Source organism: Salvelinus namaycush, chromosome 21 (genome assembly GCF_016432855.1).
Source record: "Salvelinus namaycush isolate Seneca chromosome 21, SaNama_1.0, whole genome shotgun sequence".
NCBI classification, from domain to species: domain Eukaryota; kingdom Metazoa; phylum Chordata; class Actinopteri; order Salmoniformes; family Salmonidae; genus Salvelinus; species Salvelinus namaycush.
In genome coordinates this window covers 38,573,003-38,861,360 of record NC_052327.1, presented here as the reverse complement: position 1 = coordinate 38,861,360, position 288,358 = coordinate 38,573,003, and the positions used below count along the sequence as shown (strand labels likewise).

Sequence of the window (288,358 nt, the reverse complement as noted above, 5' to 3'; positions counted from 1 at the left end):
TCACCCCTTGTACCTTGTACAATCCTGGTTTTGTGCCTTGTTTGGATTTATGTTGTTGACTCCATCATGAATACAGGTGATACATTAAAATATATCATTATGCTGTTTGATCCAAGAGCAGTTAGATCATTGTTTTATGCACAGTATTTTGTGTATGACATTTCACAAACTCACCAGGAGACAACACAGTAATGGCGACAAACCACTGACTAAAAAACCAACATGGCGGACAAGAGACCATCTCATCAATAGGTGTTGGTTGTCTCTCAGTGACCATGAACCAATGGGATAGATAGACCAGTCTGCTAAAAAGTGTTGTAGACAAAACCTAGAGAAGAGTGTCGCATCATTGCCCAGCTGGTTATAATGATCTCCGACCAATGGAAATGACCTGGTACTCATGTTGTCTTTGTGGCACCTCTACGTTAACCCATTACCTTTATTCCAATACATAATTATCACTCTAATTCAAACAAATGGACCCTAAGCCTAAGTGAAAGCCATTTTAAATATCAGGACGCACATTAGTTAGAGCAATAACCCTTTTCATTTGAACACTAATACTCCACAACACTAAGCTCTTATAAATCAATTCTACACTAAATAACATGTGACAGAAGAATGCATTCAAACTCCAAATTGCAATTCTGTCTGCATGTAATGTTTTAGGTGTTGTACTTTGTATAGGAAACGGTTCCACTGGTAAAACCTGTTTACTTCATCAAGTGTATTTGGGGAATTTGCCTATTGGACTTTTCTCTTAGAAGAGTATTTATAGTGGAAAATGGAGTGAATGTTAAAAAAAATACCACATTGGTGTTCATATAGTTCTGAGCAAAAGTGTCAATTTCAGCATGAGTAGCTGAAAACGCTTGGTGTGATTAACTGTTGTTTTGTTGTATTAAAGCTTTAAGATAATTATTTTATCCCCAAAATAAATGACTTTGTATTAGGGCTGTCAGAGTTAATCACTTGACTTGAGTAAAAAAAATCTAATGTAAGGACAATTTGTTTTTAAATCATGATTAATCGCATTGTCAGTAATTATTCAGAATACAATGAAAACGTCCAAAATACATAATATATACAGCTAAAAACAAACAATGTGATGTCAAAACAAGTTGACAATGAGGTTAAAAGAAAGTGTGCTTTATCAAGTTACTTGATTTTGCTAACCGTTATTTTGGACAAAATCAAGACGACAATGCTTTTTGTATAACAATTGAGCAAATTATGAATTTACGATTAATCACAGCAAATCCAGCGATTAACTTGATTTTTTATTTTTATCGTTTGACAGCCCTACTTTGTAATAAGCATCGTGATACATTGAAAAATGAAACATTTTTTATTGCCACAACAAAAACAGTATGTACGCTTCTAAAGAGTCAACTTCAGAAGTTTTGCGGGTGTTTTACATATTGTATGAATGTTGTGATGAGTTGAAACATGGTTTAAGCTGTGAACAGAAATGTGGTGGCATCCCCCATTTTCCTGTCTGTCTTTAGAGCCTATGAACACACAGAGATAGTCATTGTCCCAAATGGCACCCCATTACCCTATATAATTCACTACTTTTGACCAGGGCCCATAGGGCTCTGGCCAAGAGTAGTGAACTATATTTGGAATAATAGGGTGGTACCATGTTGAAAAGAGCAAGAGCCCTGAAGAACTGTTCTGGTATCAGTTATATGTTGTTTTACTTATTTTGGTTGAAATTAGTTGATCCCTGAACAGTGGTTTTGGTCTCTAGCTTAGTGTCCCACTATAAAAATACAATTCCATATTTCTAATTATATAATTGGAATTCTGTGTTCCACTCTTATAGGGGCAACACACAGGCGTGTAGGCAGGAAGTTAATCTGGGTGCCAAAAGAAAACATCATTCCGACCCAGGCAAACGCTGGGCAACACTACTGTATTTTTGTATAAATGTAAACAAATGTATATGATGAGATATGAATAAAGTACACATATCCAAATATGCAGCGTGGCAGAGCTGTGTTTTGTGATAATTATACAAAAGTTGATGGAAACAAATACCTTACACCAACGACACAGAAAATGATTCAAAAAAGGATCTGACTGTCACGATCGTCGTAACGTGGAAGAGAAGAGGACCAAGGCGCAGCGTGAAATGAATACATCTTCTTTATTATCAGACGAAGACGAAACGAAACGAACACTATACAAACTAATCAAAACAATAAACCGACGAACGTGAAGCTATACAAACAATGTGCTAACATGCAACATAGACATAGTCAATCACCCACAAATTACCTAATGACTATGGCTGCCTAAATATGGCTCCCAATCAGAGACAACGATAGACAGCTGTCTCTAATTGAGAACCAATCTAGGCAACCATCGACATACAATCCCCTAGACTAGACACTGCCCCATAAACATACAAAAACCGCTAGACAATACAAAACACATACATCCCCCATGTCACACCCTGACCTAACTAAAATAATAAAGAAAACAAAGATAACTAAGGCCAGGGCGTGACACTGACTTCCCTTCCTCTAAAAAGGTATTTGATTTAAACAACTGTTCATTTGAGGGTTGATGCCATCATCTAACTTAAAGCATCTGAACTCATACCATTGTTTTCATCATGAGTAAATAGAGCCAACAAACATGTCAGTATGAATACACTATTGTGCTGCTGTGAACAGCAATACAGAACTGTACCTTTTCTGACAATGACTATCGAAGAAACGATTGACCTAAGTGACGTCAGCTAAGGTCAACACTCTTAAAAAATATATTATTTGGCTGTACCCATAGGAGAACCCTTTTTTGGTTCTAAATAGAATGCTCTATGGTAAGGGTTATACATGGAACTCAAAATAGTTATACCTGGAACCAAAAAGGGTTCTCCTATAAGGACAGCGGAAGAACCCTTTTACATTTTAGATACACTCTTAGAAAAAACAGTTCTATGGTCAGGTGGCTGACTGACTAAATTTCTCCCTCCACCAAGACCAGAGGTTGGGGTGTAGGGTTTGGGCATAGCCTGAAGGTTGGGAGGGGCAGTTCCTCTTGCTGCTCCGTAGGCGAGCTTCAACTGGAAGCCAGTGGAGTGTGTGGAGGAGCAGTGTGACATGAGAGAACTTGGGAAGGTTGAAAACCTGGTGGGACCTGCGGCGCTTCCTGTGTGAGGAAGGGTCGTACTCTAGGGATGTTGTAAAGCATGAACCTGCAGGAGCCAGTCACAGCTTTGTGTCTGCAGAGAACAACAGCGTGTTGTCCAGGGTCACGCCAAGGTACTTTGCACTCCGGGAGGGCAACACTGGAGTTGTCAACCGTGATGGAGAGCTGAGCGGGCAGGCCTTCCCTGGGAGGAAGAGCAGCTCCGTCTTGTTTTCCGAGTGACTTGGTGTATAGAGAAAAGAGGGCCTAGAACCAAGCCCTGGGGGACACCAAAAGTGAGTGTTCGTGGTGCAGACACTCCACGGCGCCTGGTAGGAGCGGCCTGTCAGGTAGAATGCAATCCAAAAGTGTGCAGAGCCTGAGACGCCCAGCCCTGAGAGGGTGGACAGAAGGATCTGATGGTTCACAGTGTCAAAGGCAGCAGATAGATCTAGGAGGATGAGAACAGAGGAGTGTCAGCTTTGGTAGTGCAGAAAGCCTCCATGCACAGAAGAGCAGTCTCGGTTGAGTGACAGTCTTGAAGCCTGACTGGTTAGGGTCAAGATCGTTCTGAGAGAAATAAGAGAGTTGAGAGACGGCACGCTCGAGTGTTTTGGAAAGAAGAGAGGGGGATACAGGTCCATAGTTTGACGTCAGATTAGTCTAATGTTGGTTAATTGAGGAGTGAAGCAACTCGGGAAATTGTTAATTCTGAGGGGACAGCCAGGGGTCAGGGATGAGTTGATGAGGGAAGTGAGAAGTTCTCCAGAGATGGTCTGGAGAAGGGAGGAGGGGCTGGGGTCAAGCGGGCCGGTTGTCGGGCGGCAATACCTCAATAGTCGCAGGATTTCATCTGGTGAGAGAGGGAAGAGAGAGGACAAGGCATATGGTAGTTCTGTGTGTTGAATTGAGTTTATTTTGGGTAACAGACATATACAACAAAATGTACAAAGTGGACCCAGAGGATATCACTTGAAAGTATCAATTAAAATGCTTGTTTCCAAAGTGGTCCTCGATGGTAAAAATAATAACACATAATGATTAAAATACATTCATTTATATTGGCATCCTAAAAAGTGGCACTATTCACTGTACTTCTCCCTAACCATAAATCAACCATTGATTTGTGAGTGGGACCAGTGGACTCAATACACTGAGTGAATGAGGAGCGGATGCCGTCAACCTTCTTTTAAAAGTGGTTGACAAAGTAATCCGTAGAGAGGGAGAAGGGGGGGGGGCAGCATTAAGGAGGGAGGAGAAGGTGGAAAAGAGTTTAGGTTTAGAGTGATAGAAAGTGGCTTTAACAGCGGATACAGAGGAAGCCCTGTTCTGTAAGCTTGTAATGAGTCACTCAGCCACGGAGCAGGAGGGGAGGGCCGAGCCGGCCGGGAGGAAAGGGGACAGTGCGAGTCATAGAATGCAGAAAGGGAGGGGAGTAGGGTCGAAGAGGCAGAATCAGGAGACAGGAGGAAAAAGGATTTAGCAGAAGGGAGAGATAGGATTTAAGAGGAAAGAGACGTGGAAGAAAGCGATAAATTGTGACGGCGCATGACCATCTGGGTAGGGGCTGAGTGGCTAGGGTTGGAGGAGAGGGAGACAGACAAAGTGATCAGAAACTGGAGGGGGTTGCAGTAAGATGAGTAGGTGAACAGCCTCTGCCTTGTGAGTTGGAGGGGATTGGGAAAGGGTGCGGTCGAAAGATGCAAGGAGGGGAAGAGAGTTGAAAATAAATGATTGAAGGCAGACATAAGGAGGTTGAAGTTGCCAAGTACGAAGAGCGGTGAGCCATCGTCAGGAAATTAGCTTATCAAGGTGTCAAGCACATTGAAGAACTTTCCAAGGGCACCTGGTGGGTGATAGATGACAACAATGTTGCTTTAATGGACAAGTGACAGCATGGAATTCAAATGAGATGGACAGGTTATTGAGTGAGAAATTAGAAAATCTCCAGTTGTGTAGCCCTGTACCACCACCGCGACAACCAAATGCTCTCGGACTATGAGAGAAAAACATAGTTAGATGAAGAGAGAGCAGCTGGAGTAGCAGTGTTTTCTGGGGTGATCCATGTCTCCATCAGGGCCAAAAAGTCAAGGGACTGAAGGGCAGCATAGATGAATGCTGCATTCTTGACTGCAGATCGGTAGTTCCATACGCTGCCAGAGACCCGGAATTCCATATGGGTTGTGCGCGCAGGGTACACTAAATTAGAAGGATTGCAGCCAAGGGGTGGGGAGCATCTGTAAGGGCTACAGGGAGAGGTGTAAACAGGTATAGAAAACACACAGTTACCAAAGCTACAAAAGAGCAAAATGAGATCATCAGAAAATAACTATATAAGAAACTCAAGTGAGAGAGTGGTGTGTCTTTCCTCCCTCCAACAACTCGGCAGAACCATCTTTGTTTCGGCGAAGGTTTTAGTTTTTCAGACACGACCGGCGCTGACACAGCCACTGCTGAGAAACCAGGGGAGACTGAAGACCTAACACTAATTGCTAACTGCCTAGCAAAGGTGAAGATCACATTTCTCTGTACAAATTGCTGATTGCCTAGGAGAGGAGAAACCACTCCTCCTCCAATACAGCCACTGATTACCAAAACAAGTCACAAATTGCACTGCCCCTAAATCATAGTTGATGTGTCAACAATCATTTGCATGTTATGAGCAGTCAGCAGTTCACACACCAAGTAGGCTACTGGGAAGACAGGCAGCACTTAAAGTAGATGGCCCTAGCTAGCAAAAAGACAGTACTAGACCAAAACAGATAAGGACCAAAAGATATATACTTATCACTCCTGGAGATATCAGGAGTCCTCTAGCTATAGAATATGACAAGGTTTGAAAAGGAGTTGCCAGTAGATTGTCGACGTAAGTCATGATGAGTGCTTATTTAGCTTGCTAGCTAAGATTTAGAAAATATGACGATGACATAATCAGTCCAATCAAAGCTATGGGGGATATAACGTGATTTAACATCATTTTATCTGTGGCCAATGACCTTGAGCCTTTTTGGATGGGCACTTCTACTGTAAATCTATGGCAGCACCTCATGGGGGCGTGAACTGCTATACAGAAATGAATGTGAGTAGACTGCTACAATAGACTAGCTTGTGTCTTGGATCTGCTATAGGATCTGACCGTAGCCCAGTCACCCTGGTGAATGCGAGAGCCAGGTCAGTTCTGTACAGGATATGAGTTGACCCAGCAGAAGCTCCCAGCCAGGGGATCATACCTCCATAAATACCCTGGGAGGAAGTAGACTCCCCCTGGGTTCAGTAAACATGACTGGAGGATCCTCTTCGACCTATAGGGCTCTGTGCAGTATTATACTCCACAGTCAGGGTTGAAGCTGCTGCGTTCCCACCCTCTATGCACACGGACATACATGGACGCGCACGGACGCACAAGCGCGCACAAACACACAGATGGAACAAACACACACACAGACAGACTGACACCAGCTGCACAAATCGCCGCAGGAAGGAAGCATGTATTTAGTTAGGAGGACGTAGGGATGGATGGTTCACTCTTTATGGAGTAACATGTAGTGTACTGTATGAACCTGATTGCAGATGAAGAAATCAATACAAAATGCACAATAATACGAGCTCAACTTTTACTAAATTCTAGCGTATAGTCTGTAGGGGCTGAAACACAGCAGTAATCTGTTAACAACCTCTCCCTCAACTTCAGTAAGACCAACAAGCTGATCGTGGACTACAGGAAACAGGAAACAGGATTGGGGGGGCTGGTACTGGAACTGACCCTGTATATAGCTTACTTACTTCTCGTGTTCTTCTTATTTCTTATATCTTGCATGTTTTTGTTCTACTTTATGTTATTTTACTATATTGATATTGATTACTGCATTGTTGGGTTTAGAGCTTGCAAGAAAGGCCTTTCACTGTACTTGAGAAAATGACATTAAAACTTATGGAGATAGCCAGCACGCGCAAATGAAGTATAACTTTGATTTATTCTTCGATTCTTAATGTCCATTGTAACTGCTGAGAATTGATGGATAATTCACTTGAGGGACTCGTCTCGAACTGCTCCAATAATGGCTGATAATTGTAAAGTCATTCCCTAAATGATGTCTGCTCTAATGGCTCATTTGAATATCGTGTGAACTCCAGCTGACAAGTTCAACCTTTTCAAAATGCTTACAGACTTGCTTTTTTTTGTTGTGCTGCCAGCTTTTCATGTCTCAGAGAAAGACTGTTGGATGTGAGCCAGATTTGATGCCTCAAAAATCGAACATTAGATAAGGTCACAAATAAAAGTAAGTTCAACCTCAGGAGGCTGAAGAAATGTGGCTTGTCGTCTAAAACACTCACAAACTTTTACAGATGCACAATCGAGAGCATCCTGTCGGGCTGTATCACCGCCTGGTACGGTAACTGCACCACCCTCAACCACAAGGCTCTCCAGAGGGTAGTGCGGTCTGCACAACGCATTACCGGGGGCAAACTACCTGCCCTCCAGGACACCTACAGCACCCGATGTCACAGAAAGGCCAAAAAGATCATTAAGGACAACAACCACCAGAGCCACTGCCTGTTCACCCGCTATCATCCAGAAGGCGAGGTCAGTACAGGTGCATCAAAGCTGGGACCGAGAGACTGTAAAACAGCTTCTATCTCAAGGCCATCAGACTGTTATACAGCCATCACTAACTCAGAGAGGCTGCTGCCAACATACAGACTCAAATCTCTGGCCACTTAAGTAAATGGACTTAATAAAGGTATCACTAGTCACTTTAAATAGCGCCACTTTAATAATGTGTACATATCCTACAATACTCATCTCATATGTATATACAGTATTCTATACCATCTACTGCATCTTGCCTATGCGGCAGGGCCATCGCTCATCCATATATTTGTATGTACATATTCTATTCATCCCTTTACATTTCTGTGTATTTGTGTGTATAAGGTAGTTGTTATGAATTTGTTAGATTACTTGTTAGATATCACTGCATAGTCTGATCTAGAAGCACAAGAATTTCGCTACACTCACATTAACATCTGCTAACCACGTGTATGTGACCAAGAAAATTTGACTTGGATTTGATTTGATTTTACTTTAACCCACATAAAACATGTAAGGGAGTGTATTCATGCCCTAGTCCAGCTTTTTATATGGACCCCCAGGAACATAAACGACTCGACTATGTCCACCTTAACACCCTGGGTGTACATGGTGTTGGAGGTAGAAGCCGTAGAGATACACACAACTAGAACAACACGCACACAAAGGGTGTGGCATAACCTGTATAGTGCGGTGGTGCCATATCATGGAGAAGAAGGCCCTTCGGCAGGTTGGGTGAGACATTTTCATAAGAGAAGACAGGTCACATGTTCCACTGAATCAATAGTGGGATAAAACAGAGGAGAAAGAAGAGAGTTAGTGAAAGAACAACTATAACAACACACACATCTCAAAGTCAAAGCAGTGAGATTGGGCCCATGTTCAACACTATGGCATGTTCATGAGACCATTTTTTTTTTGTTGATATTTCTAATTTATTGACTATTAATTACACTTTTGGGATTGCACAAGCCCTGGGCATAAGCTGTCGTTTCCAACCCAAAAATGATCATGTATTTTTAGGAAGTCATGTATTGTTGAAAACAATATGTCTAAAAATGAACCAAATCTAAAAGGGTATGTTTTGAGATATTTACATTTATATTTGTTATTATCCATAAATGAATGTACGGAAATTGTATCTTCATTCTAAGCACTATTCATATTTCAGAGCACACGGTAAGGTTTCAAATGAGAAGACTGACTTTATAGCATCTACATTGTTGTATTGTCTTAAAGAAATCCTGCGTAAGGCCAAAATGTGACAAAATTCCTAACTTGAATTACAGTAGGTATTTCTCAATAATAATTTTGAATACAGATTTCAAAGGTATGCCAAACATCCTTCCCCCAAAGGATAATTCTATAGATTCCATTTCAGGAAGATCCAAAACATTAATGTCTTTAGGCCAATCTCGTATGGAATTTCCCAGGGGAGAAATCAATCTCACCACTGATTGGTGATGATAGGAAGTACTTATGTGAGAGCAGTCAGAGTGGAAGAGGCAAAGCGAGAGGGGTTACTCCACCCAAAATCTGACCATGAACATTTTGTATGAAGGTCAATGAGAGTGTTGAATTTGGTCAACAAAAAATGCAATTGTTAATTTGCTAAGTGAGGCTTATTTGATCTAATATAAGTTTCGTAATGTTTAGGTTGTTACGAATGCACTGATATAATTAGACGCATGTGACATTTCGGCAACTTTGAAAAAAACGTTATAATGGACTTGTGACTGTTTTTCACACGTGTATCTGCCCTCTCATTGGCTAGAATGGTCCTGCCTGATCTCGACTCCTCCCGCCTGCCTTCAATCTTAGAGGACATGAATTTTGTTTGTTAGAGCGGTCACTCGACTATCTTGTCAATACAATATATCATAATAACAGATCCATTAATTCCCCCATCAAAGCCATTTTGCTCTCCACTTCCTACTCACATGACCACATACTTAAAGTGACAGGTATGATTTGGACCAATCACTAGAATTTCAAACAAGTGGCATCACAAGAGGTTGGCGGCACCTTAATTGGGGAGGACGGCTCATGGTAATGGCTGGAGTGGAAAAGCTGGAATGATATCCAATACATCAAAGACGTGGTTTCCATGTGTTTGATGCCATTCCATTGACTCCGTTCCAGCCATTATTATGAGCCATCCTCCCCTCAGCAACCTCCACAGAGTGGCATATAAAAAATTGTTTTCTTTTTCTAGGAAGCATGCTTTAAACTTCATTGTTTCATTTCATTTCACATTTAATGTGGAGACGTTACAACGTCATATTCATTCCAATACAAAACTAGTATTATAGTAGCAAGGCTGTTCATATCGGAAAGTAGATAGTTTTCTCTCACTGCCTGGAATGTACTGTATGGAGATGGTTCTTGCACAAGCGTGTGAAACTCTCACTCTTACAAGTCCTCGTCCCCACTCAACTGATTCATTGAGCCAGGTATGTGGGCGTGTGTTTGGCGGGGGTGTGGAGGCGTGTGTGGGTGTGTCGGCAGCCGAGGAGTCAGTGTAGGCAGTGAGAGGGAGTAAAAGAAAGTCCTGAAAGCCAGGTTTTGAATACTCCGCTCCCTCGCTCCAATGACAGCACATACATTAACAAAACAGGCATTATCCACTCTCTGAATGTGTGACAAAGGTCTTTATAAATGTAAACTGTTTTTATCCATCCGCCCCCTCTCTCCTCTGTTTGTGTGGGAATCAGTACAGGTCCTTAGTCACAGGTCAGCTGGTTTAAGGTTACTAATAGCCTGCACCAATAGACTTGTGTTCCACATCTTGCCCTTTATGGAGCCCTTCCCCGCAGCAAGGAGAGAATGCGTTGGCCCCCAGGTGGGGAGCAGGGTCCTGGCCAGCCCCGTCCCGAGAGGTTGTAACCAGAGGCTTATCAGAGCGCCAGGCTGTGCTGTAATACTCCTGTGAAAGACCTTTCAGACCGCCTCCCAATATTTATTTTTCTGGGCAGGAGGCTGAAATGGAGACTACGGCGGCCCCCCTCGGAGGTTCTGGGAAGGGAGGAGACAGGTAGAGGGTGGGGGAGGGATGGAAGGGAGGGAGGGAGGGTAACGGTAGAGTCTGGGGAGTGTGAAACTGACCCATTGTGAAAAGGATGAGAAGAAGTGAAAGAAGAAGGGATAGACTACAGAGAAAGTGTGTGTGTGACTGAGATGGATCGCGCTTGAAAGAGAAGACCTTGTGTGGAGAGGAGAGGCATGGATGGTCCCGGCTGCGTTGGCGTGATGAGAACAGAGAGGGGAAGGGAAGGGAGGGGAGGTGGGATGACATGACAAGCGAGCCATCAGTACTCTGGCCCCGAGTTAAGCATCATGTCGCTAAGATGAGAGTCTGAGGGGAACATGGCGATCTCTCTCGCCCCAGTCATCTGATCCCTCCAAGATCAGCCCTATTGTCTCTGACAGCCTGGCTTTCGTGTGACTAAATGCGATCTGAATACATGACTCAATACAGTTCAGTGTCATTCCAACATGAATCATTGAACTTTCACCTCCTATTATTGCTGATGTGGGTTACATACTCCCAGTGGCCTCGTTCCTGTACTGAGAAACAGTGGTCCACACACCACACCTTGTCTTAACGCGTCTTTAGCAGCGTGATTGTAATGTAGTGATACCTTTTACTAGACTTCAGCACCTTAACAATCAGGTGCTTTGATCTCACCATCAATTGGAGCACTGAAATAAGGTGGAACTGGCTAAACGTACTAACATGAATTTGCGTAGTGACGATAGCTGATCTCTCTAGAGGTACTTCATTCAAAAAAAGTATAAACAAAAGTAACTTGATGGGTGTTGTCATATTGTCTAGCCTCGTAGAAAACACTTATTCTCTAGGTAAGCTACCTTTTGAGTGTTTTCACACGGAAAACTTGTGACTGAATGTCAGCTGACGATAAAAATCGAGGAAACAAAAGGTGCCTTCGTCTTTAGTACTAGCAGCTGAGATGACATGAAAGACATCCGATCATCTGCAGATATGATTTAACATGAGTATCATACAATGATAAAGCAATCTGGTGGCAAAATATGTAGTACAACTAGATAATACCTTATCAAACACTAGTTGTAGAGTAGCATGTAATGCAAATGTGTCATTGTTGTGTGACCTCTTACATGTTGTTACTCACGTTTGCTAGGCTACGTTAGTAGACCTATCTGGAGAGTTAACAATATAATCTTCTAATTTTACAACCTTGTACAGATGTGAAGCGCTTTTTTAATTGAGCACACCATCAGAAATTACCACTAGAAATTAAGAAAATTTGGTTTCACAACCGGATGTTGGGCATTGAGCAGTATTATGAGTCATTATGAGTCTATTTTATCCATAGACGTGTGTAATGTCCAGAGCAGGTAGCCTCATTTGCTCTTAAAAATTATGATTGGAACCAAAATGATGATTGGAACCATAATCTTACCCAAACCTGACTTGAGATTTCTACATTCCAAATTCATCATTCACTGTTCAAAATGTCAGATGTTCCTTATCATTTCTGTCTAACTAGGCTAACTAAAAACATATATAGATAGATAGATAGATAGATAGATAGATAGATAGATAGATAGATAGATAGATAGATAGATAGATAGATAGATAGATAGATAGATAGATAGATAGATAGATAGATAGATAGATAGATAGATAGATAGATAGATAGATAGATAGATAGATAGATAGATAGATAGAATATTGATGACTTAATTTTGTCCAAAGTAACGGTTAGCAAAATCAGGTTTATTGATAAAGCACACTTTCTTTAACCTCAATGAAAATGTGTTTTGACATCGCATTGTTGTTTTTAGCTGTAAAGTTTGTGTAAAAGTATCTGTTTATATTCTTCCCAATAGCAAACACATTCACACATTTTCAAATACATAAAATCCCTTTTAGGTCTGTGTATTAAATGTAACAAAAGCCAATTGACAGCTATAATAACAGAAGCCAAAAAATAGGTAGCAAGGACGAAATGGAAGGCGAGCTATCACCTATCACTAAGCTAGCTAGCGGTTAGCAACTAGCATTTCTAATTAGGTTTTTCTTTAGTGAACATAACAGCATGGTTCATATGTATGTACATCGTCTGTGGATCTATTGGGGCGGTATGCAAATCGAAGTGGGTCTAGGGTATCAGGTAAGGTGGAGGTGATATGATCCTTAATAAGTAGCCTCTCAAAGCACTTCATGATGACAGAAGTGAGTGCTACGGGGCAATAGTCATTTAGCTCAGTTACCTTTTCTTTCTTGGGTACAGGAAACAATGGTGGACATCTTGAAGCAAACTGGGATAGGGAGAGATGTAATATGTCCATTAACACTCCAGCCGGCTGGTCTGCGCATTGCTCTGAGGACGCGCTTAAATGTCTTACTCAAGTCGACCATGTAGAACGAGAGCCCAAAGTCCTCGGGAGCGGGCCACGTTGGTGGCACTGTGTTATCCTCAAAGTGGGCGAAGAAGGTGTTTAGCTTGTCCGGGAGCAAGACGTCAGTGTCTGTGACGTGGATGGTTTTCCCTTTGTAGTCTGTGATTGTCTGGATTCCCTGCCACATACGTCTCGTGTCTGAGCCGTTGAATTGCGTTTTTGCCTCTGTACTGACGTTTTGCCTGTTTGATTGCCTTAAGGAGGGCATAACTGCACTGTTTTTATTCAACCATATTTCCAGTCACCTTGCCGTGGTTAAATGCGGTGGTTCGTGCTTTCAGTTTTGCGCGAATGCTGCCATCTATCCACGGTTTTTGGTTTGGGTAAGTTTTATTAGTCACGGTGGGAACAACATGCTCTATACACTTCCTGATGACCTCAGTCACCGTGTCAGTGTATACGTCAATATTATTCTCAGAGGCAACCCGGAACATATCCCAGTCTGCATGACTAAAACAATCTTGAAGCATGTATTCCGATTGGTCAGACCAGCGTTGAATAGACCTTAGCACGGGTACTTCCTGTTTGAGTTTCTGTCTATAGAAAGGGAGGAGCAGAATGGAGTCATGATGGATTTGCCGAAGGGAGAGCCTTGTAGCCATCCCGGAAGGGAGAGTAACAATGGTCGAGAGTTTTTGAAGAACGAGTACTACAGGCAATGTGTTGATAGAACTTCCGTAGCATTTTCCTCAAATTTGCTTTGTTAAAGTCCCCAACTACGATAAATGCGGCCTCAGGATATGTGGTTTAAAGTTTGCACAAAGTTCATTGAGGGCCATCGTGGTATTGGCTTGAGGGGAAATATACAAGGCTGTGACTATAACCGAAGAGAATTATCTTGGGAGGTAATACGGTCGGCATTTGATTGTGAGGTATTCTAGATCAGGTGAACAAATGGACTTCCTGTACATTATCACAATCACACCCTGAGTAGTTAATCATGAAACATACACCTCCGCCTTTCTTCTTTATTCCTGTCTGCCTAATGTACTGAGAACCCAGCTGGCTGTATGGATGGGGACAGTATATCTATTAATATTATTTTTTCTGAATTTTATCCCCCTAATTTCCAATCTTCTCTCATCGCTACAACTCCCCAACGTGCTCGGGAGAGGCGAAGGTGGAGTCATGCGTCCTCCGAAACATGATCCTCGCCCTGAGCTTGTCTACTTTATTGTCCAGAGACTAACATTAACATAAAGTCATTTTTTTACCTTTATTTAACTAGGCAAGTCAGTTAAGAACAAATTCTTATTTTCAATGATGACCTAGGAACAGTGGGTTAACGGCCTTGTTCAGGGACAGAACAATATATTTTTTACCTTGTCAGCTCGGGGATTTGATCTTGCAACCTTTCGCTTACTAGTCCAATGCTCTAACCACTAGGCTACCTGCCACCCCAGTTAATATACTCGGAAGCATTGGAAGTCTACTCAGAATACCTCTTCTCCACCGGCGGCATCTTGAAGCAGCCTCTGGGATAAGTTCAATTGCCTTGGGGGTACGAACAAAAGATCAAATTCGGGAAAGTCATATTTCTGATCAGATCTGGTGAATTACCACCGCTCTGATATCCAAAAGTTATTTCCAGCTGTATGTAATATCACAAAAAAACATTCTGGGCTAATAATGTAAGAAATAACAACAAAATATATTTTTTAAATACAGCAAAGTTGCTTAGAAGCTAGAAGCAGAGCTGCCATGTCTGTCAGCGCCATCTTACTTAATCCATGGGCTTGGTGGTTGTTGTCTTTGATGATCTTTATGGCCTTCCTGTGACATCGGGTGGTGTAGGTGTCCTGGAGGGCAGGTAGTTTGCCCCCGGTGATGCGTTGTGCAGACCTCACTACCCTCTGGAGAGCCTTACGGTTGTGGGCGGAGCAGTTGCCGTACCAGGCGGTTATACAGCCCGACAGGATGCTCTCGATTGTGCATCTGTAGAAGTTTGTGAGTGCTTTTGGTGACAAGCCGAATTTCTTCAGCCTCCTGAGGTTGAAGAGGCGCTGCTGCGCCTTCTTCACAACGCTGTCTGTGTGGGTGGACCAATTCAGTTTGTCCGTGATGTGTACGCCGAGGAACTTAAAACTTACTACCCTCTCCACTACTGTCCCGTCGATGTGGATAGGGGGGTGCTCCCTCTGCTGTTTCCTGAAGTCCACAATCATCTCCTTTGTTTTGTTGACGTTGAGTGTGAGGTTATTTTCCTGACACCACACTCCGAGGGCCCTCGCCTCCTCCCTGTTGGCCATCTTGTCCTTGTTGGTAATCAGGTCTACCACTGTAGTGTCGTCCGCAAACTTGATGACTGAGTTGGAGGCGTGCATGGCCACGCAGTCGTGGGTGAACAGGGAGTACAGGAGAGGGCTCAGAACACACCCTTGTGGGGCCCCAGTGTTGAGGATCAGCGGGGTGGAGATGTTGTTACCTACGCTCACCACCTGGGGTGGCCCGTCAGGAAGTCCAGTGCCCAGTTGCACAGGGCGGGGTCGAGACCCAGGGTCTCGAGCTTGATGACGAGTTTGGAGGGTACTATGGTGTTAAATGCTGAGCTCGATGCCCCCCGGATTCTATGGGACGCCACCAAAGGTTTTATAAAAAATTATTTGTATCTGGGTTGAATAAATCACAATTAACGAAGATTTGGAAATGTTGTTAACACAAGAACCGCTGGGCCTCGAGGAACCGCCCTTCAGGCTAATGAGCAGTCATTCTGACCGCTACATTTTCTAAATGCTATCGCAAAAATAATTATTTGGCTGTGTTTAGGAAGGTGTTAGATAACATTTGGAACACCAAAAAATCTTTGCTTCAAAGAACACAATAGCATTTTCATTAGTTTATGTTACTGGAGGCTATAGGCGATGTAAAAACAAAAGCAATAATGGCATTATAATCAATATAAGTGTCATATGACAGCAGTAAAAGAAATGTCAATTATTATCAGCTTGTGCTTACATGGTGTGCTTACATGGTGTGCTTACATGGTGTGCTTACATGGTGTGCTTACATGGTGTAACGGTTTTCTTCCAGGGGTGAAGGAGAGGACCAAAGTGCAGCGCGGCTAGTGTTAAACATGTTTAATAAAGAACACGTGAAACACTACAAACAACAATACAAAATAACAAATGTGCAAAAACCGACACAGACCTATCTGGTGCAGACAATCACAGAGACAGGAAACAAACACCCACAAAATCCCAACACAAAACAAGCCTCCTATATATGATTCTCAATCAGGGACAACGATTACCATCTGCCTCTGATTGAGAACCATATTAGGCTGGACATAGAAACAGACAAACTAGACACACAACATAGAATTCCCACCCAGCTCACGTCCTGACCAACTAAACACATACAAAACAACAGAAAACAGGTCAGGAACGTGACAGAACCCCCCCCTCAAGGTGCGAACTCCGGGCGCACCCCTAAAACTCAAGGGGAGGGTCTGGGTGGGCATCTGTCCGCGGTGGCGGCTCCGGCGCAGGACGAGGACACCACTCCACCACTGTCTTTGTCCCCCTCCTTAGCGTCCTTTGAGTGGCGACCCTCGCCCACGACCTTGGCCTAAGAATCCTCCCCAAGGCCCCCACATGATTTAGGAGGTAGCTCAGGACAGAGAGGTAGCTCAGGACAGAGAGGTAGCTCAGGACAGAGGGGCAACTCCGGACTAATGGCAGCTCCGGACTGAGTGGCAGCTCCGGACTGGAGGGCAGCTCATGACTGGAGGGCAGCTCATGACTGGAGGGCAGCTCATGACTGGAGGGCAGCTCATGACTGGAGGGCAGCTCATGACTGGAGGGCAGCTCATGACTGGAGGGCAGCTCATGACTGTAGGGCAGCTCATGACTATAGGGCAGCTCATGACTGTAGGGCAGCTCATGACTGTAGGGCAGCTCTGGCAGCTCCTGACTGGCTGGCGTCTCTGGCAGCTCCTGACTGGCTGGCGTCTCTGGCAGCTCCTGACTGGCTGGCGTCTCTGGCAGCTCCTGACTGGCTGGCGTCTCTGGCAGCTCCTGACTGGCTGGCGGCTCTGGCAGCTCCTGACTGACGGACGGCTCTAGCGGCTCCTGACTGACGGACGGCTCTAATGGCTCGGGACAGACGGGCGGCTCTAATGGCTCGTGGCAGACGGATGACTCAGATGGCGCTGGGCAGACGGATGGCACAGATGGCGCTAGGCAGACGGATGGCTCAGACGGCGCTGGGCAGACGGATGGCTCAGACGGCGCTGGGCAGACGGATGGCTCAGACGGCGCTGGGCAGACGGATGGCTCAGACGGCGCTGGGCAGACGGATGGCTCAGACGGCGCTGGGCAGACGAGCAGTGCAGGCGGCGTTGGGCAGACGGGCAGTTCAGGCACCGCTGGGCAGACGGCAGACTCTGGCCGGCTGAGACGCACTATAGGCCTGATGCGTGGTGCCGGAACTGGAGGTACCGGGCTGAGGGCACGCACCTCAGGGCGAGTGCGGGGAGGAGGAACAGGGCTCTGGAGATGCACTGGAAGCCTGGTGCGTGGCGTAGGCATTGGTGGTACTGGGCTGGGGCGGGAAGGTGGCGCCGGATATACCGGACCGTGAAGGAGGACACGCGCTCTTGAGCACCGAGCCTCTCCAACTTTACCAGGTTGAATGGTCCCCGTAGCCCTGCCAGTGCGGCGAGGTGGAATAACCCGCACTGGGCTATGCAGGCGAACCGGGGACACCACCTGTAAGGCTGGTGCCATGTACGCCGGCCCGAGGAGACGTACTGGAGGCCAGATACGTTGGGCCGGCTTCATGACATCCGGCTCGATGCCCAACCTAGCCCTCCCAGTGCGGCAAGGTGGAATAGCCCGCACTGGGCTAAGCACGCGTACTGGGGACACCGTGCGCTTTACCGCATAACACGGTGTCTGACCAGTACGACGCCCTCTCACTCCACGGTAAGCCCGGGGAGTTGGCTCAGGTATCCAACCCGGCTTCGCCACACTCCCCTTTAGCCCCCCCCCAAGAAATTTTTGGGTGAGCCTCTCGGGTTTCCAGCCACTCTGCCTTGCAAGCGCCTCATAATGCCGCCTCTCCGCTTTTGATGCCTCCAGCTCCGCTTTGGGACGGCGACACTCCTCTGGCTCTGCCCAGGGTCCTTCTCCGTCCAGAATCTCCTCCCATGTCCATTCCTCCTTGTACTGCTGCTGCTGTTGCTGCTGCCCGTTGCCACGCTGCTTGGTCCGGGTTTGGTGGGTGTTTCTGTAACGGTTTTCTTCCAGGGGTGAAGGAGAGGACCAAAGTGCAGCGCGGCTAGTGTTAAACATGTTTAATAAAGAACACGTGAAACACTACAAACAACAATACAAAATAACAAATGTGCAAAAACCGACACAGACCTATCTGGTGCAGACAATCACAGAGACAGGAAACAAACACCCACAAAATCCCAACACAAAACAAGCCTCCTATATATGATTCTCAATCAGGGACAACGATTACCATCTGCCTCTGATTGAGAACCATATTAGGCTGGACATAGAAACAGACAAACTAGACACACAACATAGAATTCCCACCCAGCTCACGTCCTGACCAACTAAACACATACAAAACAACAGAAAACAGGTCAGGAACGTGACACATGGTGTGCTTACATGGTGTGCTTACTCACGCAGTGGCATCAGTTGGAGCATGTCCATGTCACATACACTTCTTAAGCTGGTGAGTGTGTTGCTGATGTTGTATTTTTCTTGAGATGTAGAATCTGCTCTCTCAGTGATTACATTTTGTGCTGATAATCTACATTGTCATTGGCTTGTTCGTTTAATTTGGTGGTGGCGCGGGCACCTGCTCAGTGCGCACTGTTCTGTCTTTTTGAGTGTAGGCCTCGGAAGTGTAGGTTCAGACTGAGGCTCCGAATCAGAAGAATAATCATCAGAGATGTCATGATTCATTTCTTCCCCACTATCGGAGTCGTTTTCATTCAGATTTTGTAACAATGGTAATGCAACATGTGCATCCATTCGACTTCGTCTTCTTGCCATTGTAAATTACGTATACTTTCACTGTATAAAGTAGGCCAGAATAGACTGATAAGACATCCTGGTTTCAGTAGACTGACATACAAATGATGTCGGAAGTTTACATACACTTAGGTTGGAGTCATTAAAACTCGTTTTTCAACCACTCCACAAATTTCTAGTAAACAAACTATAGTTTTGGCAAGTTGGTTAGGACACCTACTTTGTGCATGACACAAGTAATTTTTCCAACAATTGTTGACTGTGCCTTTAAACAGCTTGGAAAATTCCAGAAAATGATGTCATGGCTTTAGAAGCTTCTGATAGGCTAATTGACATAATTTGAGTCAATTGGAAGTATACCTGTCGATGTACTTCAAGGCCTACCTTCAAACTCAGTGCCTCTGCTTGACATCATGGGAAAATCAAAAGAAATCAGCCAAAACCTCAGAAAAATAATTGTAGACCACCACAAGTCTTGTTCATCCTTGGGAGCAATTTCCAAATGCCTGAAGGTACCACGTTCATCTGTACAAACAATAATACACAAGTATAAACACCATGGGACCACACAGCCGTCATATCGCTGAGGACGGAGACGTGTTCTGTCTCCTAGAGATGAACGTACTTTAGTGCGAAAAGTGCAAATCAATCCCAGAACAACAGCAAAGGACCTTGTGAAGATGCTGGAGGAAACAGGTACAAAAGTATCTATATCCACATTAAAATTAGTCCTATATCGACATAACCTGAAAGGCCACTCAGCAAGGAAGAAGCCACTGCTCCAAAACCGCCATAGAAAAGCCAGACTACGGTTTGCAACTGCACATGGGAACAAAGATCGGACTTTTGGAGAAATGTCCTCTGGTCTGATGAAACAAAAATAGAACTGTTTGGCCATAATGAGCATTGTTATGTTTGGAGGAAAAAGGGGGAGGCTTGCAAGCCGAAGAACACCATCCCAACCGTGAAGCACGGGGGTGGCAGCATCATGTTGTGGGGGTGCTTTGCTACAGGAGGGACTGGTGCACTTCACAAAATAGATGGCATCCTGGGATGGAAAATGATGTGGATATATTGAAGCAACATCTCAAGACATCAGTCAGGAAGTTAAAGCTTGGTCCCAAATGGGTCTTCCAAATGGACAATGACCCCAAGCATACTTCCAAAGTTGTGGCAAAATGGCTTAAGGACAACAAAGTCAAGGTATTGGAGTGGTCATCACAAAGCCCTGACCTTAAACATCTAGAAAATATGTGGGCAGAAGTGAAAAAGCATGTGCGAGCAAGGAGGCCTATAAACCTGACTCAGTTACACCAGCTCTGTCGGGAGGAATGGGCCAAAATTCACTCAACTTATTTTGGCAAGCTTGCGGAAGGCTACCCAAAACGTTTGACCCAAGTTAAGCAATTTAAAGGCAATGCTACCAAATACTAATTGAGTGTATGTAAACTTCTGACCCATTGGGAATGTGATGAAAGAAATATAAGCTGAAATAAATCATTCTCTCTACTATTTATTCTGACATTTCACATTCTTAAAATAAAGTGGTGATCCTAACTGACCTAAGACAGGGAATTTTTACTAGGATTAAATGTCAGGAATTGTGAAAAACTGAGTTTAAATGTATTTGGCTAAGGTGTATGTAAACTTCCGACTTCAACTGTAGGGTACATACCATTTTGAGATTACAATTAGAATAAATCAATACAATAGAATGGCGAGAAGGAGAAGGAGGGGCAATGGGGGGTGACTATTCAAAAAATGACACGCCCTCCTAAAACTGGTTATAACTACAGTTCTGTTTGTGATATTAAGATTCTAACAACGACAGTGCATTATATAGACTTATTTAGGAAAAGTCAAGGACGGAAGGGGACATGACTTTTAAAAGAGCAGAGTAATAAAACAATTAAATTCATGAGCAGTCCAAATGACTGCTTTAGTGGTTCTAGTGTTAACTGTGTTAGAGCACTTTCAACAAACTCTCTTTTCATACCACGTAGCTATTACTCTTTACAAAGTCAAGACAGAACTCAATTTATTTTGTACTTATTTTTATTTAACCTTTATTTACTCGGCAAGTCAGTTAGGAATAAACTATTATTTTACAATGACGGCCTACCCCGGACAAACTCTCCCCTAACCCAGATGATACTGGGCCAATTGTGCGCCGCCCTATTGATAAGACAGAGAGCAGAATTTGCCATCCATTGAGTACGACTCAACCATTACTTCCATGGCAGTCGTCCCAGTTGTTTACTGGTCAACATGCTACGGCTCCAATTTCATTAATATGATTCAAATACTACATGCCAATCCCTGAGCCATAGTTATAACAGGCAATATCTGCTCTGTTCACTATCACTAGAAGCAGCATACAAGGCAATCCAATTTCACCTTTGCTATTCTTATTATCCATGGAACCCCAGGCTGTCACGGCTGTTGAAAGGAGAGGACCAAGGTGCAGTGTGGTGAGCGTACATTTTCTTTATTTAATCAAAATGACGCCAAACAAAACAATAAACACTACAAAAACAAACCGTGAAGCTCAAAGGCAAAGTGCCCTAAACAAAGTCAACTTCCCACAAAGACAGGTGGAAAAAAGGGCTACCTAAGTATGGTTCTCAATCAGAGACAACGATAGACAGCTGCCTCTGATTGAGAACCACACCCGGCCAAACACAAAGAAATACACAACATAGAACATAGAACATAGAATACCCACCCCAACTCACGCCCTGACCAAACCAAAAATAGAGACATAAAAAGGATCTCTAAGGTCAGGGCGTGACACTGGCCCAGACAATTTGTCAACTGAAGGAAATAACACCAATTTCCCTCAAATCTATTGATCACATAATTTAATTACATCTAGACAATGTATCTCAATCACTCCCAAACACATTGAAGATCATAGATACGTTCAGCTCAAGCTATAAAATGTATCTAACCAAAATCAGCCCTACTGCATCTCAAGACCTCGATGGAGGACTCCATCTCTACTTATGGAAAACAAATAATTTCCCATTTTAAATATTTGGGAGTAGATATATTTTCTTCCTTAGATAAAACCATTGCCAGAAACATTAACAGAACGCTCATATCAATTCAAGCCGACCTCAATAGATGGAATAATATCCCCGTTGCTTTAACTGGCAGAATATCTATTGTCAAAATGAATATATTGCCACGGCTGAATTTCTGTAGTTCAATGCTTCCCATGGCTCCTCCTTCTAGCTATTGGGATAAAACTCCTAGAGCAGTTTCGAAATGTATATGGCAAGGTTAACGATCCCAGATAAAATTAACACATTTACAAAGAGGGAAACACGTAGGAGGACTATCCGTACCAAACTTTAAATTGTATTTCCAGGGACTAGCATTTCAGCCCATCCTATATTGGTTTAGACCTGATTCTTCTGCCCCCTGGCTGAGTATAGAGAGAAAAATGGTGACTCCTATTGCTCTGAAAAGAGTTGGTGTTTAGTGATATATCCTTTAAACAATGTCAACTATGCTTTGGTCCTATAATTCCTCACACAATTTCTATTTGGCACAAAATTGAAAAACAATGTAACTGGGAATCAAAATGGCATGCTCATGCTACAATATTTCCCAATAATGCCTTGCGATCTGGAGGGCGGACTTTTTCATCTCCCCAATGGTCGAAATGTAGAAACTTTACCCTTACCGATATCATGGGCAGTAATGGTTTGAGAATCTTCCAAGATTTTAAAGATACATACACATTACCAGGTAACTCCTTTTTTTCTATATTTACAAGGAGTCCCTTGGGAAACGTAACTACCAAAACATCCAATAATGGGATTTATAAATTATCTGGGCTCCCCAAAGGACTGATCTCTATAATATATAAACAACTTTTGGAAAACTCATATTCTGAGCTAGCCATTAAAAAAGTATGGTCCACAGATCTAATTTAATATGAACCATGCCTTAACTTAGCCTTTTTCCATAATATGACCTTGAGTTGAGTTGAGTTTATTTTATTTTTACAGGGACAGTGCACATTAATCAACGTTTCAGTAAAAGTGCCGGTTTTAGCCAGCCGGCTAATTTTCAACCGCAGTCCCTGGGCAGGTTATTAAAAACAATTACAATATAGACAATCATTGAGCAGTGAGCACACGCAGAGCAACATAGGACAAGCAAGACATAGCATACAGACAGAGCAACATAGGACAAGCAAGACGTAGCATACAGACAGAGCAAAATAGAACAAAAAGCAGCAAGACAAAATTCATAAAAGCAACAAAGTGTTTCCACACCTCATAAGCTACAGACAACAGACAACATGGAAAGCGGCAATACACAGCTAGGGATTATGTTCACAAATCTGATTGATCTTTAGCCATGTCTTCATGCATTTTGGGAAAGTGTGATATGTGGTGCAGTTATGTGTGTCTGATGGCAGTGTATTCCAGACATGGGAAGCTCTCACAGAGAAAGCGGATTTACTAAAGATGCTTTTCCTTAAGGGGACTATACAGTCACCTCTCATGGCAGACCTTGTGGATCTGCTGCCATATGTTTGGGTTTTCTGTTTAACAAAAATACTGAGTGGAGGGGGAGCCAGGCCATTTAGGATCTTGAATACAAGACATGCGTCTGTGTATTACACAAGATTTTTCCAACTGAGGAGCTCATGCTTTCTGAGGATGTAACAGTGATGATGGCTATTGGGCTTCCTATCAAGCACTTTGAGAGCCTGTTTGTAGACAGACTGAATAGGTTTTAATGTTGTACAGCAAGCTTGGACCCAACTAGTCAAGCAGTATGTTAAGTGGGGGAGTATCATAGATTTGAAGTACAGTTTTGCTACCTCTGTAGTCAAACACTTTCTTATAAATCGGAAATTAGCTAGGTTGAATTTGGTTATCTGAATTACCTTTTTCACATGCTTTTTAAAAGAGAGGTTGGAATCAAGTATGATGCCAAGGTACTTAAAATCACATACCACCTGGAGCTTCTCCCCTGACACATAGACATCTGGCTCAGTAGCATCTGTTGCCCTCTTTGTGAAGAACATGCAAACAGTTTTTTTCACATTGAGATGCAAACACGAGTCACTGAGCCACTTTGTAACCTGGACCATTACAGTAGTAGGTTCTTGTGCAGCTTGTTGTTTGCTCTTTGCATGCAAATATTTCACTATCATCTGCATACATTTGAACTTCAGACCCAGTACAGACAGAAGGCAGATAGATCATTAATGTATAGGCTGAACAGGAGGGGCCCCAGTATTGACCCTTGGGGCACGCCCACATCATAGCTAAGAGTGGGCGACAGCTCATTGCTCACTCTGACACACTGAGTTCTGCCTTCAAGGTATGATTTCATCCATCTCAAGGCATCGGGGGAAAAGTTGAACTTGGACAATTTTGTGATGAGAATCTCATGGTTAAAAGTATCAAAAGCCTTCCTTAGGTCCAGAAACACAGCCCCAACAACGCCCCCTTTGTCCATATTGGACTTCACATTTTCCAGAAGAAAGCAGTTGGCCGTTTCTGTGGAGTGTTTCGCTCTGAAGCCAAACTGCATGGAGTGTAATGTGAAGGGGCTGTTGTTGAGGTGGTGTCAATCAGTTGTTCTGCTACACACTTTTCAACAACCTTTGACACCACAGGTAGTATACTAATGGGCCTGTAGTTACTCACGTCAGTAGGGTCGCCCGATTTAAAGATGGCCGTTATTACGGCTGACTTCCATACCCTTGGAAACACCCTGAGACCAATAGATGTGTTGGTGACCTTAGTAATAGGGCCAATGAGTGACTCTTTGTAGTTTTTAAGAAAGGTAGAGTCCAGCCCAAACACATCTTTGGCTTTAGAGTTCTTTAGTGAGCTAATCACCTTGTTCACCTTTGACTCAGAAACCTCCCTTATGATGAAGACAGGTTAAGTGTAATTTACTAGCACTGAGCTGAAGAAACCAGTGGAGGGGTTCTGTGTCAGTACCCTGACAGAGTCAATAAAGTAGGAATTGAAGGCTATTGCTATTTCGACTGCATCCTGTGTTAGATTGTTATTCACCATAATTTCTAGTCTTTTTGCAGTGTTACTATGGTCTTTCCCTGTTAACTTTTTTAGATTCTCCCAGATCAATTTAGAATTTCCCTTTGCTTCACCAATTATGTCTCCAGTCCGGTACCACCAGTTCCGGCACCACGCACCAGGCCTACTGTGCGCCTCAGCAGGTCAGAGTCGGCCGTCTGCCCAACGCCGCCTGCACTGCTCGCCTGCCCAGCGCCGTCTGAGCTGCCTGTCTGCCCAACGCCGCCTGCACTGCTCGCCTGCCCAGCGCCGTCTGAGCTGCCTGCCTGCCCAGCGCCATCTGAGCCATCCGTCTGCCCAGCGTCATCTGAGCCATCCGTCTGCCCAGCGCCATCTGAGCCATCCGTCTGCCCAGCGCCATCTGAGCCGCCCGTCTGTCCCGAGCCGTCAGAGCCGCCCGTCTGTCCCGAGCCGTCAGAGCCGCCTGCCAGTCATGAGCTGCCCTCCAGTCATGATCTGCCCTCCAGTCATGAGCTGCCCTCCAGTCATGAGCTGCCCTTCAGTCATGAGCTGCCCTCCAGTCATGAGCCGCCAGCCAGTCATGAGCTGCCCTCCAGTCATGAGCTGCCTTCCAGTCATGAGCTGCCCTCCAGTCATGAGCTGCCCTCCAGTCATGAGCTGCCCTCCAGTCATGAGCTGCCCCTCAGCCCGGAGCTGCCCCTCAGTCCGGAGCTGCCATTAGTCCGGAGCTGCCCTACAGTCCAGAGCTGCCTCTCTGTCCGAAGCTGCCCTTCAGTCCGGAGTTGCCCTCTGTCCTGAGCTACCTCTCTGTCCTGAGCTACCTCTCTGTCCTGAGCTACCTCTCTGTCCTGAGCTACCTCTCTGGCCTGAGCTACCTCTCTGGCCTGAGCTGTCTCTTAAATCATGTGGGGACCTTGGTGAAGATTCCTAGGTCAAGGTCGGGGGCGAGGGTCGCCACTCAAAGGACGCTAAGGAGGGGGACAAAGACAATGGTGGAGTGGTGTCCTCGTCCTGCGCCGGAGCCGCCACCGCGGACAGATGCCCACCCAGACCCTCCCCGTGAGTTTTAGGGGTGCGTTCGGAGTCCGCACCTCAGGAGGGGGGTACTGTCACGTCCTGACCATAGTTCTTATGTGTTTTGCTTGTTTAGTGTTGGTCAGGATGTGAGCTGGGTGGGAATTCTATGTTTCCTGTGTCAGTGTTTGTACCACACGGGACTGTGACGGTTAGTTCATTTGTTATTTTGTATAGTGTCTTGTTCTTTGTGTATTATTAAATCATGGAAACTTACCACGCTGCACATTGGTCCTCCGATCCTTCTCACCTCTCCTCGTCCGAGGAGGAGGAAGAGCTAGACTGCCGTTACAATTAAACTGATCAAAAAACACACTTTTGGTGGAAGGTGGCCTATACATTCCAATAAGGGTAAAAGACATTTGGGGAGACAGTGTAACGTTCAGGCCAATACATTCTAGTTCATTATCACATAACCACTCAACCTTGGTATCCAGTAATCCAAACCATCAATTTATACATTTTACATTTGTTCACAAACTTTATTTAACACCAACTAAACATTTTACAATGAAATTGGCCCCAACTCCCAACTCTTCACTGTGTCGCCTAAATCAGGTAGGCACATTCCTTCATATGACATCGGAGTGCCCTGGAATGTCAAAGTGGGTTAGGGTTATCTTTGTATGCATTTCTTTGATTGTTTTATTTCAACCTGTAATCCCCCCTAAAAAAACTAAAATACAAAACGAAATAAAAAGTTGGACACCAAAAAACTAAAAGTTGATTAAGTTATGTCTTTAGTCTTCATTAAACCGATAAAAACTATTGTAATAAAATATGACTTCATCCAATCTGTTTTACTAACTAATTCATGGCAGTTTGTGTATGAGAGTGGTACTTTCAAGTCAGTCTCTGCATTTCTCTATTGTGAGATGTTTAAGAGCTGTTCATGCCAGTTGTAAAGCCATTGTGAAGCTCTTACTGTTCTCTCTGTCCTGCTGCATTCATGGTTTTGTGGTGGGGATTTGTTTCTCAGGTCATTGGGGAAATGTTCTCCTTTTTTGAATCTGGGGCTCTGTGTGCGAGAACATGTCTCCACACGCTTACCATTTCTGTACTCCTACTTCCTAGTAAGAAGAGTTGGTGTCACCAGTGTAGTACAGGTCTCAATACTACATTTTGAGTGTCTCAGAACACATATGTTGACTTCTTTCATTTAGTCTCCCAATCATTGTGTATTTATGTTGCTATTTTCTTTGTTCGTTCTTGTAATTGAGGCAAACAAATTATTTGTTAAAGGAAAATGCAAATGTATTGTAATAATCTTAACATTCTTGCACCCTACACAGGGCCAAGGTGTCATAAAGTTAGCAATGGTGCTGCAGCTCTACAGCCTTTGTCTCAGTACATCAAAGTGGTCATAAAGTTCATTCAGGTGTCTAATTGAAATTGGCTCAGTCTTTACTCAGTCCATATCATTGTCATATCATAATCATATTATACTGCTGTGCTTGTGTTTTGATCATTTGGGTGTATGAGCATGTCTAGACAAATGTGACCTCAGCTCGCAGAGTTTTCTCTTGGAAGTATGGTATTTTAATATCTTAGTTCTTGACTGTATCATGCACTTCCTTAGATTGGGGTTCACATTTGGTTTGATTGTTTTGGTTTGATTTAAATTAATGAAAAGTTAAATACAAGAAAATTGGAATATCTTTAGAGGTCCTGAATGATAGTTTGCGGTTGGGGTGAGTGGTGATGTACAGTGGAGTGAGGTTTCTTTAATAACTGTTGTAATGGTTTATGCTCAAAAGTTATCCATGGTTAAATAAGAGTACAACTTATTGAAATAAAACGATTTATAGCTATATTGAAAATGATCAAATCCAACAAGTGAATAAGTTTAAAACATATTTGTTGATCCATGGTGGCATTTATTTGATGTATTATTGAGAAACCTACAGTAACAGCCAGTTAAATAGTATATAGGCCTATGGAAGACAAATCATTTCCATTATCCCCATTGCATTATCCAAATTAACACAATGTTTCTCCCATTACAGGCACAACTTTTACAACATACTGTAGTTATTCTGTGTCAAACCTCCTTATGAGGAAATGTGTAATATGACGCGTGAAAATGGTCCTCATAAAAACATTAATTGAGATCCGAACTGAACAATAAACAAAGAACAAGACCAGATTTTACTGTAGATAGTGGTTTCTTCTTTGCTTAATTATTTCTGTCAGAATTTCTGAAAATGGCAAACCAATGTATTTATTAGAAAGGGGCAGTTTTTGCGAATTTCTAGTGACACAACAGTAGATTTATTTCAGGACTGAACAGTCCATCGTTAAGGGAGTTTACAAAAGTGGATACAAAACACTGCCTATACATTATCCTTGCATCCTGTTTGGAAATGAGCTAATGCACAGATTCTTATATTAGTTCAGTTAACAACAAGATAGGAGTTTCATTTGAAATCTCTTGAAAACTCCCACTCTTCCTTTATTGTGTAGGGTGTCTGAAGTGGTGTCCCTTTGCCAAGAATGTGTTTCCCAGCTTCTAAGGAAAACCAGGTGGAATAAGGGCATTTTACCCTCAACTGTTGCTCTCTTCAGCAGTACTGTTCCCTTGTGATTAATGTTTTCTAACATAACGCAAATCTACTGTATCCTAAGATAACGTTTTCTGTCACTGTAGTCAACATCTGCTGGGGCGGATGGGGGGGGGGGGGGGGGTTCTCACTCACTCTGATGCAGAGGCAGTGAAAAACCGTGGCTCAAGACTGGAAAAGGACCAGAAAAGTGACCACACGTGTCCAGAGAGACAAGTGAAGACTGTTCCCGCCTGCTGCTGTGATTGAAATGGCTGATTCATTACTGGTGGAGCAGCTAAAGACCGCAAGGACATCAGCGAAGCGTCAGTTTTCCCGTCTGGCCAATAATGTGCTACGAATGCATACAATGATGTCAGAAGAGGAGCTCAGAGACAATTTTAGGAAGCTCACTGCAGAAGCTGGCAAAGTCCTGGAAGCCAACGATGATGTAGAGGGGCAATGTATTGAAGAAAACTCTGATGCAGAGGAGTTGAGCGAGCAGCAGAAGTCTGACTTGGTCAAAACAGCAAATGAGTGTGAGAAAAAACTGCAAGAGCTAAAGGACCTCATACAAAAGACATTGTGGGCCAATTTCGGGGAATATGAACTGACACAAGCAATTACAACAGCAGAGTCGCAAGCAGAAAACGTGGGAGCTGTGGACCCAAGTAAAAACCCAGATGCATATTTCTTCATGATCGGACAACTAGAGAAACTTGTGAAGGCTGCAAAGGAGGTGCATAAACATTGGAAGTGCTGGGCCCCCCCAGCAGAGCAACAACATTTCCAGAGTCGTATCAAAGACCTTGAAACTATCCTGCCAAATCTCACATTAAGACAAGCAGACTTTACAGGGGCACACGTTAGAGGAGAAACCAGCAGATTGAGTACTACTTCAAACAGTTCTGTGGCCACACCAGCAATTAAATTAAAGCCTGCTGCCCTCCCAAAGTTTTCTGGCATCCGCCGAGAGTTTCACCGGTGGAAAAAAGACTGGGAAGCGCTCCAGATGCAGGGAGAACCTACTGGATCCAGAGAGGTTAAAAAGTTCCAACTTCTCGACAGTGTGGATGAGAAGACCATACGAGACCTTCACCTGACAACTTACACAACTGCTGAGGAGGTTTTCCGGGTCTTGGAGAACCGCTTTGGAAATAAGACAACTATAGCCCTTGAGATAGTAGAAGAGCTCCAAAGACTCCAAGCAGTTAAAGGTAACCAGCCCAGGAGGATTGTTGAGCTCATCCAATCAGTAGAAAAAGCCCTGGTCGATCTGAACGAGCTTGGCAAGACCGGTGCTATAAAGAACCCTCTTGTAACAAAGACAATAGAGAGTAAACTTCCTGATGGCCTGAAGAAGGAATGGCTTCTTCATGTAGCTGGCAAAGGTGATGAAGCTGAAGAAGACAAGCGATTTGACTACCTCCACAAGTTTCTTCAAGGTCAAGAAGCCATCTATGAGAAGCTGGACCAACTGAGAGAGGAGGAACCAAAACCGAAATCTGAACCTCGGCAAGCTCGAACCAGAACCTCCACCCAACTAAGCGACCAGGCTCAAGGATGTGTGGTCTGCGGAGACTGCAAGCAAAAGAAAAGGCTATATTTCTGCCAAAAGTTTCGCACGCTTAAGCTGTCAGAGAAAAGAGATGCTGTCAGGAAGCTGGGAGCCTGCAAAAGATGCCTGGAGATTCACAAGGAAGGTGACTATTGTAAATCAGAGTTTCTGTGCAGGAGGCCAGACTGCATAGAACAGCGTGCTGCAGAACACCACTATTACCTCTGCCCGAGAGCTGGTACATCCAAAGGGAATGTCGTCCAGAGGTCCAATAACAGCAAAGTGGGAGGTGACACAAGAGAGCGTTATACCCAAGCCCAAGAAGAGTTCATTAAAAGTCTCTCACCTGAACTTGCAGAGAAGTGTTGCAATGCCTTTTGCAACACTATAGCCAGAACCTCTCTTGTGTCCAACCAACCCAGTCTTCTAGCAGAGAATGGAATAGTGGAGTGGCCAGTCATCATGATGCTCTTAGAGGTCACGGCCAATGCAGGACAAAAAGTTGGGACTTTGATCGACCTGGCATCGGATACAAACTATATAACTCATGATGCAGCTGATCGTTTGAACCTTAGAAGTGAAGCCATAACCCTTGTTGTCCATGGTGTGGGAGGAATGAAAGTTCAAGTCACCACAAAACGGTACCACCTAAAGATCCGGGTCCGCACAGAGCAAGGCAATGTCAGATCCCACCAACTCCTCTGCTATGGTTTGGACAGCATTGCAGAGATTCACAAACACGTGACAGCCAAAAGACTCCAAAAATTCTTTCCAGATGTCCCCCAAAATGAACTTGTTAGACCAAGACAGATACAGCTTTTGATAAGCCATAAGGAAGGGCGACTGGTCCCACAGAAAATACGCACCGTTGGGGACCTTGTACTATGGGATGGGCCATTGGGAAAGACAATTGCAGGGACACACCCTGGTCTGTTGGAAGAGGCTACAGTTACAGCACACCAGTCCAGAGCGCACTTAGCCAGATCCATGAGAACAGCAGCATTGATGTATGAAGAACATATCTGCGCCAAACCTACCATCAGGTCTTCTTGTTCTGCTATTTCCACTCGGGATTTTATTGAGTGGTGGAGATGGGATAGCATTGGCGCCCCCTGCACCCCAAAATGTGGAGGATGTCGCTGCGGCAGTTGTCAACTTGGTGGCAAAGAAATGACTCTGGCTGAAGAAAGGGAGCTGGAAGTTGTTAAGGGTGGCCTGACTTATGTTGGTGCTGATGACCACAGTGATAGTCCACACTGGCATGCAAGGTATCCATGGCTCATTGACCCATCTACATTGCCAAACAACATAAAGGCAGTGGAGGCAACCTTTCTCAGAACAGAGAGACAGCTCGCCAAAGAACCGCAGTGGAAAAAAGCCTATGGTGCTCAAGTCCACGAAATGGTTGACCGCCGGGCTGCAAGAAAGCTGACCAAAGAGGATCTAACCAACTGGAATGGACCTGTCTGGTATATTAGTCATCTTATCGCACCCAACCCCCACTCTGTTACAACTCCGGTAAGACTTGTCTGGAACAGCAGTCAGAAGTACAAAGGCCAAAGTCTCAATGACCTTCTGATGAAAGGCCCTGACGTTCTCAATCCGATTCGAGCTGTCCTCCTCAAGTTCCGCCAAGGCTCCTACGCCGCTTTAGGAGACGTCAGAAAAATGTACAATTCTGTGTGGCTCGAGGAGAGGGAAGTCCATCTACACCGGTTCTTGTGGCGGGATTCAGAGGGCGATGAGGTGGAACAATACGCCATAACCAGAGTGAATATCGGGGACAAGCCAGCAGGGTGCATAGCACAACTGGCCATGAGGGAGACGGCTAACCTGCCTCAATTCAGCCACCTCACAGATGAATGCCAAGTATTACATGAGCACAGCTACGTCGATGACATCTTGACATCCCACAACTGCCGTGAAAAACTCGAAGTCATCACAAAGAATGTGGAGCTGATTCTAAAAGCAGGAGGGTTTGCACTGAAGCCTTGGGTCTTCTCAGGCCAAAATAAAGGAGAAAGCGAAAAGGCATCACCAAATATTGTTGTCCTGCCAAATCAGCTTAAGGAGGAAGACAACAAGGCGCTCGGTCTCGGCTACATTGTGGATGAAGACATGTTGCATGTCATGGTGAGGGTCAACTTCTCCAGGCGGAAGAAAAAGATGAGACTTGGGCAAGACTTACTACTAGAAGAAGTACGAGCACAGACACCAGACCCGCTGACAAGACGTGAACTGCTGAGTCAAGTTGCTGGTTTGTACGACCCAGTTGGCCTGACAACGCCATCAAAGCAAAGAGGGGCTATCTTGGTCCGAAGGGCATTCCAAGAGGAAAAATCAAAGTACAGCATGGTCAAGGACACATGGGACCTTCCCCTGTCGGATGAGCTCCGCAAAGATGCAATTGGAATTTTTGAGGAGTACGTCCAGCTAAGCAAAGTAATGTTCCCAAGAGCTCTTACTCCACCAAAGGCAACAACTGAACCAGTCGCTGTCACTTTTTCAGATGGCAGTGAAAGCTCCTATGGTGCTGTCCTCTACCTGCGGTGGAACTGCAACAAACAATTAACAATTCGACTAGTGGAGTCAAAAGCAAAGCTGACACCACTAGACCAGAAGGGGGATGCAGTCAAAGCAGAACTTTGCGGTGCAGTCTTTGCAAGCCGCCTGAAAAAGTACTTTGAACAGCATACCCAGATCCAGATAAAAAGGTGGTTCCATTTGTTAGACAGTCAGACTGTTCTTGGAGCTATCCAGCGAGAAAGCTATGGATTTCAGACTTTCTTCGCTAATAGAATTGGAGAGATCCAAGAGAGCACACGGCTACAGGACTGGTGGTGGATCCCTGGACCACTCAACATAGCCAACATTATCACTCGAGGAGCTGGGCCAAAGGAACTTGATGCCCATTCAGAGTGGCAGCAAGGGCCAGAGTTTCTATATCTTCCAGAGAGCGAGTGGCCAATTATGTCGTCAAAAGATGTGTCTGTGACAGCTCGAGAGAGCATTAACAATATGCAAAAGAAGTCATTTGTGGCAGCACTCACCAGAGCCCAAGCGAGAAGAAGTCTTCCAAGTCTGGTGGGACGATTTCCTGCTGGTGCAGCTGTCCTAAACTTGGTGGATGAGAGGCGCTTTAGTAGCCTAAAGTGTCTAGTCAAGACTGTTGCTTTGATCTGGAGAGCCGCCAAAAAGTTTAGATCTGCAACAAAATCCATTGAGACCCCAAAGTGGGAGGCGATTCCCACAAAAGGAGTTATCACCGCCACAGAACGTCAAGAGGCAATAAGAGACATCTATCTTGCTGCTCAAGAGGGGGTGACGTTCCCAACTACCACTACGGACCGCTTGGTTGTGTACAGAGAGCCAGAATCTGGGTTACTAGTCTGCGGTGGGAGAATCCATGGCTTCAGGGAGGATGGCGCTGCAGTTCCCCTTCTGCCTTTCAATGCATGGGTCTCTACTTTATTGGCACGGGAGGCGCACGATGAGGGTCATGAAGGTGTGGCTGCAACCCTGCTGAAAATGAGGAGGAAAGCCTGGGTCATCCAAGGAAGAAAAATTTCCCAAAAAGTAGTGGATAACTGCCTTTTCTGCAAAAAGTCAAGAGCAAGAAGGTGCGAACAGGTAATGGCTGACTTACCTGCTGAAAGAGCCACACCTGCAGCTCCGTTCGAGTTCACTACAGTCGACCTCTTCGGACCGTACCTTGTCAAAGATGACATCAAGAAACGGGTCTCAATGAAAGTGTGGGGTGTCGTCTTCAGCTGTATGGCCAGCAGGGCAATTCATGCAGACCTGGTCAACACAATGTCGACAGAGAGCTTCTTGATGGCTTACCAACGCTTTACTGCAATTAGAGGGCACCCAAGAAAGATCTGGTCCGACCCGGGGACAAACTTCATTGGCGCCAAACCTATCCTAAGAGAGCTTTACCAGTTCCTGGATGCTCAGAATAGGACTTCAATAGAAGAGATGTCGGCTCAAAAAGGTACCAAATGGGAGTGGACAATTCACCCTGCTGACTCACCTCACCGAAATGGGGCTGCTGAAGCCGCTGTTCGCATTCTCAAGAAGGCACTGCAGAGCCTGGGCAACAACACTGGCCTTAGCTACAGTGAGCTTCAGACAACACTACAACTTGCTGCAAACCTTGCCAACGAATGCCCAATAGATGCCAGGGTGCAGAGTCAAGAAGAAAGCGTGCAGTATGTGTCACCCAACACACTTCTCCTGGGCCGGGCCTCTCCAAGCGGTGAGATCAGAACATTTGACTTTGCGAACTACCCTTACAAGAGACTCCGAGAGATGCAGAACCAGGTCAACAAATTCTGGAGGTCTTGGAGCCAGCTTGCCGGCCCAAACTTATTTCTGAGAAGTAAATGGCACACTTCATATCGCAACGTTGCTGTCGGAGATATTGTCTGGTTGTGTGACCAAAATGCAGTGAGGGGCCAATTCAAGCTAGGACGGGTGGTGAGCGTTAATCCAGATGCTAAGGGCATTGTTCGAGACGTGAACGTCAAAGTGGTCCAAAGCTCCTGCCTTCCTGTCACAAAACCCACACTAAACCGGCCATCGGCCAAAGTCCTGAAAGAAGCTACGCAAACCACAGTCCTGCACAGAGATGTTCGACGCCTGGTTGTCTTGCTACCAGTTGAGGATCAAACTCGGAGCTGACCGGCAGTATGTAGGTGCTGATTTACAATCTTTCCATCGGTTCCCGTGGGAAGATTGAGTGGGAGGTGTGCTGACAAACTGCCTGGGAGCTGCTCAGTGGTGAAACTCCTCCTCCTTCAATCAGTGGTGAACCAGGTGGAACAAATCTTCCAGGCAATCTGGGCGTGCCAGCACCTGGCTCTGCTGTTGTCTTTAGAACGCAGTGAAAGGAGCATTTATAGCACCACAAGACCAAGGAAACTTCATCTATGTGATCAAGGTGACTGTGCAAGTCCAAGCCCTCCACAAAACTGTGAAAGACAGCCGGTAAGCGCCATATTGGCCATGTTTTGTTAGACTGACTTAAGCAGTGCACTGCTAATGATACTCTGGAAAACACAGACTTAACTCTTAACTTTGATAGGACTTTTGCAGTGGTATTTATAACTTCAAATGTTGTGTGTGGGGTATAAAGTAAGAAGAGCCAAATTCATTGTTGATAGAACTTGTTTGAAATGGTTAAAAGTAAGTTAAACTTTGTAGAAATCTTAGTAAACCAAGTTCTTAATTCAGTAACAAATGTATAGTCTGAAATCTTTGGCTAAAAGATGTAGGATTTGTCTGCTTAACTGCTGATTAGAAAATAAGTGTGGTTTTTTGCTACTAGAGGTATTTTGAATGTGTTTGGCTAAAATGCAAATTTGGATAAAAGTGTACTGATTCTGCTCATTTGATTAAAAATGGTGGGTTTCTATTTTGGGAAACATTTGCTTAACAGTGGAAACCTTGTATTTGATAATGGCAGAAATGTGTTTCTGAGGTGGATGTGGATAATTTTGTGTATTTAATTAGGCTGTCAACTCAAATAATCACTTGTATTTGTCATCTCTTTTTTGAGGTTTTTCACCTGTTTACTGCCAACCAAAGAATGGTAAATAAAAGACAAACAACTGATTCCATGGCTGTTTATTGAGTGAAATCCAGTTAAAATCTTCATGTGGAGGGACTGTCCTTTTCAAGTGGGGAATTGCACAAGAAAGAGGTCAAAACTTGACAGTTGGGCTGCCTGTGTAAATGCAACCTATGGCTCCTACTATGCCTTTCAGCTGGACTTCTGGGGGAAACAGTTTGTGTTTCTCGGGCACAAGTTTTAATCAAAGTTTTAATCAAAGATTTTGTCATTGATCTGTGAGCTCCATTCAGTCCTAGTGAAGGAGGAGGGCTGAAGGACAACAGCCATGTGCCAAATACTATAGATGAAGCAAACAGTCAGTCTAGTTCTTAGTTTTAGGAACTGACGATGGATTGCAAATCATCCCTGTGTCTACTGACGACCAAGTGTTATTTTCATTGTCGTCAGATCTGTATTCACAAAGATCTCTAATTTTGTTTAATTGGTACACAGAACATTTTCCCCAGGATTTAGGCTTGTTTAGGTGGGATTCTGAAAACGTTTATCAGGCTTTCTTCTGTCTGCTTCAGCAGTGGGGTCTTCCTATGTTTACCAATGACCAAATTAGGAATTCAATGAAAAAAACAACCTCTCTGAAATCAAAGACAGAGTACTGGGGACTGGTACTGGGGGCCTTTAACGTGTGCATAGCATCGTGAAATCAGCAGATTATCGGGTGTTTTGAGTCCAATGTTCAACCCAGTGTCAAAAAACTGGGTCTCCATTAAAGGTTGTGGGTCTTCCAGCAGGACAACAACCCCAAACACACATCAAAAGCACCCAGGAATGGTTCAAGAAGAAACACTGGACGGTTCTGGAGTGGCCAGCGCAGAGTCCAGATCTGAATCACATCCATAACCTATGGCGAGAGCTGGAAACAGTTGGTGGAGGGCACCCCTCAAACATTGAATAATTAGCAGTGCAGCAAACCTTTAGTAGAAAGGTGCTGCAAACTCATTGATGGCTACAATAAGCATTTGTCTGCAGTTATCCTGGCCAGTACTAGCTCCAAAGTGACAATAATTCTGTCCATGCCGTCTGTCTTTACCAAACGTGTATTTTTTTTTTATTTCATAGATTTTTATTTTATTTTAGAGGAAATAGGGAATTATTTAAGAAAAGTGCATGGGTGCCAATATATTTGGCCGTAACTGAATGTGTCATTTTCTCATGTCACTCAAACATGTCCAAAGCGTCAAGTGCTAATGACTCAGTAGGTTAATTAGGCTGCTACGATAGTATAGCACACATCTGTTTCCCTGTTCATTCTTATTGCATGACAGTTCTCCTCGCATGTTTTGCTATGATCCTTTCGATGGGTGCTGCCAGCTGTCCAGTGTTGGTGAGCAAGTGAGCATGATTGAAATTCAAACCAAACCCTCAAATATCCAAGGACATCAGAGACATCATGGATTCCTTAAATCTCACAAATCTCAGTTTTGGAAAATACTGACGTTATGACCAAATGTATTCTACTTACAATTTGTTATCAATTTTTGGACTAGAATTTATGTTTATGACTACTACCGATACCACATATGTCATTTTCAACGAGAGAAGTCGATTTAGTTCCTCTTTCATTTATATTTGTAAATAATTTATGAATGTGTAAAAAAATATATATTTTGATCTTTGATACAAGGGCTTGGATAGTTATTGCATTGGCGAATTCCACATGCTGCTGACTCCTCACCCTATTCTCACACTCAGGCTTGATCTCCCAATTGGAAGAAATGCATTTAAAACATATACTGAAAAAGAATATGAATGCAACATGTAAAGTTTTGGTCCCATGTTTCATGAGCTGAAAAAAATAAATAAAAATAAAGTTCTATATGCACAAAAAGCTTAATTCTCTCAAATTTTGTGCACAAATGTGATTACATTCCTGTTAGTGAAAATGTATGCTTTGCCAAGATAATCCTTCCACCTGACATGTGTGGCATATCAAGAAGTTGATTAAACAGCATGATCATTACACAGGTGTACCTTGTGCTGTGGACAATAAAAGGCCACTCAAAATGTGAAGTTTTGTCACACAACACAATACCACAGATGTCTCAAGTTTTGAGGGAGGTTGCAATTCGCATGCTGACTGCAGGAATGTCCACCAGAGCAGTTGCCAGAGAATGAAATGTTCATGTCGTTTTAAAGAATTTGGCAGTACATCTAACCGGCCTCACAACCGCAGACCACGCGTAACCACGCCAGCCCAGGACCTCCACATCCAGCTTCTTCAGCTGCAGGATCGTCTGATGAGGGGGAGGAGGAGGGGGGGATGCTGAAGAGTATTTCTGTTTGTAATAAAGCCCTTTTGTGAGGAAAAACACATTCCGATTGGCTGGACCTGGCTTCCCATTGGGTGTGCATGGCTCCCCAGTGGGTGGGCCTATGCCCTTCCCAGGCCCATCCATGGCTACACCCCTGCCCAGTCATGTGAAATCCTTAGATTATGGCCTAATGAATTCATTTCAATTGACTGATTTTCTTCTATGAACTGTAACTCAGTAAAATATTTGAAATTGTTGCATGTTGTGTTTATATTTTTGTTCAGTACAGTTCCTTGGACTTCGTGGTATCGTTTCTGCTCTGACATGCATTGTCACCTGTGGGACCTTATATAGACAGGTGTGTTTCTTTCTAAATCATGTCCAAACAGTTGAATTGGCCACAGGTGGACTCCAATCAAGCTGCAGCGACGTCTTAAGCATGATCAAAGTAAATTGGACGCACCTGAGCTCAGTTTGGAGTGTCATAGCAAAGGTGTGAATACTTATATAAACAAAATATTTCTGTACTTAATTAAAAAAAAATGTGAAAACAATTCTAAAAACATGTTTTCACTTTGTCATTCTGTGTAGATGGGTGAGCTTGTTTGGCCTACCACTTTGCGGCTGAGCCATTGTTGCTCCTAGACGTTTCCACTTCACAATAACAGCGCTTACAGTTGACCAAGCAGCTCTAGCAGGGCAGAAATTTGACAAACTGACTTATTGAAAAGGAGGCTTCCTATGACTGTGCTACGTTGAAAGTCACTGAGCTCTTCAGTAAGGCCAATGTTTGTCTTTGGAGATTGCATGGCTGTGTGCTCAATTTTATACACCTGTCAGGTGTGGGTGAAATAGTTTTCGTCATCATTGTAAAGCACTAGTTATTTTGTTGCTTTGACAAGGTTATTTCTGAAGATTATTATTGATTAATCTGTCCCTCATTATAAAGGTTGACCCTGTTACGTGAACTGAACTCTCATTTTAATATGGTGAAACTATTCCTTTTTAAATATGTTTGAACATGTTATGTTGAACATCTAAAAGTAAAATCATAGTTTTAAAGCAGGTGAGCTGGTTCTTTTTTGGGTGTTTTGTGGTGAACAACTGAGCATAACACGTCAACCCTGCTACCCATAGATAAACAGGCGAGAAATGTTTTAACAATTCACGTTTTTTGGTGAATCTTGTATTCAATTGCCCCTCCCTGTTGCACACAACAGCTTTCCATTACCCCGGTCACAAGGGGATTCATGGCTGATTTAACTAGTAAGTACCAGTTGGAGGGCCGACTCATTGGAAGCACAAGACCTAGACCTACACTTTGACATATGGTGGAAGCATTGTAAGATGTATAGTTTTTGTTTAAATCGATAAAACCTACAATACAAGAATATAAAAACAGCGTAGTGCCCGATCTCAGGCACGTATTTAAGAGAGGCACTTCCTATATATTGACTTTTTTGTTACCTCTTGAGGTGTGAAAACTTAAGTTGAAAACTTAGGTTTAACATGTTCTCTTTAGGACATTATGTTACAATTAGGTGAAATTAAAATTAAAAATGTTTACTCACCGTCACAATTTGTATTATATCACTGACAAAGTTTTGGCTTGGCGGATCAATATCTAAAAAATAATTGAATAAGCTGAATTAGGAACCACTTTGGCCACCATGTAGAATAGATGTAGTAGCATTGCATTTCTGGGTTATTGTCAGGCATTTGAGCAAAGATGGAAATGTATACTGAACAGAAATATATACGCATCACACAACAATTTCAAATATTGTGCAACATTTGCCCATTATTATTTAAAAAATTATTCAAGCTTTGTCCAATTGATTGTTGATTATTGCTAGACAATCATTTTCAGGTTTTGCCATAGATTTTAAAGTAGATTTAAGTCAAAACTGTAACTCGGCCACTCAGAAACATTCACTGTCTTCTAGGTAAGCAACTCCAGTTTAGATTTGCCTTTATGTTTTAAGTAATTGTCTTGCTGAAATGTGAATTCATCTCCCAGTGTCTGCTGGAAAGCAGACTGAACCAGGTTTTCCTCTAGGATTTTGCTTGTGCTTAGCTCCATTCCATAATTTTTTTTTCCTGAAAAACTCCCCAGTCCTTAACGATTACAAGCATACACTAGTGGTGGCTACATCATGTTATGTGTATGCTTGTAATCGTTAAGGACTGGGGAGTTTTTCAGGAAAAAAAAGTGTGGTACTCAGTAATGTGTTATATTGGATTTGCCCCTTAAACATAACACTTTATATTCAGGACAAAAAGTTAATTGCTTTGCCACATATTTTATTTTACAGTATTACTTTAGTGCCTTTTTGCAAACAGTTTGAATATTTTAATTCTGTAAAGGGTTCCTTATTTTCACTCTGTCAATTATGTTAGTATTGGGGAGTAATTACAATGTTGTTGATCCATCCTCAGTTTTCTCCTGTCACAGCCATAAAACTCTGTAACTGTTTTAAAGTCACCATTGGCCTCATGGTGAAATCCCTGAGCAGTTTCCTTCCAGTGACTGGGTGTATTGATACACCATCCAAAGTGTAATGAATAACTTCACCATGCTGAAAGGGATATTCATTGTCTGCTTTCTTATTTTTACCCATCTACCAAAAGGTGCCCTTCGTCGCAAGGCTTTTGAAAACCTCCCTGGTCTTGGTTGAATCTCTGTTTGAAATGTACTGCTCGACTGAGGTATGTTACAGATAATGTGGGGTACAGAGATGAGGTAGTCATTCACAAATCTTGTTACACTATTATCACACACAGAGTCCATGCAATTTATTATGTGACTTGTTAAGCCCATTTTTTATTTATTTATTACAAAATGTTATTTATTTATTACAAAATGTTCTCCTTAACTTATTTAGGCTTGCCATAACAAAGGGGTTGGGTTGAATACTTATTGACTCAAGACATTTCAGCTTATCTTTTGTGTTAATTAGTAGAAATTTCGAAAAACATAATTCCACTTTGACATATGGGGTATTATGTGTAGGTCAGTGACAAAAAAATCGCAATTGAATTCATTTAAAATTCAAGCTGTAACACCACAAAATGTGTAAAAAGTCAAAGGGTGTGAATACTTTCTGAAGGCACTGTACATATTAGGCTGTGCGACCCCTTATAGCTTGGATTCCAACCCAGCCAAATTCAGCTCTGTGTTACATTTGAGTCAGTTCCCACACATTTATACTTTCCATTTATACTTTCCAAAAAAGAGCAGAAACCAAATACTGTACATTTAATCATCTGGAACTAGACAGAAACATAACTACTCAACATAGGGTAGCTATGTACTTCCTGTCTGGATAGTGTGCTTCCTTTACTGTTGTCTTGTGACACAGTCAATATCGCCCATAGTGGTAATGTAGAAGGACTGTTGCAAGTACTTAAATATGTAGGGCAACTTCTCACTCCAGGCTTTCCTCTTGATCCAACCCTCATTTACATCCTCAGCCAGAAACAACACTAACATAGACATGCTGTTCCCATACTAGAATAGACTTGAAGAGGTGAAACAAGTGAAAGTTATTACACAGGCACTAACTCACACTTACTATGAAATCAGATAATTTTCCTGACAAAGAAAAACAACTCCAGATGCGAAATTCTTTCATACCCTTTCATAGTATGAGAAGTTTAGTATTTTTCTTTACCTTAAACAAAAGTTTATGATACACTATATATTGTAGTACCCACATTGACAAAAAAAAGTGTAGGTAGGATAATTTTTCTCATAAAGTCAGCATCTTCCAAATGGAGATTTGCGCGATTTAGGGAGGATTCCTAAATCCTCAGATATTTGAGGTTTGGGTTTTGATTTCAATCATGCCCAGTCATGCCCAATAACACAGGATGGTAACGCCTAGGAAGGCAACATGATATGCACTGATTAGATTGTGCACTGTGTGACCGTTTTAATTACGGCATATTTTGACGTATGTTAGCTGTCAGCTACCTGACGTATGTTAGCTGTCAGCATACTTTATTGAGATGTAAAAAATGTACACAAAAGTATGTGGACACCCCTTCAAATTATTGGATTCGGCTATTTCAGTCACACCGGTTGCTGACAGGTGTATAAAATTGAGCACACAGACATGCAATCTCAATAGACAAACACTGGCAGTAGAATGGCCTTACTGAAGAGCTCAGTGACTTTAAACGTGGTACCGTAATAGGATGCCACCTTTCCAACAAGTCAGTTCATCAAATTTCTGCCCTGCTAGAGCTGCCCCGGTCAACTGTAAGTGCTGTAATTGTGAAGTGGAAACGTCTAGGAGCAACAACGGCTCAGCCGCAAAGTGGTAGGCCACACAAGCTCACAGAACGGGACCGCCGAGTGCTGAAGTGCGTAGCTCATAAAAATCGTCTGTCCTAGGTTGCGATACTCACTACCGAGTTCCAAACTGCCTCTGGAAGCAATGTCAGCACAATAACTGTTCGTCGGGAGCATAATGAAATTGCTTTCCATAGCCGAGCAGCCAGCACACAAGCCTAAGATCCCCATGCGCAATGCCAAGCGACGACTGGAGTGGTGTAAAGCTCACCGCCATTAGACTCTGGAGCAGTGGAAACGCGTTCTCTGTTATGATGAATCACGCTTCACCATCTGGCAGTCTAACGGGTGAATCTGGGTTTGACGGATGCCAGAAGAATGCTACCTGTCCCAATGCACAGTGCCAAATCTAAAGCTTGGTGGAGGAGGTCTTGGGCTGTTTTTCATGGTTCAGGCCCCTTAGTTCCAGTGAAGGGAAATCTTAATACTACAGCATACAATGACATTCTAGATGATTCTGTGCTTCCATCTTTGTGGCAACAGTTTGGGGAAGTCCCTTTCCTGTTTCAGCATGACAATGCCCCCGTGCACAAAGCGAGGTCCATACAGAAATGGCTTGTCGAGATCGGTGTGGAAGAACTTGACTGGCCTGCACAAAGCCCTGACCTCAACCCAATCGAACACCTTTGGGATGAATTGGAACACCGACTGCGAGCCAGGTCTAATCGTCCAACATCAGTGCCCAACCTCACTAATGCTCTTGTGGCTGAATGGAAGCAAGTCCCTGCAGCAATGTTCCAATATCTAGTGTAAAGCCTTCCCAGAAGAGTGGAGGCTGTTATGGCAGCAAACTTGGTACCGGTACCCCTTGTATATAGGATCGTTATTGTTCTTGTTTTTTCTTTTTTACTTTCGTTTATTCAATATGCTTTTACTTTAGTTTATTCAGTAACTATTTTGTTAACTCTATTTTCTTCAAACTGCATTGTTGGTTAAGGGCTTGTAAGTAAGCATTTCATGGTAAGGTCTACAGCTGTTGTATTCGAAGCATGTGACGAATAACATTTGATTTGATTTTAACTCCATATTCATTCCCATGATTTTGGAATGAGTTGTTCAACGAGCAGCTGTCCACATACTTTTGGTGATGTAGAGTATACATACAAACGGTGAGGATGGAATTCCCATTGTTATAGAACATTTGAAACCCGTAATAAAATGCACAACATACATGCCCATGGCCACGTTCCACACGTTGACGTGACCTGCTGGCAATCAGTAGGCTTCCGCATTTCCGGTACATTGATCTCTAACTTCCAGAGGTGGGTAAAGTACTGAAAATCTGTACTTAAGTAAAAGTACTGTTACTTAGATTGTAATTTACTCAAGTAAAAGTAGCCACTTAAGAAACTACAACAGTTTTCAGTCAGAAAACTACTTCAGTACTAGTTGCAAATGTTTTACACCTTAAACTGTGACAGCAAACAAAAAGAACAACAACTTGTTGATTTGACATTAATTTATTATTTAAGGGTGCCAGCACCATCTTGCAGATGTCCTCCAGCACAGGAGGAAGACACATCAAACAAAGTCTCAATCAAGGTTGACTTAGTAATACATTGGAATAATTTAGCAATTTCAATAGAATTAATACAAATTCATTTCACAATATAATTTCAAGTACATGTGATGGTGAATGCAAACTAAAGAAGTGTAACGGCTATCGTCATATTCCTCCTCCTCGGATGAGGAGGAGCATGGATCGGACCAACACGCAGCGAGGTGTGAAGACATAATGAATTTATTACAGACAGACGAAGACGGTAAAACTCTTAAACAAACTACAAAACAACAAACGACGTAGACAGACCTGAACTTGAGAACTTACATATACACGAAGAACGCACGAACAGGTACAGACTACACAAACGAACGAAAACACGAAACAGTCCTGTGTGGTGCATACAGACACAGACACAGGAACAATCACCCACAAACAAACAGTGAGAACAGCCTACCTTAATATGGTTCTCAATCAGAGGAAACGTCAAACACCTGCCCCTAATTGAGAACCATATCAGGCAACACATTTAACCCAACATAGAAACACATAACATAGAATGCCCACCCCAACTCACGCCCTGACCAACTAAACACATACAAAAACAAGGAAAACAGGTCAGGAACGTGACAGAACCCCCCCCTCAAGGTGCGAACTCCGGGCACACCCCTAAAACTCAAGGGGAGGGTCTGGGTGGGCATCTGTCCGCGGTGGCGGCTCCGGCGCAGGACGAGGACACCACTCCACCATTGTCTTTGTCCCCCTCCTTAGCGTCCCTTGAGTGGTGACCCTCGCCCCCGACCCTGGTCCAGGAACCTTCACCAAGGCCCCTCCTAAATAGAGGAGACAACTCAGGACATAGAGGTAGCTCAGGACAGAGAGGTAACCCAGGACAGAGAGGTAGCTCAGGACAGAGAGGTAGCTCAGGACAGAGGGGTAGCTCAGGACAGAGGGGTAGCTCAGGACAGAGGGGCAACTCCGGACTGAAGGGCAGCTCTGGACAGAGAGGCAGCTCTGGACTGAATGGTTGCTCCGGACTAGATGCAGCTCCGGACTATATGGCAGCTCATGACTGGAGGGCAGCTCATGACTGGAGGGCAGCTCATGACTGGAGGGCAGCTCATGACTGGAGGGCAGCTCATGACTGGAGGGCAGCTCATGACTGGAGGGCAGCTCATGACTGGCGGGCAGCTCATGACTGGCGGGCAGCTCATGACTGGCGGGCAGCTCATGACTGGAAGGAAGCTCATGACTGGCTGGCGGCTCTGATAGCTCCTGACTGGCTGGCGGCTCTGATAGCTCCTGACTGGCTGGCGGCTCTGGCAGCTCCTGACTGGCTGGCGGCTCTGGCAGCTCCTGACTGGCTGGCGGCTCTGGCAGCTCCTGACTGGCTGGCGGCTCTGGCAGCTCCTGACTGGCTGGCGGCTCTGGCAGCTCCTGACTGGCTGGCGGCTCTTGCAGCTCCTGACTGGCTGGCGGCTCTGGCAGCTCCTGACTGACGGACGGCTCTAGCGGCTCCTGACTGACGAACGGCTCTGACGGCTCGGGACAGACGGGCGGCTCTAATGGCGCTGGGCAGACGGATGGCTCTAATGGCGCTGGGCAGACGGATGGCTCAGATGGCGCTGGGCAGACGGATGGCTCAGATGGCGCTGGGCAGACGGATGGCTCAGACGGCGCTGGGCAGACGGATGGCTCAGACGGCGCTGGGCAGACGGATGGCTCAGATGATGCTGGGCAGACGGATGGCTCAGATGATGCTGGGCAGACGGATGGCTCAGATGACGCTGGGCAGGCAGGCAGCTCAGACAGCGCTGGGCAGACGGCAGACTCTGGCCGGCTGAGGCGCACTGTAGGCCTGGTGCGTGGTGCCGGAACTGGAGGTACCGGGTTAAGGACACGCACCTTAAGGCTAGTGTGGGGAGCAACAACAGGACGCACAGGACTCTGGAGGCGCACAGGAGGCTTGGTGCGTGGTACCGGAACTGGAGGTACTGGGCTGGAGACACGCACCATAGGGCTAGTGCGTGGAGGAGGAACAGGGCTCTGGAGATGCACAGGAAGCCTGGTGCGTGGTGTAGGCACTGGTGGTACTGGGCTGGGGCGGAAAGGTGGCGCCGGATATACCGGACCATGCAGGCGTACTGGCTCCCTTGAGCACTGAGCCTGCCCAACCTTACCTGGTTGTATGCTCCCCGTAGCCCGACCAGTGCGGGGAGGTGGAATAACCCGCACTGGGCTGTGTAGGCGAACCGGGGACACCATGCGTAAGGCAGGTGCCATGTATGCCGGCCCGAGGAGATGTACTGGAGGCCAGATGTGTTGAGCCGGCTTCATGGCACCTGGCTCAATGCCCAATCTAGCCCTACCAGTGCGGGGAGGTGGAATAACCCGCACCGGGCTATGCACACGTACAGGAGACACCGTGCGCTCTACCGCATAACACGGTGTCTGCCCGTACTCTCGCTCTCCACGGTAAGATCGGGAAGTTGGCGCAGGTCTCCTACCTGACTTCGCCACACTTCCCTTTAGCCCCCCCCCCAAGACATTTTTGGGGTTTCTTCACGGGCTTCCAGCCACGCTTCCGTGCTGCCTCCTCATACCACCGCTCCTGGGCTTTAGCTACCTCCATCTCCTCCCGAGAGCGGCGATTCTCTCCAACCTTAGCCCAGGGTCCTTTTCCGTCCAGTATTTCCTCCCATGTCCAGAAATCCTGCGATCGCTGCTGCCCGTTACCCCGCTGCTTGATCCTTTGTTGGTGGGTGATTCTGTAACGTTCGTCATATTCCTCCTCCTCGGACGAGGAGGAGCATGGATCGGACCAACACGCAGCGAGGTGTGAAGACATAATGAATTTATTACAGACAGACGAAGACGGTAAAACTCTTAAACAAACTACAAAACAACAAACGACGTAGACAGACCTGAACTTGAGAACTTACATATACACGAAGAACGCACGAACAGGTACAGACTACACAAACGAATGAAAACACGAAACAGTCCCGTGTGGTGCATACAGACACAGACACAGGAACAATCACCCACAAACAAACAGTGAGAACAGCCTACCTTAATATGGTTCTCAATCAGAGGAAACGTCAAACACCTGCCCCTAATTGAGAACCATATCAGGCAACACATTTAACCCAACATAGAAACACATAACATAGAATGCCCACCCCAACTCACGCCCTGACCAACTAAACACATACAAAAACAAGGAAAACAGGTCAGGAACGTGACAAGAAGATTTTCACCAAGTGTGATGTTTCATTTTTTCCTCAGAATGAAATATCAAGGAGGATCAGGTTAGAGATACAACAGTCAGACAATAATCAATATCGACATTCCACTATCAATCATGTTACTAGTATGCAAATCCGACACATTTCAGCATGGAAATAAACATCAACATCAAGGTAGTAATAAACAATCCAACAGTGCAGATATCAATTGCCATAGTCAACTCAATCATGTTTTTCCTGCCAAGGTAGAATTTACCCTCCATCCTCATTCTCTTCCGAACCTCTCTTTTCCACTTTAAAGGGTATTTTATTTTCTTGGCTGGCCACTTCTCCTCCCCTCAGTTGAGCTGCTTCAAGCCTGAAAAAATATATACATTTTTTTTTTTTTCTAGTTGCTAGCTATTTTGTACAAAAATCCTACCGAGATGATGCACTGTATGACAGATATGCTTATAGGCCTTGTCATAAAAACAATGACATTTACACACACAGAGACTGAGAGAGCAATGGAGTGGGAGGAGGCTGTGTTGGGCTGAACGGTTGATCTAACTAATGTTAGCTAGCTAACATTACATGTTTGACACTGTAGCTGGCTAGCTTAGCCAGGTTATCTATATTACAATAATAATAAACACAAAAATCTACAGTAACAATAAGAAAAGCTACTGCTTTAAATATACTGAACAAAAAATATAAAACGCTACATGCAACAATTTCAAAGATTTTACTGAGTTACAGTTCATATAAGGAAATAATTCAACTGAAATAAATTAATTCAAATTAAATCAAATCAAAGTTTATTTGTCACGTGTGCTGAATACAACATGTTCATATAAGTAATATGAACTTACAGTGAAATGCTTACTTACAGGCTCTAACCAATAGTGCAAAAAAGGTATTAGGTGAACAATAGGTAGGTAAAGAAATAAAACAACAGTAAAAAGACAGGCTATATACAGGAGCGAGGCTATAAAAGTAGCGAGGCTACATACAGACACCGGTTACTCAGGCTGATTGAGGTAGTATGTAAACGTAGATATGGTTAAAGTGACTATGCATATATGATGAACAGAGAGTAGCAGTAGCGTAAAAGAGGGGTTGGTGGGTGGTGGGTGGAACACAATGCAGATAGCCCGGTTAGCCAATGTGCAGGATCACTGGTTGGTCGGCCCAATTGAGGCAGTATGTACATGAATGTATAGTTAAAGTGACTATGCATATATGATAAACAGAGAGTAGCAGCAGCGTTAAAAGAGGGGTTGGGGGGGGCACAAAATGCAAATAGTCTGGGTAGCCATTTGATTACCTGTTCAGGAGTCTTATGGCTTCGGGGTAAAAGCTGTTGAGAAGCGTTTTTGTCCTAGACTTGGCACTCCGGTACCGCTTGCCATGCGGTAGTAGAGAGAACAGTCTATGACTGGGGTGGCTGGGGTCTTTGACAATTTTTAGGGCCTTCCTCTGACACCGCCTGGTGTAGAGGTCCTGGATGGCAGGCAGCTTAGCCCCAGTGATGTACTGGGCCGTATGCACTACCCTCTGTCAGAGGCCGAGCAATTGCCATACCAGGCAGTGATGCAACCAGTCAGGATGCTCTCGATGTTGCAGCTGTAGAACCTTTTGAGGATCTCAGGACCCATGCCAAATCTTTTTAGCTTCCTGAAGGTGGTGAGGGTAGGTAGCAACACGTCTGCCACGCTGATCCTCAACACTGGAGCTCCCCAGGGGTGCGTGCTCAGTCCCCTCCTGTACTCCCTGTTCACCCACAACTGCATGGCCAGGCATGACTCCAACACCATCATTAAGTTTGCAGACGACACAACAGTGGTAGGCCTGATCACCGACAACGACGAGACAGCCTATAGGGAGGAAGTCAGAGACCTGTCCGGGTGGTGCCAGAATAACAACCTATCCCTCAACATAACCAAGCCTAAGGAGATTATTGTGGACTACAGGAAAAGGAGGACCGAGCATGCCCCCATTCTCATCGACGGGGCTGTAGTGGAGCAGGTTGAGAGCTTCAAGTTCCTTGGTGTCCAGATCAACAACAAACTAGAATGGTCCAAACACACTAAGACAGTTGTGAAGAGAGCACGACAAAGCCTATTCCCCTGGAGGCGGCCCGTCAGGAAGTCGAGGATCCAGGTTTAAAGGGAGGTGTTTAGTCCCAGGATCCTTAGCTTAGTGATGAGCTTGGAGGGTACTATGGTGTTGAACGCTGAGCTGTAGTCGATGAATAGCATTCTCACATAAGTGTTGCTTTTGTCCAGGTGGGAAAGGGCAGTGGAGAGTGCAATATAGATTGCATCATCTGTGGATCTGTTTGGGCGGTATGCAAATTGGAGTGACCAGGGTTTCTGCAGAACCCTGGACGGTTCTGACTTAGAATATGTGGACAACTACAAATACCTAGGTGTCTGGCTAGACTATAAACTCTCCTTCCAGACTCATATTAAGCAACTCCAATCCAAAATCAAATCTAGAATCGGCTTCCTATTTCACAACAAAGCCTCCTTCTCTCATGCTGCGAAACATACCCTTGTAAAACTGACCATCCTACCGATACTCGACTTCGGCGATGTCATTTACAAAATAGCCTCCAACACTCTACTCAGCAAATTGGATGCAGTCTATCACAGTGTCATCCGTTTTGTCACCAAAGCCCCTTATACTACCCACCACTGCGACCTGTATGCTCTCATTGGCTGGTACTCGCTACATATTCGTCGCCAAACCCACTGGCTCCAGGTCATCTATAAGTCTCTGCTAGGTAAAGCTCCGCCTTATCTCAGCTCACTGGTCACCATAGCAACATCCACCCGTAGCACGCGCTCCAGCAGGTATATTTCACTGGTCCTCCCCAAAGCCAACACTTACTTTGGCCGCCTTTCCTTCCAGTTCTCTGCTGCCAATGACTGGAACGAACTGCAAAAATCACTGAAGTTGGAGACTCATATCTCCCTCACTAACTTTAAGCATCAGCTGTCAGAGCAGCTTACCGATCGCTGCAGCTGTACACACCCCATCTGTAAATAGCCCATCCAACCAACTACCTACCTCATCCCCATATTTGGTTTTTTTCTGCTCTTTTGCACACCAGTATTACTACTTGCACATCCTCATCTGCAAATCTATCACTCGTGTTAATTTGCTAAATTGTGATTACTTCGCCACTATTGGCCTATTTATTGCCTCACCTCCTTATTTAATTTGCACACACTGTATACAGATTTTTGTATTGTGTTATTGACTGTACGTTTGTTTATCCCATGTGTAACTGTGTTGTTGTTTTTGTCGCACTGCTTTGCTTTATCTTGGCCAAGTCGCAGTTGTAAATGAGAACTTGTTCTCAACTGGCCTACCTGGTTAAATAAAGGTGAAATAAAATAAAAATTAATGGAACATTTCTGGGATCATATTTCAGCTCAGGAGACATGGGACCAACACTTTACATGTTGCGTTTATATTATTGTTCAGTGTACAAAGATCAATTTATTTCAACATTGACATTCTCTACATATTTCTTTGTAAATGTCAAATCAATAAAGAGTAACCTCTGTGGACTTGCCGCTGCATTGCCATGATCACCAGAAACTGTAGCAGTGGTTTTGACTAGTGGAGGCCCAGTGGCACTTGTTGCAGCAGATGAGGCATTATTTATTGCAAACCAATTTCTAATATCCATTTTGACCACGATGAAGAAACACGTTACAGTAGCCTACTCTCAAACTTGACATTCCCGAACAATCACTGAGGCACACTGTTTACCTAATGCTCCACCCACTATTATTCATTTGAATCAGCAGTAAAAAGAGACATGCGCCTTAAGATGTATTTATGATAGGTCTAAAACCCTGTCAGTCATAATAAGCCTACTTGAGCCATATTTAATTTAATAATACAATTATTAATTTAAACTCTAAATTGGCAAAATATCAATATCATACATAAGTGTCATAGCAACAAATAAACAAAATTTGTCATACAAGATTTCATTCAACCATGTATTTTATTTGGACGGGCAAGGAGGTATGATAGGGCAGGCATAGCCCCCTAAGGCCCATGCACAACACCCGGGCTGGAGAACCAAGCCAGGTGTTGAAATTACAGCACCCGGGCTAGAAATTACAGCACTTTTTGTACATAGTCCTGGACAATCCACTGATGAACAACATACAAAGAAGTCACTCCTTTAAAGCAAAATCAGTTATACCTATATGTGAGGCCCAACAAACCTGTGACTTTGACAGCTGACTTGAGGGCAATGGGCTAACTGAGGGCTGGCTGCAGGGATGACTCCATGACTTGCCACATGGGTGATAAACTCTAGCAGCCATTTTGTGCTACAATTCTCACCACACAACAGTTCTGGGAATGGAGAGGCAAGGACTTTGGTAACACTTTTTGGATATGCTCTACAAACTATGTACAGACTATCAGGAACAGCTCATCTTCATGTCTGTAGACTTTCAACAAGAATGTGTCTGTAGCCCATCAACAAACTATTTATTTCAACTGTTAAATTGTGCAGTTGAGAGGATGCTGATAGTCTCCTGATTGTTTGTTGTTCCTCTATAGATGGGCTTGGTATTTGTGCAAACAAAGGGACACACTGTTGGAATATTACTGACAGGCTACAGATATGCTGTTGAAATGCTGCTGATCTGTAGATGGATTACAAACACTTTCTTGTTGAAAGTCAACAGAAATGCAGTTGACAAGTTCCTGATAGTCTGTAGATAGTAGAGCATCTACTGAAACGTTGATTCATCTGCACTGTCCCTGTAAAAATAAAAAGAATCATAAAAATAACCTTAAACTCAAACCAAGCATTAGCTGACAGTGAACTTCTCCCACTGTCAGCAAGTCTTCACTTAGGATAGGGTGCAAATGGAGAAAAAAGAATATATATATATATATATACTTTTTGGGGTAAGCGTTGCAGCTTTGCTTTCTTAACCAGATTTGTTTATATTATTTGCTTGGTGCAGGGACTCCAGACGTACCCACTTGTCAGCCAGGCCTTCCGAAATAGACTACAGGAATCACTCTTATTAATCCCTAATTGACTAGTGTTTGCGGACTATTCATAGGCAATTCATTAATTACAGATTCTGTTGAGCTCATTAAAGCATATTACCAGATGAGTTCCTCAGTTGTTCTTATTTTTGGTAACACAGAACACTGTAGAAAAGACCTCACTTCAGAGGAGGAGTTCCGTGCATGTTCTTTTTCTGTGGAAAAGCGAGAAAAAAACTAAATGTTGAGGTATAAGAATTTGGACGTATCATTAAATTAATTTCCAGAAGGAAATTGGATCAATCTTCATGTAACGTTCTTTAATGCAACCTTGAATTCTGAAAGGTAACATTGAATCATGGTTACAGATACAGTAAATCATACATGGAGCAGATGGGTTGAGTCTGTCATCATATGTACTATAGTTTTGGCACAGTTTCACATTGTAAAAATGTACACTCTTTATACTTTATCATAAAGGATAACAGAATTCCCTTATTTCGACAGAACTGGCTAACTTTCTTTCCCTCCTGAATTCCCTTCTTTCATATCTTTATTGAGACAGATGAGATGGATGAATCGTTGGAAGTGGATGATACTCTTTATATACAGTGAGATCCAAAAGTATTTGGACAGTGACACATTTTTGGTTGTTTTGGCTCTATACTCCAGCACTATGGATTTGAAATGATATAATGACTATGAGTCTTAATTTGAGAGTATTTTCATCCATATCTGGTGAACTGTTTATAAATTACAGCACTTTTTGTACATAGTCCCCCATTTTAGGGAACCAACATTATTAGGACAAATTCACTTATATGTGTACCCAATAGAAATTAATGGTAAAATTGGAGTTACTTTTATTGTAAATAAGAAAATAATATGTGTGTTTCTAAACACGTATTAATGTGGATGCTACCATGATTATGGATAATTAATTAATTGTGAGTAATGATAACTGAGAAATGTACAGAGGCATAAATATCATACCCCCCCCCCCCAAAAAAATGATCACCTCCCCTGTTATTGGTAACGGTGAGAGGTTAGCATGTCTTGTGGGTATGATCTTTGATCTTTCGGCAGTTACCCGTACATTTCCCAGTTTCTTTCCTTGCCTTTGATTGTCAACACTGTAGACTCCTACTTGGGTGGCTTATTGCTCAACTGATGCAAATAGTAGGGCAATAGTACAGTACATTTATCATTCATATCATCAATTTAATAACATTTTCCTGTAGAAAAGTAATTACAGGAAAGAGAACGCAGTCATAAGATCTATGCATTGCAGTGTCATGGGGGATAGCTGAATAAGAGATGTTGGGATACAGTCCAGTCCAACAGTCCTTCCTCTTCACCTCCACACTACTCTTGGTCTCGACTGCATGCACACATGAACGCGCCAACACATACGCACACACACACACACACACACACATAAAAAACACAAAATCAACCTTCACATGAAGAATTTCTGGGGCCGTTGGCGATAGGCAAACTCCACAGGCTGCGGTGTAACCCTATCCACCATGGGACCTTCAGAGCCATTTGTTCTTTCAACCTTTTTGACAGCCTCTGCATAAGAGACTCTCTGAACTGCCCTTACTTTTGGCAACCTAAATCTCTTTCACCCTTTTTGGGCATTCTAACTCTGCTCCGTAGATGAAAACATGACAACACAACAAATCCATTAATTAGGGTGAGACCCAACACACGTATTTTCTTATCAGCAGAAACACACAAAATCCAAACAAGCCCACTTCTCCTGATATTATACTGATCTTCTCCTGACCTTCACCTGATTTTCTCCTGACCTTCACCTGATTTTCTCCGGACATTCACCTGATTTTCTCCTGAACTTCACCTGATTTTCTCCGGACCTTCACCTGATTTGCTCCGGACCTTCACCTGATTTTCTCCTGACCTTCACCTGATTTTCTCCTGACCTTCACCTGATTTTCTCCGGACCTTCACCTGATTTTCTCCGGACCTTCACCTGATTTTCTCCGGACCTTCACCTGATTTTCTCCGGACCTTCACCTGATTTTCTCCTGACTATCACTTGATTTTCTCCGGACCTTCACCTGATTTTCTCCGGACCTTCACCTGATTTTCTCCTGACCATCACTTGATTTTCTCCTGTTCTTCACCTGATTTTCCCAATGGTTTTTCCACCATTTTAGATGTTTCAAACCGATACATTAGGTCACGGACTCACCAAGACACAAACACATGCTGTTTATAGTCATGAAGAGGCTATACACGTCACTCAGTGGAACGTCATTACATACCTTTGACCGCTTGGTGCCTGGCGGTCTGTGTCGCCAAATCACATGAAGCTGATCTGAAGATGCCCGTCACTGCTGGACGGCAGATAAACTGATTTATTTCTACAGATCAACGAGGGCAAATTTCAGGGAGCACGTCTACACAGGCAAGACAAATAGACAGGGGTTGCGTCACAAATGGCCTTTTGCGCCTGGAGTTGCTGGCTGAGATGAGAGGGGCCCTGTGGATGATAATTGTAGGAGTTATGAGGGTGTATATTGAACATGAACAATAAAACAAATTGTTATTTTTTTAAGCACAGTCTAAGATTTGCTGCTGTTCAATGGTCATTTAAATTAATCATAATATACTTTATTGATTATAAGTTAAAAATATATATATAACTGAAATTTCTTATGGGCAAAGTACAACATACCATGTCTTCCAGAGCTGCTTTTAGAACCCAAGTGGAAATATTTTATATTTTAATAAATTACAAATATACAACTAATTCATACACACTGAACAAAAATATAATCTCAAATTTTGCCAAGATAATCCTTCCACCTAACGGGTGTGGCATATCAAGAAGCTGATTAAACAGTATGATCATTACACAGGTGCACCTTTTGTTGGGGACAATACAAGGCCTCTCTAAAATGTGCAGTTTTGTCACACAACACAATGCAACAGATGTCTCAAGTTTTGAGGGAGCGTGCAATTGGCATGCTAACTGTAGGAATGTCCACCAAAGCTGTTGCCAGAGAATGTAATGTTAATTTCTTTACCATAAGCCGCCTCCAACATCGTTTTAGAGAATTTGTAAGTACGTCCAACCGGCCTCACAACCGCAGACCACGTGAATGGCGTTGTGTGGGCGAGCAGTTTGCTGATGTCAACGTTGTGAACAGAGAGCCCCATGGTGGCGGTGGGGTTATGGTATTGACAGGCATAAGCTACGGACAATGAACACAATTGTATTTTATCGATGGCAATTTGAGTGCACAGAAATATTGTGACGAGATCTTGAGGCTCATTGTGAGGCCCATTTTTTTTAAGGTATCTGTGAGGAACAGATGCATATCTATATTCCCAGTCGTGAAATCCATAGATTAGGGCCTAATGAATTTATTTGAATTGACTGATTTCCTTACGTGAAATGTAACTCAGTAAAATCTTTGAAATTGTAACATATTGCATTTATAGTATTGTTTAGTATAATATACTCATATAATATATAATGTATTTTTCTAGTATATCTTTAAGTATACTACACTGCTCAAAAAAATAAAGGGAACACTTAAACAACACAATGTAACTCCAAGTCAATCACACTTCTGTGAAATCAAACTGTCCACTTAGGAAGCAACACTGATTGACAATAAATTTCACATGCTGTTGTGCAAATGGAATAGACAAAAGGTGGCAATTATAGGCAATTAGCAAGACACCCCCAATAAAGGAGTGGTTCTGCAGGTGGTGACCACAGACCACTTCTCAGTTCCTATGCTTCCTGGCTGATGTTTTGGTCACTTTTGAATGCTGGTGGTGCTTTCACTCTAGTGGTAGCATGAGACGGAGTCTACAACCCACACAAGTGGCTCAGGTAGTGCAGCTCATCCAGGATGGCACATCAATGCGAGCTGTGGCAAGAAGGTTTGCTGTGTCTGTCAGCGTAGTGTCCAGAGCATGGAGGCGCTACCAGGAGACAGGCCAGTACATCAGGAGACGTGGAGGAGGCCGTAGGAGGGCAACAACCCAGCAGCAGGACCGCTACCTCCGCCTTTGTGCAAGGAGGAGCACTGCCAGAGCCCTGCAAAATGACCTCCAGCAGGCCACAAATGTGCATGTGTCTGCTCAAACGGTCAGAAACAGACTCCATGAGGGTGGTATGAGGGCCACAGAGTGACTGCTCAGCCCCTCGGCTGCAATCATCATCAATGTGGCCCCCATAGAAGAACTTGGAAGAGCAATGCGGCCTACCACCTTTGAGAACAAACCTCTTTGTTCTGAAAGGTGGTTATGCAATTGGCCACGTGATTGACAATGACTGAGGTATGAGTCAGAAACAATATACCATCTTGTGATGCAAGTCAAAAAGACTAATGCACACACACAAACAAGTTGTATACACACACATACAGCCACTCAAGCACGCACACAGTCAAACACAGTCACACAGCCCATGTGGAAGGCCCTCCGAAAATCTCTTCTCCTGTCCTCCTCTCCCTTGACATTTGCCATCCCACCCCATTCTTCAACACTCCACAACTTCCACAACTTCTTAACTACTCAATTCTTGCTCGTACAATATGCATATTATTGTTATTATTGGATAGAAAACACTCTCTAGTTTCTATAGCCGTTTGAATTATGTCTCTGAGTGGAACAGAACTCATTCTACAGCACTTTTCCTGATATGGAGTGAGATTTCAGAAATCTTGGCCCCTGCTCCCAGGTCAGTTCATAAGTCCCTGTGAAGGCTATGATGCTACAAACACTGCCTACGCCTTCCTCTAGATGTCAGTAAGAGGTGACAATTTGAATGGAGTCGATTGCGCAATCAGGGCCTGTATAAAACGCCAAAGACCGGATGTACCGTTCTTTTCCTGCTGCGCCTGACGCACGATGTACGTTGGACCTGCTCTCTTTCCAAGCTTGGGTTTAGCCAGTAATATTTCGCCGGTCATGTTTTTACTCGTTATAGGTGTTAAAGACATCATAAGGTAGTTAATTTAAACCGTTTTATAGCAATTTATATCCGTTTAGTGCGATTTTGAGGCAATTCTTGGTGATGCACTTTGAAGCGCCGGGCACGTTTCCAGTACCGGTCGAACGTTAGTGGGCATTTCGACGGACAAGAGGACATCTTTCGACCAAAAGAAGATTAGACCCAAGAAAGGATACATTGCCCAAGATTCTGATGGAAGATCACCTCATAGTAAGAAATATTTAAGATGATAAATCGTTGTTCTGTCGAAAAATTTTAAACGCATATTCCGCCATTTTCTTTGGTATAGCTTCGCTTGGCGAACCCTGTATTGCACAGTAAGGATAATTTTAGAAATGTAATTCAGCGATTGCATTAAGAACTAATTTGTCTTTCGATAGCTGTCCAACTTATATTTTTTTAGTCAAGTTTATGAATAGTTAATCATGAGACAAGATCACTGTCAAATATGGCGCCCGACATTTTCAGGCTAGTTTTGCTAGTTTTGTCATTGTATAACCACGGTTTTTTGTGGCTAAATATGCACATTTTCGAACAAACTCTATATGTATGTTGTAATATGATGTTACAGGAGTGTCATCGGAAGAATTCTGAGAAGGTTAGTGAAAAAATTAATATATTTTGGCGATGATTACGTTATCGCTCTCTTTGGCTAGAATCAATGCTCTGGTAACGTTTGCACATGTGGTATGCTAATATAACGATTTATTGTGTTTTCGCTGTAAAACACTTAGAACATCTGAAATATTGTCTGAATTCACAAGATCTGTGTCTTTCCATTGCTGTGAGCTGTGTATCTTTAAGAAATGTTTTATGATTAGTAATTAGGTAATACACGTTGCTCTGTGTATTTATTCTAGTCGAGTTGTGATGGTGGGTGCAATTGTAAACTATGATTTATACCTGAAATATGCACATTTTTCTAACAAAACCTATCCTATACAATAAATATGTTATCAGACTGTCATCTGATGAGGTTTTTTCTTGGTTAGTGGCTATCAATATCTTTATTTGGCCGAATTGGTGATAGCTACTGGTGGAGAGAAAAAATGGTGGACAAAGAAAAATGGTGTCTTTTGCTAACGTGGTTAGCTAATAGATTTACATATTTTGTCTTCCCTGTAAAACATTTTAAAAATCTGAAATGGTGGCTTTATTCACAAGATCTGTATCTTTCATTTGGTGTCTTGGACTTGTGATTTAATGATATTTAGATGCTACTATTTAATTGTGACGCTATGCTAGCGATGCTAATCAGTGTGGGGGGGGTGGGGGATGTTGTCATAGGTGTACCGACCTCGGGCTTGCAGCCATTTAAGACTTAAATCTCCCATCAACTCAACATAGAGGCAGTTCCACCCATGTGTTGTAATAAATCACCCATTAGAACAGAGTGTCCCAGATACCATTTATTTTAATATCCTGTCAGCTCCGTAGTGAGAGTCCCCAGAGGCATCCTCACGGCTCCCTGTGAACAAACGGCCATGCCCTACGACCCCTGACCCTGACTCGTCGCCTGCCTTCCTTTGAGGTAGATTTTTCCTTTACTCTTTGATCTCAACTTTACTCTGGTTATATTTCAAAGACGAGAGACACACTACCCACTGGGCACACACTGGTGGAATCAACATTCTTTCAATTTCTTTTGTCAACGCATTGTGACATGGAATCAACAGGGAGAATACATTGGATTTAAAAAATTGTGTCAACCAGTACTATTTTCATCTCATTTCAACCATTATTGTAAACATTGAAATTAGGGTAAAACTTAAAACTTAAATACATTGACCTAAACTGACTAACAGGTTGTCACATCAATCAAATGTAAAAAATAAATAATAATCATCAGAACTACCTATACGTTGATTCAACTAGTGTGTCCCCCCCAGTGGGTAGATACCTCACTCCTAACAAACATCAAACACTGGTTGCTACCTCTGATACATACAGTACCTATAGGTTATAGGTTACATAAGCAAACTGGCGTCTTACATTTTAGATTTCTTCAAACAGGGAAAGTTTGAAATTAGGCTCAAGTAAGTAATTGAGTAATTGATGGTAGCTGCTAAATGCACTATTTCCACACTGATATAAGGCTGTAAAAAATACTTTTGAGAACTTTGAGGGCTTTCAGAGGATAAGACTCAACCTCGAATACTTTCACGTTTGGAATTTAGGCATACTGATGTCACAGATAGGTTAGGAATAAGTCCGCTGAGTTTCCAATCCTCTCGGTGGTGCAGATGTAATACAACACGATTTCGGTATTCACTTTGATTGTTGAGGCAAGACACACCATGCAGCAACAAAATGTATGCAATTTCCTGTTAATCCCATGTCATTTAATTTACAATGGTATCCAGCTAAACAGAATCATATCCCCACTTGAACCCTACTTCTATTGATATGGAAAACATAAGCATTTACTGAAAATGTTTATCCTGGTGCAGCTGTGATATTAGCAATGAGAAGGACAGAAGCAGCATAGCGTGTGTTTGCCCCCGACCATCAGCTTGCCAGCCAGTGTACGCTGTCTAAAAGTAGAGCAGATGAAGAGCCAGTGTGTAAAGGTAGAGTACACAAAAGGCGTGTAGTGTGTAAAAGTAGAGTACACAAAAGGTGTGTAGTGTGTAAAGGTAGAGTACACAAAAGGTGTGTAGTGTGTAAAAGTAGAGTACACAAAAGGCGTGTAGTGTGTAAAGGTAGAGTACACAAAAGGTGGGTAGTGTGTAAAGGTAGAGTACACAAAAGGTGTGTAGTGTGTAAAGGTAGAGTACACAAAAGGTGGGTAGTGTGTAAAGGTAGAGTACACAAAGGGCTTGTAGTGTGTAAAGGTAGAGTACACAAAGGGCTTGTAGTGTGTAAAGGTAGAGTACACAAAGGGCTTGTAATGTGTAAAGGTAGAGTACACAAAAGGCTTGTAGTGTGTAAAGGTAGAGTACACAAAGGGCTTGTAGTGTGTAAAGGTAGAGTACACAAAGGGCTTGTAGTGTGTAAAGGTAGAGTACACAAAGGGCTTGTAATGTGTAAAGGTAGAGTACACAAAGGGCTTGTAGTGTGTAAAGGTAGAGTACACAAAGGGCTTGTAGTGTGTAAAGGTAGAGTACACAAAGGGCTTGTAGTGTGTAAAGGTAGAGTACACAAAGGGCTTGTAGTGTGTAAAGGTAGAGTACACAAAGGGCTTGTAGTGTGTAAAGGTAGAGTACACAAAGGGCTTGTAGTGTGTAAAGGTAGAGTACACAAAAGGCTTGTAGTGTGTAAAGGTAGAGTACACAAAGGGCTTGTAATGTGTAAAGGTAGAGTACACAAAGGGCTTGTAGTGTGTAAAGGTAGAGTACACAAAAGGCTTAAAGTTTATAAAGTTAGAGTACACAAAAGGCTTGCAGTGTGTAACGTTATAGTACACAAAAGGCCTGTGAAGTTAAGGAATATAGACCACATACACAACAGAGAGCTCTTATGTGGGATTAACACTATTCCCTGTAGTGGGACACCAGGGATGAGTGTATTTTGTAACAAACCACATGCAGTTGTACTATCTCATTTGACCAGTTTCTCACAGCAGGAAAATAATCCTACAGCAACAGGACATGTGAATTATAATGAATGTAGAAAGCCAGTATGAGGGTTTGCACCCAGGCTAGAATGAAAGGCAGTATGAGGGTTTGCACCCAGGCTAGAATGAAAGCCAGTATGAGGGTTTGCACCCAGGCTAGAATGAAAGGCAGTATGAGGGTTTGCACCCAGGCTAGAATGAAAGCCAGTATGAGGGTTTGCACCCAGGCTAGAATGAAAGGCAGTATGAGGGTTTGCACCCAGGCTAGAATGAAAGCCAGTATGAGGGTTTGCACCCAGGCTAGAATGAAAGGCAGTATGAGGGTTTGCACCCAGGCTAGAATGAAAGCCAGTATGAGGGTTTGCACCCAGGCTAGAATGAAAGCCAGTATGAGGGTTTGCACCCAGGCTAGAATGAAAGCCAGTATGAGGGTTTGCACCCAGGCTAGAATGAAGCGCAGTATGAGGGTTTGCACCCAGGCAAGAATGAATGGCATCCGATGTGTGGGGGAGAAAATATCTGTAGTGTTCAAAAAGGTACTTGCACTCAAAACTATGAAAAGGAATAACCATGCACAAAATAATATAAAAAGTCAAAGTGGTATATTAAAATTAAAGGAAGAGAGCACAAGTTTCAGCCTTATGCCTTCATCAGCGCTATACAAACAAACTAAGAAGACAGGTACTTAAGACACACCTGCAATCTCTAATCGACTATCTGCTTGCACCGGCGCCTTTTATGCAGAGCAAGTGTCTTCTTAAATACGTGTCTTCTAATTTGTTTGTACAGCACTGATTAAGGCATACGGTTGAAACGTATGCTCCCTTCCTTAAAAAAAATGTATAGCACCTTGCACTTTCACTTTATGTATTCTTTCGAGCATTGATTAAATTAATTATATTATCCTTGCATCCCAACCAGTTTTGAGTGTGATTATAATTTACATTTTTGTAGGGGGTGATACATTTTTCTTTAGGGCAAATCAAATCTGACATTTTAAAGTGGAAATTACAATCTTTAGAAGCTTTTTTAAAACTCAAATACCCTACAAGTCTGCATTTTTTGCTGCACAGGAACATTCTCTGCAAGCACAAAGTTATTAAATTATGATAGTACATCTGTAGATGGGTAGGGTGGGGTGTTTACTTGGTTTCAGTGTTTCAATAGTAAGTTGAGAATAAGACGCCACCCATTCAACATCTTTAGATCAACTAAAAGTTAGAATAATCATCTTTTTCATTACAGTACAAATCCCCTCCTTTATCCACTTCTTCTTTGTAGCCAAAGATCATTACCAAGAATGGATCTGCTTATAATTGTATTTCCTTGTGGGAATCCGTCATTATATTATTCTCGCATAATTGCCGTGGTTCAGAACCAAGTTTGGCATTAATAAATCGAGAATATTCAGAGAGCATTAGGGTTCGGTGGATTTGCGTTTTCTGAGATATTGAAATCCTCTCGGTGGATAGAGGGGGAACAGATCAGGAGAGGGTCTCTGTTACGTGAAGGAAGACAGCGATCGAATCAAATCAAATGTTATTGGTCACATACACATGGTTAGCAGATGTTAATGCGAGTGTAGCGAAATGCTTCTAGTTCCAACAGTGCAGTAATATATAACAATTCATCTAACAAATTCACAACAACTACCTTAGACACACAATGTAAGGGGATGGAATAAGAATATGTACATATAAATATATAGCCGTGCGGCATAGGCAAGATGCAGTAGATGGTATAAAATACAGTATATACATATGAGATGAGTAATGTAGGATATGTAAACATTATTAAAGTGGCATTATTTATAATGACTAGTGATACCTTTATTAAATCCATTTATCAAATGTTTTAAAGTGGCCAGTGATTTGAGTCTATGTTGGCAGCAGCCTCTCTATGTTAGTGATGGCTGTATAACAGTCTGATGGCCTTGAGATAGAAGCTGTTTTTCAGTCTCTCGGTCCCAGCTTTGATGCACCTGTACTGACCTCGCCTTCTGGATGATAGCCAAAGCCACATTTCTTCAGCCTCCTGAGGTTGACGAGGCGCTGTTGCGCCTTCTTCACCACACTGTCTGTGTGGGTGGACCATTTCAGTTTGTCCGTGATGTGTACACCGAGGAACTAAAAACTTCCCACCTTCTCCACTGCTGTCCCGTCGATGTGGATAGGGGGGGGGGGGTGCTCCCTCTGCTGTTTCCTGAAGTCCACGATCATCTCCTTTGTTTTGTTGACATTGAGTGTGAGGTTATTTTCCTGACACCACACTCCGAGGGCCCTCACCTCCTCCCTGTAGGCCGTCTTGTCGTTGTTGGTAATCAAGCCTACCACTGTAGTGTCGTCTGCAAACTTGATGATTGAGTTGGAAGCATGCATGGCCACGCAGTCATGGGTGAACAGGGAGTACAGGGGCTGAGAACGCACCCTTGTGGGGCCCCTATGTTGAGGATCAGCGCGGTGGAGATGTTGTTTCCTACCTTCACCACCTGGGTGCGGCCCGTCAGAAAGTCCAGGACCCAGTTGTTACAAGATAGAGATAAGACATAAACCCTCTCTTTTTTATCATGCTGTGATGTCACTCTCTCTGTTGTTTACTTAAAGCAGATTAACTTCATAGGGGTTAGATCAGGTCATATCCCCACGAACAATTGTGTCTGTGTGTGGCGCTGATGTCAAAGATAATGGTAGCTGACAGCCGCCAATAACAGACTAGTATACTTTAAATTTGTACATAAAAGCATGTCGAAAATATGACTTTCGGTGGAGAAGGTCCCAAGAGTGGATATACATTTATATAATCAAGAAACGATCTATGACCTAAATAACTAATTTTATTCACTAGCTAATTGTATCCAACGCATATCAACTACAACGCAATCTACACAAGAGTGCAAAAGATGCAGCAAGGCTGGTAGTGTAGTCTTCATCGCCTTGACTGTCAGTAGTGCCCCATGTCCTCAGGACCTGGCTCTACACAACAGGGACTGGGCCTTTTTCTCCCACGCACCACACCTTTAGAGCTCCCTTTCTGACAATCTGAGAGCTGCTCAAACTGCCTTTTAAAGCAGGTCCTAAGCCTCATCTCTATTGGCTGTTCTATCCTTCCTCTGAGACTTTGTTGCTTTCTTGATATATATATTTTTCTCAACTCCATATCCTCCAAAACAGCAGCCACCCATATGGTTCCTCACAGAAGTGCTCAGGCCCGCATCATTCCCAAGAGCTTCTGTGTTTGAGACCATTGTTCATGAGAGACATCAAAGCAACGGAGGAATTTTTTAGGTCATGGCTGATCAGACACAGCAGCCCAGATAGGGGTCATCCTCAAATGAAATGAGAAAAAAATCAGAGATTTGATCACAGCAAGTGTTGGGTTGCTTCCAAGTGACGTTCACATGCAGCATCACTGTGGGGTTCCACTTGACCGAAGCAGCAAACCAAACCTGTGGTTCAATGTATGATGGAGGAGGGAGAGCAGTTTCTAACCGTTTGGACTGAACACTTCCCTGACCTAGAGCAGTTTCTAACCGTTTGGGCTGAACACTTCCCTGGCCTAGAGCAGTTTCTAACCGTTTGGACTGAACACTTCCCTGGCCTAGAGCAGTTTCTAACCATTTGGACTGAACACTTCCCTGGTCTAGAGCAGTTTCTAACCGTTTGGGCTGAACACTTCCCTGGTCTAGAGCAGTTTCTAACCGTTTGGACTGAACACTTCCCTGGTCTAGAGCAGTTTCTAACTGTTTGGGCTGAACACTTCCCTGGTCTAGAGCAGTTTCTAACCGTTTGGACTGAACACTTCCCTGGTCTAGAGCAGTTTCTAACCGTTTGGGCTGAACACTTCCCTGGTCTAGAGCAGTTTCTAACCGTTTGGGCTGAACACTTCCCTGGTCTAGAGCAGTTTCTAACCGTTTGGGCTGAACACTTCCCTGGCCTAGAGCAGTTTCTAACCGTTTGGACTGAACACTTCCCTGGCCTAGAGCAGTTTCTAACCGTTTGGACTGAACACTTCCCTGGTCTAGAGCAGTTTCTAACCGTTTGGGCTGAACACTTCCCTGGCCTAGAGCAGTTTCTAACCGTTTGGACTGAACACTTCCCTGGCCTAGAGCAGTGGTTGTAACACATACATAGACTAATAGTGGTTCTAAAGGGGGCGTTTCAACCAGTAGCATTTGAGATAACTTGGATGTGTCCCAAATGGCACCCTAATGCTTCTGTAGTGCTCTATGGGCCCGGGTAAAAAGTGTGTGTTGGGTCTCACCCGAATTGATGGTTTTGCGGTGTTGTTCTTTTGATCTACGGAGAAAGGTACCTGTCAAGGGAGTCATTTCAGGAGTCTCGAAAGAAGTCGACATTGCTATACTTAATGTTCCTGGAGTGGACAATGCACTAAGGATGAATCATGTGGTAAATGGCAAGAAAGAGAAGAGTGCGTCTCTTCTTGTTTATTTTTATGTGGAGTCTCTCCTTCCTCGAGTGCAGTTGGGATATGTGTACTGTCCTGTGAGAGCCTTTATATCCAGACATTGCAATGTAACCACTGTAAAATGTTTGGACATGTATCAAGTGTCTGCAGAATGGGAGAAGCCGATCGTGAGATATTATTACCATTTTATTAGGATCCCCATTAGCTGTTGTGAAAGCAGCAGCTGCTCTTCCTGGGGTCAAAACATGAAACATGACATAATACAGAACATTAATAGACAGGAACTGCTCAAGGACAGAGCTTCATAAATGTAAAATGTCACATAGCCAACATACTGGTACATACACACAAAATATCTAGGTCAAATAGGGGAGGCATTTATTATTTTACCTTTATTTAACTAGGCAAGTCATTTAAGAACAAACTCTTATTTAAAATGACGGCCTTCCCCAGCCAAACCCGGACCAATTGTGCGCCGCCCTATGGGACTCCCAATCACGGCCGGTTGTGATACAGCCTGGATTCAAACCAGGGTGTCTGTAGTGACATCTCTAGCACTAAGATGCAGTGCCTTAGACCGCTGCACCACTCGGGAGACCAATTGTGCCGTGAAGTGTGGCTTTATCTGTTTTTTTAAACCAGATTTGCTGTTCACTTGAAAATCTGAGATGGGAGTTCCATTCAATAATGGCTCTATATAATATTGTACGCTTTCTTGGATTTGGGGACTGTGAAAATATCCCTGGTGGCATGTCTGGTGGGGTAAGTGTGTGTGCCAGAGCTGTGTGTAAGTTGACAATGCAAATAATTTGGAATTTTCAACACATTGTTTCTTATAAAAAATAAGAAGGGACGCAGACACTCTTATCCAGAGCAACTTACAGTAGTGAGTGCATACACTTTCATACTAGCCCCTGTGGGAATCGAACCAACAACCCTAGCAATGCAAGTGCCATACTCTACCAACTGAACCACATCATCACAAACCGATTGTTTTTCTTCATGGTGATGGAAAGTCCTACAGGTACAAACCTAGATGACCAGACTATGTGATGTACATTTACATGATTAAGTGGTTTGTAAGGATGGTAAATTAATACTGCACAAAAAGTGGTTGTTTTCCAAGTTATTTGATCATTAAAAATTTAAATTTGATGTGGATGTTTTGCAACTTTGCACCTTTTGATGTAGTTGTTTAATACATTCTAAGCATGATGCGACTTTAACGATGATTTGAAAAAAGTTGAGTGAAAGGCATGAGCTCATTTGTTTTTTGTGCAGGCTGTATACACTTCATCAATCTCTCACTCACAATTTGACAAGCAATTTGACAACCACGGCTGCATCCCCTTTGTGTGGCCATAATGCCCCCTAAAAAAATCCATGCCTTTTGCGGCCAGTGGGCGTTGGGCTGAATATAATAATAATTATAATTCCTTTCTCCCGGCTGCATGTAGAAGCACCTCTCACTCACATGGCTCTCTGTCACGTGATTGGGTCATTCTCACAGGCTACAAGTGAAGACAGACACATCGGGGACGCAACTGCGCGTGTCCTTATCCAAGTCCGAGGAGCATATGGAAGATAAGGAACTGTCCACATTTACTTTTCGTCAGCCAACAAGATGAGTAGGCCTTACAAACAGCAAAAGTACTAGTCTATGTCAATCTACTATCCACCATAGTACAAAAGTTGACCTATTCTATTCTGTGTGAGAAATAAATATTTCAAACATAGTCTGGGGCAGTTGTGGGATGCGATAGATCCCAAATGAATACCATTGGCATAAAAAAAATGTTTTAAGCAATGAGCCTGATGCAACAGATGAGAACGTTTAGCTTAAATGCATGTAATGCTTTTATTATAAAGGTGCATTTTTATGCTGGAAATGATCTTCCCCAAACTTGAAACTCATGCTCTGTGTATCGTATGCCAGTTAGGCTCTACTCCCGTTGTAAAGCAGATAATGTACTTCATTTTAAGAAGTTATTTGGCCACTTAAGTTGTGATACAAACCTTATCAAAACATATAGGCCTATGGGCTAGCCTACATGAGGTGTGCGACTATGATTTGAAAAAGTTGCACAAAAAAAAAGCATTCTCAGTTTCTTGCCCTAAAATGTGCATCATCCACAAGTGATAGGCTAATATTGTCACCCATCAGACTATTCTTGATTTAATCTAGTCTTTACATATACTAAATAATATATGTGAAATTTGTTTTGATTTAGAATGGAACATTATCATGCACCCGTCTCGAAACAGGGGCAGCAGAAAATAATACGTCATCTTTGCACTTAAATAGTGAATGGAGGACGCTTTTCCCATGGTTCATTTTCATGCCAGCCAGGTAGGCTATACTCCTGTTGTAAATATAAGTAATGTGCTTAACTTCTCTAGGGTTGGCGCTCTGCATTTTCTCTGACTTTTTGCCAAGTGAGACAGTAGCGTCCCGCCTAAACTCAGATTTTTGGATATAAATATGAACTTTACCGAACAAAACATACATGTATTGTGTAACATGAAGTCCTATGAGTGTCATCTGATGAAGATCATCAAAGGTTAGTGATTAATTTTATCTCTATTTCTGCTTTTTGTTACTTCTCTCTTTGGCTGGAAAAATGTCTGTCTTTTTCTGTAACTTGGCTCTTACCTAACATAATCGTTTGGTGTGCTTTCGTCGTAAAACCTTTTTGAAATCGGACACTTTGGCTGGATTTACAACAAGTGTATCTTTAAAATGGTGTAAAATACTTGTATGTTTGAGGAATTTAAATTATGGGATTTCTGTTGTTTTGAATTTGGCGCCCTGCAGTTTCACTGGCTGTTGACGAGGTGGGACGCTACCGTCCCACATACCCTAGAGAAGTTAACATTAGGAAAGTTGAGAAATAAACATAGTAGGGCTAGCCTATAGAAAGCTGATGGGATCCTCTTTTTATTAGAGGCCATCACTGTTTTCTCACACAATTGCATAGCCTATAGAAATGTTGCACAACATGAGCTCATGGGCTCTCATGAAGTGTTAGATTAGATTTTCGAACACATTTGCATTGATGTTAGAGTGATTAGAGGGACAATAGAGTGCTGAGTACCAGGCAGGTAGCAAGTTTGGTAGGCTACTAATGACCATCATTATTCCGATTTTTAAGTGGATGCTGCAGGACCCTCAGCACCTTTACTATGCCCAGAAAGACACACAGCTGTAATCGCTGCCAAAGGTGCTTCTACAAAGTATTGACTCAGTGGTGTGAATACTTATGTAAATGATATATTTCTGTATTCAATTTAATACATTTGCAAAAATTTCTAAAAATCTTGGTTTCACTTTGTCATTGTGGGATATTGTGTGTAGATGGGTGAGAAAAAAAATAATTTAAACCATTTTCAATTCAGGCTGTAACACAACAACATGTGGAATAAGTCAAGGGGTATGAATACTTTCTGAATGCACTGTATATGGATTTGTAGTATATTTAAGTATACTTGTAATATATAGAAATATACTTGTTTTTTAGCTTGAGATCTCAAAGCATCTCTATGTTGATGAGAGAGGTGGATGACAGGGCATGTTGTACTTTGACCATAAGGAATTTATCTGTTCTATTTTAAACTTCTAATCAATATATTCTGATTAATGTACATGACCATTGAACAGAATAAAAAGGTGGGTGCACTGTAGTAAGTGTCGTTTTGATTTACTTTGATGTACGATCAGTTTTTTGTTCGTGTTCAATATACGCACCGGAATGTGCATGACGCCCACAGGTAACTAGTGCAGTTATTATCCACCGATAGGGCTCTTGACAAAAGTTGTGCACTACATAGGCATTAGGATGCCATTTGGAACACGTGCAAGTTGTCTCAGAGGGTAATGGTCGAATACCCTATTTAGAACTGTTATTACACTTTGTACGCAGGCCTCTAAGCTGTGACTTCCAGAAAACTCCCAGTGGATTCCGACAACTGTTCTGCTGCCGAGAACTTTGCTTTTTCTGTTTACTAGACAAGGCCAGTGACCACTTGGCTAAATATATCCTTTCCCATTCAACACAGGGGATTTGGTCCCCCTGGCCAGTGCACAGCACTCTAATTTAAGAACACAGCAACCTCTACGGGATCGGTGTCGCTCCACCGGGACGGTTGAGCTAATGTGCGCTAATGTGATTAGCATGATGTTGTAAGTAAAAAGAACATTTCCCAGGACGTAGACATGTCTTATATGGGCAGAAAGCTTAAATTCTTGTTAATCTAACTGCACTGTCCAATTTACAGTAGCTATTAAAGTGAAAAAATACCATGTTTTTTTTAATTTTTATTTCACCTTTATTTAACCAGGTAAGCTAGTTGAGAACAAGTTCTCATTTACAACTGTGACCTGGCCAAGATAAAACAAAGCAGTGCGACAGAAACAACACAGAGTTACACATGGAGTAAAACAAACATACAGTCAATAACACAATAGGAAAAAAGAGTCTATATACAGTGTGTGCAACTGGCATGAGGCGGTAAGGCAATAAATAGGCCATAGTAGCAAAGTAATTACAATTTAGCAGACTGGAGTGATAGATGAGCAGATGATGATGAGCAGATGATGGTGTGTAAGTAGTGATACTGGTGTGCAAAAGAGCAGCAAAGTAAATAAAAACAATATGGGTTGAGGTAGGTAGATTGGGTGTGCTATTTACAGATGGACTATGTACAGCTGCAGCGACCGGTTAGCTGCTCAGATAGCTGATGTTTAAAGTAAGTGAGGGAAATGTAAGTCTCCAGCTTCAGCGATTTTTGCAATTTGTTTCAGTCACTGGCAGCAGAGAACTGGAAGGAAAGGCGGCCAAAGGAGGTGTTGGCTTTGGGGATGACCAGTGAGATATACCCGCTGGAGCGCATGCTACGGGTGGGTGTTGTTATCGTAACCAGTGAGCTGAGATAAGGCGGAGTGTAACAGGGTTATATTGGTGATTCCCCTTGCCGCTTTATTGTTAAGCCAATGGGTTTTTGGTTTTAGTTTTATCTTGCCTTCACCTACTCAACATGTCATCTTATTGGCTGGTTTGCGTAGCTTGCTTACGAGGGGGGATGTTTCAGTTAGAATCGTCCCAGTGAACAAGCACCAAACCAGCGGTAAGTTGTTGGTTGCAAAGCACTGTACGTCAAAAGTGATTTTTATACTCCCAAGTGATGATTTAAATGTACAATTTATTTGTTTGTAAATGTTATTCGAACCTCACACATAAGATGCAGCGTTTTTTGGTGAATATTTATTGTGCATTTTGTTGTAGAGAATTCCCACCAATTCTAGCTAGCAACTTACTGTGTCTGGTGGGGGGGTTCGTATTTTTTGTACAGTGGGTGAGTGCAGAGTTGGATGGTGAGCCGTGCATTGCATGACGTGCAATTTTGTGCTGTTTCTATCAGGTACATTGTTCAAAATATTATATTGTATATTGTAATTGTTGTATTATTTTGGTAACTACATTGCCCAGTGAACAAGCACCAAACCAGCGTGCGTGAGTGCAGAGTTGGATGGTGAGCCGTGCATTGCATGATGTGCAATTTTGTGCTGTTTCTATCAGAATAAAGCTCCATGACTGGTGATACAAGTTGGAGTTCGTGTCGATGATTGATTGTACACAACGCAAGAAGAGTACTGTTACAGGAGCTTTACCTAGCATAGACTTATAGATGACCTGGAGCCAGTGGGTCTGGCGACGAATATGTAGCGAGGGCCAGCTGACTAGAGCATAAAGGTCGCAGTGGTGGGTGGTATAAGGCGCTTTGGTAACAAAACGGATGGCACTGCCATGGAACGAGTGTTGTGTGGCATTGATGCTCATTTGGAGGTTAGTTAACACAGTGTCCAAAGAAGGGCCAGATGTATACAGAATGGTGTCGTCTGCGTAGATGTGGATCAGGGAATCACCCGCAGCAAGAGCGACATCGTTGATATATACAGAGAAAAGAGTCGGCCCAAGAATTGAACCCTGTGGTACCCCCATAGAGACTGCCAGAGGTCCGGACAACAGGCCCTCCGATTTGACACACTGAACTCTGTCTGCGAAGTAGTTGGTGAACTAAGCGAGGCAGTCATTTGAGAAACCAAGGCTATTGAGTCTGCCGATAAGAATACGGTGATTGACAGAGTCGTAAGCCTTGGCCAGGTCGATGAAGACGGCTGCACAGTACTGTCTTTTATCGATGGTGGTTATGATATCGTTTAGTACCTTGAGCGTGGCTGAGGTGCACCCATGACCAGCTCGGAAACCAGATTGCACAGCGGAGAAGGTACGGTGGGATTCGAAATGGTCAGTGATCTGTTTATTAACATGGCTTTCAAAGACTTTGGAAAGGCAGGGCAGGATGGATATAGGTCTATAACAGTTTGGGTATGGAGTGTCACCCCCTTTGAAGAGGGGGGATGACCACGGCAGCTTTCCAATCTTTAGGGATCTTGGACGATACGAAAGAGAGGTTGAACAGACTGGTAATAGGGGTTGCAACAATGGCGGCGGATAATTTTAGTAAGAGAGGGTCGAAATTGTCTAGCCCAGCTGATTTGTACGGGTCCAGGTTTTGCAGCTCTTTCAGAACATCTGCAATCTGGATTTGGGTGAAGGAGAAGCTGGGGAGGCTCGGGCAAGTAGCTGCGGGGGGTGCAGAGCTGTTGGCCGGGGTTGGGGTAGCCAGGAGGAAAGCAAGGCCAGCCGTAGAGAAATGCTTATTGAAATGTTCGATTATCATGGTTTAATCGGTGGTGACCGTGTTACCTAGCCTCAGTGCAGTGGGCAGCTGGTAGGAGGTGCTCTTTTTCTCCATGGACTTTACAGTGTCCCAAAACTTTTCGGAGTTAGAGCTACAGGATGCAAATTCCTGTTTGAAAAAGCTAGCCTTTGCTTTCCTGACTGACTGTGTGTATTGGTTCCTGACTTCCCTGAACAGTTGCATATCACGGGACTATTCGATGCTATTGCAGTCCGCCACAGGATGTTTTTGTGCTGGTCAAGGGCAGTCAGGTCTGGAGTGAAACAAGGGCTATATCTGTTCTTAGTGCTACATTTTTTGAATGGGGCATGCTTATTTAAGATGGTGAGGAAATTACTTTTAAAACGACGAGGCATCCTCGACTGACAGGATGAAGTCAATATCCTTCCAGGATACCAGGGCCAGGTTAATTAGAAAGGCCAGCTCGCAGAAGTGTTTTAGAGAGCGTTTGACAGTGATGAGGGGTGGTCGTTTGACCGTGGACCCATAGCGGACAGGTAATGAGGCAGTGATCGCTGAGATTCTGATTGAAAACAGCAGAGGTTTATTTGGAAGGCAAGTTGGTCAGGATATTATCTATGAGGGTGCCCATGTTTACAGATTTAGGGTTGTACCTGGTAGGTTCATTGATAATTTGTGTCAGATTGAGGGCATCTAGCTTAGATTGTAGGACTGCTGGGGTGTTAAGCATATCCCAGTTTAGGTCACCTAACAGAACAAACTCTGAAGAAACCCAGCCTAAAACCCCAAACAGCAAGCAATGCAGGTGCAGAAGCATGGTGGCTAGGAAAAACTCGGAACCAGGCTATGAGGGGTGGCCAGTCCTCTTCTGGCTGTGCCGGGTGGAGATTTTAACAGAACATGGCCAAGATGTTCAAATGTTCATAAATGACCTGCATGGTCAAATAATAGTCATCACAGTGAACAGGTCAAGGTTCCATAGCCGCAGGCAGAACAGTTGAAATTGGAGCAGCAGGTGGACTGGGGACAACAAGGAGTCATCATGCCAGGTAGTCCTGAGGCATGGTCCTAGGGCTCAGGTCCTCCGAGAGAGAGAAAGAAAGAAAGAGAGAAAGCGAGAATTAGAGAGAGCATACTTAAATTCACACAGGACACCGGATAAGACAGGAGAAATACAGACTGACCCTAGCCTCCAGATATAACAGACTGACCCTAGCCCCCCGACACAAACTACTGCAGCATAAATACTGGAGGCTGAGACAGGAGGGGTCAGGAGACACTGTGGCCCCATCCGATGATACCCCCGGACAGGGCCAAACAGGCAGGATATAACCCCACCCACTTTGCCAAAGCACAGCCCCCACACCACTAGAGGGATATCTTCAACCACCAACTTACCATCCTGAGACAATGCCGAGTATATCCCACAAAGACCTCCGCCACGGCACAACCCAAGGGGGGGCGCCAACCCAGACAGGAATATCACGTCAGTGACTCAACCCACTCAAGTGATGCACCCCTCCTAGGGACGGCATGGAAGAGCACCAGTAAGCCAGTGACTCAGCCCCTGTAATAGGGTTGAAGATAGATGGGGGCAATCAATTCACATATGGTGTCCAGGGCACAGCTGGGAGCTGAGGGGGGTCTATAACAGGCGGCAACAGTGAGAGACTTATTTCTGGAGAGTTTAATTTTTTTAATTAGAAGCTCGAACTGTTTGGGCATAGACCTGGAAAGTATGAAAGAACTTTGCAAGCTATCTCTGCAGTAGATTGCAACTCCTCCCCCTTTGGCAGTTCTATCTTGATGGAAAATGTTGTAGTTGGGTATGGAAATCTCAGAATTTTTGGTGGCCTTCCTAAGCCAGGATTCAGACACAGCAAGGACATCACGGTTGGCGGAGTGTGCTAAAGCAGTGAGTAAAACAAACTTAGGGAGGAGGGTTCTGATGTTAACTTACAAGAAACCATTAACCTTTATTGAACTAGGCAAGTCTGTTAATAAGATCAAATTCTTATTTACAATGGCGGCCTAGGAACAGTGGGTTAACTGCCTTGTTCGGGGCAGAACGACAGATTTTTACCTTGTCAGCTCGGGCATTCGATCTAGCAACCTTTCGGTTACTGGCCCAACGCTCTAACCACGAGGCTACCTGCCACCCTAATATTTCCTACTAGGACAGCAGAATCTACAGCAAGTATGAACCGATTCTAATATTTCCCACTAGGACAGCAGCATCTACAGCAAGTATGAACCGATTCTAATATTTCCCACTAGGACAGCAGAATCTACAGCAAGTATGAACCGATTCTAATATTTCCCACTAGGACAGCAGAATCTACAGCAAGTATGAACCGATTCTAATATTTCCCAGTAGGACAGCAGAATCTACAGCAAGTATGAACCGATTCTAATATTTCCCACTAGGACAGCAGAATCTTCAGCAAGTATGAACCGATTCTAATATTTCCCACTAGGACAGCAGAATCTACAGCAAGTATGAATCGATTCTAATATTTCCCACTAGGACAGCAGAATCTACAGCAAGTATGAACCGATTCTAATATTTCCCACTAGGACAGCAGAATCTACAGCAAGTATGAACCGATTCTAATATTTCCCACTAGGACAGCAGAATCTACAGCAAGTATGAACCGATTCTAATATTTCCCAGTAGGACAGCAGAATCTACAGCAAGTATGAACCGATTCTAATATTCCCAACTAGGACAGCAGAATCTACAGCAAGTATGAACCGATTCTAATATTTCCCACTAGGACAGCAGAATCTACAGCAAGTATGAACCGATTCTAATATTTCCCACTAGGACAGCAGAAAAGCAAAGGGATTTTTTTATTTGAATAGATTCTCTGGAATTGTGGTAGAACTCAAATGCACTTGAGATGAAAAGCATGCTTCGCTTATGTTTAGCTACGCAAAAAAAGGTATGTGCTTATCTGGAGTTAGGATTCTACCCACAGTGAACTACTGTGTGTTTGTGATTTTTCCAACAACGAGCACACATGAATCAGTACTTCCATGTCACTTGGATTGTCTCTCAACGACCTCGGTCATCAAGCCAATTTTGGGTAGATTGTTAATTTCACTTGAGAGCTGTACCATGATGTTATCAGGTAGCTGGTCATGTGTATGCTTAAACTAGCTACATAAAAATATACACAAAATTAACACTGGGGAGCATGTGAAATGAGTCAGAACAATGCTTGGGATTTGCAACAGCTAAGAGCTGTTCCCCTGCACGACGCAACACAGAGTGCCTGGATACAGCCATTAGCTGTGCAATATTGGCCATATACCACAAGCCCCTGAGGTGCCTTATTGCTATTATAAATGGGTTATCAACGTAATTACAGCAGTAAAAATACATGTTTTGACAAACCTGTGGTATACTGTCTGATATAACATGGCTGTCAGTCAATCAGCATTCAGGGCTCGAACCCCACAATTAATAAAAAGGAACAGTTCACAGTAGAGGAAGAGGGGAAAGCAGCATCCTTCTAACTCTACAAAGTCAGGCCAAATATAGAGTCTTAAGAGGAAGTACACTATGTAAGAAAGAGCAACAGCTAACAATACAGTCTTCCATTATATGTATTCTCATAGATCTTTATCTCCATGTCTTTGGGGCATGGACTGGCTCAAGAATGCACAAAGTGTAGGCATTTAAAAGCTAATAAGGTAGGATGACAAGAGATTCATTGAGCCTATAATTCAATGTTAAAATAGATGGTCCGATCACATGGATGTAATCACATTATACTGCTGTGATCAAATGCCAGAGCAATAACAATCTCCCCTTGGCATCTGAGCATCATCTCAGGCCATCTGGACTGTTGCTCAATTGGCAGTCAGCTATCGTCATCACACATGAACACGTACGCTCATAAACGTACACAGACGCACACATAGGCAGACTTAAAATCACAGTAGAACATGAGAATCATTAGCCATTCATGAAATCACAGTAGAGCACAAGTAAAGATAATTAAAATGTAGACCATTAGCCATCTAATGAAATCAGAGCAGTCTTTTAACCATGTCCTTCACGCATGCAAACAACTTAATTCACATGAGAGAAAGAATGTTGAAACGCTCTTTCAAGTATACAGGGTGTGTTTGAGCATCATCGGGGGCACACTGCCTGCCCTCCAGGACATTTACAACACCCGGTGCCACAGGAAGGCAAAAAAGATCATCAAAGCCCTTAGGCACCTAAGCAACATCTAGAAGGCGGAGACAGTACAGGTGGTTCAAAGCTGGGGCAGAGAGACTGACGAACAGCTTCTATCTCCAGGCCATCAGACTGTTAAACAGTCATCACGAGCTGGGCTCTGCCCAGAAACGCTTCCATGAACCTTACTCACTGTTACTAGCCGGCTTTCTTGGAAGATAGAGAGACATGGTCATTAAACACTGGAAACTTTAATAAAGTTGACATACTCTTTTACCAACTTCATATGTACTTACTATATTCTAGTAATGGCTCATTCTATACATATAACTACTGATTTTTACACACCTTTTCTATTCATATACCAACCATACACGATTCACATACATTTATATTTACACCACTGTTCAAAAGTTTGGGGTCACTTAGAAATGTCCTTGCACATTTTTTGTCCATTAAAATAACATCAAATTGATCAGAAAGTGTAAACATTGTTAATGCTTTAAATGACTATTGTAGCTAGAAACGGCAGATTGTTAATGGAATATCTACATAGACCCATTATAAGCAACCATCACTCATGTGTTCCAATGGCACATTGTGTTAGCTAATCCAAGTTTATCATTTTAAAATACAAATTAATCATTAGAAAACCCCTTTTGCAATTATGTTAGCACATATGAAAACTGTTGTTCTGAGTAAAGAAGCAATAAATCTGTCCGCCTTTAGACTAGTTGAGTACCTGGAGCATCAGCATTTGTGGGTCCGATTACAGGTTCAAAAGGGCAAGAAACAAAGTACTTTCTTCTGAAACTTGTCAGTCTATTCTTGTTCGGAGAAATTAAGGCTATACCATGTGAGAATTGCCAAGAAACTGAAGATCTCGTACAATGCTGTGTACTACTCCCTTCACCAGAACAGCGCAACTGGCTATAACCAGAATAGAAAGAGGAGTGGGAGGCCCTGGTGGACAACTGAGCAAGAGGACAAGTACAGTCGTGGCCAAAAGTTTTGAGAATGACACAAATATTGATTTCCACAAAGTTTGCTGCTTCAGTGTCTTTAGATATTTTTGTCAGATGTTACTATGGAATACTGAAGTATAATTACAAGCATTTCATAAGTGTCAAAGGCTTTTATTGACAATTACATGAAGTTGACGCAAAGAGTCAATATTTGCAGTGTCGACCCTTCTTTTTCAAGACCTCTGCAATCCGCCCTGTCAATTAACTTCTGGGCCACATCCTGACTGATGGCAGCCCATTCTTGCATAATCAATGCTTGGAGTATGTGGGTTTTTGTTTGTCCACCCGCCTCTTGAGGATTGACCACAGGTTCTCAATGGGATTAAGGTCTGGGGAGTTTCCTGGCCATGGACCCAAAATATCGATGTTTTGTTCCCCGAGCCACTTAGTTATCACTTTTGCCTTATGGCAAGGTGCTCCATCATGCTGGAAAAGGCATTGTTCGTCACCAAACTGTTCCTGGATGGTTGGGAGAAGTTGTTCTCGGAGGATGTGTTGGTACCTTTCTTTATTCATGGCTTTGTTCTTAGGCAAAATTGTGAGTAAGCCCACTCCCTTGGCTGAGAAGCAACCCCACACATGAATGGTCTCAGGATGCTTTACTGTTGGCATGTGTCACACCCTGGCCTTAGTTATCTTTGTTTTCATTTATTTTAGTTAGGTCAGGGTGTGACATGGGGAAGTTTGTGTGTTTTTTGTATTGTCTAGGGTGTTGTATGTTTTAGGGGGTTTAGTAGAGGAGATGGTTTAGTGTTCAGTGTAGGTGTCTAGGAAAGTCTATGGTTGCCTGAATTGGGTCTCAATTAGAGACAGCTGGTTATTGTTGTCTCTGATTGGGAGCCATATTTAAGGCAACCATAGGCTTTAGCTTTTTGTGGGTAATTGTCTATGTTATACGTTTGTTAGCCTGTGTGTGCACTACGTTCATAGCTTCACGGTCGTTTGTTTGTTTTGTTAGTTTTTTATAAGAGTGTTTCTTTTCGTGTTACGTCTTCGTCATCATTATTAAAAGGAAGATGTATTTCTCACACGCTGCGCCTTGGTCCAATCTCTCACCCAAAGACGATCGTGACAGAATTACCCACCAATCCAGGACCAAGCGGCGTGTCAAGCGGCAACAAGACCCACCTACACAGGATTCATGGATATGGGAGGAGATATTGGATGGAAAGGGACCTTGGGCACAACCGGGAGAATATCGCCTCCCTCGTGAAGAGCTGGAGGCAGCTAAAGCCGAGAGGAGGCGATATGAGGAGGCAGCACGGAAGCAAGGCTGGAAGCCCGTGAGTACAACCCAAAAATTTCTTGGGGGGGGCCTTAAAGGGAGTGTGGCGAAGTCAGGTAGGAGACCTGCGCCTACTCCCTGTACTTACCGTGGAGAGCGAGAGTACGGGCAGACACTGTGTTACGCAGTAGAGCGCATGGTGTCTCCTGTACGCGTTCATAGCCCGGTTCGGTACATTCCAGCTCCACGTATCGGCCGGGCTAGATTGAGCGTTGAGCCGGATGTCATGAAGCCGGCCCAACGCATCTGGTCACCAGTGCGTCTCCTCGGGCCGGCTTACATGGCACCAGCCTTACGCATGGTGTCCCCGGTTCGCCTACATAGCCCGGTGCGGGTTATTCCACCTCCCCGCACTGGTCGGGCGACGGGGAGCATACAACCAGGTAAGGTTGGGCAGGCTCAGTGCTCAAGGGAGCCAGTACGCCTGCACGGTCCGGTATTTCCGGCGCCACCTCCCCGCCCCAACCCAGTACCACCAGTGCCTCCTCCACGCACTAGCCCTATGGTGCGTGTCTCCAGCCCTTTACCACCAGTGCCTAAACCACGCACCAAGCCTCCTGTGTGTCCCCAGAGTCCTGTGCGTCCTGTTGCTGCTCCCCGCACTAGCCCTGAGATGCGTGTCCCCAGTCCGGTACCTCCAGTTCCGGCACCACGCACTAGGCCTAATGTGCGCTCCCAGGGTCCAGTATGCCCTGTTCCTTCTCCCCGCACTAGCCTGAAGATGCGTGTCCCCAGTCCGGTACCTCCAGTTCCGGCACCACGCACCAGGCCTACAGTGCGCCTAATCCGGCCAGAGCCATCCGTCTGCCCAGTGCCATCTGAGCCATCCGTCTGCCCAGCACCATCTGAGCCATCCGTCTCCCCAGCGCCATCTGAGCCATCCGTCTCCCCAGCGCCATCTGAGCCATCCGTCTGTCCAGAGCCATTAGAGCCGCCCGTCTGTCCCGAGCCGTCAGAGCCGTTAGTCAGTCAGGAGCCGCTAGAGCCATTCGTCAGTCAGGATCTGCCAGAGCCGCCAACCAGACAGGATCTGCCAGAGCCGCCAACCAGACAGGATCTGCCAGAGCCGCCAACCAGACAGGATCTGCCAGAGCCGTCAGCCAGCCATGAGCGTCCAGAGCCGTCAGCCAGCCATGAGCGGCCAGATCCGTCAGCCAGCCATGAGCGGCCAGATCCGTCAGCCAGCCATGAGCGGCCAGATCCGTCAGCCAGCCATGAGCGGCCAGATCCGTCAGCCAGCCATGAGCGGCCAGATCCGTCAGCCAGCCATGAGCGGCCAGATCCGTCAGCCAGCCATGAGCAGCCAGATCCGTCAGCCAGCCATGAGCAGCCAGATCCGTCAGCCAGCCATGAACAGCCAGATCCGTCAGCCAGCCATGAGCCGTCCAGCCAGGATCCGCCAGAGCCGTCCAGCCAGGATCCGCCAGAGCCGTCATTCAGTCCGGAGCTGCCGTCCCTCAGTCCGGAGCTGCCCCTTATCCTGGTGCTGCCCCTTATCCCGGTGCTGCCCCTTATCCCGGTGCTGCCCCTTATCCCGGTGCTGCCCCTTATCCCGGTGCTGCCCCTTATCCCGGTGCTGCCCCTTAGTCCGGTGCTGCCCCTTAGTCCGGTGCTGCCCCTTAGTCCGGTGCTGCCACTTAGTCCGGTGCTGCCCCTTATTCCAGTGGGGTTAAGAAAGCGGGTAGTGACTATGGTGGGGTGGGGACCACGACCAGTGCCAGAGCCGCCACCGTGGACAGACGCCCACCCAGACCCTCCCCTAGACTTTATGCTGGTGCGCCCGGAGTTCGCACCTTAAGGGGGGGGGTTATGTCACACCCTGGCCTTAGTTATCTTTGTTTTCATTATTATTTTAGTTAGGTCAGGGTGTGACATGGGGAAGTTTGTGTGTTTTTTGTATTGTCTAGGGTGTTGTATGTTTTAGGGGGTTTAGTAGAGGAGATGGTTTAGTGTTCAGTGTAGGTGTCTAGGAAAGTCTATGGTTGCCTGAATTGGGTCTCAATTAGAGACAGCTGGTTATTGTTGTCTCTGATTGGGAGCCATATTTAAGGCAACCATAGGCGTTAGCTTTTTGTGGGTAATTGTCTATGTTATACGTTTGTTAGCCTGTGTGTGCACTACGTTCATAGCTTCACGGTCGTTTGTTTGTTTTGTTAGTTTTTTGTAAGAGTGTTTCTTTTCGTGTTACGTCTTCGTCATCATTATTAAAAGGAAGATGTATTTCTCACACGCTGCGCCTTGGTCCAATCTCTCACCCAAAGACGATCGTGACAGCATGACACAGGACTGATGGTAGCGCTCACCTTGTCTTCTCCGGACAAGCTTTTTTTTCCGGATGCCCCAAACAATCTGAAAGGGGATTCATCAGAGAAATTACTTTACCCCAGTCCTCAGCAGTCCAATCCCTGTACCTTTTGCAGAATAGCAGTCTGTCCCTGATGTTTTTCCTGGAGAGAAGTGGCTTCTTTGCTGCCCTTCTTGACACCGGGCCATCCTCCAAAAGTCTTTGCCTCACTGTGCGTGCAGATGCACTCACACCTGCCTGCTGCCATTCCTGAGCAAGCTCTGTACTGGTGCTGCCCCGATCCCGCAGCTGAATCAACTTTAGGAGACGGTCCTGGCACTTGCTGGACTTTCTTGGGCACCCTAAATCCTTCTTCACAACAATTGAACTGCTATCCTTGAAGTTCTTGATGATCCGATAAACGGTTGATTTAGGTGCAATCTTACTGGCAGCAATATCCTTGCCTGTGAAGCCCTTTTTGTGCAAAGCGACGATGGCACGTGTTTCCTTGCAGGTAACCATGGTTGACAGAGGAAGAACAATGATTCCAAGCACCACCCTCCTTTTGAAGCTTCCAGTCTGTTATTCAAACTCAATCAGCATGACAGAGTGATCTCCAGCCTTGTCCTCGTCAACACTCACACCTGTGTTAACGAGAGAATCACTGACATGATGTCAGCTGGTCCTTTTGTGGCAGGGCTGAAATGCAGTGGAAATGTTTTTGGGGGATTCAGTTCATTTGCATGGCAAAGAGGGACTTGAAAATTCATTGCAATTCATCTGATCACTCTTCATAACATTCTGGAGTATATGCAAATTGCCATCATACAAACTTAGGCAGCAGACTTTGTGAAAATTAATATGTGTCATTCTCAAAACCTTTGGCCACGACTGTACATTAGAGTGTAGTGTCTAGTTTGAGAAACAGACGTCTCACTAGTACCCGCAAAACACCAGTGTCAACGTCAACAGTGAAGAGCCGACTCCGGGATGCTGGCCTTCTAGGCAGAATTGCAAAGAAAAAGCCAGACTGGCCAATAAAAAGAGAAGATTAAGATGGGCAAAAGAACACAGACACTGGACAGAGGAAGATTGGAAAAAAGTGTGATGGACAGACAAATCTAAGTTTGAGGTGTTCGGATCACAAAGAAGAACATCTGTGAGAAGCAGACCAAATGAAAAGATGCTGGAGGAGTGCTTGACGCCATCCGTCAAGCATGGTGGAGGCAATGTGATGGTCTGGGGGCGCTTTGGTGGTGGTTAAGTGGGAGATTTTTACAGGATAAAAGGGATCTTGAAGAAGGAAGGCTATAACTCCATTTTGCAAAGCCATGCAATACTATACCCCGTAGACAGTGATTAATTGGAGGCAATTTCCTCCTACAACAGGACAATGACCCAAAGCACAGATCCAAACTATGCAAGAACTATTTAGGGAAGAAAAAGTCAGCTGGTATTCTGTCTATAATGGAAGAAAGTCACCGGATCTCAACACTATTGAGCTGTTGTGGGAGCAGTTTGACCGTATGGTACGTAAGAAGTGCCCATCAAGCCAATCCAACTTCTGGGAGGTGCTTCAGGAAGCATGGGGTGAAATCTCTTCAGATTACTTCAACAAATTGACAACTAGAACGCCAAAGGTCTGCAGGGCTGTAATTGCTGCAAATGAAGGATTCTTTGACGAAAGCAAAGTTTGAAGGACACTATTATTTAAATTAAAAATCTTTATTTATAACCTTGTTAACGTATAAAGGTGAATAAAGATGAAATAATAGAGGTGAAATAAATAATAAAAAACGGCTTGACTATATTTCCTATTCATGTTGCAACTCATTTCATGTATGTTTTCATGGAAAACAAGGACATTTCTAAGTGACCCAAAACTTTTGAACGGTATTGTATATTTTTTATTTATACATTTGCTAAAATTTCAACAACAAAAAATCGCTTCATCATTATGGGGTGTTGTGTGTAGATTGATGAGGGATAACAGTAATTTAATACATTTTAGAATAAGGCTGTAACGTAAAACGTGGGAAAAAAATCAAGGGTTCTGAATACTTTCCGAATGCACTGTACGTATAGATTGCATTTAGATTACTGTTACAGTGTATATGGGTTAATTGGATTACGGTTACAGCGCTATATGGGCTAATTGGATTACTGTTACAGTGCTATATGGGCTAATTGGATTACTGTTACAGTGCTATATGGGTTAATTGGATTACGGTTACAGTGCTATATGGGTTAATTGGATTACTGTTACAGTGCTATATGGGCTAATTGGATTACTGTTACAGTGCTATATGGGTTAATTGGATTACTGTTACAGTGCTATATGGGTTAATTGGATTACGGTTACAGCGCTATATGGGCTAATTGGATTACTGTTACAGTGCTATATGGGTTAATTGGATTACGGTTACAGTGCTATATGGGTTAATTGGATTACTGTTACAGTGCTATATGGGCTAATTGGATTACTGTTACAGTGCTATATGGGTTAATTGGATTACTGTTACAGTGCTATATGGGCTAATTGGATTACTGTTACAGTGCTATATGGGTTAATTGGATTACTGTTACAGTGCTATATGGGTTAATTGGATTACTGTTACAGTGCTATTTGAGTTAATTGGATTTGTTCCGACATTACAATGCTTTTTAAATAAAAATGTATTTAATGTCTTTGTGTCCTTGGACTCTGGTACGGAAGTGAAGTTCCTGCAATTCTATCAAGTTTCCCATGGGGGTTTTGTACTGTGTGTTAAATACTGTATTGTCGATATAGCTCTTTTAGTTACACTGCTTATACTCACCACATATTTATGGATATACTGGATTCTTCTGTCAGTCTAATATATCTACTGCTGTACATTCTTAGTATATCTTGTGTGAATTCATCCGGTGTATATACGTATAGATTGCATTTGGATTTATGCTACAGTGCAATTTGGGTTAGTTGGATTCGTTCCGACATTTCAAGATTTATTACTTTTAGTTTAAAAAAAATGTGTGTGCTTGTTAACATTTTACTGCATTGTCAGGAGCTAGTAACGTAAGCATGTCACTGCTCCCTCTATCTGCTAAACTGTGTATGCGGCCAATAAACTGATCTGGTTAGATTTTGATTTGGAAGGATGGCGCTGCGTTGTGGAACCTGACAAAGAATTTCCATGATATATGGTTAAAGTATGACATTTAAATCCATCAAGGCCCTGACAGTTAAAATCCGCTTAAATGTAGCTAAAATAGACAGAGCACAATATCCAGGCTAATACCATTGAAATACAATTTTGGAAAATTATCCATGCAACTAACTACTGTTCCCATGTGAAGATTTTATGAATTCCTCTTTATCACTTTGTAGATTTCCATTCCCATTTAGACTTTCTAACGTGTCAAACCGAACAATGTTTTCAACTGTTTATTCATATTACATAATGTGAAGAAACCATTATTCAACGTCGTGGTCATGTTGCAGCAGTTCCTACCCTGGTTATAAGCCTTTATTGTTTACATGGACACGTGGTAAGTGGATGAGGTGATTTTGGCCCTACTATGGAAACCCCTTTAAGCTACTTGAAAATGACTAAATCCAATTAACTATTCATATTATGGGATTATGCACACAAAACATTATCAGCCTTCATTATCAGGTACCAAATAATATTCTGTGTGACGGTACATAGTATGTTGGATGTAAAACTCCCTCAATCTTAATCAGAGAGGATGGTGGTTGGGTATACATTGCTGTTACTCAATGATTGATGTACAATTCGTCATTTACATTTACATTTGTACTGAACTGAACAGTCATCCTGTTGGTTGTAAGTTATTATACAGCTTATTTCTCACTTTGTAAGCAAAGGTCTTCAGTTGCATGGGAAAGCACTTTATCTGTCTGCCTACGTCCTTCTTGTCATTCCACCACCGCAGTGGTCTACCTTGCACCCTATACCAGAAATACATCATGTTGAGTGCCAATCGACTTAGTAGGTGAGACTCAAGAGGAAGTGGGTTTGAAACTGAGCCAAACAGTAAGAGTTAAGAGTACAGCAATGTGCCGTGTTACCTCACTGCCTCCACCCTAATCAGGTTGGAGCCTGAGCATGTAATCAAGTTTTATTTAACCTACCTTAATATTAATAAAATATTGATTGATTTGATCATTAATCCTAATGATTTTGTGTACTTTAACCTTACCTCCCGCTGATAAAAACAGAACTGAAATCAGAGAACAAGGTTGAGCTGCTACCATATTACTACATGAAGTGCCTAGGGGCCAGTGCCAGAAGTGAGGGCTAGGAGTTGTTTCCGGACTAGGCCTGTGTAGTGCATGGGTGGCTCCAGGGAGAGGCTTGCTAGGAGATGAAGCTCCCTCATGAATATGTCTAGCACTCCCAAGAAGAATGTATTACTACATGCACGCATAATACACCATAGATTGCAACCACCCCTACTCAATGACCAAGCTGTCAGAGGAAGCAGGGCTAGGCACAGTGAGAATTCCCTGGTGCTACCACTGGTGTAATGTGACCATACAATTTTTTTTTTTTTTTTTTTTTTACCTCAGACCATCTGTAGCACATCCTGTTAGCTAGTTTCAGAAACCCCAGACCTAGGTATGCCGGAACATTCTTAAATGTGGAGGGCAACTGGTGTGCCTAGGGAGACTAGCTGTTACCAAAAAATAACACATGTAGAGGTGAGATGCAGTCGTAAAGTAAACAGCCTTTATTTGAAAACCACAACCCTGAACCCTCCACTACCATCACCCACCCAGGAGTCAACACAACCCTGAACCCTCCACTACCATCACCCACCCAGGAGTCAACACAACCCTGAACCCTCCACTACCATCACCCACCCAGGAGTCAACACAACCCTGAACCCTCCACTACCATCACCCACCCAGGAGTCAACACAACCCTGAACCCTCCACTACCATCACCCACCCAGGAGTCAACACAACTCTGACCCCTCCACTACCATCACCCACCCAGGAGTCAACACAACTCTGAACCCTCCACTACCATCACCCACCCAGGAGTCAACACAACCCTGAACCCTCCACTACCATCACCCACCCAGGAGTCAACACAACATCTGGGCTGCTATTACAAAAAGGGATAGAGCTTTAAAAATTAAAGTGTTTTTGGTTACCATACAAAAGTAGTTCAATGAAAAATGATTAATTTATCAATTCAATTGCAGGTGAACATATAGGCCCAAAGTGATAAATATGGTGATTAAAAATATTTGAAGTGTTAGTTGGCTATCTTAGTGGCTGATTGACTAATGTGCTCTGTACAACTGATATCATTACAGGCGAGACAGTTCTTTAAAGGTATGTTTTCAACACTCTTGATTGATTACAATTGTAACACTTTCAGTGCACTTGTATTGCATGATAAAAATATAGCTATGCTAAACGTACCATATATTTCAAGTGGCAAACAACGACAGTACTGAGAGCTTACAGTGCATGTTAAAAATGTACATGCATCTGTACACAAACACTAACTAGCACAATACGTTGTTTTTTAGGAGCTCAATGATAAGTAATGAATGATCATGTTGAAAATGCTTTTAGAGTTAAGGGGTCATACGTGTGGCGTAGGCCCCAGGCCAACCATCATATTACACTGACAATGTTTCTCATTTATGTTGTTACCAGATTTTCTATTTGAGTAATGGTTACGGACAGAAATGGTTGATTTGTCCTATCGGTTAACAGATGGACACACAGTCACCATTTAGTTAGTGTGAAGAGAAAGGAACAGATTGACACTGCACATTACAGTATCTGTCTGTAACTAATCACCAGGATACAAAACATCACAGTACACTGAGGGGTTAAATAAGGTGATAAAAGCTAAACAATAAGCTAGAATAATTGCTTTTTGTTTCCTCATAGGTCCGTAACAAGTCTCTAGATCATCAAACAAGAACAATGAAATTCCAGGTAGTTCCAACTCAATGCCAATTTTCGTGTCCAAGAGAATGACAGCCAAAGAAAATCTAGATAGCATCAAACGGAAGCACAATCCAATGTTGAAAAAGCATTATTCGGATGGTTGCAGATGAGCACAAGAGCAAGACGAGTGTGGGAAAATCTAGTGATATTTATTACATTCACTGTATGTGTTAGACTTTATGTTCATGAGATGGAGATAGAAAGCGAGAAACAGGGCGAGAGTGCGCGCGCGAGAGAGAGAACAAGGTCAACGATGTGAGCTGCAGAGGGAGAACAAGAGTAAAAGAAAGAGGATTCTAAGGAACTTAGCCTTAAAATGCTTTTGAAAAAATGGGCCCAGTTCAGTACAAGAAGTGTGCTGTGAAATCATCTCTCATTGAAGGAATCTTCTGGTGTAAATGAGAAACAACACATGGCACAGCTTGAGGAAGAACATGGGAGGGGTGAGGGGGGAAAGAGGTGGAGGGGGGAGAGAGGTGGAGAGGGGGGGGGAGAGGTAAAAAGGGTGGAGATGGGGAGAGAGGGTTGAGGGGGGAGCATATGTCAATCCTCACACAAACAATGCTGTTATTACTGAAATAAGATATACAGTATGATGATACGTGAAGACTAATATGCTCTGAGGTAACAAACAGGAAACCATACACCTGTCTTGTGGCGGGTCGGTTGGTGTGTGTGGGTGGGTGTGTGGGGGTTGAATATGAGACAACAGCTCCAAATGGCATCACTGTAAGATAAGGGCTGTGCTATGAGCAGTGCAACACTGACGGCGTGGAAAACAGGAAGCACAGGGTGGGATCAATAAGGGAAAATAGTAAATGGAAGATGTCAGGAGGCGGGGCTTGGCGTCTGTCTGCACCGTGGGGTGTAATGCAGTATAATATGCAGATGCAGCAGCTGTAGTAATGGGTTATTTGGAGATGCATACAACATACAGAGATCCTGCCTGCCTGAAGTGGGCCATGTAGTGTTCTTTATGTCATTTCCTTAAATTGTTTGTGATGCAATCATTCCTAAAAAAAAAAAAGAAGGTGAGTGAGTCACACAAAAATCGAATAAAATCCAGTGATCAACAAGTTGGCTAGTAAACGTAGCAAATCAAACAAGCATAAATAATTACGCTAAAATGCCATTCAGAAAAACCAACACATAGGGTTTTGCACCTGTAGTGGAGATTTTTTTTAAACTAGACTGCTTTTCTTTTGCTGTGCAAAAAAAAAAATCCCTTTTTGATTTTTGCAATGGTGTTAAAATAAAGGGACACAGCAGGTAGGGCAGCCTGTAAGGGGACGCAGCAGGTAGGGCAGCCTGTAAACATGATAAACAAAACAAACAAACAATCAAAGGAGTTAAAGCATGCATGATGAAGTGAGGAGGACATTTGTTTATGAAAACCAAAACATCTTTATGGCTGTGTCCGAAATGCCACCCTAATTATTATATAGTGCACTACTATGGGCTACTACCCTATGGGCCCTGGTCAAAAGTGGTGCAAGGGGCCTTGCCTGCTGATATAGGGAATAGGGTGCCATTTGGGACGCATCACATCTGTGATTCAGGAGCTGTAACTAGCTCTATAAAAAAGTAGTCCTGCACTGCGGTAAATAACAACAAGGTTAATCGCCGCTTAATATGCGCTCAATCTCCTCCAGTCTCTTCAAGGCGGCCGCCCGTTTCTTTTCTATGTCTTTAATCTCTTTTGTGGATTTGCTCTTAGTCCGCTGCTGCTTATCAGCCTGGCCGTCGTCCAGAAGCTCTGATTGGCTGTTGCCGCCACCGCTGAGGCTTTCTGCCGAGGAGGATTTCCGCACATTCTTCTTACTCCCGGCCCCAGCGCTGCCAGTGGCTCCCCTCCCTTCCTCCTCTTCCTTTCCTCCTCCCCCCTTCTTTTCCTCCTTCATGGATGGCGTAGCTGCGCCCTCTGCTGACGCTGGGCTCAGCGGCTGCCCTGCCACGGACATGGCGGCCATCTTACTGCGCACGATGCCCAGGTGGCGACGCACATACTCCTCATGGGGCGCCAGGGCCAGCGTTTCCTCCAGGCAGAGCTCCGCTCTCGGCAGGTCTCGCTCCTCAAAGTAGACCACACACAGGTTGTGTTTCCCCTGCACGTTGGTGGGGTCCATACGGAGGATCCTCTGGAAGCAGACCTTGGCCCCTTGGGTGTCCTTCTTGTGGTTCATCAGGATATCCCCCTTGAGAATCAAACCTTTAACATGCTCTGGATGGTGGCGCAGCAGCTCATCTAATACAGGCAGGGCATCCAGCTCCCGTCGGGACTGCGAATAGAGCAGGGCCAGGTTGAAGAGGGCGCTACGGAAGCCTGTCTGTAGACGGATGGCCTCCTTCATCCAGCGCTCGGCCGCAGTGTTCTCGTTGGCGTCCATGGCCAGCATGCCCAGGTTGAAGTAGCCGTTGGCGTCATTTGGCTCCTCCTGGACGTAGGTTAGGAAACGACGATTGGCCTCCGGACGGAACCTGGGCTCACCTGGAGAGCACACACAGACGGAACACACACACACACACACAGGAATATCAGTTAGGGTATAACAGTAATTGTTTATTTAGCTGGAGGTAGGTGTGATTTGTTAATAAAGGCGTTCCAATGGTTAGTAGTTGAAGGTGGGACACACTCATCCAGCACATCACAATATGTTTTACATTTTTGACAGTATTTTATGTAGAATAAAAGTTCTAAATATGCTTCATAAGTAGTGCATGACCCTTAGGGTGGGAATAAATACATTGTAAGTGATTTTAATGGGGTTTTCGCTCTTCTGATAGTTTTATACTGTTTAATCAAACTTTAACCAAAAATATGTTTCTGCATTTATCTATTTCTGCAATTCCTTCACTCATTCGTTATCATTTCCACACTGTAAAACCTTTGTTTTGTCGTTGTATGCCTCTATTTTGTGGGAAAAGTTACTTTTCCTTTATCAGAACAATTATTCAAATCAAATCAAATTTTATTGGTCACATACACATGGTTAGCAGATGTTAATGCGAGTGCAGCGAAATGCTTGTGCTTCTAGTTCCGACCATTCAGTAATATCTAACAAGTAATCTAACAATTTCACAACAACTACCTTATACACACAAGAGTAAAGGAATTAGAATATGTACATATGAGCGTTGCCGAACGGCATAGGCAAGATGCAGTAGACGGTATAGAGTACAGTATTTACATATGAGATGAGTAATGTAGGGTATGAAAAAATTATATAAAGTGGCATTGTTTAAAGTGACTAGTGATATATTTATTACATCCGATTTTTTATTATTAAAGTGTCTAGAGATTTGAGTCAGTATGTTGGCAGCAGCCACTCAATGTTAGTGATGGCTGTTTAACAGTCTGATGGCCTTGAGATAGAAGCTGTTTTTCAGTCTCTCGGTCCCAGCTTTGATGCACCTGTACTGACCTCGCCTTCTGGATGATAGCGGGGTGAACAGGCAGTGGCTCGGGTGGTTGTTGTCCTTGATGCACTTTTTGGCCTTCCTGTGACATCGGGTGGTGTAGGTGTCCTGGAGGGCAGGTAGTTTGCCCCCGGTGATGCGTTGTGCAGACCTCACTACCCTCTGGAGAGCCTTATGGTTGTGGGCAGAGCAGTTGACGTACCAGGCGGTGATACAGCCCGACAGGATGCTCTCGATTGTGCATCTGTAAATGTTTGAGAGTGTTTTTGGTGACAAGCCAAATTTCTTCAGCCTCCTGAGGTTGAAGAGGAGCTGCTGCGCCTTCTTCACCACGCTGTCTGTGTGGGTGGACCATTTCAGTTTGTCCGTGATTTGTACGCCGATGAACTTAAAACTTTCCACCTTCTCCACTACTGTCCCGTTGGTGTGGATAGGGATAGGGGGGTGCTCCCTCTGCTGTTTCCTGAAGTCCATGATCGTCTCCATTGATTTGTTGACATCGAGTGTGAGGTTATTTTCCTGACACTACACTCCGAGGGCCCTCACCTCCTCCCTGAAGGCCATCTCTTCGTTGAGGGTAATCAAGCCTACCACTGTAGTGTTGTTTGCAAACTTGATGATTGAGTTGGAGGCGTGCATGGCCACGCAGTCATGAGTGAACAGGGAGTACAGGAGAGGGATGAGAACACGCCCTTGTGGGGCCCCAGTGTTGAGGATCAGCGGGGTGGAGACGTTGTTTCCTTCCCTCACCACCTGGGGGCGTCCCGTCAGAAAGTCCAGGACTTAGTTGCACAGGGCGGGGTCGAGACCCAGGGTCTTGAGCTTAATGACGAGTTTGGAGGGTACTATGGTGTTAAATTCTGAGCTGTAGTTGATGAACAGCATTTTTACATAGGTATTCCTCTTGTCCAGATGGGTTAGGGCAGTGTGCAGTGTGATTGGTCGTCTGTGGACCTATTGGGGCGGTAAGCAAATTGGAGTGGGTCTAAGGTGTCAAGTAGGGTGGAGGTGATATGATCCTTGACTAGTCTCTCAAAGCACTTCATGATGACGGACGTGAGTGCTACAGGGCAATAGTCGTTTAGCTCAGTTACCGTAGCTTTCTTGGGAGCAGGAACAATGGTGGCCCTCTTGAAGCATGTGGGAACAGCAGACTGGGATAGGGATTGATTGAATATGCCCGCAAACACACCAGCCAGCTGGTCTGCGCATGCTCTGAGGACACGGCTAGGGATGCCGTCTGGGCCGGCAGCCTTGCGAGGGTTAACACGTTTAAATGTTTTACTCACGCTGGCTGCGGTGAAGGAGAGCCCACATGTTTTGGTAGCGGGCCCTGTCGGTGGCACTGTATTGTCCTCAAAGCGAGCAAAGAAGTTGTTTAGTTTGTCTGGGAGCAAGACATCGGGGTCCGCGATGGGGCTGGTTTTCTTTTTGTAATCCGTGATTGACTGTAGACCCTGCCACATACCTCTCGTGTCTGAGCCGTTGAATTGCGTCTCAACTTTGCTCTATACTGACGCTTAGCTTGTTTGATTGCCTTGCGGAGGGAATAGCTACACTTTGTATTCGGTCATGTTTCCGGTCGCCTTGCCCTGATTAAAAGCAGTGGTTCGTGGGGAAAGTTTTAATAGTCGCCGTGGGTACAACATCACCGATGCACTTGCTAATTAACTCGCTCACCGAATCACCGTATACATCAATGTTGTTGTTCGACGCTAACCGGAACATATCCCAGTCCACGTGATCGCAGCAATCTTGAAGAGTGGAATCAGATTGGTCGGACCAGCGTTGAACAGACCTGAGCACGGGCGTTTCCTGTTTTAGTTTCTGTCTATAGGCTGGGAGCAACAAATGGAGTCGTGGTCAGATTTGCCGAAAGGAGGGCGAGGGAGGGCTTTGTATGTGTCGCGGAAGTTAGAGTAACAATGATCCAGAATTTTGCTAGCCCGGGTAGCGCATTCGATATGCTGAAAGAATTTATGGAGCCTTGTTTTCAGATTAGCCTTGTTAAAATCCCCAGCTACAGTAAATGCAGCCTCAGGATATGTGGTTTCCAGTTTACATAGAGTCCAATGATGTTCTGTCAGGGCCGTTGAGGTGTCTGCTTGGGGGGGAGGATATACACGACTGTGATTATAATCGAAAAGAATTATCTTGGTAGATAATGCGGTCGGCATTTGATTGTAAGGAATTCTAGGTCAGGTGAACAAAAGGACTTGAGTTCCTGTATGTTGTTATGATCACACCACGACTCGTTAATCATAAGGCATACACCCCCGCCCTTCTTACCAGAGAGATGTTTGTTTCTGTCGGTACGATGCGTGAAGAAACCAGGTGGTTGTACCGACTCTGATAACGTATCCCGAGTGAGCCATGTTTCCGTGAAGCAGAGAATGTTGCAATCTCTGATGTCTCTCTGGAAGTCAACCCTTGCTCGGATTTCGTCTACCTTGTTGTCAAGAGACTGGACATTGGCAAGTAGTATACTCGGGAGCGGTGGACGATGTGCCCATCTACGGAGCCTGACCAGAAGACCGCTCCGTCTGCCCCTTCTGTGGCGCCGTTGTTTTGGGTCGCCTGCTGGGATCTGATCCATTGTCCTGGGTGGTGGACCAAACAGAGGACCCGCTTCGGGAAAGTCATATTCCTGTTCATAATGTTGGTAAGTTGACGTTGCTCTTATATCCAATAGTTCCTCCCGGCTGTATGTAATAAGACTTAAGATTTCCTGGGGTAACAGCATAAGAAATAATACATTAAAAAAACAAAATACTGCATAGTTTCCTAAGAACGCGAAGCAAGGCGACCATCTCTCGGCGCCGGATGGGAAGACTAAAAGATGGTAGTTCTTACTTTCATCACAAAGGTGATTCCTAACGTGCTTTGGCACCCACCTGCCTCACAGGCAAGATAAATGGCAAAAAAAGTGCCAGCGCGGTTTGTCTAAAAGCGATACAGCTTTTGTAGCAGTTCTCAACTGTTAGCAGTCTCTTACTGGCTGTAAGAACAGTTGCCATAATTGTTTTAGTTTCATCATTCAGTTATGACATTTATATTACATTAAACAAACATTGAAATACCATTATGTAACGAAGGTAAAGTAAAAATCCAAACCGGTCAGTGCATCAATACCGGTATCTATTAAATTTGGTTAACAGCCCAGCCTTAGTCACAGTTTGTATAAATAGATGCGATGGGAAGAATGGCATACAATAATATTTACACAGTTTATGCTGCCTGAGTGTCACATTTTATTACGTCACCCTATCGGGTGCATACACTACCGTTCAAAAGTTTGGGGTCACTTAGAAATGTCCTTGATTTTGAAAGAAAAGCAATTTTTTCGTCCATTAAAATAACATAAAATTGATCAGAAATACAGTGTAGACATTGTTAATATTGTATATGACTATTGTAGCTGGAAACGGCAGATTTTTTGTGGAATATCTACATAGGCGTACAGAGGCCCATTATCAGTAACCATCACTCCTGTACTCCAATGGCACGTTGTGTTAGCTAATGCAAGTTTATCATTTTAAAAGGCTAACTGATCATTAGAAAACCATTTTGCAATAATGTTAGCACAGCTGAAAACTGTTGTCCTGATTAAAGAAGCAATAAAACTGGCCTTTAGACTAGTTGAGTATCTGGAGGATCAGCATTTGTGGGTTCGATTACAGGCTCAAAATGGCCCTTTCTTCTGAAACTCGTCAGTCTATTCTTGTTCTGAGAAATGAAGGCTATTCCATGCGAGAAATTGCCAAGAAACTGGAGATCTCGTACAACGCTGTGTACTACTCCCTTCACAGAACAGCCCAAACTGGCTCTAACCAGAATAGAAAGAGGAGTGGGAGGCCCCGGTGCACAACTGAGCAAGAGGACATGTACATTAGAGTGTCTAGTTTGAGAAACAGACGCCTCACAAGTCCTCAACTGGCAGCTTCATTAAATAGTATCCGCAAAACACCAGTCTCAACGTCAACAGTGAAGAGGCGACTCCGGGATGCTGGCCTTCTAGGCAGAATTGCAAAGAAAAAGCCAGACTGGCCAATAAAAATAAAATATTAAGATGGGCAAAAGAACACAGACACTGGACAGAGGAAGATTGGAAAAAAGTGTGATGGACAGACAAATCTAAGTTTGAGGTGTTCGGATCACAAAGAAGAACATTCGTGAGACGCAGACCAAATGAATAGATGCTGGAGGAGTGCTTGACGCCATCTGTCAAGCATGGTGGAGGCAATGTGATGGTGGTAAAGTGGGAGATTTTTACAGTATAAAAGGGATCTTGAAGGAAGGCTATCACTCCATTTTGCAAAGCCATGCCATACCCTGTGGACGGCGCTTAATTGGAGCCAATTTCCTCCTACAACAGGACAATGACCCAAAGCACAGATCCAAACTATGCAAGAACTATTTAGGGAAGAAGTAGTCAGCTGGAATTCTGTCTATAATGGAGTGGCCAGCACAGTCACCGGATCTCAACCTATTGAGCTGTTGTGGGAGTAGCTTGACCGTATGGTACGTAAGAAGTGCCCATCAAGCCAATCCAACTTGTGGGAGGTGCTTCAGGAAGCATGGGGTGAAATCTCTTCAGATAACCTCAACAAATTGACAACTAGAATGCCAAAGGTCTGCAAGGCTGTAATTGCTGCAAATGAAGGATTCTTTGACGAAAGCAAAGTTTGAAGGACACTATTATTTAAATTAAAAATCTTTATGTATAACCATGGCAACGTCTTGACTATATTTCCTATTCATGTTGCAACTCAATTCATGTATGTTTTCATGGAAAACAAGAACATTTCTAAGTAACCCAAAACTTTTGAAGGGTAGTGTACATCTAAAGAGTGTGCTAAGAGATAGTTTTTTTTATTAACTTATCGTATGTGCCCTGTGCCTTTGAACTATGCTGGGTGGCACTGCCTCTTACCAACAACCCCTTAGGGTGACAGCAAGCTTCTCTTGGCACCACATCAAAATCCCACTTACAACTGAAGCAACAGTTGGGCATCAGATCATGCCATTGCACAAACAAAATGCTGTATGTATTAAAGCTAACTTTGCTTTGCCCTAGCTCAGTGCATTTAGCTACATACAGAAGACACATTTCAGTTGAATGCATTCAGTTGTGCAGCTGACTAGGTATCCCCCTTTCCTAAATAGCTAGCCAGCGGTGATGGCTAGAAGGTATACAGCTAATGTCAAAGTGAGGTCACACTTGGTCTGAACTCCGACTTCGAACAAACCTAGGAGCTACAGGAGGACAAGCTCATTGTAACGGCTGGAATGCAATCAATGGAACATAGGAGAGATATGCGCAAACATGACAGATATGGCAAACCTGCAACTCCATATTTGGAAGCGCTTAGGTCACCTGACTTTTGGCAGAGATGACAAGAAAAAGACAAGAAGTTCTCACACGTAGACAAGTTCTCACAAACAGTAACCATGGTAGAAAGTGTTTTGTAGTAGAAGAAAAAAAGTTGTTCCCATAAAAGTTGATCCCATTGATGCTGTTGACCTGGACCACTGGTTTCTGCAGAAAGAAGGGGGTGAGTGTAACCGGTGTGAAATGGCTAGCTAGTTAGCGGTGCTCACTAATAGCGTTTCAATCGGTGACGTAACTCGAGACTTTGAAGTAGGTGTTTCTCTTGCTCTGTAAGGGCCGCAGCTTTTGTGGAGCGATGGGTAACGATGCTTCGAGGGTGACTTGTCAATGTGTGCAGAAGGTCCATGGTTCAAGCTCAGGTTGGGGCGAGGAGAGGGACGAAAGCAATACTTTTACAAAGTCTGATCCCATATCCTACACCTCCCCTCTACCTTTTGCATGCCTCACCTGGCGAAATGGCTAGAGGCCTCAGGAATACTTATGTCTCCTTAATGTTCATCATCTGTGCAACATGAGACAGTGGATGGATTATAATCACTTACAATGTATGACATATCCTTCACAATTTAGTGGTGCTATCACACTGGCCAGCTAATTCAAATATTTGGGTGATAAACGGGTGTACACCGCTATAGTGTTGCAAACAGAGTAATCTAGGGCTAGGGTTTCGATTATTTACGTTGGACATACTATGGTTACACACATGGTTAAAATATTATGGTTACCATACTATAACTTCTGCCACCTTGAAAGGCAGGCTTCAACATGGACGAATGAGAGGCTGCCAGCGATTTAAAGAAATGGCTTTCTATGGGTACAAAACTTTTTTCTACGACTACAAAATCGCTTTCTACAATGATAACTTTTTTTCTGTTCGAGAACTTCTTGTCTACGCGTGAGAACTTCGTCTTTTTTTATAGTCAAATCCCTGACAAAAGTCAGGTGACCTAAGCGCTTCCAAATATGGAGTTGCAGGTTTGCGCATATCTCTCCTGTGCAAATCTTTATGGCAGTCGTTTTACAAATACAAATCAAAAGGTGTTTGTGGAAAGTGATTTCCATTTGTGGATTGGCGATTTACATTTGCGGAAAGTGATTTATATTTGTGGATTGGTGATTTACATTTGCGAATACATTTGGAATGATATTGATCCCATACATTCGAGCTTCCCTGAGATCAGTAGGGCTGCACTTAACATTGATTATATTTAATCGGCGTCAATTTCCTCTATCCATCGCTTTTCGAATTTTCGATGCTCCCTGACCATCTAGCTTTCTTTTGACTGTTAGCAAGTTAGGCAGAGTAAAGAGAGTATAAATGTAGGTTCATTATCATTTCTACACCGGTTCGATTTGGTTTTAGTAATTTCAATGTCGATTGAGCTAATGTTACCTGAGAAAAAAGAGAAAAAAATTACACACCCCCCTTACGTATTTATTTGGACAGTGAAGCTAAAACGTTCAAATGTTTAATATGAGGTGACATATTTTGGCATTTGCCAGAGAACACCAAGAGTGGCAAATTCGCCACTGGCGCCCTGTGCTCTTCACAGATGAAAGCAGGTTCACACTGAGCACATGTGACAGACGTGACAGAGTCTGGAGACGCCGTGGAGAACGTTCTGTTGCCTGCAACATCCTCCAGCATGACCGGTTTGGCGGTGGGTCAGTCATGGTGTGGGGTGGCATTTCTTTGGGGGGCCGCACAGCCCTCCATGTGCTCGCCAGAGGTAGCCTGACTGCCATTAGGTACCGAGATGAGATCCTCAGACCCCTTGTGAGACCATATGCTGGTGCGGTTGGCCCTGGGTTCCTCCTAATGCAAGACAACGCTAGACCTCATGTGGCTGGAGTGTGTCAGCAGTTCCTGCAAGAGGAAGGCATTGATGCTATGGACTTGCCCGCCCGTTCCCCAGACCTGAATCCAATTGAGCACATCTGGGACATCATGTCTCGCTCCATCCACCAACGCCACGTTGCACCACAGACTGTCCAGGAGTTGGCGGATGCTTTAGTCCAGGTCTGGGAGGAGATCCCTCAGGAGACCATCCGCCACCTCATCAGGAGCATGCCCAGGCATTGTAGGGAGGTCATACAGGCACGTGGAGGCCACACACACTACTGAGCCTCATTTTGACTTGTTTTAAGGACATTACATCAAAGTTGGATCAGCCTGTAGTGTGGTTTTCCACTTTAATTTTGAGTGTGACTCCAAATCCAGACCTCCATGGGTTGATAAATTTGATTTCCATTGATCATTTTTGTGTGATTTTGTTGTCAGCACATTCAACTACGTAAAGAAAAAAAGTATTTAATGAGAATATTTCAACATTCACAAAGCCACGGGGCCAGACGAATTACCAAGACGTGTACTCAAAGCATGCGCGGACCAACTGGCAAGTGTCTTCACTGACATTTTCAACCTCTCCCTGACCAAGTCTGTAATACCTAAATGTTTCAAACAGACCACCATAGTCCCTGTGCTCAAGATAGCGAAGGTGACCTGCCTAAATGATTACCGCCTCTTAGCACTCATTTCGGTAGCCATGAAGTGCTTTGAAAGGCTGGTTATGGTTCACATCAACACCATCATGCCAGGAAACCTAGACCCACTCCAATTTGTAAACCGCTCCACAGATGACGCAATCTCAATCGCACTGTCCCAACTAGAAAAAAGAAACACTTATGTGAGAATGCTGTATATTGACTATATAACACCATAGTGCCCACGAAGCTCATCACCAAGTTAAGGACCCTGGGACTAAACACCTCGCTCTGCAACTGGATCCTGGACTTCCTGAAGGCCAACCCCATGTGGTAAGGGATGATCATCAACACAACGGTCTCTCAAGGGTGCGTTTTTAGTCCCCTCCTTTACTCCCTGTTCACCCACGACTGCATGGCCAAGCACGACTCCAACACCATCATTAAGTTTGCTGACGACAACAGTGGGAGGCCTGATCACCGACAACAATGAGACAGCCTATAGGGAGGAGGTCAGAGACCTGGCAGTGTGGTGCCAGGACAACAACGTCTCCCTCAATGTGAGCAAGACAAAGGAGCTGATCGTGGACTATAGGAAAAGGAGGGCCGAACACGCCCCCATTAACATTGACGGGACTGAAGTGGAGCGGGCTGAGAGTTTCAAGTTCCTTGCTGTCCACATCACCAACAAACTATCATGGTTCAAACACACCAAGACAAGTTGTGAAGAGGGCACGATAACACCTTTTCCTCCCCAGGAGACTGAAAAGATTTGGCATGGGTCCCCAGATCCTCAAAAAAATACAGCTGCTACATCGAGAGCACCCTAAACGGTTGCATTACTGCCTGGTATGGCAACTGCTCGGCATCTGACCGGAAGGCGCTACAGAGGGTAGTGCATACGGCCCAGTACATCACTGGGGCCAAGCTTCCTGACATCCAGGAGAAAGGCCCCAAAAAATGTCGAAGACTTAAGTCACTCAAGTCATAGACTGTTCTCCCTGCTACCGCACGGCAAGCGGTACCGGAGCGCCAAGTCTAGGACCAAAAGGCTCCTTAAAACTTAAGGCTAGTGAGCAGTATTTTGACGTCCGAATGAAAAGCGTGCCCAAAGTAAACTGCCTGCTACTCAGGCCCAGAAGCTAGGATATGCATATTATTAGTAGATTTGGATAGAAAATACTCTGAAGTTTATAAAACTGTTTGAATAATGTCTGTAAGTATAACAGAACTGATTTGGCAGGCGAAACCCTGAGCACAATCCATCCAGGGAAATTTATTTTTGAGGTCAATGTTTTACATTAGTTTTCTATGGGAAGCACTTTTTAATAGGAATATGGTTGCAGGTCCTATGGCTTCCACTAGATGTCAACAGTCTTTAAAAAATGGTTGATGTTTTTCTTTTGAGAAATGGCAAAGTAGTCCTGTTCTTTCCATGTGTCACTCAGACGGACTCAAGTCTTCTGGTGCGCAAGACCTGGAACGCGCTTCACTTTGTTTTCATCTGGTATTGAACACAGTACGTCCCATCTTAAATTTGATTGATTGTTTACGTTTTAGGGTACCTAAGTTTGGATTAGGAAAGTTGTTTGAAATGTTTGGACCAAGTCTACAGGTAACTTATTAAAAAGTCGTCTCAAATAAAACTGTGAAGGACCTCGGCGTTACTCTTGACCCTGATCTCTCTTTTGACGAACATATCAAGACTGTTTCAAGGACAGCTTTTTTCCATCTACGTAACATTGCAAAAATCAGAAATTTTCTGTCCAAAAATGATGCAGAAAAATTTATCCATGCATTTGTTACTTCTAGGTTAGACTACTGCAATGCTCTACTTTCCGGCTACCCGGATAAAGCACTAAATAAACTTCAGTTAGTGCTAAATACGGCTGCTAGAATCCTGACTAGAACCAAGAAATTTGATCATATTACTCCAGTGCTAGCTTCCCTACACTGGCTTCCTGTTAAGGCAAGGGCTGATTTCAAGGTTTTACTGTTAACCTATAAAGCGTTACATGGGCTTGCTCCTACCTATCTTTCCGAGTTGGTCCTGCCGTACATACCTATACGTACGCTACGGTCACAAGACGCAGGCCTCCTAATTGTCCCTAGAATTTCTAAGCAAACAGCGGGAGGCAGGGCTTTCTCCTATAGATCTCCATTTTTATGGAACGGTCTGCCTACCCATGTGAGAGACGCAGACTCGGTCTCAACCTTTAAGTCTTTACTGAAGACTTATCTCTTCAGTAGGTCATATGATTGAGTGTAGTCTGGCCCAGGAGTGTGAAGGTGAACGGAAAGGCTCTGGAGTAACGAACCGCCCTTGCTGTCTCTGCCTGGCCGGTTCCCCTCTCTCCACTGGGATTCTCTGCCTCTAACCCTATTACAGGGGCTGAGTCACTGGCTGTACTTTGGCAAAGTGGGTGGGGTTATATCCTTCCTGTTTGGCCCTGTCCGGGGGTATCTTCGGATGGGGCCACAGTGTCTCCTGACCGCTCCTGTCTCAGCCTCCAGTATTTATGCTGCAGTAGTTTATGTGTCGGGGGGCTAGGGTCAGTTGGTTATACCTGGAGTACTTCTCCTGTCTAATCCAGTGTCCTGTGTGAATTTAAGTATGCTCTCTCTAATTCTCTCGTTCTCTCTTTCGTTCTCTCTCTCTGAGAACCTGAGCCCTAGGACCATACGTCACGGCAAACCGGGCATGATGACTCCTTGCTGTCCCCAGTCCACCTGGCCTTGCTGCTGTTCCAGTTTCAACTGCTCTGCCTGCGGTTATGGAACCCCTACCTGTCCCAGACCTGCTGCTTTCAACTCTTAATGATCGGCTATGAAAAGCCAACTGACTTTTATTCCTGATTATTATTTGACCGTGCTTGTCATTTATGAACATTTTGAAAATCTTGGCTCTCTCTAATTTTCTCCTTCTCTCTTTCTTTCTCTCTCTCGGAGGACCTGAGCCCTAGGACCATACGTCAGGACTACCGGGCATGATGACTCCTTGCTGTCCCCAGTCCACCTGGCCTTGCTGCTATTCCAGTTTCGACTGTTCTGCCTGCGGTTATGGAACCGCCACCTGTCCCAGACCTGCTGTTTTCAACTCTTAATGATCGGCTATGAAAAGCCAACTGAAAATTATTCATGATTATTATTTGACCATGCTTGTCACTTATGAACATTTTGAACATCTTGGCATAGTTCTGTTATAATCTCCACCCGGCACAGCCAGAAGAGGACTGGCCACCCCTCATAGCCTGGTTCCTCTCTAGGTTTCTTCCTAGGTTTTGGCCTTTCTAGGGAGTTTTTCCTAGCCACCGTGCTTCTACACCTGCATTGCTTGCTGTTTGGGGTTTTAGGCTGGGTTTCTGTACAGCACTTCGAGATATTAGCTGATGTACGAAGGGCTATATAAAATAAACTTGATTGAAACTTGATTAGATACTTTGTAGGCATGTTGGGCGAGTTGAAACCAGTGTATTTCTGAATCAAACGCGCCAAATAAATTGACATTTTGGGGATATAAAGAGGGAATTTATCAAACAAAAGGACCATTTGTGATGTTTCTGGGACATTTTGGAGTGCCAACAGAAGAAGATCTTCAAAGGTAAAGCATGAATTATATCGTTATTTCTGACTTTTGTGTCGCACCTGGCTGGTTGAAATATGATTTTCATGTGTTTGTATGCGGGGTGCTGTCAGATAATCGCATGGTCTGCTTTCGCCGTAAAGCCTTTTTGAAATCTGACACTGCGGCTGGATTAACAATAAATTAAGCTGTATTTTGATGTATAACACTTGTATGTTTTATGAATTCTTATTATGAGTATTTCTGTTTTTGAATTTGGCGCGCTGCAAATTCACGGGATGTCAAATCAATCCCGTTAACGGGATTCGAGCGGGAATGGGGTTGAAGGGATCCCTAAGAGGTTTTAACAGCTTCTACCCCCAAACCATAAGACTGCTGAACAGCTAATGAAATGGCTACCCAGACTATTTCCATTGCCCCCCTCTTTTACGCTGCTGCTACTCTGTTTATTATCTTTGCATAGTCACTTTAACTCTATCTACATGTACATATTACCTCGACTAATCGGTTCCCCCGCGCATTGACTCTGTACCGGTACCAGCTGTATATAGCCTCACTATTGTTATTTTACTGCTGCTCTTTAATTATTTGTTACTTTCATTTTTTACACTTATTTTTCTTAAAACTGCATTGTTGGTTAACTTCTTGTCAATAGAGGGGCGCTATTTTCACTTTGGAAAAAATCATGCCCAAATTAAACTGCCTCGTACTCTATTCTAGATCATAGAATATGCATATTATTATTACTATTGGATAGAAAACACTCAAGTTTCTAAAACTGTTTGAATTATATCTGTGAGTAAAACAGAACTCATTTTGCAGCAAACTTCCATACAGGAAGTGAAAAATCTGAAAACGAGGCTCTGTTCCAGGGCCTGCCTATTCAACTGGCTTATATTTATCGATATACATGCACTTCATACGCCTTCCACTAGATGTCAACAGGCAGTGGAAGGTGGAATGGGGTGTCTAGCTTGATCTGAGGTCGAACAAGAGCTTTTGGAGTGGCAGGTCAGGAATTTCCTTTCTCTACCTAGGCACGCGAAGCACCTCCATATTGCGTTCGGTATACACGGCTAATATCTCTGGCTCTGATTTTATTTGATACATGTGATAATAACTTCGTAAAGTATGTTTTTTCAACCGAGTTTTATCAGATTATTCAACGTTTATTGGGACTTTTGGAGTTTTCCGTTCTTTGCGTTGAGAGAAACTGGGAACGTCATCAACATTGGCTAGCATTGTGGCGCGAATTCGACAGGAGAAAAGGACATTCTAAAACCAAACAACGATTTATTCTGGAAATAGGACTCCTTGTACAAGATTCTGATGGAAGCTCAGCAAAAGTAAGAACAATTTATGATGTTATTTCGTATTTCTGTGGAAAATGTTATTTCTATTCTCCGCCGTTTTGGCGGGTGATGTCTCGCAATAACGCAAGCTGTTTGTTATGGTAAAGTTATTTTTTAAAATCTAACACGGCGGTTGCATTAAGAACTAGTGTATCTTTCATTTGCCATACAACAAGTATTTTTTAGTAAAGTTTATGTTGAGTTCTTTGGTCAGATTAGGTGAGTGTCCAAAATAGCTCCTGACATTCTGGGGAAATGTTGCTACATTTTCACAATGTATAACCACGGTTTGCAGCTCTAAATATGCACATTTTCGAACAAAACATAAGTGTATTGTATAACCTGATGTTATAAGACTGTCATCTGATGAAGTTGTTCAAGGTTAGTGATTAATTTTATATCTTTTGCTGGTTTTTGCGAATGCTATCTATGCGGTGAATAAATGCGGTTGTGTGTTTGGCTATTGTGGTAAGCTAATATAATGCTATATTGTGTTTTCGCTGTAAAACACTTAAAAAATCGGAAATATTGGCTGGATTCACAAGATGTTTATTTTTCATTTGCTGTACACCATGTATTTTTCATAAATGTTTTATGATGAGTATTTAGGTATTTCATGTTGCTCTCTGTAATTATTCTGGCTGCTTTGGTGATATTTTTGATGGTAGCTGCAATGTAAAACTATGATTTATACCTCAAATATGCACATCTTCGAACAAAACATAAATGTATTGTATAACATGTTATAAAACTGTCATCTGATGAAGTTGTTTCTTGGTTAGTGACTAATTATATCTCTATTTGGTCGGTTTTGTGATAGCTACCTATGCGGTAGAAACATGGTGAAAATATGCGGTTGAGTCTTTGGCTATTGTGGTTAGCTAATAGAAATACATATTGTGTTTTCGCTGTAAAACATTTTAAAAATCGGAAATGATGGCTGGATTCACAAGATGTTTATCTTTCATTTGCTGTATTGGACTTGTGATTTCATGAAAATTATATTATATGATATCCCTGTCCCGTTAGGCTAGGCTAGTCAGCTTTTTTGATGAGGATGCTCCCGGATCCGGGATGGATATTAAGTAAAGGTTAAGGGGTTTGTAAGTAAGGATTTCACTGTAAGGTCTACTACACCTGTTGTATTTGGTGCATGTGACAAATTCAATTTGACTTCATGGTTAAATAAACAAACAACCTTCCCCACTGCTAAAAGCCCTGACTTAGCCGGGGTCGACTAAGAGCGAAACGAAAGCAAATGGGCTGAAACAGGAGGTGGGACCACCTGAACCTGTCCAATAAGAAAGACTTGTTTTCATTTCTGTTACATAACATTTTGCTATGGTGCTTACTAATGTACACAACCCTGGGCTGATCAGCCTGAGTAGCTAAGACACTCACCAGATTCCTGCATGAGCAGGGCAGAGTTGAAGAGTGCCAGTTTGTGGCGTGGGTTGAGCTCCAGGGCATGGTTAAAGTTCTTCAGGGCCTCTGAGGGCTCCTTCATCTCGATGTTGACGATAGCCAGGTTGTACCAGAGGTCAGCGTTGGTGCTGTCCAGCTCCAGGGCCCGCAGGTAGGCGTCCCTGGCCTCCAACGGCTTGTTCATCTTCAGCAGCAGCTCCCCTCTGGGTTTGGAGTTTGCACAGAAAGAAAGGAGAAATTAAGTCTCCATTTTGGTTCTGGAGAGTTGAAGCAGCAGGCGGTAGCATTTCTCAAGACAAATCTAAGCTCACCTTCACGACTGACTATTAAATTGAAAGAAAACAAATAGTAAGAACAATTGTAATATCTACATCAACTCTGTATTGTCATGCTGTTCTTGATTATGGTGATACTATTTCTCAAAGTGCAGCTGCCTCTACTTTTAAACCCCTGGATACTGTTTTTCATAGGACTCTTCGTTTTATCACAAGACACAGTTTTATTAGTCATCACTGTATTCTTTACCAAAAGGTGGACTGAACCTCTTTGAACTCAGATAGATCACATCATGACTCTCTTTTTGTTTACAAAGCCCTGCACCACAAGCTTCCGACTTACCTAACTTCACTGTTAAGATTTAAAATGAGCCAGCTTTTAGTTTTCTTGCTCCACACGTTTGGAACGAGCTCCAAAATATATTTGTAATAGATGGGTTAGTGTCCCTAGGGCAGTTCAGGCAGCGGACAGAGGATTCTTATAATGAAGAATGTGTTTGTTTTAGTTGACTGTGTTTTGTGTATATTTATGTTTGTCTGTGCAATATACACTATCGGACAAAAGTTTTAGAACACTTACTCATTCAAGGGTTTTTCTTTATTTTTTACTATGTTCTACATTGTAGAATAATAGTGAAGACATCAAACCTATGAAATAACACATGGAATCATGTAGTTACCAAAAATGTGTTAAATCAAAATATATTTGAGATTCTTCAAATTAGCCACCGTTTACCTTGATGACAGCTTTGCACACTCTTGGCATTCTCTCAACCAGCTTCATGAGGTAGTCACCTGGAACGCATTTCAATTAACTTTTAAGAAGCCACACCTGTTAACTTGTGGAACTTCTTTCCGTCTTAATGTGTTTGAGCCAATCAATTGTGTTGTGACAAGGTAGGGGGATATAAAGACTATAGCCCTATTTGGTAAAATACCTAGTCCATATTATGCCAACAGCAGCTCAAATAAGTAAAGAGAAAAGACAGTCCATCATTACTTTAAGACAAAGGACAGTCAATACGGAACATTTCAAGAACTTTGAAAGTTTCTTCAAGTGCAGTCGCAAAAACCATCAAGCGTTATGATGAAACTGGCTCCCATGAGGACCGCCACAGGAAAGGAAGACCCAGAGTTACCTCTGCTGCAGAGGATAAGTTCATTAGAGTTATCAGCCTCAGAAATTGCAGCCCAAATAAATGCTTCGCAGAGTTCAAGTAACAAACACATCTCAACAACTGTTCAGAGCGGGACTGTGTGAATCAGGCCTTCATGGTCAAATTTCTGCAAAGAAACCACTACTAAAGGACACCAATAATAAGAAGAGACATGCTTGGGTCAAGAAACACGAGCAATGGACATTAGACCAAAATGGAGATTTTTGGTTCCAACTGTTGTGTCTTTGTGAGATGCGGTGTGGGTGAACGGATGATCTCCGCATGTGTATTTCCCACTGTAAAGCATAGAGGAGGTGGTGTTATGGTGTGGGGGTGCTTTGCTGGTGACACTGTCTGTGATATATTTAGAATTCAAGGCACACTTAACCAGCATGGCTACCACAGCATTCGGCAGCGATATGCCATTCCATGTGGCCAAAAAGTGCTCAGCATGTGGGGGAACTCCTTCAAGACGGTTGGGAAAGCATTCCTGGTGAAGCTGGTTGAGAGAATGCCAAGAGTGTGCAAAATGTATTTTCTAAAATTGTATATGCAGGGCTCCCACGTAAAAGAGACACTGGTCTCAATGGTGGGTCCCTGATTAAATGAAGGTAAATAAATTATACCCCCTAATTCCCTATTTGAGATATCAAACATAACACTAAAATAGGTGGTCAATATCCTGACAAATCATAATAAATAAATGCACATTGAATGCACATAAGCGGAAGCTTCTTATCACCGTCAGAGAGACATAGGTGAAGGGCAAGAAGGGTGATAATTTAAGTTGGAGATCAACAACAACCCATTCACACTACAGTATATGGGAGAACAGAAGCATGCCCATTGCCCTGCCTCTGTCACCTCTAGGACAGCCCAGAGAGGAGGAAGAAGCAATAACAAAAGGAGGAGGGACACATTGCATCTTCTCCTGTGATTCCAAATAATTGTCAGTCCGTTTGTGTTGAAGACGCACCACAGGCGGGTCTATCTACTTGTGCTCTCCAAACTCCTGCCAGTGGAGAGCGCTTTGTTCCCTTATTGAAATGTTTTATTGTTGCTTTCACAAGTTAAAAACGACATTTGCGAAATCAATATTATAGTACAATAGTTGCTAACGTTTCACCATGCCATTCTTTTACCGTTTATTGCAACATTTAAGACATTTCTGATTCAAGTGTGATACAGGCTAAATTGTTACGTTTTCATTTGCATTGGGCGGAATGTTTAGTGACAATGAGCGTTCGCAACACTCATGAGGTAGAAGTTCTGATAATTTTTATTACAGTAACATGTAGGCCTATGTGTGTGCTGTTTGGTCCTGAGAGTTTCTCAGTCTCTATTTTGCCACTGTGAACTTGAATAGATTTAGCTGGCCTGCGCACCAGAATAGGTGTGGCCAAGTGCCCATTTTGGGATGTTCCCCTCAGTTCAAGTTTGACAAGTCATTGGGGAGGCTGTGTTTGAGCCTAAGAGACCCCACTTATGCCTTGCCATAACGGTTAGGGCAGGTTTTGCCTGATGAGGCTTTTTTTTTTTTTTTTGCTGGCATTTGAAAATCAGAGGTCTGTATATACAGTATACTGAACAAAAATATAAATGCAACAATTTCAACGTTTTACTGAGTTACAGTTCATATAAGAAAATCAGTCAATTCAAATGAATGAATTAGGCCCTAATCTATGGATTTCACGTGACTGCGCAGCCATGGGTCGGCCTGGGAGGGCATAGGCCGAACCACTTTGTAGCCAGGCCCACCCACTGAGGAGCCAGACCCAGCCAATCAGAATAGTTTGTTTCCCAACAAACAGGCTTTTTTACAGACAGAAATACTCCTCAGCACTGTTCCCGCAATGCTGCGCACTGGCGCACATTAGCCCGAGCAACCCCCCGGGACTGCTTAGCAGAAGAAATACTGTATCAGCCCAAGGAGAGAAGCACGAGATTGAACTTCAACTTTCTAGAGTTTCCCCTGTTAGTTAACACTATCAACGTTTCCCTTTACTGTGGCAATTGTGATCGAATCAACACAATATTATCCACTTTCAATGCAACATACCAAAACAAGCTATCCAAGAGATTTTGTTGTAGGCATAACGCATCGTAGTAGGATTCTATTGCATTTTATTTATTTATTTAACCTTTATTTAACTAAGCAAGTCAGTTAAGAATACATTCTTATTTACAATGATGGCCTATCGGGGAACAGTGGGTTAAACTGCCTTGATCAGTGGCAGAACGATAGATTTTTACCTTGTCAGCTTGGGGATTTGAACAAGCAACCTTTTGGTTGCTGGCCCAACGCTCTAATCACTGCCGCCCCAGTCCATATAGCCATCTGGGTTCTCAGTACATTGCGCAGACAGGAATAAACACACAGGACTCAGCCAGTACTCTACACAGACCAGTGCGGCATAACCAAATCTGAGCTGCAGTAGGCCTATATGCAAATAGACCATTGCCATATATAGATCTGTGCCATTTACTTTGATCTGGACTGTGTTTACAGCTTTGGTCGTGAGTAGACGCGCTTGTTTTGAGATCAAAGCGAGTGCTGCATGTAGCCACGTGTGCACATTTTGTTCATATCCTTTAATAGTTAGTGATGCGTAAGTTGGCGCCAACAGACCGAACCAGGAATACGACTTTCCCAAATTGGATCCTTTGTTCGCACCCCCCAGGGCAATTGAACTTATCCCAGAGGCTAGTCTAAGACGCCGCCGGTGGAGAAAAAGTATTCAGAGTGGACTTCTAGTCCGACTCAGGGAGGCGGGCACACCATCCACTGCTTCCGAGTATATTACTTGCTGATGTTCAGTCTCTGGACAATAAAGTAAATGAACTCAGGGTGAGGATCTCCTTCCAGAGAGACATCAGGGACTGTAACATACTCTGTTTCACGGAACATTGGCTCTCTCCTGATATACTGCTCCTGCCCATACAGCCATCTGGGTTTTCAGTACATCACGCAGACAGGAATAAAGAACTCTCCGGGAAGAAGGGCGGTGGTGTATGTTTCATAATTAACCACTCATGGTGTGATTGTGATAATGTACAGAAACTCAAGTTATTTTGTTCACCCGACCAAGAAAACCTCAATCAAATGCCGACTGTATTACTTCCCAAGAGAATTCTCTTCGGTTATAGTCACAGACGTATATATTCCACCTCAAGCTGATAACACGACGCCCTCAAGGAACTACACTGGACTTTATGCAAACTTGAAACTACATATCCTTAGGCTACATTTATTTTAGCTGGGGATTATAAAGTAAATTTGAGGAAAACGCTACCGAAGTTCTATCAACACATTGACTGTAGTACTAATGCTGGAAAAACACTCGACCACTGCTATTCTCTCTTCCGGGATGCCAACAAGGCCCTCCCCGCCAAATCAGATCTTGACTACATTTTGCTCCTCCCTTCCTATAGGCAGAAACTCAAACAGGAAGTACCCGTGCTAAGGTCTATTCAATGCTGGTCTGACCAATCGGAATCCATGCATAAAGATTGTTTTGATCATGCGGACTGGGATATGTTCCGGGTAGCCTCGGAGAATAACAAAGTACACAAGGACACTGTGACTGAGTTCATCAGGAAGTGTATAGGGGATGTTGTTCCCACTGTGACTATTAAAACCTACCCAAACCAGAAAAAGTGGATAGATGGAAGCATTTGCGCTAAACTGAAAGCACAAACCACCGCATTTAACCATGGCAAGGTGACTGGGAATATGGCCGAATACAAATAGTATAGTTATTCCCTCCGTAAGGCAATCAATCAGGCAAAATGTCAGTACAGAGACAGAGTGGAGTAGCAATTCAGCTCAGACAAGAGACGTATGAGGCAGGGTGTACAGACAATCACGGATTACAAAGGGAAAACCAGCCACGTCGCGGACCCAGACGTCTTGCTCCTGTACAAGCTCCCGTAAACACTTCTTTGGCCTCTTTGATAACACAGTGCCCGCTCCCAAGGACCGTGGGCTCTCGTTCTCCGTGGCCGACGTGAGTAAGACATTTAAACGTGTTAACCCTCGCAAGGCTGCCGACCCAGACAGTATCCTTAGCCACGTCCTCAGACCAGCTGGCTGGAGTGTTTACGGACAGATTCAATCTCTCCCTATCCCAGTCTGCTGTCCCCACTTGCTTCAAGATGTCCACCATTGTTTCCTGTACCCAAGAAAGCAAAGGTAACTTAACTAAATGACTATCACCCCGTAGCACTCACTTCTGTCATCATGAAGCGCTTTGAGAGGCTAGTTAAGGATCATATCACCTCTACCTTACCTGACACCCTAGACCCACTTCAATTTGCTTACCGCCCCAATAGACCCCACAGATGATGCAATCACCATTGCACTGCACACTCCCCTATCCCATCTGGACAAGAGGAAAACCTATGTAAGAATGCTGTTCATTGACTATAGCTCAGCCTTCAACAGCACAGTACCCTCCAAGCTCAACATGAAGCTTGGGGCCCTGGGTCTGAACCGTGCCCTGTGCAACTGGGTCCTGGACTTCCTGACGGGCCGCCCGCACGTGGTGAAGGTAGGAAACAACATCTCCACTTCACTGATACTCAACAAAGGGGCCCCACAAGGTTGCGTGCTCAGCCCCCTCCTATACTCCCTGTTCATCCATGACTGCATGGCCACACACGCCTCCAACTCAATCATGAAGTTTGCAGACAACAACCATAGTAGGCCTGATTACCAAAAATGACAAGAGGAGGTGAGGGCCCTGGCAGAGTGGTGCCAGGAAAATAACCTGAGCTGGCATCCCGAGTGGCGCAGCGGTCTAAGGCAATGCATTACAGTGCTAGCTGCGTTACTACAGATCCTGGTTAGACACCAGCTGCGTCCGGGAGACCCATGAGGCGACGCACAATTGGCCCAGCATCGTCCGGGTTAGGGCAGGGTTTGGCCAGCTGGGATGGCCTTGTCCCATCGCGCTCTAGCAACCCCTGTGGCGGGCCGGGATCATGCACGCTAACACAGTCACCAGCTGTATGGTGTTTCCTCCGACACATTGGTGCGGCTGGCTTCCGAGTTAAGCGTGCACTGTGTCAAGAAGCAGTGCGGCTTGGCGGGGTTGTGTTTCGAGAACGCACGGCTCTCAACATTCGCTTCTCCTGAGTCCATACGGGAGTTGCAGCAATGGGACAAAACTAATTACCAATTGGACATGACGAAATTGGGGAGAAAAAATTATAATAAAAAAAAATTAAACGATGGAGCTGATCGTGGACTTCAGGAAAAAGCATCACCGGGGGCACACTGCCCTCCAGGACACCTACAGCACCCGATGTCACAGGAAGGCCAAAAAGATCAAGGACATCAATGGCCTGTTCACCCCGCTATCACCCAGAAGGCAAGGTCAGTACAAGTGCATCAAAGCTGGGACCGAGAGACTGAAAAACAGCTTCTATCTCAAGGCCATCAGACTATTAAATAGCCATCACTAGCTGGCTACCACCCAATTACTCAACCCTGCACCTTACAGGCTGCTGCCCTATATACATAGACATGGAATCACTGGATACTTTAATAAGTGGAACACCAGTCACTAATAATGTTTACGTACTGCTTTACTAATTTCATATGTATATACTGTATTCTATTCTACTGTATTTTAGTCAATGCCACTCAGACATTGCTCGTCCTAATATTTATATATTTCTTAATTCCATTATTTTACTTTCAGATGTGTGTATTGTTGTGATTTGTTACATATTACTGCAGTGTTGGCGCTAGGAACACAAGCATTTCGCTATACATGCAATAACATCTGCTAAATATGTGTATGTGACCAGTAACATTTGATTTGATTTATTAGACCAGTTATAGATCATTTGTAGTCAGCAATAGGGGAGGGATTGTTTCCTACAAGAGCACAAAACTTTGAAAAGCTAGTCAGGTAAATAGCTTTTTGTATGTCTTAAAAGGTCAGTGTTGTAATTTGAGACAGTCTTAAATAAGATAAGTAGCAGATAGGCAGAGGGTAGCATAATTTGTCCATCTCTAATAATGGCATGGGAATAATAATGCATTTTATTTTGTAAAGTTGTTTCTTGCATAAAACACACATTTCAGTCACCTCCTTGTCTGAAGGACAAGTGGATAAACAGGTTAATGTCAAGCCCTGCATGATTTTTTTTTTTTTCAATGTAGGCCTACATTGAACAACACACATTTGCTGCTATTGTAGGCTGAAAGGTATAACAGCTATTTCCATGTTAATATGTTATGGAATGCATTTTCTCCATTGTTTAAGATGGTATGCCACTAGTAGGTCTACATTATGAACACTTAAAACTAACTTGGGGCCTCCCGCGTGGCGCAGCGGTCTAAGGCACTTCATTGAAGTGCTTGAGGCGTCACTACAGACCCGGGTCTGATCCCAGGCAGCCGGCTGCAACCGGGAGACCAATGAGGTGGCGCACAATTGGCCCAGCGTCGTCCAGGTTAGGAGAGGGTTTTGGGATGTCCTTGTCCCATTGCGCTCTAGTGACTCTTTATGCCGGGCCGGGCGCAATGCACGCTGACGTCGGTCGCCAGTTGTATGGTATTTCCTCCAACACATTGGTGCGGCTGGCTACCGGGTTAAGCGAGCAGTGTGTCAAGAAACAGAACGGCTTGGCAGGGTCGTATTTCGGAGGGCACATGGCTCTTGACCAAGCCCGTACGGGAGTTGCAGCGATGGGACAAGACTAACTACCAATTGGATATCACCAAATTGGGGAGGGGAAAAAAAGTACTTTTTTGTATTTATAAAAAAATATATTTAAAACGTCAAGCGGGTACAGCCTCAGTTTTCACAGTAACGGTGCGCTGAAAGTAGCACAGAATTTTTACAACATTCAAGTTTGCGCTCAGCAAACTTTGCTCAGCTGGCCTCCCGCTGCGCCACTCGGGAGGCCAGCTCTTTCATTGTGTTGAATGTTGAGGTAGAGATTATTTTCCTGGCACCACTCTGTCAGGGCACCTCCTCCCTGTAGCCTGTCTTGTCATTGTTGGTAATCAGCTGTCCAGTGGCTGGTCTCAGACGATCCCGCAGATGAAGAAGTCGGATGTGGAGGTCCTGGGCTGGCGTGGTTACACGTGGTCTGCGGTTATGAGGCCGGTTGGACGTATTACCAAATTCTCTAAAACGACGTTGGAGGCGGGTTATGGTAGCGGTAACAGCTCTGGTGGACATTCCTGCAGTCAGCATGCCAATTGCACAAGCCCTCAAAACTTGAGACACCTGTGGCATTGTGTTGTGCAACAAAACTGCACATTTTAAAGTGACCTTTTACTGTCCCCAGTACAAGGTGCACCTGTGTAATGATCATGCAGTTTAATCAATTTCTTGATATACCACACCTGTCAGGTGGATAGATTATCTTGGCAAAGGAGAAATGCTCACTAACAAGGATGTAAACAAAATTGAGCACACAATTTGAGAGAAATAAGCTTTTTGTAAAATATGGAACATTTCTGGGATCTTTTATTTCAGCTCATGAAACATGGGTCCAACACATCCATGTTGCGTTTATATTTTTGTTCAGTATATACTGTATACAGTGCCTTCAGAAAGTATTCACACCGCTCAACTTTTTCCACCTTTTTTTGCGTTACAGCCTGAATTTAAAATTAATAAAATTTAGATTTTGTCGTCACTGGCCTACACACAATACACCATAATGTCAAAGTGGTATTATGTTTTTCAAAATGTTTACCAACTAATAAAAAATCAAAAGCTGAAATGTCTTGACTCATTAAGTATTCAACTCCTTTGTTATGGCAAGCCTAACTAAGTTCAGGTGTAAAAATATGCTTAACAAGTCACATAATACATTGAATGGACTTGAATGGATTTTTTTAACGACTACCTCATCTCTGTACCCCACACATACAATTATTTGTACGGTCCCTCAGTCAAGCAGTGAATTTCAAACCCAGATTCAACCACAAAGACAAGGGCGTTCTCCAATGCTTTGCAAAGATGGGCACCTATTGGTAGATGGGTCAAAATAAAATAAAAAAGCAAACATTGAATATCCCTTTGAGCATGGTGTATCAATACAATACATGTATATATATGTTTATATATACACACACATATATATATATATGTGTGTATATATATATATATATGTGTGTGTATATATGGGTATGTATATATGTGTATGTACACTGCTCAAAAAAATAAAGGGAACACTTAAACAACACAATGTAACTCCAAGTCAATCACACTTCTGTGAAATCAAACTGTCCACTTAGGAAGCAACACTGATTGACAATACATTTCACATGCTGTTGTGCAAATGAAATAGACAAAAGGTGGAAATTATAGGCAATTAGCAAGACACCCCCAATAAAGGAGTGGTTCTGCAGGTGGTGACCACAGACCACTTCTCAGTTCCTATGCTTCCTGGATGATGTTTTGGTCACTTTTGAATGCTGGCAGTGCTTTCACTCTAGTGGTAGCATGAGACTATAATTTCCACCTTTTGTCTATTCCATTTGCACAACAGCATGTGAAATGTATATATATATATATACATATATGTATATATATATATGTGTATATATGTATGTATATACACACACATATACGTATATACATATATATATACATATATATATATATATATATACGTATATATATATATGTATATATATATATATACATATATATATATATACATATACGTATATATATATATATATATATGTATATATATATATACGTATATATATATATATATGTATATATATATATATGTATATATATATATATATATATATATATATACACATATATATATATATACACACATATATATATATACATATACGTATATATATATATATATATATACATATATATATATACATATACGTATATATATATATATATATATATATATATATATATATATATATATACATACATACATACATACATATATATATATATATATATATATATATACACACTACTATTCAAAAGTTTGGGGTCACTTACAAATGTCCTTGTATTTGAAAGAAAAGCACATTTTTGGTCCATCAAAATAACATAAAATTGATCAGATATACAGTGTTGAAACTGTTAATGATGTAAATGACTATTGTATCTGGAAACAGCTGATTTTTATGGAATATCTACATGGGCGTACAGAGGCACATTATCAGCAACCATCACTGCTGTGTTCCAATGGCAAGTTGTGTTAGCCTTTTAAATTTATGAACTTGGATTAGCTAACTGATCATTAGAAAACCCTTTTGCAATTATGTTAGCACAGCTGAAAACTGTTGTTCTGATTAAAGAAGCAGTAAAACTGGCCTTCTTTAGGCGAGTTATGTGTCTGGAGCATCAGCATTTGTGGGTTTGATTACAGGCTCAAAATGTCCAGAAACAAAGCGCTTTCTTATGAAACTCGTCAGTCTATTCTTGTTCTGAGAAATTAAGGCGATTCCATGCGAGAAATTGCCAAGAAACTCAAGATCTCGTACAACGCTGTGTACTACTCCCTTCACAGAACAGCGCAAACTGGCTCTGAAAAAGAATGGAAAGAGGAGTGGGAGGCCCTGGTGCACAACTGAGCAAGAGGACAAGTACATTAGAGGGTCTAGTTTGAGTCGCCTCTTCACTGTTGACATTGAGACTGGTGTTTTGCGGGTACTATTTAATGAAGCTGCCAGTCGAGGATTTGCTAGGCGTTTGTTTCTCAAACTAGATACTAATGTACTTGTCTTCTTGCTCAGTTGTGCACCGGGGCCTCCCACTCTTTCTATTCTGGTTAGAGCCAGTGCTGATAATGGGTCTCTGTACGCCCATGTAGATATTCCATAAAAATAAAAATCAGCCATTTCCATCTACAACAGTCATTTACAACAATGTCTACACTGTATTTCTGATCAATTTCATGTTATTTTAATGGACAAAAAAGTTGTTTTTCTTTAAAAAACAAGGACATTTCTAAATGACCCCAAACTTTTGAACAGTAGTGTATATATTTTTTTTTACAAATCGATACTTGCAGTAAAATAGCAATATAATATTTTACAAAAATATTATTGCAATACGCAACCATTGATTTCACCCCCCCCCCATCACTAAAGGGCTTTACCTACTGATATATAAATGTTAGATAAAGGGGCCTTGCCTGCTGATATATGGCTCTAGTAAAGGGCCCTTACCTGCTGATATAGGCTTGTTTGAAGTCGGGCCTCATGCTGATGGCCTGTCTGTAGAGCTGGTCAGCCTCCTCCAGCCGTGAGTCGTTGGTACGGATCAGGTTGGCCAGGTTAATGTACACGTTCAGGTGGTTGGGCGCCACACGGGTGGCGTACTTCTTCCCTGGAATGATCTGGAAGGGCATAATCAGTGATTATGCCTCTCAGCGATTGATTCATGATGTTTAATTTTAACCTTTATTTAACTAGGCAAGTCAGTTAAGAACAAATTCTTATTTACAATGATGGCCTACACCGGCCAAACCTGGACGACGCTGGGCCAATTGTGCGCCGCCCTATGGGACTCCCAATCACGGCCGGATGTGATACAGCCTGGATTCGAACCAGGGACTGTATTGACAACTCTTGCACTGAGATGCAGTGCCTTAGACCGATGCGCCACTCGGGAGCTCTGAGTTTATTATACATGGACGGTATTAGATCACACTATACAACACGTTTGCATTGTTTTGGTTAGCTCTGATAGGTAAGGGGTACTGGACATTAATTATTCCAGGATAACTTTAACCACCAGAGAATGTAGGGAATGTAGATCATGAGAGCCGTGTGAACAAATACTTAAAAAAAATATATATATAATATCATCACTTTTCACGAGCCTAACCAATGTTTCGGTATGTCCTTATTTTCTCAAGGAAAGCTAGGCAGAGAGAAATTAAAAAACAACCAACAGAAAAAAAAACAATGAGAAAACAAGTCCCACCATCTTGGAGGGCAAATAATGATTGAGCATATCTAGAATACCAATATAATTCCAATAGAACTTCAGTCACTGGAAGCCTCTGATGTGGGCAATCTGCTCTGTCATGGCCAACATGGTATCCCACATTACAGTGGGATTGTCAAGGAAACAAATTCTGTCATACATACCCTCCCATTCAGACAAGACAGTTCTATATTCCTACACTAGCCACAAACCTAGCTAGAGGGAGAAGATATATTTTTTGTTTTCTTCTATTGAAGAAAACCATCTATCGAATCAGAGTTTACACAGTTTCTCAAATAAATCATGAGAACATGACAGACTGAGGCTAACAAAAGCTACGCTTTTCTATTCAATCAGTGTACATTTCCGCCATCGACAGGATCACAGAGGCTTATCAAACACGCACTAAAGCACCATATCGTTAGTTTCATTCCATGGGGTTGTCGGTCGTTGGATTTCCAGACATAAGCGGAAATCTGGATATAAATAGTTTACTTATTTGGAAACCCAATAAATAAAAGAGCTATGATCAACATAAGTGTACTGTATCTAAGTGATTATCATTGGGCCCCACGCGGATATCCTGTTCAGGATCGTCAGCATGGGGCCATGGATACATGATGGCCATAGCCGCCTGCGTGCTTTAGCCGAAAAACCTCTTCAAAAGATACAACAAGGCCTCGCCTGTACTGTTTCGTGACGCTAACATTAAAGAAATCAGCCCCGCTGTTGATTCACAAAATTGTAATTTGTTTTCAAAGCTGACCCATCGCAAGGGTAGTACAGATCAAATAAGCTTCCATAAATATATATTTTTTTTTACAAGTAGATTGGATCACCAAACTCGTTTCATATTCATTTTTCATGAATGATAGAATAGTGGGAACTGGGCAGTTACATAGAGACCGACAGTAAAGAGGCACAGACAGAATGGCCGAGACAAGGCTTGAAGTCCGGAGACGGCAGCGCTACCGGTAGGCCAGACTGAGGCACTGCCATTTCCTAATTTGACTTAATTCCTGAGATAAACAACTTTTAGGGATTGGGGTAGGAAATCAGGTCAGCCTCCCATTGATCTCTAACAACATAAACTAATCATAACAGAGGCGACAGAGCTGTATTTCTTAGCATCATTTATTTTTTTATTTTATCTTTATTTAACTAGGCAAGTCAGTTAAGAACAAATTCTTATTTTCAATGACGGCCTAGGAACAGTGCCTTGTTCAGGGGCAGAACGACAGATTTATACCTTGACAGCTTGGGGATTCGATCTTGCAACCTTTCGGTTACTAGTCCAACGCTCTAACCACTAGGCTACCCTAAGAATTTGTTCTTAACTGACTTGACTATTTAAATAAAGGTTAAATAAAATAAAAGGTGAGCATGACCTAAGACTATTAAACTAACTATTAAAATGATCAAGTCCTCAGGAGACCTTTGCCATTTAACTGATGATCAACTATCTGTCAAGCGAAGAAGCGCCCCTTTAGTTGACGTCAATCCTGAGATGGAGGTTTGGGTAGGAAGTCAGATTGGCCTTCTAATAACATCATAAACTCATTAACATACCAGAGGTAAATTACTTGCAATGCTTAACATTAGACAGCTAAACATGATTTAATGACTACAAAGCAATCAATTCATGCCAAAGGTAGGCTTTTCAAAAGGCAGGGGTCCTCAGGTGCTCCTTTAAGATTATCCTGCTGCTCAATGATCTATCAAGCTTTGACAGGACGACATTGTAAATTAGAATTTGTTCATAACTGACTTGTCTGGATAAATAAAAGGGTTAAATAAATCATATAAATTCAAAAGGGTGAATGCAGCTGACAACACATAGAAAACACAACTTAACATGTAGAGGGATTTGGTTTAAAATCCTGGCCCTGGCACAATGAACAACACTGTTCCTCCCACTCGCTGCTGTTACCTCCCAGCTACCGATTCCTCTCGTCGTCATGTCCCTCAAAGGTTGATGAAGGTGAAACAGTGGGAATAACAAACACGACTGATGTTTTCCCTCTTAAATACACCTGGGTGTGTGTGGCCTTGTCACATACCTGTGGCATGAGGGATTTGGCAACCAGGTAGGCGTCCTCAGCCTCCTTGGACTTATTCAGGTTCTTGTAGGTCCTTCCCACATTCATATGGGCTCCAATGTCATCTGCAGGGACATGCCACAGGAGAAGGCACATGGGTTAGCAATGACAATTTGGCAGGGATATCAAGCCTGCGTGGGGATTAGGGATTAGGAGCATATGCCCAGGCAGTCAGGTGGCGGCTTAGCTGGACACTGGTAGTACATCTGATCTGATGGAGTTTAGCGGAACATTGTGTGTGTGCCAATTGGCACCCTACATTCAATATAGTGCACTACTTTTGGAATGCATCCATTCAATAGGACCACACAATACAGCTCTACTGCGGCGGCGGGTGGCTGTGGGGTTTAACGAGCGGAGCAGCTTGTATGAGGCATTGACATGGTTAAGACTGCCAACGCCACGGTGATGTCACAGGATATTTCATTAGGTTAAAATTGGCATTTGGCTAGTGAGAAATGGGTTGTAAAATGTGTATTTTAGAGATTAATTTAGATTAAGTATTTGTAAACTATACAGCCCTGTGAAAAAATACTTGCTCCCTTTCTAATTGTCTCTACTTTTGCATATTTTTGATAATGAATGTTATCAGATTTTCAACAAACACCTAATATTAGATAAAGGGAACCTGAGTGAACAAATAACACAACAATCATATACTTATTTCATCTATTTCATAAACAAAGTTATGCAACACCCAATGCCCGTGTGAAAAAGTAATTGCCCCCTTACACTCTTAGCTGCAATGACTGCAACCAAATGCTTCCTGTAGTTGTTGATCAGTCTCAAATTGCTTTTTGGCAAACTTGAATCAACTTTTTGGATGACATGTATCCCATTACGCATGGCGAAATACAAACACTGCATTCCACAGTAAGAATCTCATACCAACTGTAAAGCATGGTGGTGGTACTGTGATGGTTTGGGGATGCTTTGCTGCCCCAGGACCTGGACAACTTGCCTTAATAGAAGGAACCATGAATTCTGCTCTGTATCAGAGAATTCTACAGGAGAATGTCAGGCCATCTGTCTGTGAGCTGAAGCTAAAGCGCAGCTGGGTCATGCAGCAAGACAATGATCCAAAACACACAATCAAGTCTACATGAAAATGTCTAAAAAGCAACAAATTTGAAGTTTTGAAATGGTCTAGTCAAAATCCAGACCTAATCCCAATTGACATGTTGTGGCAGGACTTGAAACGAGCAGTTCATGCTTGAAACCCCACAAATGTAGCTGAGTTAAATCAGTTCTACATGCAAGAGTGGGTCAGAATTCCTACACAGTGATGTGAGAGACTGATCAACAACTACAGGAAGCATCTTCCGGGTTGGAGCGAGTAGTCGCATTTCGCTTCGCTCCACAGGTAGTATTACATTTCATTTCATTTCATTACAGTACAACGGTTTGATTTGTTTGATCTTAGCAATCTTTTCTTAGCTAAGTACATAGCCGTCTTTGTATCAAAGATAATTGTGTAGTTTAGAGTAATTATCGAGGTTAGCTAGCCAGCTATTTTCGTCCTTCTAACGTAGTCTACACTGCTAGCTAGCCAACTTCTACCGAATAGCAGCACTGTAGAAACTATTACATTACAACGGAACGACTTGATTAGTGTAGTGTTAGCTAGCTACATAGTTGTCTTTGCTGTCTTTGTATCTAAGATAATTGTGTAGTTTAGAGTAATTATCGAGGTTAGCTAGCCAGCTATTTTCGTCCTTCTAACGTAGTCAACAATGCTAGCTAGCCAGCTAGCCAACTTCTACCGAATAGCATCACTGTAGAAACTATTACATTACAACGGAACGACTTGATTAGTGTAGTGTTAGCTAGCTACATAGTTGTCTTTGCTGTCTTTGTATCTAAGATAATTGTGTAGTTTAGAGTAATTATCGAGGTTACCTAGCCAGTTATCGAGGTTACCTAGCCAGCTACACTTTCAAACAAAGTCAACAACGCAGCCACTGCTAGCTAGCCTACTTCACCAGCCAGCAGTACTGTATCATTTTAATCATTTTAGTCAATAAGATTTTTGCAACGTAAGCTTAACTTTCTGAACATTCGAGACGTGTAGTCCACTTGTCATTCCAATCTCCTTTGCATTAGCGTAGCCTCTTCTGTAGCCTGTCAACTATGTGTCTGTCTATCCCTGTTCTCTCCTCTCTGCACAGACCATACAAACGCTTCACACCGCGTGACCGCTGCCACTCTAACCTGGTGGTCCCAGCGCGCACGAGCCACGTGGAGTTCCAGGTCTCCGGCAGCCTCTGGAACTGCCGATCTGCGGCCAACAAGGCAGAGTTCATCTCAGCCTATGCTTCCCTCCAGTCCCTCGACTTCTTGGCACTGACGGAAACATGGATTACCACAGATAACACTGCTACTCCTACTGCTCTCTCCTCGTCTGCCCACGTGTTCTCGCACACCCCGAGAGCTTCTGGTCAGCGGGGTGGTGGCACTGGGATCCTCATCTCTCCCAAGTGGACATTCTCTCTCTCTCCCCTGACCCATCTGTCTATCGCCTCCTTTGAATTCCATGCTGTCACAGTTACCAGCCCTTTCAAGCTTAACATCCTTATCATTTATCGCCCTCCAGGTTCCCTTGGAGAGTTCATCAATGAGCTTGACGCCTTGATTAGTTCCTTTCCTGAGGATGGCTCACCTCTCACAGTTCTGGGTGACTTTAACCTCCCCACGTCTACCTTTGACTCATTCCTCTCTGCCTCCTTTCCACTCCTCTCCTCTTTTGACCTCACCCTCTCACCTTCCCCCCCCTACTCACAAGGCAGGCAATACGCTTGACCTCATCTTTACTAGATGCTGTTCTTCCACTAATCTCATTGCAACTCCCCTCCAAGTCTCCGACCACTACCTTGTATCCTTTTCCCTCTCGCTCTCATCCAACACTTCCCACACTGCCCCTACTCGGATGGTATCGCGCCGTCCCAACCTTCGCTCTCTCTCCCCCGCTACTCTCTCCTCTTCCATCCTATCATCTCTTCCCTCTGCTCAAACCTTCTCCAACCTATCTCCTGATTCTGCCTCCTCAACCCTCCTCTCCTCCCTTTCTGCATCCTTTGACTCTCTATGTCCCCTATCCTCCAGGCCGGCTCGGTCCTCCCCTCCTGCTCCGTGGCTCGACGACTCATTGCGAGCTCACAGAACAGGGCTCCGGGCAGCCGAGCGGAAATGGAGGAAAACTCGCCTCCCTGCGGACCTGGCATCCTTTCACTCCCTCCTCTCTACATTTTCCTCTTCTGTCTCTGCTGCTAAAGCCACTTTCTACCACTCTAAATTCCAAGCATCTGCCTCTAACCCTAGGAAGCTCTTTGCCACCTTCTCCTCCCTCCTGAATCCTCCTCCCCCTCCCCCCCCCTCCTCCCTCTCTGCGGATGACTTCGTCAACCATTTTGAAAATAAGGTCGACGACATCCGATCCTCGTTTGCTAAGTCAAACGACACCGCTGGTTCTGCTCACACTGCCCTACCCTGTGCTTTGACCTCTTTCTCCCCTCTCTCTCCAGATGAAATCTCGCGTCTTGTGACGGCCGGCCGCCCAACAACCTGCCCGCTTGACCCTATCCCCTCCTCTCTTCTCCAGACCATTTCCGGAGACCTTCTCCCTTACCTCACCTCGCTCATCAACTCATCCTTGACCGCTGGCTACGTCCCTTCCGTCTTCAAGAGAGCGAGAGTTGCACTCCTTCTGAAAAAACCTACACTCGATCCCTCCGATGTCAACAACTACAGACCAGTATCCCTTCTTTCTTTTCTCTCCAAAACTCTTGAACGTGCCGTCCTTGGCCAGCTCTCCTGCTATCTCTCTCAGAATGACCTTCTTGATCCAAATCAGTCAGGTTTCAAGACTAGTCATTCAACTGAGACTGCTCTTCTCTGTGTCACGGAGGCGCTCCGCACTGCTAAAGCTGACTCTCTCTCCTCTGCTCTCATCCTTCTAGACCTATCGGCTGCCTTTGATACTGTGAACCATCAGATCCTCCTCTCCACCCTCTCCGAGTTGGGCATCTCCGGCGCGGCCCACGCTTGGATTGCGTCCTACCTGACAGGTCGCTCCTACCAGGTGGCGTGGCGAGAATCTGTCTCCGCACCACGTGCTCTCACCACTGGTGTCCCCCAGGGCTCTGTTCTAGGCCCTCTCCTCTTCTCGCTATACACCAAGTCACTTGGCTCTGTCATATCCTCACATGGTCTCTCCTATCATTGCTATGCAGACGACACACAATTAATCTTCTCCTTTCCCCCTTCTGATAACCAGGTGGCGAATCGCATCTCTGCATGTCTGGCAGACATATCAGTGTGGATGACGGATCACCACCTCAAGCTGAACCTCGGCAAGACGGAGCTGCTCTTCCTCCCGGGGAAGGACTGCCCGTTCCATGATCTCGCCATCACGGTTGACAACTCCATTGTGTCCTCCTCCCAGAGCGCTAAGAACCTTGGCGTGATCCTGGACAACACCCTGTCGTTCTCAACTAACATCAAGGCGGTGACCCGTTCCTGTAGGTTCATGCTCTACAACATTCGCAGAGTATGACCCTGCCTCACACAGGAAGCGGCGCAGGTCCTAATCCAGGCACTTATCATCTCCCGTCTGGATTACTGCAACTCGCTGTTGGCTGGGCTCCCTGCCTGTGCCATTAAACCCCTACAACTCATCCAGAACGCCGCAGCCCGTCTGGTGTTCAACCTTCCCAAGTTCTCTCACGTCACCCCGCTCCTCCGCTCTCTCCACTGGCTTCCAGTTGAAGCTCGCATCCGCTACAAGACCATGGTGCTTGCCTACGGAGCTGTGAGGGGAACGGCACCTCTGTACCTTCAGGCTCTGATCAGGCCCTACACCCAAACAAGGGCACTGCGTTCATCCACCTCTGGCCTGCTCGCCTCCCTACCACTGAGGAAGTACAGTTCCCGCTCAGCCCAGTCAAAACTGTTCGCTGCTCTGGCACCCCAATGGTGGAACAAACTCCCTCACGACGCCAGGTCAGCGGAGTCAATCACCACCTTCCGGAGACACCTGAAACCCCACCTCTTTAAGGAATACCTAGGATAGGATAAAGTAATCCTTCTAACCCCCCCCTTAAAAGAGTTAGATGCACTATTGTAAAGTGGTTGTTCCACTGGATATCATAAGGTGAATGCACCAATTTGTAAGTCGCTCTGGATAAGAGCGTCTGCTAAATGATTTAAATGTAAATGTAAATGTAAATTTGGTTGCAGTCATTGCAGCTAAAGGTGGTACAACCAGTTACTGAGTGCAAGGGGGTAATTCCTTTTTCCCACAAGGAAATTGGGTGTTGCATAACTTTAAATAAATAAAATAAGTATACTTTTTTTTGTTACTTGTAAACTCAGGTTCCATTTCTCTAATATTAGGTTTTGGTTGAAGATCTGATAACATTCAGTATAAAAAATATGCAAAAAATAGAGAAAATCTGAAAGAGGGCAAATACTTTTTCACGGCACTATACAAGAAGTGAATATAGAAAGTGTGAAAAATCATGTTTCATTCTATAGAACCTAATAACGGAAATGTGTAGGCGTGGAACCTTGGAGTGGATGGTGACAGGCCTCAAGTTCAAATTACTTTTGTGTTCCTTGTAAAAAAAAAAACAGCTTCCTTGTAAGAAACCCAAAACAATTGCCTTCTGGGAACCAGCAGGCTGAAGTGAAGTGTTCAACATTATGGTTATGACAAGCAGACTGATCCTGAAAGATTAGAAAAAGCAGGAAATCCTGATCGGGTTAATGTGCTTACAGAGATAATCTATGGAAACTATTGGGTGGTGAAACTTCGCAAATATTTAATTACAATGCAACTAATTTACATTACAAGTACTTTAACTCAATGTTTTTCATAGTAACACCATTGATCAGACTCTATATTATACTATATTGATCAAAATCTTGCTATCTTGTCATCGTCTCATCTTCATCATAGCCTTGAAGCCCACCAGACAATAATGGGAGATGTCTTACCTGGTTGGACCCGGGTGGCCTGAAGGAAATATCTCAGAGCTTTTTCGTAATTGTTTTGATTTTCCAGAGCATGACCAACATTATTCCATAGCTTGGCGTTGTTCTTGTTGACCTGAGGGGAGACATGGCAATCAATCGAAGAAAACTGAGGAAAACTGAGGAAAAACAAACGAGGAGAACAATCAGTTTATTGTAAGTTAGGCCAAGAATGAGGAGATGTGGACGACATACTTTTAGGGCTGAGGTAAACAGTGTATATTCAGATTCCCAGTCCCAGTTTCTGTTGAAGGTTTTAACTGCGTGTGTGGCGAGGAGCACTCCAATCATCAGCCAGGAGATCTTCCTCAAGTGTCTGGTCAATAGAGGGAGAAAGCAAATAGAAAAATGGTGATTCTGTTAAAAGACAATAGAAAGCACAAATAATACCCCCACTCAAATTGATAAATGGTTTCTATTGGTTCAATTTGGTTTTGAATTGTGGCTACAGACACTGAGGGCTGGTTTCCTTTCCTTTTTTATTTCACCTTTATTTAACCAGGTAGGTTAGTTGAGAACAAGTTCTCATTTACAACTGCGACCTGGCCAAGATAAAGCAAAGCAGTTCAACACATATAGCAGAGTTACACATGGAATAAACAAACATACAGTCAATAATATAGTAGAAAAAGTCACACAGATGCACTCACACATGCCTGCTGCCATTCCTGAGCAAGCTCTGTACTGGTGGTGCCCCGATCCTGCAGCTGAATCAACTTTAGGAGACGGTCCTGACGCTTGCTGGACTTTCTTGGGCGCCCTGAAGCCTTCTTCACAACAATTGAACTGCTATCCTTGAAGTTCTTAATGATCCGATAAATGGTTGATTTAGGTGCAATCTTACTGGCAGCAATATCCTTGCCTGCTAAGCCCTTTTTGTGCAAAGCAATGGTAACGGCATGTGTTTCCTTGCAGGTAAGCTTCCAGTCTGTTATTCGAACTCAATCAGCATGACAGAGTTATCTCCAGCCTTGTCCTCGTCAACACTAACAATCACTGACATGATGTCAGCTGGTCCTTTTGTGGCAGGGCAAATGTTTATTTGGGATCCAGTTCATTTGCATGGCACAGAGGGACTTTGGAATTAATTGCAATTCATTTGATCACTCTTCATAACATTCTGGAGTATATGCAAATTGCCATCATACAAACTGAGGCTGCAGACTTTGTGAAAATTTATATTTGTGTCATTCTCAAAACCTTTGGCCACGACTGTACAGTGTGTGCAAATGAGGTAAGATAAGGGAGGTAAGCCAATAAATAGGCCATGGTGGCGAAGTAATTACAATATAGCAAAAAAAAAACACTGGAATGGTAGATGTGCAGAAGATGACTGTGCAAGTAGAGATACCGGGGTGCAAAGCAGCAAGATAAATAAATAAATAAATACAGTATGGGGATGAGGTAGTTGGATGGGCTATTTGCAGATGGGCTATGTACAGGTGTAGTGATCTGTGAGCTGCTCTGAAAGCTGGTGCTTAAAACCTCTTGGAAATAGGGGGCGCCCTTTTCACTTTTGGATAAAATTGTGCCCAATTTAAACGGCCTCGTACTCTGTCCTAGATCATATGATATGCATATTATTATTACTATTGGATAGAAAACACTCTGAAGCTTCTAAAACGGTTTGAATTATATCTGTGAGTAAAACAGAACTCATTTGGCAGGCAAACTTCCAAATAGGAAGTGAAAATTCTGAAATGGGTCTCTGTGAAAGGCATCGCCTATTCAATTGTCTTGTATTTATGGATCTGTATCCACTTCATACGCCTTCCACTAGATGTCAACAGGCAGTAGAACGTGGAATGAAGTGTCTAGCCTTATTTGGGACCGGATGAGTCGTTGGAGTGAGAGGTCAGCCATATTGGCAGTATTTGGCTACGCACTTGGGTTTGTCATATCTTTGTCTGCAATGCGTTAGGTAGACACGAAGAAATGCTCCGTCTGGGACGTTATTGGATATATATGAGAAAAACATCCTAAAGATGGATTATCAACTGAGTTTGACCAGTTTATTATCACTTTTTGAATTTTTCGTTCATGCGTCAAATCTTCATGGACACGTGAGCTACACATGCTAGCCAAAGTTGCTAATTCGACAGAAGAAATGGACATTCTAAAACATGTACTGGCTTAAGCAGGGGGACACGTCTGGCACTGCAGGATTTGATTCCCTGGCGGCGTAGTGTGTTACTGATGGTAGGCTTTGTTACTTTGGTCCCAGCTCTCTGCAGGTCATTCACTAGGTCCCCCCGTGTGGTTCTGGGATTTTTGCTCACCGTTCTTGTGATCATTTTGACCCCACGGGGTGAGATCTTGCGTGGAGCCCCAGATCGAGGGAGATTATCAGTGGTCTTGTATGTCTTCCATTTCCTAATAATTGCTCCCACAGTTGATTTCTTCAAACCAAGCTGCTTACCTATTGCAGATTCAGTCTTCCCAGCCTGGTGCAGGTCTACAATTTTGTTTCTGGTGTCCTTTGACAGCTCTTTGGTCTTGGCCATAGTGGAGTTTGGAGTGTGACTGTTTGAGGTTGTGGACAGGTGTCTTTTATACTAATAACAAGTTCCATTAATACAGGTAACGAGTGGAGGACAGAGGAGCCTCTTAAAGAAGAAGTTACAGGTCTGTGAGAGCCAGAAATCTTGCTTGTTTGTAGGTGACCAAATACTTATTTTCCACCATAATTTGCAAATAAATTCATTAAAAATCCTACAATGTGATTTTCTGGATTTTATTTCCTCATTTTGTCTGTCATAGTTGAAGTGTACCTATGATGAAAATTACAGGCCTCATCTTTTTAAGTGGGAGAACTTGCACAATTGGTGGCTGACTAAATACTTTTTTCCCCCACTGTATGTTGTGTTTTCACTGTAAAACATTTTAAAAATCGGACATGTTGGCTGGATTCACAAGATGTTTATCTTTCATTTGCTGTATTGGACTTGTGATTTCATGATATTATATTATATTATTTACTTGTGGCGCTATGCTAGGCTATGCTAGTCAGATTTTCTGATGACAGTAATCCCGGTTTTGGGATGGGTATTGAGTAGAAGTTAAAGCTAGTGAGGGACATATGAGTCTCCAGCTTCAGTGATTTTCGCAGTTCGTTCCAGTCATTGGCAGCAGAGAACTGGAAGGAAAGGTGGCCAAAGGAGGAATTGGCTTTGGGGGTGACCAGTGAGATATACCTGCTGGAGCGCGCGTTATGGGTGGGTGCTGCTATGGTGACCAGTGAGCTGAGATAAGGCGGCGCTTTACCTAGCAAAGACTTGTAGATGACCTGGAGCCAGTGGGTTTGGCGACGAGTATGAAGCGAGGGCCAGCCAACGAGAGCGTACAGGTCGCAGTGGTGGGTAGTATATGGGGCTTTGGTGACAAAACGGAGGGCACTGTGATCGACTGCATCCAATTTGTTGAGTAGAGTGTTGGAGGCTATTTTGTAAATGACATCGCCGAAGTCGAGTATCGGTAGGATGGTCAGTTTTACGAGGTTATGTTTGGCAGCATGAGTGAAGGATGCTTTGTTGCGAAATAGGAAGCCGATTCTAGATTACATTTTTGATTGGAGATGCTTAATGTGAGTCTGGAAGGAGAGTTTACAGTCTAACCAGACACCTAGGTATTTGTAGTTGTCCACATATTCTAAGTCAGAACCATCCAGAGTAGTGATGCTGGACGGGCGGGCAGGTGCAGGCAGCGATCGGTTGAAGAGCATGCATTTAGTTATACTTGCATTTAAGAGCAGTTGGAGGCCACGGAAAGAGAGTTGTATGGCATTGAAGCTTGTCTGGAGGTTAGTTAACACAGTGTCCAAAGAAGGGCAAGAAGTATACAGAATGGTGTCGTCTGCGTAGAGGTGGATCAGAGAATCACCAGCAGCAAGAGCGACATCATTGATGTATACAGAGAAGAGAGTCGGCCCGAGAATTGAACCCTGTGGCACCCCCAGAGTTTGCCAGAGGTCCGGACAACAGGCCCTCCGATTTGACACACTGAATTCTGTCTGAGAAGTAGTTGGTGAACCAGGCGAGGCAATCATTTGACAAACCAAGGCTGTTGAGTCTGCCAATAAGAATGTGGTGATTGACAGAGTCGAAAGCCTTGGCCAGGTCGATGAATAGTTCTTAGTTCAAGACTAGGTTTATTATCTGTGTCCGTAAACCATCCTTGAGAGTGGTCCATTTTTAAAGCACTTATTTTATGCTTGGGAGACGTTTATTACCCCATTACACTCCATGCGAGTTTGTGTTGGAAGGGAACTACTACCTCCAAATGGTACCAGATTTGTTTGTGCCATCTTGCCAACTCCTTTGGTCATTGGAAAGACCACAAACAGATCTGGCAACCAGGCTAACTCCTGTAATACTCACCTCTTATGGGAGACAATCCTGAAGCCATGTGCCACGAGGACACAGAATCCCATACTGGGCACATAGAGCACCCTTTCTGCCACCACAAAGCCCACAGGGAAGAAGAGGTTGGAGGCTGGGATGAAGGGGAGAACGATCAAAGACAGGGCCTGGAGGAGAAGGAAGAGGAGGAGTAATACAACCTTGAATGAGCCTACTTAAATAGACTTATTGTTGAATTTTAAGATGTTCTTCTTAGGAATGCACTGCAACAGAGCAATGGGTTAACAGAGTTCGGAAACTCAGTATATACACAGCACAGAGTAAACACACCATATCGGTTTAAGACTTTCCCTTACATGTTAGCATATCTACATGATAAATATGGCAAGATAGTTATAAGTGACAAATTCAGGCTGATGGAGGACACCAGGATAGGCATGTTAGGAGTTACTCACTTCACACACCATATCAGTAGAGCACTCTAAATGAAAGATTAAGCAAGGTAGAACTTTCCCAGCATGCATGTGACTCAATTCATTATCTCTTATCTGTTGCAATTAGAGTCATTTTTGGAGGAAACCCAGGAGGAGACGTTTTAAAGCTTTTTACTGGTTGTGAACTAGGGAGGCAAACGAAGGTACAGAAAATAACGTGGCAGGGAATGCAACGCATGTTATGTTACTTTTATTGTCTTACAAAAAAGAAAGAAGAAATGTTAATCCAGACTTAACAGAAGCACAGCGGTAGCATAGTATGTAGGATTTACTACAGAGGCCTGGTCTGAGCCTCGAGGAAACAGAGGAGTAGGTGTGAAGTATGGAATTCAATGACTGCCGTGTTGAGTTCAGCAGTTTAAACTGAGATTGTGTGACTGTGAAATCCAGCAGTGTGCTGTGGTAAATTCTTAGTTCACGAGTGTTGTCAAACATAACGTCCGTAAGCCGTTTACCTGCCTGCAATATGATTTAAAGTGGCCCCCATTTGACACCTCAAAAACTAGCCTGTCAGATAATTCAAAAGAAGTACAAAAGGCCAAATGCAGTATACAATGAAGCAATTGCTTCAGTGGACTCAGAACTTGTCATGGAGCTTTGAATTATGAGTTTGTAGAGGATTACGCCTATATTAGGATAAAACTGTAAAATAACAAATGCTCCATTGTGGTACAGTTTCAGACACAACCCAACAACGCTGAGCCAAAATCACGCCCTTCATTTACCGATAAAGGTCAATTGCACAACCTTATAACGAGTTACTATGCATTTCTGCACGATTTTATACACATTTTGTTGTTCTATCATTTTGATGTAAGCCTATTGCACTGGTTGGTAATTTTCTTGCCACCCCAAAAGTTTTTTGTAAAAAAACTAACCATTTTAATTCAATGTAATTCAAGGTATGAAATTGTTCTTTTCAAAAACAATCTCTTTTTAGACTTAGTTCTGGTCAATTTGCAGTGTACAAATTATTAGAATTATGTTCCGGCCCACTGACCATGAGCTCCAACAAAAATCATCCCGCGGCTGAATCTAGTTGCCTACCTCTGGCCTATTGGAACTAATAAAAAGTATGAAGTTTACAAGTAATTCACAACAAATTCTTCAAGCTCTCCATGCTCCAGTCCGGCAGGCGGTACCGGTGCATCAAGGCTCAGACAAAAACACTTCTAAACAGTTTCTATCCCCTGGCCATAAGGCTGTTAAATGGCTAACAACTACTGCTCTCCCGCTCCCACAGACTATCCACACTGACTCTGTGCCCATCCACAGGTCTCTACTCACGCCGATACAACCTACGCTGCAGCTAAAATGATTATTGATTAGTATTACTCCATTAAACTGCTGCTCATTCATTATTTATCCTGCTACTGGTCACTATTCCTCCTGTTTACATGTATATACATGTATATATTATCTAAATAAAGAAAGTTGCACACTTCATGTTTAATGTCCCAGCAATTAAATGGGTATTTACCAACGTTTCGGCATCACTGTGCCTTCCTCAGGGTCCTCCCTTTCTCATGAATACTTGAACAAGGTTATGTAGACACACAGTGCAATTAGTGTAACCAATGACAGTAGTGAGGGGTGTGTCATAATGATTAAGTTAATTAAAATTAATTTGTTAAAATAGTATATGGCATATTAAATATATTATCATATAGAAACATAATGGAATACTGTACATCATATTAGCATCAACATACATTGTTGTTTCATTCAATTTCACATAATTTCGAATTTCATTTCATTTTTGTTACATGTAATCTTTTGGTTCAACCTTAATATATAATGAACATCATCAACAGGGGGAACATATTAGGTGTACGCTAATAAGCTGTAAAAATACTTTTTTCAATTTATAAGACTTGTTCATAAAGGAACATTTGTTCATAAGGGCCTGAGATCAAAGTCAATATTCAGACCACTACGGATCAATGTTTTTCGATAGGATATCCAGTAAGCCTCCCTTTCTAGTAGTAGGATCTCAATGTTACCTCCTCTCCTTAGTAGAGCAACATGCTCAATGCCTGTGTATTTGAGGGAGGAGAAGGGATGGTTAGCTTCAACAAAGTGAGCTGCTACTGGATAGTCCCCAGGTGGTGAGGGTAGGAAACAACATCTCCACCCCGCTGATCCTCAACACTGGGAACCCACAAGGATGCGTTCTCAGCCCTCTCCTGTGCTCCCTGTTCACCCATGACTGCGTGGCCATGCACGCCTCCTACTCAATCATCAAGTTTGCAGATGACACTACAGTGGTAGGCTTGATTACCAACAACGACGAGACGGCCTACAGGGAGGAGGTGAGGGCCCTCGGAGTGTGGTGTCAGGAAAATAACCTCATACTCAACAAAACAAAAAAGGAGATGATCGTGGACTTCAGGTAACAGCAAAGGGAGCACCCCCCTATCCACATCGACGGGACAGTAGTGGAGAAGGTGGAAAGTTAAGTTCCTCGGCGTACACATCACGGACAAACTGAAATGGTCCACTCACACCCGGCCAATTGTCCGGGAGAAGAAAAGAAAAAAAATCACAAATGCCAAAATAATGCTTTTTAGCCTATTCATTGATGGAAATACATTTGACTAGTCATGCTTATCAGTCTGTAGGTTAATTTGCATAATTTGGTGAAATTAAATTGCTGCATGTTTAAGAGATAGTATATTCTTTATATATCTTGTCACACACATACAGCATACAGATACAGAGCCTTTGAGCAGAAAACATGTCAGACAGCGCGAGACCTGCTGCTGCAGCATCTCAAACGGCAACAGAAGACAAACTTCATCAGCACGTCACACACCACATTGCAATGAGCTGGAGGCTATGCATTTTGAAAAAATATACTTCATTGTTTGAAACCTGAACGTTCTAGTACATATGAGGCATGTCTTACCTTGCATCCAAGTAGCCTTTTAGATCTCCTCCCTTTCTAAATCTCAAACTGACATTTTGTCACAAAACCGCTGGCATTTGCGGTGCCCTTTTGACAAAGGTGTTTTCCCGCTAATTGCATTATGGAACGAACATCATTGCTGTGCTTACAATGTCAAGAAATAACAGTTCATCAAAATGTTAAGATAACCGTTTTGATCTGTTGCATCAGACTCATTGCTTATTAACATACACAATATATATGTGACTCGTTTCAAGAAACTAGGCGTATGTCGCGAGTCACTACTTCACAGGAGAGGCATTTGAAATCATTTTTGGGGGGGCAGAAATGCCTTCTGGAACATGTGAACTTTCATGTGCTTTAATAAAACTTTTTTCCATCCATAAATACGAATAAAATTGTTAAAATTACGAGCCTAATTGGTTTAGCCACAGAAAAAGCCAGGCTGAGATAATGGATGGGCTGGACGTGACGGGAGATGAGTTTGGATTGGTCTGCCATGCAGAATGCTTCTATTTATAACGTGAGTTGTTTAGTATGTGTTGACAATCCTTTCTACCGCACCGTTTTTGAAAGATATAACAGCCATCGAGAACCACAAAAGTTTTGCAACTTTTCTCAACAACGATTCCCTGAATTTAGCAGGCGCTGATATCAACAGATCAGTTGGAAGATGTGATGGGCCACCTTCTGCACACGTCACGGTCAGTGTGAACCGGAGTGACTTGACATAATGCTGGCCAAACAAGATGTAGCTCCAACAAAACAGAGTTAAATGGTTCCAGTCTGCCGTGAAGCGTTCATCCATGTATACGGGTAAGAGTCTAGCTACATTTTCAGATATAACTTTCTAATTTTGTCAGAAAGTCATTTTATTGCAAGTTAAAGTGTACTGTTAGTTAGCTGCAAACGTTAGCTTGCTGGCTCTCTAGCTAACATTACGTGAATGATCTCTGTACAAATATTATTTGAATCAGAAATCCATTTGCATTGCTCCTTATAGCCTAATGTTAGCAAGCTAACATTGAACCTAGTTGGTTAGCTTTAGCTACCTGCAGATTCATACTACAGCTATGACAATGTTTGTATTGGTAGTAGTATGAGTTGGGATTATGCCAGTTCATTGTTTAGCTAGCTAGCTACATGTCTAAACAAAAGACTCCAATTCGGCCCTATTATTACATGACCCATCTAATTAGCCAGGTGTTTCTGTGTACATGTCTAGACAATAGTGACCCATCCACCTAGCTAGATGTGGCTGGGGGTGGTTATAGCATTTCCTTCACATGACCCATCAATTTAGACAAGTGTGTCTGGTAAGCGTCATCTAATAATGATAAAATATCTATACAATATTTTTATCTGGACACTTTCTGTTTTTGATATTGCTACTATGCAAGTAACCACTTCACTGTACTGTTTACATCTTCTGTATCCTGTGCATGTGACAAACATAGATTTTATTTCAGCACACAGACATGGAATCTCCATAGAAAAACATTGAGAGTAGAATGGCTTTACAGAAGACCTTAATGACTTTCAATGTGGCAACGTCATAGGCCACTTTTCCAAGTCAGTTCGCCCTGCTAGAGCTGCCCCGGTAAACTGTCAGTGCTGTTATTGTAAGTGGATACATCTAGGAGCAACAACGGCTCAGCCGTAAAGTGGTAGGCCACACAAGCTCACAGAACGGGGCCGCCAAATGCTGAAGCCTGTAAAAAACGTCTGTCCTTGGTTGTAACACTCACTACCGAGTTCCAATCTGCCTCCGGAAGCAACGTCAGAAAATAACTGTTTGTTGGAAGCTTCATGAAATGGGTTTCATGGCGGAGCAGCCTAAGATCACTGTACGCAGTGCCAAGCATCTGCTGGAGTGGAGTAAAGCTCACCGACATTGGACTCTGGAGCAGTGGAAAAGCATTCTCTGGAGTGATGAATCACACTTCACCATCTGTCAGTCTGATGGCCTAATCTGAGTTTGACGGATGCCAGGAGAACGCTACCTGCCCAAATGCACAGTGCCAACTGTAAAGTTTAGTGGAGGAGGAATAATGGTCTGGGGCTGTTTTTTATAGTTTGGGTTAAGACCCTTAGTTCCAGTGACGGAACATCTTAACACTACAGCATATAGTGACACTGTAGACGATTCTGTGCTTTCAACTTTGTGGCAACAGTTTGGGGAAGTTCCTTTTTCAGCATGACAATGCCCCGGTGCACAAAGTGAGGTCTATACAGATATGGTCTTTCGAGGTCGGGTGGAAGAACTTGACTTGCCTGCACAGAGCCCTGATCTCAACCCCATCAAACAACTTTGGGATGAATTGGAACGCCGACTGCGAGCCAGGCCTAATCGCCCAACATCAGTCGCAGACCTCACTAATGCTCGTGGCTGAATGGAAGCAAGTCCCCGCAGTAATGTTCCAACATCTAGTGGAAAGCCTCCCTAGAAGAGTGGAGGCTGTTACAGCAGCAAAATGGGGACCAACTCCATATTAATGCCAATGATTTTGGAATGAGATGTTCGACGAGCATGTTCGACGATACTTTTGGTCATGTAGCGTATTTATTTTATTTTATGTAGCCTAGGCCTACTGGTTGTAGGAATTTATCTTCCACAGCTGTCCCAGAGCCTGTTTGGAATAAGCTCTTTATTTTCTCAACAAGCTGACCACACCGATGTAAACTTTTCTACTATGGGGGATAGTAGATTGATATAGGCTAGGGATTTCGCTGTTTGTTACTCGTCTTGTTGGCTTAGGAAAAATATATGTGGACAGTTATTCTAACATCTTCAAAGTGCACATCGGTAAGAAGGACTGCACATGGTTACATCCTCGTCTTGCATGTTCTGTTAATATTGATAATCTAAATGTGATTTCTGTCATTCTGAGCACCGTGGGTAGAAGCCCTAATCAGGTTACGCACCCAATGCATACGGGTCAGGAAGATAACTAAAATGTCCGATAAATTAAAATGTTGCCGGTCAAATGTCCGGCGCAAAATTTTCTTAACAAAAATCCTGCATCAGAACCCCTTTGAGCTAACAGAGAGAAAACACCTTGAGAACCCGCGCTTTCAGCAGTTATCAAACTAAATCAATCACTCTCTCTCTCTCTCCGCTTTATGGTCCTAGTCGACAATTACCCTGAGTTATCCCCCCTTCCTATGTGTTACCGTCATAATATGATACAACAAACAGCATGATTGCTTTTGGCAGCACTTCAGAGGGCCCAGGAAGACAGTCGCGGAGGGTGTATGGACCTGCAGACGACTAGCTAAAAGAAGAGACACAGGGCAGAGCTGCGTGAAACAACGCAAGGTGTTTTTTGTTGTTGTCCGTTTTCACTTGCTCGGGAGATCCAAGGGTGAAAGGGTTTCAACCTGGATGAAAGGATTTGAAAGAGCTACATTACAAAATATGCATTATGTAATATCCATTAACATTAAATTAGAGTTTAACGCAGCATGACTTAGGGCTACACTCCTCATCCTCCAGGGGTGGAAATACAACATCATGTTGCTGTCATCACAGCAGGTGGCTACAAAGTCAAAATAGATGCCAGGTCCTATAAAAGGTATTTAAGAGGTGAAGTAGACCTATAAATAATAACTGACACATTTGTTTTCTTTCGTTTTTTGTTAATGTGGCTTATTTTCTTCTCTACCCATTTCACCACATCATGTTATGTTTCCCTCCGTTTGGAATGAAAATCTTTCTATTGGTGAAAAACAAGCTTGGTAATTCCACCAATTCTTTGCTCATTTTAAAACAACAAGCTTGGAAATTGAGCAGTCTGTAGTAGCCTAGAATCTACAACACCACTGGGATCATTGGTGACCCATCATTCAGAGCCCCACCTGTTTTGAGACCCACCTGTTTTGCATGTAATTCTGGCATTATTTGGCATCACATGTCAGTTTAGCAAATGTAAAAAACAAAACAAATAATCCTTGAGTTAAAAAAGCCTAGCTCAGTGCTATCTGTGGTGGAGGGGCAGTCAGCGAAAGCACAGAGCTTAGGTGTTGTTAATCTTCTCTGGTTGCGCCATGATTGGCTCAGGGTTCTGTCACTCATTGGGACACTAAGTCACTGCAGAATCTACGGGAGAGCTAGGCAGTTACAGCCCCCCTGGGTGCTACCATAGATTTACAGTAAAAGTGTCCATCCAAGAAGGCTCAAGGTCATTAGCTTCAGATAAAATGACGTCAAATCACGTTATCTCTCCCGTCGCTTTGATTGGACTGATGACCATGTTATCTCTCCCGTAGCTTTGATGTCAACATCATATTTTCATATCCAAGATGGCATAGCAGTCAGACGTCATTTTGTCCTCGTATTGTCGTGTCCTGTATATATATATATTTACACCTTTCTTCGCATATCTTTTATATATTTTATTATCCAAGAACTCAACTACAAAAAGCTTTCCTGCAACCCGCCTCACCAATTACAAAAAAAAGTATTATTTACCTCAAATCTGAAAATCCACAATAGAAGCTAGCCAGAAGCTAGCCAGAAGCTAACCAGAAGCTAGCCAGAAACTAGCCAGAAGCTAACCAGAAGCTAGCCAGAAGTTAACCAGAAGCTAGCCTGAAGCTACCCAGAAGTTAGCCGGTTTACTGGCTAACGTTAGTATTTCAGCTAACCACGTTTTGTGGTCATCAGCTATTCCTTTAGCTCGATAATCTATCGGCATTTTTGTACAACGCGACTCAGACCAGAACATACCGGACCTATTTTTCTCAATATCCCCGGATTTCAACCGCAAGCTCTGGACATTTACACCTTGATTTCACAGCTAGCTAGCTGCAAACCGTGTGTCTATTGGCTTACGTCGATCCCGGAGCAAACTTAAATTATTCCGGAGCTAGCCAGCTGAAGAGTTCCATCAGCCAATCCTGGGCTACAATCACCTATCCGGCCCGTTTTACTACAAATGCGGAGTCCCACCGGGCCTTCACAACTGACTACCGACGTTATCTGCCCGAGGGTGTTATCCAACTGGCACCTCCGTCGCGACGTTACCTGAACGCTCATCTGGGGCCCGCTAATCGTTAGCTGTCTTATCGGCTGCTATCTGAATAAGTATATCGGACAATTTTTCTTGGGTCACTATAACTATATCTATTTTGCCAATTGGATTGATCCACTCTACCACACGGAACCCCACTATTCTACCGACGGAAACGCACGAGGTGACTAAAAATAGACCTCCATCTTATGCTATCTTGCTACCGATAGCCAGCTACCCGGCCAGCTGTCTGGATCGCCGTGACCCCAACCAACCTCTACTCACTGGACCCTTATGATCACTCGATTAAGCATGCCTCTCCTTAATGTCAATATGCCTTGTCCATTGCTGTTCTGGTTAGTGTTTATTGGCTTATTTCACTGTAGAGCCTCTAGCCCTGCTCACTATACCATATCCAACCTTTCAGTTCCACCACCCACATATGCGATGACATCACCTGGTTTCAATGATGTTTCTAGAGACAATATCTCTCTCATCATCACTCAATACCTAGGTTTACCTCCACTGTATTCACATCCTACCATACCTTTGTCTGTACATTATTCCTTGAAGCTATTTTATCGCCCCCAGAAACTTCCTTTTACGCTCTGTTCTAGACGTTCTAGACGACCAATTCTCATAGCTTTTAGCCGTACCCTTATCCTACTCCTCCTCTGTTCCTCTGGTGATGTAGAGGTGAATCCAGGCCCTGCAGTACCTAGCTCCACTCCTATTCCCCAGGCGCTCTCTTTTGATGACTTCTGTAACCGTAATAGCCTTGGTTTCATGCATTAGAAGCCTCCTCCCTAAGTTTGTTTTGTTCACTGCTTTAGCACACTCTGCCAACCCGGATGTTTTAGCCGTGTCTGAATCCTGGCTTAGGAAGACCACCAAAAATTCGGACATTTTCATCCCTAACTACAAGATTTTCAGACAAGATAGAACGGCCAAAGGGGGCGGTGTTGCAATCTACTGCAAAGATTGCCTGCAGAGTTCTGTTTTACTATCCAGGTCTGTTCCCAAACAATTTGAACTTCTACTTTTAAAAATCCACCTCTCTAAAAACAAGTCTCTCACTGTTGCCGCCTGCTATAGACCACCCTCTGCCCCCAGCTGTGCTCTGGACACCATATGTGAACTGATTGCCCCCATCTATCTTCAGAGCTCGTGCTGCTAGGCGACCTAAATTGGAACATGCTTAACACCCCAGCCATCCTACAATCTAAGCTTGATGCCCTCAATCTCACACAAATTATCAATGAACCTACCAGGTACCACCCCAAATCCGTAAACACGGGTACCCTCATAGATATCATCCTAACCAACTTGCCCTCCAAATACACCTCTGCTGTTTTCAACCAAGATCTCAGCGATCACTGCCTCATTGCCTGCATCCGTAATGGGTCAGCGGTCAAACGACCTCCACTCATCACTGTCAAACGCTCCCTGAAACACTTCAGCGAGCAGGCTGGGGTATCCTGGAAGGATATTGATCTCATCCCGTCAGTAGAGGATGCCTGGTTATTTTTTTTAAATGCCTTCCTCACCATCTTAAAAAAGCATGCCCCATTCAAGAAATTCAGAACCAGGAACAGATATAGCCCTTGGTTCTCTCCAGACCTGACTGCCCTTAACCAACACAAAAACATCCTATGGCGTTCTGCATTAGCATCGAACAGCCCCCCGTGATATGCAACTTTTCAGGGAAGCTAGAAACCAATATACACAGGCAGTTAGAAAAGCCAAGGATAGCTTTTTCAAGCAGAAATTTGCTTCCTGCAACACAAACTCAAAAAAGTTCTGGGACACTAAAGTCCATGGAGAATAAGAACACCTCCTCCCAGCTTCCAACTGCACTGAGTCTAGGAAACACTGTCACCACCGACAAATCCACTATAATTGAGAATTTCAATAAGCATTTTTCTACGGCTGGCCATGCTTTCCACCTGGCTACCCCTACCCCGGTCAACAGCACTGCCCTCCCCTCAGCTACTCGCCCAAGCCTTCCCCATTTCTCTTTCTCCCAAATACAGTCACCTGATGTTCTGAAAGAGCGGCAAAATCTGGACCCTTACAAATCAGCCGGGCTAGATAATCTGGACCCTTTCTTTCTAAAACTATCTACTGAAATTGTTGCCACCCCTATTACTAGCCTTTTCAACCTCTCTTTCGTGTCGTCTGAGATTCCCAAAGATTGGAAAGCCGCTGCGGACATCCCCCTCTTCAAAGGGGGGGACTCTCTTGACCCAAACAGCTACAGACCAATATCTATCCTACCCTGCCTTTCTAAGGTCTTCGAAAGCCAAGTCAACAAACAGATTACCGACCATTTCGAATCCCACCATACCTTCTCCGCTATGCAATCTGGTTTCAGAGCTGGTCATGGGTGCACCTCAGCCACGCTCAAGGTCATAAACGATATCTTAACTGCCATCGATAAGAAACAATACTGTGCAGCCGTATTCATTGACCTGGCCAAGGCTTTTGACTCTGTCAATCACCACATCCTCATCGGCAGACTCGACAGCCTTGGTTTCTCTAATGATTGCCTCGCCTGGTTCACCAACTACTTCTCTGATCGAGTTCAGTGTGTCAAATCGGAGGGTCTGTTGTCCGGGCCTCTGGCAGTCTCTATGGGGGTGCCACAGGGTTCAATTCTTGGACCGACTCTCTTCTCTGTATACATCAATGATGTCGCTCTTGCTGCTGGTGAGTCTCTGATCCACCTCTACGCAGACGACACTATTCTGTATACTTCTGGCCCTTCTTTTGACACTGTGTTAACAACCCTCCAGGCGAGCTTCAATGCCATACAACTCTCCTTCCGTGGCCTCCAATTGCTCTTAAATACAAGTAAAACTAAATGCATGCTCTTCAACCAATCGCTGCCTGCACCTGCCCAACATCACTACTCTGGATGGCTCTGACTTAGAATATGTGGACAACTACAAATACCTAGGTGTCTGGTTAGACTGTAAACTCTCCTTCCAGACTCACATCAAACATCTCCAATCCAAAGTTAAATCTAGAATTGGCTTCCTATTCCGCAACAAAGCATCCTTCACGCATGCTGCCAAACATACCCTTGTAAAACTGACCATCCTAACAATCCTCGACTTCGGTGATGTCATTTACAAAATAGCCTCCAAAACCCTACTCAATCAATTGGATGCAGTCTATCACAGTGCCATCCGTTTTGTCACCAAAGCCCCATATACTACCCACCACTGCGACCTGTACACTCTCGTTGGCTGGCCCTCGCTTCATACTCGTCGCCAAACCCACTGGCTCCAGGTCATCTACAAGACCCTGCTCGGTAAAGTCCCCCCTTATCTCAGCTCGCTGGTCACCATAGCAGCACCTACCTGTAGCACGCGCTCCAGCAGGTATATCTCTCTGGTCACCCCCAAAACCAATTCTTCCTTTGGCCGCCTCTCCTTCCAGTTCTCTGCTGCCAATGACTGGAACGAACTACAAAAATCTCTGAAACTGGAAACACTTATCTCCCTCACTAGCTTTAAGCACCAGCTGTCAGAGCAGCTCATAGATTACTGCACCTGTACATAGCCCATCTATAATTTAGCCCAAACAACTACCTCTTTACCTACTGTATTTATTTATTTATTTTGCTCCTTTGCACCCCATTATTTCTATCTCTACTTTGCACATTCTTCCACTGCAAACCAACCATTCCAGTGTTTTTACTTGCTATATTGTATTTACTTCGCCACCATGGCCTTTTTTATATTTTTATTTATTTATATATATATTTTGTTTGCCTTCACCTCCCTTATCTCACCTCACTTGCTCACATTGTATATAGACTTATTTTTCACTGTATTATTGACTATGTTTGTTTTACTCCATGTGTAACTATGTGTTGTTGTATGTGTCGAACTGCTTTGCTTTATCTTGGCCAGGTCGCAATTGTAAATGAGAACGTGTTCTCAACTTGCCTACCTGGTTAAATAAAGGTGAAATAAAAATAAATAAATAAAAATATTTTCTAAATCTTAGCTAGCAAACTAGATAAGTAGTCATCATGAATGAAGTCGGCAATCTACTGCCAAAGCTGACTCTCTCCCCTCTGTTCTCATCTTCCTAGATCTTTCTGCTGCCGTCGACTCTGTGAACCATCAGATCCTCTCCACCCTTTCAGGGCTGGGAGGTCTCAGGCTCTGCACACTAGAATTGCATCCTACCTGGCAGGCCGCTCTTACCAGGTGATGTGGAGAGGATCTCTGTATGCACCACGTACTCGCACTACTGGTGTCCCTCAGGGCTCGGTTCTTGGCCCTCTCCTCTTTTCTCTATACGCAAAGTCACTTGGCTCTGCCATATCCTCACATGGTCTCTCCTATCATTTCTATGCGGACGACTCGCAACTACTTTTCTACCCCCCCCCCCCTTCTGACACCCAGGTGGCGACATGAATCTCTGCGTGCCTGGCAGATATCTCAGCTTGGATGTCCGTCCACCACCTCAAGCTCAACCTAGACAAAAAGGAGCTGTTCTTCCTCCAAAGAACCTTGGCGTGACCCTGGACAACACCCTGTCATTCTCTGCAAATATCAAAGCAGTGACTCGCTCCTGCAGGTTCATGCTCTACAACAACCGTGGAGTATGACCCTACCGCACACAGGAAGCGGCGCAGGTCCTAATCCAGGCACTTGTCATCTCCCGTCTGGACTACTGCAACTCGTTCTTGGCTGGGCTCCCCGCTTGTGTCACCAAGCCTCTGTAACTAATCCAGAACACTGCAAAACCCTACACCCTGACCTGAGCATGCTGTTCTGCCACCTCTGGTCTCTTGGCCCTCCCACCTCAACAGGAAGGCAGCTCCCGCTCAGCCCAGTCCAAGCTCTTCTCTGTCCTGGCACCCCAATGGTGGAACCAGCTTCCTCCTGGACAGCAGAGTCCCTGCCCTTCTTCTGAAAGCACCTGAAACCCTACCTCTTCAAAGAGTATCTTAAATAATACCCCTACTCACCTCAACCCTCCCAAAAAATAAATACACAAATAAATAAATACACACATATACAATTGCATTAGCTCTGACTTTGCTGATAGATACTTTGAGGAAAAGTGTACTTACTATGCCTGTGATATGGTTGTCCCACCTAGCTATCTTAAGATGAACGCACTAACTGAAAGTCACTCTGGATAAGAGCGTCTGCTAAATGACTAAAATGTAAATGAGAGAAAACAACTCAAACGTTCATCGGCCGCTGGACATAAACAATATACAACAAGTCGGATATCTCAAATTCAGAAATGAGTAGTTTGGAAAGAAGCAGTGGCTAACTGCGAGAGTCGCAAAGCAATCACTATTTTGCTAGTCTGGGTTTAAGGATTTAAAACTTCTGTCTGAAAAGGTCTCAAAACATGAGTATTGTGCATCACATGTAGACAATGCTGTTTAACACAGATAAATGGGGAAATCAAACATTGTGGCTCAGCTACACACCGCATATAACGAGCCATCGACCTTTATAACTAACAAGCGGAGGAGAATAAGTATGTGCTTGACAGAATTATAGCATACATTAAATTGTGTGGTTGTACGAATAGGCTTATAGGTTATATCTGTTTCTTAATCGAAATTATGGCTTTTATTCGCTCATCGTTCCCTTATGCCATAGTTTGTACATCTCCTTTGTTATATTGCTTATATACTATAGGTCTATCTTATAATTTTAGGCAATGTTCCAATTATGCATTTATTATTTTGCTTACTTTGTGTATTAATTAGCTCATGTGCTTTTCACCGCCAGGAGAAGATACTATATAAATGTTGGATCTGTAACCATGTTTGCCAGTGACAGTCTATTCCCATTCAAATATTTTTGTTAAAACAAAACGTTCAGGAATAGACCCATGTAATTCCAGTTAATATTGCGAGGGTTGTTTAGTTTGTGCAATGTGCTGTCTGTGTAAGTATATTGTGGATCCTCGTGATTGTATTTTCCATCCTTTACACACAACATAATAGAACACTTCAAAATGGTAGGCTAACCACTGACTCTCACCCCCTCGCTCTGTCTCTCGACTTAAAGACTAACGTTAAGGCCTCTTTCTGAATTTATCTGAACTAAGATTTATTTAAATGTATTTTGCTGTCCATTTCTTAAGTGCTGAATGAATAGGCCACCTCGTTAGAGCTCGTTGGTTTGCACTAGCTTATAACTAGAGCTAAGTGTTATGAACAAAAAGATTATGATATTTACTGAACATAAATGTAATAAAGTTTGTGTATGATTCAAAAGTCAAAACTCATGTTGGCATTTGTTATTATAGAAGGAGAATGTGGTTCTTATCGACTTACACAAATTCACAAGGAATCAGTAGAAACCATAATTATTTAAGCAAGTCAGCTATATCAGCTTTGGGTTTTAAAAAAGGCAAGTAAATGAGGCTGAATGAACTGTTTCGCTGCCAGACGAGGCTCCACTGATAGCCAGGTGTAGTGGTGGTAAGGTTTCACTCAATGGTGCTGAAAGGAAAGCTCTGCTGTTGGGACAAGCTTTATGTAGGCCCTAACAGTTTGTGGGCACCGTTTTTCACCGCTTTCGTGAATTTAATGTATTGTGTAGTGGCGTTGCTGGTAGGCATCTAAAAATATTGGTTGAATTTGACCCACCAAGATGTACATGCTAAAATTGCCACTGCCTGGGAAGAAGGCAGTTGATTACCAGCATCCCTTGCAGACAACACAACAGCTCATTCAAATTTCACACCTTAAAAAGGGCTCAGTGGTTTCCCAGACCCAGATTAAGCGCTTTCAAATGGAGATGATCAACTGAAAGTGTCCAGGAGTGCAAGAGTAGCCTTATTAATCTGGGTCCCGGAACCCAGCCCATAAGGGACAATTCAGAGTTCTAGGCCTAATTCTATATAAGGATATCTCCGATGTTCTAGATTATCATGCAGCCTCAAGTGTAACAAAAACGGACATTTTATGTAATTTCCACTATCATCAGGACAAACATTTTGAGTTTGGCAACAGTGGTGGACTGAAATAGTTTGGTTTGGAAGACACTATACTAAGAACAGAAACAATCCTTCAATATAGCCAAAACAATGTTTCCTGTTGGTCTAAAATAAGTAGGCTATGGGGGATTTCTGCAGTGAGGATAAAAAAATAACAAAATCGTAATAAAAGCCAAACCAAATAGGATCTAAATGTAGTCTCATCATATCCTTAAGCTAGCTGTTTAATATGAGCTATGAGCTTTCTTTCTCTTAGAAATCAGAGTAAACTATTTCTTGTACATTATTGTGATTTGTCGTGGTCTTTGCCTCATAGGGAAGGTAAAAGCAACATTGTGAGCAAGTTCACTGACCCGTGTTGATTCACAGAGAGAACACAGTAAGGAAGAAGTCATGGGTCTGTTACTCTGTTACACTCCGTTCTATCACTTTGTCTTCCGCTATCTATGGGCAGGCAGAGGATACAGTAGAGCAGATTCAGGGCAGGCATCCACACTGCTGAACTTTCCAGCGCACTAAATCTGCCAAGTTGGGTCATTCAGGAGAGAACAGAAGTGGTGTAAGCCAGGCTGAGGATACGGAGAGATGCCATCTGTTGTGACAAAAGAGTAAAACAACATCCCAGGCTTCTTGGGTATGTTGAAGAATATGAATTGTCTTGATGTAGGGCCATATCTTGACTTTATAAACACAGAAGGGTTAGGCTGTGTGTAAAGTAGATGGCACAGTGAGTGAACCTCAACGCCAAGAGGTCATCATTCACTCTACAAGCAGAAAAAGTCGAACTTATTGGCTCAACGTGGGAATTTCCACAGTGATGTTTTGATGTCTTTGTCGAGCCTACAGTTAGTTTATGTAATGACCTTTGCAAAGAGCTTTGGTGGGTGATTTGTACACAAAATGTTAACCATCTGGATGGTCAGGTTTACAAACAATTAAGGTTACAACTAGGGCTGTGGCGGTCATGAAATTGTGACAAACGGTTATTGTCAAGCAAATAACTGCCGGTCTCACCGTAATTGACAAACATGTTTAGCATCTCCTGGCTTCCACGCATAGCCTACAAGCCACTGACGCAGACCTTTGGACCATCTACATTTTAAAAAGTCTAATAAATCCATTTAATATAGCCTACACAATCACAATAAATCCATTATTTATTTTAGACAAGTCTAAATAAACATGATATGAAGAAAAAAATGTAGTCCATTTCAGAAGAACAGAATAGCATACTTTGAGTTGTCCTTATGTTAGGCTCTGATCTGGCTATGCCATAAGGCTGTGGGCTGCACTAGTTAATTTAGCAGACAACATTTGCTTAGAATTCCGTGGAATTATTTCATATTATTTTATAGTATGAAGAATATAATTGAACATAGCTTGCTAAAATAGAAAGGATATTTTCTCCAAACAATTTCAAAGGAAGTGCACACATGCGCACAGCCGGTTATTTCAAACATGAACATATGCTTTATTCTATGTTGAGCGGTTAACAAAGAAACTGGTCCTTCTATATGCTTAATTTAGAGGTATATATGCAACTTTAGTTGTGATACAAACGTCGGGCTATATGTTCGGATTTTTAATACATTCTAAGGCTGCATGATGGGACTCTAATGATGATTTGAAAAAAGTCGCAAGCTGCACATACTTCAGTCTCATTCACAATTTGACAAGCACTTGATAATATTCTCACCAGGACTTGAATTTTCCCAGCGGCACCCCCTTGTGTAGCCGTAATGCCCCATAAAACAATCCATGCCTTTTGCAGCCAAAGTGGGTGTTGTGCCCTTCGGCTGAATATAATAATTATAATTCTCGGCTGCTGTGCATCGAAGCACTTCACACTCACATGGCTCTCTCAGATGTAGCCAATGCCTGTCACGTGATTGGGTCCTTTTCACAGGCATTTCAGCTAAGAAGTAGGCTACAAGTGAATGAAGACAGACACACCGGGGACGTTACTGAGCATATTGAAGATGTTCGAGCTGTTCACATTTAGCCTACTTTTAGTCAGCCAACAAGATGAGTAGGCTTAACGAACAGCAAAAGCACTAGCCTATGTCAATCTACTATCCCCCATAGTAAAAAAAGTTGACATATTCCTTCGGTGCAGTAAATAAATATTCCAAACACTCTGGGACCGTTGTGGGATGCAATCGATCCCAAATTAATACAACCACTAGCATAAAAAAAAGTTCAAAAGCAATGAGGCCGATGCAACAGATCAGAACTTTTAGCTTAAAATGTTAAACTATTAGGCTAATTCCGGGTTGGTGCTCCCCCTTGGGTTATGCCGTGGCGGAGATCTTTGTGGGCTATACTCGGCCTTGTCTCAGGATGGTAAGTTGGTGGTTGAAGATATCCCTCTAGTGGTGTGGGGGCTGTGCTTTGGCAAAGTGGGTGGGGTTATATCCTTCCTGTTTGGCCCTGTCCGGGAGTATTGTCGGACGGGGCCACAGTGTCTCCCGACCCCTCCTGTCTCAGCCTTCAGTATTTATGCTGCAGTAGTTTATGTGTCGGGAGGCTAAGGTCAGTCTGTTATATCTGGAGTATTTCTCCTGTCTTATCCGGTGTCCTGTGTGAATTTAAGTATGCTCTCTCCAATTCTCTCTCTCTTTCTTTCTCTCTCTCGGAGGACCTGAGCCCTAGGACCATGCTTCAGGACTACCTGGCCTGATGACTCCTTGCTGTCCCCAGTCCACCTGGCCGTGCTGCTGCTCCAGTTTCAACTGTTCAATTATTATTATTTGACCCTGCTGGTCATCTATGAACATCTTGGCAATGTTCTGTTATAATCTCCACCCGGCACAGCCAGAAGAGGACTGGCCACCCCTCATAGATACATGTATTTATACAGCGAAAGGAGGACGCTTTTAATGTGGTTCATTTTCATGCCAGCCATGTAGGCTATACTATGTTGTAAAGCGAAGCAATGTGCTTAATATTAGGAAAGTTGATAGATAAATACATATAGTAAGCCTAGCCTATAGAAAGCTGATGGGATCCACCTCTTTTTAATAGATGCCATCCAAACTCTGTTTTCTCACGCAACTGCATAGCCTATAGAAAGGTTTCACAAAATGAGCTCATGGGCACTCATGAACTGTTTGATTAGATTTCAGTACATTTGCATTGACGTCAGAGTGATTAGAGGGACAACAGTGTGCTGAGTACCAGGCAGTTAGAAAGTTTGGTAGGCTACTAATGATCAGCAGCATCAGAGCTTGGAGAAGCCTAATTACGTGACTAAACAGTCATGTGGAATTTGAATGCCGTCATGACCGCTGGTGTGGAGGTAATACGGTAAGCCGTAACAGCCCTAGTTACAACTGGTAACTTCAGGTCAGAAACAAACCGTACTAGTGCAGAAAAATTCCACACCACAGATAATAATTTCCATGACAGCTGCCAAAGGCACATTGGTCAATGCAACGTGTAAGAGCAAAAGAAGAAAAATAAATGTATTATGATCTGGCAAAACCACAACAAGCAATAAAAAGGCAGCGAGATTCACTTATGCACTGTATGACAAGTCTTCATAAACCACAAACTCTCACTCCACTAACCATGAGGACGGTCTTGGCGGAGGAGTGTGAGTGGCGGAGGCTATGGAAGGCCAGCAGGCCCAGCAGGCTGTAGAAGGCCAGGGTGGCCAGGTTCCTCAGGTCTAGAGGGCTTTCCACCAGAGGAATGGTCCCCATGGTCCAATCACAGCAGAGCTCCGAGGGGTTCAGAAGGAGCCAGGCATTCAATGGCAGCAGGTAGTTGAAGGTCAGCTGCCGGGCCGGAGTCGGGCTGACAGCCGCGGGGTTGTCAAACCTGGAGAAGAGAGGGGAAATGGAGGGGTAATGATGTTAGGGACCATATAGGATGGAATCACAAGCTAGAATATAAAATTAATAATATCTGCTAGCTTAAATGTCCATGTTCTACTTCCGGTCCTTGTTAAAGGTAACAATCCTTAGTGGAAGTGCCTACTATTAGACACATTATTCGTAAATTGTGGGAATTTATGAATTTATGGAGAGAAAAAAATGTAGTACAACCGAGGCGAAAGGGTTATATATGCTAATGGCTGCTAATCTGGTTTTGTCCTGCAAGTGGCACTTCGTGCTTGTGTCAAGGAATGGGACCCAACTTCTTACTTCTTAAGGGCCCTAGGATCCATGTGTACAGGTGTGGTCTGCCAGTCAAAAGGACGACAACCCGACATGGGATGGGGGGAGGTTTTTGTGGGAGGGAAATTGTAGAACAACTTAGAGCCAGCTGGAGCAACAGTATGCTTAGCAGGGCATCTATCAAAGTACAGCTACGTGGATATCGGAAAGGCGTTGATTCTGGTGGTACTGGTAGATATCAATAAGTATCTCAAATTAGTGGCAAGGATAGTGGTAAGTACACTACATGACCAAAAGTATGTGGACACCTGTTCGTCGAACATCTCATTCCAAAATCATGGGCATTAATACAGAGTTGGCCACCCCTTTGCTGCTATAACAGCATCCGCTTTTCTGGGAAGGCTTTCCACTAGATGTTGGAACATTGCTTCCATTCAGCCACAAGGGCATTACTGAGGTGGGGCACTGATGTGGGGCAATTAGGCCTGGCTCGCAGTCCGAGTTTCAATTCATCCCAAAAGTGTTCGATGGGGTTGAAGTCAGGGCTCTGTACAGGCCAGTCAAGTTCTTACACACAGTTCTTACACACCAATCTCAAACCATTTCTGTATGGACCTTGCTTTGTGCATGGAAGGGGCTTAGCCCGAATCATGAAAAACAGCCCCAAACCATTATTCCTCCTCCATCAAACTTCACAGTTGGCACTGTGCATTCGGGCAGGTAGCGTCCTCCTGGCATCCGCCAAACCCAGATTAGTCTGTTGGACTGCCAGAAGGTGAAGCGTGATTCATCACTCCAGAGAACACATTTACACTGCTTCAGAGTCCAATACACACCCTTACACTACTCCAGCCGACTCTTGGCACTGTGCATAGTGATTTTAGGATTGTGTGCGGCTGCTCCTGTTCTAGTGCTGACGTTGCTTCCAGAGGCAGTTTGGAACTCGGTAGTGAGTGCTGAAACCGAGGACAGACGATTTTTACACGCTACGCGCTTCAGCATATGACGGTCCCATTCTGTGAGCTTGTGTGGCCTACCACTTCGCGGCTGAGCCGTTGTTGCTCCTAGACGTTCCACTTCCCACTTACAGTTGACCGGGGCAGCTCAGCAAGGCAGAAATTTGACGAACTGACTTGTTGGAAAGGTGACATCCTATGACGGTGCCACATTGAAAGGCACTAAGCTTTTCAGTAAGACCATTCTACTGCCAACGTTTGTCTATGAACATTGCATGGCTGTGTGCTCGATTTTATACCTGTCAGCAACGGGTATGGCTGAAATAGTCGAATCCACTAATTTGAAGGGGAGCCCACATACTTTTGTATATATAATGTATCTCAAAATATGACCCATCATGATAATTGGGGAATTGAGTATAGCTAGCGATAATTCCAATGGTTTGGCTGACAATAGGAAAAGAGCAGTTTTTACATGGCTAAAGGAAAAGGATTACCATAGTTATTGTTTACAGGAAACTCATTAAATATATTCTGACAAAATGGCGTGGGAAAAAGAGTGGGATGTTATGATCCTATTAAAAAAACAAACACATATTGACGTTCAATCAGTTTAAATAGATCCTCAAGAAAGATGGATTGCAATGAATATACTGATGATAAACAGATATGGCTCCTAAATGTATATGCATTTAATATTGACGATCCAAACTTCTTCGAAAATATTTATAATAATCTAATTTGTCTCCAAGATACAGATACCTATTATAATTGTAGGGGACTACAACACAGTTTTAAGTATGTAAATGAACAGTAAAGGCAATCATACTACCAACTATCACCCTCTGGCGCTCAGAAATTCTGAATATTATGGACACGTTGGAATTGACTGATATTTGGAGGCTTAAAAACCCAGATCTCGTAAAATATAATTGGAGGCTTAATCAAGCTAGTCGGATTTATTATTTTCTCATATCCTTTCTATGGTGGCAAAAGTGAAAAAAAGTATTGATTGAGGATCGAATGCAAATAAGATCAACTTATATCCCTCCATATAACTATGACAGACTTTCAACGAGGAAGGGGGCATTGGAAATTTAACTAAGGTTTATTGACTGACAGTACTTCCTTGGCAAAAACTAAAGAATTCATATAACTTTTTCTTGCACAATACAGGTTCAGCAGACACACTTATCGCATGGTATGCCTTTAAATGTGCCTTTAGAGGCAATTCAATTACATTTCCATTGCAAAAACAAAAACGGTATCGGTCAATGTAGACAAGACTTCCAACAGAAATAGAAAATAGAAAAAATTACAAAAAGCAAAATAATAGGACTTTGAGGAAAGATAGGGTTTCACTCATCTAAAACCAGCAAATTAGATGAAGTTTTTCCTAAACCTTTAACTTCTTATGGCTGAAGGGGCAGTATTGAGTAGCTTGGATGAAAGGTGCCCATTGTAAACGGCCAGCTCCTCAGTCTCAGTTGCTAATATATGCATAGTATTATTAGTATTGGATAGAAAACACTCTGAAGTTTCTAAAACTGTTTGAATTAAGTCTGTGAGATTAACAGAACTCATATGGCAGGCAAAAACCTGAGAAGTTCCACTTCCTGTTTGGATTTTTTCTGGGGGTGCCATATTTTCAACCAAGCTCTTATTGAAAATACAGAGAGATATTGATGGGTTTTCACTTCCTACGGCTTCCACTAGATGTCAGCAGTCAATAGAACTAAGTCTGATGACTCTAATGTGAAGGGAGGTCGAAGGAGACAGAATTTAGTATGAGGTGCCATGAGGTGACCATGCATTCAACACGCGCGTTCACGTGAGAGGCAGCTCCGTCCCATCTCTCAATTGAAATCGATTTAATTCTCCGGTTGGAACGTTATTCAAGATGTATGTTAACAACATTCTAAAGATTGATTCAGTACATCGTTTGACATGTTTCTACTGACTGTAACGGAATGTTTGGACATTTCGTCACGTTATAGTGGTCGCGCTTTGAGACTTTGGTTAGGGTATTTGGTAAACAATTCGAAAGTAGCTAATTTGACATAAATAACGGACATGAATGAACAAATCAAGCATTTATTGTGGACCTGTGATTCCTAGGACTGCATTCTGATGAATTCATCAAAGGTAAGGAAACATTTATCATGTATTTTCTGGTTTCTGTTGAGTCCAACATGGTGGCTAATTTGGCTAATCATCTGAGCTCCGTCTCAGATTATTGCATGGTTATATTTCCGTTTTTTTTTTTTTTTTTAAATCTGACACTGCGGTTGCATTAAGGAGAGGTATATCTATAATTCTATGTGTATTACTTGTATTATAATTTATATTTATGTTGAGTATTTCTGTTGAAACGATGTGGCTATGCAAAGTCATTTGATGTTTTTGCAACTAGTGAATCTAACGCCTCAATGTAAACTCAGATTTCTTTATATAAATATGAACTTAATCAAACAAAACATGCATGTATTGTGTAACATGAAGTCCTATGAGTGTCATCTGATGAAAATAATCGAAGGTTAGTGATTAATTTGATTACTATTCTGGTTTTTGTGAAAGCTATCTTTAGCTGGAAAAAATGGCTGTGGTTATTGTGGTTTTGTGGTGACCTAACAATCGTTTGTAGTGCTTTCGCTGAAAAGCCTATTTGAAATCGGACACTTTGGTGGGATTAACAACAAGATTACCTTTAAAATGATATAAGACACATGTCTGAGGAATTTTAATTATGAGATTTCTGTTTTTTGAATTTGGCGCCCTGCACTTCGACTGGCTGTTGTCATATCGATCCCGTTAACGGGACTGCCGCCATAATTAATATAGAAACGCAACCAAAAATAACCTACAGAAAATAGACTTAACAAAAATATAAAACTCACCACGCAACAATTTCAACGATTTTACTGAGTTACAGTTCATAAGGAAATCAGTCAATTTAAATACATAAATAAATGGGTCCCTAATCTATGGATTTCACGACTGGGGAGGGGCGCAGCCATGGCTAGTCCTGGAAGGAAATAGGTCCACCCACTTGGGAGCCAGGCCCAGCCAATCAGAATTAGTTTTTCCCCCCCAAAAGGGCTTCATTACAGACAGAAATACGCCTCAGTTGAAGAAGCTGGATGGTCCTGGGCTGGCATGATTACACATGGTCTGCGGCTGTGAGGCCGGTTGGACATGTTGCTAAATTCTCAAAAACAAGGGAGGCGGCTTAGGGTAGAGAAATTAACATTAAATTCTCTGGCAACAGCTCTGGTAGACATTCCTGCAGTCAGCATGCCAATTACATGCTCCCTCAAAACTGGAAACATCTGTGGCATTGTGTTGTGTGACAAAACTGCACATTTTAGAGTGGCCTTTTATTGTCCCCACCAAAGGGTGCACCTGTGTAATGATCATGCTGTTTAATCAGCTTCTTAATATGCCACACCTGTCAGGTGGATGGATTATCTTGGCAAAGAAGAAATGCTCAATAACAAGGATGTAAACAAATGTGTGCACAAAATTGGAGAGAATTAAGCTTTGTAACATTTCTGGGATCTTTTATTTCAGCTTATGAAATATGGGACCAACACTTTACATGTTGCATTTATATTGTTGTTCAGTATAGTTACAAACGATGGTCTCTCACCAAAGGATATTTTAAACAAATGTTCTCGTCAAGTTGACCTTGGTCAGTCAATAGTCTGCTCTTCCCTCTGTATCTGGCTCGACTGTTAACCCGTCAACTTCTAGTGAATCTTTCTTTTTATTTAAACAATTTACTACCTGTGATGTGCTAGATGCCTTGCTCAAGATTGATGTAAAACAAATCCACTGGGGCTGATATGTTTCATGCATTTGTGATGCAACTCTGCCCCAGATTGCTGAATCATTAACACTTTTTTTTTAACCTGACATGTATATCTGGTACTATGCCCAAGGTTTTGATGGCAGCCCCTTTACAAAAGGTGGTGACCCTTGTGACCTAAATAATTATGAACCTATTTCTAAACTTTGTCTAGCTAAAATATTAGAATCCATGATTCATTCTCAGCTAAGATCTTTCTTATCTTTTAAATATGTTATAAATGTACATCAGTCAGTTTTAGACCAGGTCATAGAACCATCTCTGCTGCATCCCAAGTTATAAACAATGTGGTTAACTGTATGGATAAAAGGCAACGTTGTGCTGCCCTCTTCATTGACCTGTCAAATGGCATTCGATACTGTTGACTACTAATTCAGAGGCTTTCCTCAATTGGCCTAGACCAGACTAAATTGTAACTGGTGTAAAAGTACTTGACAGATAGAACTGTGTATCTACTGATGGCGTTACTACTGACCCCCCGCAGGGGTCAATACTGGGTCCTCCTTACGATTTACATGACCAATATTGACTTTTCTGTAAAAATGTTTTATCTGCACTTGTATGCCAATGATACTGTTGCTATTACCCCCACAGTTGACCAGGCTCTATCTGAACTACAGTCTGCATTCATCGTATTACAGAAAAACTTTGACCTGAAATTAATATTGAATTGAGGTAAAACTAAGTGTATGTTGTTCTCTAGAGCACATACAAATAACTCTGACGATTTCAACATACAGTTGAAGACGTAAGTTTACATACACTTAGGTTGGAGTCAATAAAACTTGTTTTTCAACCACTCCACAAATTTCTTGTTAACAAACTATAGTTTTGGCAAGTCGGTTAGGACATCTACTTTGTGCATGATACGTACTTTTTCCAACAATTGTTTACAGACAGATTATTTCACTTATAATTTACTGTATCACAATTCCAGTGGGTCAGAAGTTTAAATACACTAAGTTGACTGCCTTTAACTTCTTATGGCTGCAGGGGCAGTATTGAGTAGCTTGGATGAAAGGTGCACAGAGGTGCCCAGAATAAATGGCCTGCTCCTCAGTCATAGTTGCTAATATATGCATATTCTTATTAGTATTGGATAGAAAACACTCTGAAGTTTCTAAAACTATTTTAATTATGTCTGTGAGTATAACAGAACTCATATGGCAGGCAAAAACCTGAGAAAAAATCCAAACACTAATTGAGTATGTAAACTTCTGACCCACTGGGAATGTGATGAAATAAATATCTGAAATAAATAATTCTCTACTATTATTCTGACATTTCACATTCTTAAAATAAAGTGGTGATCCTAACTGACCCAAGAAAGGGAATTTTTACTAGGATTAAATGTCAGGAATTGTGAAAAACTGAGTTTAAATGTATTTGGCTGAGGTGTATGTAAACTTCCGACTTCAACTGTATGTACTTTGGATGGTGTCCAAATTTTTGTGTCCCTGCTTACAAATATCTGGGCATCTGGATAGATTAAAATCTTTTTTTTTTTTAAGCATATTGATGAGTTAGTTGAGAAGCTGAGAATAAAAATGGTCATCTTGTATAGAAATAGGCCATGCCTCTCGCTAAATAGTAGAAAGCAGATTACTCAGTAGAAGTTCCAATCGGTGCTAGACTATGGCAACAATCTATATGAACACAGCTGCCACTTCATTAAAAGCCTTGAGATGCAGTTGATCATAGCGCTCTGTGCTTTATTACAGGCGTTAGTTTTAGTACTCATTATTGCATTATCTACCACTAAGTTGGTTGGCCCTGATGTCACGTAGGTTGACACATTGCTATGTTTTCATGTAAAAAGCCCTTTTACAAAAACTCCCGCTATACCTAACATCAATACTAAACTTTAGACATGAGTTACCACACCTAGTCTCAGGGATGGACATTTCTTTGGTCTCTACTGAGTTAGGTAAATCAACTTTTAGTTTTCCTGCACCTTATTTGTGGAAAAACCTTCAAAATGTTCTTAAATGTGATGTTGTGGTGCCTCTAGGGAAATTCAGAAAGCTGATTGAGGAACTTATTACTGATGAAGGTGTTTGTTTTTGTTTCTTTTTTATGACTGTTTTTCTCACTGCTTTCATTATGTATTTATATTTTGAGGTGTGTATTTTCTGTAATTTATGTAATTCAGGGCTCATTTGTAAAAGAAACCTTGGTGTCAGTATGTCTCCCTGATAAAATAACGGTTAAATATATATTTTTTAATTCTCCAACCTCAGATGACGATGAGTTTCATGATATCCTTCTCCCCCAAAATAATGTTAAACTATCTGCGACACACAAAACATTTTTGTTCAGGCCTAATTACATAGGATAATTAAAGTTGCAAATTGATTCCTTTCAGATGGGGAAAACCCCTGGCCTTGACAGCATTCAAATAGATATATCAAACTTTTTATGAACCATTTTAACATCCATTATTATCATGTTTTAATTACTCTTACATAAATGTCAAACTGCTGTACAAACAAAAAAAGGGATGGATCTCTCTCCAGCTGAAGCAGGAGCCAGGGGTGGCAGGACAAAGACCCAGTATCTTTTAAAAAATTGAATACCCCTCACCCTTCAATGTTGGGATGCTAAAATATTGGCAAAATGTACTGCTCATAGAATTAAAAAAGATTGTACCTGATATTTTTCATCTCAATCAGACAGGATTCTTAAAAGGAAGATATTGGAGATAGCCAACTACAAGATATAATTGAAAACTATGAAAATGCAGGGAAACCAGGTATAATCTTTATAGCAGATTTTGAGAAAGCTTTCGAGACAGTACATCTAGAATCTGTTCATAAGTGCCTGGTTTTATTTATTTTTTTACTTTGGAGAATCTCTCATAATATGGGTAAAAGTCATGTACAACAATACTTTGTCAAATAAAAAAACTTTACTTCTCTGAGAACTTTGAATTGTCAAGAGGATGACAACATTAAGGGGCAAAACATTTAATGATTAGAGACAAAAGTATTAAATGTACGCTGATGATTCAAGTTCTCGAGTCATCAATCTTCAACCTTGAAGGGCCTTAATGAGGACCTGGATAATTTCTCCAGTTTCTCTGGACTAAAACCCAACAATGATAAATGCTATATTTACAAAAGTATTCAGACCCTTTACTCAGTACTTTGTTGAAGCACCTTTGGCAGCTATTACAGCCTCGGGTCTTCTTGGGTATGATTCTACAAGCTTGGCACATCTGTATTTGGGGAGTTTCTCTCATTCTTCTCTGCAGATCCTCTCAAACTCTGTCAGGTTGGATGGGGAGCATCGCTGCACAGCTATTTTCAGGTCTCTCCAGAGATGTTCGATCAGGTTCAAGTCTGGGATATGGCTGGCCACTCGAGGACATTCAGAGACTTGTCCCGAAGCCACTCCTGCATTGTCTTGGCTGTGTGCTTAGGGTCGTTGTCCTGTCGGAAGGTGAACCTTCACCCTATATCTCTTTGTACTTTGCTCCGTTCATATTTGCCTCAATTCTGACTAGTCTCCCAGTCCCTGCCGTTGAAAAACATCCCCACATCATGATGCTCCCACCAACATGCTTCACTGTAGGGATGGTGCAAGGCTTCCTCCAGACGTGACGCAATCTTGGTTTCATCAGACCAGGGAATCTTGTTTCTCATGGTCAGAGTCCTTTAGGTACCTTTTGGTAAACTCCAAGCGGGCTGTCATGTGCCTATTACTGAGGAGTGGCTTCCACTGGCCATTCCACCATAAAGGCCACTGTTCTTGGGAACCTTCAATGCTGCAGAAATGTTTTGGTACTCTTCCCTAGATCTGTGCCTCAACATAATGCTGTCTCGGATCTCTACGAACAATTCCTTCGACCTCATGGACTGGTTTTTGCTCTGACATGCACTGTCAACTGTGGGACCTTATATAGACAGGTGTGTGCCTTTCCAAATCATGTCCAATCAATTGAATTTACAACAGGTGGACTCCAATCAAGTCGTAGAAACATCTCAAGAATGATCAATGGAAACAGGATGCACTTGATCTCAATCAGGGTCTGAATACTTATGTAAATAAAATAGTTTCTAAAAACCTGTTTCCACTGTCATTATGGGGTATTGTGTGTAGATTGAGGAGTATTATTATTTATTGAATCCATTTCAGAATAAGGTTGTAATGTAACAACATGAAGGGAAGAGATCTGAATACTTTGCGAATATACTGTATATCAACAATCACACCAAGAGTCTAATTAAATCTGTCTTTTCACAGCTGCAACGAACCGTGTGTGATTCGGGCAGACACACACACACCACACAGCTAGTGGGTAGGGTTAAGCTGCATTTATATTGGTATGACCTGGGCCAATTAAGTACCATCGCTTCTCTGTGAATTAGAGTTTGGCGCAGTCTGCCCGTAAGTCAAATGCATTTTTGTTGAATTCCCAGAATCTGAATTCCTTGTCGAACCGACATGCTATCATGGTACATTTGCTTGCGCCAAGCTGAAAACAAGCTTGGGTAAAGAGAGCAGCCCGTGAGGAGGACAGGGAGGGGGAGGAGGAGAAGTAGTAGTAGGACGAGGAGAGGAGGCAGTGCGAGGAAAGGGGGGACACCAAGGCAACTTAACAGTGAATTCACTTGGCTGTCTGGTTAAACAATAAATCAGAGCTACCAGCAATAAACATAAAGGGCTCCAGTTCCAACGAAAACAAGCCTATTCAGTAGAATAATAGAAACTGGTTGGTTCGAGCCCTGAATGCCATTTGGCAGTTTTTAAAAAAATACTTTGTTCTAATTACATTGGTAACCAGTTTATAATAGCAACAAGGCACCTAGGGGGTTTGTGATATATGGCCAATACTGAGTAAAGGGTCTGAATACTTATGTAAAGGTAATTTAAGATTTTTTTAAAATTATACATTTGCAAAAAGTTCTAAAAACCTGTTTTCACCTTGTCATTATGGGGTTGTGTGTTTAGATTGATGAAGATTTATTTTTATGTAATCAATTTTAGAATAAGGTTGTAACGTAACAAAATGTGGAAAAAGGGAATGGGTCTGAATACTTTCCGAATGCACTGTATTTATTCATGGTTCTACCGACCCAGGAAAATCATTTTTCAAATCATGTGAGAAAAAAATATTTCATTTGGTTTCGAATGGCAAACCAGATAAAGTTAAACTTGCATAATTATATAACGAACATGAGTTGAGGGTTAAAACGAATAAAATATGAAGGCATTAAACAGCTCTCTTAACCTCCTAGAGTATGTCCGTGCCCTGTGGAAATCTCATTAGCATAATAAAAAAATCCCCCAGTTTAAGCTAGAGATATGTTTTTTGCATTGGCTCCGTCTCAATCCACCGCATCAGCCGATGTCGCACTTCCGCATCTGCGTTGAAAGGTGACAGAGCTAGAGCGTTGTTTGTCAGACCATGAGACATCCAGAAAATCGGTTCTCACACAAAATCATCTGTAGAGTCCAAAAGTACAAACTATTATTACTGTGGAAAGGTAAGATTCTCACAAACATGTCAGTTGTTTTGAAGGTACCACGGCGCCAGTTGAAAAACATTTATGGGAGTATATATGGAGTGTGTAGTGACAAAAATAAGGTGTTAAATACATCGCAAAAAATATAAAATAATGATCATCTTTGTCATATTTTTCAGATATAGGACAGACACTTCAGAACAAACTTCCTTTAGATTTTTTTTTGGGGGGGGGGACTGTGTTCCATGCAGTGAGACTTTTATTCAAATGAGTTTGTATAGGCTAATAGCAGTAAGGTCAATTTTTACTCCAAGGGGTCTTAAAATTCAACATCAAATAGCTAAATGATCCTTGGTATGACCATCTTAAAACAATTCCATATGTTATCTTCGTAGAACAATTTAAAACGATGCATGGCTAATATATAAAATGACTAATATAAATCGGAAAATGTTTCACTTAAGGTCCAGAGGTCTGACAACTATGCTGCAAAAATAGTTGGGAAAAGATTTGAGGTCCCAATACCATGGCATCGGGTTTATACACCGATATACAAAACAGTTGACAACACCATGGCATTGGGTTTCTGAACTGATAAACAAAACAGTTGACACATCAATACGTTATTTTCAATTTAAACTATTATATCAAATGTGCTCAATATATGGGACATTGAACAGTCAGTCCTGTGCAGACAGATTATTTTAATTGAATGCGCTGTCAAATGTAATGGCGTCTGATGGGAGAAAAGGGGTGTGAAAAAAGGCCTGTAATGCCGTTCCTGGGAAGTCGGTTTGTGACCAAGGTTCATTTCTAGAGAATGATGATGTAACGTGTTTGTTTAGATCATTGTACTGTGTCTAGAACACACGTGAAGCGTACTCATTTCGGCATGCCCGATTGAATGTCATCAGTTCTAAAGGGGGGGGGGGGGAGATCACCTACCTCACGGTGAGATAAATATTTTTTCTTAGTTGTTTTTGTTGCCACTCCGAAACTTCAACACTATTTAAGGCTGGTGAAGTTTGCCTTTTTGTTGGATTAAAATGACAGTCTTCCGCTCATGCTGCAGTGTCACGGACAGATCGGATTTCTATTGGACTGAGTTGTGTACAGGGCGGGACTTGGGATTAGGAACAGACAATTGTTGGGTCATTGTGAAAATGAAGTGTTTATTTGTTGTCTTTGCCTTAACTTGGATACAATATCATTTTGAGTTTTGCACTATACTATTTCTGTTTTGATTATTTTGTGCGAATTTCATACATAAAGGTATACAAAGAAATACAAAGACTTCAGTTTCTGTATAGTTATTTTCAGTTTTCTATAGTTTGAACCCGTTTGATTTAGCATTTTATTGCTGTGAATCAGGGTGCATGTTACAATCTCTTTTGGTAACTGTACTTTGGTGGCTCGCATTTGGAGTCAACACCCATTCCTGGACCTAAGTTATAATTGTCGGTGTTCTGATGGACCTACAAACAGTACTGTTAGGAGACCTGAAAAACCATGATCAATCAATGGGAAATATGATTACACTGCCTTCTCACACTGTACATAGGATTCAGTCTTTTCAGTCTCTTCACGTCACACTGTGCGATGTTACCAAATTAAAATATTGATATCAACCTGGCCAGATTGCATGATTTGCGTCGGTTTTGTTGTCACATTACGCAATTGGCTACGTCAACTGTAGAGGTGTATTTGCACCATCAGCGCAAGCCTACCTCTATGCTTACGCGCGAGTGAAGGGAGTTCAGAAAAACTGAAAGTATGCATCTTACAAATAGTTCTCACATACTTTTGTATATTTAGTGCATAAAATGTGCATGTTTTACCTTGTCCGCTCAGGGATTCGATCTTGCAACCTTTCGGTTACTAGTCCAATGCTCTAACCACTCGGCTACCTGGCACACCTTCCTGCCGATCTAGCAACCTTTCGGTTACTGGCCCAACACTAACTACTAGGCTACCTGATGCCCCACTAGGCTACCTAAGCTTGCCAACATTGGACACTGGAGCAGTGGAAACGCGTTGTCTGGAGTGACAAATCACGCTTCACCATCTGGCAGTCTGATGGACGAATCTGGGTTTGGTGGATGCCAGAAGAACACTACCTGCAACAATACATAGTACCAACTGTAAAGTTTGTTGGAAGAGGAATAATGGTCTGGGGCTGTTTTTCATGGTTCGGGCTAGGCCCCTTCGTTCCAGTGAAGGTAAATATCAACGCTACAGCATACAATGACTTTAATAGAAAATTCTGTGCTTCCAACTGTTTGGGGAAGGCCCTTTCTTTTTCAGCATGACAATGCCCCCGTGCACAAAGCGAGTCCATTCAGAAATGGTTTGTCGAGATTGTTGTGTTAGAACTTGACTGGTCTGCACAGAGCCATGACCACAACTCCATCGAACACCTTTGGGAAAAATTGGAACACCAACTTCAAGCCAGGCCTAATTGCCCAACATAAGTGCCCGACCTCACTAATGCTCTTGTGGCTGAATGGAAGCAAGTCCCTGCAGCAATGTTCCAACATCTAGTGGAAAGCCTTCCCAGAAGAGCGGAGGCCGATATAGCAGCAAAGGGGGAACAACTCCATATTGATACCCATGATTTTGGAATGAGATGTTCGACGTGAAGGTTTCCACATACTTTTGGTTATGTAGTGTATGTCAGAACTCAATCAACTTACCAAAAATAACATTGTCGTTAAGGTAGAACGTTTATTTTGATTGCCAATTTTGTGCATGCATCAAAATCCCATCAGGTTGCCTGTTTTCAGACGTTTCATGTAAACAAGATTATTAGGGAAATAGTTTTTCTTGCAAAGCATGCAAACACTTAAATCAAACCATTATATTAATCTGACAATTCACAATAATTATTTAGAGCGCATACTCTGTACCGGCCATGTTCCTATTGGTCAAGCACCGGGATCGGCTCATAACGTTAGCCACGTTACAAGATAAAGGCTCAAAATTATACTGAACGAGCCAAGATGTCCGACAATAATTTACAACCTAAGAATTTGCCCACAATGTGGAACGTTTGTATGATACGGCAAAATCGGGGCATAAGACAGCTAAATTCGTACAGTCTGTGCGGGCCTTTAGGTAAAGTATACATTATTTGGGCAATGTCGATAGAAATGATACAAATAGACGGGTTCAAGACCCTCGTAAAGACATCACAGTAAAATAGGATGCTTTGCAAAAGAAAATAGTAGTGTACTGCGAAAGATGGGTTAGTCTGTGGACATCTGATGGTTGGAATTAAGATAAGACTGTACTGTATGTGAGCAAAAATAGCTATAAGTAGCAGTAGAAGACTTATTGTTGTCCGTTTCTTTACATACATGAAGGGCACTTCTCGGCATTTGCTGTATGATCGATGAGAATCTCCATATTGCAAATGTACGGTCCCTTACTAGACGTCCACGAATGTTTTAAAAATTTGCCGACGGCGGCGGGCCGTGCACCAGGGCCAGATCTTCCGGGAAGTCATCGAACGAAGTCTCTCGGATATTCGGTTTCCGTTTTATAAAATGTTCAAATTTTGGTCATGATGTCGTGGTAAATTCCACCAGATGGCGAATGGAATCTTATTGCAAATGTACAAAACATCACCAATCACGACATGGCCATTTCTCCTAAACAGAAAAGACTTTAAAGACGAAACTTAGTGAGCATAGGTTTGGACTAATGGGCTGTTCGCCCAGAGACAAGATGGCATTGAGGCCTCAACGCTTTTTGATTTTTTTTTGGGATAAAAGATCAAAAACGAAAATTGAGCGCTAATTTGACCGCTTCATGTCAAAGTACATGAACCTACGGTGTCAGGAAAAAAAGAAACAGCCATTTATCTATCGTAATGTAAGAGAAATCATACAATGTACAATTGGTGGTCAAAGAAATGTGTTTCCCCCCCAAAAAAGTTAGATCCAGTTGCAGCGTGTTCAGACGAATCCATTAAGGCGGGTTTCAGAGCTCTGCGAGATTTCTGTGATTTTCTGAAATCACACACACTCATTCAACCCTCAGTAAATCAGTCAGTTCTTAAAGTAAAGACTTAAAACTCAAAATTATGTAAGAGCCTACCCCAAGGAGGATATGTGTTCACTTTCAGCTTCCTGTGTCAACCGGAAGTGCCTTACATTGTGGTCATAGGGGCTGTTTCGAAGGGTTAAAAAGGTCAGATCTTTTCAAAACTTCATGTGTGATTAGGCAACCCTCATGAACTGTAAATCAGTCATTTCTCCCAACAGATGTCAAAGAAAAGCTCTCTCTCACACGCACACACACACACACACACAGCAAGGATGGAGTGTGACAGTGCGGGGCTTAAAGACACAGAGCCTGCAATGGCATTAATATAATCTCTAGGCTGTGCCGAGTTCAACGAGATGCCCCGCTTGACCGTAGCTCGCTCGGTCTGAGCGCAGCGACCGCGAAAAAAAGTAGGCCCAAAATGAAGCCTGGCTCTAAATTTCAGGTGCTTTTGGGTGACAGCGGGAGAACCGTTAGGGTTAGTAGCACAATTCAACCTCAGGAACGTTCCTGAGGTCCTCCCGATCTGTGCAAGCCTAACCTTGACTGTGTGGCATTAATCCTTAACATTGAAAACAGGGTGTTTACATCTAACAGTTTGCAATGACTTCTCTCCCCATAGGAATACATTGCCTGCTCCCCTAAATTCAACCTGAAGCCTATGTGGGTTATGAATGCCTTATGAACCTGTCTTCGATGACTATCCATCAGGCCACTATGAGGTCTACCTGTGTTGATTCTAAGCTTCCTGGAGCAACCGGAAGTGGTTAAATTCACCCTAAAGGTGTTTTGATATACCCAACCTGCAGTTTGCGATAAATACTGCAGTCAACCCTGTGTAAATCAGTCAGTTCTTAACGTAAAGACTTTAAACTCAGGATTCTGTAGCCTACCCCAATGAGGATATGTGTTTACTTTTAGCTTACTATGCCAACCGGAAGTGCCTTAAATTGGGGTCAAAGGGGCTTTTTCGAAGGGTTAAAAAAGTCACATCTTTCCAAAACTTCAAATGTGTGATTAGGCAACACTCATGAACTGTAAATCAGTCATTTATCCCAACAGATGTCAAAGAAAAAAAACTTTAGAAAACTGTTCTAGAGCTCAAGTCGATAGTGCGTGGTGAGTTGTGGCTCTAGAAGGTTCTCAGACCGAGAAACAGCCTTGTACATTCGCAATAACTTCAATTCATTTTGACCATTACGAAAATGACAACATTTAGAAAAGTCCCAGAGTCGCAAGTCTAGGTGCATTGAAACCTCCTCGGCCCATAGAGACGGACGCTAACGTTTCTGTCCGATAGCTCATTCAAGGACCTCGTAGCTACGCCCTGAAAATTTGGATTTTCAGCACCAATTTAGGTCGCTGCTCAGGCTCCAAATGACCTATCGAGCCGAAACTCGGGATTCGGGGTCGCCTCAGCTAGGCCTACACATAATGTCAGAACTGGACCCGCAGCTAGTACGTAACTACGTGTTTTATGTTTTTATTATGGTTTAAACCGAATGCGCTGTGAATTTTGGGCCTGCTCTGAAATATGTGATAGTTGGCTTCTAAACGAGTTGGAAAAAGTGGGTTTGGTGTCAGTTTGTATCAGCTTGGTGTCAGAATGATATCTAATTGACTGATGGACGCTGACCTGCTGGTTGACTTTTGTCAATTTGCAATATGTTTAACTTCTCTAGGATAGGGGGCAGGATTTTCACGTTTGGATGAAAAGCATAACCAAATTCAACTGCCAGCTACTCATCCCCAGAAGATAAGATATGCATAATGTTAGTAGATTTGGATAGAAAACACTCTGAAGTTTATAAAACTTTTTGAATCATGTCTGTGAGTATAACAGAACTTATTTAGCAGGCGAAACCCCGAGGACAAACCATTCAGATTTTTGTTTTGTTTTGAGGTCACTCTTTTCAATGGATTTTCATTGGGAATACATATTTCTAATTGACCTTCTTGCAGTTCCTACCGCTTACACTGGATGTCAACAGTCTTTAGAAATTGGTTGAGGGTTTTTCCTTTGTGTAATGAAGAAGTACGGCCATTTTGAATCAGGGTCACTTGTTGTGTCCTGTTTGTTAGACGCGCATGACCAGAAGGCTAGCTACAGTTTGTTTTAATCCTGTATTGAACACAGATCATCCCATCTTCAATTTTATCGATTATTTACGTTAAAAAATACCTAAAGTTGTATTACAAAAGTAGTTTGAAATGTTATGGCAAAGTTTACAGGTAACTTTTGAGATATTTTGTAATCACGTTTCACAAGTTGGAACCAGTGTTTTTCTGGATCAAACGCGCCAAATAAATGGACATTTTGGATATATATAGACGGAATTAATCGAACAAAAGGACCATTTGTGATGTTTATGGAACATATTGGAGTGCCAACAACAGAAGCTCGTCAAAGGTAAGGCATGAATTATATTTTTATTTCTGCGTTTCGTGTCGCGCCTGCAGGGTTGAAATATGCTTCCCTCTCTGTTTACTATGGTGCTATCCTCAGATAATAGCATCGTTTGCTTTCGCCGAAAAGCCTATTTGAATTCTGACATGTTGGCTGGATTCACAACCAGTGTAGCTTTAATTTGGTATCTTTCATGTGTGATTTAATGAAAGTTTGATTTTTATAGTAATTTATTTGAATATGGCGCTCTGCATTTTCTCTGGCTTTTGGCCAAGTGAGACAGTAACGTCCCGCCTAAACTCAGATTTTTGGATATAAATATGAACTTTACCGAACAAAACATACATGTATTGTGTAACATGAAGTCCTATGAATGTCATATGATGAAGATCATCAAAGGTTAGTGATTAATTTTATCTCTATTTCTCCTTTTTGTTACTCCTCTCTTTGGCTGGAAAAATGGCTGTGTTTTTCTGTGGCTATGTACTGACCTAACATAATCGTTTGGTGTGCTTTCGCCGTAAATCCTTTTTGAAATCAGACATGTTGGCTGGATTCACAAAACGTGTAGCTTTAATTTGGTGTCATGGTGTCATCATGTGTGATTTCATGAAAGTTGAATTTTTATAGTTATTTATTTGAATTTGGCGCTCTGCATTTTTACTGGCTTTTGGCCAAGTGGGACATTAGCGTCCCACATATCCCAGAGAAGTTAAACAGTGAATAAACATCCCCAAATGGACATGATGAAATCAACACAATGAGCGATGGAGAGGAACCACTATCACTGCCCGGCCATCCCGAGTTCATCGGGCCAGTCAATTTTGCATTTCTATATATTGTCTGTGAGTATAATATTGTCTGTGAGTATAACAATACTTATTCTGCAGGCGAAAACCTGAAAAAATATAACCCGGAAGTGATATTTAAATAAAAAAATCTGTGTTTCCTGGACCGTCTATCCTCCATTTAAAGGGGTATCAACCAGATTCCTTTTCCAATGGCTTCCTCAGGCTGTGACCAGGCTTTAGACATAGTTTCAGGCTTTTATTTTGAAAAATGAGCAAGATGTTTCAAAAGAGGTCAGGTGTCCTCTGAATAGTTCCTGCGCGCGAGAGAGGGGCCCCCCATTTTCCTTTTGTCTCTTAAAGAATAGGTTATGGTCCGGTTGAAATATTATCGATTATGTTTGTTAAAAACAACCTCAGGACTGATTATAAAAAACATTTGACATGTTTCTACGACCATTACGGATACTTTGTGGAATTTGTCGAACGGAACAAGGCTGTAGTTCAACATAATGTGCAACCCAAATAGCGTTTTGTGATAAAAGTAATATTTATCGAACAAAAATAACATTTGTTGTGTAACTGGGAGTCTCGTGAGTGGAAACATCCGAAGATTATCAAAGGTAAGCGATTACTTTTTTTGCTTTTCTGACTTTCGTGACCATGCTAATTTGGGGCTAGCTGTTGTAGCATTGATTGCTACACTCACAAAAGCTTGGATTTCTTTCGCTGTAAAGTATATTTTCAAAATCTGACACGATAGGTGGATTAACAACAAGCTAAGCTGTGTTTTGGTATATTTCACTTGTGATTGCATGATTATAAATATTTTTTGTAATATTTATGCATTTGGCGCTCTGCAATTCTAGCGGTTGTTTAGGAAAGTGATCCCGTAAAAGGGATCCGTAGCGCAGAGAAGTTAACTAACCTCCAAACAAGCTTCAATATCATACACCACTCCTTCCGTGGCCTCCAACTGCTCTTAAACGCTATTAAAACCAAATGCATGCTCTTCAACCGTTCGCTGCCTGCACCCGCCTGCCCGACTAGCATCACTACTCTGGACGGTTCTGACTTAAAATATGTGGACAACTACAAATATCTAGGTGTCTGGCTAGACTGTAAACTCTCCTTCCAGACTCATATCAAAAATCTCCAATCCAAAATTAAATCTAGAATTGGATTCCTATTTCGCAACAAAGCCTCCTTTACTCATGCCGCCAAACATACCCTCGTAAAACTGACTATCCTACCGATCCTCAACGATGTCATTTACAAAATAGCTTCCAATACCCTACTCAGCAAACTGGATGCAGTCTATCACAGTGCCATCCGTTTTGTCAACAAAGTTCCTTATACCACCCACCACTGCGACCTGTATGCAGTGGCTGGCCCTCGCTACATATTCGTAACCAGACCCACTGGCTCCAGGTCATCTATAAGTCTCTGCTAGGTAAAGCTCCGCCTTATCTCAGCTCACTGGTCACGATAACAACACCCACCCGTAGCACGCGCTCCAGGAGGTATATCTCACTGGTCATCCCCAAAGCAAACAACTACTTTGGCCGCCTTTCCTTCCAGTTCTCTGCTGCAAATGACTGGAACGAATTGCAAAAATCGCTGAAGCTGGAGACTTATATTTCCCTCACTAACTGTGAACATCAGCTATCTGAGTAGCTAACCGATCGCTGCAGCTGTACATAGCCCATCTATAAATAGCCCAACAAATCTACTTAACTCATCCCCATATTGTTTTATACTTTCCTGCTCTTTTGCACACCAGTATTTCTACTTGCACATCATCATCTGCTTATCTATCAATCCAGTATTAATTTTCTAAATTATAATTACTCCGCTACTATGGCCTATTTATTGCCTTACCTCCTCACGCCATTTGCACACACTGTATATAGACTTAATTTCTATTGTGTAATTGACTGTACGCTTGTTTATTCCATGTGTAACTCTGTGTTGTTTGTGTCGCACTGCTTTGCTTTATCTTGGCCAGATCGCAGTTGTAAATGAGAACTTGTTCTCAACTAGCCTACCTGGTTCAATAATGGTGAAATAAAATAAAATAAATACTTTAAAATTGCCCGAGCAGCACCAGAGCATCTAACTGTAATTAGTTTAATAAATTGTTCAGTGATGTGCATTAAAACTAAAAGTGGATTTATTTAATTTGGTGGAGACTCGAGGAACCTCAAGAGGTAACCAACCCTGTGAAAGGATTTGGTAAATCACGTCAGAAGCTTGTGTAGTAGAGCTTTGTAAACAAAAAGGAATAGTGAAGATCTACGGGACTTTAAATGAGGATCAGCCAACCTTTTTAACTAGCTCATCAGTATGTTTTTTAAACATTAAATCATTGTCAATGCAAATGCCCAGATATGTATAGGCAGGAACCCAATCAATGGGATAACCATTCAGTAAATAAATGTGTAGTCTATCTGAAAAATGTTTGCAAGAATTAGAGAACATATATTCAGTCTAGTCCACATTATACACAGTATACAGCTTTTGTAAGGAAACAAAGTCAGAATGCAGCTCTAACAATGCCTGGTCTACATTTGGGGCAATGGCATACATAACAGTATCCTTCTGCATACAGATGAATATTACAAGAAATAGACCAATATTATTTTTGTAAATGGTAAAGAGAACAGGTCCCAATACTGACCTCTGCGGTACACCTTTCAAAATATCCAGGAAACTAGACTTAACACCATCAGAAATCAGTGTCCTGTCTGACAGATATTCCCAAAAAATTTGCAAGAAGCCTGATCCAGGTCTATTTCATTCAAACTTTGAATGAGAATGTGATGGTCAAGTGTCAAAGAAATAAGGCAGCACAATGATTTTTATGATAAGCAATTTAACACATCTAAAGCAATAGTAGCAGCTGAAACAGTGCTATGTAAAACCGGTAGGGCTGTCCGACAAAAAATAAATAAACTTTGTTGACAAAGTCTGTTCTTTCTTTCCAATTGAAATGTTTTAATGTGTATTTTTCCATATATTGACATCCTATATGTTTTAACTTCATCGGGATAGGGGGCGGTGTTTCCACTTTGAACAAATTGCGTGCCCAAACAAAATGTCCTCCTACTCTGTCCCAGAAGGTAATACATGCATATTATTATTACTATTGTATAGAAAACACTCTGAAGTTTCTAAAACTGTTTGAATTATTTCTGTAAGTATAACAGAACTCATTTGGCAGACAAAAACCTGAGAAGAGGTCAAAACAGGAAATGAGAACTCGATTTTCAAAACAGTGTCAAATGACACCCCTTCTAGATATGACTGAACAAACACTGCCTAGGGCTTCCACTAGATGTCGCCGTCTTTAGATTTTAGTCTTATGATTCTACTATAAAGGAGGGGCTCATAGGAGCTGTTTTAGTGAGTGGTCGTCAGAAATCTCAGTCTGGTTTTGCGCGCGAGGGAGAGAGTGAGCTCTCGTTCCAATGCTCTTTCTTCAGACAATGAAATTCTCCGGTTGGATCCTTATTGATGATTAATGTAAAACACATACTAAATATGGATTGCAAACATCATTTGACCTGTTTCTACGACCTGGAACGTAACTTTTTGAGTTTTTGTCTGGAGGGATTGTTCGTGCGTCATGAAAATGGATTCCTGGGCTGAACATGCTAACAACAAGTGGCTAAATGATGGGCTTTATGGAACTTTTCAGTCATTTATTGTCGATCTGGGAATCCTGGGAGTGCCTTTTGATGAATTTATTCGAAGGTAAGTGCATATTTATAGTGTTTTTGTAGCTTTTGTTGACGCCAAAATGGCGACTATTTCTTTGGCTGGATTGTGCTCTAAACGCCGTTCTCAGATTAATCTTTTTCCGTAAAGTTTATTTTGAAATCTGACACAGCGGTTGCATAGAGGATAAGTTTATCTTTAATTATGTAAATAACACTTGCATCTTTTATCAATGTTTATTATGAGTATTTCTGCAAAATCACCAGATGTTTTGGAATCAAAACATTACTGCACATAACGCGCCAATGTAAACTGAGATTTTTTAAATATATATATATGCACATTATCGAACAAAACATAAATGTATTGTGTAACATGATGTTATATGACTCATCTGATGAAGAATTTCAAAGGTTAGTGATTAATTCTATCTCTATTTGTGGGTTTTGTATAAGCTACCTGTGCTGTGAAAGAAATGTCTGTGCTTTTTTGGATTTGGTGGTGAGCTAATATAAATATACGTGGTGTTTTCGCTGTTAAACATTTTTTTTTTTAAATCGGACATGTTGGCTGGATTCACAAGATGTTTATCTTTCATTTGCTGTATTGGACTTGTTAATGTGTGAAAGTTAAATATTTCAAAAAAATATTTTTGAATTTCGCGCACTGCCTTTTCAGTGGAATGTGGGGGGGGGCTAGACAGGTTAATCAAATCAACTATATTCACTGAGCTTGTTTTATGCTTAAGCACACGTTTTGATTAAATAATTAAGATACACAAATGACTAGAGGGAGTCCGACCAGCAATTGATTAGATTGTGCCGGGCTGTGCTCAGACTTGCTGGGCTGTGTTAAAAAAGACAGCTAGTGACTGTGACTAGCACCAGCTGTCTCTCTCTCTCCTCCCTGCTGCAGCAACCACCACAGAACATCAACAGTATTAATCGCTCTGATCGTGTTGCTGAAGCTGCAACATAATTACAGCCATTTCTGCCTGAAGAGTTCTGTTACCAAAATCCTTCATTTGTTTTGGAAAAACATTCCCTATTCCCTCAACCCTTGCTCGCTTTACATTACATACGTATGCATCGCATGCACGTAACAAAATACCTATTCGCACGGGACTAGTATTACTAGAGAACGTTGGTTATGTAATTCTTACTCTAGAATGTCCATTATTCCAGAGGACGATTTGGACAGGATTAGTTTATTCCAAACAGCCCCCTGTAAATCTTAATTTCTTCCCAATAAATTGACAGTTGTCATGACGTTGGCCTGATGGGGGAGGTTTATGACCCCCATAAATACCTTTCCCCTTTTCTCTCTCCCTACTCTACAGAGTGACTGTTGGAATGTCCTTTGTTAACATAAAGAGAGTCTTATAACATCAAAAGGGTGGGGAAAGGAACCATATTTCAGTAATCGAACCAGCTGAAAATATGTGTTGGTACTTAAAGAATATGATGCCAGATCAGTTGTCATCTGAGACATTATTACTAATGATAGGATGACAAACTGTATCTTGGAAAGTCTACACATTATAGTTATCAGATTCACATGGAATTGTTGTGCAATTTAATTGTTTAAATATGAAACTATGTGAAAAGATTAAATGTAATTTAGCTTCTTAATAAGAGAAAGGTTTGTCATAGAGCCAATTCAGAGCCAATTCAGTGGCCAATTCTGTTCCATGTGAACAGACAGTGGTTGTAAACTATGAAACACGGCCGTCTCTCCCAATCCTATATAAGCCCGTTGAAGAAAATTTAACTTCCTGTTCCAAGGACGTGCGGGCTGGGCAGTCCCCACGTTGAAAGGACAAAGACGACCTACAGAACTAAGCCAACATCAGCAAGAACCTAATGCAACTGGCATCGAATTTCAATGTGAAGGTGACGATTGACTATACCAGCCAGAATATAGCATGAGCTTAACTTCTTATGGCTGCAGCCCGGCGTCGGTACACTTATGACAACAGCCAGCTCAAGTGCAGGGCGCGAAATTCAAAATATATATTTTTTTAAATATTTAACTTTCACACATTAACAAGTCCAATACAGCATATGAAAGGTACACATCTTGTGAATCCAGCCAACATGTCCGATTTTTAAAATGTTTTACAGGGAAGACACAATATGTAAATCTATTAGCTAACCACGTTAGCAAAAGACACCACTTTTTTTACTCCACCAGTTTTTTACTCCATCAGTAGCTATCACAAATTCGACCAAATAAAGATATAAATAGCCACTAACCAAGAAACAACTTCATCAGATGACAGTCTGATAACATTTATTGTATAGCATATGTTTTGTTAGAAAAATGTGCATATTTCAGGTATAAATCATAGTTTACATTGCAGCTACAATCAGAAATTGCACCGAAAGCAGCCATAATAATTACAGGCACCAACGTCAAATACCTAATTACGTATCATAAAACATTTCTGAAAAATACATAGTGTACAGCAAATGAAAGACAGGCATCTTGTGATTCCAGCCAATATTTCCGATTTATTAAGTGTTTTACAGCGAAAACAAAATGTAGCGTTATATTAGCTTACCACAATAGCCAGAATCACTTGGGCGCCGACGACTAGTTCACATCTACGACAGATATATGAAATAGCATCATAAAATGTTTCTTTCTTTTGCTGATCTTCCATCAGAATGTTGGACAAGGTGTCCTTTGTCCAGAACAATCGTTGTTTGGATTTAGAATGGCAACTTTCCCTCTTCATTTAGCAAGCACACTAGCCAAGTGGCACGACGCTCTCCATGTCAACAAACGGAAGAGAACGGAACACGGCAAAACTCCCGAAAAATGTTCAATAATCTGATGAAACTATATTGAAAAAACATACTTTACGATGATATGGTCACGTATCAAATAAAATCAAAGCCGGAGATATTAGTCACCTATAACGGCAGCTAAACAGAAGGCAAATCCAAGTCCCCTTTCGCGCTCACCAGAAAACAGGAAATGGGCGGACACGTCATACAAAGAGCTTGTATTCCACTTCAGACCAAGATAAACACGAAATTTCTTCTCTCACCGCCTCTTGACATCCAGGGGAAGGTGTATGAAGTGCACGTATACTAATACGTATCATGACCATGTATAGGCAGGAAGTAGAACAGAGCATCGATTTCAGACTTTCCACTTCCTGGTCAGGAAGTTTGTGCCAAATGAGTTCTGTTTGACTCACAGATATAATTCAAACGGTTTTAGAAACTAGTGTGTTTTCTATCCAATAGTAATAATAATATGCATATTGTACGAGCAAGAATTGAGTACGAGGCCGTTTGAAATGGGCACCTTTTATCTGGCTACTCAATACTGCCCCTGCAGCCCAAACAGGTTAATAGGCCAACTAAAAACTTGTGTCAGCAGCACACGTTTACATTTTATATGGCCTGCGTATGTTCTAATGGACGAAAGCCTTAATTAATGGTTGTTAAAAAGTGTACCATCTTGATTTAAAACGTTTCCAACCGGCAATGTAATTGTTCTGAACCACAAGCCGATCCACACGCTGAAAATGTTTTCATTACACCAGCTAGATTTTTTTTCAGCTCACCCGCTACTCTAATGCCTAGCTCAATAGGGTAAAAATGCAGATAGACAACCCCATGCTTCAGCGTATTTATTTATAGCCATTACACTGCATCAGATGGGATACAGTTGATAATGATTATTGCTAATAGCATACCTGATAATAATGGACCATGCATAGGCTATATATGTCCAATATGTTAAAATTATTTTAAGAAACAATTTAACCAATATATTATTTGCCTCATTTCTGGAAGTGAAAATTATATTTTAGATATCAGCATAATTGTATTTTCATTCATTTTGGAGTAGAATGCCGTTTTAATGTTCTATGGAGTCTGACTTCAGAAACCATTAATGAGAAGCGCTGTTTCAGAGACAGCAAGGGCCAGGGTGCCCTGATGAACGGCTCTGGACCAGTCTGAAACCCCCTGGATGTGAGCCCCCTCCATTTCAACGCCAAAGTACCTCTACTCTAGCTTTCCTCCTGGGACTGACTGCTCAAGCCATGAATGAACTACCCTGCCTGCCATGATTGTCTATACATTTTTAACACTACAATGGCTTCAGTATACATTTTTTTAGCCTTCACCACCTCCCATTGACCCTGGTTTGGTTCCAAAGAAAATAGCCTCATGACTGTGAAGGGGCTGGCATTCATGATTCACATACCTCAGGACCACGAGAGTTATGGAGTTATAGTCTACATGGCTCTAAGGAGGAGCACCATTCAGACGTCATCGATAAGGGATAAACGAACGACTGTTAGCTCACACACAAAGATGGTGATTATCCAAATATGCAGCATTATTATGTCTGGGAAATTGTTACTTTTCTGATAACACTAATTCAGCGATACAATCTGGAGACAGCCAGTGGATTAACTGCTGAAGGATTACAACAAAAACAAATCTTTAGGAATGTTATCGACATGATGCCATCAAGTTGTTCCTGTCTGTGCTTGACTGGAGATCCCTAAATAATGGAGATTTAAAAATATTCCAAGTTCTTCTGATGCAGTTGAGCCGGCACTCCCTGACCCTGTTAAGGTTTAAAACCTGGAACAAAAAACAATATTTCACATTCCACTGAGGAATTACACAATGACCATGGACTTAGTTTAAATCCCTGGATATCCTAAATATGTCTGTTACGTATCCATATTTTGTCTGTGCGTGTGCCTGGACTCCCGGAATCCAAATGTGTTCCATCATACCTGGCATGAGTAAGCAGGGGGTTGGATTAACCAATACATTCAACGACCACCGCACCGGCCTCCCTCGGTCACAGGGCCACAATGACTGACTACTCTCTCGTCCACCACTTTTGGTTCCAACCGCCGTGTCTTTGTGAGATGCAGAGTAGGTGAACGGATGATCTCTGCATGTGTGGTTCCCACCGTAAAGCATGGAGGGAGGTGTTATGCTGTGGGGGTGCTTTGCTGGTGCCGATTTATTTAGAATTCAAGGCTCACTTAACCAGCATGTCTACCACAGCATTCTGCAGCGATACGCCATCCCATCTGGTTTGCGCTTAGTGGGACTATCATTTGTTTTCCAACAGGACAATGACCCAACACACCTCCAGGCTGTGTAAGGGCCATTTAATCAAGAAGGAGAGTGATGGAGTGCTGCATCAGATGACCTGGCCTCCACAATCACCCGACCTCAACCCAAATGAGATGGTTTGGGACCGCAGAGTGAAGGAAAAACAGTCAACAAGTGCTCAGCATATGTGGAAACTCCTTTGAGACTGTTGGAAAAGCATTCCAGGTGACTAACCTCATGAGGTGACTACCTCTGTCCTCCACTCGTTACCTGTTTGAACTTGTTATCAGTATAAAAAGACACCTGTCCACAACCTCAAACAGTCACACTCCAAACTCCACTATGGCCAAGACCAAAGAGCTGTCAAAGGACACCAGAAACAAAATTGTAGACCTGCACCAGGCTGGGAAGACTGAATCTGCAATAGGTAAGCAGCTTGGTTTGAAGAAATCAACTGTGGCAGCAATTCTTATGAAATAGAAGAAATACAAGACCACTGATTATCTCCCTCGATCTGGGGCTCCACGCAAGATCTCACCCCGTGGGGTCAAAATGATCACAAGAACGGTGAGCAAAAATCCCAGAACCACACAGGGGGACCTAGTGAATGACCTGCAGAGAGCTGGGACCAAAGTAACAAAGCCTACCATCAGTAACACACTACGCCGCCAGGGAATCAAATCCTGCAGTGCCAGACGTGTCCCCCTGCTTAAGCAGTACATGTCCAGGCCCGTCTGAAGTTTGCTAGAGAGCATTTGGATGATCCAGAAGAAGATTGGGAGAATGTCATATGGTCAGATGAAACCAAAATAGAACTTTTTGGTAAAAACTCAACTCGTCGTGTTTGGAGGACAAAGAATGCTGAGTTGCATCCAAAGAACACCATACCTACTGTGAAGCATGGGGGTGGAAACATCATGCTTTGGGGCTGTTTTTCTGCAAAGGGACCAGGACGACTGATCCGTGTAAAGGAAAGAATGAATGGGGCCATGTATTGTGAGATTTTGAGTGAAAACCTCCTTCCATCAGCAAGGGCATTGAAGATGAAACGTGGCTGGGTCTTTCAGCATGACAATGATCCCAAACACACCGCCCGGGCAACGAAGGAGTGGCTTCGTAAGAAGCATTTCAAGGTCCTGGAGTGGCCTAGCCAGTCTCCAGATCTCAACCCCATAGAAAATCTTTGGAGGGAGTTGAAAGTCCATGTTGCCCAGCAACAGCCCCAAAACATCACTGCTCTAGAGATCTGCATGGAGGAATGGGCCAAAATACCAGCAACAGTGTGTGAAAACCTTGTGAAGACTAACAGAAAACGTTTGACCTCTGTCATTTCCAACAAAGGGTATACAGTGATCCCTCGCCACTTCGCGGTTCACTTATCGCGGATTCGCTATTTCGCGGATTTTCATAATGCATTTTTTTTTTTTTTTTGGTGCATTGTGCTCTGCATTCTGATTCGCTAAAAACTCACTCCCGCTTCTTGTATCAAAACATGCTACGAATTGTGCTATCATTTTGTCGTCTCGTGCAGTTATGTGTACGTACATAAAACAGCTTGGCAAAAAAAAAATTCGCTTAGCAACCATGGTGCGAATGGCCACTGAACTTAAGCGAGTAGCTGAGGAATGGGACCCTTTGATGAGCCGTTCATTACAGTTCTCCAACGTAATCGATGGTGGCATGTCGGTGTACAAGGATCTTTTTGCAAAGAAGAAAAAAGAGCGACAACAGCTGCCTATCACTATGTTCTTCTCCCGAACAAACACACCTGCACCGCGGGCTTCAGAAGAAGAGAACACTGCAGAGCGCAGTCAGGATGCAGCGGCCCAGTCTGAAGAGCAGTGAAACGGCCTACACGTGAGTCACTGTATTTGTATACATGTAATAGTTGCTAATTGTAAAAAAAAAAAAAAGTTTTCTATTTCGCGGATTTCACTTATCGCGGGTCATTTTCGGAACGTAACCCCCGCGATAAACGAGGGATTACTGTATAACAAAGTATTGAGATAAACGTTTGTTATTGACCAAATACTTATTTTCCACCATAATTTGCAAATAAATTCATAAAAAAATCCTACAATGTGATTTTCTGGATTTTTTTTCTCATTTTGTCTGTCATAGTTGAAGTGTACCTATGATGAAAATTACAGGCCTCTCTCATCTTTTTAAGTGGGAGAACTTGCACAATTGGTGGCTGACTAAATACTTTTTTCCCCCACTGTATAGGTGTTTTGAATTACTCATCACCTTAGAAAGTGCCGTCCATTTCGTTGTGTTAGGCTTTGAAACATCCACAACGACCGTGTTTTACACTCAGTTTCAACCTGCTGAACTTCTTTCTTCAAATTGATCATCACAGTGAGGTGAGTTTTAAACGAACGATACTGTTGATATGCGTTTGATGTGATTTTTGATTTAATTTGCATTGATGTCAGTGGTTAGAGGGACAATAGAGCCCTGCGTACCAGGCCATTAGGACCTGCTGGTTGTTAGAAAGTTGGGTACTACCAAAGCATGTCCAGAGTGCATAAGAGGAGATTACCATGACTCAACGGTCACATGGAATTTTACTGCGGTCATGACTCATGACTGCCGGTGTGGCGTTAATACGTTCAACGCAACAGCCCTAGTCAGTTCCAGTGGGCCACTGTGCCCTTGTTAGCAAAAATGTAAAAGTAAAAGAATAATTATACACTAGCTGGCTAGTTGGCAGAAAACATTGTTGCCTCAGCATTGAAAGTTAGTTAGGTATCTAACATAGCTGTACTGGCCATCATCATACGTTTCCTGTAGTTTCCTGTAGCAGATCATACGTTTCCTGTAGTTCTTGACCAGGTTTGCACACACTGCAGCAGGGATTTTGGCCCACTCCATACAGACCTTCGAGATAAAAATTACAGACATCTACATGCTTTGTAAGTAGGAAAACCTGCAAAATCGGCAGTGTATCAAACACTTGTTCTCCCCACTGTATAATTAGGATGAACCGTCATTCCAAATTCAGTTGACCAATAGAATCATCATTACACCTCCCTCTAAACCCCACCTAAACGGAATGAACGTGCTAAAACTTTGCAACCGCAAAAAAAAGGCAGTGAAAGCAAAGGGCAGGGTAAGGTAACCCAAAAATGTTTTGCATTAATTTACAATTCATTTGTACTTGCCTTTAAAAACAAATAATCCTTGCAATATTTATTTAGCAAGCAACTGTTTGGGGAAGAAGCAAGACATTTTCTCTGTAGTAATGGTACAACCATAACACTAACGAATCTGCACTCTCTAGGGCCTCGGAAACTACGCTACAGTGAAGCCTAATCATTACAACAATTATCTGGGATAAAAAAAAATTACAGGCAGTGCTCCCAAATAAAAATGTCAGGTTGCACAGCAAAATATTTAGGAGCATATGTGACCAAAGTTGTCACCTTAGAGCCCTGTCGATCCTATCTGGGGAACTGCAACAGTCCTTTAAACCACAAAACAAACATTTCAACACCTTGAAAATGCAGGTTCGACATTTATTTTCTCAATCGATCTTGTAAACGCAATGTGTTTCTCACTATATCTAGGCCTACACTTTTAAAGGTCGAACAGCGGTCACTGATTAGGTAATAGACTATGTACTGTTCCAAATGGTGGGGCTACCATGAGCAAAAACATGGATTCTAACAGAAACAAAAATATGCACACCATCTTTGCCGCTATGGAAACACATCAACAGGTCCACCCACCTGGTAAACACAGGGAGCTGTGATTGGATGACCTGGACCCTGATGATGACCAGCAGCAAGGTGCTGATGATGAGGACGATGAGCTTGAGGAGCGTCTGCAGGACAGCATAGGGGAAACCATCTTTACCCCTCAGCACCTGGAGGAGAGTATCCAACAGCATGGGCAGTGTGAACTGAGAGGTGGGGGGGGGGGGGGGGGGACGAGGGAGAAGGGGATTGAGAGATAGACAGTGAGAGAAACAATTAAATGACTAATCTGTACACGGGATTCACAATGGGGTGAGAGAGGTCAGTTGTGTTGATTTTTCATTCTAGTCGACCTCCAGTTGAAGAACACTGATCAGTTAACAAAGTTTTCTTGATACAAGGCCTAGACTTGTCTGAATACTAAGCTTGAAGGCAAATCAACAGAGTGAAATCAAGCATTTAAACCAAACAGTGGCTGTTCTATGAAGTGCAAACAAATCCTCAACTAATATAACCAGATGGATCAAGATTCTTTAATATTTGGAGGCAAAAATAGACTAACGAGTTACATGATACAAACGCATCAGGGAGCCAAAGCCAAGACTCCTCTTCATCTGCAAGCAAAGGCCTTAGCGTTGATAAAGTGTCCGAGACGAGGGAGAGACGCCAAAACAGCTGCTCACCATCATTCCTTTTAAAGTAACCCTTTTGTAGTAAAAATGGGAGCTAGCCAGTATCATTAAAAAAGAGAATCGTCCCATAACTCATTCTATTACTGGGGTTTTGTAAGCGAGGGCGTGACCGTGCAGTGTGAGTAATTGTTGAAGCGATGGCGAGTGTTGCACTGTGGAGCGAGGTTACGGGCATGGCCTGCCTTACCCCTTGTGCAATTTTGTCCAATCCTATTTTGTTGTCATTCTGATAAGGGCCATTGACGGTGTAAACATCCTGTTTTTGACCTAAATTACACTATGTTAATAAAGTACTTTGTTTTTCATTGTGAGCGTTAAGCCGTTTCTTTTCAAAAGCTCGTATCTTATGATTGCACCTCGTTTCACATTGGTTGAGCGCCTACTTCTCCTCTCAAAACGTACCCCTTGTGCAACAAACACCTCGTGGACACAGCAGATGGCGATGACTGTGATGCCTTGCTCCTTGCATAAAGTGGCTGCAGCCACCAGAACCACAGTCACAGCAATGGGAGTCCACACTAGAGAGAGAAAGAAAGGTTGAAAAAAATAAAGAAAATAGAGAATAGGATGTTGCCAGGTCATATATACACACAACCATATTCTACAAAAATGAATGCATTTCCACAACTTGCTATATGCCCTATTCTACCTCATTGTTGACTACACCAAATTCAGCCAGAATGATGCAAAATATCAGCTTGCTTGTTATTAGAGTTGCAAAGCTACCAGTAATTTTTTTTTAATAAAGAAAATAGAGAATAGAATGTTGCCAGAGGTCATATATACACACAATCATATTCTACAAAAATGAATGCATTTCCACACAACTTGCTATATGCCCTATTCTACCTCATTGTTGACTATACCAAATTCAGCCAGAATGATGCAAAACATCAGCTTGCTTGTTATTAGAGTTGCAAAGCTACCAGTAATTTACCAAAGTTAACAGAATCTTCAGTCATTTTGGTAATTAACAGAAAATATATGGCAATCTATCATATCTTTGGTCATTTATACTTGAAAAGCCTTTATATATATATATTTAAATAAACGTCCCTTTTTCAGGACCCTGTCTTTCAAAGATAATTCGTAAAAATCCAAATAACTTCACAGATCTTAATTGAAAAGTTTCCCATGCTTGTTCAATGAACCATAAACAATTAATGAACATGCACCTGTGGAACGGTCGTTAAGACACTAACAGCTTACAGACGGTAGACAATTAAGGTCACAGTTATGAAAACGTAAGACACTAAAGAGGCCTTTCTACTGACTCTGAAAAACACAAAAAGAAAGATGCCCAGGGTCCCTGCTCATCTGTGTGAATGTGCCTTAGGTATGCTGCAAAGAGGCACGAGGACTGCAGATGTGGCCAGGGCAATAAATTGCAATGTCCGTACTGTGAGACGGCTAAGACAGCGCTACAGAGAGACAGGACGGACTGATGATCGTCCTCACAGTGGCAGACCACGTGTAACACCTGCACAGGATCGGTACATCCGAACATCACACCTGCGGGACAAGTACAGGATGGCAGCAACAACTGCCCGAGTTACACCAGGAACGCACAATCCCTCCATCAGTTCTCAGACTGTCTGCAATAGGCTGAGAGAGGCTGGACAGAGGGCTTGAAGGCCTGTTGTAAGGAAGGTCCTCACCGGATATCACCGGCAACAACATCACCCATGAGCACAAACCCACCGTCGCTGGACCAGACAGAACTGGCAAAAAGGGCTCTTCACTGACGAGTCGTGGTTTTGTACCATAGGTGATGGTCGGATTCGCGTTTATTGTCGAAGGAATGAGCGTTACACCGAGGCCTGTACTGTGGAGCAGGATCGATTTGGAGGTGGAGAGGGTCCGTCATGGTCTGGGGCGGTGTGTCACAGCATCATCGGCCTGAGCTTGTTGTCATTGCAGGCAATCTTAACGCTGTGCATTACAGGGAGGACATCCTCCTCCCTCATGTGGTACCCTGCTGGAGGCTCATCCTGACATGACACTACAGGATGACAATGTCACCAGCCATACTGCTCGCTCCGTGCGTGATTTCCTGCAAGAAAGAATGTCAGTGTTCTGCCATGGCCAGCGAAGAGCCCGGATCTCAATCCCATTGAGCACGTCTGGGACCTGTTGGATTAGAGGGTCAAGGTTAGGGCCATTCCCCCTAGAAATGTCCGGGAACTTGCAGGTGCCTTGGTGGAAGAGTGGGGTAACATCTCACAGCAAGAACTGGCAAATCTGGTGCAGTCCATGAGGAGATGCACTGCAGTACTTCATGAAGCTGGTGGCCACACCAGATACTGACTGTTGCTTTTGACCCCCCTTTGTTCAGGGAAACATTATTCCATTTCTGTTAGTCACATGTCTGTGGAACCTGTTCAGTTTATGTCTCAGTTGTTGAATCTTGTGTAAATATTTGAATGAACATGTTAAGTTTGCTGAAAATAAACGCAGTTGACAGTGAGAGGACGTTTCTTTTTTTGCTGAGTTTAATATATATATTGCGCACACTAGATAACGGATGCTGTGTTGAAGCCACTGTGCCACCATCTTGGCACTCCCCAACCATTGTAAAAAATATTTTTTGAAAGCTATAGAAATCCATTAATGTCTACATATCGTTCTTGACACATTTATTCTATAATAGACTCCACAATGCATACATACACACACACAAAGTTGAAGTCGGAAGTTTACATACACCTTAGCCAAATACATTTCAACTCAGTTTTTCACAATTCCTGACATGTAATCCTAGTAAAAACTCCCTCTCTTAGGTCAGTTAGGATCACCACTTAATTTTAAGAATGAAATGTCAGAATAATAGGATATTTTTTAATATTTTTACTTTCATACTTTCATCACATTCCCAGTGGGTCAGAAGTTTACATACACTCAATTAGTATTTCGTAGCATTGCCTTTAAATTGTTTAACTTCTTATGGCTGCAGGGGCAGTATTGAGTAGCTTGGATGAAAGGTGCACAGAGGTGCCCAGAGTAAACGGACATAGTTGCTAATATACAGTCATATTTGCTAATATATGCATATTATTAGTAGTATTGGATAGAAAACTCTGAAGTTTCTAAAACTGTTTGAATTATGTCTGTGAGTATAACAGAACTCATATGGCAGGCAAAAACCTGAGAATAAATCCAAACAGGAAGTGGAAATTCTGAAGCTGGTCGATTTTCAACCAAGATCCCATTGAAATCACAGCGAGATATGGATGAGCTTCCACTAGATGTCAACAGTCTGTAGAACCTTGTCTGATGCCTCTACTGTGAAGGGGGGCCGAATGAGAGGGGAATTAGTCAGGTCTGCCATGACCTAACCATTCTTTGACCATGCTTCTTTGACCACATGAGAGGGAGCTCTGTTCCATCGCTCATCTGAAGTCAATGTAATTCTCCGGTTGGAACGTTATTCAAGATTTATGTTAAAAACATTCTAAAGATTGATTCAATACATCGTTTGACATGTTTCTACGGACTCTTACGGAACTTTTGGACATTTCGTCAGGTTTTTGTGAACGCGCTTCCCTGACGTTGGATTTGTTTACCAAACACGTTACAAAAATAGCTATTTGGACATAAATGATGGACATAACTGAAAAAAGACGAACATTTCTTGTGGAAGTGGGAGTGCATTCCGATGAAGATCAGCAAAGTGAAGATTTATAATGCTTTTTATGAGTTTTGTTGACTGCACAATTTTGCGGGTAACTGTATGGCTTGCTTTTGTGGCTGAACTCTGTTTTCAGATTATTGAATATTGTGTTTTGCCGTAAAGCTTTTTGAAAGCTGACACAGCGGTTGCATTAAGAACAAGTGTATCTTTAATTCTATGTAAAACATGTATCTTTCATCAAAGATAATGAGTATTTCTGTTATTTGACGTGGCTCTCTGCAATTTCTCCGGATATTTTGGAGGCATTTCTGAACATGGCGCCAATGTAAACGGAGGTTTTTGGATATAAATATGAACTTAATCGAACAAGACATATATGTATTGTGTAACATGAAGTCCTATGAGTGTCATCTGTTGAAGATCATCAAAAGGTTAGTGATTAATCTTATCTCTATTTGTGCTTTTTGTCACTCCTCTCTTTGGCTGGAAAAATGGCAGAATTTTTCTGTGAGTTGGTGGTGACCTAACAATCGTTTGTGGTGCTTTCGCTGAAAAGCCTATTTGAAATCGGACACTTTGGTGGGATTAACAACAAGATTACCTTTAAAATGGTATAAAACACATGTATGTTTGAGGAATTTTAATTATGAGACTTCTGTTGAATTTGGCGCCCTGCACGTTCACTGGCTGTTGTCATATCGATCCCGTTACCGGGATTGCAGCCATAAGAAGTAACTTGGGTCAAACGTTTCAGGTAGCCTTCCACAAGCTTCCCACAATAAGTTTGGTGAAAATAAACGCAGTTGACAGTGAGAGGACGTTTCTTTTTATGCTGTGTGTGTGTGTATGTGTGTATATATATATATATATATATATATATATATATATACACACACACACACACACACACACGTATATATACACACACAGTTGAAGTCGGAAGTTTACATACACTTAGGTTTTTCAACCACTCCACAAATTTCTTGTTAACAAACTATAGTTAAAGCAAGTCGGTTAGGACATCTACTTTGTACTTGACATGTCACTTATAATTCAGTGTATCACAATTCCAGTGGGTCAGAAATTTACATACACTAAGTTGACTGTACCTTTAAACAGCTTGGAAAATTCCAGAAAATTACGTCATGGCTTTAGAAGCTTCTGATAGCCTAATTGACATAATTTGAGTCAATTGGAGGTGCACCTGTGGATGTATTTCAAGGCCTACCTTCAAACTCAGTGCCTCTTTGCTTGACATCATGGGAAAATCAAAAGAAATCAGCCAAGACCCCAGAAATAAAATAATTGTAGACCTCCACAAGTCTGGTTCATCCTTGGGAGCAATTTTGAAACGCCTGTAGGTACCACGTTCATCTGTACAGTCGTGGCCAAAAGTTTTGAGAATGACACAAATATGAATTTTCACAAAGTCTGCTGCCTCAGTTTGTATGATGGCAATTTACATATACTCCGGAATGTTATGACGAGTGATTAGATGAATTGCAAAGTCCCTCTTCACCATGCAAATGACCTGAATCCCCCCCCCCCAAAATTCCACTGCATTTCAGCCCTGCCACTAAAGGACCAGCTGACATCATGTCATTGATTCTCTCGTTAACACAGGTGTGAGTGTTGACGAGGACAAGGCTGGAGATCACTCTGTCATGCTGATTGAGTTTGAATAACAGACTGGAAGCTTCAAAAGGAGGGTGGTGCTTGGAATCATTGTTCTTCCTCTGTCAACCATGGTTACCTGCAAGGAAACACATGCCGTCATCATTGCTTTGCACAAAAAGGGCTTCCCAGGCAAGGATATTACTGCCAGTAAGATTGCATCTGAATCAACCATTTATCGGATCATCAAGAACTTCAAGGAGAGCGGTTCAATTGTTGTGAAGAAGGCTTCAGGTTGCCCAAGAAAGTCCAGCAAGCGCCAGGACCGTCTCCTAAAGTTGATTCAGCTGCCGGATTGGGGCACCACCAGTACAGAGCTTGCTCAGGAATGGCAGCAGGCAGGTGTGAGTGCATCTGCACGCACAGTGAGGTAAAGACTTTTGGAGGATGGCCCGGTGTCAAGGGCAGCAAAGAAGCCACTTCTCTCCAGGAAAAACATCAGGGACAGACTGATATTCTGCAAAAGGTACAGGGATTGGACTGCTGAGGACTGGGGTAAAGTCATTTCTCTGATGAATCCCCTTTCAGATTGTTTGGGGCATCCGGAAAAAAAAGCTTGTCTGGAGAAGACAAGGTGAGCGCTACCATCAGTCCTGTGTCATGCCAACAGTAAAGCATCCTGAGACCATTCATGTGTGGGGTTGCTTCTCAACCAAGGGAGTGGGCTTACTCACAATTTTGCCTAAGAACACAGCCACGAATAAAGAATGGTACCAACACATCCTTCGAGAGCAACTTCTCCCAACCATGCAGGAACAGTTTGGTGATGAACAATGCCTCTTCCAGCATAATGGAGCACCTTGCCATAAGGCAAAAGTGATAACTAAGTGGCTCGGGGAACAAAACATCAATATTTTGGGTCCATGGCCAAGAAACTCCCCAGACCTTAAAACCTGTTTGGGATAGGGGGCAACATTTTCACTTTCGGATGAAAAACGTGCCCAGAGTAAACTGCCTGCTACTCAGGCCCAGAAGCTAATATATGCATACTATTAGTAGATTTGGATAGAAAACACTGAAGTTTCTAAAACTGTTTGAATGATGTCTGTGAGTATAACAGAACTCATATGGCAGGCGAAAACCTGAGAAAAATCCAACCAGGAAGTGGGAAATCTGAGGTATGTAGTTTTTCAAGTCCTTGCCTTTCGAATATACAGTGTAAATGGGGTCATATTGCACTTCCTAAGGCTTCCACTAGATGTCAACAGTCTTTAGAAACATGTTTCAGGCTTCAACTATGAAGTGGGAGCGAATAAGAGCTGTTTGACTAAGTGGTCTGATAGAATGCCTTGAGCTAAGTCAAGCACGCATCCGTAAGAGCGAGCTGCGTTCATTTTCATTTCTAAAGACAAAGGAATTGTCCGGTTGAAACATTATTGAAGATTTATGATAAAAATATCCTAAAGAAACCGACTTTTCACAACTCTTCTCCCTTCACCACCTGGAGGAAAGTACCCATTGACTTTTCATAACTGCCACCAGTTTCACGCCAAAACATTAACAAATATATAATTTACTATGTCAATATGTAAGTGTGTACAACAACAAAAAAGTTTTAATATTCCATGCTGAAACTCATTAAACACCAAACAGTATTCAGTAAATTGGTTTATATTTAGGATTATGTTTTACAGCTTTTATAATTATTTCATATATTTTTCATGTCCACACAGAGGGCCAGAGATGATTACACCCAGCGATCATACACTGTTTACCAGGGGGCAGGGCTACCGACGTTAAGGCTAATCTGAAGATGTTGCTGGCTAAAGCTAAAACTGGCGAGTGTAGAGAGTATAGAGATATTGTTATCCACGTCGGCACCAACGATGTTAGGATGAAACAGTCAGAGGTCACCAAGCGCAACATAGCTTCAGCGTGTAAATCAGCTAGAAAGATGTCGGCATCGAGTAATTGTCTCTGGCCCCCTCCCAGTTAGGGGGAGTGACGAGCTCTACAGCAGAGTCTCACAACTCAATCGCTGGTTGAAAACTGTTTTCTGCCCCTCCCAAAAGATAGAATTTGTAGATAATTGGCCCTCTTTCTGGGACTCACCCACAAACAGGACCAAGCCTGACCTGCTGAGGAGTGACGGACTCCATCCTAGCTGGAGGGGTGCTCTCATCTTATCTACCAACATAGACAGGGCTCTAACTCCTCTAGCTCCACAATGAAATAGGGTGCAGGCCAGGCAGCAGGCTGTTAGCCAACCTGCCAGCTTAGTGGAGTCTGCCACTAGCATAGTCAGTGTAGTCAGCTCAGCCATCCCCATTGAGACTGTGTCTGTGCCTCGACCTAGGTTGGGCAAAACTAAACATGGCGGTGTTCGCCTTAGCAATCTCATTAGGATAAAGACCTCCTCCATTCCTGCCATTATTGAAAGAGATCGTGATACCTCACATCTCAAAATAGGGTTACTTAATGTTAGATCCCTCACTTCAAAGGCAGTTATAGTCAATGAACTAATCACTGATCATAATCTTGATGTGATTGGCCTGACTGAAACATGGCTTAAGCCTGATGAATTTACTGTGTTAAATGAGGCCTCACCTCCTGGTTACACTAGTGACCATATCCCCCGTGCATCCCGCAAAGGCGGAGGTGTTGCTAACATTTACGATAGCAAATTTCAATTTACAAAAAAAAAAATGACGTTTTCGTCTTTTGAGCTTCTAGTCATGAAATCTATGCAGCCTACTCAATCACTTTTTATAGCTACTGTTTACAGGCCTCCTGGGCCATATACAGCGTTCCTCTCTGAGTTCCCTGAATTCCTATCGGACCTTGTAGTCATAGCAGATCATATTCTAATTTTTGATGATTTTAATATTCATATGGAGAAGTCCACAGACCCACTCCAAAAGTCTTTCGGAGCCATCATCGACTCAGTGGGTTTTGTCCAACATGTCTCTGGACCTACTCACTGCCACAGTCATACTCTGGACCTAGTTTTGTCCCATGGAATAAATGTTGTAGATCTTAATGTTTTTCCTCATAATCCTGGACTATCGGACCACCATTTTATTACGTTTGCAATCGCAACAAATAATCTGCTCAGACCCCAACCAAGGAGCATCAAAAGTCGTGCTATAAATTCTCAGACAACACAAAAATTCCTTGATGCCCTTCCAGACTCCTTCTGCCTACCCAAGGACGTCAGAGGACAAAAATCAGTTAACCACCTAACTGAGGAACTCAATTTAACCTTGCGCAATACCCTAGATGCAGTTGCACCCCTAAAAACGAAAAACATTTGTCATAAGAAACTAGCTCCCTGGTATACAGAAAATACCCGAGCTCTAAAGCAAGCTTCCAGAAAATTGGAACGGAAATGGCGCCACACCAAACTGGAAGTCTTCCGACTAGCTTGGAAAGACAGTACCGTGCAGTATCGAAGAGCCCTCACTGCTGCTCGATCATCCTACTTTTCCAACTTAATTGAGGAAAATAAGAACAATCCAAAAAAAAATTGATACTGTTGCAAAGCTAACTAAAAAGCAGCATTCCCCAAGAGAGGATGGCTTTCACTTCAGCAGTAATAAATTCATGAACTTCTTTGAGGAAAAGATCATGATCATTAGAAAGCAAATTACGGACCCCTCTTTAAATCTGCGTATTCCTCCAGGGCTTAGCTGTCCTGGATCTGCACAGCTCTGCCAGGGCCTGGGATCGGGAGAGACACTTAAGTGTTTTAGTACTATATCTCTTGACACAATGATGAATATAATCATGGCCTCTAAACCTTCAAGCGGCATACTGGACCCTATTCCAACTAAACTACTGAAAGAGCTGCTTCATATGCTTGACCCTCCTATGTTGAACATAATAAACGGCTCTCTATCCACCGGATGTGTACCAAACTCACTAAAAGTGGCAGTAATAAAGCCTCTCTTGAAAAAGCCAAACCTTGACCCGGAAAATATAAAAAACTATCGGCCTATATCGAATCTTCCATTCCTCTCAAATTTTAGAAAAAGCTGTTGCACAGCAACTCACTGCCTTCCTGAAGACAAACAATGTATACGAAATGCTTCAGTCTGGTTTTAGACCCCATCATAGCACTGAGACTGCACTTGTGAAGATGGTAAATGACATTTTAATGGCGTCAGACCGAGGCTCTGCATCTGTCCTCGTGCTACTTGACCTTAGTGCTGCCTTTGACACCATCGATCACCACATTCTTTTGGAGAGACTGGAAACCCAAATTGGTCTACACGGACAAGTTCTGGCCTGGTTTAGATCTTATCTGTCGGAAAGATATCAGTTTGTCTCTGTGAATGGTTTGTCCTCTGACAAATCAACTGTACATTTCGGTGTTCCTCAAGGTTCCGTTTTAGGACCACTATTGTTTTCACTATATATTTTACCTCTTGGGGATGTTATTCGAAAACATAATGTTAACTTTCACTGCTATGCGGATGACACACAGCTGTACATTTCAATGAAACATGGTGAAGCCCCAAAATTGCCCTCGCTAGAAGCCTGTGTTTCAGACATAAGGAAGTGGATGGCTGAAAACGTTCTACTTTTAAACTCGGACAAAACAGAGATGCTTGTTCTAGGTCCCAAGAAACAAAGAGATCTTCTGTTAAATCTGACAATTAATCTTGATGGTTGTAAAGTCGTCTCAAATAAAACTGAAGGACCTCGGCGTTACTCTTGACCCTGATCTCTCTTTTGACGAACATATCAAGACTGTTTCAAGGACAGCTTTTTTCCATCTACGTAACATTGCAAAAATCAGAAATTTTCTGTCCAAAAATTATGCAGAAAAATTTATCCATGCATTTGTTACTTCTAGGTTAGACTACTGCAATGCTCTACTTTCCAGCTACCCGGATAAAGCACTAAATAAACTTCAGTTAGTGCTAAATACGGCTGCTAGAATCCTGACTAGAACCAAGAAATTTGATCATATTACTCCAGTGCTAGCTTCCCTACACTGGCTTCCTGTTAAGGCAAGGGCTGATTTCAAGGTTTTACTGGTAACCTATAAAGCGTTACATGGGCTTGCTCCTACCTATCTTTCCGAGTTGGTCCTGCCGTACATACCTATACGTACGCTACGGTCACAAGACGCAGGCCTCCTAATTGTCCCTAGAATTTCTAAGCAAACAGCTGGAGGCAGGGCTTTCTCCTATAGATCTCCATTTTTATGGAACGGTCTGCCTACCCATGTGAGAGACGCAGACTCGGTCTCAACCTTTAAGTCTTTACTGAAGACTTATCTCTTCAGTAGGTCATATGATTGAGTGTAGTCTGGCCCAGGAGTGTGAAGGTGAACGGAAAGGCTCTGGAGCAACGAACCGCCCTTGCTGTCTCTGCCTGGCCGGTTCCCCTCTCTCCACTGGGATTCTCTGCCTCTAACCCTATTACAGGGGCTGAGTCACTGGCTTACTGGTGCTCTTTCATGCCGTCCCTAGGAGGGGTGCGTCACTTGAGTGGGTTGAGTTACTGACGTGATCTTCCTGTCTGGGTTGGCGCCCCCCCTTGGTTTGTGCTGTGGTGGAGATCTTTGTGGGATATACTCGGCCTAGTCTCAGGATGGTAAATTGGTGGTTGAAGATATCCCTCTAGTGGTGCGGGGGCTGTGCTTTGGCAAAGTGGGTGGGGTTATATCCTTCCTGTTTGGCCCTGTCCGGGGGTATCATCGGATGGGGCGACAGTGTCTCCTGACCCCTCCTGTCTCAGCCTCCAGTATTTATGCTGCAGTAGTTTGTGTCGGGGGGCTAGGGTCAGTTGGTTATATCTGGAGTACTTCTCCTGTCTTATCCAGTGTCCTGTGTGAATTTAAGTATGCTCTCTCTAATTCTTTCTTTCTCTCTCTCTCGGAGAACCTGAGCCCTAGGACCATGCCTCAGGACTACCGGGCATGATGACTCCTTGCTGTCCCCAGTCCACCTGGCCTTGCTGCTGTTCGTTTCAACTGTTCTGAGTGCGGTTATGGAACCCCTACCTGTCCCAGACCTGCTGCTTTCAACTCTTAATGATCGGCTATGAAAAGCCAACTGACATTTATTCCTGATTATTATTTGACCATGCTTGTCATTTATGAACATTTGAACATCTTGGCCATGTTCTGTTATAATCTCCACCCGGCACAGCCAGAAGAGGACTGGCCACCCCTCATAGCCTGGTTCCTCTCTAGGTTTCTTCCTAGGTTTTGGCCTTTCTAGGGAGTTTTTCCTAGCCACCGTGCTTCTACACCTGCATTGCTTGCTGTTTGGGGTTTTAGGCTGGGTTTCTGTACAGCACTTCGAGATATTAGCTGATGTACGAAGGGCTATATAAAATAAACTTGATTTGATTGATTACAGATACCTGTAATAATCTGATGTGCCCAAAAGGGCCACTAGATGTCTTGTGAGACTATATAAAATGCTTGAAAGATACCACAAATCTGGTAGTTTATTGGTCAACTTTGAAAGTTTCCAATAATATACTCTCACTTGGCAACCGTACTTGTAAAACAGTGTAAACACACCTGGCTGTTTGAATGAGGCTTTGTAAATTGTTTGTGGAGGAAAATGTGTATCTACAGTATCTGCGTGTTATGAACATGGACTATAGGCCACCGGAATATACATTGATGTGGTGTGATGAGTGGAAAATGTGTATTACACAAATGGACAATTCTTTCAGTTTCTCATTCACGTATGTGGAGAGTACATGTTTTGTTTTGACATTTGAGGCCTGTTGAAATGGGAGTTAATTCCTCAAGTTTTCGTTCCTTGCACGCAAATTCACTTGACAGATTTAACTGTTTAACACTAGAAATGCAGATAATTTACCATTTTCTAAGCTCCGCCTCATCACCAACTTCATCCTGCAGCCATCGTCTGCATTGTGGGAGTCTCTATTGTCAACCAATCATTAGGGTGATTTTGTTTGACTCGTGAATGTGACGAAAGACAAATGACACAGGAACCAATTTGACCCGATTTGTGTGTACAGTGGATATATGCTGTTGGAAAACCAGTGGCTGACTTTCAGCTGTTGCATCTCCCTTGACTTCAGTCCTAGACTTTCGTCTAGTTTGTTGCTTTAGCCTTACCCTTCAAAATGTGCCCAATATCTCCGTTGCTGCTTGTGGCAATGTCGTCTAGCTGAGTCTATCTATAAATTATGAAGTCAATCTCAATGTGACCTGCCAGATTCAGAAGCTTGAAAACCCCATTAGATTTTTACCCCCATAAAAAAATAAAACTGAACATAATTCTGGATTGTTTACATTTTAGTTTTGGAGTCAAAGAATAGTTTCACTACATTTTTAGTTTTTATAACAGGTTTGTTTATTATTTTATTTCAGTTTACTAAATTGTTTTTATGATTCGCTTAAGTTTTAGTTCATTAAAATAACCTTGGTGCCCTCAAATCATTCCTTGAGTTGATATCTACCTTATTTTCCTTAAACCAATTGACACATTCTTTCAGACACTTAACTTCCCCATTCTGACAGTTGTCCTCATGAGAACTGTAATCTTTCAGAAATCAAACCCTATCATGATTCAATGGAAATGAATTGCATCTTCAAATGTAATCTTTCACAACATTAAGCCTTTATCTATCAACACGGCCGCCTACACAAAGCCTGTAATAAGTTCCTCTATCCATTTGAAACGGTTCATCTGACATTCCGAATAGTTCCAGCGGTCTAAGGTGTGCGGTGCAAAGCGAGACTTGGCGATGAATACTACCCCAACCGCCTATGATGAGGGTGCCATAACGAGTCAGGGCATGGTTCTTGTTGTCTTGTTGTTCTCTGAAGGCTTGCAACCAACAGGGGGAGGGGTACAGTAGACCCACTGAATAACAGACTAGCAAGTAGGAGCATGCATCTCATTGTCCTGTTTTCCTCTGAAACCTGTGTGTGCATGTGTGTGCGTGTGTGTGTGTGTGAGACAGTATTGGTGGAGGTCTACAGTAAAAGTAGTTTCACCGATGGATTGGTCGGCTCCATTAGATTTGGTGTAGGCCAGGAACGCAGCCAGGAGGAAGATGGAGGACAGGAGCTCCGCTCTTCCTACGACACCCGTCACCTGTAAGAGGGACCAAAAGTAAAAAAGTTAAGTCAACATTTCTGGCACAAATAGGTTATTCTCTCACCAATCAATCGAGGAGGTCCGCACTCCATGACACCCATCACCTGTCGGTCCATGGTATCAGGGACCCTTTGGACGTCCCTACCCCAACAAAATGTAAAATGGTTAGGGTAGGTTAAGGATGTCCCAAGGATCTCGGAGAGCACAAAATGTACAGTCAGAGGTACAAAGTTAAAAGAAAACATTCAATGTCAACATTTCCAGGAAAAATATATTGTTTTCTCATGAATCATTCTAATCAATCAACAACCTTTAAAACACTTCCTCCTCGGTCTCTATGGAAGTTCACACCTCTCAACATGTCTCCCAGGTATGCCTGGAATCTTCTGCAACCTGATTCTCCGTCCACCTAACTGTGAAAACCACAAGCTGTGTGAATGAGATCGCAGCAGATTCCAGGCTGTGAAAACAATCAAAAAGATGTCCGGCACCTAGCCTAGGCACCAGAGCCTAAAATCAACACCCGCCAAATGCAGGTAGATTTTGGCATTTGTATTTATTAGGGATCCCCATTAGCAGCAGCTACTCTTCCTGGGGTCCAAACACATTAAAGCACTTACATATAAAACAGTACACCATAACATTATTACACCACTACATATCTACAATACAAAATGTATAATACCAACACACAACAATATTACAATGTATGCGTGTGTCTGTACCTTTGTGTGTGTCTCTTCACAGTCCCTGCTGTTCCATAAGGTGTATTTTTACCTGACTATACTGCTTGCAACAGTTACCTAATGTGGAATAGAGTTCCATGTAGTCATGGCTCTGTGTAGTACTGTGCACCTCCCATAGTCTGTTCTGCATTGGCAGGTAAGATGTCCATTTCACTAGCCACGTTGGGTGGTCAAGGCTCCACAGTGAGAGCATTTCACTGGCATTTGTGAATACAAATAGTCAAGTATGATCACATTTACAGTGCATTCGGAAAGTATTCAGCCCCATTTACATTTTGTTACGTTACATCCTTATTCTAAAATGTATTAAAATCGTCCCCCCCCTCATAAATCTACACTCAATACCCCATTATGACAAAGCAAAAACAAGTTTAGAATTGTGCAAATTTATTATAAATACAAAAATGGAAATATGACATCTACATAAGCATTCAGACCCTTTACTCAGTACTTTGTTGAAGCACCTTTGGCAGTGATTACAGCCTCGAGTCTTCTTGGGTATGACGCTACAAGCTTGGCACACCTGTATTTGGGGAGTTTCTCCCATTCTTCTCTACAGATCCTGTCAAGCTCTGTCAGGTTGGATAGGGAGCATCGCTGCACAGCTAATTTCAGGTCTCTACAGAGATGTTCGAGCGGGTTCAAGTCCGGGGTCTGGCTGGGCCACTCGAGGACATTCAGAGACTTGTCCCGAAGCCACTCCTGCGTTGTCATGGCTGTGTGCTTAAGATTGTTGTCCTGTTGGAAAGTGAACCTTCACCACAGTCTGAGGTCCTGAGTGCTGCCAGCACCATGCTTCACCATAGGGATGGGGTCAGGTTTCCTCCAGACGTGACACTTGGCATTCAGAGTTCCATCTTGGTTTCATTAGATTCCTTTAGGTGCCTATTGGCAAACTCAAAGCGGGCTGTCACGTGCCTCTTACTGAGGAGTGGCTTTCGTCTGGCCACTACCATAAAGGCCTGATTGGTGGAGTGCTGCAGAGATGGTTGTCCTTCTGGAAGGTTCTCACATCTCCACAGAGGAACTCTGTAAGAGTGACCATCGGATTCTTGGTCACCTCCCTGACTAAGGCCCTTCTCTCCCGATTGCGCAGTTTCCCCGGGTAGCCAGCGCTAGGAAGAGTCTTGGTGGTTCCAAACGTACTCCATTTAAGAATGATGGAGGCCACTGTGTTCTTGGGAACCTTCTAGAGGTCGACTGATTATGATTTTTCAACGCCGATACCGATTATTGGAGGACCAAAAAAGCCGATACCGATTAAATCGGACGATTTTTTACATATATTTGTAATAATGACAATTACAACAATACTGAATGAACACTTATTTTAACTTAATATAATACATAAATAAAATCAATTTAGCCTCAAATAAATAATGAAACATGTTCAATTTGGTTTAAATAAGGCAAAAACAAAGTGTTGGAGAAGAAAGTAAAAATGCAATATGTGCCATGTAAGAAAGCTAACGTTTAAGTTCCTTGCTCAGAACATATGAAAGCTGGTGGTTCCTTTTAACATGAGTCTTCAATATTCCCAGGTAAGAAGTTTTAGGTTGTAGTTATTACAGGAATTATAGGACTATCTCTCTATATACGATTTGAATTTCATATACCTTTGACTATTGGATGTTCTTATAGGCACTTTAGTATTGCCAATGTAACAGTATAGCTTCCATCCCTCTACTCGCTCCTACCTGGGCTTGAAACAGGAACACATCGACAACAGCCACCCTCGAAGCAGCGTTACCCATCCAGAGCAAGGGGAACAAATACTCCAAGTCTCAGAGCGAGTGACGTTTGAAACGCTATTAGCACGCACCCCGCTAACTAGCTAGCCATTTCACATCGGTTACACCAGCCTAATCTCCCTAATCTCAGGAGTTGATAGGCTTGAAGTCATAAACAGTGAAGAGCTGCTGGCAAAACGCACGAAAGTGGTGTTTGAATGAATGCTTACGAGCCTGCTGGTGCCTAACATCACTCAGTCAGACTGCTCTATCAAATCATAGACTTAATTACAACATAATAACACACAGAAATATGAGCCTTAGGTCATTAATATGGTCGAATCTGGAAATTATCATCTCGAAAAAAAAACATTTATTCTTTCAGTGAAATACGGAATCGTTACGTATTTTATCTAACGGGTAGCATCCATACGTCTAAATATTCCTGTTACATTGCACAACCTTCAATGTTATGTCATAATTACGTAAAATTCTGGCAAATTAGTTCGCAAAGAGCCAGGCGGCCCAAACTGTTGCATATACCCTGACTCTGTTGCAATGAACGCAAGAGAAGTGACACAATTTCACCTAGTTAATATTGCCTGCTAAACTGGATTTCTTTTTGCTAAATATGCAGGTTTAAAAATATATACTTCTATGTACTGCAGCCACTCCGATTAATCGGTCGACCTCTAGAACCTTCCATGCTGCAGAAATGTTTTGGTACCCTTCCCCAGATCTGTGCCTCAACACAATCCTGTCTCGGAGCTCTACGGACAATTCCTTCGACCTCATGGCTTTGTTTTTGCTCTGACATGCACTGTCAACTGTGGGACCTTATATAGACAGGTGTGTGCCTTTCCAAATCATGTCCAATCAATTGGATTTACCACTGGTGGACTCCAATGTTGTACAAACATCTCAAAGATGATCAACGGAAACAGGATGGACCGGAGATCAATTTCAAGTCTCTTAGCAAAGGGTCTGAATAGTTAGGTACTTTTTACACATTTGCAAATATTTCTAAAAACCTGTTTCGGCTTTGTCATTATTGGGTATTGTGTGTAGATTGATGAGGGAAAATGTTCATTTAATCTATTTGAGAATAAGGCTACGTAACAAAATGTGGAAAAGGTCAAGCTGTCTGAATAAATGTTGCAGTAGCTGTTTTCAAAGTATTTCTGCCATTTTGTTTCATAGTTAATAAATTACATAGCACAAAATCAAAGAACAAATCCTATATAGCCAACCCCACCTCACGCTGCAACACTCCCTGGCTGAGGGCTGTGTGCTCTTGAAGAACTAAGTGAAAGAAAGATTTTTAGAAGCGCTGCGGACAGGCATAAAAGTTGGTCTAATTTACTTGAAACTAAAGTCTACTGAAGTGAGACTTTGTCCTTGTGTCTCTTGGCTATTTATACTGAAGCAAAATACACTGCTCAAAAAAATAAAGGGAACACTAAAATAACACATCCTAGATCTGAATGAATGAAATATTCTTAAATACTTTTTTCTTTACATAGTTGAATGTGCTGACAACAAAATCACACAAAAATGATCAATGTAAATCAAATTTATCAACCCATGGAGGTCTGGATTTGGAGTCACACTCAAAATTAAAGTGGAAAACCACACTACAGGCTGATCCAACTTTGATGTAATGTCCTTAAAACAAGTCAAAATGAGGCTCAGTAGTGTGTGTGGCCTCCACGTGCCTGTATGACCTCCCTACAACGCCTGGGCATGCTCCTGATGAGGTGGCGGATGGTCTCCTGAGGGATCTCCTCCCAGACCTGGACTAAAGCATACGCCAACTCCTGGACAGTCTGTGGTGCAACGTGGCGTTGGTGGATGGAGCGAGACATGATGTCCCAGATGTGCTCAATTGGATTCAGGTCTGGGGAACGGGCGGGCCAGTCCATAGCATCAATGCCTTCCTCTTGCAGGAACTGCTGACACACTCCAGCCACATGAGGTCTAGCATTGTCTTGCATTAGGAGGAACCCAGGGCCAACCGCACCAGCATATGGTCTCACAAGGGGTCTGAGGATCTCATCTCGGTACCTAATGGCAGTCAGGCTACCTCTGGCGAGCACATGGAGGGCTGTGCGGCCCCACAAAGAAATGCCACCCCACACCATGACTGACCCACCGCCAAACCGGTCATGCTGGAGGATGTTGCAGGCAGCAGAACGTTCTCCACGGCGTCTCCAGACTCTGTCACGTCTGTCACATGTGCTCAGTGTGAACCTGCTTTCATCTGTGAAGAGCACAGGGCGCCAGTGGCGAATTTGCCAATCTTGGTGTTCTCTGGCAAATGCCAAACGTCCTGCACGGTGTTGGGCTGTAAGCACAACCCCCACCTGCGGATGTCGGGCCCTAATACCACCCTCATGGAGTCTGTTTCTGACCCTTTGAGCAGACACATGCACATTTGTGGCCTGCTGGAGGTCATTTTGCAGGGCTCTGGCAGTGCTCCTCCTGCACCTCCTTGCACAAAGGCGGAGGTAGCGTTCCTGCTGCTGGGTTGTTGCCCTTCTACGGCCTCCTCCACGTCTCATGATGTACTGGCCTGTCTCCTGGTAGCGCCTCCATGCTCTGGACACTACGCTGAGACACAGCAAACCTTCTTGCCACAGCTCGCATTGATGTGCCATCCTGGATGAGCTGCACTACCTGAGCCACTTGTATGGGTTGTAGACTCCGTCTCATGCTACCACTAGAGTGAAAGCACCGCCAGCATTCAAAAGTGACCAAAATATCAGCCAGGAAGCATAGGAACTGAGAAGTGGTCTGTGGTCACCACCTGCAGAACCACTCCTTTATTGGGGGTGTCTTGCTAATTGCCTATAATTTCCACCTTTTGTCTATTCCATTTGCACAACAGCATGTGAAATTTATTGTCAATCAGTGTTGCTTCCTAAGTGGACAGTTTGATTTCACAGAAGTGTGATTGACTTGGAGTTACATTGTGTTGTTTAAGTGTTCCCTTTATTTTTTTGAGCAGTGTATAAAAACGCAACATGCAATAATTTCAAAGATTTTACTGAGTTACACTTCATATGAGGAAATCCGTCAGTCAATGGAAATAAATTCATTACGCCCTAATCTATGGATTTCACATGACTGGAAAATCAGATGCACAGATACAGTACATTAAAAAGAAATGGGCCTCAGGATCTCGTAACGATATTTCTGTGCATTCAAATTGCCATAGATAAAATGCAATTGTGTTCGTTGTCTGTAGTTTATGCCTGCCCATACTATAACCCCACCATGGGGCCCTCTGTTCACAACAGCAAAGCGCTTGCCCACACAACGCCAAACACGTGGTCTGCAGTTGTGAGATCAGTTGAACGTACTGACAAATTCTCAAAAACGTCGGAGGCGGCTTATGGTAGAGAAAATGTTGATCTCTGGCAACATCTCTGGTGGACATTGCTGCAGTCAGCATGCCAACTGCACACTCCCTAACAACTTGACACAGTGCGTCGTGACAAAATTGCACATTTTAGAGTGGCCTTTAATTGTCCAAAAGGCTCCTTAACAGCTTCTACCCCCAAGCCATAAGACTGCGGAACAATTAATCAAATGATCATCGGACAATTTACATTGACCCCACCCCCCTCCATTTGTTTTTTTACACTGCTGCTACTCGCTGTTTATTATCTATGCATAGTCACTTCACCCCTACCTACATGTACAAATGACCTAGACTAACCTGTACCCCCGCACACTGACTCGGTACCCCCTGTATATAGGCTCGTTATTGTTATTTTATTGTGTTACTTTTTATTATTTGGTTATATTTTAGTTCAGTATAGTAAAACATTTATTGTTTTAGAAACCTTACAAAGCATGCTTCGGTTTCTTTGTGTTTTATTGGTGTAATTTTAGCAGCAATAATTTTTTTGTTGCTGGCACAATTTTCTTCTTTCCATCTACCTGCTACAGTGGCTGGTGGACCAAAACGGTCATTTTATGCCCTGCTAGGCATAAATCATGGAGGGAAACCACAGAGGTGGCTTGCAGTGGCTCTTGCAGTACAGGGGCCTCTAACAGAAATGTGAATGCTGACTGCCACCTTATGCGAGCACATGGAACTGCACGTTTTCTTTGCACAGGAGCAGCTGGGGTAGGAGATCCTCCACCATGAAGAGAGCATGTTGAGAAAACATTTGTCAACGCCTTGAGGTACTACCTGGACTTGTCCAATAAGAAACAGATGTATGTTGCAAAATATTTTTGCTTTGCTGAAAGTGGTCCGGCTGAGGTTGACTCAGTTCCATATTTAGGATGTCATACAAATGCAGTTCTATCTAAATATGTTCACTATGTTGAGATAGTTCAGTGTATTTGTGCTGAATCTGTGTCTACACATTCAGAAAGACAGACACTGAGAGGCTCACAACGGTCTCTTTGTCAGTGTTGATCATGAAGGGGACCTTCAGTACATCAAATGAAAAACAAATGGTCCGTTGTGAGAGATTCCAGATCAAGATAACGTGATTGCATTGGTCGGCCAGGGGCTTCTTTTTACCTATGAGTGAAATGGGCCCTTTCAAAGGATTGTCAGGCTGCACTCAGCTGAAGGAGAACACCATGAGGAAGATGAGAAGCAGTTTGAGGGAGCACTGAGCTGTGTAACATTACCACTCCCTTTACCAGAGCAGCAGAATGTTGTCTTTGTTACTTTTCTATCCTGTTTTTCTGTTCTATTCTATTTTTCTAAGGCCTGTCTGGTCACCGGTGCAACTCAATTGAATGGGGCAAAATGGTTGGGTAAGGGGGTTAAGTAAATAGGCGAGAGGTTGTTGAGGTAGACAGTAATGACAGTGATGGGTTAAATTCGAGTTCATTCCCAATTCATGTATTGAAAAGCACATAAATGACCAATTCAGTAAAACAAATATTGTGAAGGAACTGACGGCAACTTTTGAATTCCATTATTTTCATGTCACTAACTGCATGCAGGTCTGTACAACTCATAAACAACGCCTACTACATAAAGTTGAGCAACTCTTGCTCGCCCTCTGTGCCATTGATCTTCTAAACTTGGTGGGAAGGACAAACTTTGGCATGGGAGCTATTGGCCATGAACTACTATGCTTCTGTTTAAATCTGTGCAACCCTTTCCTTTAGTTATTACAAGGCACACCCCACCTAATAGTTGGGGTAAGGATTTGGGGAGAGTAAAGACCTTCCCACACTGTACATTAGATTCAGTCTTTTACGATTATTACATGTGACAATGCGCGATGTGACCATTTACAAAAATCGTAGTGCATTTATCGGAGATGCCACATTTGAGAAAATATACTGATTAATAAAAATAAAAAAATAAAACGTTTTATAGTTATTAAAACTTCTTGTCAATAGGGGGGCGCCATTACGACTTTGTAAAAATTCGTTCCCAAATTAAACTGCCTCGTACTCAATTCTTGCTCGTACAATATGCATATTATTATTATTACTATTGGATAGAAAACACTCTCTAGTTTCTAAAACCGTTTGAATTATTTCTCTGAGTGAAACAGAACTCATTCTGCAGCACACTTCCTGTCAAGGAGTGAGATTTCTGAAATTGAGGTCTCTGTTCTAGGGTCAGTTTATAAATTCCCATGTAAGCTATGGGGCTACATGCACTGCATACGCCTTCCTCTAGATGTCAGTAAGCAGTGAGAATTTGAATGGAGTGGATTGCACCATCTGGGGCACTATAAAAGCTCTTGGAACGGAAGGTCCGTTCTTTTCAACGGGGCGCCTGGCGCAGGAGGGACATCACAATGGCGTCCTGAAAAGCTTTCGTTTTAGCAGTTCTATATCTCCGGCTCTGATTTAATTTGATTTTTGTCTTAACTTCATAAGGTAGTTAATTTAAACCGACTTATAGCAGTTTATATCAGTTTATTGCGATTTTCTGGAATTTCTTTGTCACGCGCTATCGCTAGTTGGACACCTCTCCGGCACATGGCTAGCGTTAGCTGCTATTTCTACAGGAGAAGAGGACATCTTTCAACCAAAAGACGATTGTTCTGGAGAAAGGACACCTTGCCCAAGATTCTGATGGAAGCTCGTCAAATAGTAAGAAGTCTTTATGCTGTTAATTCGTATTTATGTTGACAAATGTTAAACAATAATTCCGCCATGAATTTCGGTGCGGTCTCGCTTTAGCGCACGCTGTATGCGCAGTAACGTTAATTTAAAAAATCTAACACAGCGGTAGCACTAAGAACTAATGTATCTTTCATTTGCTGTCCAACCTGTATTTTTTAGTCAATATTATGAATATTTATCGATTAGATTATGTGCCTCTCCAAGATGGCGCCGAACAGATTGCTTGAAGTTTGGCCACTACTCACATTGTATAACCACGATTTGTGCCGCTACATATGCACATTTTCGAACAAACCCTATATGCATTGTGTAATATGATGTTACAGGACTGTCATCTGAAGAAGTTTATGAAGGTTAGTCAAATTATATATCTTTTGCTTGCTGGTTACGATCGCTAACCTTTGCTGCTGGTAAATGGTGTTGTGTTTCTGGCTATTGTGGTAAGCTAATATAATGCTATATTGTGTTTGCTGTAAAACACTTTAAAAATCTGAAATATTGGCTGGATTCACAAGATGTTTGTCTTTCATTTGCTGTACACTGTGTATTTTTCAGAAATGTTTTATGATGAGTATTTAGGTAATTCACGTTGCTCTCTGTAGTTATTCTAGTCGCTTTGGTGAGAGTTGTGATGGTGGCTGCAATGGTAAACTATGATTTATACCTGAAATATGCACATTTTTCTAACAAAACATATGCTATACAATAAATATGTTATCAGACTGTCATCTGATGAAGTTGTTTCTTGGTTAGTGGCTATTTATATCTTTATTTGGTCGAATTTATGATAGCTACTGATGCAGTAAAAAAATGGTGGAGTAAAAAAAGTGGTGTCTTTTGCTAACGTGGTTAGCTAATAGATTTACATAGTGTCTTCCCTGTAAAACATTTTAAAAATCAGAAATGATGGCTGGATTCACAAGATGTGTATCTTTCATCTGGTGTCTTGGACTTGTGATTTAATGATATTTAGATGCTAGTATTTACTTGTGACGCTATGCTAGGCTATGCTAGTCAGCTTTTTTACTGATGGGGGTGCTCCCGGATCCGGGATTGGGAGGAATTAGAGGTTAACGGGATCGGCTCATAACACCAGCCACACTACACGATTAAGGATAAACAGTTGTGACACTGACAGAACTGTCGGAGCCTACAAGCACACCCCTTGATATACATGCGCTTCGCTTTTAAACTAGCTCCTCATGTCCACCAGATGCAAACACTTTGCGTTCTGGCGGAAGTCATTCATTGTCAGTTGAGCATAGTTACTTTCTCTACCATAAGCTTCTTCCAATGTTAATTTTGGCAGTGTGTCCAACCTCCTCACAACCACAGACCACATTTAAACCACGCCATCACAGGACATCCACATCCAGCTTCTTCACCTGCGGGATCGTCTGACACAGCTGATGACACCCGGACAGCTGATGAAACTGGGTTTGCACAACCAAAGAATTACTGCAGAAATTGTCAGAAAAAGTCTCAGGGAAGCTCATCTGCGTGTTCGTCGCTCTCACCAGAGTCTTGACCTGATTTCAGTTTGACATCGTAAACCAACTTCAGTGGGCCAATTTCTCACCTTCGATGGCCACTGGCATGCTGGATTAGTGTGCTCTTCACAGATGAAACCCGGTTTCAACTGGACTGGGCAGATTGTTGACAACGTTGTATGGTGTCATGTGGGCGAGCGGTTTGCTGATGTCAACGTTGTGAAGAGAGTGCCCCATGGTGGCGGTGGGGTTATGGTATGGGCAGGCATAAGCTATGGACAACGAAAATATTGCATTTTTTCGATGGCAATTTGAATGCACAGAGATACCATGACGAGATCCTGAGGCCCATTGTCGTGCCATTCATCCGCCACCATCACCTCATGTTCCAACATGATAATGCACGGCCCCATGTCACAAGGATCTGTACAAAATTCCTGGAAGCTGAAAGTGGCACATTTCTTCCATGGCCTGCATACTCACATCAACCATTGAGCATGTTTTGGATGCTCTGGATCGACGTGTACGACAGTGTGTTCCAGTTCCCACCAATGTCAAACTGCATGAGGCAAATGGTGGTCACACCAGATAGGAGCGCATCGCTGGCACCGGTGTACAAAGCAAATGAACTACGGAGATCTGGAGAAGCTAGCACAGGTACAGAGACCAAAAGAGTCCCAGCATTTCGTAACCTGAACGGGAGACGAAGGTAGAAAAACAAACAATCAGGAGTGACAAAAGCAGACAGCTCATTGGCACACTCAGCTAGAGGGACCCACCAATAGTTAAATAAATATCTCCTCAGATCGAACTTTGTAACGTACTTAGCAGCGCCAACATGGTCCACACCTGAGTCTGACTTAGTAACGGCATTGTTTTTCTCAAAATCAGAACGAAACCGCAGATAACCATCCTTACTATGTACTAATATACAGGGTACTAAACTCACCAAAAAAAGGAACGTCTTCTCACTGTCAACTGAGTTTATTTTCAGCAAACTTAACATGTGTAAACTGAGACAAAAACTGAACAAGTTCGACACACGTGGCTAACAGAAATGGAAGAATATGTCCCTGAACAAAGGGGGGATCAAAATCAAAAGTAACAGTCAGTATCTGGTGTGGCCACCAGCTGCATTAAGTACTGCAGTGCATCTCCTCCTCATGGACTGCACCAGATTTGCCAGTTCTTGCTGTGAGATGTTACCCCACTCTTCCACCAAGGCACCTGCAAGTTCCCGGACATTTCTGGGGGGAATGGCCCTAGCCCTCACCCTCCGATCCAACAGGTCCCAGACGTGCTCAATGGAATTGAGATCCGGGCACTTCGCTGGCCATAGCAGAACACCGACATCCCTGTCTTGCAGAAAATCACACAGAGAGCAGTATGGCTGGTGGCATTGCTGGAGGGTCATGTCAGGATGAGCCTACAGAAAGGGTACCACATGAGGGAGGATGTCTTCCCTGAAACGCACAGCGTTGACATTGCTTGCAATGACAAGCTCAGTCCGATGATGCTGTGACACACCGCCGCAGACCATGACGGACCCTCCACATCGATCCCGCTCCAGAGTACAGGCCTCGGTGTAACGCTCATTCCTTCGACGATAAACACGAATCTGACCATTACCCCTGGCGAGACAAAACCACGACTCGTCAGTGACGGTGGGTTTGTGCCCATAGGCGACATTGTTGGCGGTGATGTCTAGTGAGGACCTGCCTTACAACAGACCTATAAGCCCTCAGTCCAGCCTCTCTCAGCCTATTGCGGACAGTCTGAGCACTGATGGAGGGATTGTGCGTTGCTGGTGTAACTCGGGCAGTTGTTGTTGCCACCCTGTACCTGTCCCGCAGGTGTGATGTTCCGATGTACTGATCCTGTGCAGGTGTTGTTACACATGGTCTGCCACTGCGAGGACGATCAGCTGTCCGTCCTGTCTCCCTGTAGAGCTGTCTTAGAAGTCTCACAGTACGGACATTGCAATTTATTGCCCTGGCCACATCAGCAGTCCTCTTGCCTTCTTGCAGCATGCCTAAGGCACGTTCACGCAGATGAGCAAGGACCCGGGGCATTTTTCAGTAGAACGGCTTCTAGTATCCTAAGTTTTCATAACTGACATTAATTGCCTACCATCTGTAAGCTGTTAGTGTCTTAAAACCTCTTTGGGCTAGGGGGCAGTATTTTCACACCTAGATGAAAAGCGTGCTCAAAGTAAACTGCCTGCTACTCAGGCCCAGAAGCTAGGATATGCATATTATTAGTAGATTTGGATAGAAAACCCTCTGAAGTTTCTGAAACTGTTTGAATAATGTCTGAGTATAACAGAACTGATTTGGCAGGCGGAACCCCGAGCACAATCCATCCGGGGGGGGGGGGTGGGGGGGGGGGGGGAATTGCGCTCAATCTGTTTTCCATTAGTTTTCTATGGCAATCCCTTTAAATAGAAATATGCTTGCAGTTCCTATGGCTTCCACTAGATGTCAACAGTCGTTAGAAATTGGTTGATGTTTTTCCTTTGAGAAATGAAGATGTAGCTCTGTTATTTTCATGTGTCACTCCAGCTGCCCTCTAATGTTTTGGTGCGCGCTATTTGGAATGTGCTTCACTTTGTTTTCGTCCGGTATTGAGCACAGTATTTCCCGTCTTAAATTTTATCGATTATTTACATTTAGGATACATAATTTTGGATTAGGAACGTTGTTTGAAATGGTTGGACCAAGTTTACAGGTAACTTATTAGATACTTTGTAGGCATGTTGGGCGAGTTGGAACCGGTGTTTTTCTGAATCAAACGAGCCAAATAAATGGACATTTTGGGGATATAAAGAAGCAATTTATTGAACAAAAAGGACAATTTGTGATGTTTATGGGACATTTTGGAGTGCCAACATAAGAAGATCTTCAAAGGTAAGGCATGAATTATATCGTTATTTCTGACTTTTGTGTAGCACCTGCCTGGTTGAAATATGATTTTCAGTTGTTGGTATGCTGGGCACTGTCCTCAGATAATCGCATGGTCTGCTTTCGCCGTTAACGCTGCAATTTCACTGGGTGTTATCAAATCGATTACGCTAAAGCAGTCCTTCTCAAATAGTGGGGCGCGCCCCCTGGGGGGGGGCTCAGGGGACCCCGGGGAACATGCTTTTTTTTGCCGCAGGGAGTAGGTTTTTTTTGCACCGAACAAGAGCACACAGCACAGAGCAGGAGACATGAAGTGCAGATAACAAACCCTTAAGAGACACCATGGAAAAATATTTAACAGGGATGAAAAGAAAGGCGGAGAGAGACGGAGATAATGAGACAAATGTAACTCTCCCGAAAGCTAAGACAAGGAAATATGTAGCGCTTGGCTTCACAGTGACTACGGTGGGAGACGAGGAAAGACCGGTATGTTTACTGTGTCTAAAAATGTTGGCAGCGGACAGCATGAAGCCAAATAAATTAAGGCGTCACTTAGACATTACACCCCAATCACGCTGATAAGCCGCTTGAGTTTTTTCAGCGAAAACGTGCCGAATATTGCCAACAAACGCCCCGCTTTGTGAATGCTACTTCAGTAAACCAGCGAGCACTGTTAGCATCATATAAGGTGGCATACCAAATTGCTCAGTGCAAAAAAGAACACTCCATAGCAGAGGAGGTCTCTGTCATGCTGGATGACGCAAGTGCTGCAAAAATAAAAACTATCCCTCTGTCCAATGACACTGTCGCCAGACGTATAAATGACATTGCTAACGATCTTAAAGAACAGCTGGTAGATACTCAAAGACAAACGTTTTGCCTTACAGTTTGATGAAGCAACTGACAGCAACAAAGACCGTTTGTTTATCGCTTATGTACGTTTTGACATGACAAAGGATCTACTTTTTTGTAAATATGTCAGAGACAGAGCCACAGCTGAAGAGCTATTCAAAATGCTGTACTGCTTCCTGACTGAGAATGGGCTAAAGTGGGAGAACTGCATTGGTGTTTGCAGTGATGGTGCACAGACCATGGCAGGGATGAGAAAAGGACTTCGGGCACTCATCAAGAAGGCCTCACCTAATGCTGAGTGGACACACTGTGTTATACACAGAGAAGCACTGGGATCAAGGCACCTTTCCTCTGAATTAAGTGAGGTTATGACTGACATTGTAGGTGTAGTCAATTTTATAAAGACCATACCACTAAAAACAAGAGTCTTCTCTGCTATCTGTGAGGAGATGGGAGCTGAACATCAAGCTGTGCTGTTTCACAGTGAAGCAAGGTGGCTGTCACGAGGAAAAGTCTTGTCCCGAGTTTTTGAGCTCAGAGAGCAGATAAGAATGTTTTCGGAGCAGGAGCACAAATATGACCTCGCAGAAAAATGTAGTGATGAGAACTTCCTGGCAAAACTGGCCTACCTGAGTGGCATATTTGGAAAGCTATATGAACAAAATCTACAGCTTCAAGGGAAAGATAAACACCTCCCTCAGGTCACAGACAAGATCAGCTCTTTCACTCGAAAGCTTGCAATGTGGGGCAGGCGACTTGATGAAGGAAATACTGATTCATTCGAGAACCTGCATGAATTTGTTGACACTACTGACTATGATGCCACCTCAGTGATTCCATATATTAAGGAGCATATCTCATCACTGATGGGATTCTTTAAAAAGTACTTCCCTGAAAACAGTTCCCAATATGACTGGGTGAGAGATCCTTTCAATGCACCAGCTCCAACTGGTTTCAGCTCTGCAGAGGAGGACCAGTTTATTGATATGACGTCTGACTCCACATTGAGACTGAGGTTCACATCACAGACACTGAGTGAATTCTGGCTGAGTGTAGAGAGGCAGTATCCACTCTTAGGGCAGAGGGCCATGGGCATTCTTCCTCCTTTTGCAACATCTTATCTTTGTGAGACTGACTTCTCTGCTGTTGCTGCACTGAAGACCAAGTACAGGTCCCAGCTAAACATTGCGCAGGAGCTGAGACTTGCAGTATCATGCTTCAAACCCCGCTTCGAAAAGTTGTGCTCTGCAAAACGTGCTCATTGTAGCCATTAATCCTGACTTCCTCATTTTGATTTTTTTTTTTTTAAATCAGCACAAGTTGTTTTATTCATTTTTGTTTTATAGGTCAAAGTGTTTCATATATTGTGCTCCTGAGTTAATGTTGCTGATCAATTTGAACTGATTATTATTTATTGATTGTATTTCATTTTATTTTTCAGTATCAAATAGTCCCAAAAAATGTAGTATAAATAAGGGTTGAATTTTTTTTTACATTTCAGGCAAATTGATGCACTTTAAGTCTTTTCTGTTACAGACTAAAAAACAATGTTAATAAAGTTATTCTTTGTTGTAAGTTGATCTATATTTCTTTATTTTTTCTTTAATGTTAATAAGGATACAATGTTATGCAGAGGTGAACTTATAACAATTTTATAGACAAATTATACTATTTACAGTCGCGGCGGAGAGTTGGTTTACTTCTTCCTAGGGGGGGGGCGTAACAGAAAATAATTGAGAAGCACTGCGCTAAAGGGATTGGCCCGCGAAGGGATCCATAAGAAGTTAACGACCGTTCCACAGGTGCATGTTCATTAATTGTTGTTGGTGCATTGAAAAAGCATGGGAAACAGTGTATAAACCATTTACAATGAAGATCTGTGAAATTATTTTTATGAATTATCTTATAAAGACAGGGTCCTGAAAAAGGGCCGTTTCTTTTTTTTTTGCTGAGTTTATATGTTGTGCAATGCCGTGCTCAAGCATGATCTCAACCTCACTTCGGGGTAACTAACTGTTCAAGATTCAGTCGATGGGCATGTTTGATTTGGACAGAGTCCACAAAGTCAATGTCATGCAGTAGTTCATTTGTCTGAGTTGGCACATTTGATAAAATATACTGATTAATAAAAAAAACATTCTTTATGGAAACCTTTTAAAAAATGTTATATTTAATGTTATTATGAATAGAAATGGTGGAGTTGTCACATATGCAGCTAACGAAAATATATGGTAATGTCTGCTCTAACTTATAACCAACTGATTGCAGCATTACCACAAAAAATGGAGGCGGCAAGTGGAAGAGGGTAGGGAACTTGTTTGTCTGTCATATATTAAAGACACAAATTGGCTGAAAAGAATTGGCATAAATAGAAAAAAGTACCAGTTTCCTTTGAGGACAAAAATGTTGACAGCTGCGCCATACAATTTGTAAAATAAATGGGAAGAGATTTTAGATGTAATGATTCCATAGCACATGGTTTATGAACTGATACAAAAAACAATTCAACGCTTTTGAGTTTATCAATTTAAATTATTATACAAAATTCTTGCCACCAACAGAATGCTATATACAGTGGGGAGAACAAGTATTTGATACACTGCCGATTTTGCAGGTTTTCCTACTTACAAAGCATGTAGAGGTCTGTAATTTGTATCATAGGTACACTTCAACTGTGAGACGGAATCTAAAACAAAAATCCAGAAAATCACATTGTATGATTTTTAAGTAATTCATTTGCATTTTATTGCATGACATAAGTATTTGATCACCTACCAACCAGTAAGAATTCCGGCTCTCACAGACCTGTTAGTTTTTCTTTAAGAAGCCCTCCTGTTCTCCACTCATTACCTGTATTAACTGCACCTGTTTGAACTCGTTACCTGTATAAAAGACACCTGTCCACACACTCAAACAGACTCCAACCTCTCCACAATGGCTAAGACCAGAGAGCTGTGTAAGGACATCAGGGTTAAATTGTAGACTGCAGGTATTTGAGAGAGGTTAACAATACTAGGAGCCGTGATTTTCCTTAGTTGTATGGCCTCAGGGAAACGAGTGGCAGCGCACATGATGGTCAAGAGAAACTGATTGCCACTCTTTGCTTTGGGCAAATGACCAACACATTCCACCAGGACTACGAAACATTTGTCAAAAGCAGGAATAAGCTGCAGAGCTGCAACCGGTACAGCTTGATTTGGTTTACCTGTCTTATGTCAAACAGTAAGCCACAACATCCTGTTTCAGACCAAGCCAGAAGAAGTTATGCAAGATACAGTCATACGTCCTTTTGACACCAAGATGGCCCGCCATACTACCATAGTGAGCCAACCTCAGTATTTCTTGTCGAAGTGTAACTGGAACAACAATTTGAGATACACTGGGCCAATCGTCTTGCCCAGAAGTGGCACGAGAAAGCCATTTCCTCAAGAGAAAACAATCTGTCAAAGTAACCCACAAACTTCAAACCCCTCTGGATGAATCTCAGCAAAAAGATGGGAGACTGTTCAGCAATCAGCTGCTTCCTAGACATCAAACTGTTAACTTTAGGGACCCTCCTTTCTCTGGTCCTACAAACTCACTCACCTTTGGGGTATTCAAATGAGAGTTTAAATCAGGTTTATCGAAATCTGGATCACAAAGACGTCTCAGACAGATCGATCATGGTGTGATCGCTGACATCATCAACACTAGACTTGCTCCCGGCGTCTTTCTTAGACAAAGCATATGTAACGGCACACGGTGGGAACACTAGGGTAATTTTCTGATAATCCATCAGGTTCATCTACTCTGGGTTCCTTAAAAACGACAGGATTTGGAACAACCTTCCCTCTATCCAAAATGTTTCTGAAATTGAATGAGACACCCTTCACCGGTAGACTAGGCCTCACTCCAACGACAACGGAACGAGAAACAAGATCAGACAAGTTCCACCTTATGCAAAAGGAACTTCATGCAACCCATTCCCACACCTTGTACTAACAAACTGTAACCAGTTGCTGAAGCGTCAGACAAAGGCAAAACACCCCCTGGGCTGCCCCAGTGTTTTGCAGTATCTTCACCGGCTGCATAACAGAATTGCCACTTGTTTTCTGAAAATCCGTATCTTTGGGCATTGTAGAAATCAACTGAAACAAATACCTGAGTCCAGCTGTGTATTGACAGGTGTCATATTTATATTGAAAATCTGTGTGTGGGGGGGGGGGGTCCAAGAGTGATCAGGGGCATGCAACTATAGTTTTCCTTCAAAGAAAATACACTGAACAAAAATATAAAACGCAACATGTAAAGTGTTCGTCCCATGTTTCATGCGCTGAAATAAAAGATCCCAGAAATTATTCATACTCACATAAATTATTTATTTCAAATTTTGGGCACAACTTTGTTTACATCCCCATTACTAAGCATTTATTTCTCCGTTGCCAAGATAATCCATCCACCTGACAGGTGTAGTAAATATCAAAAAGCATGATCATTGCACAGGTGCACCATGTGCTGGAGACAATAAAAGGGCACTCTAAAATGTGCAGTTTGGTCAAACACCACAATGCCACAGTTTAGAGGGGGAGAGCAATTGGCATGCTGACTGCAGGAAAGTCCATCAGAACTGTTGCCAGAGAATTGACAGTTAATCTCCTCCATAAGCTGCCTCAGACGTCGTTTTAGAGATTTCGGCTGTACATCCAACCGGCCTCACAAACGCAGACCACGTGTATGAAGTTGTGAGAACAGAGTGCCCCATGGTGGCGGTGGGGTTGTGGTATGGGAAGGCATATTGTTGTGCCTAGAAGGCCAGCATCCCGGAGTCGCCTCTTCACTGTTGACGTTGAGACTGGTGTTTTGCGGGTACTATTTAATGAAGATGCCAGTTGAGGACATGTGAGGCATCTGTTTCTCAAACTAGACACTAATGTACTTGTCCTCTTGCTCAGTTGTGCACCGGGGCCTCCCACTCTTTCTATTCTGGCTAGAGCCAGTTGGAGCTGTTCTGTGAAGGGAGTAGTACACAGCGTTGTACGAGAACTTCAGTTTCTTGCATGGAATAGCTTTCATTTCTAAGAACAACAATAGACTGACGAGTTTCAGAAGAAAGTTTTGTTTCTGGCCATTTTGAGCCTGTCATCGAACCCACAAATGCTGATGCTCCAGATACTCAACTAGTCTAAAGGCCAGTTGTATTACTTCTTTAAAATCAGGACAACAGTTTTTAGCTGTGCTAACATAATTGCAAAAGGGTTTTCTAATGATCAATTAGCCTTTTAAAAATGATAAACTTGGATTAGCTAACACAACGTGCCATTGGAACACAGGAGTGATGGTTGCTGATAATGGGCCTGTGTACGCCCATGTAGATATTCCATAAGAAAATCAGCCGTTTCCAGCTACAATAGTCATTTACAACATTAACAATGTCTACACTGTATTTCTGATCAATTTGATGTTATTTTAATGGACAAAAAAAAGTTTTTCAAAAACAAGGACATTTCTAAGTGATCCCAAACTTTTGAACGGTAGTGTACATTATTGCAACACAATCGGCATAAAATAGCTTCATTTTCGATAGATGACAACAGAAGTGCAACGGTATTTGGATGGCAGCCACACAAATAAATTAGCTTACAATGAAAAAGGTATTTTTTGCAGAAACGATGCATGGTCATCATATTTCTAATGTTTAGGTCTATCAGTTTAGAAGTGCAACTGAAGCACAAAATGAGTCGGATGCCCAGCAGAAATTACAATAAGAAGCTTTTTAGATCTGCATTTACAAAATGCAGCAAGATATCTCATACGTTAGATTTTTTTCCTACATGAAAAACACAGAATTCCTGATTAACACGACCCCTAAGTTTAACTTGTTATCTAAGTAAGTGGCTGAATTATTAAGGTGACTGAGCATCATATTGTGTTAGCTTTCTGCTGTGTTGGAGAAGTCAAAACGCTTTATCTATACAGCTGCCACTGCCATCTTGATTTCCTTGCGTTTTTTCTCCTCTTCATTCTCGGCAGTCTGCTGCTCCTCCCACTTCTGAGCAGAGCAGGCAGACCCATTGCCCTAACGAATTCAAAATCCACAAAGACACAGCATGTAGGCATGCTGATGGAGAGCCAGTACTGTTCTTCCTTTAGACTAGCATGGTTTCACATATACTTGTAAAGGTCCAAACTCACCAAAATTGAAAATCAGTGCCGCACAGTGCATTTGGCAAGTATTCAGACCCCTTCACTTTTTCCCCAAAGAATTACATTATAGCCTTATTCTAAAATGTATTAAATAGTTTTCCCCCCCTCATCAAATCTACACAATATACCATAATGACAAATCGTTACAAAAAAATTACTGAAATATCACATTTACATAACTATTCAGACCCTTTACTCAGTACTTTGCTGAAGCACCATTGGCAGCGATTACAACCTTGAGTCTTCTTGGGTATTACGCACACCTGTATTTGCAGAGTTTCTCAATATTCTCTGTAGATCCTCTCAAGCACCGTCAGGTTGGATGGGGAGCGTCGCTGCACAGCTATTTTCAGGTCTCTCCAGAGATGTAAGATCGGATTCAAGTCCGAGTTCCGGCTGGGCCACTCAAGCACACTCCGAGATTTGTCCCGAAGCCGCTCCTAAGTTGTCTTGTCTGTGTGCTTAGGGTCGTTGTGAACCTTCGCCCCCTAGTCTGAGTACCTGAGCGCTCTGGAGCAGGTTTTCATCCAGGATCTCACTGTACTTCACTCCGTTCATCTTTTCCTCAATCCTGACTGCAGTCTCTGCCGCTGAAAAACATCCCCACAGCATGGTGTTGTCGCCACCATGCTTCACCGTAGGGATGGTGCCAGGTTTCCTCTAGACATGACGCTTGGCATTCAGGGAAAATAGTTAAATCTTGGTTTCATCAGACCAAAGATTCTTGTTTCTCATAGTCAGAGTACTTTAGGGGCCTTTTGGCAAGCGGGCTGTCATGTTCCTTTTACTGAGGAGTGGCTTCCGTCTGACCATTCTACCATAAAGGCCTGATTGGTGGAGTGCTGAAGAGATGTGAGACCCTTCCAGAAGGACAACCATCTCCACAGAGGAACTATGGAGCTCTGTCAGAGTGACCATCGGGTTCTTGGTCACCTCTCTGACCAAGGCCCTTCTCCCCCGATTGCTCCGTTTGGCCAGGCGGCCAGCTCGAGAAAGAGTCTTGGTGGTCCCAAACTTCTTCTATTTAAGAATGATGGAGGCCACTGTTCTTGGGGACCTTTTAACGCGGCAGAAATTGTTTGGTACCCTTCTCTAGATCTGTGCCTCGACACAATCCTGTCTCTGAGCTCTATGGACAAATCCTTCGAACTCATGACTTAGTTGACAGTGCATGTCAGAGCAAAAACCGTGGGACTTTATATTTATTTAAGCTTTATTTAACTAGGCAAGTCATTTAAGAACAAATTCTTATTTACAATGATGGCCTACCGTCATTATATAGACAGGTGTGCGCATTTCCAAATCATGTCCAATCATTTGAATTTACCACAGGTGGACTAATGTTGTAGAAACATCTCAAGGATGATCAATGGAACAGAACAAAGGGTCTGAATACTTATGTAAATAAGGTATCAGTTTTTTATTGTTAATATATTTGCAAATATTTCTAAAAACCTGTTTCGGCTTTGTCATTATTGGGTATTGTGTGTAGATTGATGAGGGAAAATGTTCATTTAATCTATTTGAGAATAAGGCTACGTAACAAAATGTGGAAAAGGTCAAGCTGTCTGAATAAATGTTGCAGTAGCTGTTTTCAAAGTATTTCTGCCATTTTGTTTCATAGTTAATAAATTACATAGCACAAAATCAAAGAACAAATCCTATATAGCCAACCCCACCTCACGCTGCAACACTCCCTGGCTGAGGGCTGTGTGCTCTTGAAGAACTAAGTGAAAGAAAGATTTTTAGAAGCGCTGCGGACAGGCATAAAAGTTGGTCTAATTTACTTGAAACTAAAGTCTACTGAAGTGAGAACTTGTGGTTCTTAGCTATTTATACGGAAGCAAAATATAAAAACGCAACAATTAAAGATTTCACTGAGTTACACTTCATGAGGAAATCAGTCAATTGAAATAAATGAATTAGTCCCTAATCTATGGATTTCACATGACTGGGAATACAGATATGCATCCGTTGGTCATCGATACAGTATCAAAAAAAAATAAATGGGCCTCAGGATCTCGTAACGATATTTCTGTGCATTCAAATTGCCATCGATAAACTGCAATTGTGTTCATTGTCCGTAGCTTATGCCTGCCGATACTATAACCCCACCGCCACCATGGGGCACTCTGTTCACACGTTGACATCAGCAAACCTCTCGCCCACATGACCTCATACACGTGGTCTGCAGTTGTGAGGCTGGTTGGACGTACTGACAAATTCTCTAAAACTTTGTTTATGGTAGAGTAATGAACATTTAGACCTCTGGCAACATCTCTGGTGGACATTCCTGCAGTCAGCATGCCAACTGCACGCTCTCTCAAAACTGTGACATAGTGTTGTGTGACAAAACTGCACATTTTAGAGTTTTTTTTGTGTGTCCCTAGCACAAGGTGCACCTGCGTAATGATCATGCTCTTTAAATCAGCCTCTTGATATACCCCACACCTGTCAGGTGGATGTATCATCTTGGCAAAGAAATGCTCGCAACAGTGATGTAAACTAATTTGGGTACAAAATCTGAGAGAAATAAGCTTTGTGTGTATGGAACCTTTCTGGGCTCTTTTATTTCAGCTCATGAAAGATGGGACTAACACTTAACGTGTTGAGTTTATATTTTAGTTCAGCATAGTAATACATTTGTTTTAGAAACATTACAAAGCATGCTTGTGTGTTACAAACTCATCTGCAAGGACTGAAGCTTTCTCAAGAGTGAGATCCTTGTGCTCATAAATGTAGGTAGCAACCCTTTCGTGAAGGCAATTCTTGAACTGTTAGAGAAGTATGAGTTTCTAAGTCCTTAAGGTCCTTGACCTCTTGAGAACCACACCACCGATCAAAAAGACATACTTGTTCCCTTGCTAAATCATCATGGCTTTGTGACTCTGTCTTTCGTAATTTACAGAACTGTTGTCTGTATGCCTCTGGGACCAACTCGTAAGCCTGAAGGATAGCAGCTTTAACAGTGTCATAATCTTAACTCTGTTCAAGAGATAAAGCAGCGTACCCTTTCTGAACTTGTCCCACAAGAACACTTTGGAGGAGCAGTGACCAACTATCTTGCAGCCTTTTTAGGAATGTGTCAATCCGCTCAAATAAAATGTACATCCACCTCCTTTTCGTTGAAAGGTGGTACAAGCCGGCTATTCCGACCAACAACAAACTTTGAGGGTGCAAGATAGCCTGACATGATTCGGAGTACTTCCAGATCTATTTTAATCGAATGGAATGTACACGATCTTCTTGTTCTAGGCTGGCTGCACATTCTCTTTCCCTTGTGTTCAAGCTCAAATTTCTGTTCCCATTTTATCTTTGGTTCTACCTCTCGCAGTATGGTGTGTACTCTACCACTCGTATGACCCTTTTCATCATCCTCCCTCTCCGGAAGGACTTTCTCCTACACCAAAGCAAGATAGACTAAATGACCACAGCTTTCGAATCAGCAAGGGCCACTGATGTCATAATGCTTTGCAATGACGAGCAGATTCACCTTCATACATTTATCTAGTATCTCCCATGTAGAGTTTTCCACAAATGCTTCCAACTTAAAGTCCATGTTTTTTTAAATATATACACTGCTCAAAAAAATAAAGGGAACACTTAAACAACACAACGTAACTCCAAGTCAATCACACTTCTGTGAAATCAAACTGTCCACTTAGGAAGCAACACTGATTGACAATAAATTTCACATGCTGTTGTGCAAATGGAATAGACAAAAGGTGGAAATTATAGGCAATTAGCAAGACACCCCCAATAAAGGAGTGGTTCTGCAGGTGGTGACCACAGACCACTTCTCAGTTCCTATGCTTCCTGGCTGATATTTTGGTCACTTTTGAATGCTGGCGGTGCTTTCACTCTAGTGGTAGCATGAGACGGAGTCTACAACCCATACAAGTGGCTCAGGTAGTGCAGCTCATCCAGGATGGCACATCAATGCGAGCTGTGGCAAGAAGGTTTGCTGTGTCTCAGCGTAGTGTCCAGAGCATGGAGGCGCTACCAGGAGACAGGCCAGTACATCAGGAGACGTGGAGGAGGCCGTAGGAGGGCAACAACCCAGCAGCAGGACCGCTACCTCCGCCTTTGTGCAAGGAGGAGCACTGCCAGAGCCCTGCAAAATGACCTCCAGCAGGCCACAAATGTGCATGTGTCTGCTCAAACGGTCAGAAACAGACTCCATGAGGGTGGTACAAAATAAAACCCACGCCAAATTAAAAAACTGGCAGAAAAAACAAAAGGTGGAGCGAAATGATAAACAGGGACGATCAGATAAAGGATTGTTTTAGAACTGAAATAGGGAGCGACAACTAAAGGTGTTCACCCTCCACATCTCTCAAGACAACTGGAGCACAGGTGAAACGCCTTCTGACTAACGAGATGACAAACCAGCACCGGTGTACAACATACTAACGAAGTGACACCAATCGGTGCACCCAACGTGTTAATGTCCAACCTTTAAATATAAATGGAAAAACCAAGGCCTGTAACTTCTACCCAGTCACACATTTATACTGACTCTACACACACACACAATCCTTTACGCTGTTGCTACTTTGTTTATCATATATCCTAGCCTAGTCACCTTACCCCTCTACATATTTACCTCCATCACTCCAGTATCTTTGCACATTGTAAATATGGTGTTGGAACTGACCCTGTATATAGCTTCTTATTTTCTCGTTCTCCTTTTTTCCTATTTCTTGTGTGATTTGTTCTACCTTGTTATTTTTTGTGCTTCGCATTGATTACTGCATTTTGGGGTTTGGAGCTGGCAACAAAGGCATTTCACTGTACTTGTGCATGTGACATTAAAACTAAGATTATCCTAGATCTGTGCCTACAGTTGAGCAGACTTGCAGCCTTTGTGTGGACGGGGTGAACAGCAGAGTTAATCTGATCCTAGAACAACAGACTTACGGCCTCTGTGTGGATGGGGTGCACAGCGAACAGCAGGGCTGCAACCAGGCTGGAGGTCTTATCCAAGAACAGACGGCAGAACCTCAGAAAAAGCACACACACCACAGAATGCAGCCCCACGTTGAGCAGGTGGTAGGATGCAGAACTCAGCTCACTGAAGAGATAGTTCAGACGGAAGGTGAGCACTGTCAGGGGCCGGTAGGATTTGTGGCTCCGCTCCTGTAATAAGACACAAAGATATGAGAGGGAGTTATTAGCTTCAAATGCATAAAGACTGATTGAAGATAGTTGAGACATCAATTCAAAATGATTTTATTATTAGATACAAGTCAACCTTGCTGTCAACTAGCAACTACTTTTCACTCTAGGAATGTAGTTCTGGTACCAGGTTCTGTCAGTGTCTAAGAAGACATTAATTGACTAATCTTGAACATAGTATAGCAATTGGTTGTTAAAACCACCTTAAGCCAACATAGGGACAGATGATAGTAATAATCTAGAGAAAGCTCACACCACTTGTGGGTGTGATATGCTGTAACGGCCTCAAACAAGAGAACGAACATCTTGTTCCTAAATGCAAATACTTCAGGTTTGTGTACCAACACTAAGGGTACCACGTGGCGGCACACCTGTTCTACAGGGAATAACTGTCAGGAAAATAGGGCTGTTGTGAATATAGGTGATTTTGTAGGAACTTGAAGTTCAACTCCTCTGACAATTGTTATGATGCGAAAAATCATAATCAGCAATATTGACAGCCATTGAATAATTGAACATAAAATGTATTTGAAATTCTCAGCTCAAATTCAACTAATCCCTATTCACTTGTTCATACGCATTTTTTGCATGGGGGGCATAAACAAAGTATGACATGGTGCATGCAGAAGAGAACGGACTGCCCCCTCTGAAGCCACAGAAGTTCAATGCCGACCGTGGTACAGCAGGCATTGTTAGCAGAAAACAGAATAGGCCACTAAAGTGAATAGAAAAATGTCAATCTTCATGTAAATAAAAAAACATTTGCAAAGACAATCATGGTACCAATAATTGGGTCAAATACACCAGATGTATGTCCTTGAAACGATTATTTAAAAAAGAAATCGCACCCAGAAGAAGTTAAGAATAATTTAGTTGCTAACAGCAGCTTGCCGTAACCAGGTCGGCCTTAAATTGCGCTGCTCAATGAGGGTGAAGAACGGCGCAAGACTGCAATGTTACTTCCTGTAATAGCTCAAACTGCACATGCTATATGTCTCCATGAGACACCATCTTAACCGACTTCATTTAGCGTCAAAGTGCTACTGAGTCAAAATATAGTACAGTATGAAGATGGGCAGAAACTGCTTCTCCAATAGAAATCCCTAATCAAGCTTGTAGGTGATGCAACAACGTTGTCTAGCTAAGCTCATGCGCAGAAACCAATGACGTACATAAACCCTAGATTACTAATGTATTTGAAGCCACCGGAAAGCCAAATTGGCAATCTCCAGTAGGAGAAGTCCTCCCTAGGAATTAATGGAATTCTACAACATTTCAAATAAATGTTTCAAGGTTCAGAATAACATGTATTTAAGTGTTTTTCTGTTGTAGTGTAACATTAGTAATCACAAAAAAACATATATATACACAGTTGAAGTCTGAAGTTTACATACACTTAGGTTGGAGTCATTAAAACTTGTTTTTCAACCACTTCACAAATGTCTTGTTAACAAACTATAGTTGTTCTAACACTTGTTTACAGACAGATTATGTCACTTATAATTCACTATCACAACTCCAGTGGGTCAGGAGTTTTCACACACTAAGTTGACTGTGCCTTTAAACAACTTTTAAAATTCCTGAAAATTATGTCATTGCTTTAGAAGCTTCTGCTAGGCTAATTGACATCATTTGAGTCAATCGGAGGTGTTCCTGTGGTTGTATTTCAAGACCTACCTTCAAGCTCAGTGCCTCTTTGCTTGACATCATGGGAAAATAAATCAGCCAAGACCTCAGAAAATAAATTGTAGACCTCCACAAGTCTAGTTCATTCTTGGGAGCAATTTCCAAACGCCTGAAGGTACCACGTTCATCTGTACAAACAATAGTACGCAAGTAAAAACACCATGGGACCACGCAGCCGTTATACGGCTCAGGTATCTCCTAGAGATTAATGTACTTTGGTTCAAATCAATCCCTGAACAACAGCAAAGGACCTTGTGAAGATGCTGGAGGAAACAGGTGCAAAAGTATCTATATACACAGTAAAACAAGTCCTATATCGACATAACCTGAAAGGCCGCTCAGCAAGGAAGAAGCCACTGCTCCAAAACCGCCATAAAAAAGCCAGACTACGGTTTGCAACTGCACATAAGGACAAAGATCGTACTTTTTGGAGAAATGTCCTCTGGTCTGATGAAACAAAAATAGAACTGTTTGGCCATAATGACAATTATGTTTGGAGTAGAAAGGGGGAGGCTTGCAAGCCGAAGAACACCATCCCAACCGTGAAGCACAGGGGTGGCAGCATCATGTTGTGGGATTGCTTTGCTGCAGGAGGGACTGGTGCACTTCACAAAATAGATGGCATCATGAGGCAGAAAAATTATGTGGATACATTGAAGCCAACATCAAGACATCAGTCAGGAAGTTAAAGCTTGGTTCCAAATGGACATTAGACCGGTGGACATCTGTCCTTTGGACTGATGAGTAAGAATTTTAGGTTTTTGATTCCAACTGCTGTGTCTTTGTGAGATGAACGGATGATCTCGACATATGTGGTTCCCACTGTGAAGCATGGAGGGGGTGTGATGGTGCTTTGCTGGTAACATTGTCAGTGATATATTTAGAATTCACACTTAACCAGCATGGCTTACCACAGCATTCTGCAGCAATACGCCATCCCATCAGGTTTGCGCTTAGTGGGACTATCATTTGTTTTTCAACAGGACAATGACCCAACACACCTCCAGGCTGTTTAAGGACAATTTGACCAAGAAGGAGAGTAACAAAGTGCTGCATCAGATGGCCTGGCCTCCACAATCACACAACCTCAACCCAATTGAGATGATTTGGGATGAGTTGGACCGTAGAGTGAAGGAAAAGCAGCCAACAAGTGCTCAGCATATGTGGGAACTCCTTCAAGACCATTGGAAAAGCATTCCAGGTGAAGCTGGATAAGAGAATGCCAAGAGTGTGCAAAGCTGTTAAAGGCAAAGGGTGGCTACTTTGAAGAATCTCACATTTATTTTGATTTGTTTAACAATTTTTGGTTACTACATGATTTCATGTGTGTGATTTCATAGTTTTGATGTCTTCACTAGAAAAAAGTAAAAATAAAGAAAAACCCTTGAATAAGTCCAGTCACAACTCCAACACCATCATTAAGCTGGCCGATGTCACAACAGTGGAAGGCCAGATCACAGACAACGATGAGACAGGCTATAGGGAGGAGGTCAGAGACCTGGCCGTGTGGTGCCAGGACAACAACCTCTCCCTCAACGTGATCAAGACAAAGGAGATGATTGTGGACTGCAGGAAAAGAAGGACCGAGCAAGCCCCCATTCTCATCGACAAGGCTGTAGTGGAGCAGGTTAAGAGCTTCAAGTTCCTTGGTGTCTACACCAACAAATTATCATGGTCAAAACACACCAAGACAGTCCTGAAGAGGGCAGGACAAAGCCTATTCTCCCCCTGGCTACCCCAACCAACAGCTCCGCACCCCCGCAGCTACTTGCCCGAGCCTCCCCAGCTTCTCCTTCACCCAAATCCAGATAGCAGATGTTCTGAAAGAGTTGCAAAACCTGGACCCGTACAAATCAGCTGGGCTAGACAATCTGGGCACTCTCTTTCTAAAACCATACGCAGCCATTGTTGCAACCCCTATTACCAGTCTGTTCAACCTCTCTTTCGTATCGTCCGAGATCTCTAAAGATTGGAAAGCTGCCGCGGTCATCCCCCTCTTCAAAGGGAGTGACACTCTAGACCCAAACTGTTATAGACCTATATCCATCCTGCCCTGCCGTTCTAAAGTCTTCGAAAGCCAAGTTAACAAACAGATCACTGACCATTTCGAATCCCACCGTACCTTCTCCGCTGTGCAATCCGGTTTCCGAGCTGGTCACGAGTGCACCTCAGCCACGCTCAAGGTACTAAATGATATCATAACCGCCATCGATAAAAGACAGTACTGTGCAGCTGTCTTCATCGACCTGGCCAAAGCTTTCGACTCTGTCAATCACCGTATTGTTATCGGAAGACTCAATAGCCTTGGTTTCTCAAATGACTGCCTCGCCTGGTTCACCAACTATTTCGCAGACAGAGTTCAGTGAGTCAAATCGGAGTCCGGACCTCTGGCAGTCTATGGGGGTACCACTGGGTTAAATTCTTGGGCCGACTCTTTTCTCTGTATATATTAACGATGTCGCTCTTGCTGCGGGTGATTCCCTGATCCACCTCTATGCAGACGACACCATTCTGTATACATCTGGCCCTTCTTTGGACACTGTGTTAACTAACCTCCAAACAAGCTTCAATGCCATACAACTCTCCTTCCGTGGCCTCCAACTGCTCTTAAACGCTAGTAAAACCAAATGCATACTTTTCAACCGTTCGCTGCCCGCACCTGCCCGCCCAACTAGCGTCACTACTCTGGACGGTTCTGACCTAGAATATGTGGACAACTGCAAATACCTAGGTGTCTGGCTTGACTGTAAACTCTCCTTCTAGACTCATATTAAACATCTCCAATCCAAAATCAAATCAAGAATCAGCTTTCTATTTCGCAACAAAGCCTTCTTCACTCACGCCGCCAAACTTAACCTAGTAAAACGGACTATCCTACCGATCCTTGACTTCGGCGATGTCATCTACAAAATAGCTTCCAATACTCTACTCAGCAAACTGGATGCAGTCTATCACAGTGCCATCCGTTTTGTTACCAAAGCCCCTTATACCACCCACCACTGCGACTTGTATGCTCTAGTCGGCTGGCCCTCGCTACATATTCGTAGCCAGACCCACTGGCTCCAGGTCATCTATAAGTCTATGCTAGGTAAAGCTCCGCCTTACCCCAGCTCACGATAGCAACACCCACCCGTATCACGCGCTCCAGCAGGTATACCTCACTGGTCATTTCCAAAGCCAGCACCTCTTTTGGCCGCCTTTCCTTCCAGTTCTCTGCTGCCAGTGACTGGAACGTATTGCAAAAATCGCTGAAGCTGGAGACTTACATTTCCCTCACTAACTTTAAACATCAGCTATCTGAGCAGCTAACCGATCGCTGCAGCTGTACATAGTCCATCTGTAAATAGCCCACCCAATCTACCTACCTCAACCCATATTGTTTTATTTACTTTTCTGCTCTTTTGCACACCAGTATCACATCATCATCAGCTCATCTATCGCTACTATGGCCTATTTATTGCCTTAACTCCTCACGCCATTTGCACACACTGTATATAGACTTTCTTTTTTTCTATTGTGTTATTGACTGTACGTTTGTTTATTCCATGTGTAACTCTGTCGCACTGCTTTGCTTTATCTTGGCCAGGTCGCAGTTGTAAATGAGAACTTGTTCTCAACTAGCTTACCTGGTAAATAAAGGTGAAATTAAAATAAAAAAATTAAGTCAGGAGACTAAAAAGATTTGGCATGGATCCTCAAATAATTAAACAGCTGCACCATCGAGAGCATCCTGACTGGTTGCATCACTTTCTGGTATGGCAACTGCTTGGCCTGTGACCGCAAGGCACTCCAGAGGGCTTACGGTGATTCACATCACTGGAGCCAAGCTTCCTGCCATCCAGGACCTCTATACCAGGCGGTGTCACAGGAAGGACCTAAAAATTGTGAAAGACTCCAGGACTGTTCTCTCTGCTACCGCACGGCAAGCGGTACCGGAGCGCCAAGTCTAGCTCCAAAAGGATTCTAAACAGCTTCTACCCCCAAGCCATAAGACTCCTGAACATCTAATCAAAAGGTCACCCGGACTATTTACATTGCCCCCACCCCCCCCTCCCTCTTTTACACTGCTGCTACTCTGTTATTATCTATGCATAGTCACTTTAATAACTCAACATGTACATATTACCTCGACTAACTGGTGCCCCCTGTATATAGCCTCACTATTGGTATCTTACTGCTGCGCTTTAATTATATATAAAAAAATAATAATACTTAACACTTATTTTTCTCTTAAAACTGCATTGTTGGTTAAAGGCTTGTAAGTAAGCATTTCACTGTAAGGTCTACACCGGTTGTATTAGGCGCATGTGACAAACAACATTTGATTTGAGTAGGTGTTCTAAAACTTTTGACCGTTGAGAGAGTGAGTTAACATTCACTACCGTTCAAAAGTTTGGGGTCACTTAGAAATGTGCTTGTTTTTTTAAAGAAATGCAAAAAAAGTTGTCCATTAAAATAACAAAATGCATCAGAAATACAGTGTAGACATTGTTAATGTTGTAAATGACTATTGTAGCTGGAAACAGCAGATTTATGGAATATCTACATAGGTGTACAAATGCCCATTATCAGCAACCATCACTCCTGTGTTCCAATGGCACATTGTGTTAGCTAATCCAACTTTATCATTTTAAAAGAGTAACTGATCATTAGAAAACCCTTTTGCAATTACGTTAACACAGCTTAAAACTGTTGTCCTGATTAAAGCAGCAATAAAACTGTCCTTCTTTAGACTAGTTGAGTATCTGGAGCATCAGCATTTGTGGGTTCGCTTACAGGCTCAAAATGGCCAGAAACAAAGACCTTCCCTCTGAAACTTCTCAGTCCATTCTTGTTCTGAGAAATGATGGCTATTCCATGCGAGAAATTGCCAAGAAACTGAAGATTTTCTACAACGCTGTGTACTACTCCCTTAACAGAACAGTGCAAACTGGCTTTAATCATTTTGCCACAACTTTGGAAGTACGTTTGGGGTTTAACTTCCTGACTGATGTCTTGAGATGTTGCTTCAATATATCCACATAATTTTCCTACCTCATCATGCCATCCATTTTGTGAAGAGCACCAGTCCCTCCTGCAGCAAAGCACCCCCACAACATGATGCTGCCACCCCCGTGCTTCACGGTTGGGATTGTGTTCTTCGGCTTGCAAGCCTCCCCCTTTTTCCTCCAAACATAACGATGGTCATTATGGCCAAACAGTTCTATTTTTGTTTCATCAGACCAGAGGACATTTCTCCAAAAAGTACGATCTTTGTCCCCATGTGCAGTTGCAAACCGTAGTCTGGCTGGTTTTGGAGCAGTGGCTTTTTCCTTCCTGAGCAGCCTTTCACGTTATGTCAATATGGGACTTGTTTTACTGTGGATATAGATACTTTTGTAACTGTCTCCTCCAGCATCTTCACAAGGTCCTTTTCTGTTGTTCTGGGATTGATTTGCACTTTTCGCACCAAGTACGTTCATCTCTAGGAGACAGAATGCGTCTCCTTCCTGAGCGATATGACGGCTGCGTGGTCCCATGGTGTTCATACTTGCGTACTGTTGTTTGTACAGATGAACGTGGTACCTTCAAGCGTTTGGAAATTGCTCCCAAGGATGAACCAGACTTGTGGAGGTCTACAATTTATTTTCTGAGGTCTTGGTTGATTTCTTTTGATTTTCCCATGATGTCAAGCAAAGAGGCACTGAGTTTGAAGGTAGGTCTTGAAATACATCCACAGGAACACCTCCAATTGACTCAAATGATGTCAATTAGCCTATCAGAAGCTTCTAAAGCAATGACATCATTTTCTGGAATTTTCCAAACTGTTTAAAGGCACAGTCAACTTAGTGTATGTAAACTTCTGCCACACTGTAATTGTGATAGTGAATTATAAGTGAAATAATCTGTTTGTAAACAAGTGTTGGAAAAATTACTTGTCATGCACAAAGTAGATGTCCTAACCGACTTGCCAAACTATAGTTTGTTATCAAGACATTTGTGGAGTGGTTGAAAAACGAGTTTTAATGACTCCAACCTAAGTGTATGTAAACTTACGAGTTCAACTGTATATATACACACACTTTAAAAAAAATCATAGATAGAAACACATTATCGGGTCTAATGGTAATCAGTGTCACTTTCACGAGGTTGGAGTAATAACACGTTCAACTACAGTCGTGAAGAGGGCACGACAAAAAGATTTGGCATGGGTCCCTAAATCCTCAAAATTCTACAGCTGCACCGTTGAGACCATCCTGACTGGTTGCATCACTGCCTGGTATGGTAACTGCTTAACCTCCGACCGCAAGGCACTACAGAGGGTAGTGCATACGGCCATTCAAATCACTAAGGCCAACTTCCTGCCATTCAGGACGTCTATACCAGGCGGTGTAAGAGCAAAGCCCTAAAAATTGTCAAAGACTTCAGCCACCCAGTCAAGGACTGTTCTCTCTGCTACCGCACGACAAGTGGTACTGGAGCGGAAAGTCTCGGACCAAAAGGCTCCTTAACAGCTTCTACCCCCAAGCCATAAGACTGCTGAACAATTACTCAAAAATGCCACCGGACAATTTACATTGACCCCACCCCTCCTCCATTTGTTTTGTACACTGCTGCTACTCGCTGTTTATTATCTATGCAGTCAGTTCACCCCTATCTACATGTACAAATTACCTCAACTAACCTGTACCCCGCATAGTGACTCGGTACCGGTACCCCGTTTATAGCCTCGTTATTGTTATTTTACTGTGTTACTTTTTACTTTAGTTTACTTGGTCAATATTTTATTAACTCTACTTGAACTGCACTCTTGGTTAAGGGCAGGTAAGCATTTCACGTTAAGGTTTACACTTCTTGTATTCGGCGCATGTGACAAATAAAGTTTTATTTGATTTGCTTTAAGACAGCGGCTTGAATCTAGGTTGTGCCCTTCGGTTTAAAAAATAAACTACGGAATAATGTTTCGCTTCTCTCATTGACGTCTCAAACCCCAGCCTCGTCTGCTTGGCAAGCTTTCTCAAAAGTCTTGCGATGTTGCACCTCTGGGTGTAGAAACTCTTCACATAGTAATGAATGGTGTCACAGTCAATGGCTTTGTCAATTCATAAGAATTTGTTCTTAACTGACTTGCCTAGTTAAATAAAGGTAAAATAAAAAAAATATTAAATATATAGTCATTGGTTGCATGACATGTCATGGGTAATCTAGTGCACCAGACAGGTTCAAATCACCTCAGCCATGGGCGTGCCCCAGAAGTCATTGAGGAAGAGGTTGCGGAGAGGGGTGGCAGGCCGCAGGTCCTTGTTGTCCAGGATGGCTGAGACATCATCGAACACAAAGCCGCAGGACAGGCTGTTCCAGTAACACCCCACCACCAGTCCAGTCAAAAGCAAGATCTCCATCCACGACACGACAGCCATTGCTGACCAACGGCTTCATTGATCACTGTGATAAAGGAAGTAAGAGCAGGACAGAAGAGATCAGACTAGAGGATGTCTTTGTTCAATATCACATTATGGTTCACACATACAATGTGTCCAGCCCAGATTTGCTAGGATGCCAATGCCACAGCCTGGTGACAAGAGACTGGCATCACAACAATGTATGCCTTCTAGTAAACTCTGATTCATGTTCCCATACAACGCAGACAGACTCGATTAATACTAACGATGATGACCAGGAAGATCATATTAAAACTTGAAAGGCTACAATGTAGTGTGCTAGCTCTAGTCCCTGGCATTAGTTAGCTTAGTTCCTCACTAGTTAGCTAAGCTATCCATCGAGAAAACGATTCGATTGGAATCATGCCGTTTCAGTCATGTTAGTTATACATGTTACATTTAACTTCAATAAACGTCAAACATTATCATGTAGCTAGACAGTAATTGCGACGAATTAGACGCAAAACAACAACTAACGTTAGCTAGCTACTGTAAGTATTTCGACGCCTGCTAGTTCTACGTCGGTTAAACTCGGTAAAATGTTTGGATATCTAACATTTGACTTATCTCGTTTACAAACTACTGATAAAAATTGTTTACATTTCCTAAAATGTTATGTTCAATAACAATGTTAGAATTAGTGTGAAAATACAGAAACATACGTGAATTAGAGTATTTTATCGGCCATTGACATTCTAATGTTGCATACGCTAACAACTAGGAACATAAAAACTCCCAAAAAGGCTAGCAATAAATCCCAAAACATTTCCGGGGCAAAGTTGAAGGTAAAAAGTGGCATTGATTTCTGAAACAGCCGTGACTATAATGTTGTTGCCACAAATCCAATGACACTATAAAAAATATAAAAAATAAAGTGGAGAATACAATGTATTTTCTATAAAACTTGAAACGTGTTTTAAAGAGGACGGAAGGCGCTTTGGCTCGCTGAATAGCTTTTGCAGCAGTGACACGACGTTATCAGCCGTAAAGTAGCAGGTTGTACGAATTGACCATCTGAGGGCAAAGATCCCCGTTGTATGTGACGTGCAGACAGGGTGGCGAGAGTGAGGAAACAGAAGAGTCATTATCTGTTCTTTTGAGTTTTGAAGTTGAGTCTTTGCCTGACAAAGTGAAGTTAGGATATATAAGTTATCCTGTACAAGCGTATGTGCCGAATACATTAAGACGCCACAGGTGTTAAGCTTATGGGCATGTGGCAGCAGTGTGTAGGCGGTAGGGTCCAAGGTGTGAGAAATGTGCAGAAGGGCATGAGACAAAGGGATGTGTAGTATTGGGGAAAGTAGTGGAATGTGTTAATTTTAGGGGTGCCCTTGGAGCTGGGGATATGAAGTTTCCCATGCGAGAGAGGCAGGTGGGGTTTCCAGGGGTAGAGTAGAGCAGAAGTTGTCATATGTTGAGGCAGTGAAGAAAGTAGAGGAAGATGGTTTAAGGGGGAGGAGTGAGAGAGTAGTAGAGATATACCAGCACAGAGGGATAGGCCAAAAAATGAAACGTTTCAGTAAGATTGGATTTTTAGCATTTATATCAATGGTTATTAATTGTACTGCAAGGACGGATCGGAAGTCTCAGAAAATTGAAGTTGTGGTGGCAGCTGGAGAGAGGTATTTGGGTGGGCGAGACTTGACAGCAGAAGAGTTACAGGATTTTTTTATTTCACCATTATTTAACCAGGTAGGCTAGTTGAGAACAAGTTCTCATTTACAACTGTGACCTGGCCAAGATTAAGCAAAGCAGTGTGAGACAAACAACAACACAGTTACACATGGAATAAACAAACATAGTCAATAACACAATAGAATAAAAGTCTATATACAGTGTGTGCAAATGAGGTTAGATAAGGGAGGTAAGGCAATAAATAGGCCATAGTGGTGAAATAATTAGACACTGGAGTGATAGATGTGCAGAAGATGAATGTGCAAGTAGAGATACTGGGGTGCAAAGGAGAAAGAAGAAGAAAATAACAGAATAGGGATGAGGTAGTTGGATGGGCTATTTACAGATGAGCTATGTACAGGTGCAGTGAGCTGCTCTGACAGCTGGTGCTTAAAGTTAGTGAGGGAGATATGAGGCTTCAGTGATGTTTGCAATTCATTCCAGTCATTGGCAGCAGAGAACTGGAAGGAAAGGCAACCAAAGGAGGAATTGGCTTTGGGAGTGACCAGTGAAATATACCTGCTGGAGTGCGTGCTAAGGGTGGGTGCTGCTATGGTGACCAGTGAGCTGAGATAAGGCGGGGCTTTACCTAGCATAGATTTATAGATGTGTTAAGTGGTGATGTCCCATCCTTTCAGAGTGATGGCATGAGGTAGGAATATATACATTTAATTAGTGGAGTAGGGGGGTGTTCATGTTATATCATTTTGAAATGAGTGAGTATAGTGTTAGATGGTAGGGTATTTACTTAGTACATTTTTATTTTTCAAGTAAAGTATAAGGGAGTTGGACTCCTGTGTAGTAGGTGGCGGTAATGCAACAAATTGGATGCCAACCGCCGTTAAACCGCATAGACGAAGAAGAAGTTGTACGAATCGATTTACGACTGTTGTCAACGGTAACTTGGCAACTGGAGCAGCCGTTGAAGATGGCTAGCTAAAATAGCAAGTGAGCTAGCCAAACAGTACGTTGTAGCGGGTATATGAAAAAAAAGGTTAGGTAAAAGTTAATGTCTTACTGATAAAAGGAAAATAATACATATCACCATATGTTATTCATACACATTGTTGAATGTATTTTGCGTCGCCCAATGCATTGTTAAACACATCTTGAAGCAAATAGCAGAAGCTAATGTTAGCTAACGTTAGCTACATAGCCACAAATAAAATGCATTTTGCAAGGATAATAGCCATAGCTATGTTGTCCATTTACAGCTTTAACCTAACTTACAATGTGTGTCTGTCCATCTATTTGTTCCACAGTTCCTGTTAGCTAACACAATTGTCAATATGCCTCCTCATCTTGACTGGAGAATGGTGATGGATGCTGACCCAGAACAGCTGCAGGAGAGTGGAGATGCAGAGATAATCAACCACATGTTTTTACAGGTACAGAGACGTTACTGTTCATAGGTGTCCATGCATGCACCTCAAATGTTCTAATCTGATAGTACTGTTTCCCAGGTCTGATCAATCAAATAGTCCAATCTAGTGAGTGGTCCGGCTGTTCCTGACAAAAACATCATACTGACTGGGAGTATGGCTAGACCATACACTGTCCTTCTCAGCACATATCAAAGCTGCAGGTTAAAGTTAAATCTAGACTTGGTTTCCTCTATCGTAATCGCTCCTCTTTCACCCCAGCTGCCAAACTAACCTCACCCCAGCTGCCAAACTAACCCTGATTCAGATGACCATCCTACCCATGCTAGATTACGGAGACATAATTTATAGATCAGCAGGCAAGGGTGCTCTCGAGCAGCTAGATGTTCTTTACCATTCGGCCATCAGATTTGTCACCAATGCTCCTTATAGGACACATCACTGCACTCTATACTCCTCTGTATACCTGTCGAAAGACCCATTATATTATTCTTATTTATAAAACCCTCTTAGGCCTCACTCCCCCCTATCTGAGATGTCTACTGCAGCCCTCATCCTCCACATACAACACCAGTTCTGCCAGTCACATTTTGTTAAAAGTCCCCAAACACACACATCCCTGGGTCACTTCTCTTTTTAGTTCGCTGCAACTAGCGACTGGAACGAGCTGCAACAAACACTCAAACTGAACAGTTTTTATCTCAATCTCTTCATTCAATGACTCAATCATGGACATTCTTACTGACAGTTGTGGCTGCTTTCCGTGATGTATTGTTGTCTCTACTTTATTGCCCATTGTGCTGTTGTCTGTGCCTAATAATGTTTGTACCATGTTTTGTGTTGCTACCATGTTGTGTTGCTACCATGCTATTGTCATGTTGTGTTGCTACCATGCTGTGTTGTCATGTGTTGCTGCCTTGCTATGTTGTTGTCTTAGGTCTCTCTTTATGTAGTGTTTTGTTGTCTCTCTTGTCGTGATGTGTGTTTTGTCCTATATTTTTATATTATTATTATTATCGCGGCCCCCGTCCCCACAGGAGGCCTTTTGGTAGGCCGTCATTGTAAATAAGAATTTGTTCTTAACTGACTTACCTAGTTAAATAAAATAAATAAATACATTTGTCTGTGTAAACAACACAAAGGACTCCACTGCTTGCTGCCAAATTACAGACTGCCTCAAAACAGACTAATCCTCTTCTGCGCACCTAATTTTGATCCCCCTACCATTTCCCTCTCTGGCTAGGAAAGCACCTGGCTTGTAGACTAAACAAACATGTAAGACATTTTGACATCTGATACCAGTGAGACAGGAACAGTGGCGATTTTAGCATGTAAATCTTGGTAGGGCAAACCCCCCAAAAAATGTGGGATGCATGCCAACAAAGCCACTACACAACACTAAACAATACATTAATTGCACTATAACGGTGACAACCGGTGCCCACAAACTGTTAGGGCCTACATAAAGCTGTCCCAACAGCAGAGTCCCAACAGCAGTCCCAACACCTTACCACTGCTACACCTGGTAATCAGCGGAGCCTTGTCTGGCAGCAAAACAGTTCATTCAGCCTCATTTACTGCCTTTTAAAAAACATAAGGGGACGACAAGTGGATAAGAGGCAGTCCCTAATTTCGATTAAGACATTCATGAGTGAGCTAGAACAAACGTAGTCAATATATTTGTTCAGCACTTTTGAAATGTACAGCGACAAAATTCAGAACATGGGCCATTCTTACAGTGTTCTCCCTGTACATCAAGTCAGAACCGTAGGATAAATAAAGGCGGCATATACACTACCGGTCAGTTTAAGAACACCTTCTCATTCAAGGGTTTTCTTTATTTGACTATTTTCTACATTTTTAGAATAACAGTGAAGACATCAAAACTATGAAATAACACATATGGAATCATGTACAGTCGTGGCCAAAGGTTTTGAGAATGACAAATATTAATTTTCACTAAGTTTGCTGCTTCAGTGTCTTTAGATATTTTTGTCAGATGTTACTATGGAATACTGAAGTATAATTACAAGCATTTCATAAGTGTCAAAGGCTTTTATTAACAATTACATGAAGTTGATGCAAAGAGTCAATATTTGCAGTGTTGAACCTTCTTTTTCAAGACCTCTGCAATCCGCCCTGGCATGATGTCAATTAACTTCTGGGCCACATCCTGACTGATGGCAGCCCATTCTTGCATAATCAAAGCTTGGAGTTTGCCAGAATTTGTGGGGTTTTGTTTGTCCACCCGCCTCTTGAGGATTGACCACAAGTTCTCAATGGGATTAAGGTCTGGGGAGTTTCCTGGCCATGGACCCAAAATATTGATGTTTTGTTTCCCGAGCCTCTTAGTTATCACTTTTGCCTTATGGCAAGGTACTCCATCATGCTGGAAAAGGCATTGTTCATCACCAAACTGTTCCTGGATGGTTGGGAGAAGTTGCTCTCGAAGGATGTGCTGGTACCATTCTTTATTAATGGCTGTGTTCTTAGGCAAAATTGTGAATAAGCCCACTCCCTTGGCTGAGAAGCAACCCCTCACATGAATGGTCTCAGGATGCTTTACTGTTGGCATGACACAGGACTGATGGTAGTGCTCACCTTGTCTTCTCCGGACAAGCTTTTTTCGGATGCCCCAAACAATCGGAAAGGGGATTCGTCAGAGAAATGACTTTACACCAGTCCTCAGCAGTCCAATCCCTGTACATTTCGCAGAATATCAGTATGTCCCTGATGTTTTTCCTGGAGAGAAGTGGCTTCTTTGCTGCCCTTCTTGACACCAGGCCATCCTCCAAAAGTCTTTGCCTCACTGTGCATGCAGATGCACTCACACCTGTCTGCTGCCATTCCTGAGCAAGCTCTGTACTGGTGGTGCCCCGATCCCGCAGCTGAATCAACTTTAGGAGACGGTCCTGGCGCTTGCTGGACTTTCTTGGGTGCCCTGAAGCCTTCTTCACAACAATTGAACTGCTCTCCTTGAAGTTCTTGAAGATCTGATAAATGGTTGATTCAGATGCAATCTTACTGGCAGCAATATCTTTGCCTGTGAAGCCCTTTTTGTGCAAAGCAATGACGACGGCACGTGTTTCCTTGCAGGTAACCATGTTTGACAGAGGAAGAACAAGGATTTCAAGCACCACCCTCCTTTTGAAGCTTCCAGTCTGTTATTCAAACTCAATCAGCATGACAGAGTGATCTCCAGCCTTGTCCTCGTCAACACTCACACCTGTGTTAACGAGAGAATCAATGACATGATGTCAGCTGGTCCTTTTGTGGCAGGGCTGAAATGCAGTGGAAATGTTTTTTTCAGGATTCAGTTCATTTGCATAGCAAAGAGGGACTTGATAATTAATTGCAATTCATCTGATCACTCTTCATAACATTCTGGAGTATATGCAAATTGCCATCATACAAACTGAGGCAGCAGACTTTGTGAAAATGTCACGTGCGTTGTATGAATCGGACCAAGGCGCAGCGTGGTATGCGTACATTCTTTATTATTAAAAGAATGAACACTGAACAAACTAACCAAAATAACAAAACGTGAAGCTATACAAATGAGTGCTGACAGGCAACTACAGATAGACAAGAACCCACAAACACCAAAGGGGAAATGGCTACCTAAATATGATCCCCAATCAGAGACAACGATAAACAGCTGCCTCTGATTGGGAACCATATCAGGCCACCATAAATATACAAATACCTAGACCTACAAAACCCTAGACATACAAAAACCCTAGACAATACAAACCCCTAGACATTACAAAAACTAGCGTAATCCACCCTAGTCACACCCTGACCTAACCAAGATATAAAAAAAAAGATATCTCAGGTCAGGGCGTGACAGAACATTTATATTTGTGTCATTCTCAAAACTTTTGGCCATGACTGTAGTAACCAAAAAAGTGTTAAACAAATTAAAATATATTTTATATTTGAGATTCTTCGAAAAGCCACCCTTTGCCTTGATGACAGCTTTGCACACTCTTGGCATTCTCTCAACCAGCTTCATGGGGTAGTCACCTGGAATGCATTTCAATTAACAGGTGTGCCTTAAGAGTTAATTTGTTGAATTTCTTTCCTTCTTTATGTGTTTGAGCCAATCAGTTGTGTTGTGACAAGTTAGTGGTGGTATACAGAAGATAGCCCTATTTGGTAAAAGACCAAGTCCATATTATGGCAAGAACAGCTCAAATAAGCAAAGAGAAATGACAGTCCATCATTACTTTAAGACATGAAGGTCAGTCAATATTGAAAATGTCAAGAACTTTGAAAGTTTCTTCAAGTGCAGTCGCAAAAACCATCAAGTGCTATGATGAAACTGGCTCTCATGAGGACCGCCACAGGAATGGAAGACCCAGAGTTACCTCTGCTGCAGAGCATAAGCTCATTAGAGTTACCAGCCTCAGAAATTGCAGCCCAAATAATTGCTTCACAGAGTTCAAGTAACAGATACATCTCAATATCAACTGTTCAGAGGAGACTGTGTGAATCAGGCCTTCATGGTTGATTTGCTGCAAAGAAACCACTACTACTACCACTACAAAGGACACCAATAAGAAGAAGAGACTTGCTTGGGCCAAGAAACATGAGCAATGGAGATTAGACCGGTGGAAATTTGTTCTTTGGTCTGGAGTCCAAATTGGATATTTTTGGTTCCAACCGCCATGTCTTTGTGAGACGCAGTGTGAGTGAACGGATGATCTCCGCATGTGTATTTCCCAACGTGAAGCATGGAGGAGGAGGTGTGATGGTGTGGGGAGGGGGTGCTTTGCTGGTGACACTATCTGTGATCTATTTATAATTCAAGGCACACTCAACCAGCATGGCTACCACAGCATACTGCAGCGATACGCCATCCCATGTGGTTTGGGCTTAATGGGACAATGACCCAACATACCCCCAGGCTGTGTACGGGCTATTTTACCAAGACAGAGAGCGATGGAGTGCTGCATCAGATGACCTGGCCTCCACAATCCCCCAACCTCGACCCAATTGAGATGGTTTGGGATAAGTCGGACCGTAGAGTGAAGAAAAAGCAGCCAACAAGTGCTCAGCATATGTGGGAACAGCTTCAAGATTGTTGGAAAAGCATTCCAGGTGAAGCTGGTTGAGAGAATGCCAAGAGTGTGTAAAGCTGTCATCAAGGCAAAGGATGGCTATTTGAAGAATCTCAAATTTAAAATATATTTTGATTTGTTTAACACTTTTTTGGTTACTACATGATTCCATATGTGGTTTTTCATTGTTTTGATGTCTTCACTATTATTCTACAATGTAGAAAATAGTAGAAATAAAGAAAAACCCTTGAATGAGTAGTAATCATCGAATATTGTAAGACCTTAAATTGTCTGCTTACACTACCGGTCAAAAGTTTTAGAACAACATATCTCTAAAACAGGTTATAGGCTACATGTGCACCACCAAGTCAGAACAGTAGGCGAAGTTAAGAGGGGAAAATAGACTTACTACACAACATACACTTAGTATTACTTTCTTATTTACAGTATAAATATATCCCTGGCATATAACATAATTTATGCAGCAGCATACAATACATTTTTGGACTCACCTTGTTGTGCTGTGCTCATTTGAACAGGAAGGTGGCAAGGTGGTCCTTTGTGGGCAAATTTTGTCATCAAACTTTGTCATCAAACTTTGATGTATCAGCTGATGTAAGAAGGGCTATATAAATACAATTTGATTTGATTTGAAGTCTGGCATTCTATGGATTTATGGTGCTTTCAAGACAACTGGGAACTCTGAAAAAGGGAAAAAGGTTGAATCATCATGATGTCAGTGACCTTCAGGTCATAGCTCTAGAAAGAGGCCCGAGTTCCCAATGTACAATTCCGAGTTGGATGACCATTCAAAATGTATTTTCCCAGTCAGAGCTTGTTTTTCCCCGAGTTCCCAGTTGTCTTGAACTCACTGAAGTCAGATTTCCCAGTTCCGAGTTTACAGTTGTTTTGAGGGTTTACTTAATTTTGCACGAAGCAGTACTGTTGTTGATGTGTTTCTGCCTGAGGACAATTTCGCGTTATGTTTCATTGAAATAAATGGTGCTCTATTTCTCTACAGGTCAAACGATGGGAGCGGGAGCTGAAAGATGGAAGCCCAGAGAAAATTGTTCAGCTCTTGCGAGTCGTTCAAGGCCTTCTGAAGGTGTCCCATGCTATTATTACCCAGACACATCCAGAGATGCATTACTCAAGCTCACTAAAACTGTGCTGAAATGATTTTATCCAATGTTTATTATCAGTGGAATACATTACGTAGTTGCTTTGAAGGAATATGCTCTACACAGTGTGGTATAATTAATATAGAACAGTTTGATTATATTTGCTTCAGATACTTGACCTGCTTTTGTGTGGATTTACAGTATTCATCTGTTATAGTCTCAGTTTCATGTAACGTACAGTTGCGGTCAAATATATTGGCACCCTTGCAGTTGAAATTGAAGTTGAAATTGAAAATAACTTTTGATCTCCACACCTTGTTATTGGATGTTCAACATTGCAGAAACCAGTTACATTTTTGTAAACTGAAGTTTACCATTTTAATTTAGGAAAACAAAGTAAAATAGCATGGACAAAATTATTGGCACCCTGGAGCTAGCACAGCCTTTGGCCAAGATAACTGCCACAAATGCTTCTTGTAGCCATCAAAGAGCTTCTCCACCAACTACTGTTTCCAACTACTGTCTCCATCAACTACTGTCTACAACCAACTACTGTCTCCAACTACTGTCTCTCTACTGTCTCCAACTACTGTCTCCACCAACTACCAACTACTGTTTCCAGCTCTCGTCATAGATTATGGATGTGATTCAGGGCATTGATGGTTAATGTTTGTCTGCAGTTATCTTGGCCCAAAGGCTGTGAAACCAAGTACTAGCTCCAGGGTGCCAATAATATTGTCCATTTCATTTTTCTTTATTTTTTAAAATAAAAATTGTACATTTAAATTTACTAAAATAAAATTGGTTCTGCAATGTTGAAAATCCAATAACAAGGTGTGCTGACCAACATTTGCTATATAAGGTACACCGCCCAAGCTTACTAAAATTGTTATTTTTTTTGCAGTTGAAGAAAGAGGAGGTTACTATGGCATTTGAACTCATCGATAATGCCGGGACAGAACAAGCTAGATCGGGTAGGTGCATAAAGCATTGTTTTCAATCCAGTTGTTGGGACGAATATTTGAAATGAATGGCCGCAGTAGATACTACAACAGTATCTCTTTCATGTCTTACAGAAAATGAGTGGAAGGCCAAGGAGTTAAAGTGGGAACAAGAGTTAGAGGTAAGGCTTGGTGTGAATGTTGTCATTAAATTAAACTGTGAAGCATTAGGGTCCAATCAAAACTGCAGTTTCTGGAAAGCAGTTTTGATTGATTTGGAGCACAGGTCATTTCAACTCATGCTCAGTTTTCTTCAATAGGACTTAGTACACCTCTCAGCCAATAGTAAAGTCCCTCACTGTCCACAAAGGAGATTGTAAGCTGTGACCATAGAATGACGGCACTTAAGGAGATTAGAGTGCTCTGCTACGCTGCAGTTTGTTGTGCTTTTCTCTGCGTTTCCTGAACAATAATTTGGCCCTGGGACTTCTTTCACACTTTCATAGAAGCAAATGGAGACATAACCTAATCTTCTTTTTCGAGGGACTGGTGGTAGTTTAAGTACATGAGTAAGTGTTGTAAACAGAGGGAGCCTGAGAGTTTGTTGTCTGCTTGATTTCCTGTCCAGATGGCCAAGAAGTCGGGCGTTGGCGGTGGGCCAGACACTCGCTTCCTGCGGGACGAGATGCGCACACTGGAGGCCCAGTTGGACCATAGAGAGAAGGATATCCAACAGTTGGAGAAAGAGACGAGCAAGGAAAAGAAAATCAATGAGGAAGTATGACCTTATGTTATGAGACGTCATTAATTCCATAGTGAGCTAGTGTTAATGTGTGTCATTGTGTTCTCAATACTATACTAAGACCTTCCTACTTTGTGCAAAATGTTCAATTGATTTTATTGTATGTAGCCTATACAAAGTAATCTCTCATTGTGTTCACAATTCCCATGCACCTAATATCTCCCATGTGTTCCCACAGTTGATGATTCGGGCAGAGGAGGCTGAGGATGAGAGCAGGAAGCTGAAAAGAGAGGTTAGTGACAACTTAGTCGTGCCTGAATTGGGGAGGCACTACCTGAACACTCATTTTTGTTTACGTTTCAAAATGTTTTGCTACGTTGTGCCCAAATTATGATAATACCCTTTTTAGTGTAAGAGCTGTTTGAAAAGACCGCCTGAAATTTCAGCCTGTTTTGGTGGAAAGGAGTTTTGGCCTGCGGTACATTTCATAGTAGATCAATAAGAAAGAGAGTTCCAAACCTCTCTGACAATAACAGCTAGTTTTCTGTTTTCCCCTCCCCACTCAGACCACTCCCAGACAGTGCTAGCAAAATTCTTGTTTGAGAAATTGCTCTTTGCCAAGAAGCTATTTAGTTTGTTTTTGACCATTTTAATTGAAAACAATCACATTGAGGTTCTTCATTGTTACCCAGAAATAATTTGACATTAAGATAAGAATAGCTGCATTGGACCTTTTTAAGGTGAAAATAAGTGTTAGTCCAAGTAAGGAGAACACCAGTGAGTGTCTGTCTGCGTTTGTGTTAACTGTTCATAATACGTGTATGACAGTATACACCAATATAAGTGTGTGTTAACTGTTCATAATACGTGTATGACAGTATACACCAATATAAGTGTGTGTTAACTGTTCATAATACGTGTATGACAGTATACACCAATATAAGTGTGTGTTAACTGTTCATAATACGTGTATGATAGTATACACCAGTATAAGTGTGTGTTGTAGTATGTGGTTGGACAACTATATGATGATGCAGTAGTTAGCGTATAACCTGTGAGAGTAGATTAGGCACTGGGTCCCACTACTCCTCTCTAACTGTGTCTCCTCTCCTGCGGTGTGTGTCAGAACGAGCAGCTCCAGCAGGATGTAGACTTCTACAGGAGGGAGCTGGACCAGAAGGAGCCGGTCCAGTCCAGAGAGGAGAGTACTGAGACACAGAGGAGACTCAACTCAGCCAACAGACAGCTCTACCAGTGCATGGAGGACGTCCAGGTACTGCAGACCCCTTTCATACAATTTATTTATTTAACCTTTATTTAACTAGGCAAGTCAGTTAAGAATAAATTCTTATTTACAATGACAGCCTACCCCGGCCAAACCCTAACCCGGACGACCCTGGGCCAATTGTGTGCCGCCCTATGAGACTCCCAATCACTGCCGGTTGTGATACAGCCTGGAATCGAACCAGTGTCTGTAGTGACGTCTCTAGCACTGAGATGCAGCGCCACTCGGGAGCCCGAAACTTCCCTGATTTGGATATTTCCCTAATGCGTAACCAGGCCAGCGCAGTACAACTCGCCTTGACTTGGCTCAGTAGTGTCAAAAGGGTATTAAGGACAAGTCGTGACTTGAAAAACACATGGACAAAATCTTCCATTGATATCAATGCATGATTTACAGTATGTTTCTTACTGTACTAACCCCAGACCTGTGTCCTCATTCCTCTACCTCTAGCGTGCGGAGGAAGAGGTAGCCCACCTGAAGACACAGAACGATCAGATGCAGAAGAGCCTAGAGGAGTCAGTGAAGGAGATGGAGACGATGACGGACGAGTACAACAAGATGAAGATTGTTGTGCAGCAGACAGACTCCATCATGGACCAGCTGAGGAAGGAGAGGGACCACGCCAAGCTACAGGTAACCTAGAGGGACAAAATTACAGGTTGCAATCTGGTTTTCCGGTTATACGGACAAATGTAAAGGTTGAACCTGGGAAAATTTCAGCACGGCTTTGCATAGTGTGGTGGCATATTTCTGCATTACCAAATGAGGAGAGTTACAAACTTCACAAACCAGTCAGAGTTATACTTAAACTACATCTTTAATAAGAGCTTTGCAATAGCCTTTTTGACTTTCAATGATGCGCTATCTCTAATGAACCATTGAAAAGTACCAACAGAAAAGTACAAAGATCTTTTATAGCCAAGATACACCCTTCTCAACTTACATGACGAACCACAGATCTTAGGAACAGTTCACAAAGGTTAAGATTTGTATGAAAGATATCTATAAAACATAGCAGACAGTTACTGCTGTGTCAACAGTTTTCATTGTAAAGACCAGTGTCTGGCCCTCCTACTCCAAACAGAAACCGTCTCTCCCTGGTACGGCATAGAACAGAATCATTAGCTCATGTTCTCTGGAATGCTCTTTAGGTTTTATCACCCAAAGACATCGTATATCTCCTCTGTCAGTGTTATCTCATAGAGGCCCATCCTCAGTAGAACACACACACACAATAGTTAACAGAATATTCTATTCTGTCGAATAAAACAACCATTATAATGCAATACAAGCATTATAACATAATCTTGCAATTTTCCACGACAATAGATTTTATGAAGCATTTCTAATATTGAATCATTATTGTGAATTGACACAGTGTAAATAACATACATCCATTGGTGTTGAATAAAAACAATATACTGCTGTGTTCTTCACTTCAGGTCAGAGAGCTGACAGAGCAGATTCAGAGCCGGGCGGAGGAAGATGACCCAGTCATGGCAGCCGTGAATGCCAAGGTGGACGAATGGAAGGTGGGTGTTCTCACATTATTTACCTGGCTTGGAGAAAAGGCAGCAGGCGATACACTGATTGTATCAAGTACTGCATGCTGCTGTCTGTATGTTTTCTGAATCATTAAAGAACGTGACAGCACACAGACAGTACCAGTCAAAAGTTTGGACACATCTACTCATTCAAAGGTTTTTCTTTATTTTGACTATTTTCTACATTGTAGAATAATAGTAAAGACATCAAAACTATGAAATAACACACATGGAATCATGTAGTAACCCAAAAAGTATTAAACAAACCAAAATATATTTTATATTTGAGTTTCTTCAAAGTAGCCACCCTTTGCCTTGATGACAGCTTTGCACACTCTTGGCATTTTCTCAACCAGCTTCATGAGGTAGTCACTTGGAATGCATTTCAACTAAAAGGTGTGCTTTGTTAAACATTAATTTGTGGATTTTCTTTCTTTCCTTAAGGCATTCGAGACAATCAGTTGTGTTGTGACAAGGTAGGGGTGGTATACAGCAGTGGTGTAAAGTATATAAGTAAAAATACTTTCAAGTACTACTAAAGTAGATTTTTGGGGTATCTGTACTTTACTATTTATATTATTGACTACTTTTACTTCACTTCATTCCTAAAGAAAATATTGTACTTCTTAATCCATACATTTTCCCTGACAACCCAAATGCTTAGCAGGACATGAAAATTGTGAAATTTGTGCACTTATCAAGAGAACATGGTCATCCCTACTGCCTCACTAAACACAAATGCATATTTTGTAAATAATGTCTGAGTGTTGGCTATCCGTACATTTTCAAAACAAGAAAATGTTGCCATCTGTTTTGCTTAATATAAGGAATTTCAAATTATTTAAACTTTTACTTCTACTTTTGATAATTAAGTATATTTTAGCAATAACATGTACTTTTGATACTTAAGTATATTTAAAACCAAATACTTTTAGACTTTTAGTCAATACTATTTTTACTGGGTGACTTTCATTTTTACTTGAGTAACATTCTATTAAGGTATCTATACTTTTACTCAAGTATGACAATTGGGTACTTTTTCACCACTGGTATACACGAGATAGCCCTTTTTGGTAAAAGAAAACGGCCATATTATGGCAAGAACAAGCTCAAATAAGCAAAGAGAAACAACAGTCCATCATTACTTAAAGACATGAAGATCAGTCAATCTGGAAAATGTCAAGAACTTTGAAAGTTTCTTCAAGTGCAGTCGCAAAAACCATCAAGCGCAATGATGAAACTGGCTCTTATGAGGACCACCGCAGGAAAGGAAGACCCAGAGTTACTCCTGCTGCAGAGGATAAGTTCATTTGAGTTACCAGCCTAAGAAATTGCAGCCCAAATAAATGCTTCACAGAGTTCAAGTAACAGACACATCTCAACATCAACTGTTCAGATACTGCTACTGATACTGCTTGAATCAGGCCTTCATGGTCGAATTGCTGCAAAGAAACCACTACTAAAGGACACCAATAATGTAACGGTTTCTCTCCTCCTCGTCTGAAGAGGAGGAGTAGGGATCAGACCAAAATGCAGCGGGTTGTGAATACATAATGAATTTATTTAAAGACGAAGACGAACACGAAAAACACTTGGAAAATTACAAAACAACAAAACGACGTAGACTGACCTAAAACATGAGAATTTACAAATACACGAAGAACGCACGAACAGACTACAAACCAAAGCTACAGTCCCGTGTGGTACGAACATACATACAGACACGGAAGACAATCACCCACAAACAAACAGTGAGAACAGCCTACCTTAATATGGTTCTCAATCAGAGGAAACGTCAAACACCTGCCTCTAATTGAGAACCATATCAGGCAACACATTAAACCCAACATAGAAACACAACACATAGAATGCCCACCCAGCTCACGTCCTGACCAAAAAACAAAGGATTAACACAATAACTAGGGTCAGAACGTGACAGTACCCCCCCCCCCCCCAAGGTGCGGACTGCGACCGCACCACCTAAACCTATAGGGGAGGGTCTGGGTGGGCATCTGTCCGCGGCGGCGGCTCTGGCGCAGGACGTGGACCCCACTTCACCCTTGTCTTTGTCCGCTTCTGTGGCCTCCTCAAGGTGGCGACCCTCGCCACCGACCTTGGACTGGGAACCCTAGACATGGGTCCCGCTGGACTTAGGGGCAGCCCCGGACTGAGGGACCGCTCCTGGCTGGCTGGCTCTGGCGGATCCTGGCTGGCTGGCTCTGGCGGATCCTGGCTGGCTGGCTCTGGCGGATCCTGGCTGGCTGGCTCTGGCAGCTCCTGACTGGCTGGCTCTGGCAGCTCCTGACTGGCTGGCTCTGGCAGCTCCTGGCTGGACGGCTCTGGCTGGTCCTGGCTGGACGGCTCTGGCTGGTCCTGGCTGGACGGCTCTGGCTGGTCCTGGCTGGACGGCTCTGAAGGCTCAGTACAGACGGGCAGCTCTGAAGGCTCAGTACAGACGGGCAGCTCTGACGGCTCGGGACAGACGGACAGCTCTGACGGCTCGGAACAGACGGGCACACCTGTAGGGAGGAGACGGAGAGACAGCCTGGTGCGTGGGGCTGCCACAGGACCCACCAGGCTGGAGAGACCTACAGGAGGCTTGATGTTAAGAGGCACCTGAAGGACCGGGCTGTGAGGGAGCACTGGAGCTCTGGTGCGCAGCCTTGGCACCACTCCCCCAGGCTGGAATACTACTCCAGCCCGTACCCTCCAGAGTGCAGGCACAGGTTGAACCGGGCTGTGGGTGAGCACTGGAGATCTAGTGCCTACTACGCGCACCTCTCCCTTAGGCTCCACTCCCACATTTGCCCGGTACGAGCGGAGCGTAGGCATAGGACGCACTGCACCCTCCCAGCGCCCCGGAGACACAGCACGCAGAGCCGGCGCAGGATACCCTGGACCGAAACTGCGTACCGGAGACCAGACGCGCTGAGCAGGCACAATCCGCCCCGGCTGGATGCCCACACTCACATGACACTTTTGGGGGGCTGCCCTATAGCGCACCGGGCTATGGGCACGCACTGGCGACACCGTGCGCTTAACCGCATAACACGGTGCCTGACCAGTGACTCGTTGCTTATAATAAGCACGAGTAGTGCGCTCAGGTCTGCTACCTGGCTTAGCCACACTCCTCTCTAGCCCCCCCCCCCCCCCCCCAAAAAATTATGGGGCTGCCTCTCGTACCTGTCGCGCTGCCGTGCTGCCTCCTCATATCGCCGCCGCTCAGCTTTCGCTTCCTCCAGCTCAGCTTTGGGGCGGCGATACTCCCCAGCCTGTGCCCAGGGTCCTTCTCCGTTCAAAATCTCCTCCCATGTCCAGGAGTCCTTGGATTTCACCTGCTGCTGTCGCTGCCCTTTTCCCCGCTGCTTGATCCTTTGTGGGTGGGTGATTCTGTAACGGTTTCTCTCCTCCTCGTCTGAAGAGGAGGAGTAGGGATCAGACCAAAATGCAGCGGGTTGTGAATACATAATGAATTTATTTAAAGACGAAGACGAACACGAAAAACACTTGGAAAATTACAAAACAACAAAACGACGTAGACTGACCTAAAACATGAGAACTTACAAATACACGAAGAACGCACGAACAGGTACAGACTACAAACCAACGCTACAGTCCCGTGTGGTACGAACATACATACAGACACGGAAGACAATCACCCACAAACAAACAGTGAGAACAGCCTACCTTAATATGGTTCTCAATCAGAGGAAACGTCAAACACCTGCCTCTAATTGAGAACCATATCAGGCAACACATTAAACCCAACATAGAAACACAACACATAGAATGCCCACCCAGCTCACGTCCTGACCAAAAAACAAAGGATTAACACAATAACTAGGGTCAGAACGTGACAAATAAGAAGAAGAGACTTGCTTGGGCCAAGAAACACGAGCAATGGACATTAGACCGGTGGAAATCTGTCCTTTGGTCTGATGAGTCCAAATTTGCTGGTAACATTGTCAGTGATTTATTTAGAATTCAAGGCACACTTAATCAGCATGGCTACCACAGCATTCTGCAACGATACGCCATCCCATATAGTTTGCGCTTAGTGGGACTTTCATTTTTTTTCCAACAGGACAATGACCCAACACACCTCCAGGCTGTGTAAGGGCTATTTGACTAAGAAGGAGAGTGATGGAGTGCTGCATCAGATGACCTGGCCTCCACAATCACCCGACCTCAACCCAATTGAGATGATTTGGGATGAGTTGGACCGTAGAGGGAAGGAAAAGCGGCCAACAAGTGCTCAGCATATGTGGGAACTCCTTCAAGACCATTGGAAAAGCATTCCAGGTGAAGCTGGTTGAGAGAATGCCAAGAGTGTGCAAAGCTGTCATCAAGGCAAAGGATGGCTACTTTGAAGAATCTCAAATCTCAAAAATATTTTGATTTGTTTAACACTTTTTTGGTTACTACATGATTCCATATGTGTTATTTAATAGTTTTGATGTCTTCACTATTATTCTACAACGTAGAAAATAGTAAAAATAAAGAAAAACCCTTGAATGAGTAGGTTTATCCAAACTTTTTACTGGTACTCTATGTATAGAGGAAATATTTACATTTATTCTTCACACTTCAAACATTAGTAGTCAATCAGCACTGCCTGGTTAGTTGCAGCTGTGTTGTTTTGTCAGTGGCCCTGGTGATCTCTGCATTTTTCTGAGTGGCCTTGATTGTATCTGTGATTTGTGATTTTCAGAGAGTGCTGGCTGGGAAGGATGAGGAGATCATGGAGTACCAGCAGATGATCCGCGAGCTAAGGGACAAGCTACGCTCGACCCAGATGGACACGGACAAGAGCAACATCATCGCCTTGCAGCAGGTCCGTCTCAAAGCTGAAATCCTTAGCTTTATGTAAATACATACATATAAATACATCTAATGAACTTGGCTAGATCTGAATTTTATATTTACATTTTAGTCATTTAACAGACGCTCTTATCCAGAGCAACTTACAGTACGTTTTCAAACTTCAATAGAGATAATTAATTGTTCCTGTGAGGGAACTTTTTGTGCAGTATTTGGTACATACAGTACATGCAACGACAAATTATTTTAAAAACGGTGGCATTTTATACTGTATTAGGAAATCTCTAAATCTATCAGTTCAAACTGTGTGTTTTTTGTTTATCTTCATCTTTGAAATATCTGTCTGTTGAAAGATAAATATATTTCAACTGTGAAAATATTTAACTAAGTGCCAGGGGCTAAGTTTCTACTCAGATAACAAATGGAATTGTTTTAAGATGGTCATACCAAGGATCATTTAGCTATTCGATTTAGAATTTTAGTATCCCTATAGGTATAACAAATATATATATATATACAGTACCAGTGCAAAGCTGTAATCAAGGCAAAGGGTGGCTACTTTGATTTGTTTAACACTTTTTTGGTTACTACATGATTCCATATGTGTTATTTCATAGTTTTGATGTCTTCACTATTATTCTACAATGTAGAAAATAGTAAAAAATTAAGAAAAACCATTGAATGAGTAGGTGTGTCCAAACTTTTGACTGGTACTGTATATAAAAACAGTATTTGAAGAAACATTGAATTGGGCTTTTTGGCTATTATCCAATAGAAACACATTGAATAACAGATTCATACATGGAAAAATTATTTAAAAGGAAGTATGTTTGGAAGTGGCTGTCCTATATCTGAAAGATATAAGAAGTATGTATTTATTTTTTACCGTGGAATGAACACCTTTGACGTGGAAATGCCCTATTTACTTCCATTCATTTTTCGGCCCAGTACCGGGTAACCTTCCGACGAGTCCTGTGACACTTGTGTGGGTTGTAGATAAAAACTGAGAACACCATCGTGTTCATGAGAGTCTCACCTTCCATGGAGGGGTCATATTAGTGTGTAGCCCAAACCGTTCAAACACTACAGGCAGATGTTGGCACATCGGCGGTACCGACTTCAGACGAGATACTGTATCTTTGTGTTCCATCTGTCATTTCCACTGCAGCTTCTCTTCTGTTCATTCTGTTCTTTTCTCCTGTTTTCTCCTGTCTTTACTTGCACTCCCGTCACTAACTCGTGGCCAGGTCATATATGAGCTATGTGGTGTAAGTTACTCGGTCCTCCATATTTCTTGTCTATTTTACAGACCTCTCTCTGCTTTCATTTCATTTCATTTCACAAGATCTCATGTCTTTTATTACACATTATTGTCCACAAATCACAACCTGCTGTGCTCTTCCGTGGTTGTCCTTGTACTAACGCTGGTTCCAAACTAATAAATGTTTGTGAATGTCTTCAAGGCCGTGCTAGAGAGAGACAATCAAATCAAGATGCTGACAGAGCAAGTGGAGCAGTATACGGGGGAGATGGAGAGAAATGCCCTGCTCATAGAGGAACTCAAGAAGCCCCTGAAGAAAGACAGAGGTGCGTGTCAAATTGTCTTGTTGTAAAAGCACATGGATCTGGATGCTGTTAACAAGGAATGTTGTTCTTGGTGTCAGCCAAGGCTGCTATGCACCAACATTGCTATAAGATTGAAAAAGTGTGGGTGTTCTCTGCAGGTTAGTTGGCGCCAACTTTACAGTATATTTTTTAGCTTCAGACAATTTAGCTAAAATGTTTCTTAAAGGGAAGACATTTAGCGCGTTAGGGTTAGCATTTGTATCTCTAGTGTAGCACAGAGCCATAAACTCTGATTTAGCATTGTTAGCAATAGCTTATAGCTCAAAGTGTTTCCCCAGGTCTGCCCTCAGCCATCCAGCAGAGGAAGCTGGACGAGCTAACCGCTAAGCTGCAGGCCACAGAGACAAGAGCACAGGAAGCAGAACGTGTGGCCGAGCTAGCCGAGACAGACGCCAGGGACAAGGACAAAGAGCTCAGTGACACATTAAACCACATGAGACTCTATGAGTCTGTAAGTCTGCCTAGCCTGCCCGATTCCACAAATGCTCAGTTGCTTAAGGTCCTCCAACAAGCCCTACTTAAGTCAAAAAAACTATTTTCCCCCACCCCTGTGGTTATTCTCATGACTCATGCAACAGGCTTTGTTTTTGAGATGTCTGGTCTGTCAAATCTTGTATCCTAGATTAAACAAAGTATGAAAGCCATGGCTGATCTCTCTTTACTGTCCTGCAGGGCACTGATGGTCTGCAGGTGGCCATCGCTGAGATCAAAGAGTGTAAGAATCAGATGAGAGTGCGAGACCGTGAGGCGGAGGCTATGACCAGAGAGATCAACCAGCTGGAGATGAGAATCAACAACCTTCTGGATGAGAACGAAGATCTTAGGGAACGACTCGGTAAGTCACACACCAAACAAATGTAATTAACAAACTTCAAGTCACATTTTATTTATGTTAATTTCACAATGTCTCAACACATGTTACAGATGGAAATTTAAAATAAGAACTGGATACAACAACAAAGAAATCAAAAACAGGGAGACAGCAGACGCAAAAGGAATTTCCTGTTGGATTGTGTTATATTTCATAAAGTTAATGAATGATGTCATTAGCTAGACATTTTTTCATTGTTGAATATCCTTTCATTTAATAAAAAAAGAACAAGCAACAAATAACAAAGACATACAAAACAGAGTGACAGCAGACACACAATGAATTTCCTGTTGGAAGGTGTTATATTTCATTAGTGAGTTGCCTTATTAGCTAGACATTTTAATTGTTGGATATCCTTTCATTCAGTTTTTGTATTCATCCATCATCCTCTTTCATAAGGTCTGGAGCCCAAAGAGGAAGTGGATCTGACAGAATTCAGAAGAACCAAATCCCTGAAACAGAGGCAGTTCCAAGCAGAGAACCAGGTTCTCACCAAAGAGGTAGATAGGGATGGGAAGGAACCTCTTGACGTCAATTTGACTGTGTACCATTTGGTACCTTATTCCCTACATAGTGCACTAAAAGAAGTAGTACACTATACTATGGGCACTGGTTAAAAGTAGTGTACTATATAGAGAATAGGGTGCCATTTGGAACGGAACCTTTAGCTCAGCCTGTGGCCCTGTTTCCCTCACGACCCCACTTGACTCCACAGATCGAACGACTGGAAGAGGAGAGACTTGAACTGAAGAAACAAATCAGGCGAATGGTAAAGGACAAAGGTAAATATCCGCTCCATGCTACACAACTATAGGAGGGAGATATGAGTTGGTTAGCCAGCATGCCATACAAGTACTGATAACAAGTTAGTAGTATTTCATCCCCCATTTAACTAAGTCTATCTGTATTTTTGTGCTGATAAACCCAATTTTCTTCATCATAGGGATCACAGTGACCAGCTCATTGCTAGAGGATGATGCCAAGCCCACCAGATCCATCAAACTGACACCAACACCAACCTTCACTTCTGCAGATGAGGAGGAGATCAAACGCAAGGTTAGATGACAGAAGGAGATGTCAGAATTCTGGTCGTTTAAAAGACGTTTAAAAATGGCCTTTATAAATCAGTATACGACCTAACCATGACATCACCGAAGACATCACCCTGACATTTTTTTGTTGCCAGTTTTTTCCACTGTATGGTTTATGTAGGCTATATCCTGTCTTATATACATCCTTTCCCACTTGTTTTACAGTATGAGCATCTGAGGAGAGAACTGAACCATAAGGAGAGAGACTTGGAGCATCAGAGGACCCAGTCTTCTCAATTTAAATCCAAATGTATGTACAAACTGGCAGTATATCGTATAGTAGGAAATGTTGAAGTAGTTTTATGGCTACTCACAGCATTTCACACTATACGCTGTCAGAAATGCACACTATGTCTTCCTCAATACTATTTCCTAGTAAAGGACTAGGTAGTGTCAATGCATTGAGTGAGAAACGTGGATGTCCAAAGGAATCCCTGAACACAGTTGGATAAGCGCTGCTCTCTTCTCTCTGTGTCCCTTAGTGGAAGACTTGTTTAAGGAGAACAAGCAGCTGGAACAAGGTATGAAGGAGATTCTTCAGGCCATCCAGGATGCTCAACAGAAAACCCCCTCCTCACAAGCTGCTGTCTCTATCCCCAGTCTGGAGAAGCTGGTCCGTGTAAGTGTAGCCAGTAGCATCATCACAGCTGTCCACATTTGATATGTCGTCACTCTATTGTTCTTAGAATGTTCATTCAAGCCCTGAATTGAAATGGAATTGACCCCAACCCTGCTCCACCATGTTCCATGTTCCAGGCAATAGAGATGAAGAACTCTGATGGGAAGTTTGACACCAGCCTCCACCTGAAGGCCCAGGTAGACCAGCTGACGGGAAGGAACGACGAGATCAGACAGGAAATGAGGGCAGCTCGGGAGGAAGCTGCCAGCGCCATGAGTCAACTGGTCAAAGCCAAAGAAAAGGTATCCAGCTGGCTGGTTGTACTTACTGTACAGTATGTAGGGCAAGTTATGAGAAAGCCACAGAATTATATTTTGCTGTTGTATGAGTGTATATACATTTTTCACAAAGGGCCAAATAATGTCTGTCCATTTCTTTCTTTTGTCAACTTGTTATATATTATTTTGCCACAGGCAGACTGTTTGTCAAGGCAACAATGTAGTGTTGTTAATGGCAGAAACAATCAGGTACCTGCAGGCTATGAATAACTCAATGTTAAGTAGTAATGGCATCCAATCCATATGAACCTCATACCTACTGGCACTGTAATTCCATTCCACCTCAATAGCTTAAAGCTGGACTCCTTAATTGGTGAAACTGCCACGTCCATCTGCAATATTCCAATGACAAAGAGGTTACTGCAAACAACCAGCACTGTTTCTTTTCTCCTCTGACATCGGTGCACGCGTGATAGAACACCAGAAGATGTACTGCATGTGTTTTTACCATGCTGCGCAAAGCTCCTCACCTCCGCTTCTTCAACAAAACAAAAACAGTAACAGCGGTGGTGGGGCGGACAGTGGCGCTGTTTCCCTTACTTTGATTCCATCGTTAAGTTGTTCCATGGATATTGTTGCGTATCTGTGTCTTTTTCATTGCAGTCTTTTGAATGTCTAGTAAATAGGCACTGTACTGCTGCCATTGATACCATTTAAGACTAAATCTATAATAGGGGATACCATTTAAGACTAAATCTGTAATAGGGGATACCATTTAAGACTAAATCTATAATAGGGGATACCATTTAAGACTAAATCTGTAATAGGTGATACCATTTTAGACTAAATCTATAATAGGGGATACCATTTAAGACTAAATCTGTAATAGGGTATACCGTTTAAGACTAAATCTGTAATAGGTGATACCATTTAAGACTAAATCTATAATAGGGGATACCATTTAAGACTAAATCTATAATAGGTGATACCATTTAAGACTAAATCTATAATAGGGGATACCATTTAAGACTAAATCTATAATAGGGGATACCATTTAAGACTAAATCTATAATAGGGGATACCATTTAAGACTAAATCTATAATAGGTGCCAAATTAATACTGTTTCCCTTCTATCTCTGTTGGTCAGGTGACCCGTGTGGAGGGCGATATGGAGGCGCTGAGAAAGTCCAAAGGGGGCGGGGTAATCTTTAGGACCCTGAATCTCCCTGACGACATGGCCCTATCCAGCACTGAGGTTATCAGCTCTCTGAATGAGTATGCCGTTCGACTGTTACGGGTCAGTCTCGCCCAACTTCGCCCATCACTGTTAGCCTAATCGATTGTAATTGAGATTGACAACAAAGCAGTTGGCGACTGCAATGCAGCCGATCTCAAACACGCACTATTTCTTGTATTATTCTCTGTAACTCGTCTCCCAAATGATTTGAGAGACATTTTCACATATAATGTTCTTTTTTAGGAGATTAAAAACAAAGAGGAGTCAAGCCAGCAGCTGGTGGCAGCCTTGGAAGAGTACAAGGGGAAGTTTGCTGTGATTCGCCATCAGCAGGGACTCCTCTACAAGGAGCACCAAAGGTACAGTAGGGCAGTTGGTTGAGATCATCTGCAGTTAGAGGACCAAGCTTACTGTACATCAAATGTATTTATAAAGCCCTTCTTACATCAGCTGATGTCACAAAGTGCTGTACAGAAACCCAGCCTAAAACCCCAAACATCAAGCAAATGCATGTGTAGAAGCACAGTGTACAGCATGTACAGTATGACAGTGGTGCTGCGCACCTACCAAATCAGGACACCCCCTTATGCTTGAAAAGATCAACATGGACACCCCCATTATTGTTCAGATTATTAACCCTAACCCAGCCCCCTATTTTTAGGGCACTAGAAAAGTGAATGTGTCATTTGAACTCGGTCCTCCCTACACACCTGCATACAGCAAGACTGATACCCACAAAGCTGAATAGAACACAAAACTCTTAACTTATCTTTGAGTATTATGATGGTGTAGTGAGAAGGAGGTCTGGCAGAAGGAGAAGGAGACATTCACAGAGATGAAGAACAAGCTGGAGGAGCAGAAGCTGGTGGACACAGTAAAGATCAAAGAGTTCAATGTGAGTGACAGAGCCAAACATTGCTCAGTGGCTCACTGTATCTCTAAACTCTGCATTATATTCAATGTATTTCTAATCCCCACTGTGTCCAATAGCACTGGCTGGAGGCACTGCAGAAGGATCCAGAGGAGCTGCGGAGGCAGGTGGCGGAGGCGGCCCGGAGGATGACGGTTCTGCGTGTGAACGAGAAGTCTCTAACACATCGCTACACCACCCTGCTGGAGCAGGAGCAGCACCTCCGCAAGGACAACAACAAACTGAGGGATGACTTCAGCACCATGCAGGCCTCTGTCACACAGAGGATAGGATACCTGACCAGATACAAGGTACACGTGCCCTCTGATTGTCTGAAATGTTGCCATATTGCATACACCTATCCAGGAACAATAAAAGAAGGGTCAAGGGTAGAAGAGTTCACTTGACTGACAAATGACCAAGAAATAACTTTGAAGTGTATACTTTTAATGACTGGTATAGAGAATAATTTAACCCCCAATTCAATCGTTTTCTTCACAAGACTTGATATAGCATTTTTTGTAGGACATTGCAGCGTATAAGCTGGCAGCGCTGCAGAAAGCCCTGGATGACAGCGTCCCCTCATCAGAGCTGGAGAGGGCCAACAAGCAATACACAGAGCTGACGGTGAAATACAGGGACATGCTCCAGAAAGACAACCACCTGGTGCAGAGGACCACCAACCTAGAACACCTAGAGGTAGGTCTTTCTCTCCCCGTCTCCTTTTCAGGACTGGTGGAATCTCAAATGACTTAATATTAGTGCAAATGAAGAAAAGGAACTTTCGTTTAGTAGTTAACAGTGAATGTGTCAAATTAAACCTTTATTAGTGGATAATTATTGACGCTATGGCTCCTCTTTCGTTGATTGAGAGCTTTTTGGGGACTCAGACCCTATCTGTCTTTTTCCCTTCTACTTTTAGGGTGAGAACATGTCCCTCCGTGAGCACATCACTGCCCTCAATAAAGAGCTGGAGATTACCAAGGAGAAACTCCACACTCTGGAGCAAGCCTGGGAGCACATCAACACATTAGGTAAGCTTCACAACTGAGGATTGAAAATACTTCACTTTTAGAGTCTGTATTGTCTCTCCAAAGCCCTATAATTTCTGACAAGGGTTGCAAAATTCCCTGAACTTTCTTGAAGTTTCCGAGTTTTTCAGAAATCTCATTTGGAAGATTCTTAGAATTTTCCAACCGTATTTCTGACCCTGGAGCGTTTTTCTATTCCCAGGTGGTGAGAGCAGCATGGACAAGGCAGCGAAGGCAATGGCCAACAGTGAGATTATATCAACGTCCAGGAGGATCACCACCTTGGAGATGAAGGAGCTGAATGAGCGACAGAGGGCTGAGCATGCCCACAAGATGTACGAACACCTCAGGAACTCTCTCAGACTGGTGGAGGAGCGCAACGTGGAGCTGGAGACAAAGTTCGCCGAGGTAGGAGAGGGCTATCTACATAGTGTAGGAGTTAGGGAAGGGACAAAGCATCTATTCCGCCATAAGCAAACAGGAAAACGCTCACCCAGAGGCGGCGCTCTTAGTAGCCAGGGACTTTAATGCAGGGAAACTTAAATCCGTCTTACCAAATTTCTATTGGCATGTTAAATGTGCAACCAGAGGGGAAAAAACTCTGGACCACCTTTACTCTACACAGGGCTTGCAAACCAGTACAGACTACAAAGGGAAGCACAGCCGAGAGCTGCCCAGTAACACGAGTTTACCAGATGAGCTAAACTACTTCTATGCTCGCTTCGAAGCAAATAACACTGAAACATGCATGAGAGCACCAGCTGTTCGGGAAGACTGTGATCACGCTTTCCGCAGCCGATGTGAGTAAGACCTTTAAACAGGTCAACATTCACATGGCCGCAGGGCCAGACAGATTACCAGGATGTGTACTGCGAGCATGCGCTGGACAACTGACAAGTGTCTTCACTAACATTTTCAACCTCTCCCTGTCCGAGTCTGTAACACCACCATAGTCCCTGTGCCCAAGAACAATAAGGTAACCTGCCTAAATGACTACCGACCCATAGCACTCACATCTGTAGCCATGAAGTGCTTTGAAAGGCTGGTCATGGCTCACATCAACACCATTATCCCAGAAACCCAAGACCCACTCAATTTGGCATACAGCCTCAACAGATCCACACATGATACAATCTCTATTGCACTCCACACTGTCCTTTCCCACCTGGACAAAAGGAACACCTATGTGAGAATGCTATTCAATGACTACAGCTCAGCGATCAACACCATAGTGCCCTCAAAGCTCATCAATACTTCCTGACGGGCCGCCCCCAGGTGGTAAGGGTAGGTAACAACAAATCCGCCACGCTGATCCTCAACACAGGGGGGTGCATGCTCAGTCCCCTCCTATACTCCCTGTTCACTCATGACTGCACGGCCAGGCACGACTCAAACACCATCTTTAAGTTTGCCAATGACAAAACAGTGGTAGGCCTGATCACCGACAACAACGAGACAGCCAATAGGGAGGAGGTCAGAGACCTGTCCGTGTGGTGCCAGGACAACAACCTCTCCCTCAACATGATCAAGACAAAGGAGATGATTGTGGACTACAGGAAAAAGAGGACCGAGCACGCCTCCATTCTCATTGACGGGGCTGTAGTGGAGCAGGTTGAGAGCTTCAAGTTCCTTGGTGTCCACATCACCAACAAACGAACATGGTCCAATCACACCAAGACAGCTGTGAAAGGGCACGACAAAACCTATTCCCCCTCAGGAGACTAAAAAGATTTGGCATGGGTCCTCAGATCCTCAAAAGGTTATACAGCTGCACCATCGAGAGCATCCTGACTGGTTGCATCACTGCCTGGTATGGCAACTGCTTGGCCTCCGACTGCAAGGCACTACAGAGGATAGTGCGTACGGCCCAGTACGTCACTGGGGCCAAGCTTCCTGCCATCCAGGACCTCTGTATCAGGCGGTGTCAGAGGAAGGCCCTAAAAATTGTCAAAGACTCCAGCCATCCTAATCATAGACTGTTCTCTCTGCTACCGCACAGCAAGCGGTACCGGAGTGCCAAGTCTAGGTCCAAGAGACTTCTAAACAGCTTCTACCCCCAAGCCAAAAGACTCCTGAACATCTAATCAAATGGTTACCCAGACTATTTGCATTGCCCCCCTCTTTTACACCACTGCTACTCTCTGTTGTTATCATCTATGCATAGTCACTTTAATAACTCTACCTACATGTACATATTACCTCAACTAACCGGTGCCCCTGCACATTGACTCTGTACCGGTACCCCTGCACATTGACACTGTACCGGTACCCCCCTGTGTATAGTCTCGCTATTGTTATTTTACTGCTGCTCTTTAATTACTTGTTACTTTTATTTCTTATTCTTACATTTTTTTATATATTTTTTTTAAACTGAATTGTTGGTTAGGGACTCGTAAGTAAGCATTTCACTGTAAGGTCTACCTGTTGTATTTGGCGAATGTGATTAATAACATTGGATTTGATTTGAAAAGACAAATCTCTGTTCCCTGTGGCAATGGACAATCATTTCAATTTCATTTGATAGTTTATTGGATAGGGACAGATGCAAACACATGGAAGCATTGAATAAATAATAATATTTTTCACTGCATATATAGTGTGTATAGATCATGGCAATTCTCAACACCTGTCCCTAGTAGAGAACATGGCTGGACAAGGCCATGCAGTATCCTGGACTATGTCTTATAGTGACACAAAGCCCCTGACCTGAAGTGTTGTTGGTCCCCAGCTAACAAAGCTGTACCTGGGGGCCCAGAGAATGGAGCGGGAGCTGAGAGATGAGCTGGCCGACAGTGTCTCTAAAGACGGCAGCAACGCCGACCGCGCCAGGATCACCCAGCTGGAGAAGGCTGAGGCCGAACTCAAGGTGGAGGCCTCAATGTATGTACTAAATCCACTCATGTAATATGTGATAATTCCTCCTGTGATCTAGTTATATTTACGTGTATGTGATTCTGACTAATGAAACTGGACTAATGCCCTAGCCTAAATGCAATGTGCCCTGATCCCATCCCTGATTTAGTAAGCTTTACTACTACTGCCCAGTAAGCTTGCGTTTTATAATGGCAGTTGGTAATGGGATAAGGTGCTAACCATGCTATGTATCCAGGTTGAGGGAGGTGTCTGACGTGGCTAAGATGCAGGTGTCCGCCCTGGAGGCCAGACAGCAGTCCAGAGAGAAGGAGGTTAAAGCTCTAAGGAGGCAGGTCCTCGACTACCAGGTAACGCAACACAACACGGATGCTATTCAACCCTATTTAACCTTATTCATTTAACTCATCCTCATTCTACTCAAGTAACTCAACCACGAGAGATGAGAAATCTTCTTATTGTCAATAGTTGATCAAGTTTAACAATGATACCATTGCAATGAATGACTGGCTATTCATTGTGCATACCGGTAGTTAGAAGAGCTAACTACCATGTTGCTCAAATTTATCTCACTACTAGCATTGTTGCTAATGCTAACTTTTCCGTCCTGTCCTGCTCTGTCTTGTTTGTCCACCCAGTCCCAGTCAGACGAGAGAGCCCTGATCGCCAAGCTCCACCAGCACATCGTAGCGCTGCAGCTCAGCGAATCAGCCGCCGTGGGGAAGCTAGAGGCCACCGCCACCCGGATCCAGCAGCTTGAGGCCTACATGCTCCGTGCCGAGCAGAAACTGGACGCCAGCGAGAAATCCCTGTACCACGCTCGCCAGGAGGGCCGGAACCGAGCCAGGCACCTCCAACAGTCCATCCAGTCTCTCCGCAGGCAGTTTGCCGGGGCTCTGCCCTTAGCCCAGCAGGAGAAGTTCTCTCAGACCATGATGCGCCTGCAGGAGGATAGAGGGACCGCGCAGGAGGAGAAGAGGAGAGCAGAGGAGGAGAGGAGGAGGATGGAGGGGAAGGCCCAGGAGCTGGAGCTGAGGCTGAAAGGGTTAGAGGAGCTCATAGCTACGCTGAAGGATGTGAAAGGAGCTCAGAAGGTGGGTGGGCAAGGACCAATGATGTATATAAACCCTGGATTGTTGATGCTATGTAATGGCCAAAGAAAGGCTTTGAAGCCACCAGCCGCCATATAGGTACTCCACAGAAGGAGCAGTCCTCCATAGGAATTAATGGAATTCTACAGTATTTCAATCAAATATTTAACGGACTAAATTACATTATTTTAGTATTTATTTGTTGTCGTGGGGACAGTAATATTAGTAGTCTCTTAAAAAAAAAAAGGAATATGTTTTTATATAATAAAAAAAAATATATATGTTCAGTTCATATAATATAATTTAAAAGTATGCATTAAGGCATATGTAACAGAATATATTTGTCAAAAAATTATCTAGACATTAATAAATGCATTTCTATAACTTCCAAAATCTTTTTTTACAGTGGAGGACGAGTACCTAAAGGGGTCCTAAAATTCTAAATCAAATAGTTAAATAACCATGGCAACCCACCCAGACCTATTCATAGCCCTTCACTCCAGAGCTAGTCATTTGTGTTGAATTGTAATTGCTTTATTGTTATTGTTCAGGCTTATACACTATATGACCAAAAGTATGTGGACACTGCTTGTCGAATATCTCATTCCAAAATCATGGGCATTATTATGGAGTTGGTGCCCCCTTTGCTGCTATAACATCCTCCACTCTTCTGGGAAGGCTTTCCACCAGAACAGGGGTACTCAACTCTTACCCTACGAGGTCTGGAACCTGCTGGTTTTCTGTTCTACCTGATTATTAATTGCACACACCTGGTGTCCCAGGTCTAAATCCCTAATTAGAGGGGAACAATGAAAAAATGCAGTGGAACTGGCTTTGAGGTTCAGAGTTGTTCCAACACTAGATGTTGGAACATTGCTGTGGGTGCTTCCATTTAGCCACGAGCATTAGTGAGGTCAGGCACTGATGTTGGGCGATTAAGGCCTGGCTCTCAGTCAGTGTTCCAGTTCATCCCAAAGGCGTTCGGTTTGGGGTCAGGGCTTTGTGCAAGCCAGTCAAGTTCTTCCACAACAATCTCGACAAACCATTTCTGTATGGACCTCGCTTTGTGCACTGGGGCATTGTCATGCTGAAACAGGAAAGGGACTTCCCCAAACAGTTGCCCCAAAGTTGAAATCACAGAATCGTCTAGAATGTCATTGTATTCTGTAGCATTAAGATTTCCCTTTACTGGAACTAAGGGGCCTAGCCCGAACAATGAACAACAGCCCCAGACCATTATTTCTCCTTCACCTAACTTTACAGTTGGTACTATGCATTGGCGCAGATTGTGTTCTCCTGGCATCTGCCAAACCCAGATTCGTCCGTCAGACCGCCAGATGGTGAAGCGTTTCTACTGCTCCAGAGCCCAATGGCTGTGAGCTTTACACCACTCCAGCGGACGCTTGGCATTGAGTATGGTGATCTTAGGCTTGTGTGAGGCTGCTCGGCCATGAAAACCCATTTCATGAAGCTCCCGACGAACAGTTCTTGTGCTGTCGTTGCTTCCATAGGCAGTTTGGAACTCGGTAGTGAGTGTTGCAACCGAGGGCAGACAATTTTTACGCTCTACGGGCTTCAGCACTTGGCTGTCCCGTACTGTAAGCTTGTGTGGCCTACTAAATTCGCGGCTGAGCCGTTGTTGCTCCTAGACGTTTCCACTTCACAATAACAGCGCTTAAAGTTGACCTGGGCAGCTCTAGCAAGAGTAAATATATATATAGTGTAAATGATCCTTGGTATGACCATCTATTGCTCTGTCATTGTATAGCTTTTCTTCTGACTTTCCCTCCTCACCAAACTCCAGTAGTGGAACTTTCCCTCCTCACCAAACTCCAGTAGTGGAACTTTCCCTCCTCACCAAACTCCAGTAGTGGAACTTTCCCTCCTCATCAAACTCCAGTAGTGGAACTTTCCCTCATCAAACTCCAGTAGTGGAACTATCCCTCCTCACCAAACTCCAGTAGTGGAACTATCCCTCCTCACCAAACTCCAGTAGTGGAACTTTCCCTCCTCACCAAACTCCAGTAGTGGAACTATCCTTCCTCACCAAACACCTTGTCTTCCATGGGAAAATGTGTTTTTCCTCATGTTGTCTACTCTATATGAATGTTCTCAGGTGAACGAGTGGCACAAGAAGATAGAGGAGGTCAGACTGCAGGAGCTGAGACGGGGCCGGGAGCTGGGGGTCCAGAGAGAGGAGATCAGTTACCTGAGGAGCCTGGTGGCTGAGCAGGAGAGAACCATCCGTACCCTGGAGGAAGACAGCGTACAGCAGCACACTGTGAGGAGAGAAAATACACACTTCAGACAGACACAACATCTAGTGAAATTGTATTTGTCACTCGCGCCGAATACAATGGGTGTAGACTTGTTTGCTCATGAGCCCTTCCCAACGATGCAGAGTTAAAAAAGAAGAAGAAGAAGAAAAATAGTAACACAAGGAATAAAATAGACAAGAATGGAGCTATATACAGGGAGTACCAGTACCAGATCAATGTGCAGAGGTATTTGAGGTAGATATGTACATGAAGGCAGGGTAAAGTGACTAGGCATCAGCATAGATAATAACGTATTTGATGTAGATATGTATGTGAAGGTAGGGTAAAGTGACTAGGCATCAGAATAGATAATAATAATGTATTTGAGGTAGATATGTAAATGAAGGCAGGGTAAAGTGACTAGGCATCAGAATAGATAATAATAATGTATTTGAGGTAGATATGTAAATGAAGGCAGGGTAAAGTGACTAGGCATCAGGATAGACAATGATAAGGTATTTGAGGTAGATATGTAAATGAAGGCAGGATAAAGTGACTAGGCATCAGAATAGATAATAATAATGTATTTGAGGTATATATGTACGTGAAGGCAGGTAAAGTGACTAGGCATCAGGATAGATAATAATAAGGTATTTGAGGTAGATATGTACGTGAAGGCAGGTAAAGTGACTAGGCATCAGGATAGATAATAATAAGGTATTTGAGGTAGATATGTACATGAAGGCAAGTAAAGTGACTAGGCATCAGGATAGACAATGATAAGGTATTTGAGGTAGATATGTACATGAAGGCAGGGTAAAGTGACTAGGCATCAGGATAGACAATGATAAGGTATTTGAGGTAGATATGTACATGAAGGCAGGGTAAAGTGACTAGGCATCAGGATAGACAATGATAAGGTATTTGAGGTAGATATGTACATGAAGGCAGGGTAAAGTGACTAGGCATCAGGATAGACAATGATAAGGTATTTGAGGTAGATATGTACATGAAGGCAGGGTAAAGTGACTAGGCATCAGGATAGACAATGATAAGGTATTTGAGGTAGATATGTAAATGAAGGCAGGGTAAAGTGACTAGGCATCAGGATAGACAATGATAAGGTATTTGAGGTAGATATGTAAATGAAGGCAGGGTAAAGTGACTAGGCATCAGGATAGACAATGATAAGGTATTTGAGGTAGATATGTAAATGAAGGCAGGGTAAAGTGACTTGGCATCAGGATAGATAATAATAAGGTATTTGAGGTAGATATGTACATGAAGGCAGGGTAAAGTGACTAGGCATCAGGATAGACAATGATAAGGTATTTGAGGTAGATATGTAAATGAAGGCAGGGTAAAGTGACTAGGCATCAGGATAGATAATAATAAGGTATTTGAGGTAGATATGTAAATGAAGGCAGGGTAAAGTGACTAGGCATCAGGATAGATAATAATAAGGTATTTGAGGTAGATATGTACGTGAAGGCAGGGTAAAGTGACTAGGGGTCAGGATAGATAATAATAAGGTATTTGAGGTAGATATGTACATGAAGGCAGGGTAAAGTGACTAGGCATCAGGATAGACAATGATAAGGTATTTGAGGTAGATATGTACGTGAAGGCAGGGTAAAGTGACTAGGGGTCAGGATAGATAATAATAAGATATTTGCGGTAGATATGTACGTGAAGGCAGGGTAAAGTGACTAGGCATCAGGATAGATAATAATAATGTATTTGAGGGAGATATGTACATGAAGGCAGGGTAAAGTGACGAGGCATCAGGATAGATAATAATAAGGTATTTTAGGGAGATATGTACATGAAGACAGGGTAAAGTGACTAGGCATCAGGATAGATAATAATAAGGTATTTGATGTAGATATGTATGTGAAGGCAGGGTAAAGTGACTAGGCACCAGGATAGATAATAATAAAGCATTTGATGTAGATATGTATGTGAAGGCAGGGTAAAGTGACTAGGCATCAGGATAGATAATAATAAGGTATTTGAGGTAGATATGTACGTGAAGGCAGGGTAAAGTGACTAGGCATCAGGATAGATAATAATAAGGTATTTGAGGTAGATATGTACGTGAAGGCAGGGTAAAGTGACTAGGCACCAGGATATGATCAAATAAAGAACCGAATAGCAGCAGCATACAGACACTTTCTACAGAGAGAGAGAGATAAATTGAATGAACATTCACATATTCACACATTTTGGTAATTATAAATGTGAGTGGAGCAATTTCATATATTTCAAATTTTCATTTGTCTTCAGTAAATTGATGAATCTTTACATTTGTCTTCAGTGAATTTATGAATCTGTTTTCAATTTGTCTTCAGTGAATTTATGAATCTGTTTACAATTTGTCATCAGGGAATTTATGAATCTGTTTACAATTTGTCTTCAGTGAATTTATGAATCTGTTTACAATTTGTCTTCAGTGAATTTAGGAATCTGTAACGTCATCGCCCCGTGACATTGGGCTTTATAGTGTAACGTCATCGTCCCGTGACATTGGGCTTTATAGTGTAACGTCATCGCCCCGTGACATTGGGCTTTATAGTGTAACGTCATCGTCCCGTGACATTGGGCTTTATAGTGTAACGTCATCGCCCCGTGACATTGGGCTTTATAGTGTAACGTCATCGTCCCGTGACATTGGGCTTTATAGTGTAACGTCATCGCCCCGTGACATTGGGCTTTATAGTGTAACGTCATCATCCCGTGACATTGGGCTTTATAGTGTAATGTCATCGTCCCGTGACATTGGGCTTTATAGTCTAACGTCATCGCCCCGTGACATTGGGCTTTATAGTGTAACGTCATCGTCCCGTGACATTGGGCTTTATAGTGTAACGTCATCGCCCCGTGACATTGGGCTTTATAGTGTAATGTCATCGCCCCGTGACATTGGGCTTTATAGTGTAACGTCATCGTCCCGTGACATTGGGCTTTATAGTGTAACGTCATCGTCCCGTGACATTGGGCTTTATAGTGTAACGTCATCGTCCCGTGACATTGGGCTTTATAGTGTAACGTCATCGTCCCGTGACATTGGGCTTTATAGTGTAACGTCATCGCCCCATGACATTGGGCTTTATAGTGTAACGCCATCGTCCCGTGACATTGGGCTTTATAGTGTAACGTCATCGTCCCGTGACATTGGGCTTTATAGTGTAACGTCATCGCCCCGTGACATTGGGCTTTATAGTGTAACGTCATCGCCCCGTGACATTGGGCTTTATAGTGTAACGTCATCGCCCCATGACATGGGCTTTATAGTGTAACGTCATCGTCCCGTGACATTGGGCTTTATAGTGTAACGTCATCGCCCCGTGACATTGGGCTTTATAGTGTAACGTCATCGCCCCGTGACATTGGGCTTTATAGTGTAACGTCATCGCCCCATGACATTGGGCTTTATAGTGTAACGTCATCGCCCCATGACATTGGGCTTTATAGTGTAATGTATCTCCCCATGAGAGTCAGTCATAATTGGAACAAGAGGAGAACATAGAGGACTTGTTGTCTCTATGTGTTTGATGCTCAGATGGTTTAGTTTTATACCCCTAAAAATACAGTGCTCCAGATGGACTCCCTAAATACTAGTACTGGTGGCTTCAGACCATGCATGTTCTCCAGATCTTGCTATGCTAGGACAATGGTTGTGTCCAAAAGGGCACCCTATTCTCTATCAAGTGCACTGCTTTTGACCAGAGCCCTACGTGGGCCCTGGTCAAAGTAATGTATAGAGGAAATAGGATGCCATTTGGGACACAGACAAAGTCACAATGGCATGATGACAGAGATCTGTTTAACAGACACTCACAAAGACAGACATTCACACAGTCTGTCGTCGTCGTCGTCGTCCCCCCCCCCCCCCCCCCCCAGGTTCAGGAGGAGCGTCAGATGTCGTGGGATCAGAGAGAGGTGGAGTTGGAGCGCCAGCTGGATCTTTATGAGAAACAGCAGAACCTAATAATAGGCTCTGCCCAGAAGGTACTGTCTAACACCAAACAGACACACACTGGTTGTGCCCCAAATGGCATTCTATATGCTGTAGAGAATAGGGTGCCCTTTGGGACACAGACACACTGACATTAATTTACTGTACATTAGCCTCCCCATTGTCTGCCAATAGGAATGAAGTTAACGTTTTGTTTCTGGTTGCCATTAATTATAATTTTGCAAGCCGTGGATATACACTGAATATACAAAGCATTAGGAACACCTGCTCTTTCCATGACATAGACTGACCAGGTGAAAGCTATGATCCCTTATTGATGTCACCTGTTAAATCCACTTCAGGCAGTGAAGATGAATTTATTTATATGTTTTATTTAACCTTTATTTAAGAATGGCAAGTCGGTTAATAACAAATTCTTATTTACAATGACGGCCTACCCCAGCCAAACCCTAACCCGGACAGCGCTGGGCCAATTGTGCGCCGCCCTATGTATCTCCCAATCACGGCCGGTTGTGATACAGTCTGGAATCAAACCAGGGTCTATAGTGATCTCTAGCACTGAGATGGAGTGTCTCAGACCGCTGCGCCACTCAGGAGCCCAGGTTAAAGAAGGATATTTAAGCCTTGATACAATTGAGACATGGATTGTGTATGTGTGCCATTCAGAAGGTGAATAGGCAAGACAAAAGCGCACCGGTTTGTGTCAAGAACTGCAGCGCTGCTGAGTATTTCACATTGAACAGTTTCCCATGTGTATCAAGAATGTTCCACCACCCAAAGGACATTCTGCCGACTTGACACAGTTGTGGGAAGCATTGGCGTCAACATGGGCCAGCATCCCTGTGGAACGCTTTCGACACCTTGTAGAGTCCATGCTCCTACGAATTGAGGCTGTTCTGGGGGGGGGGGGGGGGTCTAACTCAATATTAGGAAGGTGTTCCTAATGTTTGGTATACTCAGTGTATGTACTTGAATGCTCAATATCTAGTCACACAAGATTAGGGTTGCAAAGCTACCAGTAATTCACCAAAGTTACTGAAATCTTCAGTAATTTTGGTAATTAACAGAAAATATATGGCAATCTATCGTAACTTTGGTAAGTTACACAATACATTTTTATTTTATTTTATAGTATAAATTTTTTATATCTGTGTCCATGTTATCCATGAGTTTCTAGTAGATAGACCAAATGGTTCAAGAGAAAATAGCCTAATTAATGAAAAAAGTATCTAATCAACAATGGCATTATTTTCAATTAACTTTGCAACTCTTCCAACTATTGACTTTTTTCACGACTGCCACCAGTTTGATGCCAAAACATTGACAGCAAATACATATTGACATAGTTTTTTTTTTTTCGTTTTTTTTTTTTTTAACTAATTAAATATCAATTGTATTCACTAATTTGATGGTTTATATTTAGGATATGTTTAACAGATTTGTCATTTTATTTTATAAATAATAAATTATTTCATATATTTTACATGTGATAAGGCCACACAGAGGGCCCGAGATAATTAGACACCTGTAATAACATTGTTGAAAGATACCAAGATTCTGGTACTTTACTGGGACTCCTCCTCTCAGTTAATCCTAGTGTGTATTGTATGTAGTTTGAGGAGGCTACCGGAGCCTTGCCAGACGCAAGCCTTCCCCTGGCCCACCAGCTGGACTTTGCCCTGAGGAAAATCAAAGAGCACGTCCGCACCATCCTGGAGACCCAGGCCACCTGCAAAACTCTAGATGAGGTGAATATACTGTAGCATGTATTTGTTTGCTATATTATTACTTACCCCACAGTTGACACACAGGAAATGCCTTAAAAGTACACACATTATGGTGGACGATCACACCACATGCCTTAGAGCACCATCCCTTGTAAAAGATTGTAAAAGGCAAGTATAAAAGTAAGTCTAAACGTGGTTCATCTATGAGGCTGTCTCTCTTCTGCTCCACTCTCCCTGAGCAGAAGCTGAAGGAGAAGGAATCTGCCCTGTGGAAGGCAGAGCAGAACATCCTCTCCAGGGACCGGGTAATCAATGAGCTGCGTCTGCGTCTCCCTGCGGCTGCAGACAGGGAGAGGCTCTTGGCAGACCTGGCCAAGCACCAAGAGGACCAGAGGGAGAGCCAGCCGGCCCTCAAGGTGGCCCACCAGACCATCAACAACCTGCAGGGACGCCTGGACCAGAAGGAGGAGGTCCTTAAGAAGTACCAGAACCTACTGGCCCGGGCTAGACAGGTACAGCAGGGGATAGAGAACTATAGGATTGCTAGGAAGCAACAAGCCTGCTAAGTGTATCTGATGCACAATTTGATGTTGATGTTCGACTTAAACATCAAATGGCCGTTTAGACATATTAGAAAGTGTTAGAGAAAAAGAGGGTGCGAGAAGTTGTTTTAACTGTCTCTCCGTGTGGACACCTGCTTGTCAAACATCTCATTCCAAAATCATGGGCATTAGTATGGAGTTGGCCCCCCATTGCTGCCATAACAGCCTCCACTCTTTTGGGAAGGCATTCCACTAGATGTTGGAACATTGCTGCAGAGGACTTGTTTCCATTCAGCCACAAGAGCATTAGTGAGGTCGGCACTGATGTTGGGCGATTAGGCCTGGCTCGCAGTCGGCGTTCCAATTCATCCCAAAGGTGTTCGATGGAGTTTAGGTCAGTGCTCTGTGCAGGCCAGTCAAGTTCTTCCACACCGATCTCGACAAAACATTTCTGTATGGACCTCGCTTTGTGCACTGGGGCATTGTCATGCTCAACAGGAAAGGGCCTTACCCAAACTGTTGCCACAAAGTTGGAAGCACAGAACAGTCTAGATTGTCATTGTATGCTGTAGTGTTAAGATTTCCCTTCACTGGAAGTAAGGTGCCTAGCCCGAACCATTATTCCTCCTCCCCAAAACTTTACAGTTGGCACTATGCATTGGGGCAGGTAGTGTTCTCCTGGCATCCACCAAACCTAGATAAGTCCGTCTGACTGCCAGATGGTGAAGCATGATTCATCACTCCAGAGAACGCGTTTCTACTGCTCCAGAGTCCAATGGCGGCGACTTTACAGCACTCCAACCCGACGCTTGGCATTGTGCATGGTGATCTTAGGCTTGTGTGCGTTTGCTCGGCCATGGAACCCCATTTCATGAAGCTCCCGACGAAGAGTTATTTTGCTGACGTTGCTTCCAAAGCCACTTTGGAACTCGGTAGTGAGTGTTGTAACCGAGGACAGACGATTTTTACGCTCTTCATCACTCAGCGGTCCCGTTCTGTGAGCTTGTGTGGCCTACCAACGGCTGAGCCGTTGTTGCTCTTAGACATTTCCACTTCACAATAACAGCACTTACAGTTGACCGGGGCAGCTCTGATGAACTGACTTGTTGAAAAGGTAGCATCCTATGACAGTGCCACGTTGAAAGTCTCTGAGCTCTTCAGTAAGGCCATTCTACTGCCAGTGTTTGTCTACAGAGATACATGCCTGTGTGCTCGATTTTATACACCTGTCAGCAATGGGTGTGACTGAAATGGCTGAATCCACAAATTTGAAAGGGTGTCCACATACTTTTGTATATATAGTGTATCCGTATATGGCTGTGGTGTGTACTGTTGGTTCTATTGGTTCTGACTGCTGTGGCCTCCTGTATTAACCCCAGGAGCAGGAGGATATCACCAGGAGACATGAAGAGGAGATGAGGACGCTGCACCAGAAACTGGACCTGCACACTGACACCTCCCTTGACCGCTTCAAACAGACCGCACTGGTATGTAGCCCAGCCTAGCTCTACCATGTCTCTCTCTTGGGCTGTGTTAGGGTTACAACGTTTCAGAAATTTTCTCTGGCTTTTCAGAAATTCTGGTTTTAGGATTCCCATTTGGAAGGATCATTGATGTCTACCACCAATACAAAATTGCTATGGACTTTTACCATGTTACTCACTATTCTTTCTTTGTCCCGGTAAAAAGATCATTCCAACAATTCTGTACCTTTTGAAAAGTGTAACTTGATCAAAATAAACTTTTGATTTCACCTTATTTTAACACTCTGTCATAAAAATCACATGTTCAGCTTCATAAAGAACATGTTTTCCCATCTCAAGAGGTTAAATAAAAAGACTATAGTAAGTGTTTACTAAGTGCCAAATAAAGTAACAGGGTTGACCACTCAGTTTTTCATCACAAAACACCAGAAAATGTCCAAAAAGAGTTTAACAAGCCCACCTGCTTTTACACTATGATTTGACTATTAGATGTTCAATGTTTCTTTTGAAAAAACATTTTTTTTAAGGAATATTAAAACAAGAGTTTAGTTCATGTAACAGGGTTGACCTTAAAATGAGGGACAGACGTAAATGAATCACTAATCACATTAAATAATCATTTTCAGAAATGACTTTGTCAAAGCAACAAAAATACCTGCTAGGGCTTTATAATGATAGTGAAAGTTGGAGACATTTTGGATTAAGTGGGTTGAAATCTTCCTAGAAGTGACACAGTGTTGGATGGACAGGTCAAAATGCTGAATTTTGGCACTTTAGCAAGCAGTTAATCATATAAAAATCGGTTGTATTGAATTTTCCATGTGGTCTATATTAAAGGACACTTCATTTAATATAACAGGCTTTTAAAATTAAATATTGGTGCACAATTTCTACTTAAATATCAAAGAGATGCAAAAGGCACTCTTTTCCTGGAACGACCCAAAAATCTCTTCTGTTATTCTCCTTGTTGTCCCCAGGAGTTAATGAAGAAGCCCACCATAACGGTGCCGACCACCAAGCACCTGGTTCGCCTAGCTGAGATGGAACAGACGGTGGTGGAACAAGACCGCTCTCTGTCCTCCATGACCGACCGGCTGAAGGGCCTCATTGCAGAGCTGGATAGGCAGAGGAACCTCACAGCCATGCAGGCCAAAGAGCACGCCTCAGAGAGGGCTAAGTAAGTCACTGGCCGGCTTAAGATGCACACCAAAGATACTCAGTGCTAAGCTACATACATTGTTTACCTGATCTGTCATGTAATTGAGAATTGAGATCTGCATTTACATTGGCCTACTGTACGTGATCAGGAATAGTGAATTTGATGGCATCCCAGGCCTAGGAAAAGGTAGAAAGAAACAGTAAATGATAAAGCTATATGTAAACTAGGATTAGGCTTGTTTAACTCAGAAAATATTGATTCTTTAGTTGTCTTTGTCGATAATTTCATCCTATCTATACAAACTGTGTTTAACCAATTTGACCTGTGCCCTGTGTTTAGCTTAACCCAACTGTGTGTGTTCCAGGCTGGCAGAGCGTCATGCAGCCCAGGCCAAAGCCCTGTCAGGGGAGGCTGAGGAGCAGCATGCTCAGCTGGGTCAGATGGAGAAGGAGCTGCACTACCTCCGCACAGAGCTGGAGGCCCAGAAACAGGCCAACGTCCGCTCGCCCAGCAACACCATGAAGAACCTGGTGGAGAGACTCAAAGCACAGCTCAACCAGAAAGAGAAACAACTGAAGGTGAAGACTAGGACGATACAGTTGTGGCCAGATATATTGGCACCCTTGCACTTTTCTTAAATAATTCTCTATTTCTTCTCAAATAAGTTGATGGTCATGTACTCTTATAATCTCTACCCGGCACAGCCAGAAGAGGACTGACCACCCCTCAGAGCCTGGTGCCTCTCTAGGTTTCTTCCTACATTCCTGTCTTTCTATGCTGGACTTTCTAGGGAGTTTTTCCTAGCCACTGTGCTTCTACATCTGCATTGCTTGCTGTTTGGGGTTTTAAGCTGGTTTTCTGTGTAAGCACTTTGTAAAAACTGCTGATGTAAAAAGGGCTTTAAAAATAAATGTGATTGAATTTGATTGATTGAAAACTTTTGGCCACCACACCTTGTTATTGGAATTTCAACATTGCAGAACCAATTTTATTTTTGTAAACTTAAGTTTACAATTTTAATTGAGAAAATAAAGACTAATGGCATGGACAAAATTATTGGCATCCCAGAGCCAGTACTTGGTTGCACAGCCTTTGGCCAAGATAACTGCAGACAAACACTAACCATCAATGAGCTTGTCTACTGACAATGTTGTCCACTTTTCAGCAGCAAACTGCTAAAATTCTTCAATGTTTATCGGGTTCCTTCCACCAACTACTGTTTTCAGATCTCACCATAGGTTATGGATGTGATTCAGATCTGGACTCTTCGCTAGCCGCTCCAGAACAGTACCGCATCTCTTAACCATTCCTAGGTGGTTTTTAATGTGTGTTTGGGGTCGTTGTCCTGCTCTAAGACCCGAAACCTTCAATGGAGACCCGGTTTCAATGTTCAACCCAGTGTCCAAAAACTGTCTCCTTTGAAGGTTATGGGTCTTCCAGCAGGACAACAACCCCAAACACACATCAAAAGCACTCTGGAATGGTTCAAAAAGAAACATTGGACTGTTCTGGAGTGGCCAGCGCAGAGTCCAGACCTGAATCACATCCATAACCTATGGCGAGAGCTGGAAACAGTTGGTGGAGGGCACCCCTCAAACATTAAAGAATTAGAGCAGTTTGCTGCTTTAGAGTTGGCCAAATTGCCTGTAGAATGGTGCAGCAAGCTCATTGATGACTACAAGAAGCATTTGTTGGAAGTTATCTTGGCCAAAGACTGTGCAACCAAGTAAAGGCTCTGGGGTGCCAATAATTTTGTCCATGCCATTTGTTAAATTAAAATTGTCAACATAAGTTTACAAAAATAAAATTGGTTCTGAAATGTTGAAATTCCAATAACAAGGTGTGGAGACCAAAAGTGTATTTAAAAAAAAAAAAAAAAAAATGCCAGCTCATTTTAGGAGAAATAGGGAATTATTTGAGAAAAGTGCAAGGGTGCCAATATATTTGGCCACAACTGTGTTTGTTGGTCTTATGGTCTGCTCTCTATAGAACTGTGTCAGTGTAATTATAGCATCTTGGTAGCATGAACATGACTGCCAAACGTCACAATAGACTGACTAAACAGACCGGAACTATATTATGCCTCTCCACGTCATCCTCTCCATCTCACTTTCCCATTTTCCCCCTTTCTCTCTCTTTCTCTCAGGCTCTGAGTAAGGCCCTGTTGGCGCTGAGGGCAGAGATGACGTCCCATGCGGAGCAGCAGATCATAGCCAATGCATCTCACAGAGAGGATAGCCTCAATGTCCAGCTGCTGGTAGACAAGCATACCAAGGACCTCAAGGTTGGTCCCCATCACTCTCCCAGTCTCATAGCATATTAGGTACCGTGCTATTAATGAACTAGCGCTTACATAATTTCAAACCCTTAAAACACAATCTGCTAACACTCGTAAGTGATAGAGGGTTTATCTTTCCTGATAAGTGTTAAGATTCCCAGTCATGACACATAATCAGCATGTTATGCTGCACATGTTTTAATATACCAATTATCAATACAGAATAACTTTTGTCAAGTGGCACAGTATATCCCTTGAATGCATACCAAGAGATGTTATTCTGGTTATTTCCATCAGGCTCGTGTGCAGGAGCTAAACGAAGAGCTCCAGGGGGCGAAGGAGGCTGTGAAGGCAGGGAGGGGGAGGGAGAACACCCTGAAGGAGGAGGTGGAGGGCCTGAACAAGGACCTCCAGAAGAGCCTGAAGACCCAGAGCAAGTTGCAGGGGGAGAAGGAAGAGAGAGACGAGGAGATCCACGAACTCAAACAGCGAATCAAGAGGCTCAACAGCGGACTGCAGGTCAGTGACACAGTCCGACTCGTTTCTGTGTCCAATCGGCAAACTGGGGAGTAGGAATATGCTTATTTCATTATTATTATTATTATTATGTAATCCAATTGGATGGACAATAGTTGTGTAGTTTATCAATTGATTGGAGGGTGACTCTGTTAGTATGTTTGATTGATCATCTATTTGTGTTATCAATCTATGTAATTGTTTAAATTGTGTATGTGGGAGCGTGTCTGCATGTGCGCACACGTCTGCGTGTCAAAAATGTGTTTTTTAACTGTAAATAATTATGACTGTGTGTGTGTGTGCAGGGTCAATCTGACCCTGAGGGGAAGGGGCCCACAGTAGAGGCACTGCAGAAGAAGATCCGTAAGTTGGAGTCGGAGCTGGAAAGGAGAGGTGTACCAGAGTCAACAACAGAAAGGAAAGGCCTTGGCCTAAAGGATGACAAGGTGAATACATACTGTTTTACCCACTTCAGGTACAGTTGAAGTCGGAAGTTTACATACACCTTAGCCAAATACATTTAAACTCAGTTTTTCACAATTCCTGACATTTAATCCTAGTAAACCTTCCCTGTCTTAGGTCAGTTAGGATCACCACTTTATTTTAAGAATGTGAAATGTCAATAATAGTAGAGAGAATGATTTATTTCAGCTTGAATTTCTTTCATCACATTCCCAGTGGGTCAGAAGTTTACACACTCAATTAGTATTTGGTAGCATAGCCTTTAAATTGTTTAACTTGGGTTAAAGGTTTCGGGTAGCCTTCCACAAGCTTCCCACAATAAGTTGGGTGAATTTTGGCCCATTCCTCCTGACAGAGCTGGTGTAACTGAGTCAGGTTTGTAGGCCTCCTTGCTTGCACACACTTTTTCAGTTCTGCCCACAAATGTTCTATATGATTGAGGTCAGGGCTTTGTGATGGCCACTCCAATACCTTGACTTTGTTGTTTTTAAGCCATTTTGTCACAACTTTGGAAGTATGCTTGGGGTGATTGTCCATTTGGAAGACCCATTTGCGACCAAGCTTTAACTTCCTGGCTGATGTCTTGAGATGTTGCTTCAATATATCCACATAATTTTCCTGCCTCATGATGCCATCTATTTTGTGAAGTGCACCAGTCCTGTTAACTCGAAATGACACAACGACAAGGTTCCAGTTTAACAAAGTTTACTCTACTATATGAACACACTACAAGGTAGCCATTACCCTCAAGGCCAGGTCCAACAACCACAAGACTTCCTCCGCATGCGCACTCTTGACTGAGTGATAGCCCCGTAATAACAGAAATATAGGGATACTTAAAACATGAACTTAACAATCTCCCCCTTTTCTTTAAAGACAAATAAAACATCAACAACATAATTAAATGTCCAAGTATTATTCAAGATCCCCATTACAAATGGGTTGTGTGACAGTTCTTATTTGTATTACTCAAGCTGCCACTTTCCATTACTGAGAGCCTGTAGGAGCGAGAGCCTGTAGGAGCACAAGACCGGATGCTCCTTTTTTAGTCAGACAGTCAGCAAGCTGTTCCTTTGTGGTCTACCACAGAATCCGCTGGATTCTCTGTGCTTGAATAAGTTCCTTGATGCTGCTAATCTCAAAGTCTTTTCTCTGTGACAGACTTGGTTGACTTCACAGCATCAACTAATGAGTAGTTGTCAGTGACACAAACTACAGGTAGGAAGTGCCATTTTGTCCCACCAGTGATAACCTAGCGAAGCATCACGGAAGACAACTAGTTTCAAAGAGTCATCTTTTCCAACATGCTGAAACTTTAAAGTCACTTGTTGTGATTTCAGTTTACGAACAACTTTGTTTGCCTCATGAATGGTTTGTACAGTGGCGTGTTTTGTGTTAGATGCCAAGTTGCAACCATCAAACCAGGTCTACTCTGTCTCGCAGCCCATAAAATTTGTCCCATCTTTGACCTCAATTGACCAGCTTCAATTCCACAGAGGGGAATTCCTTTGTACGGCTCTTGAAGAATCCATGTGGATAGGTTGAAGATTCTTGATATAGCTCTCCTGTTGCATCAGTATTTTTCCATCAACTGTAATAAACTCTATGCCAACATAACAAAAATGATCATGCTCCTCACGGCCAACCTAGAAAACAGCTTTGAGGTGTGGAATCACAGTTGAAGCAAAGGTCTGTGAGCCACCCCAGATAAAGTCATCAACATGACAGGCAAGTACTCCAGTCACATTGCAGTCTTGATCAAGCCAATAGAAGACTGCAGGATCCACTTGTGACATTTTTCCACCTGTATTCAGCATTGTTGCCTTGACTTTGTTGTACCAGTAGAGTGATCCATCTGCCAGTCCATACACACACTTTTTTATTTTCCACAGTGTTCCTTCACTTTTAGCTTCGGGCGGAGGTCGGATGTGAATGTCCCTTGACAGCTCTGTTCCCTGCAAAAATCCAGATTTGATGTCTATGGAATTAAGTTTCCATTTTTTCTGGCAGATCACTGACATCAGCAATCTGAGTGACTCTGAGGCGCATGTCGGTGAGTCTTTTGGGAGTTCTTTAGCAGCCAGCTCCTCAAAACCTCTAGCCACTAGAAGTGCTTTGGGCACTATTCCAGTTAAGGATTCTTTAAGGGTACACACCCACCTTGTTGAGACGCACTTTTGGCCAATGTCTTTGACTTCCTCAAACACTCCATTTTTCCTCCAATTACTGAGCTCATCTAGCTTAGCTGAGTCAAATGACACGTCCTTTGTTTCAAGTACATCATCATTTTGAATGTCATTCTGTTTTTCTCGATTTTCCATTGGTTCAATTGTGATATTATCTACAAGTGGCAGGTCAGCTGACCCTGTTGTACCAGAAAGTGTAGCTGGTTCAGAGTACTGCAAGTTGTACCAGTTCTTGTGTTTTGCTTTTCCTGCTCGTCCAATGACGGTTGCTGTATGTGGAATACCACTTTCTCTGTCCGTGTATTTAACAGTTTGTCCAGTTTTCAGATTGGAACAACCATGTTCTCTTAACACATGTGGCTGTTGAATGTTTTCCTCATTTGAACGCTCAACAGTATTACCTGTGGCATGGTTGAAGGTCTCTGCTCCATTTCCTGTGTTAGTTTCGGTGTCCATATCATCGGATGCGACATCTGGTAGGTTTGTGTCTGTTACTGTGTCCTTTTTGTCATTTTCATTAGGAGACTGATTCTCAGCAACAGCCCCTCTATCTTGTTGATCATTTACTTTCCGCAATCTTGAGTGATGCACCCTGACAATCATGCCTCCGTGCCTCACAAATATCACCACACCATCTTGACCAATGACTACTCCCGGTCCTTTCCACTCTTGACAGTCAACTCGTTTGTAGTACACTTTGTTTCCAGTTTCGTACTTCTCATCATCATTATTCCCTGAACTGCTGAGTAACTTCTGAAGTCTGTTAACTGTATCATGTCCAAACTGTTTGTAAAGCTTTAACAATACTTTGTGTTTTTCTTTAGTGCTCATGTTCTCTGTGACTGTCAGAATCTTCATGTGCTCTGTGTCAGTCAGAATCTCATTTTTGCATGGACTCTGTGTGATGTCTTTGTCTAAAATGTTTACACAATAGTGGCCTGAGGTAGTAAGTTCAAGAGTCACTGGTTGTTTAAACATCACTGCCTTGTCATTTTTTATGTCTAGTACAGCCTCTGCCTTCTTGAGGGAAGCTTTGCTTAATAGTAAGGGGATATCTGTAGGGACCACCTCTGTTTCAATGTGACACTTAGTCTGACCAATTTTTGCTGGTATCTTAACTCTCTTGGTAGAATGGACAATTCTCCCGTCTCCAAATTTGAAAGCTCTGTTGCTTGGTGTGTCAATCATATTTTGTACTTCTTTCATATTTAGTTCACTGACATAGCTATCAAGCCATTTTGCACCACACACTGTCCGTGTACATGCAGTATCAATCACAGCAGATCCTAAGGATTCAACTATAAAAATCTCAGTATCAGAAGCAGATTCATTTGAAAACAGTGTAATGTTACACTGCTCTATCTCTGTGTTTACATTTTCCTCTGTTAGTTTAACTTGTTCATTTTTATGAGGACAGTCTTTAACCCAATGGTAAGTGCTTTGACAAATTGCACATTTCGATCTCCTTCCATATTTGTCCAGTGGATTTGTGCCGGGAAATGGCGCCCTCTTCTGGTTGTCTTGAGAATGTGACTTGTTGGCGCCTTTTCTGTGCTGCTCGGTGTAATATGCTGCGTCACTCACTTGCATTCCATCTGTTATTGGCGCGACAGACGTCTTCTCACCAAATATTCTTTTTAGTGCCGACTTCATAGATGCAAAAGTCAGCACAGTACAAGCAGTCAAAGCCAACTGTTTCTCCCTACCATCTAGACAAGCAGTGTCTAGCAACTTGAACCCTAACACTGCATCTGGGAGAACCATGTCGTACTTGCGCATTCTATTGTACCTCTGTTCGAAATCAATGATGTAGTCTGCCATTGCAACCGAAATATCTCTCGTAACACTGTCAAAGTTTGAATATGCCTCGTAGGCACGGTCTTTCTCTTCTTTGAGAAATACAGAATCCAGTGCTGTGATCAAAGTTCCCATACCGTCATCCTTGTTCAAATCCTCAACGGATATTTCCAGTGCTGTATCTCTCGCTCTTCCCTCGAGCGATAATACCACCGCAAGTGCTTGCTTTTTCGCGTCCAGATTAGTAACGCGTGTCCAGATTCCCAGTTCATTTTTCCAACTTTCGTACGACCTCTTCTCGTCGAAGCGAGGTGGCACGTTGTAGTTAGAAACCATCCTCTGCTACCAATGTTAACTCGAAATGACACAACGACAAGGTTCCAGTTTAACAAAGTTTACTCTACTATATGAACACACTACAAGGTAGCCATTACCCTCAAGGCCAGGTCCAACAACCACAAGACTTCCTCCGCATGCGCACTCTTGACTGAGTGATAGCCCCGTAATAACAGAAATATAGGGATACTTAAAACATGAACTTAACAAGTCCCTCCTGCAGCAAAGCACCCCAACAACATGATGCTGCCACCCCCGTGCTTCACGGTTGGGATGGTGTTCTTCGGCTTGCAAGCGTCCCCCTTTTTCTTCCAAACATAACAATGGTCATTATGGCCAAACAGTTCTATTTTTGTTTCATCAGACCAGAGGACATTTCTCCAAAAAGTACGATCTTTGTCCCCATGTGCAGTTGCAAACCGTAGTCTGGCTTTTTTAGGGCGGTTTTGGAGCAGTGGCTTTTTCCTTGCTGAGCGGCCTTTCAGGTTATGTCGATATCGGACTCGTTTTACTGTAGATATAGATACTTTTGTACCTGTTTCCTCCGCATCTTCACAAGGTCCTTTGCAGTTGTTCTGGGATTGATTTGCACTTTTCGCACCAAAGTACGTTCATCTCTAGGAGACAGAACGCGTCTCCTTCCTGAGCAGTATGACGGCTGCGTGGCCCCATGGTATTTATACTTGTGTACTATTGTTTGTGCAGATGAACATGGTACCTTCAGGCGTTTGGAAATTGCTCCCAAGGATGAACCAGACTTGTGAAGGTGTACAATTTGTTTTCTGTGGTTTTGGCTGATTTCTTTAGATTTTCCCATGATGTCAAGCAAAGAGGCACTGAGTTTGAAGGTAGGTCTTGAAATACATCCACAGGTACACCTCCAATTGACTCAAATTATGCCGATTAGCCTATCAGAAGCTTCTAAAGCCATGACATCGTTTTCTGTAATTTTCCAAGCTGTTTATAGGCACAGTCAACTTTGTGTATGTAAACTTCTGACCCACTGGAATTGTGATACAGTGAAATAATCTGTCTGTAAACAATTGTTGGAAAAATTACTTGTGTCATGCACAAAGTAGATGTCCTGACCGACTTGAGAAAACTATAGTTTGTTAACAAGAAATTTGTGGAGTGGTTGAAAAATGAGTTTTAATGACTCCAACCTAAGTGTATGTAAACTGTATAGAGCCTCCACATTGACTCTGTACTGGTACCCCTGTATATAGCCTCCACATTGACTCTGTACTGGTACCCCCTGTATATAGCCTCCACATTGACTCTGTACTGGTACCCCCTGTATATAGCCTCCACATTGACTCTGTACTGGTACCCCCTGTATATAGCCTCCACATTGACTCTGTACCGGTACCCCCTGTATATAGCCTCCACATTGACTCTGTACTGGTACCCCCTGTATATAGCCTCCACATTGACTCTGTACTGGTACCCCCTGTATATAGCCTCCACATTGACTCTGTACTGGTACCCCCTGTATATAGCCTCCACATTGTTATGTACATTTATTGTGTAACTTTTTGATTGATTAGATTTGTTTTACTTTAGTTGATTTAGTAAATATTTCATTAACTCTATTTCTTGAACTGCATTGTTGGTTAAGGACTTGTAAGTAAGAATTTCACGGTAAGGTTTACACCTGTATTCAGCGCATGTGTCAAATCAGATTTGATTTGATCCCTGCCTCCCTGTCCCACTGCATGTTGGCTCCATAGAGATACTATAATTACATTCCTGTATTTCATGGACATTCACAAATACAAGGTATTTGAGGATTGAAAGGAACCTATATGTGACATGCCTCATCATCACACTATCTATCCTGCAGACAAATAAAGAAGAAATAGTGCGGTGGGAGGAGGGCAAGAAGTGGCAGGCCAGGATGGAGAAAGTGAGGAACATTCTGAAGGAGAAGGAGAGGGAAACCGAGTCTGTCTCTAAGCAGCTGAGTACTCTCAAGGAGCTCTACTCCAGGTTAGAACCAAGACACTCATGGTGCAAGGGGTTTAGCCACACCATGCACACACCATAAGAAACATACACATCCCACTCACTCCATGAAGACATACAAAGTACAGACATTTTGACTGACACACACGGACGCACATGCACACGGACAAGACCAACAAAAAGTTCACAGAAGCACATGACCCTGCTTACTCATACACAATAGATATCGAACACTCCTTCACTCCAATACTCCTTAGCCATATGGTCTTACGTTGTGCCATGTCCCTGGTTGTCCCTCTGTGTTCAGACTGGAGCAGGAGAAGGCAGGTCTGCAGAGGAAACTGAAGGGTCGTGGTGTGACGGCAGATCAGGTGGTGGGGGTGAGGACACAGGAGTCTGAGAAAGAACTGGTTGAGCTGAAGAGGAGGAACGGTGAACTGGAGCAACAGATCCTCACCATAAAGTAGGTGTTTCAGACATTGTAACTGTGCTGCTGTTGGTTCGTTTAATAGCAACTCTTTTTCTTGAGTAGCTCAAAATCATAGGGCTTTTTCTGGTGGACAAATAAGATGGTGGGAACACATCGTCAGCACTATTATCTATTGTGTTTGCAGTATAACCAGACCAACCCTTGTAGGACTAACATTTTCCTCTCTGTCCATTCCAGACAGCAGCAGGCCCTACCCAGAGATTCTGCCATGGAGGACATGAACCTGAGGAACCACTACCTGGAGGACAGGCTTCACTCCCTGGAGAGCCAGAAGTCCTCTGTAAGACTACACACTGACTGACTCAAATATGATCTGAGACTGCACTACCTTTTACACACAAACACAACAAGACAGGAAAACATATTAAACTGCAGGGCTTGACGTTGAACGTTTGTGAAATCTCACTCAGACACAACAGACAATCACTGTTTACAAATATTGCCAACTGTCTTTCATCTCACTATGTACGTATGTTTGCATTAATTTCACATTTAAGTCATTAGGTTTCTACACTTTCTTTATTCTCTTTTCTACTTCTCTCTTTCACCCACTCCTCAATCCCATTCGATGCACGTGAAGGAGGGGAGAAGTTTGGTCTCCCCATCCGTGTCCTTGAAAGAGCTTCGTTCGCTGACGTTTGATGTTGGTGATGTACATGAGAAAAAGAGGGTCCTGACCTTCTTAGCCAATGACAGTGTAGCCTGTCAGAGAGATGGCACGTCAGCCCACAAGGAGGGGGCACTACACCCAAACCAAGGACAAAAAGAAACCCAGACAGTCTTTGATGGAACAAATGACTGTGTACCTGAGACAGAGCAGACAGAGAAACCAAGCAGGGCAGAGCGTGGAGAACAGGAAAGAACAGATGAGACTGGAGAGGGAAGACATGAAGAACAGATGGAAGATACAGGAGAGGGAGATGGGGAAACAGAAGAGACTGACAGAGAGTCCAAGCAGGAGAACCTGGAAAAAAGTGATGCAGAGTCAGAGAATATCAATGAGGTGGCTGTTGCTGAACTAGTGGACATAACCACAGAGGAGAATCTCATTGTCAGACAGGATTCCACAAGTGACACTGTGCTGGATTTGAGTGTACCCAAACCATAGAAATAGAATGAATAGAACGGTCTTGGAACCTCTAAACCTGGCAATTTGACTGGTGAACTAATTGGTACACTCGCAATTGCTGCCTGGTATTGTGATGCAATAATTTCCATTGTAATATAGAATGTTCCTTCAAATGATGTTAACTGATGTGGCTCATGCAATAGAATGGAATTTGTGTCATGTCAGTTGAGTATAATCAAAATATTACAGCACATATTGATGAGTACACATAGGAGCAAAGTAGGACGTTAAATAAAAAGTGCACCGTACACTTCCTTTTTTATTTTACTTCCTGCTTTGCGAGTGTACCCATAGGAGCAATGACCACCAGTCCACCATTATGCCATAGTTTACTTGAATGGGGACATTTGTTCTATTCATTCTATTTCTACGATCCAAACCCCCTAAATCCAGAGTGAGCCATCAACCTCTGAGAGGCTTGAGTCAGCGAAACCTGCATCTGAGCAAGGAGAGGTGACAGCAGTCAAGTAGTGTGATGGGTACAGATAATGCAGAGGATACTGGGGGAGACAGAGATGGAGACAGAGGGAGGTGGAGATAGAAATTAAGTGGGACAGTGGAGGAAACGTCAGGAAAGAAGAGGACTTCATAATGGAAGTCAGTGCTGACCCCAGTGCTGACCTCATTGACGGCGAATCTGTCAGTTTTGTCATCAAGGAACTCGACATTGATGATGTCACAGACAGCAAGCTCGAGTTTGCTTCGGAGAGTACCCGTGGTGCCGAGCTGGAGGTCATTACCAATGACATTGAGAAGATAAGACAAAAGCTCAAACCTATGTCTCCCAAAACTCATAAGGTACCAAAGGCTGCCCCTGGCTTCCACCCTGACAAGATGCTAGTGCAGTGAGCTAGCAGAAAGTGTGCAGTGTTTGGCTTGATAGGCTCCCAGTCTGTGTTTCATTTATTTTTTATTTAACCTTTATTTTAACTATGCAAGTCAGTTAAGAACAAATTCTTATTTACAATGACAGCCTACCACTGCCAAACCCTGTGTATAGTACCTCCTTCCAGTCCTAGGCGCTACGTTTTTGTATGTTTATCCATGTGGTCACCACCTTACACTTCCTTTCTTTGCTCCCTTCATCTCTTCCCTCTTCTCTCCTAATAAATTGTTATTTTTGTGTTTTGTCACATTCTGATTGCGTAAGCGTGACGGCTGTTATTTCTTTCTTTCAGACATCAGACAACCCCTCACAGAAAGAGTACGAGCTTCAGAGAGAGAACCTGAAGCTTTCCTCAGAGAAGCTGGAGCTCCGCTTTCAACTGGAACAGGCCAACAACGACCTACCCAGACTAAAGGTATGGTAGATACATTTTGGGGGGGATTTGACTAAAAACAAAGCTGCAGATCATTAGCTCCCTTTCAACTGGGGCCTTGAAGCCCAATAACTTAAGCCCTGGAACTAAGTTCAAGCAACCGGTTAAGACCTCATTGGCTAGGTGGATTTTAAGACCTTTGGTCTGTTAAGACCTGCCAGAGATGTTTGTTTTCCAGCTTATCCAATGATACCCTCTCTACTTTACTGATAGGACCAAGTTGCAGACCTCAAAGAGATGTACAACGTTCTGAAGAAGGAAAAGGCGGAGGTGGAGAAAAAACTGGGTCACGTCCGTGAGGTAGGTCTATCCTAGTCTTGTGCAGGGGTTAAAGTTCTCAGTCTCTGCGACGGATTTTAGTCATATGGATGACGCATTAGGTTTGAGTCTAAAATAATATTTTTTGGGGGGGGGGGTTATTATTTAGGGGATAATATTAATATATTTTTTCAAATAACTGCCCTTTTTTCTGGCCTGTAAACCCAAACAAATCAGTCATTAAAAAAAGTCTGTCCGTTAAATTTCGAAATCCTGATGTGGCTCTTGAGCCAAAAGGTTTGGCATGGGATTTTTTGACTGAAAAAGTTTCAATCATGGGATTTTTTTTGTGCTTTAATGCCTGCTTGTGTACGCTAGTGACTAGGTATCTACACTGAGTATACAAAACATTTAGAACACCTGCTCTTTTTGAAGATTTTATTTAACCAGGTAGGCTAGTTGAGAACAAGTTCTCATTTACAACTGCGACCTGGCCAAGAATAAAGCAAAGCAGTTCGACACATACAACAACACAGAGTTACACATGGAATAAACAAACATACAATCAATAATTGTATTTTCCATAAAATAGACTGACCATGTAACTACTTAATGTATTAATTTCAACGCAATATTAGGAAGGTGTTCCTAATGTTTTGTACACTCGGTGTATACAGATGTCGTATTCCTAGTGGTCAGGCTGTAATTCTACTCTATCCACCTGTCTGTGTGCACTCTTGTTTTACTGACATGGCTTGTAGAGAGGTTCTCACTTTACAGTCAATTTAACCATCTAGTAAAAGTGTATTATACAACAACTGGATCACACGACTGAATGAAACTCTTTCCTGTCCACTGTAGGCGGGTCGCAGCGGTAAAACTGTGCCAGAGTTGGAGAAGACCATCGGGCTGATGAAGAGGGTGGTGGATAGGGTGCAGAGGGAGAACGAGACGCTGAAGAAAACTCCAGCAGCACTGAGTCAGGAACAGCTCACAGCTCTGGAGCGCAAGCATGAAAAACTCAAGGTGAACTCTAGTTGAACTACTTGTGTAATAAGGCATGATATGTCCTATTACATGTTTAACAACCAGTGGAGCTCTTATAGCCCTTCAAAACTGCTCGAAGGTTATGCTGTTCAAGTTCAAATGTTTTTAAAATGTATTTTGTCCTCTTGCTCTCCATCTTCTCTAGAATGATTACGAGAAGCTCAAGAGAAACACAGAAACACAGCTGAGCTCCAGACTAGAGACCAAAACCAAAGGAGTGGAGAAAATTGTGATGGAAAACGAACATTTACGGAAAGAGATTAAAAGGGTATGTGTTCCGCCCCGTCCCTTTTCATGGGATGCATAGTTACAACATTTAGTCAAGTCTCAGGACTCATTTAAAAAAATGTGTTGCAGGAGACTGAGGCTGCGGAGAGGCTGAGGATGGCCAAGACCAGTCTAGAGATGACCAATGAGAAGCTGGAGGCTGAGCTGGAGGAGGCCAGACAACAGCTAGTGGCAGCCCAGTCCAGGGTCATCCCTGAGGGGGTCGAAAGTAAGACCTGGAAGGCCACTGTGGTAACAAGGTGAGGGATCCATTGAAATGAACGAAGTTAACCACTCAGTCCTCACGCCTGTTCTCATCTGACTAAAAGACACGAGCGAACTCACTAACTCTGTTTCTTGGACTGTAACTACTTAATGTATAACCTAGAGCAGGGGTTCTAAAACTTTGTTTCGTGACCCGCCAATTGAGGTGTCTTTTGAGTGACGACCTACCATAAGGGTTGAGCGGTGAAAAAACATACATAGACCAAAGAATAAGTTTAAAAAATATATAATCTTGGCAGCAGAAAATGTTGTAGTTAAGCTAATTTCCTGCAATTCTACACATTTTACCATGGATAATGCTGTGTTTATGCTCAAACATTATAACAAAATCAATGGGGGCCTGATTGTCTAGTGTTTCTTTTGTTGATTGTACATTCTCCAAGATTATAGGCTACACTGCCTTTCAAAAGTTTGGAGTCACTTAGAAATGTCCTTGTTTTTGAAAGAAAATCACATTTTTTGTCCATTACAATAACATCAAATTGATCAGAAATACAGTAGACATTGTGAATGTTGTAAATGATTATTGTTGCTGGAAACGGCTGATTTTCTTATGGAATATCTACATAGGCGTACAGAGGCCCATTATCAGCAACCATCACTCCTGTGTTCCAATGGCACGTTGTGTTAGCTAATCCAAGTTTATCATTTTAAAAGGCTAATTGATCATTAGAAAACCCTTTTGCAATAATGTTAGCACAGCTGAAAACTGTTGTCCTGATTAAAGAAACAATAAAACTGACCTTCTTTAGACTAATTGAGTATCAGCCTTTGTGGGTTCGATTACAGGCTCAAAATGTCCAGAAACAAATAACTTTCTTCTGAAACTCGTCAGTCTATTCTTGTTCTGAGAAATTAAGGCTATTCCATGCGAGAAATTGCCAAGAAACTGAAGATCTCGTACAACGCTGTGTAGTACTCCCTTCACAGAACAGCGCCAACTGGCTCTAGCCAGAATAGAAAGAGTGGGAGGCCCCGGTGCACAACTGAGCAAGAGGACAAGTACATTAGAGTGTCTAGTTTGAGAAACAGATGCCTCACAAGTCCTCAACTGGAAGCTTCATTAAATAGTACCCACAAAACACCAGTCTCAACGTCAACAGTGAAGAGGCGACTTGCCTTCTAGGCAGAGTTCCTCTGTCCAGTGTCTGTGTTCTTTTGCCCATCTTAATCTTTTCTTTTTATTGGCCAGTCTGAGATATGGCTTTTTCTTTGCAACTCTGCCTAGAAGGCCAGCATCCTGGAGTCGCCTCTTCAATTGTCCGGATGGACTGGCCTTCGTATCTTAAAGTAATGATGGACTGTTGTTTCTCTTTGCTTATTTGAGCTGTTCTTGCCATAATATGTACTTGGTCTTTTACCAAATAGGGCTATATTCTGTATACCACCCCTACCTTGTCACAACACAACTGATTGGCTCAAACTCATTAAGAAGGAAAGAAATTCCACAAATTAAAAACAAGGCACACCTGTTAATTGAAATGCATTCCAGGTGACTACCTCATGAAGCTGGTTGAGAGACTGCCAAGAGTGTGCAAAGCTGTCATCAAGGCAAAGGGTGGCTACTTTGAAGAATTTAACACTTTTTTGGTTACTACATGATTCCGTGTGTTATTTCATAGTTTTGATGTCTTCACTATTATTCCACAATGTAGAAAATAGTCAAAATAAGAAAAACCCTGGAATGAGTAGGTGTGTCCAAACTTTTGACTGGTACTGTACAAAAAATTGCAATGCACAACATTTTTTATCCCGCGACCTGCATGGACCCCTGCCACAACCTACAAGTGGGTCCCGACTGCCAGTTTGGGAACCACTGACCTAAAGAACAAACATCTAGATCTGGTAGAATACCAAGCCAACGTAGACTACAGTGGGGTGTCTTGAAACTAGATGGCTGACTAAAAAGGGGTTGGTTTCCCTCCCTTCAGGATGTTTGAGAGTAAGATGAAAGCACTGGAGCAGGACATCAGCCAGAAGAACTCCAGTCTCTCAGAGCTCAGGCTGCAGCTGCGAGAGGCCAGTGAGAGGGAGGAGAAAGCACAGCGAGTCGCCAGCCAACTACAGGAGCAGGTAAGCGTAAGAGCTCCACACAGTCTACGCAACGGCTCCGACGTGGCTCCATAGCTCTGATTGCGTAGACTGTGAAATCACTGTGCGATTCTTGATTTTTCTCATTGGTTGAGTCTCAAATGGCACCCTGTTCCCTATATAGTGTAATACTTTTAACCACGGCTCATAGGGCTCTGGTCAAAAGTAGTGCACTACATACAGAATAGGGTGCCATATATGATGTACTATTGTCGTTCTGGGCTAATCAAACCAGATTGTTTATATAAAGAAAATGAAGTAGCATTCTAGTACTATGCTACATTATTTTAATGGTGGTGAAAACAGTTTTTGTTTGTTCTGAAGGTGAAGCTGTTAAACAACTTTCCCACCGCAGCAAACACTGAGTCAGGCCTCGCCAAGGAGTTCCAGTCAACGAGGTGAATATATCCCATAGGCCAGCTCTTCAATGTAGACAAACTTGTGATACATCTAACCTGATTGCCTTTGCATACAACAGCATTACAAACATATGGTTCACACATAGCTAACATGGGAATGCGTTATCAAAATGTGTTAGCTATGTGTGAACCATACGTTAATGTAAACAACAAAGTGAAGGAAATTGAAAACAGCATTTATGTTTGTAATATCTATTACTACACCGACGGGTCAAATTTGGTCATGAAAATTAGACATTTGATTTGCCATCCGTTAGTCACACAGGAATGTCTATCCCGTTTTGTCTTTAGATTGACCAATAACCAGCTGGAGAAGGAAGAGCTGGTACAGAAGCATAGTGACTACACAAAGAAGTATGAGACAACCTCTGCTGAGCCAGGTGAGACATGTAAAAGCAAAGTGGTCCTGTTTGACAAGTTTCCACTTCGAGGTGGAAGATGTGCATTATTGATGTGTTCATGCATGTTCTGTGATGTCAAACAAAACTTGTACTGTTCAGGAATGCTGCAGAACCTAAACAGGCGCAGTAACTAACTAGCACAATATGCACATCAACAAGTGTCATGTTTTTGTCGTCAGGGTATGAGGAGCTACAAGCCCTGCTGAAGGCCACTGGCGAGGAAAAAAAACAGTTGCAGGTATTGTGACTTCTCCGATCTATTACCTCATCTATTTGGGTTGTTTTGAGTGTAGAAAAGTAATAACGTTTTTTTTTTTTTATCTATTCCTCTGTGAAAATATTTTTGATTACCTTCCCGATTCCAGGCCGAAGTAAAAAAGATGAAGATGGAACTGGAGAACTTTGACCCGACATTCTTTGAGGAGATTGAGGATCTGAAGTTTAATTACAATCTGGAGGTGAAGAAGAACATTGTTCTGGAGGAGCAACTGAAGAAAGTGTGTGAACAGTTTGGTATAGGAGCTGCAGATATCCCTGATGTGTCCATCAGCTAACACAGGATGGATATTGTGCCTTTTAAACCATTAAATGTCTTAAATATATAGTATTTATATGGTTTTAATGTGAATGTTGTCTAGAAGATGAAGTTGAATGTCATTGTGTTTCTCCTCCTGGGGCAGTTTTGTTTTGTTCAGACAATGTAACAGGGATTTTACATACTTGTCAAATAGTTTTTTACATTTGTATACAGTGCCTTCAGAAAATATTCATACCCCTTATTACACATTTTGTTGTGTTACAGCCTGAATTTAAAATATATTTTTTTTATGTTGATCCATCTACACACAATTCACCATAATGACACAGTGAAAACATGTTTTTAGAAATGTTTACAAATGTATTGAAAATGAAGTACATAAATATCTAATTTGCATAAGTATTCACACCCCTGAGTCAATCAATCAATACATGTTAGAATCACCTTTGGCAGTGATTACAGCTGTGAGCATTTCTGCGTACGTCTCTAAGAGCTTTGCACACCTGGATTGTACAATATTTGCACATTATTGTTTTTACAATTCTTCAAACTCTGTCAAGTTGGTTGTTGATCATTGCTACAGACATTTTCAAGTCTTGCCATAGATTTTCAAGCTGATTTAAATCAAAAATGTAACTAGGCCACTCAGGAACATTCAATAACTTGGTAAGCAACTCCAATGTAAATTTAGCCTTGTGTTTTAGATTATTGTCCTGCTGAAAGGTGAATTTGTCTCCCAGTGTGTTGGAAAGCAGACTGAACCAGGGTTTCCTCTATGATTCTGCATGTGCTTAGCTCTATTCTGTTTATTTTTATCCTAAGAAACTCCCTAGTCCTTGCCAATGACAAGCATACCCATAACATGATGCAGCCACCACCATGCTTGAAAATATAAAGAGCGGTACTCAGTGATGTGTTGGATTTGCCCTAAACATAAAAAGCTTTGTATTCAGGACATAAAGTTCATTTCTTTGCCACATTTTTTTGCAGTTTTACTTTAGTGCCTTATTGCAAACAGGATGCATGTTTTGGAATATTTTTATTCTGTACAGGCTTTTGTCTTTTCATTGTCATTTGGGTTAGTATTGTGGAGTAACTACAATGTTGTTGATCCATCCTCAATTTTCTCCTATCACAACTGTTTTAAAGTCATGGTGAAATCCCTGAGCAGGTTTCCTTCCTCTCTGGCAACTTAGTTAGGAAGGGTCCCTGTATCTTTGTAGTGACTGGGTGTATTGATACACCATCCAAAGTGTAATTAATAACTTCACCATGCTCAAAGGGATATTCAACGTCTGCTTTTTTTATTTTTTACGAGGCATTGGAAAACCTCCGTTATTTGCGGTTGAATCTGTGTTTGAAATTCACTGCTCAATGTCATTGCTGGGGGGTGCTAGAAAGTTGGCTGTCAGAAGTATTACAACTTAAACTTGCTTTTATTACATCTGTCTGCATATTTCAAGACATGACATATGGGGGTATAGTGAGATACCCAATGTGCTGGACAATTATTTTCTCATCACTTATTTAGATATTTTTTTATATATTAAAAACTTGGAAGTAAATCAATCCGCCATCATTGACACGATGGACAAATCTAATTATTTATTATTGAAATAGCATGGGCGACTGAGAAGAACAAATTGGTGCAATTTAGGACCAGGTGGCAAGTGACGATGCAGGCACTGGGAATGGGGGTGTGAGCATGCATGTCTGGGCAGAAGAGATGTGGTTACTGTTTGTATGTGTATACGTTTGTTTTGTTTTGAAGGAGAGAAAAGGGACAAATAAAATATTTACAAATTAAATGAACTTCTCAACTAAGGGACATTACAGATAATTATACCTTTGGGGTACAGAGATGAGGTAGTAAATCAAAAATCATGTTATAAAAACATCTATTCAACTTATGTAACTTAAGAAAATGTT

At 42.7% G+C, this 288,358-nt stretch overlaps 2 protein-coding genes across 2 annotated transcripts; one reads left to right on the top strand and one right to left on the bottom strand.

The window, feature by feature from the left end:
- Window positions 1-85,404: 85,404 nt before the first annotated feature.
- Window positions 85,405-228,233, bottom strand: tmtc3 (transmembrane O-mannosyltransferase targeting cadherins 3). The gene is made up of 14 exons (XM_039017674.1): window positions 227,960-228,233; window positions 227,088-227,301; window positions 217,933-218,151; window positions 192,892-192,991; window positions 180,053-180,168; window positions 178,992-179,164; window positions 148,353-148,605; window positions 129,398-129,546; window positions 125,217-125,337; window positions 124,986-125,097; window positions 118,953-119,056; window positions 116,130-116,299; window positions 104,485-104,711; window positions 85,405-89,343 (listed from the first exon to the last, which is right to left on the bottom strand). The coding sequence occupies exons 2-14, from the start codon at window positions 227,274-227,276 to the stop codon at window positions 88,472-88,474; spliced, it is 2,805 nt and encodes a 934-aa protein (XP_038873602.1). The 5' UTR covers window positions 227,277-227,301; window positions 227,960-228,233; the 3' UTR covers window positions 85,405-88,471.
- Window positions 228,234-230,290: 2,057 nt separating this feature from the next.
- cep290 (centrosomal protein 290) lies at window positions 230,291-286,695 on the top strand. Its single transcript, XM_039016939.1, has 52 exons — window positions 230,291-230,359; window positions 236,438-236,521; window positions 237,442-237,511; window positions 237,614-237,660; window positions 238,107-238,256; window positions 238,459-238,527; window positions 239,347-239,493; window positions 239,956-240,138; window positions 240,948-241,037; window positions 245,761-245,883; window positions 247,334-247,463; window positions 247,787-247,947; window positions 248,169-248,331; window positions 248,767-248,867; window positions 249,083-249,149; window positions 249,311-249,423; window positions 249,624-249,708; window positions 249,941-250,077; window positions 250,215-250,379; window positions 251,504-251,653; window positions 251,837-251,952; window positions 252,386-252,488; window positions 252,584-252,814; window positions 253,029-253,202; window positions 253,426-253,537; window positions 253,737-253,942; window positions 256,263-256,414; window positions 256,644-256,755; window positions 257,044-257,499; window positions 259,613-259,777; window positions 263,658-263,765; window positions 265,347-265,481; window positions 265,703-265,972; window positions 267,382-267,489; window positions 268,464-268,663; window positions 269,010-269,223; window positions 270,792-270,929; window positions 271,221-271,442; window positions 271,745-271,885; window positions 278,064-278,209; window positions 278,493-278,648; window positions 278,853-278,955; window positions 280,983-281,105; window positions 281,337-281,423; window positions 282,243-282,407; window positions 282,574-282,696; window positions 282,786-282,955; window positions 284,912-285,053; window positions 285,396-285,469; window positions 285,782-285,870; window positions 286,071-286,129; window positions 286,257-286,695. Exons 1-52 carry the CDS (start codon window positions 230,291-230,293, stop codon window positions 286,443-286,445), a joined length of 7,293 nt encoding a protein of 2,430 aa, XP_038872867.1. The 3' UTR covers window positions 286,446-286,695.
- Window positions 286,696-288,358: the final 1,663 nt, after the last annotated feature.

Excerpts from the sequence above, each read along its gene's own strand:
- tmtc3 (XM_039017674.1), bottom strand. The coding sequence starts at position 227,276 with ATGGCTGTCGTGTCGTGGATGGAGATCTTGCTTTTGACTGGACTGGTG. Across the intron at positions 218,152-227,087 it reads GGGGCACGCCCATGGCTGAG|GAGCGGAGCCACAAATCCTA; the intron begins GTGATTTGAACC and ends GTCTTATTACAG. Across the intron at positions 148,606-178,991 it reads CAGCTCCCTGTGTTTACCAG|GTTTGACAACCCCGCGGCTG; the intron begins GTGGGTGGACCT and ends TCTCTTCTCCAG.
- cep290 (XM_039016939.1), top strand. The coding sequence starts at position 230,291 with ATGGATGCTGACCCAGAACAGCTGCAGGAGAGTGGAGATGCAGAGATA. Across the intron at positions 238,257-238,458 it reads AAAAGAAAATCAATGAGGAA|TTGATGATTCGGGCAGAGGA; the intron begins GTATGACCTTAT and ends GTGTTCCCACAG. Across the intron at positions 267,490-268,463 it reads GCTTCAAACAGACCGCACTG|GAGTTAATGAAGAAGCCCAC; the intron begins GTATGTAGCCCA and ends TGTTGTCCCCAG.